This window comes from Staurois parvus, unplaced genomic scaffold (genome assembly GCF_062004578.1).
Source record: "Staurois parvus isolate SC_StPar_1 unplaced genomic scaffold, SC_StPar_1.0 ptg000525l, whole genome shotgun sequence".
Classification (NCBI taxonomy): Eukaryota; Metazoa; Chordata; class Amphibia; order Anura; family Ranidae; genus Staurois; species Staurois parvus.
In genome coordinates, this window is record NW_028318321.1 from 6,823,699 (window position 1) to 7,067,491 (window position 243,793).

At 41.4% G+C, this 243,793-nt stretch overlaps 2 protein-coding genes and 1 pseudogene across 3 annotated transcripts; 2 read left to right on the forward strand and 1 right to left on the reverse strand.

Moving 5' to 3' along the window:
- Positions 1–33,856: 33,856 nt before the first annotated feature.
- LOC149451711 (uncharacterized) lies at positions 33,857–95,365 on the forward strand. The gene is made up of 10 exons (XM_089690289.1): positions 33,857–34,142; positions 56,659–56,734; positions 62,221–62,352; positions 67,799–67,922; positions 72,020–72,080; positions 73,162–73,208; positions 76,388–76,463; positions 80,898–80,972; positions 82,217–83,737; positions 89,325–95,365. The coding sequence occupies exons 1-10, from the start codon at positions 34,114–34,116 to the stop codon at positions 89,515–89,517; spliced, it is 2,334 nt and encodes a 777-aa protein (XP_089546415.1). The 5' UTR covers positions 33,857–34,113; the 3' UTR covers positions 89,518–95,365.
- Positions 95,366–120,322: 24,957 nt separating this feature from the next.
- Positions 120,323–234,072, forward strand: BTAF1 (B-TFIID TATA-box binding protein associated factor 1). 2 transcript variants are annotated; one of them, XM_089690290.1, is made up of 38 exons: positions 120,323–120,687; positions 151,619–151,742; positions 151,821–151,935; positions 154,495–154,641; positions 156,775–156,932; positions 160,958–161,094; positions 164,660–164,789; positions 168,568–168,636; positions 169,406–169,495; positions 169,650–169,745; positions 171,255–171,431; positions 171,565–171,705; positions 172,067–172,191; positions 172,361–172,481; positions 174,210–174,314; positions 174,392–174,541; positions 175,749–175,891; positions 176,000–176,174; positions 182,041–182,244; positions 183,596–184,022; positions 185,886–186,076; positions 190,019–190,172; positions 192,985–193,094; positions 194,932–195,133; positions 195,389–195,537; positions 198,608–198,760; positions 204,554–204,675; positions 204,755–204,922; positions 206,204–206,281; positions 207,941–208,070; positions 208,523–208,664; positions 209,529–209,659; positions 210,766–210,891; positions 211,025–211,177; positions 214,909–215,120; positions 220,287–220,446; positions 222,004–222,174; positions 230,826–234,072. In XM_089690290.1, exons 1-38 carry the CDS (start codon positions 120,674–120,676, stop codon positions 230,970–230,972), a joined length of 5,547 nt encoding a protein of 1,848 aa, XP_089546416.1. In that variant the 5' UTR covers positions 120,323–120,673; the 3' UTR covers positions 230,973–234,072. The 2 variants fall into 2 exon arrangements, with proteins under 2 accessions (XP_089546416.1, XP_089546417.1); XM_089690291.1 differs by having other exon boundaries at positions 164,663–164,789.
- A 3,775-nt stretch (positions 234,073–237,847) lies between these two features.
- Positions 237,848–239,388, reverse strand: LOC149451713 (uncharacterized; annotated as a pseudogene).
- Between the last annotated feature and the right edge of the window lie 4,405 nt (positions 239,389–243,793).

The window sequence follows — 243,793 nt, forward strand, 5'->3', positions numbered from 1 at the left end:
CAACCAACAGTGGCGCTTTGCTCCTTTGCTCATGTTTTCCAGCTTCCTTACCATCTCCTGAAAAAAAATATTCTCAACAGAGATCAGTGGCTTAGTGGTTAGCACTCCTGCCTTGCAGCACTAGGGTCCTTGGTTTAAATGGAAACCCAGACACTACTTGCATGGAGTGTGCATGTTCTCCCTATGCTTGTGTAGGTTTCCTCCTACACTCCAAAGACATGATGGTAGGTTAAAAGTCTGCTGTCTAAATTGGCCCTGGTATGTGTATGTATGAATGTGGGACCTTGAGGGCAGGGACTGATGTAAATGTACAATATGTTAGGCCTCATATATACAGGACATTTTTTTCTCCCCTGAACACCCTTGCCTCTGGCAGGCAAAAAGGAACTGAAAAAATGCACTGAAAGACGTATTTTGCTTATAAGTTTAGGCTCATTTAGGTGCATCAAGTGTCTGGACATTCATTGATTCCATTGACCAGAATGTTAATTTACTCTGGCCATTGGAATGAATGAATGCTCATGCACTAAACGCACCTAGCATATAGGCGTGCTCAGTGTTTTTGCCGAACTCGTTGAATGCAGTGGTGGTGCGTCTTTTTGTCAGCCTCTAAATGCTCCTTTTTTTATTACGCCTATAAACGCTTATATGTGCATGGCCACATAGCATTACATTGAGGCGTGTTTACAGGCTAAAAAAAAACTCCTGAAAAAGAAGTATTTCTTAATTCCTGTGTGCAGGAGGCCTATAGTGCTAGGTAAACTGTTGGCGCTATATAAATACCTGTAATAAATAGCTCGTTGACATTTACACCCACGGGTGAATGGCTCCTTGCAGTGACTCATGTGACTCATCCCTTACTGGACCACTTCTTTCAATGTTTAAATTAGATCCAGTCTGCCTGAAAGGAGATGAATATTGTCTGGTCTCTCCAAATAACCCTTTGTGCTCTGGAATATTATACACTTTAAGAAAATCAATTAAGAAAATTTCACCACAAAATATTATATGTTTTCTTTACAATTTTTCCAGTTCAAGTATTGGGTAGTTCAACAGCTTGTATGGGGCACAAGAGAATAACAAAGCTATCAAACTCTCAGCAAAGTTTTGTTTAATAGTTTAAAATATTTATATAGCACTGACAATTTGAACAGAGTTTTATATATATTGTACATTCACATCAGTCCCTACCCTTGAGGAGCTTACAGTCCAAGGTCCCTAACTCACATTCATACATACCCATACTACGGCAAAATATAGAGAGAAGACAACTACCTACCAGCAAGTCTTTACAGTGTGGGAGGAAACTGAACTACCCAGGGAAAACCTGCACAGAGAAAACATATAAACTTATTCAGGTAGTGTCAAAGTTGGGATTCAAAACATTTACCCTGGCATTACAAGGTAGAAATGCTAACCACTAAGCCCGGTCAACATCATAGAAAGTAGATACATACAGTTCCGGCATAATTATAGACATAAGAACTAAATGTGAGGGTGCTTCAAAAGGTTTCCACACTTTCTTTTAATATATATATATATATATATATATATATGTGTGTGTGTGTGTGTGTGGAAACTTTTTGAAGACCCTCGTATTATGTGTGTGTTCTTTACATTAGCTGCAAGTATAATAAAGAAAAAAAATCATATGTATACCATATTACTTCCATCACTGCTAATCAGCTATTGACTAGCAAGTTCCTATAAATGTAAAGACTGTTTAAAGCATAGCTGGCATAAACATAGGTCCCTAAAGAATGTAATAAGAGAGATTGCTTTTGGTGAAATCTCCATGTTAGAGAGATCAGTAAATCCAGAGATACATGCGGTTGATTTACACTATATACAAATCATAGCCCTGTCTTTTTCCATTGCAAGGCCTCTTTGTTGGTCCTTTGATGTAATGGGTGGCCTAAGAAACCAATAGGAAGACTTGGAAGACAGTAGAAGACAGCACCAAGCTTGATTTTTAAAGGAAACTTCAAGATTTATGAATATCTTTAGTTGCCTAATCAATCCATTTCTTCAAAGGTTGGGGGAGTTGGGTTTAGGGGGGTAGCAAATGGCGACAGTATTTGTTAACAATAATAGAGTATTTAGCTTTTGAAATTACAATATAAAGGGGAACAACAGGCACATATTTGTTTTTTTAAGCTATATAAATTTCTGTATGAAGCTGGTGGACATCCAAACACCTTGCCTATCATTTCTGCTGTTAACTCTGTTGTGTTATAGCATACAGTATGTATTCTTTTTTACTATTTGAATGATCTGGAATAGCATATATGGATATGCTTTTTCATTTATGTTAAAAATAAAGTGATATCACTTATAAACACCTGGTTTGAATTATTCTACCCTCTAAAGTCCCACTTTCTGTTATGAGTTTGCTATTGTATAATATCTGGTATTATGAAAGGCAGCCCTTGCCCTGATAGAATATTTTTCATTGTGAGATGTTGAAAGCATTTCTCAATTGTTTAACAGTAGGGAATTAAGGATAGGGATACAGTAGAGATTTTAGGATATCATGCTCTTCACGATTCCATGTATAAATTGTAATTATCTGTATGTACAGTACATGGGGCAATTTTGTGATTTAACAGTGATAACCTCTTTGAAATAATGATTGGATTGGTAGCCAGAAATCATGTGATCTAAACTGCCAAGGCTGGGAACTGAAAACGAGAAGTTTATGGATGTGGGGAAAGTGCATCATTTGATGTTGCTGACATGTACCTATTGATGTAAGGTGTGAATATGAACAGTAGGTCAATTTTCACCCAATATCGATCTAATTTTGGGTATTTCAAATGTATAAGGCTCCCTTGATCTCCTTTCCATTACCTACTTTTTGGGAAACCTATACAATTTCAAACATACTGTATGTTCTGTTAAACATGCTGTGGATGCTATGAAGGATATTTATTAAAGTGGTTCTAAAGGCTGAAGGTTTTTAACCTTCATGCATTATATGCAGCTCCCCTCCCATCCCCAATACTTACCTGAGCCCTATCTGGATCCAGCAATGTGCACAGAGCAGAGGCTCTCTATGCTCTCTCGGTTCCCTGACTCCTTATTAGCTTAGAGACAGCAGCAGGAGCCATTGCATAGAAAAGGTAAGTATAACATGTTGCTTGTTTTAATTAAAAAAAATACAATTAAAAAGAGAATATTTACAATCGTTTTAATGTGTGCTAAAATACCTGCTAGGTTTAGTGAAACATTAGGAGGATTCCTGTTTATGGGATCTACATTCAAAATTCAGCCAGATCTGGTTGGCATAGACTAGTTAGTTATAGATGTAACTGGCACAAATAGGCTTCTGATATACTGTAGTTCTCTTGGCTTCATAAACATTTACAATCGTATCAAGCAGCAAAATTTTCTCTTTTGCCAAATAGCCATTTTCCACTGATCTTTTTGGGCTTTTCTTGCCTTGCTGCAAAGCTGATTATTTCTTTGCATTGCCTTAAAGTATTTCGTTAGGAGGGTGGTATTATATTTTAAAGGGTCAGTTCCTGGGTTTCGCTTTCCCCATCCGCTATAGATCTTTCAGTGTTTCCACTCCTTCTGCAGCACTCTACACAATATAGAGTAAATAAAAAAATGCAGTAGGGAAAATGGGACTTCTCCATAATGGCCACAGCAGCTGTGAAGGCCTACCCAGGAACTGTGCCAGTGGAGATTTTGTGAGCTATAAAAACAATAGTTTAACTCTCCAGCATCAAGCCACAAACTGAAATATCCATTTCGAGTAGACCAGGAGACCATTCACACCACATTCATTGAGCTGCAATACTCAACACAGTCCCAATGACAAGCTGAAATCTATTGTTTCCAATAGACCTGTTCACACCAACTCTTTTTAGTTGTGTTACTAAAGGCATATAGGCTGTACACTTTGCAAAGAAAGTTGCCCTTTGCATGGGAATTTGCCTTAGAGAATGTGGTGAAGTTTCACTTTACAAAGAATACAGTGCTCAGAACGGACCGAGAACTGAGCAATCAGTGGTCATGTGATCACTTAGTTCTAAGTCTTATGCAGGCCATAGACAGGCCGTTTAAACGAAAAATCGGTCGGCCACGATGCCAATGCTGCCACCAACGTCCATGAAAAAAAGCAGTTTTTCGTGGATTTTCCAGCATGCCTGATAAAAATAAATGAGAAGATCCGCAAAAAATGGCCAATGGGCTGGCCCCACTAATGGCGTGAATATCGGCCGATTTTCCGTGCGGACAAAAATTTGGCCGATAAACCACCCATCTATGGCCTGCATTAGAACCAACATGGGACATCTCTGGCATCACAGCAATACTGTAGCATGCGTATTTGTTTTTTTCCATACCCCAAACCTCTGCTTTAGGGAAAGAAAGTATTTTTGCTCCAACTGTAAAGCAAACAAAGCAAAGGCACATCAACACATTAAAAAACCATGAAAATGCACATCACCTCAAGCGTGTTTTGCATATGTAAATGTAACACAATTGGTGTGAATCCAGCAAAGCCTTTCGTTTACATTGTATTATAAAACACTATTACAGAGGTTTGTAAGTGTGCAATTTAAACATTAAAACTGTTCATGTACTAATAATGTGCTCTACTATATAAACTTTGATCTCTATGTCGCAGGGGCATAAAAACTCTTTATCTTGTCTGTTTACTGATTCTGAGTTAGATCTCTAACCTTGACAAAACAGCATCCAATGAACACATTCTTAGCTCGCATTTGAAAATTCTCCAATCTTTAGGTTAAATTATCTAGATCAGTCTACTTAATTATTCATTCTTTAGTGAACAGAGCCAGCCCCATGTCAGAGAGGGCACTGGTATCCAGAAGGTGTCTGCTGAACCCTAAGCTAGAGGTTTGCAGACAGCCAAGTCAAAGCAGACCATCTGTTGCCAACTAGTACATTTAGCTAGAACTGATCTGAAGAGTCTTTTTGTATGCATATTCTGGGATGTTGGTACTATATGAACAGCCCAGGAATTTTGCAAAATCAAGTCCTACAGTGTTTTGTAATAATTCTGCTTTAACATTTCTTGAAGTATTTGTTCACCTTGACTAAAGCTAAACGCATTGTGGTTAATTTAGTAAAACGGGAGAGTGAAAAATCTGTTGCAGCTCTACATAGTAACCAATCAGCTTCCAGGTTTTCTTTCAAAGCTTAATTGAACAAGCTGACATTAGAAGCTGATTGGCAACCATGCACAGCTGCACCAGATTTTGCACTCTCCACTTTTAATAAATCAACCCCATTATATTTTTACTTACAGACCCATTTTTTATGTCATGACACACAGCATCATAGAACAGGTGACTTTTTTTTGCTATTTATTTATAAGGAGTAAAACAAATTTAAAATGGATACATGTTTTCCATAACATAAAAATACAAAGTATTTGACAAAAGATGCAAAGAATATTAATAATTTATAGTGTGTGCACCAGCAAGTTGAGCTTTGCTGTGTAGACTTTCCATATGTAAAGGTAAAAAAAAATATCCAGAATAAATTCCTACTTCCTTGCAGATCCTTAGATAAAGCACTGTTTTTGAGAACTTGTACTCTTCAAGAAGTGAGAACACTGTATGGTATCTATGTTCTTTGGCCCACTAAATTTTATGTGAGATTGGATTTTGGTCTTGTATGTGTGAGTGTATGTTGAAAGCTGAAATTTTTGGATACCACTTACTTTATGCCTTTCATTTATCAGTTTTGTTGACTGAGCTATGTTAAACAGATTTTTTTATATGATTTATCTGTATATTTGGGTATATAAAATATATTCCATATTATAGCTAACTTGAACTCGAAGGGTTGTTTAATAAAATTTTAAATAAAGTGCCAATAAATAAAAGAACACAACTGGGTAGATTTACTAAAACTGGAGCACTCAGAATGTGGTGCAGCTATGCATGGTAGTGGATCAACTTCTAACTTCATCTTGTTCAATTAAGCTCTGGCAATAAAACCTGGAAGCTGATTGATTTCTATGCACAGCTGCACCAGATTTAGCACTCTCTAGTTTTAGTAAATAATCCTCACTGCAAAAACTCTGGCCGTATTTACTGTAAATATAGATTTTTTTTTCTCAATTCAACAAACATTTATTGAAGACATAGTTATCTAGATGGTCGTAGAGTGCAACTGATGTACTACATATAAAATTGTTTTGAACTTTACTTCTCTTACTTGTTCATAGACCTGAACAATTTTTACATTTCAGTTATAGGCCTAAGGATTTTGCAGGCCTAATGGTTTCTATTCAGAGCTACACCAGATTTTGCACTCTACAATTTTAGTAAATAACCTCCAATTTTTTTGTTAAAAATCATCTAAAGATTTATTGGTCAATATGTAAACATTTCAGGAGATTTTCAAAACTGATCCTTTTTATTGCAATAGATTGTACTGCAAATTTACATAAATGTAAATTTCAATTTCAAGTTGTTCTCAATTTTAAGTAGAGGCAAATGTTTAAATTGTGTTTCCAGATTTTTCACATAAAGAACATTTTTGTTTTCATTTTTCTTTCTTTTAAAAATGACTGTAAAGTATTGCGAGTGAACACTGTTGACAAAAAATTCATATTTAATATGCCCACTTTTTTAGGATATTTAGAATGGATTAAGTATGTTTTTTACTTTCGTTGCTCTAAAAGGCACACAAGTTTAAATACCAAGCAAGTCTACTATTGTATGCATTCACAATAAGCCTGTGGGTGAAATGACTGGTTTAGCTAAACTGTTATCTGCTAGAGACAGCAGTAGGTGCGTTTGTAATAAATGAATAAACTAGCTTGTTATCTGCTAGAAAAGATTTCTGCATGGTGGCCGCCAAGTGTTTTTCTTGTCTGGATGAAGGGACTTCTAGTCTTGCGATTATTGGTGACTGTGCTGGTAAATACATTATGTTAAGATCTTGGACGTTTTATCTTTTCTTTTCACTTTTAGCTCTCTCCTTGTCCTTGAGTAGCACACAAACCAGATTGATTTGCAGCTTTTTCTCAGATTCTGTTCCCTGTTCAGCACACATTTTCATACTTGGAGACAGTGAACAAGCCATGCAGCTCTTTTTTGTGATTGTTAGTTTTGGGGTAGAATTTGGATGTGGTAGAGGTGAGCCTAGGGATACTCCAACAAAGAACTATAACTTGACAATGATCCTAGCCAAATGCAAAACTAGTGACAAACAGAAAAGATGAGTAGGGAAAAAAATGTCAGTGGCCTCCACCTGTAAAACCATTCCTGTTTGGGGGGTCATCTCCTTGTTGCCCATCTAGTGCACCTGTTGTTAATTTCATTAACACCAAAGCAGCTGAAACTAATTAACAACCACCTCTGCTACTTAACTGACCAGATAAATATCCCATGAGTTTCAATTATTATTATTATACAGTGTTTATATAAAAAAAAGTTTCCTCAGCGCTGTACAATATAATGGGGGACAGTACATGAGACAATACAGTACAAAACAATATACGAGAGGTTCGAGGGCCCTGCTCTTTCGAGCTTACAATCTAGGAGGGAGGGGATAGTGGTACAGGAGGAAGTGGCTGTGGGGGATGGAGTGGTAGGAGGAGTGGAGGAGATCGGTTGTTAGGTGAGGGTGGGGTAGGCTTCCCTGAAGAGATGGGTTTTCAGGGTGCGCCTAAAGGTGAGGAGGGTAGGTGACAGTCTGATGGTACGGGGTAGTGAGTTCAAGAGGATGGGGGAAGTCCTGCAGTTGGGTGTGGGAGGAGGAGACCAGGGAGCTAGAAAGTAGGAGGTCTTGTGAGGAGCGAAGAGTACGGGTTGGGTGGTATTTGGGTATCAGGTCGGTGAGGTAGTTTGTGGCAATGTTATGAATGGCTTTGTACGTCAATGTTAGTAGTTTGAACTTAATGCGTTAGGCAATCGGAAGCCAATGGAGGGAATGACAGAGGGGGCTGGCAGATTCGGAGCGGTTGGTAAGGTGGATGAGTCTGGCCGCTGAGTTCAGGATAGACTGAAGCGGGGATAGACTGTGATAAGGAAGGCCGGTGAGGAGGGAGTTGCAGTAGTCGAGTCGTGAGATAGTAAGGGAGTGAATGAGTTAATACAAAATAAATAGCACTTCCTTCCTCTACCAAAATCCCAATAGATTGCTTAACATTCCTTCCCCTGAAGTACAAACATAGTAATAATAATAAGCAAACTTATAATAAGTGACTACCCAAAAAAATATCCAAAAGAATAAATCCAAAAAAAAATATATCCAAAATATATATGAAGTCCCATACACCTAAAGTCCAAAATAAAGTTCACGTATCCAAAATCTTTACAAGTGATCTCTCAAATTGTCTTTATCCCCGGATCAGATTGGTGATATATAACCAATATATATATATAGTGAATGAGTTGTTTAGTAGTGTCTGGGGTTAGGAACGTACGTATTTTAGAGAGGTGGAGCCTGCATGAGTTTGCCAGCGACTGGACATGGGGTTGGAAGGACAGATTTGAGTCTAGAGTGACACCTAGGACTTTGGCTTGCGGGGTGGGACTGATGGTGGCGTTGTTGACCGTGATGGAGGGGGGGGGGGGTTGCGGGCTGGGGGGAAAATTAGGAGCTCGGTTTTGAAAGGTTTCATTTGAGGAAGTGGAGTGACATCCAGTCTGATATGTCGTTCAGTAGGCAGGTGATTTGGGCGGAAACTGAAGGGGTGAGGCGAGTGGTAGAGAGGTAAATTTGCGTGTCATCGGTGTAGAGGTGGTAGTTGACGCCGTGGGAGTGTATCAGTTGGCCAAGGGAGGAGGTGTAGATGGAGAAGAGAAGGGGCCCAAGGACAGAGCCTTGGGGGACCCCAACAGAGAGGGGAAGAGAGGGGGAGGTGGCAGCGTTATAGGTAACGCTGAAGGAGCGTTGGGATAGATAGGAGGAGAGCCAGGAGAGAGCGGAGTCTCTGATGCCAAGGGAGTGTAGTTTATTAAGGAGGAGGGGGTGGTCAACTGTGTCGAACGCTGCGGAGAGGTCGAGGAGTAGGAGCACTGAGTAGTGGCCATTAGCTTTGGCGGTTAGCAGGTCATTAGTGATTTTTGAGTAGGGCGGTTTCGGTGGAGTGTAGGGGATGGAAGCCAGACTGTAGGGGGTCGAGGAGATTGTTGTCATTGAGGTGGGAGCTTAGGCGATTGTAGACTAAGCGCTCAAGGAGTTTGGATGAAAATGGCAGCAGGGAGATGGGTCTAAGGATGCTCAGGTCGGTGGGGTCCAGGGAGGGTTTTTTGAGTATGGGAATGATGTGCGTGTGCTTTAGGGGGGAGGGGAATGCGCCAGTAGAGAGGGAGAGATTGAAGATGTGGGTGAGGGAGCGTAGGATGGAGGAGGAGGGAGACCAGAGTTGTGTGGGGACAGGGTCAAGGGGGCAAGTGGTGAGGCGGGCTTCTGAGAAGACCTTAGTGACCTCTTCAGTGGTGGCAAGGCTGAAGGAGTGGAGTGTTGGGGAGGTTTTAGTGTGCGGGATGTTAGGTGTGGTGGGGGTCAGGGCGGTTGCGAGGTCAGAGGAGGGGAGAGTTGAGGGGGTTATCATGGGAGGGAGGCTAGGTGGGGAGGTAGATTGAGCATTGGCGATGTCTTTACGGATTGCATCGATCTTGTTTTGGAAGTGGTTGGCAATCTCATGGGCGGTGAGTGAGGTACTAGGTGGAGATGGGGGGGGGGGAGAGAGTAGGGAGTTGAAAGTGGAGAAGAGCCGGCGAGGACAGGTGGAGAGGGTATTGATGACATTCAATGACTTGATGCTGTACTCTGATTAGAAAGCATTCCTTTAATTTTTTGAGCAGTGTAGTAGGAAAGCACCAAGCTCAAAACCACCAAGAGGGTAACGCTACTTTCCTCATTAGATTTTAAGTGTGCAAAAGATCTAAATTAGTGTACAGATATGGATTATAATAAGTCATAGCACTAGACTATGTAATGATTGAATATGGATAAGAGTCCAAAAACCTGTGGGCTCCAACGCTCCAGCCTGGTACTTCATGACCAGGTTGCATTTCATTCTTTGTTATGTAAATGAATGCTGTTTTTAGTTTAATAAAATGGAATTGTTAGGCTGACATTGCCCTGTGCTCTGCTGTTTGTTCTCTCCAGTGTATAGATCTAAATGCAAAAAAAATCAATAATAATCGGTCCTTAGAGGGTTGCATTAGTTTTCTTTTATTCTGCTTTGTATTCTCTTGTTTTAAACTGGTAATCCCAAAAATCAAACTGCATTTCTGACATGGTTTTGTTTTTTTGTTTTTTTTTTGCTGAAAACGGTCTTAGCTTGAGAAATTAAACTAATGCAGCAACCAAATGTAAGGACTGGTAAGCTGCAATGTATTAAATGTTTACTAATGAGTTCTTTTAAAGCAGTACTCTAGTCAAAATATTTTTTTTTTTACCATGCAGTGGGGCATTTTTTCTATGAGTGAGGACCAAGCTTATACTCACCAGACCCACTGATCCTACGAAAAACTGCACTCCACCACAGTTCAGCAGTGGACTGTTCATGTCTATGGTGCATACACTGAGCATGCTGACATCAGGAACAGTCCATTTACAAGACTGCTGGAGCGTGGGGGGCAGGAGCCAAAAGAACTGGTCTTGTGTGGAAAGGATCGGCGGGTCAGGTGAGTATATCTTCGGTGTCCTCTACCCTAGAACAAAACAAGCATTTAACCCATGCAGTACAGGCACAGCCCCACTGTGTGGGCAAAAAAACTGTTTCCCTGAATGCTGCTTTAGGGAATACAGTGTTGTCACTTATTGGATTGGCTAATTGGATAATAAAATTGCTACAGCACAATGATAGATATATAAACCATTATAAATACCTTTTTTCCTTCTTTATTTTTTATAAGTGTAGTACCTTCCTAGTTAGCTAGGGGGGAGCTAGTTGATTATTTTTTTAGTAGGAGGCTGAGTAGCAGCCAGCAAAGATAGTCAGAGGGGTCAGATCTGAGTCAAGGCTGAGAGGCTCTGGACATCAATTCCCTGATACTTCCCCCTTATCTAGAGACTTGAAGAAGTGTCTGGAATTCAGTGGGGGCTGAGTAAGAACTGGTCTGCACTCTTAAGGGATCCTGGACAATCTCCAAGCAAGAGGCTTGGCATGGCATCAGGATAGCCCTTAAGAGTGACTGAGCCTGCTCAGCAGCAGGAGAGTTCAGGTGGAAGATGTGAGAGCAGAAGCTGGAATGTGGAGCCTGGGAGGAGGCCCAGGGAAGGGGCCTGCCTCTGGGATGGAGCTGACAGAGGAAAAGCTGAATCTCAACAGTCCCCTGAGAGAGGACCATCTGTGGAATTAAGGAAGCCCAGCAGAAGGCCTGAAGGAGGCTACCACCCTGCAGCTTGCAGAAGAGGGAAAGTGAGTACTTTTACACCCCCTGGAATGGAGTAGGGGAGGGGAAATTTGGGTGGGGAACAAGACTAGCCCCCAGCTAGACTGTGCTTAAAAGTTGCAGACTATCTGGGGTTTGGGGTGGTGTGCCAGGAGAGGCTGGATAGTTCTCCAAGAAGAGAAACCCTTCTGACCACTTGTACATAGTTCCAAGAAGTTGTCCTCAGTTTAACAATTCCTTGGGCATCCCATGTATCCCTAATTCCCATCTAGGTTCAAATTCCCTAATTAAAAAAAAATCAAGTTCAAGGACTGGTTACTGTCTCTGGAGTGCCAGTCTGGAGGGGAATGCGTGTTGCCTGGTTGTGCAGGGCTATAGGATGACCCAAAACTTCAGCAATTCCTAAGGGGGTAGTGCTACATAAGCAATCACATTCCCTCTTTTCTCAGCTACATAAGAGCTAGGGAAGGAGAAACAGCATTACAGTCATCTTCCCAGTGAATAACTGTGCAGAGGGGGTGTGCCAGTTCTAATCATCGGAGGAGAGCAGGCTCATTTCCCTGCACTGTTAGAGAACTGACCACAGTGTGCTCTCATGCGAGGTGTGGTCGGTTTTAATAGGAAAGCAGAAGGACTGGCAGGAACATGAGGGATTTCACACAAAGGAAGCTATACAAAGAGAACAGGATCATTTTTCATACAAGTACATGATACAGCAGGAACATATCAGAAATATGACATGCTGAGGTTACATACTCATTAAGTACATTTGTATGTATATCTCTAACATTATTATTATTTTATATAGTGCCAGCAATTTGTACAACTCTTTACATTAAAAAAATGTAAAAAAAAAATGAGACAGTACAGTTACAATCCAATCCAATACAGGAGGGTTCAGAGGGCCCTGCTCATGAGAGCTTACAGTAGTAGAGTATTATAAGGTGTTATCCATCAATTAATGCAGAAGGTTTGGAGTCTTAATTGATTAAGTTAAAGCAGAGTTCCACCCCACCCCACAAAATTAAAAGTCATCATCTACAAATACTGTAGCTGTTGACTTTTAATATTAGGGCACTTACCTGTCCATGGATCCAGTGGTGTCCTCACCCTAAGGGAAACCGGCAGTGAAGCATTGTGGCTTTACAGCCACTTCCATACTGCCCATGCACGAAGTGCGCAGTGCTTTGTGAATGGGCCGTAGTCTTCTGGGACCTGTGAAGTGTCCCAAAGGGCTGCGGGGGGAAAGAGGGGGGCTGAACTTCCAGTGGAAGTGGGAGTGGGTACCTGTCAAAACGATGTACCGCCCCCCCCCCCCAAAATGTGCCAAATGTGAAAGAACTTTCACTTTTGGGTGGAACTCTGCTTTAATATATAACAGATGCAATCTTTTTAGTCTCATTAGGTCCCTTGTTTGAGCTTAATAAAATTCCAGAAATGGTTCTGAATCATTATGTGGTCAATAAAGGGTAACATGTAAACTCCAAATGTTCTACATACATCTCTAAAAATAATAACATTTCTAAGCATCATTTTTATCTTAGTGTAAATAAACTTCAGAGAAAAACTTGATTCTTGAATATTGCATTACATGTTATAGAGATTTCCTTATCATTTGCAAGGATGACTTAAACTTTACTTCCTATTATTCACACATAACATCCGTCAGATCTTTCCTGTGTTAACTTTGTTGGCCACATAGTCTTCCTTTGGCAAAATATTGACATTGTTTTACATATAACAACTGATCACAGATGATTTGTTTCCAGATGTACATTTCAAACTCATTTATTGAGATATTTGTGATACAGATCATTTGGATTACCTGTACACCTAGGTCAGGGTCTTCCAAACCCCTTAAAATCATAAAGGCTGAATTTATAGTTTCTGTCTTCTTAGAGCAGTGGTCTCCAAACTGTGGCCCTTTGCTTGCCTTTATCTGGCTCTTGGGGCACAATTCCTCCCAGTGAAACTGTTGATGGGACACAGTTTCTCTCACTGACACCATTGATAGGGCACAATTCCTCCCACTGAAACCAATGAAGGCCACTATTTCTCCTACTGACACCATTATTGGGGCACTATTCCTTCTCCTGACACTATTGATGGGGCACTATTCCTCGCACTGATGCCTATGATGGGGCACTATTCCTTCTCCTGACACCATTGATGCGGTACTATTCCTCCCACTGTTGCCAAAGATGGGGCACTTTTCATCCCACTGATACCAATGATGGGACACTGTTCTTCCTACTGACAATGTTGATTAGGGACAATTCCTCCCACTGAAACCAATAGTGGTGCACAATTCCTCCCAATTACACCCTTATTGGGGCACTATTCCTTCTACTGACTCCATTGATGGGGCACTATTCCTTTCCCTGACACCATCGATAGGGCACTATTCCTTTCCCTGACACCATTGATGGGCACTATTCCCTCCACTGATACCAATGATGGGGCACTATTCCTCCCACTGATACCAACGATGGAGCACTATTCCTCCCAATGACACCAAAAACACGGCACTATTCCTCCTACTATTGACCACAAGCTCTATATAATTTTTTTAACTCCCACTAACCACGAAGCCTAAGACATTGTTTACTCCTAGCAATGCCAGGATATTTTCTTTTTCCACTGGCCACAATTTGACACCTCTGTCTGAAAGACAGTAAACATGCCCTTTGTTTAAAAAGTTTCTCCTGTCACAAATAACTGGCAAACTGGTTGTACTGAAGTCCATTCATTGACAGACTTTGTTACAACCAGCCTGTTTAATTTTTTGCATGTGATTACGGCAGGAAGCTATAGCCGCTAGCAGTAATCATTGTGTTCTGCTGACAAGGAAGGCTCCCTGCTGGCAGAACATAATAGTGCTGCGGGCAGGATTCTACCATCAACAGTGACTGTGTTGATGGGGGAATCAATCGATTTTCCACAGATTTCAGGAAATCGAATTGCATCATGTATGGCCTGCCTTGGGAATATGAAACAGGATGAGTGAGCTGGAGACACTTCTGGCACTGACTTATCAGAGGGAAAACAATAAAAGACCTTTTTTTAACCTGTACAATTATTTTTAACCCAGATAAACATCAGTCAGTGAAACTCTCTTCAGCTATGTCCATGCCTGCATACTCAATCCACATTGACTTGAATAAAGCAGTATATGGATGCTCTCCAACTTTGATATATGGCCTACCATAAGTCTATGAGAAGTGTGTAAACAGAGCTAGAACCGAAGAGTATTTTGCCAGCTGAAATAAGCCATTTGGCAGCTCTGGGGTGCTAGTTCTAAAAGAACATTTTGGAACTGGTACAGATTTATTCATATTTATCGCAGTAATAACAAATATTCCAAGGTTTTATATACCTTAAGCCTACACCACAGTTAAAAGTAGGGATAATCTTATTATTGCCTCACTAGCCTTCCCATACATCAGTTATACCCCAAGCTACATAACCAATATTGTCTCCAAATATCACCCAAACTGTCCTCTCCGCTACTCTCAAGACCTCCTGCTCTCAAGCCCTCTTGTCTCCTCCTCTACAGGACTTCTCCAGAGTTGTATTTTGTTGTATTGTAACTGTTAGGGTTGCATCGAAACTGATACCGGTTTCAGTATCGGTGCTGATACTAAGCATTTGCACGAGTATCAGTACTCATGCAAATGCTCTAATACCTAAAGCCAATACCTTCATGCTCGGTTCCTTCAGATGTCAGCGAGGTTCCCCCACTAATAGCTGAAATGTAAGCAAAAAAAGCTGGTAATTACCGGTTGTTAAAGAACTGGGCCTTAACTACTGATGACTCATTCAGTTGTCAGCAGGGTTCCCCTGCTGACAGCTGAAGTGGAAACAAAAGAAACTTCCAGGCAATTGGAGCTGTCAAAACAAAAAAAAAGACTGACAATGTTTATCATCAACATTGTTCAGCTAAAACAGAAAGATAAAGAAACATTGTTTCAATTTGTATCTTTCTGTTTATTCATATACAGATCAAAGGAATTAACTTTGATCTGCAGATGAAGTCAGTTAAAAGCAATCTAACAAGTAAAAAAAAGTTGTTTTTTAATTTAAATGTTCTTCTGTTTAACCCATTATTAACCCTTAATTTACTCTAATCAGCCCTAATTAACTCCTTTTTCTCCTTCTCCATTTAATTTTAATTTTCCCGCTGATTATTTTGTTAATTTCTATTTTATAAACTATTATTATTTAAAAACTTTTTTTTGTTTTTGTTTGATTTGTTCATTAATATTTTTACACCTTTAACATATTTACATGCTTCACATTAAAAAAGGCACAAAATTGAAAAAAATACATTTATTTCATTTGTAAATAACTTTTCAGTGCTTTGTACCAGAATCATAATTGTGTCATTTTAAACAGGACAAAGTACAGAATAAAAGGTGCACTTTTTATGTGCAGTAACACTATTTATTTTTTAACTAAGACAGCTAAAAAAAAATGTGTTTTTTAAATGGCAATTATCATGAAAAGAAAGCCTTGTTTGTCCTTAAAAAAATATATGTATTATGTTGTTGTCTTATGTACCGACAAAGTAATCAACAAATGAACAGGTCCATAGCAGAAATTAAAAAATTGGGTCAACAAGTGTGAGAGCCGAAGTGGTTAAAGAGCAGGGCTGAACCGCTTCCCATCCAAACTATAGCAGAAATACTGCTACAGGGCGGCACGGGTGCACAAAATCACATAAATATGTGATTTTGCATTTCTGGGTAGGGGGCACATGAGCCACGCGCACGCCCTACCCACACCGCCATTCATGGCTGCGGATGTCAATCACGGCCGGAAATTACTCACCGGTGCCCGTTGATTTCCGAAGATCTCCAACGGGGAGGAGAACTGTTTTGTTTATTAACAGTCCTCCCTGTCAGCTTGGGCACACTGTTCTGGATGGCTGTGCACAGCACTGACAGGGCCCCCTATTAAAACACTCCCTGCACAAAGTTAACCCTTTGATCGCCCTTCCTGTTAACCCCTTCCTGCCCAGTGCCATTAGTACAGTGTCAGTGCTTTTTTTTTAGCACTGATCATTGTAATGGTGTCACTGGGGATGTCAGTGACACCAAGTCAGTTCCCCCCAATGTCAAAATGCCTGCCGCAATCCCTCTATAAATCGCTGATCGCCGCCATTACTAATAAAAGTTAAAAAAAAAATTCAGTATATATACCGCCATTTGTAAATGCTATAACTTTCATGTAAACCAATTAATGTACACATATTGGGATTTTTTATCAAAGACATGTAGCAGAATACATTTTGGTGTAAATTTATGACGAAATTAGATTTTTTTACTGGACATGTTTAATAGCAAAAAGTCAAAAAGATAATTTTTTTTCTAAAAATTGTCAGTCTTTTTTTTTTTTACAGAGAGCATCCAAGGAACCTTGACCCCCCCCATGAAACCCCAATCATTGGTGTTCAATAGAAGAAGATCCTTTCACATGTATTACAGGTGTCATGGGGCGAAGATGCCCCCATTTATTGATGTTAGTGGGAAACATGGCTCCATTATTGGTGGTCAGTGGTTACTTGCCTGAAACGAGCACCTCTGGGTATGCCACCCACAAAGCTGAAAGACTGCCATTCAGTGAAAGCACAGTGAGCCATCATCTGGGTACTGATGTTCTGGGGCCCACCACAGGCAGGGGAAACCCTAACTGCTATAGGCCTCAAGATCACAGAGGTCACTGTGCACCTGAACATGCTGCATGCTTTTTTTTTTTTTTACTATGTTTTATTAGACATATGCATCAGCATATACAACATACTGTAAACATGAGGTATTCATTTCAACAGAAACAATTATTTCGTTTACAGGAAGAGTATATCTACAGGGTAGTGTGACCCTTTAACAACAAGTATGAAACAAAGCTGTTAATGATAATGCAAATTTGTCTTGCAATTAGAAAGTTTTGTAAATGAAGAAAAAAGGGGAAACAAATAAAAAAGCAACCCCAACAAAACCAGATGCTGCATGCTTTGAACATGTTCTCCTTTGCTGCCCTCAGTAAGCTCAAAAGTACAATTATTTAAAGTGATACAAAAATTCAGCTTTTTTTTTTAAATAAAAAACATGTTATACTTACCTCTCTATGCAATGGTTTTACACAGAGCAGCCCCGATCCTCCTCTTCTTGAGTCCCTCACTAGTGCTCTTGGCTCCTCCCCCCTGCTGAGTGCCCCCAGAGCAAGCTGCTTGCTCTGGGGGCACTTGTGCATGCTGGCTCCTGAGTTGCATCTGTGTGTCTTATGGACACACAGAGCGCGGCTTGGCCTCACCCCAGCTCTGCTGTGATTGACAGCAGAGGGAGCCAATGAGAGCAAGACCTAGGAGAGCCACTACTCTCGTACACATCGCTGGATCGAGATCAAGCTCAGGTGAGTTTTATGGGGGCTGAGAAGTGAGATGCAGAAATAGAATGCATGAAAAACCTTCAGCCTTTACAACCACTTTAACCTAAAGCTATGTAGAACTACCTTTTTTTTCTGTTTTTTTCAACTACTGTATACCAGTAAAATTCTCCAAACATTAGTTCTTGCCGAGTAGTTTATAAATTCACATAATCTCACCACAGCTACTGGTAGATATTTCAAGTACTTATATACAGTTGCAAGAAAAAGTATGTGAACCCCTTGGGATTACGTGGAGTTTTGCATGAATTGGGCATAAAATGTGCTCTGAACATCATCTAAGTCACAACAATAGAAGAATACAGTCTATTGAACATAATACTACACAAACATTAGATGTTGCCATGGTTTAATTGCACATAACATGTAAACATTCACAGTGCAGGGAGGAAAAAGTATGTGAGGCCCTAGCTTAATGACTTCTCCCAAAGCTAATTGGAGCCAGGAGTGAGCCAACCTTGACTCCAATTAATGATGATTGATGTGATGATATTGGATGTGTTGCTGACAACTGTCCTGCCCTTAAAATACACACACCTGTTTTGGGTTTACTGGTTTCAAGAAGCACTGTCTGATGTGAACCATGCCTCGCAGAAAAGAGCTCTCAGAAGACCTATGATCAAGAATTGTTGACTTGCATGAAGCTGGAAAGGGTTACCAAAGTATCTCCAAAAGCCTTGATGTTCATGTGTCCACGGTAAGACAGACTGTCTACAAATGGAGAAAGTTTAGCACTGTTGCTACTCTCCCTAGGCGTGGTCGTCCTGTAAAAATGACTGCACGAGCACAGCGCAGAATGCTGCATGAGGTAAAGAAGAATCCCGGAGTGTCAGCTAAAGACCTACAGAAATCTCTGGCACATGCTAACATTTTTGTTGACACATCTACAATAAGGAAAACATTAAACAAGAATGGAGTACATGGGAGGACACCACGGAGGAAGCCATTGCTGTCCAAAAAGAATATTGCAGCACGTTTGAAGTTTGCAAAAGAGCACCTGGATGTTCCACAGCACTACTGGCAAAATATACTGTGGACAGATGAAACCAAGATTGAGTTGTTTGGGAAGAACACACAACACTATGTGTGGAGAAAAAAAGGCACAGCACACCAACATCAAAACCTCATCCCCACTGTAAAACATGGCGGAGGGAGCATTATGGTTTGGGGCTGCTTTGCTGCCTCAGGGCCTGGACGGATTGTTGTCATTGATGGGAAAATGAATTCCAGAGTTTATCAAGACATTTTGCAGGAAAATGTACGACCATCTGTCTGCAAACTGAAGCTCCGCAGAGGATGGGTGATGCAACAGGACAATGACCCAAAGCATACAAGTAATTCAACAAAACAATGGCTGCAACAGCACAGAATACTCCTTCTGGAGTGGCCCAGTCAGAGTCCTGACCTCAACCCAATTGAAATGCTGTGGCATGACCTTAAGAGAGCAATTCACACCAGACATCCCAAGAATGTTGCTACACTGAAACAGTTTTGTGAAGAGGAGTGGTCCAAAATTACTCCAGATCATTGTGCAGGTCTGATCTGCAACTACAGGAAACGTTTGGTTGAGGTTATTGCTGCCAAAGGAGGGTCAACCAGTTATTAAGTCCAAAGGTTCACATACTTTTTCCTCCTTGCACTGTGAATATTTACATGTTATGTGCAAATAAACCATGGCAACATCTAATGTTTGTGTAGTATTATGTTCAGCAGACTGTGTTCTTCTATTGTTGTGACTTAGATGACGTTCAGAGCACATTTTATGCCCAATTCATGCAAAACTCCACGTAATCCCAAGGGGTTCACATACTTTTTCTTGCAACTGTAGAGCTGTCAATTTACGCAGCACTTTACATATACTGTACAACCAGCCTGTTTAATTTTTTGCATGTGATTACGGCAGGAAGCTATAGCCGCTAGCAGTAATCATTGTGTTCTGCTGACAAGGAAGGCTCCCTGCTGGCAGAACATAATAGTGCTGCGGGCAGGATTCTACCATCAACAGTGACTGTGTTGATGGGGGAATCAATCGATTTTCCACAGATTTCAGGAAATCGAATTGCATCATGTATGGCCTGCCTTGGGAATATGAAACAGGATGAGTGAGCTGGAGACACTTCTGGCACTGACTTATCAGAGGGAAAACAATAAAAGACCTTTTTTTAACCTGTACAATTATTTTTAACCCAGATAAACATCAGTCAGTGAAACTCTCTTCAGCTATGTCCATGCCTGCATACTCAATCCACATTGACTTGAATAAAGCAGTATATGGATGCTCTCCAACTTTGATATATGGCCTACCATAAGTCTATGAGAAGTGTGTAAACAGAGCTAGAACCGAAGAGTATTTTGCCAGCTGAAATAAGCCATTTGGCAGCTCTGGGGTGCTAGTTCTAAAAGAACATTTTGGAACTGGTACAGATTTATTCATATTTATCGCAGTAATAACAAATATTCCAAGGTTTTATATACCTTAAGCCTACACCACAGTTAAAAGTAGGGATAATCTTATTATTGCCTCACTAGCCTTCCCATACATCAGTTATACCCCAAGCTACATAACCAATATTGTCTCCAAATATCACCCAAACTGTCCTCTCCGCTACTCTCAAGACCTCCTGCTCTCAAGCCCTCTTGTCTCCTCCTCTACAGGACTTCTCCAGAGTTGTATTTTGTTGTATTGTAACTGTTAGGGTTGCATCGAAACTGATACCGGTTTCAGTATCGGTGCTGATACTAAGCATTTGCACGAGTATCAGTACTCATGCAAATGCTCTAATACCTAAAGCCAATACCTTCATGCTCGGTTCCTTCAGATGTCAGCGAGGTTCCCCCACTAATAGCTGAAATGTAAGCAAAAAAAGCTGGTAATTACCGGTTGTTAAAGAACTGGGCCTTAACTACTGATGACTCATTCAGTTGTCAGCAGGGTTCCCCTGCTGACAGCTGAAGTGGAAACAAAAGAAACTTCCAGGCAATTGGAGCTGTCAAAACAAAAAAAAAGACTGACAATGTTTATCATCAACATTGTTCAGCTAAAACAGAAAGATAAAGAAACATTGTTTCAATTTGTATCTTTCTGTTTATTCATATACAGATCAAAGGAATTAACTTTGATCTGCAGATGAAGTCAGTTAAAAGCAATCTAACAAGTAAAAAAAAGTTGTTTTTTAATTTAAATGTTCTTCTGTTTAACCCATTATTAACCCTTAATTTACTCTAATCAGCCCTAATTAACTCCTTTTTCTCCTTCTCCATTTAATTTTAATTTTCCCGCTGATTATTTTGTTAATTTCTATTTTATAAACTATTATTATTTAAAAACTTTTTTTTGTTTTTGTTTGATTTGTTCATTAATATTTTTACACCTTTAACATATTTACATGCTTCACATTAAAAAAGGCACAAAATTGAAAAAAATACATTTATTTCATTTGTAAATAACTTTTCAGTGCTTTGTACCAGAATCATAATTGTGTCATTTTAAACAGGACAAAGTACAGAATAAAAGGTGCACTTTTTATGTGCAGTAACACTATTTATTTTTTAACTAAGACAGCTAAAAAAAAATGTGTTTTTTAAATGGCAATTATCATGAAAAGAAAGCCTTGTTTGTCCTTAAAAAAATATATGTATTATGTTGTTGTCTTATGTACCGACAAAGTAATCAACAAATGAACAGGTCCATAGCAGAAATTAAAAAATTGGGTCAACAAGTGTGAGAGCCGAAGTGGTTAAAGAGCAGGGCTGAACCGCTTCCCATCCAAACTATAGCAGAAATACTGCTACAGGGCGGCACGGGTGCACAAAATCACATAAATATGTGATTTTGCATTTCTGGGTAGGGGGCACATGAGCCACGCGCACGCCCTACCCACACCGCCATTCATGGCTGCGGATGTCAATCACGGCCGGAAATTACTCACCGGTGCCCGTTGATTTCCGAAGATCTCCAACGGGGAGGAGAACTGTTTTGTTTATTAACAGTCCTCCCTGTCAGCTTGGGCACACTGTTCTGGATGGCTGTGCACAGCACTGACAGGGCCCCCTATTAAAACACTCCCTGCACAAAGTTAACCCTTTGATCGCCCTTCCTGTTAACCCCTTCCTGCCCAGTGCCATTAGTACAGTGTCAGTGCTTTTTTTTTAGCACTGATCATTGTAATGGTGTCACTGGGGATGTCAGTGACACCAAGTCAGTTCCCCCCAATGTCAAAATGCCTGCCGCAATCCCTCTATAAATCGCTGATCGCCGCCATTACTAATAAAAGTTAAAAAAAAAATTCAGTATATATACCGCCATTTGTAAATGCTATAACTTTCATGTAAACCAATTAATGTACACATATTGGGATTTTTTATCAAAGACATGTAGCAGAATACATTTTGGTGTAAATTTATGACGAAATTAGATTTTTTTACTGGACATGTTTAATAGCAAAAAGTCAAAAAGATAATTTTTTTTCTAAAAATTGTCAGTCTTTTTTTTTTTTACAGAGAGCATCCAAGGAACCTTGACCCCCCCCATGAAACCCCAATCATTGGTGTTCAATAGAAGAAGATCCTTTCACATGTATTACAGGTGTCATGGGGCGAAGATGCCCCCATTTATTGATGTTAGTGGGAAACATGGCTCCATTATTGGTGGTCAGTGGTTACTTGCCTGAAACGAGCACCTCTGGGTATGCCACCCACAAAGCTGAAAGACTGCCATTCAGTGAAAGCACAGTGAGCCATCATCTGGGTACTGATGTTCTGGGGCCCACCACAGGCAGGGGAAACCCTAACTGCTATAGGCCTCAAGATCACAGAGGTCACTGTGCACCTGAACATGCTGCATGCTTTTTTTTTTTTTTACTATGTTTTATTAGACATATGCATCAGCATATACAACATACTGTAAACATGAGGTATTCATTTCAACAGAAACAATTATTTCGTTTACAGGAAGAGTATATCTACAGGGTAGTGTGACCCTTTAACAACAAGTATGAAACAAAGCTGTTAATGATAATGCAAATTTGTCTTGCAATTAGAAAGTTTTGTAAATGAAGAAAAAAGGGGAAACAAATAAAAAAGCAACCCCAACAAAACCAGATGCTGCATGCTTTGAACATGTTCTCCTTTGCTGCCCTCAGTAAGCTCAAAAGTACAATTATTTAAAGTGATACAAAAATTCAGCTTTTTTTTTTAAATAAAAAACATGTTATACTTACCTCTCTATGCAATGGTTTTACACAGAGCAGCCCCGATCCTCCTCTTCTTGAGTCCCTCACTAGTGCTCTTGGCTCCTCCCCCCTGCTGAGTGCCCCCAGAGCAAGCTGCTTGCTCTGGGGGCACTTGTGCATACTGGCTCCTGAGTTGCATCTGTGTGTCTTATGGACACACAGAGCGCGGCTTGGCCTCACCCCAGCTCTGCTGTGATTGACAGCAGAGGGAGCCAATGAGAGCAAGACCTAGGAGAGCCACTACTCTCGTACACATCGCTGGATCGAGATCAAGCTCAGGTGAGTTTTATGGGGGCTGAGAAGTGAGATGCAGAAATAGAATGCATGAAAAACCTTCAGCCTTTACAACCACTTTAACCTAAAGCTATGTAGAACTACCTTTTTTTTCTGTTTTTTTCAACTACTGTATACCAGTAAAATTCTCCAAACATTAGTTCTTGCCGAGTAGTTTATAAATTCACATAATCTCACCACAGCTACTGGTAGATATTTCAAGTACTTATATACAGTTGCAAGAAAAAGTATGTGAACCCCTTGGGATTACGTGGAGTTTTGCATGAATTGGGCATAAAATGTGCTCTGAACATCATCTAAGTCACAACAATAGAAGAATACAGTCTACTGAACATAATACTACACAAACATTAGATGTTGCCATGGTTTAATTGCACATAACATGTAAACATTCACAGTGCAGGGAGGAAAAAGTATGTGAGGCCCTAGCTTAATGACTTCTCCCAAAGCTAATTGGAGCCAGGAGTGAGCCAACCTTGACTCCAATTAATGATGATTGATGTGATGATATTGGATGTGTTGCTGACAACTGTCCTGCCCTTAAAAAACACACACCTGTTTTGGGTTTACTGGTTTCAAGAAGCACTGTCTGATGTGAACCATGCCTCGCAGAAAAGAGCTCTCAGAAGACCTATGATCAAGAATTGTTGACTTGCATGAAGCTGGAAAGGGTTACCAAAGTATCTCCAAAAGCCTTGATGTTCATGTGTCCACGGTAAGACAGACTGTCTACAAATGGAGAAAGTTTAGCACTGTTGCTACTCTCCCTAGGCGTGGTCGTCCTGTAAAAATGACTGCACGAGCACAGCGCAGAATGCTGCATGAGGTAAAGAAGAATCCCGGAGTGTCAGCTAAAGACCTACAGAAATCTCTGGCACATGCTAACATTTTTGTTGACACATCTACAATAAGGAAAACATTAAACAAGAATGGAGTACATGGGAGGACACCACGGAGGAAGCCATTGCTGTCCAAAAAGAATATTGCAGCACGTTTGAAGTTTGCAAAAGAGCACCTGGATGTTCCACAGCACTACTGGCAAAATATACTGTGGACAGATGAAACCAAGATTGAGTTGTTTGGGAAGAACACACAACACTATGTGTGGAGAAAAAAAGGCACAGCACACCAACATCAAAACCTCATCCCCACTGTAAAACATGGCGGAGGGAGCATTATGGTTTGGGGCTGCTTTGCTGCCTCAGGGCCTGGACGGATTGTTGTCATTGATGGGAAAATGAATTCCAGAGTTTATCAAGACATTTTGCAGGAAAATGTACGACCATCTGTCTGCAAACTGAAGCTCCGCAGAGGATGGGTGATGCAACAGGACAATGACCCAAAGCATACAAGTAATTCAACAAAACAATGGCTGCAACAGCACAGAATACTCCTTCTGGAGTGGCCCAGTCAGAGTCCTGACCTCAACCCAATTGAAATGCTGTGGCATGACCTTAAGAGAGCAATTCACACCAGACATCCCAAGAATGTTGCTACACTGAAACAGTTTTGTGAAGAGGAGTGGTCCAAAATTACTCCAGATCATTGTGCAGGTCTGATCTGCAACTACAGGAAACGTTTGGTTGAGGTTATTGCTGCCAAAGGAGGGTCAACCAGTTATTAAGTCCAAAGGTTCACATACTTTTTCCTCCTTGCACTGTGAATATTTACATGTTACGTGCAAATAAACCATGGCAACATCTAATGTTTGTGTAGTATTATGTTCAGCAGACTGTGTTCTTCTATTGTTGTGACTTAGATGACGTTCAGAGCACATTTTATGCCCAATTCATGCAAAACTCCACGTAATCCCAAGGGGTTCACATACTTTTTCTTGCAACTGTAGAGCTGTCAATTTACGCAGCACTTTACATATACTGTATATTGTACATTCACATCAGTCCCTAACCCTCAAGGGGCGTACAATCTAAGGGCCCTAACTTACATTCATACATACACATACTAGGACCAATTTAGACAGGATTCAATTAACCTACCAGCATGTCTTTGGAGTGTGGGAGGAAACCAGAGTACACAGAGGAAACCCACACAGGCACAGGGAGAACATGCAAGCTCCAGGCAGGAGGTGGCTGGGATTTGAACCAACAACCCTAGTGCTGCCAGGCAGAAGTGCTAACCATTTAGCCATTGTGCTGCCCCATACATGGCCAGTTGCATACTTCCCAATATTGTGAGAAAGTCAAACATATTTTACCACAATGTAAGCAAAGGTCCCAGCTGGCCTTCAGTTGGAGGGACTGTTCCTTTGAGACCAAATCCATCTGCCCCTCACTCTCCTCTTTTTTGTTCTGATGTGTACATCTCTGTACAAAATGTACTATTTTTACTACCAAAAGTGGTAGGTTGCGCTAAACTTTTTTTTCCAGGATCTATATTAATACATTTGTTGTAGCTGGGTCCATGGCAGGGATGCACCTACATACCTCTTTATCACTTCTGAAGGTTGGGAGGAATTCATACACAGAAATGATTGCTGATTGCTGATTCCTCATACATCCCATACGGTAAGCAGATATTCTGGCAGGTCTGCAGGAGATCTGCATGGCATCAGCGATCTACTGATCGCTCGTGCAATGCTTTCCTGGCTCCTGCAGACAAAAATATTAATTGCACATTTTTTTACCTGCAAATAAAAAGGTTCATTTATTATTTTTGTCAAAAAAGTGCACTTATCCTTTAAAGTGGTTGCTGGAAAGTTTGAGCACCTTATAGTAATCCACTAGGTAATCCATGTATGTAGGTAAAGGACACGCTCTTCCCACACTCCCAGTTATGCAGGCCTTGAAGAATTCATACACAGAAATGATTGCTTAACCCACAAGTGTTTTTTCCCCACAATTATTTTTAAATAGTAGCATTTAAAAATAATATATGCAATAAATAAGAGTTTTAGCTTGATATAACAATTGTTGAAATTAAAGTGTTACTAAACCCACAACAGTAAAATCAGTCTGTATATGCAGTAAAGCATGCTTGTTCTACTCACTGTGGAGCCTAAGGGGTTAATCCTCTGTATTGTGTAAAACGGCTGTTTGATCTTTTCTTCTATGCCCCTGCTCTTGTTGAAATGACCACCTGATACAGACTGAACCCATGGTCACATGCACATGCTCAGTTTGGTGTGTATTGCTAGAGATATTTTTTTTTTTCTTGGAAGAGTGAAAGTGATCAGCACAAGGCCAATCAGCACTGTCCAGACATAGGGTCAGACATTTCACTTCCTCCTAGAGCAGAAAGAAAACTCCTCCTACAAGCTTTAACAAGTGCTCTGCTGAAGTCACAAGACTGCTCTAGCTGCTGATGAGAAAAGGTATTTAGCAGTTTATATTTATTAAACTAATTGCATTTCCATGTTCTGTGTACTGTGGGAGACCAGATATAGGGAATGCAGGCTCCTGGGCTTAGTAACACCTTAAGTATCAGATTTTTATACAATGGTCTATACATCACACCAAACAAGAGGGACAACCGAAGAGGTAAAAGGGACAGAGGAATTTGGTCCCAAAAAGGGTCAATCTCTCCAAATCAGCGTCAGTTGGTAACCTTGTGCTGGAAGAAGAGCAGACTTGTGAAGATTATGTAAACAAAGGGGTTGATTTACTAAAACTAGAGAGTGCAAAATATCTGCTTCCTCATACATCCCATACGGCAAGCAGATATTCTGGCAGGTCTGCAGGAGATCTGCATGGCATCAGCACTGATCGCTCGTGCAATGCTTTCCTGGCTCCTGCAGACAAAAATATTAATTGCACATTTTTTTACCTGCAAATAAAAAGGTTCATTTATTATTTTTGTCAAAAAAGTGCACTTATCCTTTAAAGTGGTTGCTGGAAAGTTTGAGCACCCTATAGTAATCCACTAGTTGAGCAAAGTATCATACTGGTACAGCAGAGCCTTTTCTGGTATCTATGTTGCAATGCATAGGTTCCCCACTAGGTGGGGAGCTTACACAAAAAACATTAATACCTAGTAAAAGCATCAGGTCTGTGGTTATTACTGTACAGCTTATGGTGAGAAGGGACTAAAGCAACCCAAAAACCCTTCAATCAAATCAGTGCATGTCACAGAAAGCATTCTTAGAACAGAAGGTAATCACAGGTTTCATTCCAAGTGCCATGCAAACAATTGCTTTATGCCCTATCAACCAAACACACATACACACAGGCAGGGGGGGACTGACCATTTGGAAATTCGGGCACTGCCTGAGGGCCCGGGGTCAGTAGGGGCCCCATGAGATGCCCCTGGTACCTTTTTCATAGGCTTTTTTGAGTTTGGGCAAGGACACAGGGGCCCCATGATCCCCTATTGCCCGGGGGCCCCATGAGTTGTCAGTCCGCCCCTGCACACAGGAACCCCTAAAACCAACACAGGCACCTTGTTATACCAACAGGGATGTCAGATCTTGATCTCCGATGTCACTTTAAGATATGCTGTCCCTATTGCATCAATAACATTTAAAGCAGTATTAGATCCAAAACCAAACATTTATTATATGGCAGCATACCAGTTCTTAGATGTGATGGCTGCATTTGTTGTTTTTAAGCTTTTATTTGTTTATTTTCTCCCGGTGATCTGGCCAGCAAATTGACAGACCAAGCTGTCTTGCAGATGAGAAGTTGGAGGGATGAGAAAAACCACTGTAAGGGGTGCTTACAATGACCAGCTTTTATTTATGTAAAACCTTTATCCAAAAAGTAAAAAACATGTTTGTTGTAACTGATTATAAAGTGTTAGCTGGAGTTTGGTATAGCTAAATCTGCTAGAACAGGGTTGTCAAACTCCATTTCATCACAGGCCGTATCAGCATTATGGTTGCGCTCAAAGGGCCAACCGGTTGTATCTGTAAGACTAGATGTCCAGAGCACCCCCCCTCCCCCATTACATCAGATGTCAAGAATCCCATACCGTGCCAAACATCACCGTGCACCCATTTGGGGGCAGAGCTGGAAAGCAGAACGTACAGGGTCTGGAGGAGGACCAGAGGAGGAGTGGAGTCAGTTACCAGAGTCTGCTGAATGCTGAGACTAGGGGAGGCAGAGATGAGGGGGTGCTGCAGCTGCATTGAGAGGTGCAGGATTTGGCAGGAGTTCTATTCTCCTCTCTGCTGCCAACTGCTGAGACAAAGTGGGAGCAGAGACAAGGGGGTACCTGCAGGAGAGGTGCAAGGGCCTCATGAAATGGCCTGGAGGGCCAGATTCGGCCTGCGGGCCTTGTGTTTGACACCTGTGTGCTTGAACATCTAACACTCCCGACCCCCCAGACTGACAATGCTGCTGTCTAAAGGTGTCTCTGTTGTTCCTACATCCAGAGTGGGGGGGCACTCTAATACAGGAGGTGTGTTACTGGCTGGATCACCAGGTAAATACATAGAGAAAAAATACTTGATAAAGAACTCTGGAATAGGCAAAAAATCACCCATTAGTACACCCCTCTACACAAAACACTAAACAATTAATAAAATATTGAAAATCCTTACTTTTTAGGACAAAGGTCTAACTGAATTTCTCATGACCTCATCTCTGTAATTCAAACGATACCAGTATCTGCTCTGCCAAGAAGAAGCTGTAACAGCAGGGATTACATCATATTCTCTCCTCTTTCTGAAGTAAAAGGAAACTGCAGTTCCCAGCAACCACAGGGAATTGTAGTGAATGTGGGTGGGGACACTAGGCCTGTACATGTTGAATGTGTCTGAGAGTCTTGGTCCACCCACCACTGCAAGTGAATTACATCACTGCTTCCTGGAGAAAGAACTACAGAAGGGATGGGCCAAGACCAGTGGCTGGGGGAATAGGAAGCATAGCAGCCACCAGACAGCAGCATTGTCACTCAAGGGAGGACAGCCTGTTCTACTGAAAAACAACAGACATACTAGCTAGATCACCAGCTGAAAATTATGGAACGAAAGCCTAAAAAAGAAAATGAATGCAGCCATCTCATCCAAGAATTGGTAAGCTGCAATATAACAAATGTTTGCTTCTGGTTTAACACTGCTTTAAGGTTGTTGTTTTTTGTGTTCTGAAGTGATGGTGGAAACCCCTGTAAGGGTAACTGTTTGTTTCCATCTGAACTTTTACTTTCTCCTGAAATAAAAATGGGTCATCAAGCCCTACAACGTATTTCTTGGCTGGACTGAACTCATTGGTAAGCACTACACTTGAATGACCCGCCTAGAATATCACAACACATAGACACTTCAGGCTCTGTTCACACCTGGGCGTTTTGTATTTCGGAATAGAATTTGTGATTCTGCCTGCGATCCCAAAATGCTGTGCAAAATGAGAAATCGCAGCACGCGTGTTCAGCTGCCACTCATTTTCAATGGCACTTAAATCACGGGCAGATTACTCCACCCACACAAACTAAGTGGATAGAGAAATCCCCTCCCTTCCCCCTGGCACATTGTACATTGACAGAGGGACTCGCCACTGTCAGAATACAATGGCTGCTTTGATCGACAAACGTTTTCCAGCATGTCCATTTGACAGAAGTTAATCAAATGACTGACTTCTGTCGAGCAGGGACAGCCACACTCTGATTCAATTCTGAATCCCTGCTGAACTTTCTAAATTTCCATCAGTCTGTGGCTAGCTTAAGCACCTATGTGTGCAACATGTTAGAAGTGATCTCTCTCATCTCCTGTACAAATGACTATAAGGATCAGTAAAGAAGCCACTTAGGAATGTGTTGGTGTGCCACTTTCCATTTTTCCTGGCCATACACAGTGCGATCGATGTTTGATATGATTGTTTTGTTGAACCAGACATTGATCGTTCAGTGCCACCATACTGTGTATAGCCATCATTACAGGAAAAATGAATTGATCAGGACAAAAATGGCAAGGGTGAGTGATGAGCGACAGATAGTGATGGCTTTCATTGACCCAACTCGACCAACTGTGATGGAAAAAAAATTGATTGTGCAGGGTTGGTCTGTGGTGTCTCTTCATTCTCTGTGGGACATTCATTTACAGTCAGGTCCATAAATATTGGGACATCGACACCATTCTAACATTTTTGGCTCTATACACCACCACAATGGATTTGAAATGAAACGAACAAGATGTGCTTTAACTGCAGACTGTCAGCTTTAATTTGAGGGTTTTTACATCCAAATCAGGTAAACGGTGTAGGAATTACAACAGTTTGCATATGTGCCTCCCACTTGTTAAGGGACCAAAAGTAATGGGACAGAATAATAATCATAAATCAATATTTCACTTTTAATACTTGGTTGCAAATCCTTTGCAGTCAATTACAGCCTGAAGTCTGGAACGTATAGACATCACTAGACGCTGGGTTTCATCCCTGGTGATGCTCTGCCAGGCCTCTACTGCAACTGTCTTCAGTTCCTGCTTGTTCTTGGGGCATTTTCCCTTCAGTTTTGTCTTCAGCAAGTGAAATGCATGCTCAATCGGATTCAGGTCAGGTGATTGACTTGGCCATTGCATGACATTCCACTTCTTTCCCTTAAAAAACTCTTTGGTTGCTTTTGCAGTATGCTTTGGGTCATTGTCCATCTGCACTGTGAAGCGGCATCCAATGAGTTCTGAAGCATTTGGCTGAATATGAGCAGATAATATTCCCCAAAACACTTCAGAATTCATCCTGCTGCTTTTGTCAGCAGTCACATCATCAATAAATACAAGAGAACCAGTTCCATTGGCAGCCATACATGCCCACGCCATGACACTACCACCACCATGCTTCACTGATGAGGTGGTATGCTTAGGTTCATGAGCAGTTCCTTTCCTTCTCCATACTCTTCTCTTTCCATCACTCTGGTACAAGTTGATCTTGGTCTCATCTGTCCATAGGATGTTGTTCCAGAACTGTGAAGGCTTTTCTGCATGTCGTTTGGCAAACTCTAATCTGGCCTTCCTGTTTTTGAGGCTCACCAATGGTTTACATCTTGTGGTGAACCCTCTGTATTCACTCTGGTGAATTCTTCTCTTGATTGTTGACTTTGACACACATACACCTACCTCCTGGAGAGTGTTCTTGATCTGGCCAACTGTTGTGAAGGGTGTTTTCTTCACCAGGGAAAGAATTCTTCGGTCATCCACCACAGTTGTTTTCCGTGGTCTTCTGGTCTTTTGGTGTTGCTGAGCTCACCAATGCGTTCCTTCTTTTTAAGAATGTTCCAAACAGTTGTTTTGGCCACGCCTAATGTTTTTGCTATCTCTCTGATGGGTTTGTTTTGTTTTTTCAGCCTAATGATGGCTTTTTTCACCGATAGTGACAGCTCTTTGGATCTCATCTTGAGAGTTGACAGCAACAGATTCCAAATGCAAATAGCACACTTGAAATGAACTCTGGACCTTTTATCTGCTCATTGTAATTGGGATAATGAGGGAATAACACACACCTGGCCATGGAACAGCTGAGAAGCCAATTGTCCCATTACTTTTGGTCCCTTAACAAGTGGGAGGCACATATGCAAACTGTTGTAATTCCTACACCGTTCACCTGATTTGGATGTAAATACCCTCAAATTAAAGCTGACAGTCTGCAATTAAAGCACATTTTGTTTGTTTCATTTCAAATCCATTGTGGTGGTGTATAGAGCCAAAAATGTTAGAATTGTGTTGATGTCTTAATATTTATGGACCTGACTGTACATGTAGATAGATCATGAGTTACAAGGGTGGGGAAAAATGCCATTATTGGACTTGGTACAATCATTTTTCCATGATTAAAACCCTCACTGTCACACATAGCTTGTCTGTGACTAATTCGGTCATTTTGTCATATCACTTTGTTTGTCCAGTTTTATCACACTGAGTATGGACATCATAAAACCTAGTTTACACAACAATGTGGGGGGGGGGGGGGGGGGGTTAGTAAAAGCAAGCAACTGAACCACGGTTTTATCAGTGGTGATGTGCATGATGGAAAACTTAATTTCGTATTCATTTATTAAGTTAATAATGTTGTTTCGTCATATTCATTATGTTACAATGATTCATTTTTGGAATTTGTTTCCTACATTTGCATTCATTTCGTATATTTGTTTTTTTCAAATCGACTCGAAAGACAGCTATATTTGCTCTATTGTATTCTGTGCTTTTTTGTTCTATTCTATTCTTGGAATTAGTTTCGTATATTTGGATTCATTTTGCATATTTGTTTTTAAATCGATCTGAAATTTGATGGCTATATTTGTTCTATTTTATTCCATTCTTTTTATTTTCTATTCTATTCAATAAAGCAGCCCAAGTAAAAATAATCATCATATTTCATTTGTCTACCTTACTGTATTCACTGCAATATGTTTCCATTTTGAATTCCAATTCATTTTCAAATTTGTTTTCAAATAATTTGTTTTAATTTATTTCAGATTTGTTAAAATTCATTACTATTGGATCTCATGCACTCTGGACCTTATAAAAATGCCTGTAGCGTTAGCTGTAGAATGCTGCATTGAGATTTTTTGCATTTTTTAGCTTTAGTGCACTAGCTTTTTTCAGCAGTTTCTTAAAGAGTTTTCCAGGGGTTGCGTTTTTTAGCAAAGTTATACTCCCACAAAATCTTCAGGCTCAAAAACGCTTGGAAACGCCAGATGGCCATGTTTTTTAGCATTAGTCAGCTTTTATCAGCGTTAGAGCATTTTTACAGCTAAAAAACTCCTGTTGAAACCCACTAGTAGGTACTAGGTAACGTTAGCTGTGTAAAGTCACGTTAAAAACATGAGTTTTTTCAGCTTTTTTGCATCCAGCAGCTGTAAAAACGTCAATTGTGCATGAGGACTTAATCTGAATCTCTGAATAATGAAATTTCATCGGAATTTCGATGTGTAACTAAACAAAGTACACGTCTACCCATCACCAAGCTGGCCGCCCACCTAATCGCAGCCACCTATGCTTCACTCAAGTGATCGGGACCAGGCTACAGGTGCGCACAACGCACACGATTGTGTTAAGGTGAGCCGCCATTGTTTTATTACCTCCTCCTGCCTGTAAGACGCAGGTTGGCAGGCATTGACAGACACCCGTTTATTGAGAGAAATGAATGGTCAGAAATGTACACAGCTTTTTATTTTGTATAATACATATTCCAGTATCACAGTTCTAGCCCTGTATTGTGGTTTGTAGCCGCCATGTCACCGACATTGGGAAAGCCGCACACAATACTCAATACAGCTCTTCCAATGGCGCCAACATGCTGACCACGCTACGCTGATTACGTCATGCGCATGACACACAGCCTATATTTTATAGAAGAAACTGCGTACGCTACGCTAGTTACGTAACAAGCAGGACACACCTCCTCAGTTGAGGAGAAACTGCGTACGCTACGCTAGTTACGTAACAAGCAGGACACACCTCAGTTGAGGAGAAACTGCGTACGCTACGCTAGTTACGTAACAAGCAGGACACACCTCCTCAGTTGAGGAGAAACTGCGTACGCTACGCTAGTTACGTAACAAGCAGGACACACCTCCTCAGTTGAGGATGGAGAAACTGTACGCTACGCCAATTGCGGGAATTTCGGCGTAGTGGGCGGCTCGTATATGCGCAAGACGCTACCGCGACGTCACCGGAAGGCCTAGAAGTCCTTTCGCAGTGTACAGTTACGGAGAGGTGGCAGTCCGGTGTGTGCTGTCGGTCACTTGCAGACACAGTCAGGGTGTTGTTAGGTAGTGTACGGAGGAGAGGGTGAACTCCGCGGGGTGTAGTTGAGCTCTCCGGCAGGCCCTGGTGATAGGGGTGCCGTGTTGCGTGGTACGTTCGTCGCCCTACGGTCTAAGCGCGCTCCCATTGGTCGCCTCGTGCCGGCAGTATGGTGAAGAAGAACAGCATCCCGGAGAGGTGAGTATGGCCGGTCCGCCGTGCTCTGACATGTATATCTGCAGGATGAGGACACACAGTCCGCCATGGGAGGGGAGGGTGCTCTCAGACAGTGCGATCACACGGCTTATCCAATCACAGGGCTGTTCAGGTGAGATGGAGCCAGCCTATGTCTCCCTATAAACATGTCTGGCCGAGGCTTAAAGAACTAGCTCAGCTTTACCGCGAAATATCGTGTGCAGAAGAGGGCTGTGTAGGTAAAACAGTGCGGCTCTGACTGCAGTTCAATGAGCTCCTTGGCATTGGTGTAGGCCATTTACGTACCTCCTGGAGCCTGACTGAAAAACTCCTGCACGGTTACTGGTCACCTCCACCATCACACTAGTGAGCTCGTTCTGGTTCAAACCCCCTCACATTCTTTCTTTCCTCTGATGCAGTAGCTCAGCATGTGATGGTGGAAGTGAACAGCAATAGCTGGGTGTGTCTTAGCAAGATCCTAGCAACAAGGCAGGGTGGGATGATGCCATCTCTGGGAGTTTTTCAATCAGGCTTCATGGGGTGCATAAATGGCCTACACCTACAGCAAGGGTATTATTCAGCTTTAGTCAAAGCTGCACCGTTTGTTTTCATCTACAGACCCCTTAACTGCATTTTTTTTTTTTTTTTTTTAAATGAACAGTGCCTTTTAAATTTGGTTAGCATGGCCGGCTTTCTCCTGGAAAATGATCCCTGTCTGTGATGTAGTGGATGGACTGTCTGAGATCCACTCCTCAATTGAGGGTGCCCTAACCCCCCCCCAATATTGGATATCACTTCTATAAACATGTCCGCTTGCTAGTGGTTACCACCGTGCTCTCATTGGTGTCTTCATTGAGAAAATCTGGCACATATCTGTTCAAGGATTGTTTGAGAACTACAATTCCCAGCATGCCTCGCTGGTGCTAGTGTTCCATCAGTGGAGGCTATTTCTAGATCTAGTGTTCCATCAGTGGAGGCTATTTCTAGATCTAGTGTTCCATCAGTGGAGGCTATTTCTAGATCTAGTGTTCCATCAGTGGAGGCTATTTCTAGATCTAGTGTTCCATCAGTGGAGGCTATTTCTAGATCTAGTGTTCCATCAGTGGAGGCTATTTCTAGATCTAGTGTTCCATCAGTGGAGGCTATTTCTAGATTTAGTGTTCCATCAGTGGAGGCTATTTCTAGATCTAGTGTTGCATCAGTGGAGGCTATTCCTAGATCTAGTGTTCCATCAGTGGAGGCTATTTCTAGATCTAGTGCTCCGTCAGTAGAGCTTCGAGATCTCCACCCTAAACCAAAAATGTGGCTTTTGTGTGAGCTCTCAGAATAGAACCCAGAACGTGCTGAGTGATCCACAACTTCAAGTAGAATGTCAGCTAAAGCCTAATTAGTCTTAATTGCCCCCTCCCCCCCACATGTATACTAACAAACCTAGGTGTATATAATGGCCTATTGTCAGCCTGCTGTGGTCTCTTGATCCCCTGTGGAGGCTGGAGGGGAATGGAGAGAGCTCTGAAAACAGCAGCAGTGACGTCATGTCACCTGTAGAGTCCTATGTTGCAGCCGTTGTTGGGTTCTTTCTCCACTTACCTGCAGCTGCCTCTGGCTGACATGGGAGCCAGATCATGTGACCAGAGTAGGTTTATAATAGGTAGGTATATGCATCTTTCTTTTTTTTTTTTTTTTTTTTTTTTTTTTTAGACTAGTTAGGCTGTAGCTGGTATTCTACTGTCATCTTTACCATCATCTGAGTACTGCAGCATTGTACATAGTGTGTAGGGTTAGCTGTGTCATCGGTGTGCTCCTTGTGTTAGGAGGTGATTTGTCTATATAGAGTGGTCACATGCTTCTAGCCTATGTAAGGGAACTATGCAACATTTAAAAAAAAATGCCAATTCCACCTTTTTGCAAATTAAATGAATGCAGCTGCAAAAAAGTGCATTTATTTATGCTGCATTGGAGTCTTCAAAGCATTGCAACAATGATCCGTGTTCTTCATCACATCAGGGGTGTAATGCCGAGTCCCCTGCATGCTATATTTCTGCAGGTCTGGACAGAGGTATAGATCTAAGTTACAGTGCTGGAGGAAGTATCCATGGACTGTAGTTGAAGTGACATCACTGTACTTGTGTTCCAATTATATCTAGGAGTCCCTCTGCCAAGGTGTCAGATGGGACTTGTGGTCTTTTCATTCACTGATTCCTGTAAATGAATGATGTGGCTGTGTGGACATATTACACAGGATGAGGAACTCCTGGATGCAACAAGTGGAAGTTTCAGGGGGCATGGACAGTGACCATAGTCATGATAGTCCCTCTGGCTTCACAAAATAGCAGTGTGCAAAATTTTCACATGTGAAAAAAATGCAGTGCCTTACATTGTTATTGGCACCCCAAATGTGGCAAGTGGAATGAGGAGCATGAGATCATTTACTGCATGTAGGGCATCTTATTGAAATGAATTTGCTGCTCCATGTATGTAGCTCAACATTCCCGGAACACAGTGTTCAGAAAGCTTTGTATTCTACAAATGAATACATAGCTTCCTCTGACTAGGGTGGAGTTGTCATGATTTCTGGCTCAGCCAGTCAGAGGAAGCTTTGTATTTGCTCATAGAATACAAAGCTTCCTGTGAATGGCTGAGCAGCCCTCAGCCCGACTTTATTTTGATCCATGAGTGGGATGGGAAGCCTCTGTCCCACTGCAGGAACACGAGGGTATTTACTAAAATTGCAGAGAAACCAGTCAGCTTCCAGGTTTTATTGTCAAAGCTTAAGTGACCAAGCTGAAGATAGAAGCTGATTGGCTAGCATGCACTGCTGCACCAGATTTAGTAAATATTCCCCCCCCCCAGTGCTGTATAATAACTGGTAACAGGCTGCATACAGTTTACGCAGCAATCCCAACAAACACACCTGTTAGTGCAGCAAATAGTTTTTGAGTCAGCTTGGCCCCTACCTGATAATATAAAATCACATGATTTTGCGCATACCTGCCACCTTGTAGAAGTACTTCTGCTGTAGGGTGGTCGGGAAGCTGTTAAGGATAAGTTCATCTTTGGGAAAATGTTACATGCTCCATTCGTTTTGAGGGTGGACCATGTTCCCACTGCCGCTGCCTGATTCCCTGCCTCCCTGTGATAGCAGTACGAGGAGAAGGTCCCTGTACCAGCTGTCACTTTTTAAAAACAGCCTAGCCGTTCGTGGCTCCACCCACATGGCTTTGTCATTCATTCATTCTGTGAATGAATGAAAGAACTGCATGTACCAACATCCTTTGTGGATGTAGGCTTGTAATTCTCATTGAACTACCACGGCAATGTTGAGCGCTGTGGTGGTTCACCAAGTCTTCCCGTCAGTGTAAAACTGTCTGCCCAAATGAGTGAGCAGACAGCTTACACTCAGTCTGCTGGAGTCTTGCTTGGCACAGCGATCTGCTGATTTCTGGTGCAATGCTTTACAGGCTACGTGGAGTTAAGCTATAATGCATTAAGTCAATGCACTGCAGGGCACCACAACGCCCGGTAGCACTACAGTGCATGGTTGTCTGGAAAAATACTACACAGTATGTTTCCTTGTGTATTGACAGCCTATTGAAAATGAATGGGCTAACGCAAGGCACAAGAACATCCTTGTGTGAGGGCCAAGCCACACTGACTGGATGATGCCAAAACTCTCCCCTTTTTTTTTTTTTTTGCAGGAGGGCTGCTGTCTGTTTTGCCTGTCAGTGCAACGCATTGTCAGCCCATCGCACTCTGTACACATTTTTATTTACTTTGAGAGAGGGTAAATTTAAACTTCAGATCTCTTCACTGCGGCACATAGCACTTTTCCACCTCAACTAGTGTTGTGAATGTCTGGTGTGTGTAGCCAGGGCTGGCTGCAGCAGACAAATTTGTGGACTACTTTTACCCTGGGTAAAAACAATGATTAAGATGGTATATGTGGCCCCTGGGATTAGTCTAGGACAAGATTACCAGTTTTAATTGGACACCAGCAGGATGCGTACAATGCATGGTTTACCCAGATCATGGGCACTCTAGACCACAGGATGCAGCAACAGTGCTGTTGGGATACTATTCTGAGAGCTCAGACCAATTTTTATCAGATCAATTTGTAAGGCTGTGTCAGGGTAGGTATTGTTCTCCCAAGGTAAGTATGGTCCTTTGTGCACAGTGAGCACGCTAGTGAATATTTTTATGTAACGTCTGGCATGCACTTGCATCCTAGATACAGGGTAATGATCATTAATCATTATCCTGCCAGGTGTGACATCCTGCAGATATACGTGTAACCATGTGGACCGTGTCCAATTTAAGGATTTTAAACTGATCTCTTGTCAGGTGAGCTATCTGTAAGTGCACGTTGATTGCTGACACTTGCAGTTTAGTGATGCCTTTCAGAAAACGTTTTATGCATAGATGGTTGCTTAGATGTTGACTGATGTTTATAAAGGTATGTAAATAATTTATGGAAATGGCCTACAAGGTAAGTTTTGGAGATGGTCTTCAAGGTAAGTTGTGGAAATGGCCTACAAGGTGAGTTTCGGTTCGTAAACACCGTCTTGGATGTGCCTGCGCAGCCCTTCGTTTTGCATAAACTCTTTACTAGAAACGTTTAAAATGAAAACATGCTGGTTTTCAGATTATGCTATTTTCAGCATAGGGTTTTATTTTTTTTTTTTTGGCATGGTAGGTTTTTTCCTCCCAAGTTCCATCTGTTTTTGTGTTTATTTATCTGAGATCAGTGGTCTATTTTTATCCACTGAGCTTGATCTATTTTTGTTGGCTTGGGTCTTAAATGACATAGGTATTATAAACATTGGTTGATCTGTCACTGTTCAAGTTGCATCCTTTTATTTGGGTGAGCGTTGTAATGGTTTGCTTTGTAGTGTTGTATGCTCATGCATGTTTCCACTATTGCAGACTAGTTTAGGTCAAATCTGCTGTTCTTTTGATGGTGTATTGCGTACTGCTGAATTTAGAAACTGACAGGAATCCGCTTGGATCAATGGATGTTTACAATGGATGATGCACTCACAAAAAAACGTATCTGTGTATGTTTACCGCAAAATGCTTCTATTTCTTACACCTTATCTGTGGCAAGACATTGTTGTAAACTTACAGTTTGGTGTTGGCAACACCATGGATACCTGCATCTCTTAAGTGATGAAATGGCAAATCTGTATGTGTTTTGGCCAGCCCGTTTAAAAAAAAAAAAAAAAAAAAAAAAAAAAAAAATACCAGTTGATAAGTTTTAAGGCCTCTTGCACACACTGCTTAAAAACTCAGCATTTGTAGGCAAACAGGTCTTTTTTTTTTTTACTCCTCTAAATGCAGCCCGTTGTTTTCAATGTGCCTGTACACAAAGGCATGTTTACATGCACTGCATATAGATGAGTAAAAAAAAATAAAAATACTGAAATCGGTTTTGCTTTTCGCTACCATGCGCAAATTCCCTAGTGGCAGTTTTTGTTTGTTGGCTTCCTCTGTTGTTTTTTTTGGCTGTAAATTTAGGATAAAAATCTGAGTCTAATTGCTAGTATTCTTGTTGGAATTGTTATAGTGTTGAAACACACTTTCTGCAAAGTAAAATCAATATCCCCCTTATGTGCTAGCATAGGGTCTGGAAATCCGATGATAGGACGTTTCCATGTTATTAAAAACATCCCTGAATTTTTTTTCAATACTACTGCAAATTATTATTTTAGATGTGTGCTGTTCTATTGTATTCCATAATCCTTTGCAGGATATCATGCGCCGTAATACCTTCTATATTCGTCGCATCTTTAAAGCTCCGTTGCAGATTTTAATGGCTTGCATAAGGACACTAGCAGATCCAGATTGACAACGATCAGCTGCATCTTTGTCATGAATACAACTGATAGTTCTGCATGACCAAGTTTTAAAACTGAGCTTCTGAATTCTGCAGGTCAAAATAAAAACAAGGTGACCCTTGTGAAGGTGTAACTGCCAACCATTTGTGTGGTATCCAATATTTCCACCCATGCTGTGTGGTATCGTATGTAATCAAGTCAAATTTGGCATGGCATTGGTCATGTGAAGTCTACCAACAAGGATGTGTGCAGTCTTCCAAGCGTCATATTTGGTATCTTCCAAGGCAACAGCTGCAGACATCGTCCCTGCTGCAATTATCTGCACTGAAACATTAGGAAGGGTCACAGAGTGACTTTTCAAAGTTACACATCATCTCTCCAGACCACTCTTACATGGAGGTTACAGATTTAATTCCAGTGGTCCAATCGCCAGACAGAATAGAATGCAAAGTGGTGTATCCCATCTTAAGGAAATAGTCCTCCTAGAAAGAAAATGATCTGTGACGGCACCACTACTTCAGGAAGATGAACACAAGTGTAGATGCTACGAGGGACATGTTGGAGGTCACTATGTGGAAAAGTCCTGTTTGTTTTTAAACCTAACTTTTTACAATGTGCTTGGCCAAATGTTCTACCTAAAAATGAACTGTCTTTGAAAAGCACTTATCTAACCACACTACCTAAAGCTAAACTCTGCGCACACCCAAAAAATAACTCTTACTGGATTTTAACCACTTGCCTACCGGGCACTTATACCCTCTTCCTGGCCAGGCCAATTTTCAGCTTTCAATGCTGTCGCACTTTGACAATTGCGCAGCCATGCAACACTGTACCCATATGAAATTTGTATCATTTTTTTCACACAAATAGAGCTTTCTTTTGGTGTTATTTAATTAACACTAGCTTTTATTTTTTGCGCTGTAAACAAAAGAGCAAAAAAATTTGCAAAATTTTCTAATAGAAACAAAAAATTTTTTCAAACAGGTCATTTTTCTCCTTCACTGATGTGCATTGATGAGGCAGCACTGACGGGGGCACTGCTCATTAGTGCCAATCTGTTTACTGACAGTTGCCAGTTATTGCCAGTACTTTCCTCATGCTGTGACAGCGTGAGGAAAGTGCAGCCGGCAACTGCATTTACCCAGTGATCTGTCATTGAACACAGCTGATCACCTGGTAAAAGGCCGCTGTGATTGGCCTTTTCCCATATCATGTAGATCACTGGGTGCGCATCGTTGGGGGCATGCGGGAGGGCACGTTCTGGGAGAACGTCATATGATGCCCTCCCAGAACTGGACAACCGCGATGTAGCAGTCATTCATCTATGGCCCATTTGTCAAGTGGTTAATAACCCCCATCATGCAGACTACCTTCTACATTATGCAAATCGTGGTTTGTATGCATGTGGGGGAAGTACAGTTCCCGATTTATTTCCAGCCTGCTTGAAAGATAGCACTGCGTGTCTCAGACCCAGTACTCTGGTTGTCTCCAACTTCCTCTCACAAAATACAGCTCCAGGCTTCATTTTGTGAATAGGGGAAGAGGAAGACAGAATTGACCAGAACACTGGGGTCTGGCAGAGCTTATATCTGAGCAGGCAAGTATCGAGGGGTTTGTACTTCTGATTTGGACTTTGAGTGCATGTACTTCAATTTTTCTATACTTAACTGGCCAAAATCAGGCCTCATCTTTAACCTGTGGCCAATCCTTCAAAGGGGGCACTGTAATTACCGAGATCAGAGAGTGGAATTATGAACAGTGGGGAACTGGAGTTTGATAGTGCTTCAGACACAAATGCTGCCTCATACCACACAGACTTGCATTGACCACATTTAAGGCTTGGCCATACATTATACAATTTTCTTGTACAATTTTCCTTTAGATTTACCAAAACCATGAAATACAAGGTCAAACTGTATAATGTATGGTCAGCTTAAGGGTAGATTCACACCAAGTGCAGTAGGGCTGCGTTGAGTGGCTATTCCAGCTCAGTTCCACTGCAAGACGAGGCAAAATGCCTTGTCTCCTACCTGGCTGATTGCACACACTACTTTTTCAGGGCAGTGCGAGGCAGTCCACTGCCTCACACTGTGTTGCAGCCAAGAGAACATTATAAAAATGTCAGACGGTGACATTTCATTAAGTGTGAGGGAAAAAAATGAACATTGGTATGTGTTACAATTGGAGCATCGGCACTGCTGTCATCCCACAGCAAACCAGTTTCTGTGTTCTAACGTGAATGTACCCTGAAGGTGTTTTCTGTCTAGGTTTCTTGCATAGCTCATGTACAAACTGGCTCAATTCTGTGCATGTACAGAAGAGAAATGTAAGACCCACTCAGTGCTGGGATAAAATGGGCTGCTCAGTACAAATTCCTAATTCTGGAAACAATTCATCTGTGCTTGGTGATGCATTTTTGTGGCAAATCATGTTGGAATATTGGCAGATGTCCCTGTTGAAGCCGCAGCCCTTGTGGGGTTTTTTTTTTTTTTTTTTAAATTTGTCCAAATGGGCCTACCAGCATCCACAGTCACTGTAGAATGCTGAAGCCAATGGTCCCAGTATGGGAGGAAACAGGTCTACCATGAACCTTCAGCTCATGAACATAAGCCCTAAACTGCAAAGAGTTAGATGATTGATTTAAAAATCATAGCCGTTCTTCTTGAAAATGAACATGATTGTTTGTTTGTAGCAGCCCTAATGAAAGTGTTGTCAAATAATCTACTTTGTTTCTATTTGTAGACATTTCTATGACTTCAAATATAAACTTAGTTTGGACAGGAATAATTTATCAAAAAGTTTATTAGGGACTCAGCAGACTCATTGGCTTTTGGCTTCTTCTCAGAGCTATGTTGTAAACTGAAGGCTTAAGATAGTGTGGGAGGGCTCCTTTATTTCCTATAATACCCCAAGTATAAGCCAAGTCTCTCTAAAAGACACACTAGGGATTTCATGGTGAGTATAAATAGAGAAACTCCCTTCCTTCTTTACCCTCTCCTGCCTGGTGCAGTGAGATATTAGTTTTTTGAATATTTTATTTGGGAGGGTGTCCTAATGAAATAGGACCCAATGTGGGAGTTTTGAAAAACCTTTCAATGCCCAGCTCTAAATCTATTTTATCAGAAATATGTAGTAGCTCTAAAAGGTGTACCAAAAATGTTGATTCAGACAAAAACCCTTATGAACTGTTTGGAGGCTGAAGTATATTTGTGTGTAAAGGTCCCTGGCTGAGTGACCCATCTTGATTCTTGTAAATCGAGAACCTTAGGTCTTGTAAACTTGGACTCCATCCAGTGGATGTATTTGAGAAAATTTTCTAAAGCAGAATAGCTTAAAACTCACAAATATACTTGGCAAATGTGTAGCCTGCAGTGTTTGAGCAACATTTCTTCATGTAATCCTTACTTTCATGGTGCCCCCTCCCAGCAGAGCAGATGTTCCAAGGTGGATGAAATTGGTTACATTTTGTTCTGTATACTAAAAATTGAACAATTGTAAAAGGGTTTTTGTCTTTGCAATGGTTTACAGTCAGGAATTGGCAATAATTCTTAGATGGATACAATGGCAATACAGATACATTTTCCTATGACTATGGTCTATGTGTCCCAAGAGCTGTGAAGTTGATTTCTCCTTTCCAAGCATTCGCCTATTCAGCTTTAGCTTAGTGCCTGCTTTGACTGGTTATATAGCCTTTTCCGGGTCTGAGAGAGGCGGTCAACACTGGTTTAGATATTGGAATCCTGAAACCTTTTACCCTGGTAAGGATTTTGGAGGGTTCCTTACTTTGAGAAGAATTTACACATTTGTGTATGCTATTATACGTTTGAAAAATGTATTATCTTTTATGAAACAATGTTTGACATTTTGCATGTATAATTTAATAAAAAATATTTTGAATTGATGTCTTGAGCTTTTATTTTGTATACTTTTTTTTTTTCTTATTCTGAATAGTGTGTGTGTGTGTGTGTGTGTGTGTGTGTGTGTGTGTGTGTGTTTTCTGTTGACTGCTCTAAACATCAAATCCCCCTTAGACAATTCTTATTTTCATTTAAAATTCTAGCCTATAGGATTACCTTTCTTTACAGGTTTGTTTACCACTTCAGTACCAGACATGTTCACACCCTTCCTGCCCAAGCCATTTTTCATCACTGTCACACTTTCACAATTACTTATGCAACACTGTTCCCAAATTAAATCTAACATTTTTTTTTGAGACTGAGCTTTCATTTGGTATTTAATCACTGCTAGGTTCTTTATTGCTTTTTATTTTTTTGCTACATAAATGAAAAAATACAGAAAATTTAGAAACCCACTTTTTTGCAAAGCTTTTGTTCATACATTTAGTCCAAATTTTATTTTGCTACATGTCTTTGGTAAAAATAAACCCAAAAGTGTAGATTTTAGTCAGTTTGGAAACTGTGGGATATACCGTATATCTGAAAATTGATCATTCTTGATATACTGACAGCCTATCTAATTTCTTGAGACCCTAAAATGCCAGGACAGTACAAATACTCCCCAAATGACCCTTTTTTTGGAAAGTAGAAACCCTGAGGTATTTATTAAGAGGCATGATCTCTTTAAATAAAAAAAAAAAAATTTGTTGGCAACATTTCTAGCAAAATTACGAAAATAAAATTTGTTTTCTGGTGTAGTTATTAGGATTTGTTTTACACTGATTGTTTATAACTGGAATGATCACTGTTATAAGCAATCATTTTTAGGAATGGCAGCCATTCGTGTACCATTCTGTAAAATTGTGATAGCTGCGATTGGCCACAGCTATCACATGGTACAAGTGTGCTGTGATTGTGCACAATGAATGGCTATGGGTGAAAGCCATTCATTTTGTATGTTTTGACGTGTTCGCTGTGACTGCTCCCTCGTTTGACTATAGGCTGGGAGGAAGGTAGTTAAAAGTTCCCATTTCCAATGTGTATAAAATCCAATAGAAGCCAAACAATATAATTTTTTTTTTTTCTGCTGCCTGTACCCCTCAACACAGCTTTGTTGACTCTTTCCTCAAAGTATGCACAGAACAAAAGAAACAGTGCCGACTGGTTCTTCCTGGCTACCTCTGACGCTACTGTGTCAGGGACTTGAAAGTTGGCACAGGGAACCACTGAGCACTACAGGGGACCAGTGGATTGGCACTCCAAGAAGTGTCAGGTTCTCACCAGACTTTCCAATAGACCCAGTTTATACAAACAAGCACACAGTACAGGTTGGTACAATGCAGCTCCCTAGAACACACATTAATGAACAACAAATACAAGTGTTTTAATGCCAGTAAATCAAATTAAATATCCTGTATCAATGCAATGCATTAGAGAAGTATGTCACCTCAAACACATTTTAGCATGCAACAAGGCTTGCTAATTGTGCTGCACATAATGTGAATTCGGATTGAAGGAACTTGAGCAAAAATTGAACCCTGACACATGTAGCTCATAGCCTGTGTACTCAGTACTTTAGGATTTTCATCATGATATTACTGTAATTTACTTTTTTTTTTTTTTTTTTTTTTAGTCCAGTCCTTTGATCCTGAGACATGTCTGAATCTGGAACCACTTTCTTGTTGCTTTTACATACAGAATGTATGACATACAAATCTTAAGTTGTTTCTTGTGACCACCAATTCAGATCTATTTTAGAAGTTTGAATATGATGGGTGATATAATAAAATAGACTTTGAGAAGTATATTTTGTCTTTCCCTCTGCAGTGCTGTGGATGTAGGGGATGACAGAAAACAAAGAATGGTAAATCGAGTTACTTGGTTTTTAGCGGTAGTTACTTTAGTCTTAGTTGTAGTAGGTTTTAATGTATTAGTATCTCCCGGATTTTACTTTTGAAGCCTTGAATATGCTGAGTGATACCTGTAGATTTGTCACATAATTTCCCATTTTGCCAGCCAGGGAAGGTGTGCTTAATAGGCCAGCACTTACCTTGTTAGTGCGCGCTTGCAGTTTTGCGAGTCCTAGATTTTTTTTTTTTTCTTCTTTCCTGGGTGCCCTGCTATCCTCCACTATATGGAGCAAGGTTCCAGACTCGGATTCATCATCCTGGACACAATCTGCTTGTTGTGGTTTCTGTCACATCTGGGATTGCGATGCCTGGCACCATTTTAGTTCTTGTAAAATAATTTGCCTAACTTGGGTAGGTAGCAGGGCTAACACAGTGCAAAAATAAATGATCAATATCAGGCAGGATCCTTTAGTACAGTGCAGGCAGATAGTGTTGCATGCACACCTATGCATGACCCCTCTAGCACCATGGGTGCCCTAAATTGTTGGCCACCCTGATTGCCAGTATGTTATTTCCTGTTGTTGACTTCTCACCTTTCCTAAGAGAGGTTCTAGCCTCCCCCTACACAATTAAAGAAAAGCATTTTTATTTGTTTTGAAGTTTCCTTCAGTTACTGTCTGGTAAGATGTCAGTGGGACTGAAAATGAGCTAAATCTCTCTAGTGGACCCTGGATAGCAGTTAAAGTGGTTGTAAAGTCTCCATAATAAACTCCCATGACAGGTTCTCTTATCGGGCAATAGTAATGGCAGTGTTTGTGGGGTTTTTTTTTTTTTTTACAATATATTCTCTAAATGCCTGTTGCTAGCAGTGCTTCTATGCAGGAATATGAGCCCCTCCCAGTGGGAGGGGCTCATATTCCTCTGCTTTTTTTTTTTTTTTCGCTTTTTTTTTCTCCTTTTTAGTGTCCTTTTTAAGAAGTATAGCCAAAGTTTTTTTTTGGCAATACTTCTATGGGTCACAGGAGTGCAGTTAGTTCTTCACTCCTGTGATCCGTTTCGGCTGTTGTCACAGAGCCACTCCAGGCTCTGAAAAGATCCTGACCATATGGTTGGGATCCACCCAGATGCCTGGACCAGTAGCTGGCTCAGCCTCTTGGCTGTGCTGCTGAGAGACAGCCAGCTGCTCCCTCCCCTTCCCGGCCTTCTGCTCAACAAGTGCTGGCAGGGCATAGCAGAGAGCTGGTGACTGACTGGCACAGAGGAGCAGCTGCAGCAGAATAAGCCATTCAAGGTGGGAGGGGCAGGAGTAGGATCTGCTTCACACACACACCGTGGAATTTCAGGGAGAGAGAGCGATACAGACGCTGCAGACAGCAGGATGACAGAATGTAAACTGACCATGCTGTCGTGGGATAGGCAGCCATGATGAGCGTGGTCAGTTTACTGACAGGAACAAGAAGAGTCAACCAGGTATTCTACTACTTGGAAAGGGATAAATAACATTGCAAAAGAATTATGCAGTATATTGAGCCTTTAACCATTTCCATACCGGGCAATTTTACACCTTCCTGCCCTGGCCATTTTTCAGGTTTCAGCGCTCTCACACTTTGAATACAATTGCACGGTCATACAACATTGTACCCAAACTAAAATTTTATCATTTTCTTCACACAACTAGAGCTTTCTTTTGGTGGTATTTAATCACCGCTGGGGTTTTTATTTTTTGCTAAATTAACAAAAAAAGACCAAAAATTTTGAAAAAAAAACACATTTTTCTTTGTTTCTGTTATAAAAGTTTACAAATAAATAATTGTTCTTCATAAATTTAGGCCGAGATGTATTCTGCTACATGTCTTTGGTGAAAATAACCCAAATTAGGATGTATTATTTAGTTTGTAGGAAAGTTATAGAGTTCACAAACTATGGTATAGATCTGAAAATTGATCAATCCTGAAGTACTGACAGCCAATCTAATTTCTTGAGGTCCAAGAATGTCAGAACAGTACAGATATCCCCCAAATGACCCCTTTTTGCAAAGTAGACAGTCCGACGTACTTCATAAGAGGCATGGAGAGTTTTTTGAAGTTGTGTTTTTTTTGTCATTTTTCGGAAAAAGTGAAAATAATCTTTTAAATTTTGTTTTTTTTTTACATACTGTCACCAGTGCAGTACAGCGTCATCATATAACTGGCATGGCGGTGAACAGGGACACTGAATATTTTTTTTAATTTTTTATTACATTTGTTTTAAGATTTTTTTTCATATTTTACTATGACCAAAGTAGTACAATGTTACCATAGTAACATTGTACTACTTTGGGGAAGTGATAAGTATTTTTTTTTTTTTTTTTTTTTTTTACAGAATTTGCTTATAGCAAAGAATTACTTTGCTATAAGCAAGCATTTACCTGAATGAAATCGATTCATTCAGCTTTTCTTTTTTTTTTTTTTTTTTTGTGCTTAGCTGTGATTTGGTCACAGCTAATCACATGACATGTGCATGTGATTAGCTGTGACCATTCACAGCTAGGCACTAGTATACAATGGATGGCATGAATGAAGCCATCCATTGTATACATCTGTCATGTGACCTGCTGTGATTGGTCACAGCAGGTCACATGGTACCAGCAACGGGAGCCGGTACTCAGATCTGTCATCGGCCGTGTCCGAGGTACGCGGCCGGTGACAGATCGCGCTGCTGCGCCGCTCTGCATTAGCGCAAACTGCGCATGTGCGGGAGCACGCCAAATGGCATGCACCCGGAATGCAGCAACACTTTTGAAGCCGCCAAACGGCCATTGGCCGGGCGGCTAATGGTTAGAGACAGCACCATGTGGTGTGTTTTTGTTTTTTTTTTTTTTTTTGTTGTTTTTTTTTTGTTTTTGTTTTTTGGTAAGGTTTACAACCGCTTTAAAGTGGTTACATTGCTTTGTAAAGCAAGTGATCACATATCCTCTGTTGCCAGCAGCATAAGGAGCTCAGGAAGGGGGGAAAAGAAGCAACATGTTGATCTTCCCAGTGAGTGACTGTGTGCAAGAGCGAGGGGGTCGGGTGTGTAGGCAGACATCTGATTGTTGGATGAGAGCAGGCTGAGTTCCCAGCACAGCCGGACAATTTTACCACCTGTGCTGTCATACCTAGTGTGGTCAGTTTTTAATAGGAAATTGGAGGGACTAGCAGGAACAACATGGCTTTCACACAAATGAAGCAATACAAAGAGAATGTGAGACTTTTTCAAACAAGTGCATAGTACAGCAGGAAAATATCATTAATATGATACAAAATCTAACTACTGCAATATGAATTCTGCGGGGTGGTGTTTAGGGAGCTGAAATATTCTGTGACTAAAAATAAACTATTTAGGACTACATTTTACAATGGAGCTCAGGTTGGTACTTATGAATGTATGTTATTCACAACTCTAGTCTTGCCTTACCATGATCTAATAATCATATTTTTGTGAAGAGATCATACAGTATATTGAGGAGCTGGGGGGAGTCAGGATGTCATCACACTACTGAAACAATTTAGTTTACTTGGCAAGATATATGCTGTTACTCGGTGTACATTCTAATTACATTGAGACTTTAAATGCAAGTTGTGCTTCAAGGCAAAGTTCCCAACCCCTTTCCATACTGCTGGACAGTTTTATAGTGCTTTTTCTTTGCTGTAATAAATGTACTAGGGCCATAGAAATTTAATACTGTCTGTCATTATATTCCCAAAATGAACTCTGGACTACAAGGACTACTATTGACTACTATTGAGGGTGACCACAGCCCTGAAATTGATTACTGCAGTTCAGTGTCTCCTAACATCAACATCATGCAACAAACATACAATGAGAGAGTCAAAGCTCCAAATCCTATATAGTGTCAGGATGCTAACTATACCAATTTGGACAATCTAGCTACACTGAAAGTAATACCCAATGATAGTAGGCTAACCTGAGAAGTGTAGACTGACAGGCCATCTCTGCAAAGTAGGAACCATGCTGCAGCACACCAGACGAAGGGGTTTGGCTCCTATGTGGGAGCAGGTGATGCAGAATCCCCTAGGCCACTGAGTCTAAGAGCCAAGCAGTATTCACCTGGGTGCCTCTCAGAGGTTTGCACCTTTGTGTATAGACCCTGGATTGTTACCCCTTCACCCTGCTTTAAATATGAGTTTGAAGTCCCTGGGACAAGTCCAGAGGTCAGGATTGACAGTAGACACTAACTGGGACAAGCCGGAAATATGGTACACAGGAATCGGCAAAGCATTGAGGCTGAGATAGCAAAAAAAGCATACCAGAGATCGGCACCTAGCTTGCAAAAGCATTGCTCAGGCAACCAGCTGAAAGATTTGCAGAGCTTAACCTAGAAAGGGGAAGGGTGCAGCTCTGATTGGGTGTTGCAGGGGGGAGCTGCTGCTTTCATTGGACCCAACGGTGTGCATGGTTGTGCATTTTTTATAGAAGCAGTTATGGACTGAGGAAGGTGTGTAAGACTAACGTACTCATTTAGAGTCAGTTGATGTCATGGCACCAGAAAGGGGGCTAGTAATTTCAGGCGGGGGTCAGCAATGGCAGCCTCAGTAGTTTTTCCACGATAGGATTCCTTTTAATTTTTGACACATTTTATGCATTGCAAGATAAATTCTGATTTCCAGGCAACTTGCCATAAACAAGCCCAATGAATGTTCCAGCCGCTGATAGAGACTTGGCAGCCAGTGTGACAGCAATACATAAATTTGTGAAAGCATCAAGATTATATGGAACTTAGTCGCAGCTGTCCATCATTTATTATTATCGTCATGTTCTGGGTTACCAAGACAACCATAAATGGAGCTGTCAATCATTTAGTAGGGCAAATAGTCCAATACAAAATTAAATGTCATCTTTGAAAGTTGGCGTTACAATAAAGCAATGGATTGCTTTGTATTTCATGAACCAGATGATAGTTTTCCTGATGTCCATTTACATGGCCTAATGTGCATGTAATTGATAGATTAAAGCTAAATGTAAGGCAAAAAGCTAAATGCCCCAAAAGAGTTGAATTTCTATCCATCCAGTTCTGAGATTTACACAGCTCTGTCTGACACTGTACCTGGAGAATAAAAGTAGAATCAGCACTCTGATGAAGCCATCTCTTTCCTCAAGTCAATGTGGTGTTTGCACACCACAGATGAAAGATTGCTAGCCAAGGGTTATTAGGTGAAAGTTATAGAATCTACAAACTATGGAGTATATGTATGTATGTGTGTGTATGTATGTGTTTGTATGTATATATAATATATAAAAAAAAATGTATACTATTTTAATTGTGTTGATCAACTACCTTTTTAGTGGGACTGTGATAGGTCGGGCATTTGACACTAACTGATGCTGGCTGGGAAGTACACTGACATTACCAGTGACACTAAGGCTGCATGCACATTAGCGGTTTTGTTTTTTTACTCAAACGCTGGTAATAGAAGCATTAGTGTTTTATAAGCGTTATGTGCTTGGCTGTAACTTTAATTTTTTTACAATTTAAAAAAAAATTTGTTTTGTGTGACATGGACAAAAAGTCCCCTATGTGCTTTTTGGTGACAACTATAAAAGACCCTGGATGTCTCTTGTGCTGTGCAGATCACATTGCATTACATTCTTTCCTGACCACAATGGCCAGAAATCTTACAACGGGGACCCGGAAGTGACATCTTAACGTCACTTCTGGATCAGGACAAGGGCGCAAGCTGATCTGGTGCCGGGCCTGCAGATGGGCAAGTGGAGCCCGGGAGACTTGGTACTTGACCTAACTATTTAGCATATAAGCTATTGGCCAAACAAGGGAGTATATTTTTTTTGAGTCGCCCAACTCTTTCATTGAGAGAAGCTGCAAGGCATAAATATTGCATAGCACTGAAAGCAGAAATTGGACCCTGTATATTTAGGGGTGCATGATCTGAGGGAAGAGGATTTTTTTGTAGAGAGGTGTGGTGTCCCCCCCCCTCCCCTCCCCTCCCCTTTTTAGCTAGTTTCAAACTTTGGGCATGCTTCACATGGTCATCCTTTTGTACACAGGGCATGTGTAGCACATCTAGTAATTCTGCCCTGCTCCCCCCTCCCAGTACAAAGCAATTCAGCTCTGCTTAATCAAATCCGGATTAATGTCTACACAGAGAAGGTCTGCAGCTTTCAGCTGTTTAAAAAAAAAATTTAAAAAGCCCCACAACCAGTCTGGCAGTGTTTATAAATAAGACTGCATTCACCCGTGGCCAGTTTGATTTGTGACAAATTGCAGAGCCATGTGTTCAGATGCCATTCGCGGGCCTGCCACAATTGTTGCGTGATAAATCATGGCAAACAGCATCGTGTGAAGCTTGTTGCCCAAGAGTTCCTGAACAGCGATTCTGCTCGTGATTCAAAATGCCCATGTGTGAATGCAGCCTAAGCGCCGATTACCACTTGGGTGGTGCAGATTGAAGCTCAGGATTCACAGCTAATTGACACAGTAGTTGTTCATGTGAGGTTTATAGAGGTTTCTGGTCAGGATTTTATCCTGTTCACACACGTGATTTAGAAACTGTTCCCATAGACGTCAAGAGCCTGTAATCCGCACCTGAACCGGACCGCACTGTTCATAAATCATACATGATTCTTTTTCAAACCGCACTAAATCCACACCGTCAGTACACCGGACATACAGTGCTCAGCATAAGTGAGTACGTCCCAATAGAATTATCAGAAAACCTTTTACTTTCCTTTTAGAATCAACATTTTCTATGGGACATTATACTACAAAATTCTCCCACAAATCCAGGTCATTGATTGCAAAAAAGATTTGTTAATTTTGCACACACAAAGTATTTTTCCTAACTAATTCAAGACAATGTTGCAAAAATGAATACACCCCAATGAAAGTCTTAGGAGCAAAGCTAAATTTTAGACAATAAAATCCTAATTATCAAGAGTTCAAATAAAGGTGAGTCTAATTATTCATTAAATAGGTGTCCAGCAGTCAGTTGATTATAAAAGGGTGTTTCTTAACGAAAACAGTCTCATTTCATGCTGTCGACAATGGCACTACATGGAAGAGAAATGTCACAAGGCCTGAGGCAGAAAATAACTTCTTTACACAAGAAAGATGAATGCTACAAGAAGATTACTAAAGCTTTAGTTATCAGTCAGAATACTGTAGCAGAATTGATACAAAGATGGACTTGCAACCATCTCACAGGGTCGTCCAGGCCATCCACGAAAGTTAACACCTTGATAGAAGCATCTTCTGTTGAAGAAAATCGCCATGACAGTTCACTGCAGTTAGCTAAAGTACCCAAACTGGGGTGATTGTTTCCTGTGACCCAATATGGCGTACACTGCAGAGGAATGGCATGCATGGGTGTGGTCCATGAAGGAAGTCTCTGCTAATTCCCATGTACAAAAAAGCCCACATAGAATTTGCCAGGGCTCATGCTGAAAAAGGCTGCTGGGACTCTGTACTCTGGAGTGATGAGGCAAAGATAAGTATTTTTTTTTGGAACCGATGACTTGAAAACTGTATGGCGTGGCAAAGGTGGGGAGTACATAGAAAAATGCATGGTGCCTACAGTGAAACATGGTGGTGGCAGTGTCCTGTGGGGCTGCGTGAATGTTGCTGGTATCGGGGAGCTGCATTTCATTGATAGTATCATGAATTCACAGATGTACTGCTCTATACTGAAAGAGAAGATGCTGCCATCATTCCATGCCCTTGGTTGTTGTGCACTTTTCCAACATGACAATGATCCAAAACACACATCTATGGCCATTGCTGCAGAACAGGGTGAAAGTGATTCAGTGGCCAAGTATGTCTCCTGATCTGAACCCAATCGGACACCTATGTGGAATTCTGAAGAGACAAGTTGAGCACCGCACTCCATCCAGGCGCTAAAAGAGGTCATACTTGAATGAAAAAAGATAATGTTGCAATATGTTGCCAACTTATCCATTCCATGCCTAGAAGACTTGGTGCTGTCCTTACAAATCATGGAGGTCATACAAAATACTAAATGGAGTAGTTTGTTGTGGGATGGATTCATTTTTGCATCAACTAACTTGAGTAAAACTGAAGATTTTGTAATCTAAGTTATATTATTAATCTTTCATGTAACGAGCTAAACTAATGTTCTATAAAACTGTTTTGTCAAAATTTTGGAAATTGTTCTTGTGTTCATTGATATATTGAGTAAAATCTTTTCAAATGGGGTGTACTCATTTATGCTGAGCACTGTATGTGGACAGGCACCATAAGAAGCAATGTTATTTCACATGTCGTGCGGATTGGATGCGGTTCATATTCTGTATGTGAACTGGTACTAACTTGCTCAGAGACTACAGAAAGATACCATGTAACCTATTAGTTTTATATCATTCTGTGCATTCATCTGTAGATCAAAGGGATAAACATCCATGTGTAGATGTCTGGTAAAAGCAACCAATTTTTTTTATATATATTTTTTTTAAATAAAATGATTAACCCCTTATTAACTCCCCCTTGTTTTCTCTCTCTGAATGGAGGAGAGAGATGCATTTTATCTCTCGCTGTCCTTTCAGAGAGACAAAAGTGTTTTGTAAAAAAAAATAAAAAAATAATGTCTTATGTGGCCAGGCTGTTTGGTTAATTTCAAGCAGCGGGGATACATATTCCCCATCTGTTTACACTGTGGGATAATTTTGCGGCCATTCCCCCTACTGCCAGTCAATATTGTCATGCTTCATGAGGGCAACTGCTGGCAAAAGCCAGTGTCAGTAAAGGTGTGACCGGTGCAGGGTGATCTGTCAGTGCACCATATTTCACTGAGTCAGAATTGAATGTGTCAGTATTGTGTCAGGCCCTCTACCATCAGTCAAGACAGCAAGGCTGGGTGGGGACAGGCCTTACAAGCTGTGCATTCGCATGGAGTCCTATAACTTCTAGCAGCTATCTCCATAATGCACACTGACCTTGCCGACTTGGATTTGCCTCTGTGCTAGGGGTAACAAGTTTGGAACCATGGGGAACTGGCAGGTTCCTTTTAGATATTTAGCAGCATACATCATTTTAATAAGCAGTATATGAATAACCAAATTAATATATTGATTCCTAAATTTTGGGGTAACATACACTTTAGGGCCTCTTGCACACTGCTGCCTAAAACAGATAATGTTTAGGCATACAGGTGTTGTTTATTTTTATTTTTACTGATGTAAATGTAGATTGTCTTCAATGTGCATAAACATGGTCTGCGTACAGTTGAGTAAAACAAAAAAATACAGGAATCTGTTGACAGGCAGTATTTTTCCATACATGCGTACGCCACAGCCCATTGATAAACATAGTGTGCGTAGCTATAAGGTGTAGCATGCACATGCATTAATGGCATGTGAAGGTTGATTGTGCAAGAATGGTTTGAGACCCTTGTGGGTTATTCACAGCTGTTTTGACCACTTCCAAAACTGCAATAAGCTGCCTTTTGACTTGTATAGGGGGAAAAAAACAGATGCAAACAAATTCTCATGTAGACAAGCACAACAGTACTAGTATCACCCTCCCAGTTCTATCAGTTGATGGTGCACATGAACAAAGTTGAAAAGCGGCAGCTCTGACAAGAAACATGCCTCATACAGATGTTTTAGGGTGCATTAACTACTAGCCTACAGGGCACTTATACTCCCTTCCTGCCCAGGCCAATTTCCAGCTTTCAGCGCTGTTGCACTTTGACAATTGCGCGGTCATGCAACACTGTACCCATATGAAATTTTTATAATTTTTTTGTGACAGCTTTATTTTGGTGGTATTTAATCACCTCCTGGGTTTTTTATTTTTTCTTAAACCAAAAACCACTGAAATTTTTTTTAAAAAGTTTTTTTTTTCTTAGTTTTTGTTATAAAATTTTGTAAATAAGTGATTTCTCTCCTTCACTGATGTGCGCTAATGAGGCTGCAGTGATGGGCACTGATGAGGAGGCACTGGTAGGTGGCACTGATGGGCATTGGCAGGCATCACTGATGAGCACTGAAAGGCAGCACTCTTATATGGCACTGTTAGGTGGCACTGACTGGCACTGATAGGCGGCACTGACTGGCGTTGATAGGTGTCACTGACTGGCACTGATGGGTGACACGGAAAGGCAGCTCAGATGGGCACTGATATGTGGCACTGATGGGCACTGAAATGTGGCACTGGCATGTGGCATGGATGAGCACTGAGAGCTGGCACTGATGGACACTGACAGGTGGCGCTGCCAGGGCTACACAGATCACCAGGGCACACTGATCATCAGTGCTCTGATCTGTGTAGATGTCCCCTCCGAGGAATGGCGATTACCGGCTCTCCTCTCTCACTGACAGCTCGTGGGGAGAGAAATGCCGATAACTGACATTTCCCTGTTTACATGTGATCAGCTGTGATTGGACACAGCTGATCACATGACCGAGTTGACATCTTCAGCTCTTTCCGTGGATCGGTGATCCGCTGTGTCCCTCGGATCGCCGTGGTCCAGGAGCCGCGCATGCGCGGTTGGAATCGGAGGATGTCATATGACGACCTCCCAGAACAAGAGAACCACCTTGCGTCCGTCATATTACTATATGGCAGGCGGGAGGCGGTTAAAACTGACACAAATTGTAAATGGGCCTTTAAATTACTCAACTTGTTGGTTAAACTTTGTAGCAATTGGTACTATATGATGTTTAAGTTCTCATCTGTTTGTTAGACTTGTGTACATTGCTTCTATGTGGAACTACCCATTCACCATAGTATGTTTGTTTGAATTAATACATATGCATAATTTATTTATGCTTGAATTATTTGAGTGGCTCCCATCCAGATCAATGTACGTTGTGATGGAAAGTGTTAATATAGTGAAGGGTTTCAGACTTTAGCCTAACCCACAATAGCTGCCTTAGTTCTTGCTTTTATTCGAAGTCACTATAACAGATAATTATTTTTCTGCAGGTGGCGCTCTCTGACTGCCATTGGAACGCGAGTTCCAGGATCCCGATTTATTGCCTTCAAAGTTCCTTTGAAAGGGGTAAGTAATTGTTGAAAGATTTGACTTTACTCATAGGTGGTTTAAAGTGTTTAGTGTTTTCAGTATGAGCTGTAATCTTGCCCTCAATTTCCAACTGCATCTGTGTGGCCCAGTAAGTGAAGGTTACAGCTTCCAAGAAAGGAAGACTGACAGGAATACGGGGGCTGTCATCGATGATATGCCTCTAAAAAAGCTGCAGCCTGGCTGTTTTTTAGCTTCAGTACTTTTAGCAACTAGTCTAGATCAAGCATACAGGTTAGAAAAGGTGAATTCAGAACTCCCAATCAGCAGATATACCATGTCAGAGGCTTTAAAGGTGCAAATACTAAAATGACAGCCAGGTAACAAGTGTTGTCAGCAGTTGTGACTTACAGTTGTGTCCAAAATTATTCAACCCCCACTGAAATTGAGTGTTTTGGCCAGTTTGACATTGCTTTTGATCATTCAGTCATCTTGCTTACATTTACATTAAAGAGGCACTTGTAGGTCAGACAAATATAACATAACAGTTATAATGAAATAACCACAAATGTCTTTTCTGTGCTCACAGCATTATCAGTTTTATTCAACCCCCAAGTGACATTCAATCTTAGTACTTAGTACAGCATCCTTTTACAGTTATAACAGCTTTTAAACGTGAAGCATAGCTTGACACAAGTGTCTTGCAGCGATCTACGGGTATCTTCGCCCATTCTTCATGGGCAAAGGCCTCCAGTTCAGTCACATTCTTAGGCTTGCGCACTGCAACTGCTTTCTTTAAGTCCCACCAGAGGTTCTCAATCGGATTTAAGTCTGGTGACTGCGATGGCCACTCCAAAATGTTCCAGCCTTTCCTCTGCAACCATGCTCTAGTGGACTTGGAGGTATGCTTGGGATCATTGTCCTGTTGAAAGGTCCAACGTCTCCCAAGCCTCAGGTGTGTGACGGACTGCATCACGTTTCCATCCAATATCTCCTGGTACTGAAGAGAATTCATGGTACCTTGCACACGCTGAAGCTTCCCTGTACCTGCAGAAGCAAAACAGCCCCAAAGCATGATTGACCCTCCACCATGCTTCACAGTAGGCAAGGTGTTCTTTTCATCATAGGCCTTGTTCTTCCTCCTCCAAACATAGCGTTGATCCATGGGCCCAAACAGTTCTAATTTTGTTTCATCAGTCCACAGAACACTATCCCACAACTTTTGTGGTTTGTCCACATGGCTTTTGGCATACTGCAGTCGACTCTTCTTATTCTTTGGAGACAGCAAGGGGGTACGCCTGGGAGTTCTGGCACGGAGGCCTTCATTACGCAGTGTGCGTCTTATTGTCTGGGCTGAAACTTCTGTACCCACATCTGACAAATCTTTTCTCAGTTCCTCAGCAGTCACACGGGGACTTCTCTCCACTCTACGCTTCAGGTAGCGCACAGCAGTCGAAGTCAGCATCTTCTTTCTGCCACGACCAGGTAGCGTTTCAACAGTGCCCTTTGCCTTGAATTTGCGAATGATGCTTCCTAAGGTGTCTCTTGGTATGTTTAACATCTTTGCAATCTTCTTATAGCCATTGCCCTTCCTGTGAAGAGAAATCACCTCTTCTCTTGTCTTCCTGGACCATTCTCTTGCCTTCACCATGTTTGTAACCACACCAGTAAATGTCTAGAAGGAGCTGAGTATCACAGTCATTTTAAAGCTGCCTAATTGGTGCTTATTATGCTTGATTGCTGCTCGGTGACATCCACAGGTGTTTTCAATACCTGATGGAAAGCACCTGTATGAACCTCTGTTCTTCAGAGTGGTAGTCTTTAAGGGGTTGAATAATTGTGGCAATGAAGAAACCACATAAGAACCATTTACTACTGTATTACATAAACAATTGATGTCATTTTAGTTGCATTTGGGTAGTTACAACGTCCTTGTAGGATTTGATTCTGAATACAATTCCAAATGTACACTATAGTCCCTAAACCCCTTTACAGCATTGGGGGTTGAATAATTTTGGACACAACTGTACATACTTCCTCACTACAGGTTTTGTTTATGCAGTACATTGTAGTTTATATGAGACAGATGTGTATGGTAGGAGCCAGCGGAGAGTCCAGGCTTTCAGGTAATACTAACAGATTCTTGGTTTCTAATTTCTTAGGCTAGGTTCTAATAGTTACGATGCAACAATGTGCATGCATTAATAAAACACTGTCTAATAAAGTCAGCACTATCAATTACTTTTTCATTTTTAATGTGCATGCATTGCCTTTTTCTTTGTGTCAAATGAATGGGCTGCCCAGTGCACAGGAAACGCACCAAAGAGTCCATGCATGCACTTTTTTTTTTTTTTTTTTTATGCAACATGTGTGTTAGTGTGGCTTTTTAATAATAACAGCAAAGTTTGCCTATAATAAAGGCAAAGAAAAGCGTGAACAGGGCCTCACTGCCATTATAGTATCTTATTCTAGCTGCATTTAACAAAAATTCATGAAGTCATACATTTTTTTTTTCTTTTAATCCGTTTCCATTTTCATAAAAACTTTTACATGTTCCAGCACACTCCAAAAAAACAAAAACAAAACATTGAAAACACAGAATATCCACCTCCTAATACAGTGTGATCTTATAGAAGTCTGTGACGAAGGGTGGCAACAGTAGAACACAGGTATAGCGGGTTATACAAGTACACTTGGCATCTTTACAATATTGTTCAGACAAATTGTGGACATCTAAGCAAGAACGATAAAAGGAAAAAAAAAATGCTGAAAAATCTAAAGCACTAAAGCAAACCATGTGTGGTGTTCTCTGCATGCGACATCCTCAAGTATCACCCAGTAATACCTATTACATAGAAAAGAGAATAAAGAGTAATATTAAATCACAAATGGTACATGTGGCCCCCTGTTAGGTTAATGGGAAAAGTGAGATCACACAATGCCTGAAGGCACACCACCACTCTATTCTATCTTCAACCAAGTGGAAGGGTGCCTAGCCAGGCCTCCCACAGTTTAAAAAATTTACCTGGACTTAGTCACAGATTTAGATACCACAGAGACCAATGAGGCCCTCAGTCTGGTAAATTTTGCAGGTGGTGTGTTGCGTCTGATATAGTGTATATAGCAATCTCAAAGATGTCCTCCTTCTCCATGTCATACAGAGTGCCCTCTATGCTTCTTGTTTTGGTGGATACTTCCTGCTCTGATTGACAGGTAGAGGGAAAGTTATCAGCAGTGGCTATGCTGATAACCATTCTCCTCAGTGTATGCCAGAACACCACTGCACAGGCTGACAACACTGCAGTGAATTCGTTGCAGGTAAAATAACTGTTGTCATCCTGCTGGGGAGTTGCTGCCAGATTTCTCAGGTATGAGTACTAATCTGCATGAAATTGTCATCGGTTTCATGTGAAATGAATTGGTAATTGTGTCCCCTCCCTCTTTTATAATTTCGGTATAGCTCATCATTTGTTTTCTGACCCTTTGCTGATTATCGTAATCATTTATTTTTATGTGCGATACCTGTATAAGTAACCAAAAAAAAAAAGTTTCTTACCAAAATTTGGGTATAGTTGTAGTTTGAAGCCCATCTCCAGACAAAACATTTGAATATTGTACACAGTTTGGAAGGATTAAAAGTTTTATTGCTGTCTGACACCCACACCCTTTTAACCACTTGCCCTTTTGAGGATTTACCCCCCCTTAATGACCAGGCCTCTTTTTACTACTCGGCGCTGCACTAATTCAACTGATAATTGCGCGGTCATGCAATGCTGCACCCAAACGAAATTTATGTCTTTTTTTCACACAAATAGAGCTTTCTTTCGCTGGTATTTGATCACCTGTGCGCTTTTTATTTTTCACGCTATAAACAAAAAAAAACAAAAATTTTGAAGAAAAACGATATTTTTTACTTTCAAATATAAAAAATATATAGTAAACTCAAAATTAGTTATAAATTTAGGCCAAAATGTATTCTGCTACATGTTTTTGGTAAAAAAAAAATCCCAATAAGTGTATATTGATTGCTTTGTGTGAAAGTTATATCGTCTACAAACTATGGTATAGATACTGCAATTTACGCCATTTTTTTGCTATACAGCGCAGCGCTAGTTTAACGGACAATTGCGCAGTCATGCAATACGGTACATAAATGAAATTTATGTCCTTTTTTTCACACAAATAGAGCTTTCTTTCGGTGGTATTTGATCGCCTGTGCGTTTTTTTGGGGGGTTTTTTTGCGCTCTAAAAAAAAAAAGGCTGACAATTTTGAGATTTTGAGAAAAAAAACAATATTTTGGACTTTTTGCTATAAAACATGTCTAGTAAAAATCAAATGTCGTCATAAATTTCAGCCAAAATGCATTTTGCGACATGTCTTTGCTAGAAAAAACCCCAATACGTGTAAATTAATTGGTTTACGTGAAAGTTATAGCGTTTACAAATGGCGGGAAAGATACTGGGATTTTTAATTTTTCTTTTATACTATTAATGGCGGCGATCAGTGACTTATGGCGGCGATCAGCGACTTATGGCGGGACTGTGGCGGACATTCTGACACTGGGGGGGAACTGACTTGGGGTCACTAACATCCCCAGTGACACCAATACAGTGATCAGTGCAAAAAAAAAAAAAACCGCTGACACTGTACTAATGGCACTGGGGAGGAAGGGGTTAACTTTGTTATTTACTGAAAGGGTTAACTGTGTGAGGGGAGTGTTTTACTAGGGGGCGGGGGGGTGTACTGCAGGGGGGGGGGAGACACACTGATCGGGAGAGAGAAACTCTTCTCTCCAGCTCAGCATGTCAGGAGCTGACAGAGAACTGACAGAGAGCATGGCTGCAGAGCTCTTTCTGTTAGTGATTGCCGCTAATCGGCGGGACACAGCCGGTAACGACCGGCTGTGACCCGGCGACTGACATCCGCGGCCGTGATCGGCGGGACAGCTAGGGCGGTGGCGCGCCTTGCGTGCGCCCCCTACCTGTTTTGCAAACACACATTTTAAAATGTGGTTTTGCCCAGCCGTGCCGCCCTGCCGCCGTATTTCTACAGTGGCTGGGCGGCATGTGGTTAATTCTTGTCCTGGTGTCACAGGGACAAGCAGTGAGGAAAAAAATCTCTCCAAGGAGAGGACAGACCGCAATAAAAACCCACTCTGTCAAATACTTGGGGGGGGCATTTTGGCTAGAGTTGGGTTCTAAGAAATATTATCTCCCTTTTTTCTGCAATTCTATTTGTTACTGCTCAACTAACTACTTATCTTCTCCCAAAATAGTGACAGCTACAGGGGGACAATAGTGCTTCTGTTTTTTTGGGGGGGTTTTTTGTGACAAGTTCCTCAATATCCTTTGAGATAAAGTGAGGTTGTCCATGTTCTCTGCGTGAAGGATTGTGTCTATAAAATCTCAGAATAGAGGGCTCGTGTGTGGGCATGATGTCTCCCTCCCAAAAGAAATGCAATAATACAACACCCAGAAAAATGCCTAAGGGACTATGTGTTTATTAATCACTGTTTTCATTGTAGGCCACTAATCAACGTGTGACACAGACCCAGAAATTTACCCCTAAGGATTTAGTGACTGCAATTCGCAACCAAAATGAAGAACTTGGATTGATCCTAGATTTGACAAACACCGAACGCTATTATACCACTAAGGTAAAGACCAATGTGTGACATAGACCACAGAGGTCCTCTTTAATAACCCACAGTATGATGGGCCTCCATATCCTCACTGTTTTATTAAATTGTATGTAAACTCTAACAATGAACGTCTCCTGTTTGCTTTTGGTACTGTTAAAGCAGAACTAAATCCAACTATCATTTACAGCCATGGAAGCTGCCATCTTAGCCTCTGTTATGACATCAATTATTAGATGGCTTGATAGTTCATTTGAGAGCACAAGAAACTGACAGTTAAACTGACCATAGATGGAATGAAAATTTTGTCCAGCTCAGTGGGGACTGGTTTAGGTCTGATCAGTGTACGGCCATCCCTTTCAACAGAAGTCGTTTGTCCATCTAAAAGTAACCTGTTGATAGGGTGAAAACACTAGTTTTGTCATAATGTATAAGGTAATGGAAAATCAAGGAATCTACTTGCTTGGTAATAAGGTATTAAGTGCCGGTTCACATACACTATATTGCCAAAAGTATTGGGACATCTCTCCAAATTATTGGATTCAGGTGTTCCAATCACCTCCATGGCCACAGGAGTATAAAATCAAGCACCTAGGCATGCAGACTGCTTCTACAAACATTTGTGAAAGAATGGGTCACTCTCAGGATCTCAATGAATTCAAGCGTGGTACCATGATAGGTTGCCACCTGTGCAATAAGTCCATCCGTGAAATTTCCTTGCTACTAAATATTCCACGGCCAACTTTTAGTGGTATTATAACAAAGTGGAAGCAACTGAGAACAGCAACTCAGCCATGAAATGGTAGGCCATGTAAAATGACAGAGCGGGGTCAGCGCATAGTGCGTAGAAGATGCCAACTGTCTGCAGAGTCAATAGCTAAAGACCTCCAAACTTGTTGTTGTGCTAATCTGAAGGCAACACGATGTGTAGAGCACTTCATGGAATGGGTTTCCATGGCCGAGCAGTTGCATCCAAGCCTTACATCACCAAGTGCAGTGCAAAGCGTCAGGTGCAGTGGTGTAAAGCGCACTGCCACTGGACTCTAGAGCAGTGACGATGTGTTCTCTGGAGTGACGAATCACGCTTCTCTGTGTGGCAAACCATTGTACATGTCTAGATGCTTTGTGCTATCAGAGAGAATAGTAGGAGTTCTATAAATGGTGGAGAATGGCGAGTGGTACTCTTTCAGCAGCTGATGTTAATCCCTGCGTTGTCATAAAATCGATGCTGTAGAGATTTCTACAGTTATGCAGCAGCTAGTTGATCACGGGACAGACTTCATTGCAATTAAAGTGTTGCTAAACCCACAACTGTAAAATCAGTCTGTATATGCAGTAAAGCATGCTTGTTATATTCACTGTGGAACCTAAGGGATTAATCCTCTGCAGTGTGTAAAAACGCTGTTTGATCCTTACTTCTCGAATCCTCCCCTTCTTCCATTGTCCCTCTCTTATTGTCTGATAAAACATACAGTGTGGAGACACTCTGCACATGTTAATCTTAGTGTGCATTGCTAGAGAGTTGTGTTTTGTTTTTTTTTTTGTTTTTTTTTTTGTTTTTCTTTCTTGGGAGAATGCACGTGATAAGCACAGAGCCAATCGGCACTGTCCAGACAGAGGTAAGGGGTTTTGCATCCTCCTAGAGCAGAAAGAAAACTCCTCCTACAAGCTTTAACCAGTGCTCTGTTAGACAATGATGGAAGTCACAAGACTGCTATATACTGATGAGAAGAGGTATATAGCAGTTTAACTACAATAATTGCACTTCCATGTTCTGTGTACTGTGAGACCAGATATAGTGAATGCAGGGTCCTGGGTTTAGTAACACTTTTTAAGTTATGTCTCTGATGCTGTATGGCAAAAAGAAAAAATGTATCTTAACTTTCTTTTAACCACTTGCCTACCGAGAACGTTTCCTGCCCAGGCCAATTTTCAGCTTTCAGCCCTGTCGCACTTTGACAATTGCGTGGTCATGCAACAATGTACCCAAATAAAAGTTTTATCATTTTTTTTGAGATAGAGCTTTCTTTTGGTGGTATTTTGATCACCGCTGAGTTTATTTTTTACTAAACAAACTAAAAACGACAAAATTATAAAAAAAATTCTTAGTTTCTGCTATACAAATTTTCCAAATAAGTAATTTTTCTCCTTCACTGATGTGCGCTAATGAGGCTGCAGTGATGGGCACTGATAGGCTGCACTGGTAGGTGGCATTGACAGGCATCACTGCTGGGCACTGAAAGGCAGCACGCCTGTATGGCACTGTTAATCAGCATTGATGTGCACTTGTAGGCACTGATATGTGGCATTGATTGGCACTGATGGGGCTACACGGATCAACAGTGCCTATGTCCCCTCTGAGGAATGCCGCTTATCGGTTCTCCTCTCTTTGTGCTGTCAGCGTGGAGAGAGGACTGCCGATAACTGGCATTTCTTTGTTTTATATGCGATCAGCTGTGATTGGACACAGCTGATCGCATGGCAGAGCCGACGTCATCGGCTCTTTACTCTGGTGATCCGCTGTGTCCGAGGGACACAGCACACCACCGATCGCCGTGCGCCCCTGGGGGCGGGAATGTGAAGTTAAGAGTGGGAGGAAGGTCATATGATGTCCTCCCAGAACGAGAGAACTGCCGCCCATACGGCATTTCCTTATATGGTGGGCGGGAGGCAGCTAAAGTAAATATATAGTCGTTTTGTACACCGCTCAAAAAAATTATAGGAACATTTTTTTTAATCCGTATAGCATCCAGTCAGTTAAACTGGGATATTGATCTGGTCATGTAAGTAGCAGAGGGGTTTTTTAATCAGTTTCTGCTGCTTTGGTTTAATGAAATTAACAGGTGCACTAAATGGGCAACAATGAGACGACTCCCAAAACAGGAATAGTTTTACAGGTGGAGGCCACTGACACTTTTTTTCCCTACTCAACTTTGACTATTTTTCACTAGTTTTGCTTTTGGCTAGAGTCAGTGTCACTACTGGTAGCATGAGGCGATACCTGGACCCTACAGAAGTTGCACAGGCAGTCCACCTCCTCCAGGATGGCAAATCTCTAGGATGGCACATCAATATGTGCCATTGCCGGAAAGGTTTGCTGTGTCTCCCAGGAGAGTCTCAAGAGCATGGAGGAGATTCCAGGACACGGGCAGTTACTGTAGGGGAGCTGGACAGGGCCGTAGAAGGTCCTTAACCCATCAGCAGGACCGGTATCTTCTACTTTGTGCAAGGAGGAACAGGATGAGCACTGCCAGAGCCCAAAAAATGATCTCCAGTAGGCCATTGGTGTGAAATGTCTCTGACCAAACAACCAGAAACAGACTTCATGAGGGTGACCTGAGGGCCCAATGTCCTCTAGAGCTCGATTGGCATTTGCCATTGAACACCAGAATTGGCAGGTCTGCCACTGGCGCCCTGTGCTTTTCACTGATGAGAGCAGATTCCCCCCTGAGCACATGTGACAGAGGTGAAAGAATGTTATGCTGCCTATAACATCGTTCAGCATCATCGTTTTGGTGGTGGGTCGGTGATAGTCTGGGGAGGCATATCCTTGGAGAGATGCACTTCTACAGGCTAGACAATGACACCCTGACTGCCATTAGGAATCGGGATGAAATCCTTGGACCCATTTGTCAGACCCTACGCTGGCGCAGTGAATCCTGGGTTCCTTCTGGTGTGCACGACAATGCCTGGCCTCATGTGGTGACAGTATGCAGGCAGTTCCTGGAGGATGAAGGAATTGATACCACTGAATGGTCCCCACACTCGCCTGACCTAAATCCAATGGAACACCTCTGGGATATCTTGTTTCGGTTCATCCAACGCCGACGTTGGACCTCAGACTGTCCAGGAGCTCGGTGATGCCCTGGTCCAGATCTGGCAGGAAATACCCCAGGACACCATCCGTTGTCTCATTAGGAACATGCCCCAACGTGTCAGGCATGCATACAAGCACGTGGGGGCCATACAAACTAGTACCAATTTTTTTGAGTTGCAGCAGTAAAATTTCATCAAAATGGACTAGCCTGCTGCATCATTTTTTTCACTTTGATTTTTGGGGTGTCTTTGAATTCAGTCCTTTTTGTAGGTTGATCATTTTCATTTCCATCACACAATGGGGCATCCCTATGTTCCTAACACATTACCCAGTCCATATCCGTATAGATATCCAGCATGATATTTTTCCCCATTGAGATCTGATGTGTTTTCATAGTGTTCCTTTAATTTTGTTTGAGCAGTGTACTTTGATGATTTGAGATGAAAACTCAAGAGTCAATTTGGGCAATAGTTTTGTGTATGTGGGTGTCTTGCAGTAACTTCCAGGTGTCAGAGGAACTGTAGAACTCCGTAGAAAAAACAATTGTTAGGCCAAAACAAATCTTTCTGGCAGTAAGCAAACCTCAGTGCATTTATAGAACAGCTTGGGGCGCATGTTCATTTCTAGTGCATTTGCAAGGACAACAGCAAGGAAATATAGGCATAGAAATATTTAAAAAAGAAAAACAAAAGAAAGATGTGGTCTGGGACAAGTCTTGTTAAAGTAGTAGTATACTGCCATAAAGATAACAAAAAATCAGGCCCCCCTGCAGGTTTATGTCATAATGTACTAGTAAGCACCGCATATTAGCACATTGTGACAGACCTATGTGCACACTGATCCCTCCAGCGCAGCTGTGTTACTGCTCCCATATGCTTCCGTCTTCACCTGGTCTTCCTTCCAGGTTCGTTTGCAGCTGTACAAATGGCTGGGGCCACAGTGAGGACAATGGTGATGAACCCCGGTACAAAGATCTGGAGGTACGGCATGAGTATGCCGCCACTTCAGAGTGCATGCGCCAGTGAGGTCTCTGGCTGCATCCTGTGTGAATATTTCCTAAACCGTGCAAGTTTGAGATATTCACTGTACCTACAGGGAAGCCTTTTTATAGACTTACCTGTAGGTAGAAGTTAAAAAGTGGACTTTACTTCCATTTTAATAGCTCATTCACAGCAGCTGGGGCATGTTATGCTCTGTATATGTTCCCCTGTTGGTGTACATTGTGTAAAAGGGCAGCATGATGAATTATTTTTAACTTTGTGAAATGTTACCATTGACATTTAATTCAATGTGACATTTAATTCAACTCTGCTAGTTGTGGCATGATGTGGTGCAGCAGGTTTCTGCATTTTTACGCAAAGCACACCCACCACATCTGTATGGTGTGAACAGGACACAGAAAACAAATGTTTTCTTTGTACCCTGGTGTTGAAACTGTGTTTGATCCATGCAGATCAGCACAGCTCAAACGGACATTGTGGTAATGAACCCTTGAAGTGTATTTGATCAGTTAGTGTCTCCTGATTACTATGTAACTGATATTCCATGACTGTCCACTTTCATATGGTCATCATTGCACTATGACAGTATCTATCTCTGGTATGTAAGACTTCCGTTTTTAACCATTTTTTTTCCCCATTTGTAAAGGATTTGCCTAGGAGTGTGCAGTATGTGAAGCTACACACAGCAGGTCTCAAAATACCAGATGATGCAACAGTCCACCAGTTCAAGAGACTTGTCAGACAGTTTCTTTTTGCCAATGAAGATAATGGTAAGTTGGCCTTCAGCCTCTTCTTTCTTTGTGTTCACAGAAATGTATGTGTCTGGATCCACTTCATTGACTAAAATGGTATACTTTGTACTGTGACTTGGTCATTGTACTGTAGCTTTTTATCAGCTCTGAAAACTTAAACAGGAGTTATATTTTTACTTTTTATAAACCATTAAATATAATCTGAACATACTTGATAAGTACTTCTGGAAAGTACAGTTGGCTCTGTCTGGTCAGTTTGTTGAAGGACATTGTTCTCTGCTGAGCCTGTTCTAGTGTGAAATGACTGATGTGTATAGCAATGAATGGGCTTCAAGCATAGTTAGTAGAATTCATGTGTAGGTATGGGTACCTTGTGTTATCAGTTGTACTTTTTGCTTACAAAACTTCCTATTATAGTCTGACTAATCTTAATATTGAGCCAAAGATGCATACATAAAAATAATTGTGGAAAATTACTTAAAGTGAATCCTTAGGATTGAAATATGGTACTTTTTTCATTGTTTTTTAATTTTATTTTAGGGAGATCCTGTTGCCAGGGTCTTTTTTTTTATGCATGTGATTTACCTGTAAAATCCTCCTACTGTTCATGGGCACCTACCCTTTTAGGGCCAATACACACCTGCATCTGTGCTGACAAACAGCCTCTGGTGTGCACTAGAAGGATACTGTGATGAAGAGCCGTTCTCTATGCACTAATTACTTTAATAAAACTTTACTGAAATCTCACAAGTGATGTTTCATTAAATTCTATTCATACTGCAGTATTGCAATGCTGTAGTTTCCCTGCTGGTCAATGACAGACAGATGTTAGACACTCTGCAAAGAGAAGAGGGTTATGATGTAGAAGAAGGTAGTGGCAAATGTGGCTGTGCTAGGGGGAAAAAAAAAACATTTACTGGAGTGGTAAAAGTCCCTAGCAAATTCAAAGACAAGTGAATTAAAAAAAAAAAAAAAAAATGCTGATGTGTCTATCAGTCCTAAGATTTGCTTAAGTTACTATAGTCAACATAGTGACCTGGTTTTCTTTGCTGCTGTTCAAAAACACGCACACGTGTACACACACACACACACACACACACACATACATGTACGCACACGTCGACTCGCTGCCCCTGGCTTGTTGCTGAACAGTGAAGGTGAAGCACTGTGATGAGCTCATCCCTCTGCTCTTTTCTTCAGTGAGCATATACCTTGTTCCTATATGTGCTTTCCACTAATTGGCTCTTAGTGCTGCCACTCTGGCAAATTCAAGTACATCTAACTGGATTTGAAAATTAATTTTAAGTTTTGTCAATACGGTGCATTAATGCAAGTATTGTGTTTCAGTATCCCATTGGAGTTTAGTTTAGTGTATCTCCAGTTTTGCAGTCAAATTTTGAGAAACCCTGAACAGGTTTTGTGTTTCCTTTCACACAGCATACGTAAAATAGTTCTATGTATAGTCCTGCTACAATAAAACTACAAATTAAATTTTTTCAGGACTCGATAGGCAGAATGTATTGTTTATAATAGTTTGCAATGCGCAGTTTAGCGGACAGGCTGAGGGACCGTTCTAAAAATCATTAACATACATAGTACCTCCAAAAGCCTTTTTCTTTTTTTTTTTTTCTTCTCTCAGGTGAAAATAATGTGTATTTATTAAAGCAGTGAAGCATTGCACCAGCGGTCAGCAGACTCCTGCGGACCTGTTGGTATATCTGCTTGCCCGTACAAGCAAGCCGTTTCACTCTGGAAGAATCCATGAACTACCACAGTGCTCACATCGCCTTGGTAGTTCATTGAGAACTACAAGTCGACAGCCACTAAGGCTGTAGTCTTCTCATTCACAGAATACTGTGAATGAGTGACGCAGCCGGGTAGGCGGAGCCCCGCCCGGCCGCATATTTAAAGAATTTTGACAGCTAGTGGGAGGAGAAAAGCTGTTGGAGCAGGTGGTGGTCCTTTTCAAAACATGTTACACCCTGAATATGGGTGTAACATGTTATGAAAAGTTAACTTCTCCTTTAAGACCGACTGTGTTCAAGTCTAATTTACAGCGGATAATGAAACTGTATAGAAAGTATTTATTATGGTAAACCTCACAAGCCCCCTCCCTTACATAGAAGAAGAAACCTAGACAGGGTTTTTAATAGAGATATACTGCATAGTCACTCAATACAATTTTATTATACACTGTTCAAAAAAAATATTGAAAACACATCAGCTCCCAATGGGGAAAAAATATCATGCTAGATATCTATACTGATATGGACTGGGTAATGTGTTAGAAACATAAGGATGCCCCATCGTTTGATGGAAATGATCAACCTACAGAGGACTGAATTCAAAGAAACCCCAAAAATCAAAGTGAAAAAATGATGCAGCATGCTAGTCCATTTTGCTGAAATTTCATTGCAGCAACGCAAAATGGTACTCAGTAGTTTGTATGGCCCCCCCCTGTGCTTGTTTGAATGCCTCACAATGGCTGGGCATGATCCTAATGAAACGATGGATGCTGTCCTGTAGTATTTCCTCCCAGATCTGGACCAGGGCATCACTGAGTTCCTGGACAGTCTGAGGTGCAACCTGGCGGTGTCGAATGGACCGAAACATGATATCCCAGAGATGTTCTTTTGGATCACCACATGAGACCGGTCATTGTGATACATCAGGAGGAACCCAGGACCCACTGCACCAGTGTAGGGTCTGACAATGGGTCCAAGGATTACATCCAGGTACCTAATATCAGTCAGGTTGCCATTGTCCAGCCTGTAGAGGTCTGTGCATCTCTCCATGGATATCTCTCCCCAGGCCATCACTGACCCACCACCAAAAAGGTCATGCTGAATGATACAAGCAGCAAAACGTTCTCCATGGCTTCTCCAGACCTTTTCACATCTGTCACATGTGTTCAGGGTGAACCTGCTCTCGTCTTTGAAAAGCACAGGGCACCAGAGGTAAATCTGTATTCTGGTGTTCAGTAGCAAATGCCAATCAAGCTCTGTGGTGTCGGGCAGTGAGTACAGGGCCCACTAGAGGACGTTGGGCCCTCAGGCCACCCTCATGAAGTCTGTTTGATTGTTTGGTCAGAGACATTCACTCCAGTGGCCTGCTGGAGATCATTTTGTAGGCTGTGGCAGTGCTCATCCTGTTCCTCCTTGCACAAAGGAGCAGATACCGGTCCTGCTGATGGGTTAAGGACCTTCTATGGCCCTGTCCAGCTCTCCTAGGGTAGCTGCCTATCTCCTGGAATATCCTCCATGCTCTTGAAACTGTGCTGGGAGACACAGCAAACCTTCTGCCAATGGCACATATTATGTGCCATCCTGGAGCAGCTGAACTGCCTGTGCAACCTCTGTAGGGTCCAGGTATCGCCTCATGCTACCAGTAGTGACACTGACTCTAGCCAAATGCAAAACTAGTGAAAAACAGTCAGAAAAGATGAGTAGAGAAAAAATTGTCAGTGGCCTCCACCTGTAAAACCATTCCTGTTTTGGGGATTGTCTCATTGTTGCCCATCTAGTGCATCTGTTGTTAATTTCAATAACACCAAAGCAGCTGAAGCTGATTAACAACCCCCTCTGCTTCTTAACTGACTAGATCAATATCCCAGGACTTTAATTGACTTGATGCTATGCTGATTAAAAAGTGTTCCTTTAATTTGTTTTTGAGCAGTGTATAACATTAGTATTGTAATTTCAATACAAAAATATTTATACTTGAAAATCCACTATAAACTTGAAAAATATCTGTTAATGTTGTGCGTGCTGTCTGTCTGCTGGTCATCTTTCCACAACTTGCTGGATTCCCTACATGCTTTGCAGCTTCTCCTCCACTCTTTTTTTTTTTTTTTTTTCTTTTTTTTTTCTTTCAAATTCCAATGACTACATGGTCCATGGTACCTTGCTGCTTGTAGACATTTATGATGTGTCATTCCTATGACTATGCCTCTGAAACATCCTCCCCTCTGCCCTTCTGTAGTTTAGTAGGTAGACGCTGCGAAATGTGACACAGCAGCATCGTATCTACAGTACTTCAAGCAGGTAGAACAGTGTTGCCATGCAAATAGTCCATGTATCAAACTTACATGAATGTTTTTTTTTTTATTACGGCAGATAAACTAATTGGTGTTCACTGCACAACTGGGATTAACAGGACGGGATATCTGATCTGCAGGTAAATAATGCATAGTTCCTCAAAGGCATCATTTTTTATTTATTTTTCCTCACATGAGATGGGGCTGCCCACACACACTGCAAGGGCTGAATGCTTGTTTAGGTCTAGGGAAATGGATTTTCAATGCAGAGTCCATAGTCCTGCACAAGGATTCCATGGAACAGTCCACTGCTGAGGCCTAAGGGAGAAGAGGAAAGAGCTGGCAGCAGCATCATCCCCTGGGCTTAAACGAGCATTTAGCCCTTGCATTATGGTGGCAGCCCTATGCAAATGAGGATTTTAAATTTCCCTGGACTTTAAAGTATGTTTGGACTTTAAAGTATGTTTTCATATATTTAAATTACCAGTCCTTAGATGTGGTGGCCGCATAAGGTTTTTCTTTCATCTCTTCTTTTTTTTTTTTTCCCTGCACGTTTTCAAATGTTGATCTTGCCAGTTAGAGTTCCTGCCCATAGGGTGACATTGTTCACTCATTGTAATGTATCTACAGTGGAGCAGCATTTTCGCAGTGGGATGGAAAATGATAATGTGCATGACTGATTTATTTTTTTTAGCTGTCACCAGAACAAGAGATGAGTTTGAATCTTCCCTGGGGGACACCTGCTTCAGTGACAATTGTCCAAGAGGCTGGATTTCCTGCATTTTGTAGAAACTTCCACTCAGTTCCTGTTGGGTCTTCAGGGCATGAAGTAAAGGCAAATGTCTCCAATAGGTCACAGACCACAAAAAAAATTTGCTGACTGAGCTCTTTTCTTTTGTATTCTATCCAAAACACAAAAATGTGTTAGCTATAAATATATAATAAGTCTACAGAACATTTCTCCATAACATAGGACAGAAGTGTTCTTTAGTGCAGAGGTGAACTGGGCAAGGTTTGATAAGATCGTTTGAGAGTACTACAGATCTCACAGGGCAGCACTGAATTTTCTGGCAGGATCAACAGGTTCTTATTTTGAACTTATTGAACAGAAAATAAGATAAACCAAAATTTTAGCTGAATAGAACAAAAGGGAGCAGATAAAGTTCATTCTTGAGCTTTAGATATAATTTTCTTTTAAAGTGTTCTTGTTGCCATTTTCAGGTACTTGATAGATGTAGATGGGTGGCGACCCCTGCATTCAATTACCGGTAAGTATGATTGAGCACTATGCTTTTTCACCTCCAGCGCAGGTCTCTTTCATGCCTTTAAAAACAAATGTAGCGGTCTATCTTTTAGCTGCAAGTTCCTCGTGAGAATCTTATCAATTTTAAATGAAAATTCTATATTAGTGCAGTGATTTCACTAGGTTAACCCCCATCTATATCAGTGCTTTCAAAAACCTTCTAAAATGACTTTAATATATTAAATGTCATGTGCACAGTCCCCTAATTTTTATTGGATTATCACATACGGAACAACTGTAGTTTTGGGTGATATTTTACATAGGTTAAAAAAAAGACACAAGTCCATGTAGTTCAACCAATAGAAAATAAACAAATACATAAATTGAAAACCCTCTGTATACAGTATCCTATAACCACAGTTGATCAAGAAAGAGGAAAAAAAAATATTTCCCAGCACGCTTACCAGGTAGCCTGCAATAAAACAAAAAGTGGAGCTATACCCAAAAGGGGAATTTCCACTTTAAAGACTGGTCCCCTGCTCCCTATTAAGGATTGGCACCTTTTGGGCAGTGGGGGGGGGGGCAGTAGGTACCTGCTCCCACTTCCGCTGCAATCGCCTAGGCGATTAGAAACAGAAGCTGTCCTCCCCCCTCCATCCCAGTATTACAATACTATTCAGAAAGCACAGCGCTACTCGTGCATGCACCCGGCTGTGAAGCCGCAAGCTGTCACAGTCGGGTGCCCACACTGAAGATGGCAGCACTGGGAACACTGGATGGCTGGTGAAACGGGCTGCGGGGAGAACACAGCAGGATCGAGGGATAGGTGCTTGCCATGCCTCTTTCCAGTTTGGTTGGCCTTTGCACTTTCTCCAGTTTTCTGATATCCGTTTTGTGATCTGGTTCCCAAAACTGAACTGCATATTCCAGATAAGGCATTACTAATGGTTTGTACAGGGGCAAAATGAGCTAGTGTTTTGCTAGCTTTAGAAACTGCAGCTTGGCATTACTTGCTATACGTCTTTGATTTACCAGGACACCCAGAATTTTCTCCACCATTGATTCTCCCAGTTGTACTCCTCCTAGGATGTATGATGCTTGCGCATTTATTAGCCCCCAAGTGCATAACTTAATTTGCCACATATGCCTCATGAAAGTCTGCTTGTAAGTCTGAGTCATCCCAGATGTTATTTCACTACATAGCTTGATAACCTCTGCATGGTACTTTAAATCCCAAAAGCTATATCATTTATCAATAGGTTGAAAAGTACACCACTAATAACATTGGACGACTCAGAATGAGTCATTAATCGCTACTCTCTGAATACAGTCTTTTCGCCAGTTTTCTATCAATTTACAAACTGAATTTTCGAAGCCTATATATTTTAAAATGTATTTCCAGTCTAACCGTAAGCTTAAAGTGGTTCTAAAGGCTCAAGGGTTCATTCTTTGCATTAAGGTAAAAAACCTTCTGTACAACAAACCCCCTTCCCATACTTACCTGAGCCGATCTTGATCCAGTGATATGCATGAGAGCAGTGTCTCTCTCCTCTTTCTCCTTCCCCACATTACAGATTGATGGCAGCAGGAGCCATCGGCTCCTACTGCTGTCAATTAAATTCTATGACGAGGAAGCTGGGCCGAGGCTTGCTGTCTGTGTCTATGGACACAGACAGCGGGACTCGGGAGTAGGCCTGCACAAGTTCCCCTATAGGAAGTGGCTTCCCGCTGTAGAGGAGGAACCAGGAGTGCCAATGGGGAACCCAAGAAGAGGAGTAACGGGGTTTCTCTGTGCAAAATCATTACCTTTTTTTTATTTTTAATTTGTACCTTTTTTTTAGAATCACTTTAAGATTGTTCCTTCCTCCTACCGCTACCTGGGTAAACAAATGTGTATGGTTATTTTAGTATGGTCTGGTCTATCAGACATAATCACGCAGGATACAGGAGGGAATAGCAACAGGGACCTGGGAGCCTATGAGTGACATCATGGCTCCTCAATTCCCAGCTGATGTTGAGGGCTTCCTCTTCTGTCCTGCAGCCACTGCTCACTGTCATGGGATCTCATGAGCGGAGCAAATTAAAATACTGTAGGTAAATATTCACTTTTTTACACAGGGTAGTTAGCAAGAAGGGGGAGGGAACATTTTCAAGCATGGTTTGTTAGGCTGGAATTGCACTCTACCTTACACATTAGCCGTGTGTGCAGTGGTGTATTTACTCATTGTGCTGCCCTAGGCAACACTAAAATTGAGCACCCCCCACCCCATGGGTATCAGCACAACTCTCAGCCAGGGCCATCTTTTAATATTGATTGGAGCATGGGCAAACATTTTCTTGTCCCTTCATGCAATATTGTTTCCCACCCCAACATCACCAAAAACAAACACACTCACGCACACATAGACGTATCTCAAAAAACTTTAGTAATGTAAACATAAAGAACAAGTCCACACTCACTGGTTGCTAGAGGTTACTACACATCCGTACTGCTCAATGATTGGTTGCTAGAAGTAACTGCCTACCATGGCCGGTTGCTAGAGGTTATTACACATTATTGCTGCTCACTGCTATAGGTTACTGCTTATTACCGCTCAATAATTGGTTGCTAGTGGTTACAGCACATCATTACAATGGACCTCTTCCGGGGTTGGTGCCGCCCCCTGATTGCCACCCTAGGCAAACTCCTTGTTTGACTCACGGTAAATACGTCACTGCTTGTGGGGAACTGTCAAATACTTTGTTTTTACATACTTCATCATAAAAAGTAATCAAATTTGTATGACAACTTCAGTCTTTCATGAATCCATGCTGTCGCTTGTTAAAAATATTGTTTTCTAGCAAAACTTTTTTGTGGTCTTTTATCAGACCCTCCAATATCTTCCAGACTGCATAAGTTAATCTAACCAGTTTGTAGTAACTTAGTGAAGACTTTGATCCCTTTTTTAAATGTAGGCACTGCATTGGCTTTGTTTTATATTTTTGCGGGTGTAAAATTTGTGGGTTCTGTACTTGCTACTTTGTTTAGTATGGATTAGGAATAGTACACATCATTTTTGTTGTGTTCTAATAATTTTAGAAAGTTTTTGGGAGCACTGATGTAATTGGTAGGAAGTGATGCACTAATATGATTGGTAGATATGTTCCTTTTTCAATGATGTAGTAAATGGTTCACACAATATTTAATACTGAAATTTGTTTTAGCATTTGCAAATTCCCGTGGCCATCCAATTGAAGGAGCAGTTTACATTGAAGATCTAATTAAAGGACCTATGCGAAGGTATGAACACTATTCTCTGTATTTTCATTGTGTGCCAGAGAGGAAAAAGTAAATATACACAACCTCTTCCTATAGACACTTGGAGGCATATGTATAAAGCAATGAATGTGACTTTCAGCAAACATTCACTGGTGGTAATTCAGTCACTGACATTTATAAAGACACGCACTTGGAAGATTCCCTTGTAGTAGATGTTTGGTAAATGTCAGATTAATTGCTTTTTAAACAGACCGGACTGCACCCATGTGAAACGGGCCTTTAGATATGCTTTATTATTAATCTCATCCATGTATGCTATCGTATTAAAGACTTTTTTCTTTTTTTCATTTGTATTATCTGTTATTGTATATGAGACCATTTCCTAGGCTTTGTGCCACTTAAGTGGGCCTCAAAATATGATTTTCCAATAGAATACGTGTCCTGCTGACTGAAATGTGAAATTTCATGATAGATCCGCATTATTATATATACTTCTCTCTGTTGGTGGGATAAGTATAAATATGTAAAAATATCATAAATATGTAAAATTACAGATGCTATTAATTTTGTATTTGTTTTGTATAAGTAAAGGCAAAACTTCTTCCTTTTTTTTTTTTTTTTTGTGGATAGAATGTAGTGGGATTAGAACACCTGTCAGGTTTTTATTGCTGTCTGGGCCTCCATTGGGTAGATTCACCCTCTTTAATTGTCCTGTCTACCAAGAAAATCTCAAATTTTGGCTTGTCCCCGGATAAGTATTAGAGGGGAAATCTTCCAATAAGAACACCTGTTGGCTATAGGACAGGATGTGAAGGTAAATCCTCCCAATGGGAACACAGATCGTGAAAAAAAAAAATCGGACAGGTGTTATAACCTCCCCCTTACTCTATTCAAAAAGTGTGTTGGGAGGGGGTAGTTTGCCCACAGTTCTACTTTAATTTTTTTTATGTTTACTAAATGGTTTATTTTAAAGAGGCACAATGGGGTTGATTACTAAATAAGAGGAGTGCAAGATCTTGTGCAGCTGTGCATGGTAGCTAATCAAATTATAACTTCAGCTTGTTCTATTAAGCTTTGATTAAAAAAAAAAGAAAATAGCAGCTGATTGGTTTCTATGCAGAGCTGCACCAGATTTTGGTTGGCCTGCCTTTCTACTTAGATGAACTTTAATGGCATTCCAGTCTTAGTCCGTAGGGTTCATTATTGAGTTGGCCCACCTTTTGCAGCTATAACAGCTTCAACTCTTCTGGGATGGCTGCCCTCAAGGTTTAGGGGAGTGGCTATTGGAATATTTGACCATTCTTCCAGAAGCGCATTAGTGAGGTCAGGCACTGATGTCTGACGAGAAGGCCTGGCTGCAGTCCCTGCTCTTATTCATTCCAAAGGTGTTGTATCTGGTTGATGTCACAACTGTGCAGGCCAGTCAAGTTCCTTCACCCCAACTCACTCATCAATGTCTTTATGGACCTTGCTTTGTGCACTGGTTTGCAGTCCTGTTGGAATAGGAAGGGGCCATCCCCAAACTGTTCCCACAATGTTGGGAGCATGAAATTGTCCAAAATGTCTTGGTATACTGACGCCTTAGGAGTTCCCTTCACTGGAAATAAAGGGCCAAGCCCAACCCCTCAAAAACAACCCCACACCATAATCACCATCCACACTTGGCACAATGCAGTCAGGCAAGTACCGTTCTCCTGGCAACCGCCAAACCCAGACACATTCATCTGGATTGCCAGACAGAAGCGTGATTCGCCACTTCAGAGAACATGTCTCCATTGCTCTAGAGTCCAGTGGTGGCGTGCTTTACACCACTGCATCAGAGGCATTGCATTGCATTTGGTGATGTAAGGCTTGGATGCAGCTGCTCGGCCATGAAAACCCATCTTAGATTGTAAGCTCTAGCAAGCAGGGCCCCCTGAATCCTCTTGTATTCCTTTGTATTGTAATTGTACTGTCTGCCCTTATTTTGTAAAGCACTGCGATAAACTATTGGCTCTATATAAATCTTGTATAACAATAATTCTGTGAAGATCTCTACACACTGTTGTGCTAATCTGAAAGCCACACGAAATTTGGAGGTCTTTAGCAATTGACTCTGCAGACAGTTGGCGACTTCTGCACACTGTGCGCTTCAGCATGGTCTGACCCCTGTCATTTTACGTGGCCTATCACTTGGTGGCTGAGTTGCTGTTGTTCCCAGGAAATTTCACGGATGGACTTATTGCACAGGTGGCAACCTATCGTGATAGCACGCTTGAATTCACTGAGCTCCTGAGAGCGACCTATTCTTTCAAAAATGTTTGTAAAAGCAGTCTGCATGCCTAGATGCTTTATTGAAGCCGCCATTATCAAATTTTCCTTTTGAACGTGTCCTGGCTGTCATTCTGGTGCTTTGACTTCAAAGTTGTCTGGATTGCTGACTGAGAACAAGCATAGGGTTAAGTAGTTCTGACTCTTGTTTACAGCATGCTTGTTCTGGAACAATAACTGACTCATATAATGCCTAAAATGGCAGCTTCCTACTTCTCTCATGACAGTCGCTTTTAAAGCGGTATTAAACCCAAACAAAAAATGTAATATATTACAGCTTCCTAATCCTTCGATATGGTAGCTGCATTAGTTTTGTTTTCTTAGGCTTTTTCACCTGATGATCTTGCTAGTAACACACTTGTATTACATTCTCTTCACTATGGATAAAGGAGCAAGAGAGACAACTTTGGATGGCATCATTGTTATTCTGGGGGGAATGGAGTGATAGATGGACAAGCATATCCAGCTAATACTTTATAATCTGCTACAGCACACAGTTTTTTGTTTTTTTTTCCTTTTTGGAATAAAGGTTTACATAAAAGCTGATCACTGTAAGCACCCCCTGTCAGTGGTAAATGGTTTGTCTCAAGCCCCCTAACTGCTACATCTGCAGGACAGCTTGTTCTGTTGAAAAACAGACTTCTTGACCAGATCACATTTAAATATAAAGGTAAGAGGGCCTAAAAAAGAAAACCAGTGCAGCCATCACATCTAAGAATTAGCAAGCTGCAATTGTTTGCTTTTGGATTTAATGATGCTTTAAGTTCTAAGTTTAAATAGCTTTTTGAAGGTGGAAGGGTGGCATATTATAGGTAGTATTTTAAAAATGAAGTTAAACTTTCATTTTGAGTTTTATGCAAACCGAGTGCATCTAGATTTAGATGGATCTCAGAGTTTTTATGGGGATGAAACCGCTTCTGGAGGCTTTGCTGTGCAACCACTTCATGCCCTAAAGTGTTTGTGGGCTGGATCACCGTTCTCCGAGAGAGAATATTGCTTCAGCCAGACAGCATACGACATGCATTTGGACAGGCTTAAAAAAGGAATACCAACAGCAATTGGTATTTAGTATTTAGTGAGGCAGCAAGATACAGAAAATAAATACAAGGATACAAATAGAGCTGTTCAGAAGGTAGGCTTTGTCTACTTGTCCTCATGCACATGGGTGTATTAAAATACTCCTATGCTGAATCTTTTCTGTCAGCATTTAACAGAAAAATACAGCATAAACCTGTTTTTAGAACACGTGTGATTGTACATGTTTATGGCATTTAGAAGGCATATATACGCGTAAACTCATTCAGTTGGCTAGAACATGCTTGGAATAGACTTCCAGTAGAGGTAGAGTTAGTCAACAGTAAGTGGCTTCGGACATGCTTTGGACAAACATAGATCTATAATCTGTTGAAAGATGCTGCGCTGCTAATATCCGAATTGTGTTGCACATAACTAAAACATACAATAAACAAATATAAATCTAATGCATTTCATCATATGTATAAATACCTCAGCTCATACAGTCCACATATAAGTGCGAGATTATCCAACACCAAAATATACGTGCTGCTTGCTGACTGCACAATACAGTGCCACCTCCGTGCTCACAAAACTCTCCTCCAAATTTGTATCATCATGCATGTATGTAACCTGCCATCCAGATTCCACCAACTCCTTCTGCCTCCTCCTCCAGACCACTAGGGGCTTTTCACTCCTTTCTCACATAGAACCAAAATGGAAGAGAGGTATGGTGCCTTTAAACCTCTTATGCTCTTATACTCTTAACCTCTTATACTATCGCCTTCACCTGGAGCAAGGTGCCTCAGTGTCTTCAATGCCTTAGTCCAGAGATCATGAATCCACACCGTATGCCAGACACATTAGTGCTGGTGTTGTCCTGGCACTGCACTGTGCTTTAGGCATTAGTCAGTTTATATGTAAAGCAATCATGTGTAAATTCTATTAAACTGAATTGTCTGGAGTTCTGTTTTGAATATATATTAGACCAGAGATTCCTTTTTAAAATGCACATTTAGACTTTGTTTCTAGTTTGTTTTTTTTGTTTAACTACTATATATATTTATATTTATTTATATATATTAACACAAATTTTTCTTTTTTTTCTTAATTCTTCTGTTTGTTCACTAGCAATGTTGGCATAGATCTGCCTCCGACAGAGGAAGAGAAAAGAGCTCTGAATAGTGGTTCTGAAGATCTATCAAGGTAGGCATCTACTGCAGATAGCCGGTAAATAATTTCCTTTTCCAGCAGCCGATAGAGCAATGGTCTCCAAACTATGGCCTGGGGCCCAGATGTGGCCCTTGCCCTTATCCGGCCCTTGGGGCACTTTTTCTCCCACCGATACAGGACACTGTTCCTCTCACTGACACCAATAGGGGGGCATAATTCCAGCTATTGACATCAGCAGGCACTATTCCTCCCATTGACCCCTACGATTGGGCACTAGTCCTCATATTTACACCAACAATTGGGCACTATTCCTCTCACTGAAACAAACCATGAGGCACTATTCCCCCCACTGGCACTAACAACGGGGCACTATACTTCCCACTGACACCAGTGATGGGGCACTATATCTCCAACTTACACCAAGAATAGGGCACTATTCATTCCCCTAATGCCAATGTTTACTCCCAATGACGCAGGACAATATCTTCTCCTAATGACCACAGTCTGGCCCCCCTAAAGTCTGAAAGCCACTAAACTGGCCCTTTGTTTAGAAAGTTTGGAGACCCCTGCGATAGAGCATGGAAGTCCAGGAAGTTGATGCACAGATCAGGGATGCAAAGATCTGAGGAAGAAACAGATGATGGGAAGAGAGAGAGACATATGTAAGATGGTAGGTGAAGAGTGTGACGTATGACATAGCAGATGCAAGGGAAGTACACCTGTATTAAAGCACACATGATCAGAAATCGGGGATGAGCAATGAGGAGAATGAAAACAAGAGAGTCACATATGGGACCATTGTGCATTGCTGGATATGGGAAGCATTCAACAGGTGTCTTCCTTTTTGCTTTTACTACCTGCTTGATTTGACATAACTTTAAGATATGTCTTAGTACTCCACAGGAATGCATACCTCAAAATATACTTGTTATAATGGTAGGGCCTACTTAACAGGGTGGATTGGTGTGGCCACCGCATTCCTGCGGCCAATATCTGCAGATTCTTGCTGATGAAATGACCGGGTTATACGATCAGCAGCAGCTGCTTAGCCGTTTAAACTAATGGTGGGCTGACTGCAGCCGCTGCTTTTTGCATGTAGCTGCACACAGTGCGGTTAGCTGAGGATAGAGACAGATATCCAAGCCTGGATGCAGCTGACCACAGGAATCTGGTGGCTGCACCAATCCAGCCATGTTAAAGGGGCCTAAAAGAGCATGATTTATTTTCTAAAGTGTTTCAATCTATAAAGATAAACTAAAGCATAATGTGTCTTTCAGAGATGATCAAGGAAATGACTTTGGAGATTTTGATGCACGTGATAGGCGGTCTTTACCACAAATGAGATCGGACGACTGCCTGGATGATTTTGATGCAAGGGAATCAAGGGTTGCTCCTAGAAATATACTAGGTGATCATGATCTTCGCTTACCTTCGCATGAGCCTCAGGACACACATTACATGGGGGATAGACAAGAGCCTCTGTATCCTGAGAGGTTACGAAGACCTGGAAATTTCAATGTAGATATGGAAAGCTTCCATGACCCTACACCAAGGCCCCTCATGAGCATTCCACCTCTTGTGCCCAGAGAGATGCAGCGACGTTTTCAGGATCCTGGGATGGTACGTGAAGGCATGGATTATGATGTGAGATCAAGGGGTCGCCCAATGCATGCATTGCAATCACAAGACTTTTCTTCAGATATGCAGTATGATGATCCTTCCCCTCATCCTTTACCATTGTTTCCACGCAACCAAATGAATAATCCTGACTTTGAGGAAGAAGCTGAACAATCTTATGAAGAGGATTTTATTGGTAATGAAGACCCCATATTTGACCCTAGAGGTAGAGAAGCAATGACTGGTTCTTTCCGAGGTCCTGTAAATGAAAGGATGCAGCCAAGAAATGCAAGACCATTGGGAGGACCCATGGGTGAAAGAATGAACCCTAGAGATTCAAGGCTTATGGAAGGACCTGTAAATGACAACATGCATCAATTCATGGATGAACCTATGAATGAAAGAATGTATCCAAGAGAAGGTTCTATGAATGAACGAATTCCACAAAGAAATACAAGGCCTATGGATGCACAAATAGGTGAAAGGGGACATGGAAGAGAAGCACCCTATATGGAAGATACTTCATTCATGGAGGATTCTATGAATGACCAAATGAACCTAAGAGATGCCAGAGCAGGTAAAGGCTTCATGAATGAAAAGTTGCATCCACAAGAATTACGGAACTTTGAAGGGCCAATGAATGAAAGGATGCCTCATAGAGGTTTACGGGCCATGGAAGGTCCGATGAAAGGCCCATTATCTGAAAGAATGCATCCAAACCCTGCACGGCATATGGACTATTCCATGAACGAAAGGATGGACCCAATGGAAGGACAAAATATGGAAGATCCTGCATATGAAGAGATGCATCTAAAAGGCCCAAGAGCAATGGGTGGTCCCATGAATCCTCGGATGCCCCCAAGGGGTGCACGTCCTGCGCCAAACTCCATGGTTGACCGAGGGTATCCAGGAGGTGCAAAAGCTATGGATGGCTCTAATAATGATCACATGTACCCAAGAGATGGTGGAGATGGAATGTACCCTAGACCTGCACGCCCCACAGAAAGCCCTATGAATCGGTTGTACCCAAGTGATGCTCGGGCCACAGATGGTTCCATGAATGAATGGATGCAACAGGGTAATGCAAGAGCCATGGAAAGGCCTCTAAATGAGCGGATGCATCCAGGGCCAACGAGAGGGCCAAGACCAATGGATGGATCAATGCATGAGGATTTTGCAAGGTATGATTATGGTGCATTTTTTTTTTAGAGGGAATAATTTAGGCAAGACTTTATTTAAATCTGAGCTCCAGGCAAATAGACACAGATTAATCCAGCACTGTAAAGATTAATAGAACCTTTTTTATTTTTTAAATGCAGACACTGTTTGACTTGAGATCAGCCAGCTTTCCCTGCATACAGTGTAGCATCAAAAGGCGAATAAAGCACTCCTTAAAGTAAAACACATATTCACGTTGAGCTTTACTATTCTGCTATGTTCAATAAGTTACATTAAAGTGATATCATTTTTAGTAAACTTTGTTGACTATATTTATGAGGGCGCAAAAATATCATGATCGTTATGTTGAGGAAAGAATACAGAAAAAAAGCGGATTCATTTTTTTTTTTTTTTTTTTTTTTTTTTTTTTTTTACGAATAATCCAAAGGAATATAATATATGTATCCAAATTTGCTGTCAGATTAAATCTGTCTGGAGAAAAAACATGTATAATACATTTGGTTAGAGTAAAAAAAACATAATGCATGAAACTAAACCAGTCTTGCCACTTCTGAGTCATTGTAAATGGCAATACGGTACCAAAATACTGACCCGGTATTTTTTTGTATCCCTCTGCCATGCTTCATTATGTCCTCTGCCATGTTCCCATTAAGCGACTAAGGCATATACTTATCCTTGTGCACAGGAGAGTTTGAACATATTGTTGGATGCAGTTTATACCATGCCATCACTGCGTTTGCTTAACCTGTCACTGTAATTACATTTTTTTTTCTAAATTGTGCTGTTAATCGCATGAAAAATTTGGGTAAAATGTTATACCTCTTGCTAAAAACCTTGGTCTACATTTCTAAATCTAATCATTTTGGGGTAGCTGTTTTGTAGGGCAGCCTTTCTCAACCAGGGTGCTCAGGCACCCTGGGGTACCTTGAGGTTTCTTCAGGGGTGCCTTGGCAATATGTCTACAAATTGCCCAAAACTTGAATACAAGTCAGCGGGTGGAACAAGTCTGCCTTTTAGTTACACAAAGCCACAGGTTTTCATTGTGAACCATTAGGACCTTCTAGCCTCTGGAGTCCTGACAACCAATGACATTATCAGTTGATAAGGAGGATGTCCGTTGCCTGCACAGCATCCTAGTTTGACCCTCCCTGCCCTTCTCCATCAGTGCTGGGGTCACATTAGTCCAGTGATGGAGAAAAACTGAGGGAGAAGAGAAACATTGGAATACTAGTCAGTACCGGTGTGCACAAGTGTATTTGCTTTGGAAGAATAAATCACTTCTAATGTTGGGTGTCCTACATGTGTGGATGTTGCTGCGTTATATGAAACCATTAGAATAGCCTTTCACATTTTAGAAGGGGGTGCCTCAAGACTGTCCATAATTTTAAAGAGTGCCTCAAGAATGTCTTTAATTTTAAAGGGTGCCTTGACTGAAAAAAGGTTATAGGGTTTTTCTTTGCCTGTAAACTCCCCTGCAACTAAACTCCTGAAAACTCCTACTGTGCATGGACCCCAAAAACTCAAAGTAAATATAAAGTCTATCAAAAGAAAGTATTGTCTATCCTCCAAAAATATCAAGACTGACTAGGATGATTGCAAAACAAAGCAGAAATTGTAAGACAATCTATCACATGTCCAAAACTTGAGGGGGAAAAAAAAAGCCCTGGGACTCAATAGGGTTTATATAGGTTAAAGGTGCGGAAACTCCAGTGGTTAAAGTTTAAAATAGTTGTAAATCCTGAGCCACGAGAGTGTCTGCTGTCCCGGCTCTCTGCCTCATTAACTCAGAGACAGCAGTGAGTGCCATTGACTCCTACTTCTGTCAGTTACAGCCACTGAGAAGGGAATGGGGACGGGGCCAAGCCTGTTCTGTGTCTTATGGACACACAGAGCGTGGCTCGAAAGCAAAAATGCAGAAGTGCCCCCATAGCAAGTGACTTGCTATGGGGGCGGTCAGCAGGGAAAGGGAGCCCAGAGCATCAGCGGGGGACCTGAGAAGAGGATCAGGCTGCTCTGTGCAAAGCCCTTGCACATTGTGGGTAAGTATAGCATGTTTGTTATTTAACCACTTGGCCTCCACAAGATTTACCCCCCTTCAAAACCAGGCCATATTTTGTGATCCGGCATCTCATTACTTTAACTGACAATTGTGCGGTCATACAACGCTGTGCCAAAATAAAATTTATTTTTCCCATAAATAGAGCTTTCTTTTGGTGGCATTTGATCACCACTGCATTTTATTTTTTTGTGCTATAAACAAAATAAAATAGGACAATTTAAAAAAATATATATTTTTTTAATTTCTGTTCTAAAACAATATCCAATAAAATAATTTTAAAATCAGATTTCTTTATAAATTTAGGCCAATATGTGTTCTGTTACATGTTTGTGGTTACAAAAATCCCAATAAGCGTATATTAATTGGTTTGCACAAAAGTTATAGCGTCTACAAGCTATGCAATATATAATGGATTTTTAATTTTTTTTAATAAAAGTAATGGCAGCAATCAGCATCTAATGGCGGGTCTGCGATATTGCGGAAGACAATCTGACACTTTTTGGTAACCAGTGACACGAATACATTGATCAGTGCTAAAAATATACATGGTCACTGTATTAGTGACTCTGACTGGTAATGGGTTAAACATCTAGGGTCAAATGGTTAGCTGTCGGCCTAGCTGTGTATTTTGTGTACACAGTAATGTGATTTTACTAGGAAATCTGCTATATTTTATTCTCTGCTTTGCTGGGAAAGAAAATCTAGCAGATCGCGGCTCACAGGACACAGCTTTGCTTTTTTTTACAGAGCTGTGTCCTGTCACTCTCCTCGCCAATCAGCTAGTCATCAGCTTCTGCTGTGACTAAGCACACCCCCTACACCAGGAAGTGCAAAATCAAGTTTATATACGTGATTTTGCACAGACTGGCCGTCCTGTAGCAGTTAAAGAACGCCCTATAGCAGATTTACTAACTGGTTTAAAAAAAAAGGCTTTAGATATCTCATTAAGTGTTCACTGATGGGCATAATTGCCTGCTGCCAGGCTGCTTGTACATTCAGACTGCTGTGCCAGCAGTGGGTAGTGTTGCTAGACTGAGCAATTGTAGAAGTGTGAAAAATTCCAGACTTGAATGTTAGCTGCACTCTGCACACCAGTGTAATTGCATGCTGAAGTCTCCTCAGAAACCAACTTTTCTTGGTTTGATGGGTTCTTACCCCCCCCCTTTCCCCACTGCAGTTAGTGGGTCCTTCCTTTGACACCCATGTCATTATGGTGGACTGTTGTGATGTAGGTGGTGGGAGGTAGAATTGTGATGTAGGAGTTGGAAGGTGGAATTACTGAACAGTCAGCAGGACAAACCAGTATTGTGTTTTTTTTTTTTTTTTTTGTTTTTTTTTTTTTATAAGGAACACTTTTATTGGGCTGTTGGATGAAAAAGTTCTGCCTAAAGCTAGCCTTACATGTACAGATTGCTCTTGTACAGTTCATAGGATAGAACAAGAGAAATCTAATAAATTCCCCCATTAACTACTTCCCGACCACCCTATAACAGAAATACTGCACGGGTGCGCAAAATCAGGTGTATATATACATGATTTTGCATTTCCGGATAGGGAGCGCACGCTGTCAGTTACCGGGTCCCATGCGGTGATTACTGAGGATCTCCGATGGGGTAGGATAACTGTTTTGTTCACTAACCATTCTCCCTGTCAGCTTGGGCACACTGCTTTGGACGCACAGCCATCCAAAGCAGTGTGCTTACAGTGAAGCACACAGACACCGCCCCCTAGTAAAGCACACCCAGTACACAGTTAACTCTTTGATCGCCCCTCATGTTAACCCCCTTCCTGCCCAGTGCCATTAGTACTGTCAGTGCTTTTTTTTTTTTTTTTTTCTCTCTCTCTCTCTAGCACTGATCACTGTATTGGTTTCAATGGTGATGTCAGTTCCCCCCCCCAGTGTCAGAAAGTCCACCGCAGTCCCGCTATAAGTCGCTGATCACCACCATTACTAGTGGAAAAAAAAATCCCAGTATATATACCGCCATTTGTAAACGCTGTAACTTTCACGTAAACCAATTAATTTTTAAAATTGGGATTTTCTGTAGTAAGGACATGTAGCAGAATATATTTTGGCCTAAATTTATGCCAATTTTTTTTTTTTTTTTATTTATACTGGACCATTTCAATAGGAAAAAGGCAAAAATATTGTTTTTTCTTAATTGTCAGTTTATAGCGCAAAAAATAAAAAAAAGCACAGGCAATCAACTACCGCCAAAAGAAAGATCAATTTGTGGGAAAAAAGACGTAATGGTCATTTGAGTGCAGTGTTGCATGACCGCGCAATTGTGAGTTAAAGTAACGCAGCTCCGTAACGCAAAAAATGGCCTAGTCAGGAAGGAGGGTAAATCTTCAGGAGGGCAAGTGGTTAAAACTAAACAATTGGGATAAGGAAATATTCTTTGCTATCTCTTGCATTCTGACAACCAGCATCTGAGGCTGAACAGTGACTGCAAATGATTGGATGCAGCTACTATTCAACTGATAATTTTCCACCCGGCTTGTTCGAAAAAAATTGGCCCAGGTGAGGACTGCACTGGATCCCTGGACTGGTGAGTGTTTTTATTAAGTCAGCAGCTACAGTATTTGTAGCGGCTGACTTTTTTTATTTTTATTTTTTTTCCCCAGACCAGAGATCATCTTCAGGAGTAGACCCCTCAAGATGCTTGCTATTACCATTAAACAGATCTAAACCATCACTGGATGACATTGGGTTTGCTAACTTGATATTTGTCAAATATTGCTCTTTTTTTGTTTTTGTTTTTTTCTTAGAAAATAATTTTTTTTAATCCTTTGTTACATCACAGTACTTTGTGTTTACATGCATGTACTCCAGCAGCTGCATGTCCTTGCTCAGAGTGTGTTTTGTGATTGACAATGGTAAAACAAGCCTACATAATGAGAAGCTGTACAGCCTGTTATAGTAGCACATGTGATTACAGTTGGCAGACCAGTACAGAGCATTGTCATTCTAAAACAGGAACCTTCTGCACAAGGACGTTCATGACAGGATTATCAGATATTTTGACATGAAATTCAAAATTACTTTTGTAATACAAGGAAACAATATTAGATTTTAGTGATTGTTTTGACATATACAGTAAGCTTCCTCTCTGCCCGAGATAGATATACATTGATGGCTCTGGACTTCATGGCTAAGCCTTGGCAACTGATATCACGCAGTCCAATAAAAATTGCCCTTTGTCACTCATTGGACTCATTGCCCTGCTCAGAGCTGCACATATATTTTGCAGAAAAAAAAGTCCTGGTCGCATCCTTAATCCATTGGGTATGTGTGCAGCTTGCCCTATTCATTCCAATAGCTTGAGTCCCTGTTTTTCTGAATGGCTTGGGCTACGATGTGGGAGGTAGTACTGTACAGGCATTTAGTCATTACCTGTTCTAGCTATTCATCACATTAAAATATCAAGTCAACACGAGAAAAATATTTCTCTCCATACAGGCTTCTTTAAATGTGTACATCCTAATTTTGGGCAGTACAATAAGCAACTAGTGTTTATTTATTTCAGACCATTTGAAGGTAGGAAGATGAATCCTTCAGAAGAACCGCACAGGCCACCCAACAGGTTTGCACCATATCCCCCCAAGAAGCCATCAGAAGCCCAGGAGTTAAGAGGACCACATAATATGGCACCTTCTGCTCGTCCCCTTGGTATGCCTGAGATGGGTGCCCACTTTCCACAAAGAAGCAGATTTCAGTAAAAATGTTTGTTTTTAATAAGTACTGAGACACCTATGTTAAAGCAAAAAAAAAAAAAAGCTATAAAATTGTAATTGTAGATTTTGTTGTACACACTGTCAGTGCATTGTCATAGGCAGTGTATTGTTGCAATTACTTTCTTTTACCAAACAGAACTTTTGTTTATTATTAAAGGTGTTCAAGTACAAGTAGATTCAATATAGAAGCAGCCTGCTTTTTGTACTGACAGCCATTGTATGTGGTCGATATCATTTTAGTTCTTCAGTTTGTTGAAATCTGCTAATAAAAGCTATTCGGTATATATGTGGGTCTTCCACAGTCTGTGGTTCTCCCACTGTTGTGGACTTAAAAACTTTTTATGCTTTGTCACACCCTTGGACCCCGTTCACACTTGAGTGTTTTTGCAGCTGGATGCTCAGAAATGCTCAACAAGTTAAATCCCATTATTTCCAATAACCCTATTCATATTTGAGTGTTCTATCGCCTGTAGCAAAACACCTGTCGCTCAAACAAGTACTTGTGCTACTTTTCAGGCAGACCTGAGCATTTTGTCCCCATAGACTTGAATGAAAAACGCCTGCACACCTGTGGGAATGAGTGTTTGTTTTTTGTTTTTTTTGTTTGTTTTTTTTTTCCCCAGCTATTTCTGTTGGCCACAGCAAAAATGCCAAAATGAAAAACCCTTGGAAAAAAACGCCTATATTTGCAAATTTGCTTAAAAAAAACCCACTTGAATAAATGCTTAGCTCTGTGTGAATGTAGCCTTACACATGTATGCTGGGACTTGGTTTCTTAGCGGCTAGAAAGCCAAATGTTTGGAAAGCTGGTATAAGGCAGTATAGAACATGTATTAAAAAATGACCAATATGTTTTAGAATGCAGTTCCCAATGATTGACATTGTTGCCTGAAGAGGGACAATTCATTCTTGGTATTTACTCATTAATCGAAAGCCTATATTAACTTACAGCAAATGGTCTTGGTACAGCCGAACAGTTGAACCCTGGTAATGAGGAAACATTCAGGACTTGTCCTTCTCCAGCATGGGAACTAAATCCAATCCATTTATCAGTATTAAAACAAGTGAAGAACGGAAATACATATTTTTAGCTGGTTTTCTGGCTGTCATGTTGACCCAGAGGCTTTAACGTAACCTGAGGTGCTGATCTGCAACAAGCATGCAGATGAGGCATTCTGGTTTTGTGACTCAGAAATTGTTGAAGCCAGGCAACTGTTATTTCCTTTGCTCCCAGCAAAAGAATGAAGTGGCAGGGAAGAAAATACTCATTAATTTCAGGCATACATGAACATAATAATCACTATTTCTGCTATCAGGTAGAGGCAGATGCTTCAGATTCTCAGCTGTAGGAGAGGAGAGAAAGCCGCAGGGATTTCAAATCCTCACGGCTTTCTTTCCTCTCGGTGCAGGGATGACAGTATGGGCTAGACGACTTCTGATTGGTTAGCACTATATTGGTGCTGAGCCATCTAGCCCATGTTGTCATGCCTGCGAGGAGAGAGAGCTACGGAGATTTCAAATCCCCTTTCTCTCCTCACCTACAGCTGAGAGTTCAGAGCATCTGCCTCCATCCTCCCATCTGATAGCCGACATCAATGTATACATCCCCACATGCCCTTCTTTTCCACTCTCTGCTCAGCATGGGATCAGTGCAAGGAGGTTTCCCACACTGCTTCTGTGTGAACTCTGTGTTCTGTGGATAATATAGAAAAAACTTAACTTGTAATAATTCAGTGAGATGATCTTTTACTGAGTATAAAATAACAAGACAGGTTATCAAGTGCGTCGCCAGGCCACATATCTTCTATCGCCATTACTATGTTGGTACTGGAAGCAGGTTCAAGCCTGCAGTAAATGGAGGTTCCCATTCTCTAGAGGCAGTTGACTGAATATGCCTTCTTACAGACTTGGAAATTAATTACTTTATTTCAGTAGAGCAAAAAAATGAGGACCAAAAATCTGGCACTTCATTATTATGTAAGTAAAAATGTAATGTAAATAATATTGGTAGCAAAGAGCAATAAACTCCATCCCAAGGTTAGTTTCATTACTTCTCTGCTTGTGTGATCCTCAAATATGGTTGGTCTGTTTTTCTATATTGTAACTAGTGGTGCACCAAAATGAAAACTCATGATGCACTTGGCCGAAAACTGAAATGTCTGTGTATAAGAGGAGGCTCAATTTTTTTTTTTTTTGTATTTTTGACTTTTAATGTGTGTTTTTATTTACTTTTTTGTTTTTAACTTTTGATTTTATTGTTATCACATAGGGGACCCATAGTCCCCTATGTGATAGCATATAAGTGACAGGTCCTCTTTGTGGGGGGGTGGGGAAGTGTGTGGAAGGACGGGGCAGGGGAGGAGCAGTGTATACAAACAGGCCCCCTCACTTGCTGTTGCTAAATGCCAGTGCCTGCTTTTTTTTTCTTTTTCTTTTTTTTATATAAAAGAGGTGGCAGGTGAGGGAGCCTGTCTGTATACATTACTCCCTCACTGTATACATTGCTTACCTCCTCACCTGCCTCTCTCATCCCCCCTCCATCTGCAGTACTGATAGGGCTATTTTCCGCCATTGGAACTTTGGTGCATCCCTAATTGTAACATTGAAGGCTTGTGTAGTTCCACCACATAGAGAGGGAAAAAAAAAAAAGTCAAAAGGTTTTAAAATATATCTTGCATCAATGTAGCTCTTGTCCCAAAATCCTTACTAGACACTTATTTTATTTTAGATTAGAAAATGTGTTGGGAAATAAATACAGATAAGCAGGTAAAATGTAAGTGTTCCAACACTCATGGATGGCAGTCATGGAAAATGCCAATTGGGTGGTATGGAGCAATATGATTAACCAAACCCTTGGTGAATTTTCCTTGGTTCTTTAGACCCTGCCACTATCCTAAACATCCCTAACAATGGTTGTCATCACCTTCCCTGCTGAAACTGTTGATTCCACAAATCCAAATCATTGTTTTTTGGTTTTTTTTTAATTTGCTTCATACAAAATTGTCGAATGACCTGTTCAGGGTTAGGATCTGCAGTGCTTGATGTGCAGCTACCTTTTGTATGCAGAGGGAACCTATGGCAGTGACAAGCTGTTGTTGACATACCTAATGTCTCACTAATCTTCATGGACATTAAATATCCACACTATTTAGTCAAACATATTTGAACGCTACTCCACTTTATTGAGTTAAGTTACAGAAAGCCAGGTTAACAAAAAAAAAAAAAAATAACATGGCTTGACTAGTTTGATGTGGAGCAATTTGAGTGGCCTGTATAGAGGCCTAACCTCAGCTTGATTGAACACCTTTTGGATTGAATGCTGTCCAACATTAGTACCTGACATTACAAATGCTATTTTGGCTGAATTGGGCACAAATGTCCAGACCCAATCCAAAATCTTGTGGAAAGGAGGGTGGAGGCTGTTATAACCACAGGGGGATAACTCCTATAATCCGATGGTTTTAGAATGAGATGGTTATCAAGCTCATATAAGTGTGATGGAGAGGTTTCAACAAACCTTTTATTATTTATTATTATACAGGATTTATATAGCACCAACAGTTTGCGCAGCGCTTTACAATATAACGGGAGACAATACAGCAACAATACAGCTCAATACAAGAGGAATAGGAGGGCCCTGCTCCTTGGAGCTTACCTTTGCCATTATAGTGTAATTTCTGATAATCTACCTGGGCCATCTACCCTAATGGCTAATGTCAACAGGCATGCTTCCATTTCTGGGTTTACAGCCCTACGCTTTCCAGTACTGTATGAAGGCATATCCTCCCCCCAATATTGTCACTGTCTACAGGAATGGTGTTTAGTTCCAACCCTATTTTAGGCTATGTTCACACCTATGCAGTTTGTGTTTGATCTGTTTCTGCAGTGTGTTTTTGCACATGCGTTTTTAATGTGGTCTGCGGTTTTGTTTTTTCTTGTTGCTAGGCAGACTTAAAACTCATACTTTTCTGCATAGTTTACATTGTAGTCTATAGAACCAAAAACACATTAAAAAAAAAGTCCCTGACCCTTTCCAAAAAAATGCATCGGGTGAAAACGCAGATGTGAACCTCTCCCATAGGAAATCATGTTAAATGGACTGTAGTGTGTTTCTGCAAAATGCCTAGGTTTGAACCTAGAGTTATGCAGATTTTATCATCACTCCTCCAAGCCCTTGCTTCTCAGCTTCATTGGCTAACCCAGTAACATTCTAATAAAAAAAAAAAAAAATGAACATAGCTAAATCTCACAACTGGGCATACAGGTATGCAATATATGTATTAATAAATCCTAAAACACAGCCTACTACTAAATGTTAAGGTGGAGAACTTCTGTGACAACCCTCATAGTCTGTTCTGGAGAGCACAGTCCCCTATATCTGAATAATTGCTTTTTCCCTGGGTTTTACTGTCTGTAGTTGCCTGTAACATTGCAGTGTTTTAGTACATTAATGAATACCAAACCGGTCAGTTTATTTCCAACAGTGCCTGGTGTCCTCTGCAGAAATGCTGACATTATTAGCAACGCTGTCTGGTATGCCAACGTTTTGAAACCGAGTACCCTTTTGAGTTCCTGCATGCACCTTTACCCATCACCAAAATATTTCTTGTTTGCCCACAAAGTTTCTGGATTCCAGATTCATGCTGAACTTTGACGTCAACTCTGACTATGAGCTTTTCCAGGAGCCCACAGTCCAGGGAGTGTCATTATTGACCAGTGAGGTGAGCTCATTGCTTTGTGGAATAAAGTATCTTGAACTGAGTGGCAAGTCACAACTGAATTGAGGCCTCATTTAATTTGTGCTTGAAACTGGGGTCTCTCCAGAAGTACAACAGAAGAGATGGTGTTCAGTAAAAGAATGCATGTCTAGTGATGATTTCAGCTAGGTGATGGCATTCTCAGAATGTTAGGATACCTGACAGGAATGTGTACGGTTGGCAGTTTGGACTATTTTTGCAATGTTTGTGTTGCTCTTGTTGCATGTTCCTAGTAAGCGGATCTCGATCTGAATAATCTTGGTTATGACCATACTGTGGCTAACATGCTCCAAAGGCTGCATGTTCTGTTTAGGTACATTTAACACAGGGTAAGCTATTATATTTTTACTATACTGTCTCTAAAGAACTAGAAGAGCATGTGGGAAATGCAACACAAAACTAAGCCATGGACATCCGGAAACATTCTTCTTTTCGTTCTGCACTTTGATCATTTGTTCACATGGGCCTATACAAGAGCAGTGTGAGCACCAATCTTTTGTGAAGTGTTTGGCAAGTTTTGAGCAGCTTTTTGAAGCCTTTAAACCACTGTTCAGCTCCATTTTGTTTGGATGTTAAACTCAGATCTTAATGGGAGTGATGACTGTCCCTTTAAACAAGCTAACAGGCTTTCAAAAAGCTTTGCATTATGCTGGATTCTGTAAGTATCTTGTTTAAAATGACCGTTGGCACTTCAATTTGGGAATGTTAAACATAGATCCTAATGGAAGCTGAAGGGTGCGCTAAAAGCTCCAACAAAGTTTGAAAAAAGCTCTGCAAATACTCTGTTAAAGCTTGCTGTTCTTACTGCTCTTATACAAGTCTGTGTAAAACAGGTGTCAGACACAGGTGAGTGCTTTATATACAAAGGTTTTCTTTTTCTGAAGCTTTTCTCTTTGTAGGATTACAATTGCAGACCACTGTCACAACAATGGGCTTAGTTTGCACTTTGGTGTTATACAGTTTAAAATTTGAATATCTGTGTTGTTTTTCTTTTATGACAGTTTATGTATGAACCGTGTTTTAATATCCTGATATTCTTTTACAGCAGTATCATTAAAAGATGTTTCATCCTCAAATGTGGTTGTTTGACTATTCTGTTCTTCCTGTGTACAATGGAGGAAATTCCGAACTGCAATGTAGTTTTCCAGAAGTTTCTCGATGTTTTTAGTGAATTTTGTGGAGCCTTTTAATTTTTTTTTTTTTTTAAATTTGATTTTGGCATCACCATTTTGTTTTTGTTTTTTGTTGATCTGATCAATAGATTGATATATTGATAGAGATAATAAATCAATTTTTATATAGATTATATTTTAAAGATTGATTTTATTTTTTTTTTTCCCCCCCATATGTTCATGTTAGGTTGGAACATGGCGCAAGTTTGAGTCAGGAGCAGCAACCTCAATTGACCTTTTGTCCTTGTACCACCTATTACCAGAGAAAACTAAATGCATTAACCCTGCAAATTTATAGAATTGTATACATTTTTTTTTCTTTAGTTAAGCAAATTTTAAATGTTGCATATAAATGATTAAAGTGGAACACTAGCTTCCACTCTTATGACATGGGTGGGGAATTATACATTTGAAGGTATTCCTAGAAAACATTTAGATATGTCTGCTCATTGTTCTCCCCTTCAGGAAACAACAGAGGTCTGTGAACATAGAGGATATTTTCTTTGATACAAATCATCTTATGTTTAAAGATGATTGTGGTTGGTTTTATTAGCAATGGACCTGGATATTTGAACTGGAAAAACCTTTTAACATTTAAGTACAGGAGGAAGATGGAAAATGCTACAACAAAGGCAAAGGATTATAATTGCACGCTTGCCTTATTTACAGAGATCGGTAAAGGATTTAAGCAATGTTAAAGCTGATCTTGCATGAAAATGTAAAGGTCTGCTTATTACTTAGCTATGTGCTGTAAGATCTGCTTTATAGGTAGCTCACCCAACCCCAGGAGAAAAAAAAAAAAAAAGTATGTAAGGATGACATCACTAGCCTTCCTAGGGTCCTGGGAGTGCTTAGGGTATGCGCCCACTTGCAGATGTAGATATATAGTATATGAAACTTTTTTTTTTTTAGGTGTTTTGTCCTTTTTAATAAACATACATATCTCAAGTGAACAAGAAAAAAAAGTATTTGCTATATATTTGTATGTATGTAGGTGTATATGTGTGTGTATGTATGTAATGTGTGTGTGTATGTATGTGTGTGAATGAATGTGTGTGTGTGAATGTGTGTGTGTGTATATGTGTATGTATGTATGTGTATGTATGTGTGTGTGTGTATATATATATATATATATATATATATATTCTTATACACAAGATGCAAATCAATAAATATAGTGCATAGCTGTGAAAATCCATGCCACTCGATCCAAAAATTGGGAAATAAATCTAATTCAAGTACAGAGAAAGAAAAAGTCAAAAATAAGTGATCCACTCCTTATACAATGTGATAGTAGTGCCATGAGGAAGAAGGGGGTGCCACCAGACCACCCCACTCAATAGTAAAGCGGGCTTCTTACCAAACTTAAGGATCCTACAGAGAGATCATGAAGCACCTTGCTGCCCCGTAGCATCACTCACTCTGGCCTTATACAGTGCCTTGAAAAAGTATTCATACCCCTTGAAGTTTTCCACATTTTGTCATGTTACAACCAAAAATGTACAGTGAAGGAAATAAGTATTTGATCCCCTGACGATTTTTAATGTTTGCCCACTCACAAAGAAATGATCAGTCTAAAAATCGAATGGTAGGTGTATTGTAACACTGAGAGACAGAAGAGCAACAAAAAATTCAAAAGAAATGCATGTCTGACAAAGTGTGCACTGATTTGCATGGTCATGAGGAAAATAAGTATGTGATCTATCATTCAGCAGGATTTCTGGCTACCAGGTGTCTTTCATACAGGTAACAAGCTGAGATTAGAAGCAGTCTCTTAAAGGAAGTGCTGCTAATCTCATTTTGTTACCTGTATAAAAGACACCTGTGCACAGGAGCAATCAGTCAGATTCCAAACGCTCCACCATGGCAAAGAGCTGTCTAAGGATGTCAGGGACAAGATTGGAGATCTACACAAGGCAGAAAATGTATATTATATAGGGCGCGCTTGTTGGAGCCCAACCTCTGTAGCTGTAAGATAAAGGTGCCGGATGGATGGATAGGAGCAGTAACACTAAGGCAGCTCTTCTTAGAGTGGAAGCAAGGCTCTAATGCAGTAACAAGAAAAAGAGAGGAAGGCGCCTCTAAGTGCAGTATTGACAATTTATTTAGTAAACAATGGATAAATTGCACTTACAAGATAAACGGTTAAAAAGACTCATCGTGTGGTAATTAGATCCAGGTGGGACATCCAGCCGTCCAGCAGCAAACTATGTCTATAGGATCAGGAAGTAGAGTCCAGGATGTGTCTGTGCATCAAAAATGAAGCTTGGAGAGCAGAGTCAGATGTAGCAGGTGAAGGGGGCGGTAATGCATTTCGGAGCATTCTCAATAGGCTCCTTCAGACCTGAGCCCCAGTAGAACCCCAACATTTTTATAGTGTGAAGGGAATGGGAGGGAGGCAAGTAATTCCTGTGTCTTAAGGACCTACATGTTTTCCTGCATCGTACAGGAATTAATACAAGTATAAAAATAGAAATAACGCACGAGAGAATAGCTCTAATGCTTTTGGGTTAAAAAGTATACAAGTGTGTACGTATACATATAATAACATATATATCTTAAAAACATTGGCCTATTCGATAGACGGGAAATAGAAAATGACAATTAAATCTAAAAATAAATAGAATGGAACAATGGAGGTGAAAATAAAAATTAATAATCATGAATAAATCAATGATGTAATGAAAAAGGTAGATTATTGTACCGTAAATAAAAAATTAATATAAATAAATATAAAAGCAAAATAAAAACAAAGTTTGAAAAATGCATTTTAATAAATGGGCTTGCTATAATAGTATGTGAATTTTATGTATCTCCTTATTATCCCTTTGTGATGTACTAAAAGGGATCATAGTTAAGTAAGAAAGGGATATACCTAAATTAGTTGGAAAAAGTACAAACAGCTGTATAAGGATATTGTCTATATATATATATATATATATATATATATATATATATATTATATACAGTCAGGTCCATAAATATTGGGACATCGACACAATTCTAACATTTTTGGCTCTATACACCACTACAATGGATTTGAAATGAAAAGAACAAGATGTGCTTTAACTGCAGACTGTCAGCTTTAATTTGAGGGTATTTACATCAAAATCAGGTGAACGGTGTAGGAATTACAACAGTTTGCATATGTGCCTCCCACTTGTTAAGCGACCAATAGTAATGGGACAATTGTCTTCTCAGCTGTTCCATGGCCAGGTGTGTGTTATTCCCTCATTATCCCAATTACAATGAGCAGATAAAAGGTCCAGAGTTCATTTCAAGTGTGCTATTTGCATTTGGAATCTGTTGCTGTCAACTCTCAAGATGAGATCCAAAGAGCTGTCACTATCAGTGAAGCAAGCCATCATTAGGCTGAAAAAACAAACCCATCAGAGAGATATCAAAAACATTAGGCGTGGCCAAAACAACTGTTTAGAACATTCTTAAAAAGAAGGAACGCACCGGTGAGCTCAGCAACACCAAAAGACCCGGAAGACCACGGAAAACAACTGTGGTGGATGAGCGAAGAATTCTTTCCCTGGTGAAGAAAACACCCTTCACAACAGTTGGCCAGATCAAGAACGCTCTCCAGGAGGTAGGTGTATGTGTGTCAAAGTCAACAATTAAGAGAAGACTTCACCAGAGTGAATACAGAGGGTTCACCACAAGATGGAAACCATTGGTGAGCCTCAAAAACAGGAAGGCCAGATTAGAGTTTGCCAAACGACATCTAAAAAAGCCTTCACAGTTCTGGAACAACATCCTATGGACAGATGAGACCAAGATCAACTTGTACCAGAGTGATGGGAAGAGAAGAGTATGGAGAAGGAAAGGAACTGCTCATGATCCTAAGCATACCACCTCATCAGTGAAGCATGGTGGTGGTAGTGTCATGGCGTGGGCATGTATGGCTGCCAATGGAACTGGTTCTCTTGTATTTATTGATGATGTGACTGCTGACAAGCCGCAGGATGAATTCTGAAGTGTTTCGGGCAATATTATCTGCTCATATTCAGCCAAATGCTTCACAACTCATTGGACGCCACTTCACAGTGCAGATGGACAATGACCCAAAGCATACTGCAAAAGCAACCAAAGAGTTTTTTAAGGGAAAGAAGTGGAATGTTCTGCAATGGCCAAGTCAATCACCTGACCTGAATCCGATTGAGCATGCATTTCACTTGCTGAAGACAAAACTGAAGGGAAACTGCCCCAAGAACAAGCAGGAACTGAAGACAGTTGCAGTAGAGGCCTGGCAGAGCATCTCCAGGGATGAAACCCAGCGTCTGGTGATGTCTATGCGTTCCAGACTTCAGGCTGTAATTGACTGCAAAGGATTTGCAACCAAGTATTAAAAAGTGAAAGTTTGATTTATGATTATTATTCTGTCCCATTACTTTTGGTCCCTTAACAGGTGGGAGGCACATATGCAAACTATTGTAATTCCTACACCGTTCACCTGATTTGGATGTAAATACTCTCAAATTAAAGCTGACAGTCTGCAGTTAAAGCACATCTTGTTCGTTTCATTTCAAATCCACTGTGGTGGTGTATAGAGCCACAAATGTTAGAATTGTGTCCATGTCCCAATATTTATGGACCTGACTGTATATACAGTTGCAAGAAAAAGTATGTGAACCCCTTGGGATTCCGTGGAGTTTTGCATGAATTGGGCATAAAATGTGCTCTGAACGTCATCTAAGTCACAACAATAGAAGAACACAGTCTGCTGAACATAATACTACACACACATTAGATGTTGCCATGGTTTAATTGCACATAACATGTAAACATTCACAGTGCAGGGAGGAAAAAGTATGTGAACCTTTGGATTTAATAACTGGTTGACCCTCCTTTGGCAGCAATAACCTCAACCAAACGTTTCCTGTAGTTGCAGATCAGACCTGCACAACGATCTGGAGTAATTTTGGACCACTCCTCTTCACAAAACTGTTTCAGTGTAGCAATATTCTTGGGATGTCTGGTGTGAATCGCTCTCTTAAGGTCATGCCACAGCATTTCAATGGGGTTGAGGTCAGGACTCTGACTGGGCCACTCCAGAAGGTGTATTCTGTGCTGTTGCAGCCATTGTTTTGTTGAATGACTTGTATGCTTTGGGTCATTGTCCTGTTGCATCACCCATCCTCTGCGGAGCTTCAGTTGGCGGACAGATGGTCATACGTTTTCCTGCAAAATGTCTTGATAAACTCTGGAATTTATTTTCCCATCAATGACAACAATCCGTCCAGGCCCTGAGGCAGCAAAGCAGCCCCAAACCATGATGCTCCCTCCGCCATGTTTCACAGTGGGGATGAGGTTTTGATGTTGGTGTGCTGGGCCTTTTTTTCTCCACACATAGTGTTGTGTGTTCTTCCCAAACAACTCAATCTTGGTTTTATCTGTCCACAGTATATTTTGCCAGTAGTGCTGTGGAACATCCAGGTGCTCTTTTGCAAACTTCAAACGTGCTGCAATATTCTTTTTGGACAGCAATGGCTTCCTCCGTGGTGTCCTCCCATGTACTCCATTCTTGTTTCATGTTTTCCTTATTGTAGATGTGTCAACAAAAATGTTAGCATGTGCCAGAGATTTCTGTAGGTCTTTAGCTGACACTCTGGGATTCTTCTTTACCTCATGCAGCATTCTGCGCTGTGCTCTTGCAGTCATTTTTACAGGACGACCACGCCTAGGGAGAGTAGCAACAGTGCTAAACTTTCTCCATTTGTAGACAGTCTGTCTTACCGTGGACACATGAACATCAAGGCTTTTGGAGATACTTTTGTAACCCTTTCCAGCTTCATGCAAGGCAACAATTCTTGATGGTAGGTCTTCTGAGAGCTCTTTTCTGCGAGGCATGGTTCACATCAGACAGTGCTTCTTGAAACCAGTAAACCCAAAACAGGTGTGTGTTTTTTAAGGGCAGGACAGCTGTCGGCAACACATCCAATATCATCACACTGATTGGAGTCAAGGTTAGCTCACTCCTGGCTCCAATTAGCTCTGGGAGAAGTCATTAAGCTAGGGCCTCACATACTTTTTCCTCCCTGCACTGTGAATGTTTACATGTTATGTGCAATTAAACCATGGCAACATCTAATGTTTGTGTAGTATTATGTTCAGCAGACTGTGTTCTTCTATTGTTGTGACTTAGATGACGTTCAGAGCACATTTTATGCCCAATTCATGCAAAACTCCACGTAATCCCAAGGGGTTCACATACTTTTTCTTGCAACTGTATAACCACCATTTGGAAGGAAGCGAATGTCTCTATAGAATGGAGCTTATTTCAAGCTCTTCATTTAGGCCACCATGGGATAACACATCCAAGGTGTGATGGCCTCCCATCCCCTATCACAATCCTGCTTTTCTTAAAGGGAATGTGGAGTTGCCATTGTTAACCACTGCCGGATAACAAGCATTTTCAAAACTGGTCAGCAATGACGATTTCTGTATTCGATCAATACAGGCTTCCTTTCAGCTGTGACTATTACATAACAATTACTTTTCTCGCTATCTAGAGACAGTAGCTGAACTATGTATGCATTCATTTCATGCTGCAGTAAATGATTAACTATGTGTTGTCTCCGCTAATGCTTCCATGCACATTCTCCAGGTAACTTCTCATGCATGATGAGAAAACAAATGTGACTGTATATTCACCAGCTGCCATGGCTAAAGGGTTGCTAGGGGCTGCAGTGTTATTGCAGGGAAATAATCCAGCTGGTTTCTATTTAGTCATCTGTATCATCAAACAAAAAATATGATCAAGAAGAGTTTTATTAGAACGAATAAAGATTGTGTTGATACCTATTCTTGTAACCAATGAGTATGCACAGAATAGAAATGGCAAACAATATTACAGTTAAGGGGTATGTTGTTTTTGGCCACTGAAAATTAGATTATCTATTTTTATTAAAAAATAGTCACATTGACCTATAATCTGTACCTAATATTACTAAAAGTGGATCTTTTTTTGCAGGTCAGGTAAAAAAATGTGTATTTATTGTTTTTTGTTGCATGAGCCTGTAAAGCATTGCATAAGCGATCAGCATATTGCTGGTGCCATTCAGGACTCCTGAAGACCAAATATACTGACCGGAAGAATTTATGAACTGCCACAGCGCTCCACAGCTGCGCTGTTTTTAAAAAACTGACAGTATGGGAAACTGCTCCCTTTACTGCTGTCACAGGGAGGGGAGAAGGGATCGTCGGGCCGTGGCTGCAGCATTGGGAACATGTTACATGTTTCACCCTAAAACTGATGGCACTTTTAACATGTTCCCAAAGGTGAACTTATCCTTTAAAATATAACTAAAGGCAAAACTTTTTCTTTTTTTTTTTCGTTTTGGAGAGAGATGGATTAGAATACCTGTCAGGTTTTTATTGCTGGTTGTGCCATGGCTAAGGAGATTCGCCCTCTCTATTTGTCCTGTTTACCATTATCATTGAAAATGAAAGCAAAAGAAAATCCCATGTTTTGGGTTGTCCCCAGAAAAGTAATAGAAAGGAAATCTTCCAATGGGAACACTAGTTCTGGTGACCTGGGCGTTCCCAAGGAATTCCCTTAATTTGTGGGGATTACCTCTTACTTTCTGTTTGGCTATGGGATAGGAAGTGAAGGGAAATCTCCACAATGGGACACAGATGGCAAATAAAAAATGTGACAGGGGTTATAACCCCCTTACTCTATCCAAAATGTAAAGAAAGTTTTGCCTTCTAGTTTTATTTTAAGGCTGCATTAACACGAGCAGAGCGATTTTCAGGAGTTTTTATATCAGTTTATTTTTGAGCATTTTTGCAACTGTATACAGGTATTTTACATGTGTATTCAAGCTTCAGGTTTTTTGTTTTAGCCAATGGATGCCACTAGGGGCAGCAGATCAGTTCAATTGGTTCTAAAGGTTAAAATTTTTTTTTTTTTACAAAATTAACAAACATTGCATACTTAGCTGCTGTGTGCAGTGCTTTTGCAGAGAGCAGCCCGGATTCTCCTCTTCTCTGGTCCCCCGCTGGCGCTCCTGGCCCCTCCCTCCTGTTAGATAACTCCACAGCAAGCAACTTTCTATGGGGGCACCTGAGCATGTGCACTCCCCAGCTGCTGCGTGTCCATTCACACAGAGCCGTGGCTCATTCCCACTCCCCTTTCTGCTCATTGACCCACTAGCTGTGATTGACAGTTGCTGGAGCCAATGGCTCCCACTGCTGTCTCAGCCAATGAGGAGAGGGAGTCCAGGGATAGCCAAGACTCCAGTGCACATTGCTGAATTAGGAGGGGGCTTTTTGGGGGGGGTATTGGAGGGGGCTGGGGGGATGCTGCACAGAGAACCTTTACAACTTTAATATAGGCTAAAAAAAAATTGAAAATAACACTCAAATCAAGCATTTTCAGGTGTTCCAATTGAAGTCTATGGGGCCCAAAATGCTCAATTCTGTCTTCAAAGTAGCTCATACTTTTTGGAGCAACAGGCATTCAGCTGCAAGCGACAGGACGCTAAGATGTGTACAATGGCTCTTGAATACAATGGGGTTTTGCTTGTTGAGTGTTTCTGAGCTACGTGGGCCTAAGTAATATTATAAGTCAGCATAAATTAATTCCTAACATCCCACAATGTGCAGCAACAGTATAATTTTTCAAGGCTAGGGGAAGCATTTCCCTGGCCTTCTCTCCCTCAGTGATCAGACAGTAACATTGCCACTTTGTAGCAAGTCATAAGATAAAAGGGCTGAAACAGGGAGTTGACCTTTGTCAAACATTTAGGAACATTATTATTATTATACAGGATTTATATAGCGCCAACAGTTTGCTCAGCGCTTTACAATATAAAGGGAGACAATACAGCAACAATACAGTTCAATACAAGAGGGTTAGGAGGGCCCTGCTCCTTGGAGCTTACAATCTAAGAGGAACATAGTCAAGAACAGGCAGCAGGGTTTACATCACGGTATCCTCTCTGAGTCAGCATGTCCGTCTAGGAAGTAGATGCAGGAGTAATTTTGTGGTCTCCGAGGGTTAGTATATGTAAATGCATTTTTATTTCTAGTTTTGAATACAGGTATGCTGGGTCTCAGACCCCTTGTCCAGTTTTTATTGCTGTTTATGCCCCCACTGGGAAGATTTACCTCTATCCTGCTGACCATGATCACCAAGACAGAAAGTAAGGGGAAATACAAAACTTTAGCCCTAGAGATTAGGGAAATCATACAATGGGGCAAATGTTCTGGTGATTACTCCCATCACTTTGTGGAAATTTTGCTTTCAACTACTGTTGGGCTATGGGACAGAAAGTGAAGGAAAATCTCCCAAGCAGAACACACATTCAGAAGAATATAACCTGATGGGAGTTGTACCCTTTGCCTACACTATCCAAAACTTTAAAAAGTGGTTGAGCTTTTCATACACTTTAACCTAAGACCTGAAAGTAATGTAATAAAATACCTCCAACCTGTTGACTAAATGTAAATGACCCTTGGGGTCATACCTACTTTATTAATTTCAGAAATGGTTGGCAATAAAATACAACACTTCTCTGCTAAGATCTCACAATGCCACAACTTTGAGAATGAAAATCGGAGCATTTCCCCCCCGTGAGGGAAACCAGCCATCTAACTGCTAGTGTTATCCTACAATTTACCATATAACAGAACCTCATGCCCCTCATATGTATATTATATATTTTTTTTTATAGGTAAATTTTTCATTTGCATCATAGGTCAAAAGCCTTCTTCCTTTAAAATAGTTGTCACCTTCCCACTCTAGCTTGATTGGACAATAAAGGATCTATTGCGGATTTTGAGGGACCCCCCTCTTTTTTTTTGTAGGCACAGTATTATATACTGTATATACCTTAAATCATGAATGCTGCACAGAATGCACCATGTAATGGCAGGATTCTCATTTAAACCATGGGCAGCTTTATATTCTTGATGCCTTGGGCTCACAGTAAATAATTTGGATAATGCTAGGTGTCGATCAACCCAGAAAAGTGTACAGTGAGAAAGTGGGTCAGTGCCAGAGCTAGGTTGTGTTTATAGTATTATTATTAATATTAAGACCTGCATCTCAAGGAATTACAACAAAAATGGATTTGGACTTTAAAGTGGACATGCACACTAGAATCACTCAATGAACATTAATCAGCCATATATAATACATGTACCTTAATACCTGTATAGCACTATGTTTGAGTTTTGTTAACGCTACACATCAGAATCAGAAACAACTACGGCCAGTGACACCATGCAACTCATGGTGTTGCTCTGCCCCCCTCAAGCTATCTACGTCCTGTGATTGCAAAAGCCTAACTGGAAATTGCTTGAATGTGCTTCCACTGTGCCCTGATGCTGTCAAAGACATAGATAGCACAAATGGGCTGACTGAATTATGCCTTTATGATTATGTTGGTAATAGCTGATATTTTCAAGTGCTGAATGTTGGACAACTGCAGCGCAGACAGAAGTCAAAACATTTATCAAGGTACGTTATGGCAATACATAATGTCTGAATTGAATAATTCTAGGGTAAAATTCCACTTTAAAGCTGAACTTCAGGCACCAGTCCTTATCTATCAGAAAGTGAAGAAAAACCCTAAATGGAGACCCTGAAAAAATACTGGGGAAAGGTTAGAACCTCTATTTTTGTTTTTTTTTTTGTTTTTTTGTGGCCTGAAAAAAGTTACAGTCCCCATCAGAGTCCCTCAATACATCAGGGTCACCATCAGAGCTCCCCTTATATTAGGGTCCTCGGCAGAGTCCCCCATAAGGTTGCAGTGGCTGGATGTGGCCTATGGGTCATAGTTTGGAGAATACTTTTAGTAATCTTATATATGGTTCTGTGGAAATAGTGGGCACAGTTCATGAAAGCAATGTAGAAGAATGATTTTGTCTTTTTTTTTGTTTAATATACTGTAGGCTAAATCTGGCAATACACACTTATAGTTTATCGTTTTTTAAGTGTTTAATTATTTAATGCAAGGGTTTCCAAACTTTCTAAACAAAGGGCAAGTTTATTGTCCTTCAGACTGTAGGGGCGCTGGACTGTGGCCAATGGGAGTGGAAGTTGTCTTGGCATCAATGGGAGAAACATTGCCACATTTGGTATTATAGTGAGGAATAGTGTCCCATCGTTGGTATCATTGGGAGGAATAGTGCCTCATTGTTGGTGTCAGTGGGAGAAATGGTATCCCATTGTTGACGTCAGTTGACATAATAGTGCTCCAAGGGCCACATAAAGACAAGCAAAGGACAGCAGTTTGGAGACCACTGATGTAACGGTTAATAGGGACAAATTGACACTCATTTTTGGCCATAGTGAAAAGAAAAATTGAAAGCGAAGGATGGAAATGTTTCCTTGTGTCTTATCTGAATGAACAAAATTCAAATTGTTAATGTGGTTCCTCATTTGCACAGAGAATACATGGATGGTACAATCATCTGACCTTTAGATAGTATCAAGAACATGAGGACAATGACAGTAATGTTGTATAGTGCAACAGGTTTAGTAGGTATAGAAAAGGTAGAACATGAGGGGGTAAAATGGTTTTGACAGGTACTTTACACCCCCCTCCTAACCCTCGCAGCCCTCTGGGGCACTTCACAGGTCCCAGAAGACTGTGGGGCACTTCACAGGTCCCAGAAGAAGTGTAGCATGCTTCATGCATGCACAGTAGAAAACCAGATGTAAAGCCACAAGGCTTCAATTCCGGATTCCTTTACTAAAGATGCGGGCAGAAGCACCTGAAGCCAATTGAAGAATCAACTTGGGGAAGAGATCGCTGGACCCCCGGGATAGGTAAGTGCTCTTATATTAATAAGTCAGCTACAGTATTTGTAGCTGCTGACTTTGCATGTGTTGAAAGTAGAAAAAAATGAGCATCACAGTTTGTTGTGTATGGTGACCATGTCCACAGCCAAAAGTGCCTAAAACAGGCATGCAAGCATCAGAACTGGACTACAGAGCAAATCAAGAAGGTGTCCTGGTCTGATTAATCCCATTTTTTTACATTATGTGGATGGCTGGGTGTGCTGGTGTGTGTACGTAACTTACCTGAGGATGAGATGGCACCAGGATGCTTTGGGCAATGTTCTGCTGGGAAACCTTGGGCCTGCCATTCATGTGAATGTCACTTTGACACATACCACCTGCAGTACCCAAACACTGTTGCTGACCTAATACACCTCTACACGGAAGCAGTATTCCCTGATGACAGTGGCCTCTATCAGTAGAATAATACACCCTGCCACACTGCAAAAATGGTTCAAGAATGATTTGAAGCAACATTGAATGCTCTAACAATTTTTCTGTTTTTTGGATGAATGTTTAAAAAAAAAGATCTGTAAACTTATGAATTTTGGGCCACTCCGGTCTGGTCATGTTATGGCCACTCCGGTCTGGTCATGTTATATCCCCCAGGTCTGGTCACGTTATCCCGTGTGTCAGTGAGTGGCTGCAGGAGAGAAGAGGGGATGACTAACAATGACTATGACATCTCTCATAGGCTGCCATGTCTCAGCCATTGTCCGCACTGGATTAGGCGACCGGACTGGATCTTTTTAGACAGGTTAGGCAAGAGAAGTAGCAGGATATGGGAATGAACATTTGTATGCACAATTAGTGTTATGTAAGGTTCACACCTTGTGCGTGTCTGGAATGCACTCAAAATCGTGTGCTTTCCCAACACATACATTAGTAGACGCTTGACGATGCTATTAACTGTTAATCATTCCCACGAGTGCCAAAGCACATGGTGCTGCAGCAAGATCTCTGTAGCCCGATTTTGAAAATGGAGCAAGAACTTCTTTTGCGTGTTTCCTGCGCATATCAATGGGCTTCCCTACACCCAATGAGTTAGCGCACTTGTTCCATCGCACTTGTATGGTGTGAACCTAACCTTAGGCTGGAATTTCACTTTAAGCAATGTAACATCATCTTCAATAAAGAACTTATCAATCAATAGACACCTGCTTTTGCAAATCCTCCCCTGTGGATGTTTCACTGGCGTTCACCTAAATATTGAAAACATGAAAAGTAACTGTTTTTGTTTTCTTTATTTCTGTGTTGCATGTGGTGTATGGCTAAACCCCAGTTTGCACATATACAGTGTGGTAAACATCGTGATCCCTGTGCGTTTCCCTACCGCATTGCAATTGCACTGTGTTTTGTGATCTGTGTCAATTCAAAGTTAACGCAGTGCATTTGCCGGCACCAGATCGCATAGTACAAAATGACCATGTGATCCAGTTCCAGTGAGGCTCAAAAATAGGTGCTGACTCGATTTTTGTTTTCTGTGCTGTGTGATTTGAGCCCTTCAAAATGAATGGGTCAAATCTCACTGCACAGAATCGCATGTGAATTGTACAGGAATGCATATGTGAACTACAGTATGAACCCAGGCTTGCTGTATCTAGGTTCAAATTTTTACTTATAAAGTGATACAGCGCAAATAATACAAATAATAAAATGTGAAAAAACATTTTTTCACATTTTTATTATTTGTGTTATTTGCGGTGTATCATTTTATGAGTATATTTTGATGTTTAGTCAATTTCTGACCAGCAGAATTTAATTTATTGTCTATTCCTTTGGCACAAGTTTTCTATATATTTTGTCAAATTTTTACTTGTAGGTTCCTTTTTTGGAATTTTTAATGATTAGTAAACAAAAAAGACAAAGGTAAACGTATCAAAAAGCAGAGTTTTCTTTGTAGTTCCAAACTACTTTGTAATATAATAAAACATTAACAAGAACTTAAAAAAAGACAACCATGGGGACAGCAGAGTTTCTATAAATGGAAACATTAACAGGGAAACAAAAAACAAGGTTTGAATGCAGAAAAGAGTTTATTTGCTTGTGCCAATTTCCAAATGTTGTTCCTATTTTCAGTTCTCTTTTATTTCTCTGTTGTATCTGAGCACATTAGTCTAAAGAGCACAGCCAACGTGAAATCCAAAGTTTAGGTTAAAAAAAAAAAAGCACAAGGGACGAAACGTATGTTTTCCTTGTTCTGGTGCCGGCTCTTATGGTTGAAATCCTCTGTTCTTGGTGCTGTAGGGGTTAAAAGAGGCAGGGATGTGCCACAGATACTCATCAAGAGTGCCAACACCATTCATAGAAGCTGTACTATAACTTCCAACCATGAAAAGTGCTCTATAAATGGAGGACTGGTGAATGAATGAAAGGCCCTCCTCCTCCCTTTATAGAGCACTTTTTCTTGCTGAAAAGTGTGTTGAAAGGCTATGCAATGTAGATCACTTTTCAGGGGGATTGCCACTGGTGTGAAACAGGCTGTATAGTTTCTAATTGGAACTTGGATGCACAGAATTCTATTTTCTCCTAACACAGCTAATTTGAATTCACAGAGAAGGTAAACTTACATTGTGAATGGCACCTTTAACAAGTAATTATCTACACTGCTGCTATTGGGTCCCGAAAACCTTACATAAAATGTTCCCACAGGGCTCACAGCTTTGCTGGAGATGCCAACAGCATGAAGGGTTGTTACTATATGATTTTTGGGATCATCCTGTCATACGAGAGTTTTGGGACAAAATTCAAGATATTATCTTCCCATTGACCGATGTCTGGTTGGGGGGGGGGTGACCCCTGCTGCCTTTCTCCTCCCTTTGACACAAATTGTAAGAAATTGCTACTAATGCATCTCCTCAATGCAGCAAAAGCCTGCATTTCACTATGCTGGAAGCAGATTTTTGCCCCTCCAATTGGTTTTTGGATAAGTAAGTTCGATTAAATCAGAACAATGGAGGATCTGATAGTGAGTGTGAACCATACAGATGAACAGGTCCGTAAAACCTGGTTCTATTGTTCAGCCTTTCAAACTAATTGGGAGCACCGTGCCCTTTTGAGCATGATACAGTGGTCAGTGAGAAGCAATCACCTGATCATACCCCCCTCCCCAGCTTTTTCCCAGGAATTCTGCACCCCCACATCCATTTTTTTTATTTTACCCACCCCTAAGTCTTTTTTTTTTTTTTTTTTTGCATTTTTGCGCTTTCTTCTCTCTCCTGCTTACGTGTGACTTTTACAGATCGTTTATGTCAGGATAATTTCCCAGGAATCCTGTCCATTAAAGAGGACCAAGCTTTTTATATCTCTATGTGGATGAGGTTATTCCCATTTCCAGCAATCTCCTAGCTCTATGGTGTTCCTTCCTCTGTGCTAACTGCTTACTTAGACATTCCCCCCTCTGTCTGCCCTCTCTGATGAAAGGGGGCCATAGACTGGTGGCGATGTCGACCCTGTTATCCCGCTTTTTGATGTGTTGTTCTTATTTGATGTACAGTGTCTCCCCTGGGAATCTAAGCTTTGATGATCCCTTTGTTATTTGTGTAGTCTCAATATGTACCTGACAGCTTTGCTTATGTTTGTGTTTTAACTCTGGAAAAAGCCAAATAAAGAATTTAACATAAATAATAATCTACACTGTTATGCATTTTAGAAATGTCATATAAGGCTAGGTTCACACCTATGCGTTTTGCAGTGTGTTTGCAGATTTGCAGAAATGCACTACAGTCCATTGAACTTTAGTTTCTATGGGTCACATTCACATCTATGCCATTTCCACTGGTGCATTTTTTGGAAAGTTGCAGGGACTTTTATACACATAGCACTGTGCATTTTTGGCAAGAGAGAGCGCACATTCGCCCTAGTGTAACTTAATTTATTGTAACCAGTAAAAAGGCTTAAAGCAATGCACTCACGTGACGTAATAGGTACAATAGGCACATCAAAGAAATTTTCTCTGCTTCTCCTGGATCATAACATCCATACTGGACTGGTTCTCATTCTGCACTAGCAAATTGACAGCTCATGGGACAATACCAGATTAGCCATGGCTCTGCACAACATGCGCCTGCTACTGTGGATGTGCCCAGACCAGTCACCGCTGTGCTCTGTTCTAGTTGAACGCAACACAAGGAGAAAGAAGGAGAGCATGCATGGTGTGGTTGCTATGATGATATGTTTTGGAGGCATGGCCTCTTTTATCAAGCCGCACCCACTATCATGACCCCAAGCTTTAAACTCTCTACAGAATACTAACCTTACCAAGGCTCTTAAAGGGGCAACTACAGGAGTGGCTAGCCAGGGAAATAGGTGTGGTGGGACAGTAGCAACCAAATACATCTTATTATCAAATATATTAATATAAAAATCAATATTATATGGATCAATCAAACAGTGCAACCACATTATTAGAAATTAAAATGAAAAAAAATAAAATATATATATATATATCAGGGCTTGAAAAAGCCGCTCGCCCACTCGCCAAATGTGAGGAGAAATTCCTCTGCGGCAAGCGGCTGCGAGCGGTGAGCACAGATGAAGCTTGGAGCGACTCTACCTGTGCTCCAAGCCTCATTACAACTTCCGGTTTCCGGCTTCTGCGGCACCGCTGCTGAGGGGACAAGTGCAGGAGAGGTCCGCTCTCCTCCGCTGAGAGGAGACACCCTCTCCACAGCCGTGGGGGACTCGGGGGGACAGTAAGTACTGTATACAACAAGTCCTATCACTATAATGGAGTACAGGGGAGCTGGGATATACATTACTGATGATGATTACTGTATACATGTCATATCACTATAATGGAGTACAGGTGAGCTGGGATATACATACTGTATACATGTCCTATCACTATAATGGAGTACAGGGGAGCTGGGATATACATTACTGTGTACAGTTTTATATTTCGGACTATTTATTCTAAAGAAAAATGTAATTTCATAAGCTTTAAGGGGGCGTGGTTGGGGGCAGGCCAGGGGTGGGGTTGGGGGTGGACCTGGGCAAGGTTGGGTAGGGCAACTGGTGACGAGTAATTTTTGTGACCGGCTAGTAGGTCTGGACTTGAAATTTTAACCCCTGAATATATTACACACATAAAAAAGTTTTTATCATTATACATAAAATATGTATATATTAGTAAGACTTTACATTAATATCTTTATCTTGTATCTATAAAAATCCTTCATCATAACACTCTCCACTAAATATTCTACCACGTGACAAATGGTCATGGCTGATAGACCTTGTCACATTAATGGACTAAATGAAGGAATATTAAATCAAAGTATTAATTTCAAATTCCTAATTTAGTCCATCCAGGGGCATTGTATTAAATGTGAAAATCCAAAATGTCTCACGCCGACACAATCTAGAAAATCTTTATCCCTCTGGGACCGACATAGGCATTGCTTCAATAACAAAAAGCTCTCGCTCTTGCGTGCTATCACCAGGTGTACTACAAAAATGGTGGGGAACACTGTGCTTGTCATATTCCCGCTCTATAAAGCATAGCTGTCCTCCCCGCATAGTAGAGCCCACAAGGCACCTAAGACCATAAAACACAAACTGTGTATTGCAGCATATGAACTGCTTTATCTGGAAAACCCAACAATCTTTTCTCGTAAAGGTTTTTTTTTGTTTGTTTGTTTTTTCAGCAGATATTTCAGACTTTGTTTTCTAGAGCCAAATTGAATACCATCTCACAGCATAGCCAGGGGGTAGATGGGATCATGTGCTATCTAGGGTTCAAGAACCCATTGTGGGAATCCAGACTAACAAACCTATATAATGGGAAAAGGAGTTTTGGTCCTTACATAGAGAATTAGAGGATTCATATAATTTTAATGTCACCCAGTGGTGGGATGTCACTTTTCTCAAACAATATCTCAGTGAAGGCTTGGCCCCTAGAGGGCTACACAATAAAAAGAGGTGAAATTTCTTTGTACCCAGACTTACATAAAACTTGTGATAAGGTGTCTTCCCTCTGCACAGCTCAGTGGATGGAGATTATATGTATGCAGAGGGAGAGAATGTTCCAGGCTTTTCAGACTTCTGGAGAGTTTGGAGACATTCAAGGATGCCCCCAGTTATTATAGTTGTAGGGATCTTGATAAAAAAAAGGCTTTTGAGGATCATCCTATTATGGGGAAACACACTAAATTTGCTAGAGATTTATCTGACTATGAAAAAGGCTCCCGTTATTGTCCCATAATCTTGGAGGACCATCCAGAGAGAGGGGAGTAGCATCTAGACCCCCTAGGGTGGACCCCAACATTTTGCTCCAAAAAATCAGGGGCATCAATTCTCACACCACCTGCCATCTGATAATGGGAATAATCCTAATAAGAGAAGACCTACTAATAATAATTTTAAGAATTAGCAAAAAATGAAGGTCAAGTACAAACACAACAGCCACAACAGTAGTGTGGACAATGACCATAATAAGGACCTGACGCAGGTGTCTTTTGACTATAGGGATGGGCTAATGTCTACTGCCCTACCAGCTTCGGAAAGGACTTTAGGTCATATTTCCACACAAGACCCTTCCCCAGTTGGAGCACAGGAGAGAGACCATTTTGTTTACCCATCAGGTTCATCGATTAGAGTGGAGGCCGAGTCGGAATTTGTAGTACCAGTCTTCAATTCCTTAACCATCCTTGGTCAACAGGCTATACCACCACAGGCATCTTCAGATGAGGGTACCCAACACATGGGGTCCTGAGGTAGGAAACTCTGTAAGTCCCAATTTCGATGCATCAATAGTGAAGGCATGTAGTAATATGGATATTGGTAAAGAACATTTTTTTATCCCTTCCCCCTTCTCCCGTAGAAAAAAGATTCAAAGGTGCCAGAGGAGGAAATGGGAAGCAAAATAGTGGAAGGAGATATAAATACCATAGTCAAGATCTTTAATTTATCTTTAATTTATCATCATATATATTGAATGACAGTGAGACCCGTCTTCTGCAGAAGTGTTTGAACTTTGCCCCTGCTTGTTATGCCAATTTATTTGATCATTCCAAAGATTGGCATAAGCACATTTGTGATATTACAGTCAAACTGTTTTACAGTTTGAAACCTAAGGTAATGATACATCTGAGGTTGAAAGTGATGGGAGAGACACACTGGTGTAAATTTCCGATATTTTATGTATATTGGAGGAGTTGTTAGTAGAGGGAGACATGGACTGTGAGTCTTTCATGTCTACTCCCTTCAATATTATTATTATTATATTATTATACAGTATTTATAAAGCGCCAATAGTTCACTCAGCGCTGTACATTACAAAGGGGGACAGAACATGTGACAGAACAATACCAATACAATGCAAAACATGAGGGGATCGAGGGCCCTGCTCTTTCGAGCTTACAATCTAGAAGGGATGGGATAGTGGTACAGGAGGAGATAGCTGTGGGGGATGGAGTGGTAGGAAGAGTGGAGGAGGTCAGCAAGTTAGCAGGGGGTGAGGTAGGCTTCCCTGAAGAGATGGGTTTTCAGGGTGCGCCTAAAGGAGAGGAGAGTAGGTGATAATCTGATGGGTTGGGGCAGGGAGTTCCAGAGGATGGGTGACACCCTGGAGAAGACCTGGAGGTGGGCATGGGAGGAGGAGACCAGGGAACTAGAGAGAAGGAGGTCTTGTGGGGAGCGGAGTGTGCGTGTTGGGCGGTACTTGGATATTAGGTCAGTGATGTAGTTCGGGGCAGTATGGTGGACAGCTTTGTACGTCAGTGTTAGGATTTTAAATTTGATCCGTTGCGCAATCGGAAGCCAGTGGAGGGATTGGCAGAGGGGGGGTGGCGGAAACAGAGTGGTTAGAAAGGTGAATGAGTCTGGCAGCCGTATTCAGGATCGACTGAAGCGGGGATAGCCAGCGGCGAGGCAGGCCAGTGAGGAGGGAGTTGCAGTAGGCGAGTCGTGATATGATGAAAATTATTCATGCAGGCTTTCGCCCCAAGTCTGTCTTCATCAAAATATATTATGCCATGGTATATGCAGATTATGTGTGCCCACCCACGAGAGAAATTCAGTAAGAGTAATCTTACTAAATTTGAGAAACTGGCTACCCTAAAAATCATTATGTAGTCATCCAGATGGCCGATAAAGAGGGAGGAATTGTGGTTCAGTACAAAGATGACTACTTGAGGAAAGAGATCAGACTTCTCTCGGATAGGGCTATTTAGGAGCTGTTAAATAAAGATCCCCTCCCAGATATAAACAGGAACTTTTAGATATTGTGAACGCAGACTTTGGCAAAGGGGTTATTAATCCACAAGAAAAAGAGTTTATCATTAATCGTTGTTTAAAAATACCTTATTTTTACCATAAGGACTCAGTATGTCCACCTAGAAGGCCCACAGCATTACTCGCAGGTTGTCTCAATATGTAGACATATTTCTCCAACCCATTGTAACATCTTTACCTGCATATATCAGGGACTCCGTTCATGTATTAGAGAATTTACAGCAATACAGGTAAGAGTCCAGTTACCTCTGGCTGTCCTTAGATCAGCCTTTTTCAACCAGGGTGCCAAGGCACCCTGGGGTGTCTTAAGTCTTCTTAAGGGGTGCCTAGGCAAAATGTGTACGAATTGCCCAAAACTTGTATACAAGCCAGCGGGTGGAACAAGCCTGCCTGACATCATCAGTTGATAAGGAGGATGTTCAGTGCCTGCACAGCATCCTTGTTTGACTTTCCCCAGCCCTTCTCCATCAGTCCTGGGGTCCCATTAGCTCAATGATGGAGAAAAACTGAGGGAACAGAAACATTGTAATACTAGTCAGTACCAGTGTGCAAAGTATGTTTGCTATGGAAGAATAAATCACCTCTAATGTTGGGTGTCCTATGTGTATGGATGTTGCTGCATTATATAAAACTATTATAATAGTTTTTTACATTTTAGAATGGGGTGCCTCAAGACTGTTCAAAATTATAAAGAGTGCCCTGGGACTGTCCATAATTTTAGAGGGTGCCTTGACATTGTACACAATTTTAAAGGGTGCCTTGACTAAAAAAAAGGTTGAGGAACACTGCCATAGATGTCAGTTCATTATACACCTCAATCCCCCATGAGGGTGGATTACGAGCTTTGGAACATTTTCTATCAGAAGCTGAATACATAGATCCCCATCAGTCAAATTTTATCTGTCAGTGTATATTATCAATCACTTTACATTGATCAGCAGCGCTGGGACTTTTTTAATTAATTTCATCTGTTTTGATTGATCAGATTAAGAGATTGCATGGTGGAAACTGACAAGTGAATGATAATTTATGCTGTCAGTTACAATCAAATCTTAACTATCGACCAAAATCCACTTCCCCATGTGTGACATAGCAATGAAATGGATTGTTGACTATAGATCGATGATTCCTATCAGAAGAGATTGATTGGAAAAGAAATCAGTCATTTATTGAAGTGTGTATATAAACAAACAGAAACAAATCCAGCTCAAAAAGTCAGAGTGTAGCAAGTAAAAAGCAATGTGTTTTTTATTGCTTAAAAGGCGCTTCCCACACCATGTTCAAAAACGCAATTGCAGCAGGTTTCTTTTTTAGCCTAACATCGCCCCAAATGCAGGTCACAAACGCAGTGCGTTTGCCTGCATTGGATCGCTTCTACTGTAGTAGCATGCAATCCGGTTCCTGTGCATTTTATAAAGTAGTGAATGACCCTGATGAAGTCACATGACAGTGATGTAACGCATAGGTCAGAGAGCGGAATGTGGTGACGTCATTTCCGACACGAATGGCCGCAGCCATATTGGTACACCCAGTACACCCATATCAGCACATTTGATTGATGCCTTGTTTGACCTGTAACCATGTAAGTGCGCATTTGTCTTTACAATAAATTTGATTCATTTACAATATTACACTATGGAAGCACTTTTTCTTGTCTATCTGGGAGTGCTGTGAGCTGGCTGTTTTTTCTGGTCCAACGGACCCCTGGCAGGAGTTCTGTGCTTTGGCTGATTTCTGTGTCCAAAGGTGAAAGATATATTACCACCGCTGAACAGTATGGACCACCAGTGAGGGGGATATCATCCCTACATCGCCATTTGGGATTCCACTTAAAGGGCCCCTGCAGTGAGTGTCCTGAAAGCCTATTGGCCCCTTGGGGTCTGGACACGAAGGTGAGGAGGCATTTTAGCCGGTGTGGGATTTACTAATCATTTACTTATCCACTTTGTTTTTTTTTTTGGGATGTGTTTTTATTGGATGCTTTTGCACATGGACTTTATGTCACATTTATGCAATTATTTTTGTCATATTTTATTTATTTCTTCATTGTGTTATTGTATTTTACATTGCACAGTATTACATTAATTTGGTTTCACTGTGCATTTATATCACCATTTTCTGTTATATACTAGTTGCACTCTATATATGTTTGCCACATTTATTAATGGCATTTATATGGTCATTTATTAGTCATTTTATGTCACATGGCCTTTTGATGCACATTGTGTTATGACCCTTTAGTCGCATGGTCACACATTTTGGCCTCACTGTGCATTGTTATTGTCATTCTTCTGTGATAAGTGGTTTGTCCACTTTTAATATTTAAGCACTTCATTTTGTATTTTTCACATTCTGCTCCACTTGCTCAATAGTTGTATTCACGTTATTTCATTTATGTTATGACTGACTCATGTGTCCCACAGTTACTGTGATTTAGTTAATATTTTATTTTTCCCTGATAATTTCTGTGTGTTTTACCCACGGTCACGGTTTATCGTCTGTTACACTTTTTGGTCCTCATTTTGGACCTTTATTATTTCACCTTTTCCTTTACTCCCATATTCCTTCCATTTACTGTTTATGTTATGGTGTATTATATATTGTCTTCTCATCTCATTATTTGTCTTGGCATGTCTGTGGAATTATTGTGATTGGCACAACATCAGTTTTCTGTTTGTTGTTTTTTGCCAGTGGTATAGCCAGGTGTGTGCTGCTGTCCCAATAGTCCCATCTTTTCTAGTAGCGGCACAAAAGGTTTTTTAGATATATTTTATGCAATCCGGTTCCTGTGCATTTTATAAAGTAGTGAATACACTACTTTTGGTGCAGTCAAGCGCAATTTCAGCCCATTCACTGCACCCAGATCGCATGTGAATTGCGCAGGAACACACAACATGCTCCTATGTGATTCATGGTGTGAACTGGCCCTTAATACAGACACAATGAAAGAGAAGACGTGTAATCAATACAGCCAATGCCAACATTGCCGCTCAGTTTGCATAGATGCACAGGTATCCCGGGAAAAGCCTGGCCAGACTGGAGTTCACTCTGCTCTGTGCGGAGGAGTGACAGATGTAAACACGCCCACCAGGGTGATGTCATACGTCGGAGGTGCTGAATAGGAGGGACATGTTTCTGGGGGGATTCCCCATTCATCAGCTTCATCCTCTTTTAGACCCATTTCATGGACACCTAGGTTGTGCGCTTGGTGCAGTTTTTTCTCTTTTTGGTATAGAAGCATGTATGGCCAGAGGGTTGTCCCTAGACCATGTGACCCCATTAGATTTCCCTTCAGGGCCGGTTCACGCTATAGAAATGCAGTCCAGATGTGTTCCAGATACGTTTTTGCATGCGCGGTTTAGATGCATTTTTGGCACGTTCCAGTGCATTTTGGATGCGTTCCAAAGCATTTTTTCCCTCTTTTCTTAAATTTAAATAGGGACATGTGCATTCCAGTGTGTTTGTGGTGCGTTCCAGTGTGATTTTTATGCGTTTTACCACGTTCCAGTACAGTTCTGTTCAGAACAAATGCAGCCTGTTCTACTTTTTTTCTGCAACTGGAATGCACTGGAACTGCAAGCACTGATGTGAATATGACATTGACAACCAGATAACCTTCTTTCTGTGTGTTTTGGATGCAGGAAAGAAGCAACTGAAAGGCATGTAGTGTGAACTGGCCTTATTCTGGGGACAACTGTAACATTGTGGATTTCCCTCACTTTCTGTCTAGATGACCGTGGTCACTAATACAGAGAGGTGAATCTCCTCTGATGGGGCTCCTACACACAGGTGCAGAGGCCTGTACAGCATGCAAGAGCTGTTTGTCGATGCATGTGGAGCTGCGTGCAGGCAGCCTGTGTTAGACCTCATTCTCAGGAGCATAGTGAAGCTCACACCCATGTAAAGGGCTGTTTTTGCCCCCATGGGATACACAGGCGTTCCATGCATCCGCATGCAAGCAGTCCCATTCATGTCAATTGGGACCTTAGCAGTCTAGTCTGAAGGGCACCGTTCTGGCTGCAGTAATCCGGCAGTAGAGGGCAGTGTTTTATCTCATTCCAAGGCTTTGTTTTCTTTTGTAGGAACTTTATTTGAATTGCACAAAGAGTCACTTCATTCATTCATCATTCATTCATCTTGGGGCATCGTGCTGCTGTACAGCGACATGCCGTGCCTTCCTGAGCTCTGCAATAAAATGCAGCATGTCTGAATGTTATCTGCAATGCCGTGTGAACAGGACACAGAGAAAGCGTTTGTTTTCTGTGTGTCCTAGCAGTGACCTGATTCTTCCAGTGCAGACATTGTCGGTCTCCTCAATGTATGTGAACAGCCACTTGTATAGCGGCCTGACAAGAAAATATTCTTCTGAAGGAGGGACCGCTGGCAGGTATGGGTGGGCACAAACATGGCGACCCGTGAGCATTACCTACGCATAAAGTTTTATTTGTACACATTTAACTTTACACAGTTGCATTTTTCTGGACCTATGGCTGAGAAACTATTGCATGGTCTTACTGCAAGGTGCTGGGAAAGTATTGAATGAGTGTATGTACATGTATGTATGGTATCCTTCATTCCTGTGTATATGCAGAATGTGAAGAGAGATTGGAGTGTCCTCCTCCTGTATTGTTCCTCACACTGCCCTCATCCTCTCCTCACTCCACATACAGTATGTCATCATCACTCTGTCTCCTTCCTCCCTCCTCCCCCTCCCCTCCGCCTGGACACGCCCCCTCCCTCTGCCAGCCCGATCGTGGAATCCCTGTCAATCCGGAGCCAGGGCCTCTGTGTGAGGGCGCCGCTGATTGGACGCCGGCCGCCCATGTAACCAATCAGACGGCGGCTAGCATGGTGGAAGGAATAAATACAAGATGGCTCCTCATATAAAGCCAGGCATCTGGCTCCTCCGCGGCCACGGTGAATTATCGCCTATAATCCGCTCTTGCTTCCGCTGTGGCCCTGAGGAGTGATCGGCGGCGCCCGAGAGGAGAGCTGAGGAGCAAGGGCGGCCGGGGAATATGAGCGCGCCTTAGGCGGGGGCCCGAGCGCTGGAGGTGCGGGCTGAGGTGAAGACAGAGGCGGATCTCAGCCTGCAATTTAGGCCCCGGCTTCTTCCTGGCCCTCCTCACCCACTATCCAGCCCGGTGTGTGTGGCCCCCGAGGGGAAGAGGCCCGTCATGGCCGTGTCCAGGTTGGTATGCGGGGGGCCCTGTGGCTGTGTATACGAAGATCGGCCGGGGTCAGCTGGCCCACATGGAGGGTGGGGGCTTTCCTGATGGCGAACTACAAGTGCCAGTGAGCCTAGCCGGGGCTGACTGATACTTGGAGCTCCACATTCCCTGCAGGGGGGGATCTGACTCACACTGAGGCCCCATTATGGAAACAAGTGCTGATGTTACCCCTGGCAACCCAGCACTGCTGAGTGGTTGCCCCTGGCAACAGTGTCACCTGTGCTCCAGCCTGAGTGGATCAGACCCTTCAGGGCCACAAATTACAGGTGGCTGCAGCAGCAGGACAGACATCATCATTATCGGTTTTCTGGATCTGTTCAGGGATTCTGATTGGTTGCTGTGGGTCGTCAGACTTTTACTTCAGTTTTCAAAAATGATTCATTCAGGAGGATTTTAGTGATGACAGGTTATTTATTATAAGTAGGCCTCATTCACACTGAACTTTTTGCTATCTCCTAGACTCCTTTCCTCCTAGCAGTGATGTTCTGGCAGGAAAACACTTGAGGCGTGTATACGCATGTGAAGCATTTAGGTGCGTCAAGCGCTTGTGCGTTATTTCATTTTATTGGCCAGAATAATTCTTGCTATTGAAATGAATTAATGCTCAAACACTAAATGTATCTAGTGTTGCAGCATGTTTAGACACTTTACAGGGGTCAAGCATTTATTTGTTTTCTGCCAAAATGTCGCTGCTGGGAGGAAGTTTCTAGAAGCGATGGCAAACTGTCCAGTGTGCATAAAATACAATTTATAAATATTATCCGTGTTCCGGATCTGTGCAGGGATTCTGATTGGTTACCATGGGTGACCATTAGGCTCCTACTTCAGTCTGATTCATGCTGGAGCGGTTTAATGGTAAGGTTGGGATTGAAGTTTTTGTGATCCAAACCCACTCAGAATCTACCTGTAAAACCAGCAAGTAGACCTCATTTGCTCTTCTGCACCTTACATGTCATTTTCATAAGGAGATCCAGTCCCACTGAGCCTAGGTTCACGTGTATTATGTGGCTGCGCACGTTGCTGGTACAGCTGTTCATTAATTTGAATGGGCTGTTGTACCTGCAGGGAGAGAAGTCCTGGAACCTTTAATTGTGCCACACAGAACTGCACAGAGCAGTAACCCACAGGGATCCAATGTCACTTTACTAAAGAAAATACAAAGTGATTTTGAGTATTTGCTATGGTTACTGCTTTTGTGTATAGGGAAGAATGTACCTCCTGCTCAAGTTCCTCTATTTTTAACCACTTGCCTAGCAGGCACTTTTACCCCCTTGTGCCCAGGCTAATTTTTCATCTTTCAGTGCTGTTGCACTTTGACAGTAGCGCAGTCATGCAACATTGTACCCATATGACTTTTTTTCACGCAGAGCTTTCTTTTGGTGGTATTTAATCGCGACTGGGTGTTTTTATTTTTTACACTATAAACAAACGAGCAAAAAATTTGGGCAAAAAATGTTTTGTCTTTGCTTCTATATAAAATTTTGCAAACAGGTAATTTTTTTCCTTCACTGATGTGCGTTGATGAGGTGGCAAGGATAGGCTGCACTGAGGTGGCACTGGTGGGCATTGATGATGCTGCACTGATGATGATGCACTGATATGCTGCCATGATGGGCACTGATCATCAGGGCACTGATGATCGGTGCAGATGTCCTCTGTCATTTGCCAGTTATTGATAGTACTTTCCTCACGCTGTGACAGCATGAGTAAAGTGCTGCCGATAACCGGCAACTGTATTAAAATTGTGATCTGCTGTGTCATTGGACACCGTTGATCACGTGGTAAAAGGCCTCTGTGATTGGCCTTTTACCTCATCCTGTGACCATAGGACACAGATCACAGAGAGTGCCGTGGGCGCGTGGAAGGGTATGTTCTGGGAGGACGTCATATTTCACCCTCCCAGAACTGGACAACCATGCTGTAGCCATCATTCGGCTATAGCGCGGTTGGCAAGTGGGAAAGGAAACTTGAATAATTGCCTTCAGATGAGTTAAGGCTCCGCATTTATATTTATTGTTGCATATATGTTTATGGGAAGATAGTGTCCTCCCTCACTGTATTCCATTTCCATAATTGTTTCTTTTTCTTCCTTATCAAATCGCAACAGACCACATTAAAGGACCTAGACAGACACTCCACCTAAAATGTTACACAAGCCTCCTGGCACAGTTACAATCTAGATATTTCATTTGCAGTAAACTTTAAGCATCTCTGATGAGACAAAATGGAATATAAATCGCCATCTTATAATACTCAATATATGTGACTCTGTAAGGATCATGGTTGTCCCTATACATTTGCACTCTTCATGGTTTTGGTGGAAACCGCTTTTTGTCTTTGCTTATCCATAGAATAGGATACTTTTCCTAAATTTACTGTGGCTAAAGTCCACAGGAAAGGGTTTCTACCTCTGATTGGCTTGGATGATCTGCAGAGTAGTTGCTGGTTTTGCAGCACTGAAAAAGACTCGCCTTTTGGGGATCAGCCTGTAGTACCTGGATCAGTTGCTAGAATCTGCTGGGGAGGTGCTTGTTTGTAAAGGGTTTTTTTTTTTTTTTTTTTTTTTTTTTTTAAATAGTCTGCCCTTCTTGCCTGAGTGCTGTGATGTACATTAAAGCAGACCTGCCCTTCTAATCCCCACCCCCTTCCCAATCCCCATGAAGTGTAGCTTGAAAAAAAGGTATGTACAAACAGATCATCGTTTAAAAAAAGAAAAAAAAACGTATACACATGTGCCAGCCTCCAAAACTACTTGAAGTGCAGTGCACTGTACCTGCTGTTTTCATGCAGGTTACTTGAGTTTTCCCATAGACTATCTATACATTTTTGGTGTGTTTTCTGATGGCACTCCAAAGATGTAGCATGCAGGACTTTTGGTGCGCTTTCGAAAAACACGCCACAAACAAGGGACCTAATGGAATCAATGGGAAACTGCAAGTAACCCACCTGGATACCACGGGTACAATTTACTGCACCCATGCTGTAGCCAAATCGCAGTGTGCCGGTGTGAAAGCTGCTTTACTGTGCTTTTATGCCAAGATGGGAGTTTGAAATTCTGCAAGTTTGCACTCCAGCCACATTAGAGTGCATTCTCATGTCATATCTAGTGCCCAGCTTTGTCAGGCAACAGTGGTGAGGCAGGCCAAGGTACATTTTTCTTTTCCGGGATGATCGATTTTAAGAAGCCATGGAATTCCCCCTTTTTAGGCTTTACTCAGATTGATGTTGGCACTCCTATGTACAAGCTGCCTTTGTTTTTGTTTGTATCTGCCCTGAGCTGCATGCATGCAGGCAGCACAATGAAATGGATGCAGGATCAGCGGCTGCATAGAAACAACGCCACATGTTAAAATTTGACAACGATGCAGCTACCTCTGCACTGCTGTCAAACTGACATGCAGCTGTTGTCTACATACATTTCTATAGGCTGTCTGCATGCAGTTTGAGGTGGATGCAGACACCAAAACAAAGCAGCCTGTATGGGTGCCCGGCCTAGCCCATTCCTTTCTTCAGAGCCTTACTATTGGCCAGTGAGGCTGTCTATTGCAGTAATTCAGCAGTGAGATTAAAAGGAAATGGGGAGGGGGGGCAAATAAGTTGATTTTATTAGAACTGGAACAAAGTAAATTGTAGGTTGGTTGCTCTTGATAGCCATCATTGACTCCATGGAATTTGGTTGTCACTGACGACCACTTCACTTTTGTCCCAGATTCCATTGACCGACTTTTTGGTTTTTAGGCTCTGTGGTTCAAGAGATTCCTTGCTTCAGTTACAGGAGGATTTCTCATCAGATCTCCTGCACCCATTGTTTTGTTTTTGTTTTTTTTCTCGTTTTGGGGAGTTTTTTGGTGCATGTTGGGGTTTATTTTATGATCTCTGCTATGGTTGCAAGGCATATTCTAGTAGAGCAGTAAACCTGATGACTTTGGTATGGACCCGAGGGCCACATACATCCTGGGCATTTAGCTTCTGTGCATCCAATCCCATCTTAGTGCGCCCAGGAGGAACAAGTGCAACATTTCTTTCTGATTGGCTAAAATATGCTGCATTTGGACACTGTGCCAAGTGTTACTTTTCTTTTATGGACACATGCCTGGTGTTCTGTGTTTCTGGCATATGCCCCCTGGACACTAGCAGCACTTGGTACAGCATCCAGATGTGAAATTTCAGCCTGTTGAACTGACAGGTTGCAGGCAATGGAGCTGGACACTGCACCTGTGCCTTCTGGGTGCACAAAAGCCCTGGGTTTGGAATTACAGGGTTGAACGCCAAGTTGCATGTGGCCTAAAGCACACAGATCCTGACAAGATAAAGAAAGGCACTCAAATTGCAGCATTTCCAGTTGGTCAACTTTTAATTGCAAGTGTGAGAATTTGGTCACATTGGTCTCATTGACCAGCCCTTGGTTTAGCACTCTTACACTTGGTGACTGCTGGGCAAATTACATAAATACAGCATGCTCATCATAAACATGGTTGATTTGGGTGTCAGGCCTTAGCTGACACTTGTTTCATCTGTAAAGCAGACATCAAAGTTGATACATTGCCAACATTGGGAAAACAACTGTCTCTAGAGATTTGTAAGCTCTGCACCCAGGAGCAGAGTTAAGCACAGGGCGTTGTTATGGGGAGTTGGCAACAGAAGATTGTGTGAACTGTAGAAAACCGTTTTCAGCTATTCTAGTTATATGCAAGCAGATCTTCTTTCTCTTAAAATGCTTAATCTGTATGTTCCTTGTAGTACCTTACTTGGCACTGTAAACTCCTGGATGAGTTGTGGCAAGGATGCTGGCTTATTGATGGTCCTTTCTGTTTGTTACAGAGCTTGTCAGTAGTGTATTTTTCATGCTTCTTCATATAATGGGGTTAATCAGTAGGGAGTATGCATGCTGTCCTCAGATATGTTCAGCTGCCAAATGAGCATTTGCTGCAGACTGCAGATGACTCTGTAGGAGCTGCACCTATTGCTGTTTTTCCTTCCAGCATTCATATGTTTAGATTACTGTGCATAGCAGTGGGGGCATTAGTTGGCTAGGAATATATGTATCTTCCACTTGCTTGTATCATGTCTTGTACGGTAACCTTGTTGTGGGAACTGTATTTGTTAACCTTTTTGTTTTCTGAAAAATTGTTTGTTGTAATGAATACTGGGTCACACATAAGCACTTTGTCCTTGGCCTGCCTTGCTTATTAAACTCCCTGAAGGTAGCTGAAGTGACACCTCACATAAGTTTAGGAGATGAACCACTCGGAGGAATACAGTAGTATAGTGGTGTTTTTAGTCTGGGCAGTGCTCCGTATCCTGGCATAGAGAGCTTGGAGGCCTCGAAGGTTCCCCTTCAAAGTACAGGCTGATTCTGAACCTCAGACCTCTGAACCAGTCCATAAAATACAAGAGGTTTTGTATGGATTCCATAATTTCGATTGGGTCTCTTCTTCCCCTGAATTGCTTTCTGGCCTCAATAGATTTAAGAGATGCCTACTTACACATCCCAATCGTGGAACCTTTTCAGACATTCCTCCACTTGGTAGTGTGGGGCCCAAGGGGAATAGTCCACCTTCCGTTCCAAGCCTTGCTTTTTGGACTTTTGTCCTCACCCAGAATATTCACAAGTCATGGCTGAAGCCCTGGTGTCTCTGGGGAGGGTCTTTTTGGTGTCATACCTGGACGATCTCCTTTCAGATTCAGAGAAACCGCTGAAACAGGACGTAGACCTAGTGATGAGGCACCTGGAGTTTAGGTTGTCTTCTAAACTTGGTCAAGTCAAATTTGGTCCCAGCTTAAAGGATCGTGTACCCAGGTTACAAACTGGATTCTACTCTTTAGAATTTTCGCCTGGGGTAGGAAGGTTTTCTGAAGTTTAACAGGAGAATCTGGCAGTTCCTAGAGAGTCAGGCCATGTCCCTCAGAAACCATGTCGGCGTTGGGTCTTTTGACCTCGGCCATCCATGCGGTGCAGTGGGCAGGGCTACCTCCAGCTGTTCATTCTGGACCTCTAGGATCGCCATCAGTAGTCTCTAGACTTCTTGGTACAGGTTCCCTCCTGGGTGGAGATGACACTTTTTGGAGATCAGCCAGCTTGGCTCAGGGGCTGTTGTGGGCCGTTCCCATCTCCAGGGAAGTCACAACAGACGCAAGTGCCCAAGGTTGGGGAGCTCACCTGGAGGGGTTCGTGGCGCAGGGCTCTTGGCTACCAGAAGAGTTGGGCAGATCCTCAAACTGGAAGGAACTGAAAACAGTGATGTGGGCCTTCTCTACTTTCCAGGTGCCGCTGCAGGGACAACATGTACGGGTGCTTTCAGACAACTCCTCTGTCGTGGCGAATGTCAACAGACAGGGAGGAACACAGAGTAGAGCCCTGTGGGTACCTTGCCTTGGAGCTGGGCTGAGGCCAGTGTAGCCTCTAGCCACCATCCACCTGAAGGGGGATCTGAACCAGGTGCAGACTTTCTCAGCAGGAGGCAGCTGAGGGAATCTGAGTGGGTGCTCAGCCAGGAGGTTTACCAGGTCACCAAAGAGAAATGGGGGACTCTGTCCATAGACCTATTCGTGTCAGGTCAGAATGCCAAGGTCCCGGTATTCTTTTCCATAATCCTTTGGGGTAGGGCAGTGGTGGTGGATGCACTAATGCAACGGTGGAGCCTTCCCCTGTGTTGCACTTTCCCTCTAGTCTTGCTGCTGCTGGCAGTTCTGAGAGTTCAGGTCTGCTAGGGTAGTATCTCTTAAATAGTAGGAAAGAGGAGACCCCTTCAATCTACCTTAAGGTTTGGAAACGTTTTACCAGGTGGTGTCCAAACTTTCTCAGAAGTGCAAAGTTTAGTGTCAGCCCTGGAATTCCTGCAGGCTGCTCTAGACAAAGGGCTAGCAGTGAGTACACTAAAGTGTGAGGTCTGAGCGCTTAGCGAATTTTTGGAGTCACCCTTGGCCAAGGACAAGCTTGTGATGAGGTGTGTGGGTTTTTTTTTTTTTTTTTTTTTTAAGTCCGTGACCAGACAGAAGCTGGTGAGGGAGCGGACATTTCCTAAATGGGATCTGACGACTGTATTCAGTGTTGACAGGTTCCCTGTTTGAACCTTTTGGATTCAGGTTCTCTGAGAAATTTGACCCTTAAGACAGTATATTTCTGGTAGCTATTACCACAGCAACGAGGGTGAGTGAGTTGGAAGCCCTTTCTGTCAGGGCCCCTTTCCTCCATATTTTTTCAGAAAGGGTGATGTTCAGGACGGGCCAGGCCTTTTTACCTAAGATGGCCTCGAGTTTTCATTGGGGCCAAGAAATTGCCAACGTTTTGTTCTAATCCTTCGCGTGACCAGGAAAGAAAACTTCACACGTTGGATGTCGAGGTGTATTCTTTAATTAGATAGGACTAAATATATTAGCGAGTCCAATTCCCCTTTTGTATTTTCAAGGGCAAGAAAAGGTTGTAAGGCCTCTAGACTCACCTTGGCTAGGTGGCTAAGGCAGGCAATTAAACAGGCATATCTGGCAGAGGGTCTAGAAGGCATTGTGGCCATGTAAGCAGAACTGGCTGGTGCAGCACCTGGACAGATATGCAAAGAAGAAACCTGGTCAGTGCAGGCACAGCCCTGTTACCTGGTACAAAACGCTTTTTGCCTGGAATTCTGTTTTAATTGTGATATTCCGTGAACCTCTTGAACAATGTAGGCAGCTCGGCTCTGCTTGTCTGAAGTGGCAGACAAGTACAGGGAAACCACCAGTGCCCTCGGGTGCTGAGGTTTGACAATTGCTATATTGTCAGGGTGGTAACTAGATGGTTACAGCACTAGAACATACTTTCTGTAGTGGATTTACTATAGCAATCTGCACTATGTGTGCAACTATTAGGCAAGTTGTGTGTGGGTTTTTTTTTAGTTTCATTATTGAACTACAGTGTTCTGTCAATCAAATGTTAAACCTCAAACCTGAATATTTAAGAAGGTAACAGTGATGTTTTGGCTTTCTTGGGAGAATATGTGAGCACAATTATCAGGCAACTATTTGTGTGCAGAATTATTATGCAACTAAATAAACAAACGTTTCCCACCTCACTTTCTTTCACAGATTAATACAAAACTTACAAAAACATATCTGACATTCCATTAAAAAAAATCTGACCAAAATAGCCACCCTTATTTTCAATATGTCCTAAGCCTTCCATTCATGGAGTCTGTTTCTTGATCTAATGAACAACTTTTTGTGCAGCAGCAACCGCAGCCTCCCAGACACTGTTCAGAAAGGTTTACTGTTTTCATTCTCTGTAAATCTCCCGTTGAAGGGCCCACAAGTTCTCAGTAGGGTTTAGGTCAGATGAGGAAGGGGGCCATGTCATATCTTTAAGGCCTTCACTGGCTAGCCACACAGTGGAGTACTTTGATGTATTCAGTGGAGCATTGTCCTTCATAAATATCATGCTCTTCTTCAAAGATGCGGACTTTCCTGTACCACGGCTTGAAGAAAGTGTCTTCTAAAAACTGGCAGTAGGTTTGGGAGTGGATTTTGAGTCCATCTTCAACCTGAAAGGTCCAATTAGCTCATCTTTAATATCATCCCATGCCAGTACCCCCACCTCCACCTGGCTGGCATCTGAGTCAAGTGGAGCTCTGTTCCTGTTACTGATCCAGCCATGGGCTCATCCATCTGGTCTGTCAAGTCACTCTCATCAGTCCATAAAACTGTTGAAAAATCTATCTGTTATATATTTTTTTTTTTTGGTCCTGTCTTGACATTTTAACTTGTCTTGTTCAGTGGTGGTCTGGTTTTCAGCCTTCTATACCTTGGCCATGTCTCTGAGCACTGATCACTTTGTACTTCTGGGCACTCCAGGTAGGTTGCAGCTCTGGAAAATGACAGCACCGGTAGATAATGGGTTCCTGGTAGCTTGGTTCTGTGATCACGCCCCAGTATCTTGGCAATTTCAATAGTGCTGCATTCCTGAGGTGTGTGGGGTTTTTGTTTTTTTTTTTACAACTTTTGACTTTTCAGAGTAAGTTAAATCTCTTTTGGCTCATTTTGCCTGAGGAAAAGCTGCCCAATTATGTACACCTTGATATAGGTATTCATCTCCTTAGGCCACACCTTCTCTCATTACACAAGTGTACACATCACCTGATTATGCGTAAATCCATTAAGTATTCAGGTTTATACAGCTTGGAGTTGGATAATATACATAAAAATGATTTGGTCAAAATATTCACTTGCCTAATATTTGTGCACACAGTGTATGCGGTGCACCACAACTGCAGCTTGATATATCGTGCCCAAACCGCTGTTTTAGGTGACAATAAAATTAATGGCACCTGAACACGTGGTGTTTTAGCAAAGAACTTTGAAATTGGGCAGTATTGTGGCAATTCTGGGGCCTTAAAGCAATTTTTCTAAATGTTCATGTTTTGTTTTTTTAAAAAAAAAAGTCTATACTTACTGTATGCAGTAGTTTTGCCCAGAGCAGCCTGGATCCTTCTCTTCTCTGGTCCCTCACAGGCTCTCCTGGCTCCTCCTCCTGTCAGGGACATTTAAAAATGTGAAAGTGACATTCACTAAATACACTAAAATCACATAGTAAAACATTACTGTATCAAACCATTTCACATTTTGTCCTGTGCCCTGCCTGCATTTTTACTGTTCTTTTTGCCTGGAAACTGAGAAGTCCATGGTGTCCAAAAAGCGCCCCTTTTAGGTCAAAAGCGGTTTTAGACCAGGTAGAGAACAGCGATAGTAAATTAGAACCACTTGCAGAATTGAGTGATAATTCGTCATCAGACACTGAAAACGATTGTGCGAACTTGGTGCTATATTTCAAATTTCAGGATTTTTGGTTTGATTATATTGAATTAAATTTTTATTTATTTGATTATTTATTAAATTAGAATTTATGATTTCGTATTTCAAATTTTAACATACCCGGGATGTTTACTAGACTTTTTTGTTCGGACAGATTTCAGTGAGTTATTCCAAAAAATTACAGGCCTACAATAAAAAAATGCATATTTCCATGCAAAAAAGTACTGCTTTTGAGCACAAATACTGACATAATCAGACCGCTAGGGGGGTAATCACTTTATTAAGAATTGGAAAATTTGGGTATGTCTTGATGCCAAGGTCAAGTAGACCAATAGACTGCAACCACAACTGCCAAAAGAATTGTTTTGGGATACAAAGTGAAACCCACAGGTAACCTCAGGAGAAGTACAGGCTGCTCTAGAATAAGACGGTGTGGCTGTTTCAAAGGGCAAAATATGACAATATGTGAACAAAAATGAGCTGTATGGTCAAATTGCTAGAAGCCTTTTACCCATTTACAATATGCCCACAAATGCCTTGACATGCCTCAACTTCTGGCACACTGTAATCTGGAGTGATGAGATCAAAACTTTATGACCAAAACCATAAGTGCTATGTTTGGGGAAGGGTCAAGGAGGCCTATAGCGACAAGAATCCCATCCCTGCTGTGAAGTATGAAGGTGACTCGCTGATATTTTGGGTGTGTGGGTGTGCTGCATTCATCTTGGCAAGATGAATGCAGCATGTTATCAGAAAATGCTGGCAGCCAATTTTTGCATTCTTCTGCACAAAAGCTGCGCATGAGACTATCTTGGACTTTCCAGTACAACAATGACCAAGGCCAAGTTGATCCTCCCCATGGTTACAGCAGAAAAAGGTAAAGGTTCTGGAGTGGCCATCTGGCTCCTGACCTTAATATCAGCGTGACACTCTGGAGAGATCTCAAATGTGCAGTTCATGGAAGATGACCAAAGACTTTGTATGACCTTGAGGCATTTTGACAAGGTGAATGGGCAACTATACCACCTGCAAGAATTCGGGGTCTCATAGACCACTTACAAAAAAGACTGCACACGGTCATTGATGCTAAAGGGGCCGATACACTGTATTCAGCACTAGTAGTACGCAGACTTTTGAACAGGGTCATTTCCTTTGTTTGTTGTTTTATGATTGCCATTCTGTTATGACCCACAGTTTAATATGAAATGTTTTGCCTGCTCATTCACACATGCTGTATATTACCAATTCTCCAAGGGAATGCAAACTTTTGAGCACAACTGAACTTGTTCCCTAACACAGGGCTTGACATTTCCGCTCACCAATGGCGAGTGGAAATTATGGTGGGGGCAAGTGTGTTCTTGCCTAGTTTGGCTTTCTACTTATCTAACTGCAGTGAACTTGCATAATGATTTTCTTCAACTCTTTATCAGAAGATGCTCCTGTCGGTGTTAACTTCTGTGGATGGCATTGACGTTTCTGTGAGATGGTTGCAATTCCATCTTTGTTAAATAGTTGTATTTCTTTTGCTTCAGTAGCAAATCATGCATTACAATCATATGCATGATTATGAACATGGATGATTTATGTAAAACATTGCGCCAGTTTCAATTCTTTCAGTGGATGATTATAAAGTTCAACGTGTATTGGGGGTAAAGCAGTGTCATGTGGGTGGTGGTGCGGTTTTTTTCTCCCCAACCCCCCCCTTAATGGACATTTGAGAATGGAAAGAGAATCAGATTTAAGTTAAACCGATAGATTGAAATTGGCTTTTGTTATTTTGATAGTTTTCACCCCCCCCCCCCAGATGTTCCAGAAATTTAAAAATGGAGGTTATTAAGAACATCTTGTACAACAGGAACTTGAGAAGTTGAATCCCCAGCATGAACACAGAACCGTAATAGAGATAAGAGACTGCAAAATAAATGCCTACCTTTCTCTATGCACTACCATATTCATAGTGTGGATGGGTTTAAAATTCTAGAAAAAGATTGGCACTTATTACAATGGTCCTATCCTGACAATGATTTTTAAAAACTACCTGTGCTAAATTTTTCCACAGGAATAAAACAGTATGTATTTGGTATATTCTGGTTTTAGATAAAGTGAGGTAACGTTAAAACCTTTTTGGGCAGTAAGAGAAATGGGTGTTACCCTTCTGTCTCAACTGCATATAGTGTAATTTGATGAGATGGAGAGATATAGATAGATATTTTTCATCCTGGTAATCCTCCATTCATGGTACACGGCCCAGCTTGCCAGTTTCCAAACATTTTATGGAATATGATCATAAGGACGCAGATTTCCAATTTATGATTTTGGAAGAGGTAAAAAGAAAGCGGTGGAGACAGATATTTTTTTTTTTTTTTTTTTTTTTCCCTTTAAAACAAAGGGAGGTATGGTGGATCAAGCGGCTCCATTCTCTGCACCCTTTTTTTGGTTTGAATGGGGATTATGCCTTGTATTTGTTCTTGTAGTATAATTATATTGACAGTTTGTCCATGATTTTCTTTCAGATTCATTAGAAATTGAATGGGGTGAAATCATAGATTTTCTGTATCTATTTGGATTTATGGTGATTGTTAATTCTTCAGGTTTTGTATAGTTGGAATTACAGTAGGTTGGTTTTAATATGCTGTAACACAAGAAATTTTGTTATATAAGCCTAGGTTCACACTACAGCGGTGCTTTAAATCCCATGTGATTCGCACAGGAATCGCACCACATTCCTGTACAAATCACATGTGATTTGTATGACGCTATTCGCACTGCACCCAAAAGTGCAAGACTTTTTTTTTTTTTTTTTTGGTTTGCAATTGGATCGCATAGGTATTCACACCTATCTGATTTGGTACCGCGTTTTGTGGACTAATGTCAGGGTGTTTAACTTAATATACACCTGTGTCGGTTCCAATGAACAGGGTGCGATTTGTGATGTGTGGAAATCACACTGAAAACGCTGCGAATTCCACACCGCATCAGTGTGAACCAGGGCTCAAGGTATTTTCTAATGAGTAATGCTACAGTGGTGTAGATGAGATGCACCTGTACAACCACACCCTGTTTAGGTATATAGTGATCTTATGATGTCTAGCATTACAATTGTAGCTTGATGAAGAGCAGTGTTCTGCTTGAAACTGCAGTTGCGCTGATTTATTATTTTTAATGAAGATGCACTTGAAGTAAAGAGAATTTTTGCAACTTGGAGATCTCATTTGTTTTTGGATGTTTTATATGGATGGAATTATGAGAGCCCACTGTTTAATGAGATTCCCAGCAGATAAGATTTGCAACATAACAGGAGAAACCTGCTCCAATTTTTTTCCTTTCCAGACTGCAGCCTCACCAAATAGTTGTCTGGAGGGGGGGGGGATCAAAATTTTTCTGGTTGCTGGAGAACTGACTAAATTTTGATACATGTATGGCTGACTTAAAGACAAGCTTTTGGCAAGGAGCTAGATCTACTGTTGGAGGGGAAAAAGTGTATATTATGAGAATTTACCTGCCAAAAGGATTTAATGTTCGGCCAATTTCGTGATTCCAATTGTAGCACTCTAGTGGGCTACTAGAATAGTCAAAATCATTGTGTGACTCGTAGTTGTGTGGATCATGTGACTTAAGTTGGGTTCTTGCAGGTCAGCCGGATGACTCTAAAGGCTGTGGCCCTGTCGCCTCCTCTGGAGGACCATAGAGCTTCCAGAGGTCGATATGGAGGGGTAGAGACCTAATCTGCATATTCATGGTGTGTCCGACCAATTCCAGGTTTGGAGGCCCTGGTAGAGTGGTGGACTGGCCTATAAATATGGTCAGGCTGACAGGAGTCGGGTGGAAGATGCAGTGCTGAGGAGACTGTCGGTGTTTTGGAGGGCTCCCCAAGGTCTGAGGGAGGGGGGACCGACTGTTGCCTCTAGGCTGGGCTCGGGCTGGCTCAGGCGGATACATGTAGTTACAAGATGTGAAGTGATTTTTGAGGGGGCTGCTAGTTCCTCACCCATAAGGGGCAGCTGCTATTGATCCACAATGACTGCCAGCTTTCAGGAAAACAAAGGATCTGATTTGTACATAGGAGTGAAGTGTCCCCCTTTTGGCTTAGGTGGAAAAAAAATAAAAAATTAGGTATCCCATAATCCCTTTTTTACCCTATCAAAGTTGAAATCCCCTAATAAAACAACAAAACCAAGTTCATGGACTTGTCACTGTCTTTTGTATGCAAGTCTGGGAAATACCTGTTGCCTGGCTATATGGAGGGAAGCTCTAGGGATGTCCTCAGGATGGTAACGCTACACAATCTCTTCAAGACAGCACAGCAAAGACCTCCACTGATTATGTGAAACCTGCTGATTGGAGCATCTCCTTTCTTCTAGTGCTGGCCCGTTATTTCCTAGTCTGGGTGCTTTTTGTACCAGGTGTTACAGTAGACTGCTATCAAGACAAATATTACAACAAAGAGCTTCTCTTATTTGCTGTTTGTCTGTTAAATAACCCACTGAATGTGTTCAAAGTGTGGGGGGAATGGTTCTTGATCCTACTAGAAATCCAGTATGGCCCTGTGAAGAACATCTCCCCTATGTTATGGAGAGGGAAGTGTTTTGTAATCCTGATACTTCCTGTACTACTAGGGTGTTGCAACCCTAGGACTGGAGGAGGTGTTGGCAGGATTATGCACAAAATGGGGGGGGGGGGGCTGGCTGAAAGAAAATGAGTGACAGTAAACACTTGTATAATTTTTTTTTTTTTTTATTTCCTGTCCAAGGCTACTGTTAAGGGACCCCATCAAAACTACAGGTGTGGTGTGCCCCCCCCCCATGTGTTTAGTGTTTTGGTACAGATATTGCACTGGAAGGACAGTAAGCCTTTAATAGGTTTATTTTTTTAGATTTATATACACTGGATCGATTAAAATATATTTTATTTTTGGTGTTCGACACTGTACTGTAATTTATTTGCTTTACTTTGTAAGTAGCTTCAGGAATGTGCTCTACCAAGTTGTGTAGTTTCTACTATAACCACAATGAATTTGTTCCTAACAAATGGTTTACCATTTAAGCAGCCACAAAGTTGCATAAACAAAGTGAGAGTCGCTCTAACCATGTTTATTTTTGGTTTTTTACTTTTTTGTTTGAGTTTTTTTTTTTTTTTTTCCCTTTCCTTCCTTCAGTCTAAGGGGAGGGGTTGATTGGTCACAGGTGCTCCAGGTATTACTTTCTGTAGAACTCACTCTGAGCTTGCCTGTTCTTTGCTTGCTGGACCTTTTTTGGTTAAGTGGAGTTAAAAACCACAGTTGAAAACAGATTATAACAGGAGTCTTCTAACCTGTAAGTGACATCTGATTTTTCCTGGTACTAATATTTGTAACTGGGATAATGAGTGCTTGCAAAGTGGAAGGTCATGTGCCACCTGTATACAACAATGGAGCAACGGCTTCAGGATGGATACCGCTGCGACAGATGTCATTAGAGATCTGGAGGTGCAAATTGCACACTGGGCAGAACTGTCAATCTTAAAAGGGGTCTTCTGCTCTCTGAGCAGGTGGGTAATGGGATTGATATGGTGAAGTAAATCGGGAACATCCAGTAGGAAGATGAGTTACTGTGTAGAGTAGTAAGGGCTCTCAAAAGGAAGGCCAGCCCTGGGTTTGAGCACCCAAACAGATTTGCCAAGTTGAGTGAAGATGTGGGGTGCAAGACCTAGATGTCACTGCTATCCCTAACATCAGGGAGAGCAGACCATTTAGGAGGCATGGTGAGGGTAGTGCAGGAATGCCTAGACAGTCAGTGGTAATATGGGATTCTATAATCAGGAGAACTGAGATTAATTTGTCACCAGGTTCGCCCCAACCAAATGGCTTGCTGTCTCCCTGGTGCCAGAGTTCGGCATGTGCTGAACCTGGCTGATAAATTGCTGGGAGGGGGTGGGCATGACGCAACTGTCTTGGTCCATGTTGGAACCAATGGCAGAATACATGGAAGGTGGAGGCTCCTTAATCTATTTAAAGAACTAGGCTCCAAGGTGATATTCTCTGGAATATTGCATGTGCCATGTGGAACACAGGAAAGACAGGGGAGATTATAAAACTGAATGCATGGCTAAATACCTGGTATAAAAGGATTTGGCTTTCTACAAGAGCACTGGGCCTACTTCATTGGGGTACAACCTATATGCTAAAGATGGATTGCACCTTAATGGAAGGGGTCTGCTGTGCTTGGGGATAGGTTTATGGGAAGTCTGGAGGAGTATTTAAACTAGGATCGAGGGAAACTTTTAGGTTCTAATGGGGCAGACAGATCAGACGGGTCAGTCCATATTGGTGGGTGGGATGGGGGGAGGGCTATGGCAAGTTATATGGGTTCCCAAGTTACAAACCATTGGAGTTTGTACAAAAAAAAAAGCAAAACGTGACCTTGTATTAAAGCGTTTTGTTCACCAATGCCAGAAGCCTGCCAAGAAAAATAAGTAAGTTAGAAGCTTGGGTGCATGCAGAGAATTATGATTTAATTGGTATTGCTGAATCTTGGCTTACTTCACATGACTGGGCCATTAATATTCCTGGCTATAGCCTTCCAGAGAGATGGTGAAAAAGTGGTGGTGTCTGCCTGTATGGGAGAAGTGATCTCAAAATGAGTGTGAAGGAGGAACTGGTTGATGGAGAGTGTGATGAGGCTTAAACATTAGCATATGGGTGTGCATACTACAAAGGCAATCATTGGAGTTTCTTATAGGCCACCCAGTGTTAATGAGGAGGTGGAGACTTTGTTCGTTGCACAGATGGAAAGGGCTGCAAGGGCTGGGACAGTGATAATGGGGCTTTTAACTACCTGGAAATTGACTGACTGGAGTAATGGCACAGCAGTAATAGTTAAAGGGCAAACCTTTTTATAGACCTATTGCAAGATAAATTCATGGTACAGTTCATAGAAGCCCCAACTAAGAATGAGGCTCTGCTGGACCTGGTAATCTCAAACCACGCAGAGCTAATTACTGTTCATCTAAAAACATCTGGATAGCAGTGACCATAACATGATTTCATTTAACCACTTGCCCACCTGAGGATTTACCCCCTCCTTCCTGTCCAGGTATTTTTTCACAATATGGCGCTGCGTTTCTTTACCTGACAATTGCACGGTCATGCAGTGCTGCACCCAAAAAATTTTGTGGGGGGGTTTCGCTTTAAACAGACTGACAATTTTGAGAATATTTGACTTGTCCAGTAAAAAAATTTAAAATCAGATTTTGTCATAAATTTAGGCCAAAATGTATTCTGCTAGATGTCTTTGCTAAAAAGAGAATCTAAGTACATGTAAATTTTAATTGGTTTACAGGAAAGTTTTTGTAGTGTATATGTAAAATGATTGATTTTTTTTTCTAGTAAAGGCAGCAAACTGTGATATGGGGGAACTGCCACTGACATCCCCAGTGGCACGAATACAGTGATCAGTGCTAAGAAGCACTGGCCAGGAAGGGGTTAACATTGGGTGATCAAAGGATTAACTGTGTGCTGTTTTACAGTGTGCAGAGCAATACAAATCGATGTGCAGGAGCTGACAGGAGAGAGATGTGTTTTATATACAGGTCTCTTCCCCCATCAGTGATACTTGGTGATCGCCAGGTGGTGGCAGGGAATCGCCGGCCAGGACCTGGTGATCGACAGCTGAGGCCGCCAATGGCTGTGCGGGCAGGGCACGTGTACGCCCCCTCCCCGGAAATGCAAAATCATGTATGTATATACAGTTGGGTCCATATATATTTGGACACAGGCACAATTTTAGTTTATTTTCAGGTATTAAAACATGTTCAAGCTATAGTTCTATAATAGATATGGGCTGGAAGTGCACTCTCAGGTTTAATTTGAGGGAATGTACATCCAAATTGGAGGAAGGGTTTAGGAATTACAGCTCTTAACAGTAGCCATCCCCCTTTCTTTTCTTTTTTTTTTTTTTTTTTTTTTTAAGTTTTGCCTTCAGCATGTGAAATGCAAAGTCAATAGGGTGGGGATCAGGACTGACTCAGCCATTGCAGTATATTCCACTTATTTTCCTTCAAAAGCTCCTGGGTTGCTTTTGCAGTGTTTTGGATCATTGTCCATCTGTACTGTGAAGTGCCATCCAATCAACTTTGCTGCATTTTTGGCTGAATCTGGGCTGACAGTATATCTCTAAACACTGCAGAATTCATCCGGCTACTTCTGTCACATCAATAAACACATGTGACCCAGTGCCACTGGAAGCCATGCCATCACACGGCCTTCACCATGTTTTACAGATAAAGTTGTATGATTTGGATCACAAGCTGTTCCAAGCCTACTCCCCACTTTTTTTTTTTTTTTTTTTTCCCTTTTCCAAATCATTCTGGTACAGATTAATCTTGTTTCATCCATCCAAAGAATGCTTTTCTGGAACTGTTCTATTAGATGTGTTTTGGCAAAGTCTAATCTGGCTTTTCTATTTTTGAGGCTTATAAATGGTTTGCACCTTGTGGTGAACCCTCTGTATTTGCTCTCGTGAAGTCTTCTCTTGATTGTAGAATTTGACAATGATACACCCACCTCCTGGAGATTGTCCTTCACTTGTCTGGATGTTGTGAATGGGTTTTTCTTTACCATAGAGCTGATCCTATGATCATCCACCACTGTTTTCTTCCATGGACATCAATGCCTTTTTTATGTTGCTGAGCTCACCAGTGTGCTTCTTTCCTCAGAATGTACCAAACTGTTGATTTGGCCACTCCTAATGTTGCTGCTCTCTGATGGATTTGTTTCATTTTTGAAGCCTTACAATGGCCTGTTTCACTTGCATGCACCGCTCCTTTGAACACAAGATGTAGGTTCACATCAATAGATTCCAAATGCAAATACACTTAGAATCAACTCCAGACCTTGTTACCTGCTTAATTAAGAAATAATGAGTAGCCCACACCTGCCCATGAAACTGCTTTTGATTCAATTGTCCAATTACTTTTGGTCCCTTGAAAATGGGGGGGGGGGGGGTGTCTACTCTTAAGAGCTGTAATTTCTAAACCCTTTCTCCAATTGGGATGTTCATACCCTCAAATTAAACCTGAGTATGCACTTTCAGCCCATATCCATTGTAACTACAGCTTGAACATTTTGGTAAATATCTGAGAAAAAAACTAAAATTGAGCCTGTGTCCAAATATATATGGATGTAAACGTGTATATAGTAATACCTCTGGTTAACTTAGTTTTTGGTTTATTAACAATGCCTCTGTTTAAATTTTTTTTTTTTTTTTTGCAATATGAAGTCAGTGGTAACATTTTTAAATGTAATTGCCGGCTTTTTTTTTTTTTTTTTTTCTCTCCACTGTAGCTCATAGAATTAGGTTTCACTTTCCCTGGAGTTAATGGAAACTTTTTTTTTTTTTTCTTAAAAAAAAAAACTACAAAGAAACATAAGTGCAAAGTGCAGCGCGACAGTATCAACATAAATTATAAAGTGCTAGATATACCAATGTTCTGTAAAATGGGTATAGGATGTGATGAATAAATATATTAAAGTGAACAAGTGTGTGATTTCAATCGTACAGGTTAATCCAATTCTTAACCAATAAAAAATATGTATGTTATTGTCCCAAATAAAAAGTGTCCTTTTGCATGATTCTATTCTGAGGTGTGGACTAATCTATTCTGGTATTCCAGTGATGTGCAGGTTGTGGTAAAAATGCACACTCACCAGATGCGCATTTTAAATGCGCAGTATAATATGTTGGAATAAGCCAGAGGTCCCCTTTAAAGAGGGATGAAAATGCAGCCTGGTATGGATATCTCTCCTGGATTCTGGGATGGTTAAGGCCAGATGTCGCCCAGGTTCCTGGAATATTAGCTCGGTTCAGAGCCAGAAAGTAGGGTGCCTATAGTGTAGTAATTTGATCTTAAATTTATTAAGAAGAAACGCATAGTATCCATTGACCTAAAAGCAGTTTAGAACATTGCTGACATGTGGAAAACTACTCACCAGCTGGAGAATTAAGATGGCCACCGGACTTCCGTGATCTGGCAGTGTGGTGGCTCCTCAATGCGTTTCGTACTAATGTACGTTGTCAAAAGGGGAGTGCCTTTCCCGCCGACGTCGAAGCTCTTCCTTTTATGGCCCCCGGATTGCGCGCGCAATTATCCGGGCACCATCTTGCCGAAGACTTCTAGGGAAGTGCGCAGTCGCCATTTTCCCTGAGGTCTAGAATACTGTAACACTGGAGAAATGGCTGGTATTTGTACAGCTCTGGGGAATATCTTCCTGGATCAAATTACTGCTCAAAACCAATTCATACATTCTTCGGGAAAGAATGGGGTTTAATGGCTATATTAACAGGCCTTCAAATACTTTACTAATTTCAAGTATGGCTGTCTGTTCTGAATATAGCATACAATGTATATTGTTTTTTTGCACTTGCACAGAACAATGTTGCCAAATATTAAAATCTAATACACAAATATGTAATCACAATAGAATCAATTTAAAAGGTATGATATGAGATATAGCAAAAATTATGAAATTAAAATGACTAAATTTACCTAACTATAAAAGTAGGCAAAAGTATATTTAATTTGAGTGGCATTGAATTATCACAATCTTTTAGTTAAGGGCCTAAAATTTGCCCCCAAAGCCAAACTGAACAAGTTCCAAGCATACATCTATGTACACAAATTTGTGAGACAAATCTTTTAAAAATTTTTTATGAACAACCCTATTGCACCTAGCCACACAATTTTAATATGATCCAATCTCAGAAATGCCTTTCTTTATAACCCTCCCCCCCAATCCTACTCCTATGTCAACATTTTTAAAGAAATTGTTTTAAAAGACATGGAATTAATCAGGATTAAACGTCCATATAACCAAAATAACATTGAAACCGGATTAAAATCCTTGTTGGACAAAAAATATCTGGTTAAAAGACTAGCAGACAGAGGAGGTGTAGTGGTTTTAAATAAAATCGACTATATGGCTGAAGTTCAGAAAATACTGGACGATAAGAATACGTACTCCATTTTGCAAAAAAAAATGTTAACCGTGTATAACGCTTTTTGAAAACCCTAATCACTAAAGGATTTGATAAATGAATTTAGTATGCCCCAAAGCCCCTAGACTTCCAGTCTTGTACTGTTTACCCAAGATTCACAAGAACCCCGCACACCCACCAGGAAGACCTATAGTAAGCAGAATAGGATCTTTATGTTCCATAATTGGGGAATACATTGATCATTATCTGCAACCCCTTGTGAGTACAGCACCATTGTATCTGAAGGATACGAAGCAAGTATTAAATGAAACCAGGGTTTTGAATTTAGACCCGAGCACACCACTTTCTTTGTAACCACAGATGTTGCATCACTATATAGTAATATCAACCATGAAGACTGTATGGCTGCAATTGACTATCTAAATAAAGCAGATAATATTCCCACGATACAAAAACGTTTATTTTGGAATTTACTAGATTTTGCTATGCAAAACTATTTTTGGTTTCACAAAAGGTTTTATTTACAGACTAGGGGTGTTGCAGTGGGAGCAAAATTTGCTCCCAGCCTGGCCAATTTATTCATGGCCAGGTGGGAGGAGGATGTGGTCTACTCTAGGAAATGGCCTGTAATCACTTTATAAATGCTACATAGACGACATCCTCCTCCTATGGCAAGGGGGAAAAAAACGCTCTACTAAACCTTCTTGGAACACTTAATAATAATCTTAATATTCAACTTACCTTCACATATTGCACTAAAATACATTTTCTTGATTTTTAACTCTGATAAACCAAGGTGGATATATCATTACTGAATCATATTTTAAAAATACTAATAGGAACAGCTATATCCCAACAGACAGCTGCCACCATCCCTCTTGGTTGGCAAACATCCCAAAAGGTCAGTTCATGAGGGTAAGGAAAAACTATGCAGACATTAATACATACCATACAAAAGCAACCGTATTAAAACAGAGGTTTTTGGAAAGGCTATGAAAAAACAAAATTGTGAAACCATTATCTGAATGCACTAACCAAAGACTAGGTAAATTTTGTCCTTTTTGTAACAACCTCCTCAATCCAACGTAAAATTATAAGAATTGGGGAATCCTAAAAGCTGACCCTGTCCTATCCAGAGTTTTACCTGATAAACCAGAAATCACATTCCAGAAGGCAACTACTCTTAGGAATAGGATTACTCCAAATGTTGTAGACCCTCCATCTAAATCTATTCTTTTTGCAAATATGAGAGGATTCTACCCATGCAATAAATGCATCATTTGCCAAAATAAGGAAAAAGGTGGAAACCATTATATCCTCTTCCACAGGTAAATCCTCTTATCTCTACATTCATGACTTGCAATAGTCCTTCTGCAGTTTCTTCTGGAGTGCCCACGTTGTAGACCATATATAGGTCACATTACCAGAAGGCTTAGAGCGATTCCAAGAACACATGTATAACATTAAAAGTGGCTTCAAAGAGCATTCGCTCTCAAAACATTATAGATACCATCACAACAGAGACCCTTCAACAGTTAAGTTCACAAGCATAGACATGGTTCAAAATCACTGGAGAGGATCCAACAGACTTGTCTCCCAACTAGAAACAAAGTGGATTACAAAATGAGAACTTTAACTCCCATGGGACAAAATGTTGACATAGATATTGTTTTATTGACAACAGCTAATTTTTAGCCATTTTTAGTCATATTCCTATTCAGTTTTTCAGTCCCCAATCTTTACATATGGGCTATATCTGGCCTTGAAATTTCCAATCGCCTGCTCGCATTTGGCGAGGGCAAAGAACGTGGGGGCGAGTGTGTGCTGACACTGCACGAGACAGGCCGAGTCTAGAACATTTCACCCTGAGGAGAGCTTGGAGCGTGCCTTCAGGTGCACAGCTCCCCTTCTCCCGCTATCACCCACTTCCCCTGCCCGCAGCCTGGCAAGAGTCACGTGCTGGGTAGGCAGGGCCTCCTCTCCGAGCTTCATTCATAAATCCTGAGGCCGGTGACTGAGCCGCAACTTGGGAGCGGGAGGTGATGAATCAAGCGCAGAAAGGCCACGCCAGGCAGGAGGGCATCGGTGGCCGTCGCAAGGTGTGCACGGGATCCGGTAGGTCAGAGGTGGCCATCCTCTGTCCATCTTCATTTCCTCTGTGCCAGTGGGGCTTTTTTTGGGCATGGCAGCTGCGAGGCTGGGATTCGGGCTCATAAACATAAGGGGGTTTACTGGCTGATCACCCAGGGGAGAGCAGGGACCAAGGCCAGCCTGGGGGAACTGATTGTCAGCCAAGGGTGGACGGTGAGCCGAGCAGGTAGTTGGGCATGTCCCTGCCCAGGGATACTGCCCTATAGCATACATTGCATGGCATGGGCAAACTCCATCTGTCATTGATCTCCCCTCTGATGATGGATGTAGTGCTCTATACTGGTTTGTAGCTGCCAATATGCTCCTCCCTTCCCAATTAACAGCTGTCATGTATCCAGTGCCTGATCTCTTAAATACATATTTACAAAAGTAACCTGTGAGCACTTCACTGATCTGATATCCTCTCTAATGATTATGTATTGCTGTATACTGATATGTAGCCAGCAGTATGCTCCTCACTTCTCAGTTGACAGCTGTCATTAGCTAGTGTCAGATCTCTTCAATACATTGTTACAAAGGTCTGAGAGCACTTGATCTTGCCTCTTATTGATGGATTGCTGTATCTGGCAGTATACTACTCGCTTTCCAATTGACAGCTGTCATGTAGCCAGTGTCAGATCTCTTAAATACATAGTTACCAAAAGACCTGTGAGCACTCTATTGATTTGATTTTTTCCCTCTTTTTATTATGGATATATTGCTGCATCTGGCAGTATGCTCCTCACTTCCCAATTGATAGCTGTTACATATCCAATGTGTGATCTCTTTAAATACAGTTACAAAAAAAGTAACCTGTAAACACTGTATTGGTTGGTCTCCCCTCTAATGGATGTATTGCTGTTTCTGGCAATATACTGCTCACTTTTCAATATGTATCTATCATGTATCCAGTAAGTGTGATCCCTTAATTACATATTTACTAAAGTAACCTGTGACCACTTCAATGATCTGATCTCCCCTCTAATTATGGATTTATTGCTGTATACTCTTATGGATTTGGCAATCTGCTCCTCAGTTTCTAATATGCATCTGTCATGTATCCAGTGTCTGATCTCTTAAATACATAGTTACAAAAAAGTAACCCGTGAACACTTTATTGATCTGCGGATATGCATCTGGAATATTGTCCTCACTTTCCAATTGACATCTGTCATGTATCCAGCATATCTAGTATATGGTCTTTTAAAATTAAAGCTGTCTTATAATTGCAGTTTTTTTTTAATATTTTGGACTTTTTTTTTATTGTAAAGAAAAATGTAACTTTCATAAGCTTTTAAGGGGGCGTGGTTGGGGCATGGGTTGGGGGATGGGCCGGGGGTGGGGTTGGAGGCTGACCTGGGCAAGTTTGGGTGGGGTAACTGGTGGAAAGTAAGGGTTGTGCCTGGCTAGTAGGTCTAGACTCGGCATTTTAAGCCCTGGGTTATATATTTGTTTTTTTTTGTTTGTTTTTTTCACAATTTTATGGTATACTATTCTATTTCTATATTTGATATTTTGATATTTGTTTATCACAATATAAGTCATAGAGACAATATACTATTTATGGTTTTATAATTTTAGGTTATGTGATATACTATTACATTTTTGAGCTATACTAGTCAATATAACTTTTTATTACTACTATAATTTGCTAATGAGGCCTTGGGAGATATTTTCTATTAATTGTTCATCATTCTACTGAGATTTTTTTACACTTTTTTTTTTTTTTTCTTTTATACTTGGGTAATTTTTTATTTTAAACTTTCATAATTTTTGCTATATATCATATCTTTTTATTAGATTCTATTGTGATTTACATATTTGGATCCGATTATTTTACAATTTGGCAACATTGTTTTGAACCGTATAGCATATAATTGTATATTGTTTGCACTTGCACAGAACAGACGGCCATACTTGAAATTGGTAAAGTATTTGAGGCCCGTCTTTAATATAGCCATTAACCTTTTATGAACCCCCAATTCTTTCCTGAAGAATGTACGAATTTGGTTTTGAGCTCTAATTTGATCCAGGAAGATATTCCCCAGAGCAGTACAAAAACTGGCCATTTCTCCTGTGTTACAATATTCTAGACGTCGGGAAAATGGCGCATACGCACTTCCGCAGAAGTCTTCGGCAAGATGGCACTCGGTTAATTGCGTGCGCAATCCCGGGGCCATAAAAGGAAGAGCTTTGACATCCGGCAGCAATGGCACTCCCCTTTTTGACATTGTACATTAGTACGAAACGCGTTGAGCTGCACACTGACTACACGCTGCCGGACCTCCGTGACACCGTACATTAGTACGAAACACATTGAGGAGCCACCACACTGCCGGATCAGAGGTCCGGTGGCCATCTTAATTCTCCAGCTGGTGAGTAGTTTTCCACATGTCAGCAATGTGCTACACTGCTTATATTTCAATGGATACTATGTGTTCTTAATAAATTTACAATCAAATTACTACACTATGGGCACCCTCCTTTCTGGCTCTGCACCGAGCTATTAATATTCCAGGAACCCGGGTGACATCTGGCCTTAACCATCCCATAACCTGGAGGAGGGATATTCATACCAGGCTGCATTTTCATCCCACCTTTTTAAAGGGGACCTCTGGCTGATTCCAACAACTTATTAAAATGCGCATCTGGTGAATGTGCATTTTCTACCATATCCTGCACGTCCACTAGAATATCTGTATATGTATCACTGGAATATCGGGATAGATTACTCCACAACTCCAGAATTGGATTAAGTGTGTGTATGTGTGCATCTTATACCCATTTTACAGAACATCGTTATATATAGCACTGCACTTTACAATTTTAGATGTGGTTTCTGAAGGTCTTTGGTTCTGTTTTTTTTTTTTTTTTTTTGTCAAGCGCTCGCTGAGTCCCCTTTTTATAAAGGGAAACATTGTTTCTCTTCACTCCGGGAAATAAACTAAAAAAACTCTTACCTGGGGGAAAGTGACAGCTGAATTTCTGAGCTATAATGAAGAAAAAGTGGTAATTACATTTAAAAAAGGCACCATAATAAATACAAAAAACTGCATGGGGTCCCCTCTCCCATCCATACCAAGCCTTTCGGGTCTGGTATGGATTTTGAGGGGTTATTCTACGCCAAAAAAAGTGGTGTGGGCCTCCCCCCAAATCCATACCAGACCCTTGGCAGAGGGTCCTAATGTGATGTTACTAGATGTCCTAAACACGGTTTATTCCTTAAATAAGCCGCTTTTTTTTTTTTTTTTTTTTTTTTTTTTTTTTTGTATCTTGCTCTCAGCAAACTATCTTGTGACTCTGTTCCTTTTGACCTAAAGAAATTACACATTAGTCACCTCTCAGGCCCCTGGCATTTGGGCAACAATGCTTTATTATAAAAATTACCTAAGAAACAAAAGGTCCAAGGCCAACACATTTAATAGGCATTACAGGCAGCAGGGATGTGCAAAATCGTGTTTGGGGGGGGTTTGTGATCTTGTATTTCCAGGTAGGGGGCGCTGGCACTTCCGGCCCACACCACTTTTGGCTCCTTGGCATGTTAATCACCGGGTCTCGGCCGTTGGGACTTGGTGATCATCGGCGGAGTTGACGGGAGAGGTCTGTATGTAAACAACGCAGATCTCTACCCTGTCAGCACAAACAGGCTACTTTGTATTGCTCTGCACAGCAAAACGCACACTATGTAAAATGCGCACCGTTAACCCTTTGATAGCCCCTGATGTTAACCCCTTTCTGTTCAGTGTCATTAGTACAGTGTCGGTGCTTTTTATTAGCACTGATCACTGTATTCGTGTCACTGCGAATGTTAGTAGCAGAATGCCCTCTGCAGTCCTGCAATAAGTCACTGATCACTGCCATTTTTTTTATTTTTTTTTTTATTTTTATTTTTTTTTTAGCAAAGACTTAGTGTTTTATTATTGGACATGTTTAATAGCAAAAAGTTTAAAAAAAACAAAAATTTCAAAATGGGGGTGTGTAAATAAAATGTAAATGCACAGGTGATCAAATACCACCAAACGAATGTTTTTGTGTGTGTGGGGGACATTTTTATTTCATGTACAAGTTGAATGACTGTGCAAATTGTCAAAGCGCCGTATCGCAAAAATGGACTGGTCAGGAAGGGGGGGGGGGGTAAATCCTCAGGAGGGCAAGTGGTTAAGCTATAAAATAATAAAAGGGCTTTTAAAAAATATTAAAATGATGGAACACTATCCATTGTCCTTCTTCTTTTTTTTTTTTTTTTTTTTAAGATTATAACAGAATATTTTTAAAAAGGAAATCCAAGGTCGGAAAGAAGTGAAAACGAATGACAGATTGCAAAAGATAGCAGGACAAAGCTCCGAAAATCAACTATATTAAATGGTAAAAAGGTCAGCTCTGAGCATGTAGGACCTTTACAAAATAATCTACAGTGGGTGACTGACTTGGGGACAAATGATCTACAATGGTTCACAATTGATATAGTCCAGAAATATTCAAATAAAGGGATAAAACACCTGGACCAGATGGCATATACTGACAGTTCCTAAGAGAATTGAGCTCTCATTTCAAAGTCATTGTTTCTAATTTTTAAGGACTCTTTAATGACTGGCATAGTACCACTGGATTGGCATAAGGCCAATGTGGTGCCTATATTTGAAAAGGGATCAAAGTATTTACCAAGTAATTATAGACCTGTTAGTTTATCTTCTATAGTTGGGAAGACACTGGAGAGTTTAATAAAACTGTAAATCCCCTATGTGATAGGGGAAAAAAAACAGTTACACCCACGCACTTACCATTTCCTCACCCCCCCCCCCCAAAATAAATATTGAGGCCCCCCCCCACACATACGCACGTACAAACCTAAAAGCACACGTTGGGGTGCCTACGCATGAAACTGTCGATTGCAATACACATGTCAAATATCACCATGCATGCTAGGATGAGAGCAATAATTCTAGCACCAGAACTCCTCCGTAAAGCTAAGCTGGTGACCTACAAGGAGCTTTAAAAGTGTCGACCTGTAGAAAATATAGGGTACTAAATTTTGTCGCCATTTCACGAGCGTGCACAAATTTTAAGGTTTGACAAGTTGGATATCTATTTACTCACTGCAACCTCATCTTTTATTTTTTACAAAATAAAAGGTAATTTATTGTTTGTGCCCTAAAATTAACTTGCTTGTATTTCTTACTAAAATTTTGCGGTAAAATTATGTGACACAAAAAATTGGAACTACCACTGTTTTATTCTCTAGGGTCTCTGCTTTCAGAAAATAGATCATGTTTGGGAGGTTTTTTTTTTTTTGTGTAATCTTCAGGCCTAACATTTTTACTAATTATTTCGTAGCGAAAGGGATAAAGTATAAGCCCTGTAAAACCCTTTCCTGATGAGCAGCCAATCCTTGTTAATCACACTGCAATGTCTTGGCTGCAGGTCTGCTGTATATGTAGACATGACCGGTTCCAGGGTTTTTATGCTATATTCAAATGGCTGCAACACTGCTGTGAACTTGTTGCTGATTTGGCAAGGAACAAGGTTCCTGCATAAATGATTAGTTAATCAGTTTTTCTAATGTGTAACAATTGTCATGTTCGGTGTGTTTTGTGTGTGTGTGTGTGTGTGTGTTTTTTTTTTTTTTTTTTTTTCTCTACATCCGTGTGACTGAGGCCCCAAGGGTTCATTCACATGGGTGTTTAACACTTGTACAGCTTGCATTTTGTTAGTGCCCCTGTATCCACCCTAACTTACATGCAGGCAGCCTATAGATGTGGACACAGAAGCATCAGCTGCACTGACACATCTGCATGTCAAAAATTTGTCATGTCCTGGGGCACTGATCCAAATGCAGACTGTCCGTGCAGGAGCTGCACCTCCATCTACCTTTTTCAGTGGGGAAAGGGTTTGTACCCAAGTTAAGTGTTTTGCTGATGCAGGAATTTGAAAGGAAATCCCAAATTCTAGAGCCAAAGTTGGTGACAATCTTACAATGGGGATATTTTGTTTTGGTAAAAACTGTTTAAAAGGAGACTTTTTTGCTTCCTATGCAGTCTCTTGGACAGGAAGTAAAAATAATTTGATTTGCCAAAATAATACATTGAGACTTATCCAGTTCCTGCCCTTTTCAAAACAAAAGTTTTGGTTTTGTATAATTTACTAGAAGTTGTTTTGTAGATATACGTTTAACCTTTTTTTGTTTTTATCATCTATCCTGTGTCTATACTTACCTGTGTGCAGTGGTTGTGCACAGCGCAGCCTGGATCCTCCTCTCCTCGGTTCCTCTGCAGGCTCTCCCTGGCCCCTTTTTGGTCTGTCGGGTGCCCCCACAGCAAGCAGCTTGCTATGGGTGTACCTGCAGCGCCATGTCCATTCACACACATGGAGCTGTGGCTTGACCCCGCCCCATCCCTCTCTCTCCTCATTGGCTCACTGGCTGTGATTGCTAATGAGGAGGCAGAGACCCGGGACAGCCGAGGCTGTCATTCACATCGCTGGATCGTGATAAGGCTCAGGAAATTATTAACCATTTTGGTAACTACGCTGTAGCCGAATTACAGCTCGGTTACCCAGTTCTGGGAGGTTGTCATGACATAAGCTCTGAACTCTGTATCCTACAGACACAGCTGATCACGTGATGAAGTAAAAGGCCAATCACAGCAGCCTTTTACCATGTGGTCAGCTATGTCCAATGACACAGCAGATCACGGAGTAAACACAGTTGCCGGTTACCGGCAGCTCTTTCCTCATGCTATCACTGCGTCGGAGATCGGCACTGATGAGCAGTGCTGCCTATCAGTGACCATCAATGCACATCAGTGAAGGAGAAAAATTACTTATTTGCAAAATTTTATAATAGAAACCAAAAACTTTTTTTTTTTTTTGTTTATAGTGCTAAAATAAAACACCCAGTGGTGATTTAAATACCACCAAAAGAAAACGCTATTATTGTGAAAAGGGAACAAAAAAGTTAAAATTTCACATGGGTACAGTGTTGCATGACTTTGCAATTTTGTCATTCAAAGTGTAACCGCTCTGAAAGCTGAAAATTTGGCCTGGGCACAAAGGGGGTATAAGTGCCCTGTAGGCAAGTAGTTAAGGGAGCTGCTGCATGCAGGAGTGTGCGTGTGCCTTCATGCATAGAATGCATGAAGGTAAAAAAACCATTCAGCCTTTATACCCCCCCCCCCCCCCCCCACACCTATGCCATTTTATCTTTGTAAGAAAAGTTTGGATATATACATTCACATCTATTTTCAGGCAGCTCCAGCGTGGTCACATAATCTCCCCTGTGTCAGCCAACAGTGGCTGAAGGAGGGGAGAGCACTCTGAAAATGGCCAGCAGAGCCTTGAGCAGTGATGCCACCCATAACAATTATTGGCCTATCCATTGTCGGCACTTCCACCTCTCCCCTGGAATTGTGTTGGCCAACATGGGGCTGTATCGTGTGACCAGGCTGAAGCGGCCTGATAATAGTTAAGTATACACATCCATCTTACACAGGTTAGTTTTTCATAGGTGTTAGGGGAGAGGGGACTGTTTCAAAGCTAGTTAGGTGCATAGCTGGAATTCCCCTTTAACCCTTTTCATCAACCAAGGTGTTTGTGTCTGTATCTGTCGTTGCAGCAGTTGGTTTGACTGTCGGGTAATATTTACTTTAGGACACATCAGCTAAATCGGTAGTGTTAGCAACACTGGGAATAGTGATCAATAGTTACATCCTGCAAAATAAACCCATGAAAATGTTTAGAGAGCTATATAGTACAGCATGTGTGTGGTTCCCCCCTTCCCAATTGTTTTGATGTGTTTGCTGTGCTTTATTATATCCTTAATTTATGGAAGGTGCTCTTGCTGTAGCAGGACAAAACTAGGGTGTTTTTCTGTTTGTGTTTTTTTGTTTTGCTGTTTAAATTACATAGATGCGTACTACACTTTTATAGGCTGACCTATAGGGAGACCTACAACTGCAGAAATACTAATGAGTAATGTTTTGTCCTTTGTGCATTATTTCTTTTGCCTGTTTTTTAGGTTGGACCGCCTCTTTATTTTACTGGACACAGGAACAACTCCAGTCACACGAAAAGCAGCCGCACAGCAGCTTGGGGAAGTGGTGAAGCTTCATCCACATGAACTGAACAACCTGTTGTCTAAGGTGAGACCATCAACCAATGATGGCTTTGTTCAATTGCTCAGAAAACACACTATAGAATTTTTTATTTCTTTGCCTTAGGTCTTGATCTACTTGCGAAGTCCAAACTGGGATACACGTGTTGCAGCTGGTCTGGCAGTAGAGGCCATTGTGAAAAATGTTCCTGAGTGGAATCCATCAACCAGGCTGAAGAGAGGTATTAATGTTACTTGTGTAGTCCTATAGCCAAATGGCTTTTGCATGCATAAAGAGAAACTGAACCTGAATGCCTTTTCTACCTAAATTTTTTGTAAATAAAAGCTTTCAGTGTTTTTCAAAGCCACATTGCCTAGTGTTTTACTTTTTTTTTTTTTTTTTTTTTTTTTTGTCTTTATTTTAAAATCTAAGTTCTTAGATTGAGTGCTGTAGATTGTTGGATACACTTTGTGAGATTACTCTTGAGTGTGTTAGAATTGGTAATTTATCAACAGGTTTTTAAAAATCTGACATTTCTTTCATGTGTTCAGGCAATGACCATCTCCTATAGGCCGGTCTAAGCTATACACTTCTAATTTGCAGACATTCTATAATACTTATTCCAAATGCCTATAAAAATTCAAATGTGGATTATCTTTGTACAATAGTGCTTAAAAATATACAAAAAACAGGACTAATGAAAAGGTAAAATGAATGACCCCACCCACCACTAATCTCCAATATCTATTTTTCTGGTGCAAACAAGGATTGTGAAGCATATGGGAACAATGGAGTTATTGGGGGATCTAAAGAGTGAAGTTGGAGATTTGCTAGTGTATAATGGGCTGCTCTATTGGAGGAACTATCTAGAGGGGGGAGGTGGGATTCCTTCATCTAATTAATTTTGTGTGGTGACATCTGCTGAATGTTCTCCTTGTGACCCTGTATACATCTTATAACAAATCACATTTGTAAGTACAGTTCAGTTTTCCAATGCAGTCACTTGATCGAAACATTCATGTGCAATGTGGAAGACTGACAACAGGATTGAATTCCACAGAGCAGTGATGTCACCTGCTGGTTTTAATTGCTCTAAGCCAGGGTGCCTTCAGGCTTCTTCAGGGGTGTCTTGGCAAAATGCCTAAATATTGTATACAAGTCAGCAGGTGGCTCAATCCTGCCTTTTCGTTACAGAAATCCACAGGTTTTCATTGTGCACTGTTATGACCTTCTATATGCCTTATCAATTGATGAGGAGGTCTGCTGCATTCTAATAATCCTTGTTTGCTATTACCTTCCCCCCAACATCGTCAGTACTGGGGTCAGATTAGCAGAGTAAGGGAGAGAAATTGATACACACTGGCATACCAGTGTGCAAAGGTATATTTGCGTGTGGAAGTGTGTAGCATTGTTTTGTACATTTTAGAATTGGGTGCTTTTTGAGATTTGTGCAGAATTTTAAAGGGTGCCCTGACTGAAAAAAGGTTGAAACACGGTTCTAAGCCATTGTTGGTGGGGTTTTCCCTCCTGCTAGCTGCACCAGAAAGAGTTTGAGCTGTGGGATCAAGTAAGTGACTGACTCAATTGACAAACTATTGGGAGATGGGGGGGGGGGGGGGGGGGGGTGCAGATGTATTTTTGTTAAATTTATTGCAGGACCCTTGGTAGAATATCCTTTTAAACATCTTAAGTGCCTGTACAGATACGTGGATTGGATTTGAACCGCATCCAATCTGCATGACATGTGAAATACCATTGCTTCCTTTGGTGCCTGCTCACATATGTCCGGTGCAGGGGTGGACTGACCATTTGGAGACTCAGGCACTGCCCGGGGTCAGTAGGGGCCCCATGAGATGCCCCTGGTACACTTTTTTTTTTTTTTTTTGCCCGAGGGCCCCATGAGTTGTCAGTCCACCCCTGGTCCGGTGCAGATTCAGTGCAGTTTTAAAGAGTGACGTCTGATTTCTGAGCAGTGGCTTCAGTTTAGGTGCGAATTAAAGGCTATTGACTTCTATGGGAACTGTTCCTAAACCGCATATGTGAACAGGAGGAGATCCTGACCTGAACCGCTACTGTATCAATTAGCTTTGAAACCTGAGCTTCTGTTCGCACTGCGTATGTGTGAATTGGCTCCAAATGTTGGTTTATTACTAGACCTTTTCTTCTACCTAAAGCAGAACTATATTGAATCCAGCGATGCGCACTCTTCAGTACTCTCCACCAGCTATGTCAGACACGTGATCCGTTATTATACCAGTCATTTGATGATTTGATAGTTTGGTTGAGAGCACAAGCAAATGTAACTGTAATTCCTGGCATGCGAGGAATTCCAACTGTTTTCTGAACCCGTTAAATTGATGAGTTTAATTCCACTTGGAGAAATGATCAGTAGAAATGTAAAAATTGCTCTGGTCCTTTTTAGCGGTAAATGGGCGTGAGCTGATGTGGGTAAAGACTTTGAAAAATCAAAAATCTGGCTTTCAATTTAAATGACACCCTGTCCTCTTGTATGGCAGAATTTGCCCACAGTAGGTTCTGTTCATTCCTATGAAGGGCTACTTCCCAGGGGATTTGCAAATGATTGCATTATACAAAAGCCACAGAGTGAGCAGAACACCCTCATCTTGGGGGGGGGGGGGGGGGGTGTTTTTTGAAGTGTAAAAAGTTGTCAATAAAATTAGTATTGACAACCACAACTGAAATACCAGCTTTTTTCATGGGATTGACCTTTTTAAAATTGTTAGTATTATAATTGACTCTACTTTTTTTTTTTTTTTTTTTTTTTTTCATTCTAATTTAGAGGCTGGTTCAGAATGCTCAAGTGATGAGTCTCCTCTCTCAGACAGGCTGAGCTTTGACAGGTTTGACATATCAAGGTTATTAAAACATGGTGCTTCGTTGCTGGGCTCAGCTGGTGTTGAATTTGAAGTTCAAGATGACAAATCAGGTATTCATTTTATGTCACTTGTTTATGATATAAATATAGATATATAGATCGATATAATTTTCTATTGTCTAGACTGTAGTATGTTCAACTGGGGTTAAGCAAGATTCTACATATTATTCCTAAGTAGTATGATTCTCCTGTTTTTCTTGTGAAGAAAACTTTTATATGGAGCTACAGTATGACAAATGTGTTGATGACTCTGCTTCCTGATTCTTGTAAAACACAAGCCAGTAATTTTAAAGGCATGTACACAACTACTGGGGTCTGTTACCTGACACCATCAAGCAACTCTCAATTGTTGGCAGCATTTGTCAGGTCATGCAGTTGATGCACCAACTGTCGAGACTTTTTAGGTGACTACTGACTCCCTGTTTTGGAATTTTATTTACTTTGAGCCTGACAATTCAGACATTAAAAATAATCCTCCAATGCATTCAATTGGTAAAATTTAAATAAACTTGCCAGCCTTTTTTTTTATAAATTACAATTTTGTTTGCAACAAATGCATGTCTTTTGGCTTCCAGGGTTACAGGAAGCCAATGTGAAAAGCACACTGCTGTCAGTCCAGCACTGAGAGTATACTGATAAAAGCCTATAAAATGTGTATATAGACTGCGCTGCAAAAAAATGAGTCAGAATTGCTAAACCGTTTGTCACATGTAAAGTGCAAAAAATAACACCAGAAAACACAACTAATGTCCAATGTATAAATAAGTCAGATTCAAATAATCGTTGCTTAAAGTAATTTAAGTGTACAGGTGCTGGTGCCATTAGTAACAAAAAACACGTGACCACTTCCAGGTGACCCCACATGGATTTACACTTGCCACAATAGATTGACCTTCTATAACTGCGCTTTTGTTTGGGTGTGAATAATAGCCTTTTCAGACTGATCAGTTTTTCAGTAAAAAAAGTGGAAGAAAAAGGCATCCATTTAAAGTGTTACTAAACCCAGGACCTTGCATTTACTCTATCTGGTTTCCCACAGCACACGGAAATGCAATTGTTTTAGTAAATATAACCTGCTAAATACCTTTTTCTCATCAGCAGTTAGAGCAGTCTTGTGACTTAAACCGAGCACTGGTTAAAGCTTGTAGGAGGAGTTTTCTTTCTGTTCTAGGAGGATGCAGAACCCCTGACCCTCTATCTGGACAGTGCTGATTGACTGTTAATCACATGCACTCTCCCAAGAAGGAAAAAAACCTGTCTAGCAATGCACACTAAACTGCATGTGGCTACAGGTTCAGTCTGTCTTTATCAGGTCAACATCTGAACAAGAGGAGAGGCAGAGAAGACCAAATCAAACTCATTTTACAAAATGCAGAGGATTAACCCCTTAGGTTCCACAGGGAGTATAACAAGCATGCTTTACTGCATATACAGACTGATTTTACTGTTGTGGGGTTAGTAACACTTTAGAGCAATGTGTAGTGTTTAGTAACACTTTACATTCTATGGAAATCTTTACACTGGTCAGTTGCATTTTTAAAAGTCCTGTTGCATTCTTGGTGCGTGTTTAAATAGCTCTTCCATACTGTTCAGTTTTTTTTTTTGTTTTTTTTTTTAAACTGATTGCATGGATACTTGATATTTTTGCATGCACCCAGTCATCATTAGTTCTCTTTAATGGAGGTGAATGGCAACACCGTTTCATTGAATGTGCTCAAAGATTTTTGACCACAATTTACTTGCCTTCAGCCTATCCTCATTGTTTGTTTTTTCAGGCAAACCACACTGGGCACATAGTAATAGGATTCCCAAACTGCACTAAAAACATATTAGGAACCATGTACAGCATCTACATCCCTCACCCTGCAATGCATCACATTCACTACTAAATTATAGTTTTCGATTGATGCAGGGATTTCAAAACCTTTTCTCACAATGAAGCACGCAAAACTGATGTGCTGGGAAGCTATCTATGGATCATCCAGTGTCTTTGGGTCATGAGGACAAATATGGGAAACTGTGTATTTAGGATGTTGTGTGTTTATAGGTTGGATTTGTCATCCATTTGCTCAGTATTTTTGTTTCCATGCTTTATCTTGTTTTTATATGAAAATATTTAATTCAGATTGAAAACAAATTTAAGTTGCTATTCTTACAGTAAGACAAATCCACTTTATTTTTTAGTGGACGTGGACCCCAAGGAAAGGATAGCACGGCAAAGAAAGCTGCTGCAGAAGAAGCTAGGCCTTGACATGGGCGCTGCCATTGGGATGAATACCGAAGAGTTGTTTAATGATGAAGACCTGGACTACATGCCAAGCAACACTCTTGTAAATAAACCTGTAGGTAAACCTTTGTTGCATCATTATGATGAGGGGAGTTTTTTTACAGCAGGTATAGAAAAGAATCCCGTAGTGTTTTTTTTTTTTTTTTTTTTTTTTTTTTGTTTTTTTTGTTTTTCCCCTTCACATTTTCTTGCTGTATTTACTCAATGCAACTTAGTGCCTTGAAAGTCTTCATACCCCTTGACATTTACCACATTTTTGTCATGTTACAAGCAAAAACGTAAATGTATTTTATGTGACAGACCAACACCAAGTGGCACATAATTGTGAAGTGGAAGGAAAATTTATAAATGTCCTTAATTTTGCGTGCGTGTCACCAAAAAAGCTCCATACCCACAGTGAAGCAATGTGTTGGAAGCATTATGATTTGGGGCTTTGTTCTTCAGCTGGATCTGGAATTTTAGTCGAGTTGGAGGGACTTGTGAACAGTTCATATTTTTAGCAGAGGCTTGAAGGTTTTGTGCCAAAATGAACAGATTTTGAAGAGGAATTTCACCTTTTTGAGCACAGCAACAACTCCAAAGCAACAAAAAATGGCTTCACCAAAAGAAGATCAGTGTTGGAATGGCCAAGCTGCTGCCTGGACAAGAAGCCTATTGAAAATATGTGGGGTGACCTGAAGGGGGCACCCCACAGAATTGACAGATTTAGTCTAGTTTCACACTTGTGTAGTGCGGGACAGCACATGTAATTCGCATAGTAAATGCACCAATTTCCTGTGCAAATCACATGCGATGTGTGTGCAGTGCGATTTGAGCCATACATTTTTGTATGGCTCATATTCCATTGTATCCACACCAAAGAGGTGCGGGGACCCCACCCCCGCACAGGATTCACATTTGTATGGCTGTTCACACCCATGTGATGCAAATTCTTGCAATCTGTTTCGGAGTGTTTAACACTGACAACCGCACCAAATCGCATGGGAATCTGTGCAGGAAACAGCAAATATAGCATCCAGGCAAGATGCAAAGACTCCCATTCTAAAAGACTTGATGGACATACTCAACTACGATATTCTATCCCCCCTTTTTAACCACTTGCCAACTTCACTATAGCCAAATGACTGCTACAGCATGGTTGTCCAGTTCTGGGAGGGTGTCATATGATGTCTTCCCAGAATGTGCCTCCGTTTTCGCTGTGTCCTACGGACACAGCTGATCACATGATGTGGTAAAAGGCCAATCACAGCTGCCTTTTACCACATGATCAGCTGTGTCCAATGACACAGCAGATCACCGGTAAATGCAGTTGCCGGTTATTGACTGCACTTTCCTGCTAATAACCGGCAATTGTCAGAGGATGGATCGGCACTGATTAGTGCCACCCACCTGTGCTCAGCAGGTGCCGCCAGTCAGTACCACCTGTCAGTGCCCATCATTGTTGCCTATCTGTGCCCATCGTTGCATATTAGTGTAGCATAATCGGTGCCGCCTATCAGTGCAGCCTTGTCAACATACATCAGTGAAGGAGAAAAATTACCTGTTTTGCAAAATTTGTTAATCGTATAATTATTTTTTGTGGCGAGTAAATACCAATAGAAAGCTCTATTTTTGTGTGGAAAAAATAAAAATTTCAAATGGGTACAGTGTTGCATGACCATGCAATTGTCATTTGAAAGTGTGAGAGCATCCTGGGCAGGAAGAGGGGATACAAGTGCCCGGTAGGCAAGTGGTTAAAGGTGTGTGTGTGTGTGTGTGTGTGTGTGTGTGTGTGTGTGTGTGTGTGTGTGTTCAACCCCCCAAACCTAGCATTCTACAGGAGTATATACTTTTCACATAGTGTGTGTTGCATACACTGATCAGCCATAACTTTATGACTACTGGAAGGTTGAGGGGCTAATATTGGTTATCTTGCTACAATGGCATCTTTAAGATGTTGGGCCACAAGTAAGCATATGGTCTCTGCAGCCCCAAACACCACAACCTGCGATGCTCTTTGGTTTTCAACATATCAACTTGAGACTGAGGGGTGTCCATGCTGACCAATGTCCACAGCCAAAACCACATACAATAGGTAGCTGAGCATCAGAAGTGGATGATGAAGTGCAGTTCTTTTACGTTGTGTGCATTGCTTACCTGGGGAAGAGAAGGCACAAAGAATGCAGTATGGGAAGAGGGCAAGCCAGCAGAGGTCGTGTGATGCTTTAGGCAATGTTCTGCTGTGAAATCTTTTCGGTCCTGCCATTCTTGTGAATGTTAAATTGACATCTGACCCATACCTAAACTTCGTTGCTGACCAAGTACACCCCTTCATGGAAACCTTATTCCCTGATGGTAGTGGCCTTCCCCAACCCCTACTCCCCCCCTTCTTCTTTTTTTTTTTTTTTTTTTTTTTTTTTTTTTTTTTTTTTTTTTTGCACCTTGCTACACTGCAAAAATGGTTTGAATGTTTTGAGGAACACAACAGAGTTTAAGGCATTGCCTCCAAATTCTCCTGATTCAGTCCAATTGAGAATTTGTGGGATGTGCTTAAGAAACAAGTCTGATCCATAAAAGCCCCATCTCACAAGTTATAGGACTCAGGATTTGCTACTGACTGCTTGATGCCAGATACTATAGCATGCCCTCATCGGTTGTTGCTTCTATGCCTTGACGGGTCAAGGCTGTGTTGGCCGCAAAAGGGAAACCTACTCAATATATGGTGGGTGGTTCTAAAGTGTTTTTTTTTTTTTTATGGCTGATTTATGTGCTGTACTTAAACAGGAATCTACTAAGACTTGTAAATATGGTTACAAAAAGCTGAAATCTATGACTACTTTTCACACCATTGATTTTTGTGGTGTTTAATATCTTTTGTTTTATCCTTCAAGTATATCTAAATCGAAGAACAAAAAATGTAAGATTTCAGATTTGTCAACTCTTTCAAACAATGTTATTGGCTTTCAAGATGTTTGTAGTCCAAATCAGGATCCCAGCCTAGGGTGACCCTGCTTCTTTATAGATTCATTAAAGTGTTGTCACCCTAGGAAAAATGCTATTGTGCAAAAACTGTGTAAAGACCTGCGTAATGTTGAGTACAGACGCGTAAGGGTGCGTAAGCGTAAAGATAAGTAAAATTCTTAATTGCCTGTGTTTGTAATGTTTTCCCTTTTATACTTATGACGCCTGTGTGCAAGGGGACAAAACCAGTAAACACACAAGTAAATTACTGCACTCAAATGAAAAATGTTGTTTTTTTTTTTTTTTTTTTTTTTTTACTAATCTGTACTCAACTCTGTATTGGTGATCTTTACTCAGCTGTGTGCAATGTCCCATAGACCATCTCATTTCAGATCCGTAAAAAAAACAAACTAATTTTTTCACTCCTGTGTGCAACAGGCCTAAAGAATGAACTCCGTCACCACATCTAAGGACTGGCAAGCTATGCCGTTTGGATTTCTTGCTTGTACCTGTCAATCTTGCAATGCCTCATGCGATTTGTAGTTTGGCTACAGCTGGAGGGCCGCCAGCTTGACACCCGTAGCTTTAGATACATTCTTAACCGCCTTTTTAATATTGGTGTGTCTTTGCATTGAGGTGGTTATACTAGGATCGTGGTTGCAACTACAACAGTGATCACTGATAATTTTATTTGTGTATTATAACTTCTTTTCCTGGCGACTCTTTAGTAAAAGTGATTTAAGTAGCCATAGAGATGCTCGATTACTTTTACAGGCCACCTCCTTTTTGGAGCTCTCCCGTCCCATCGGGGAGCCTGGTACGATCGCATACACTGAGAAGAATGGGAAGTTTATATTTTACCAGTAATTTCAGTTGTGTTGTGTAAAATTCATTTAAGTGTATACTTGGGGGGGGGAGGGGAATTGTGTTTCAATAACCACTGCACAAATATGTGATATAAAAAAAAATGCAACACCCACCATCTTATGCTTTGGGGCTTCTACGTAACTTTCTGACAGAAAAATCCCAGATTTTTTTTTTTTTGTACACGTATGACAGAAATTTTAGAATTGGCCAATTGGTTGTTGTACCTGTATTTTTCCCTTCTCATTTAGGTATGTATTTTTTTGTTAATTTCAGGCCATCCAAGCAGCAGAATTTATTGATTCAGAATTTCTTCCGGGTATGAGTAACAGGCAAAAAAACAAAGCGAAACGAATGGCGAAGCTAATAGCAAAACAGAGATCTCGGGATGTAATGGAGGCCAACGAAAAGAGGTATGTGTAACCATTCACCCCCCTTCTTTCCCAGCCTGACTGTCCTGGCATGCCCTTGTTAAGCATCCCATGAAAGTAGGTGTGATCTATGATATGCAAATACAACTGGTTTGAGACTGCTCATTCCTCTAGACTGACATCACACTTAATTTGCATAACTCATCCAAAGAACTTTCTGTGGACTCTTGTGAGGAATTGTATTGATTTCAGGAAGCTACATACACCACTCTGCTGGCCCCTCCCACCAACAATGATATGCCTTTTTTTTTTTTTGCGTTCGATCCAGCTCTGTCTGTGCCTCCACTTTAATGTTGAATGCAGTGTCATTTATCCAGTTTGAGCATAGGCAGTCTATCATGTACAAACCCCCATATTCATGTCACCCTGGGCTCACTACACTACTGCACTAAATGTGATCATGTGAGTATTCAGTGCAGAGGAAAGGACCACCCACCACCAGACAAGAGTAAGGACCCATGACATCGCCAGTTGCAACTGGGCCACTTGCTCTTCAGGGAGCAAGCCCCACCCGGTCTTCCAGAAGAGGAAAAAAATCCTGTAGTTGATCCTGCTCTCCTTTTTTTAAAAAAACAAAACAAAAAAACTCCCTGCCTGTTTGAAAATGTTCCTCCTTTCAAAGATTCTGCAGATAGCCTTTAAGAGTATCACAAACTTTCTATCATTTAATGTTGCAGGCCAGCATTGCAACCAACTCTTGCTGCAATTTCAGTATTTTAAGCTGCATCAAACTGAACCAGGACAATGAACAACCAACATAACATTGTACTTCAGGATCATGATGTTAGTTGCCTTTTTGCTATTTCTGTGTATAAGCCCTGGAACATGTCATGAGATGCATTTCTAGAATGGTTTTACTTCCACAGCAAAAGGGTTCAAGATCACCTTCTGCAGGAACCCATAGCTCTTCAAAAACCTAGGTTTTGAAGTTTTTATGCCTGGTTCGAATGAACTGCTGCTCAGTTCAGTCCTTCCTTTTGGTGCAAGACTTGACCCACCAAGGCTACCTAGCCTTTCCCAAGCCCTGTTTACAATAAAAGGGACACCCTCATGCCTAAGCTTGTGGGGGGGTTGACATCAGTTTGTTTCTCTGGGTCACAGACACCTCCCAGACCTTGTGGGTTCAATCAGTGGTTTCAAAAAGGTAAAAAGTTGAGATCAAAACTCTTGCCATCTCACTGCTTTCTTCTTTCAAATCAACCAACATCTACCCAAGGACAGATTTGGAAATGCCTTGAACCACCTCCTTGTCTCGGTTGTTGTGCCAGTACCACAAGACCAGTTCAGCAGTTTTTGTATTCAGATGTGTTCAGGGTGTCAAAGCCCAACTGGGGGCATTTAAAATACCTCATCAAATTTTTCTTCAAATTACAAAATTTTGCATAGTAGGATTTGAGTCCATCCTAGATGTCTGTCCCATTGTTTTGTTTAAAAAAAAAAAAAAAAAGTTAATGCCCATAAAAGCTGTAAAAGCAATTTTTTTTTTTCCTCCTTCTCTGGCTGCATTCTTGCAGCCATTGAGAAATACTGTGTGAGCAGTGATTGGTCACAGCTTGCCACATGGTACAAGGCTGTTGTGAATAGCCTTGTACCATGTGACCTCTGTGATTCAGATTTCACATGTAGTAAGCAATGATGTCAGAAGTGACATCTTGCTTACTACTCATGTGATCACTGATTGGCCAATCAGTGGTCACATGATCAGGACCTTGCACAGAAGTCCGTACAACGATCAGTGTTCCACTGTGTTCCGGAGGACACTGCGGGCACCGGATCACAGTACTGCACGCTCCCAGGGAGCACGCACAAGCAGGGAGGCCGTTTATAAATGACCACCCGCCCATGGAGTGCCACAGTCTGGCCGTTTTTATATAAATACTATAAAATACTAAAAGAATATTGATAAACAGATGTGAACCAGATTACAGTGACCCCTAAATAGGGGATAAAGTGGATAAATAATTAAATATGTGACACCAGTATAAAACTGTATATCGTAAAAAATAAGCCAACTCTGTTGCTAGAAAAAAATGATCAGACAGGACATACAAATAAAAGAGGAATATGGATAAATAAATAGAAGTGAACCATATAACGGTGACCCCTAGATAGGGGATAAATAAATTACACACAAAAAAAATGGACCAAACGAAGTCCCCAAAAAAACCTATATATATAAAAGACCCAACCTATAATGAATCGCATAAACTCCATGCGGTCCAAAACGCCTAAATCGGTGAAGGTGTTCTATAGTCCTTAAGTTGTGCTGCTATTTTAAAGGTGTATACATAAGAGATCTGCCCCCTCGCCTCCCATGGAGTGACCCTACAGGGTCAAAAACGCCTTTCTCAAACAATATCGCACCAACCTGGGACCAGGACCCAGTTCAGCGATGGATCAATCCCCCTCACTGGTGGATACTGGCAGCAGGAAACCTCTCCAGAGAAATAAATCTAGGTTCAGCCAATCCTATTTTGCTGCTACACCGCGATGTCTTTAGAGCGCAGGTGATCTGGAAACAGGAAGTAAATGACAGGATTATGGTGTGGGGTTGTTTTTCAGTGGATGGGATTGGCTCCTTCATTCCAGTGAAGGGAACTCTTAAGGCGTCCAACATACCAAGACATTTTGGACAATTTCATGCTCCCAACTTTGTGGGAACAGTTTGGGGATGACCCCTTCCTGTTCCAACACCAGTGCACAAAGCAAGGTCATAAAGACATGGATGAGTGAGCTTGTTCAGGTCAGTCAAGTTCCTCCACCCCAGACTCCTGACCTCAACCCGATAGAACAACTTTGGATGAATTAGAGCGGAGAATTTTTTTTTTTTTTTGGGGGGGGGGGGGGTTAAAGTTAACCGTTTTACCTGGCCTAGACAAAGTACTTGACATGTGAAATATCTCCAATGGGGGGATTGATGAAAACCTATATTTATTTTATTTTCTTTTAGCTTTGCAGTGTCACGGTGGTGATAAAGTTGCCAAAGCAAGAGAAAATTAAACGGAAGGGTGTTTAGGCCTGAACTGTTTGGTGATTGCAGCAGTTATGCTTGAGTTGGTTCTATTCACAATTTCAAGCTAGTTTAAAAATGTGCTGGGACTTTCAGGTGCTAAATGGATGCATTCCACAAATGTGTAATTTGCTTTTTAAAAATGTTTCATTTTATTAAAATATACAAGTTTAAAAAAAAAAAAAAACACCCTAGGAGGCCTATTGGTGCCTTGGTTCTGTTAACCACAGTACTTTTTTTGCTTGGTGGTTTTTGTGTTTGTGTGTCTCAAGGAACCTGCTTTGTCAGGAACTGTGAAAACTGCATTGTATTGAGCGAAAGTATTGTGGTAACCCCCCCTAAAAATCTAAAATATATTATACTACAAAATGGAAGGATGGAAAATTTTTAATTGACACTGAGCACAAGTGACGCATCTCATTAACTCATTGAAAGTACTGTCCCTGGGGTTGATGACAAAAAAAAAAATACTGTCCTTTTTTAAAATATATATGTGCTTAAGAATTATTTTGTCACTGCTGAAACCTTTTTCTATAGCAGTGATAGCACAGATGGGGAGCCTGAAGAGAAGAGGAGGAAAGTAACCAACGTTGTCATCAGTCAGCCAGCAACTGAGTCCAAAGTATTAATCGATAATGTTCCAGACAACTCTTCCCTGTTTGATGAGGTAATACTTCTCTTCACCCAAGACCAATTTCAACCCTGCAAAAAATGTTCTTTGAGTGCTACACAGCTTTTCTTTGCATAGCAGTGTGTAGCAAGCCACTTTGCCTTTATAGCAAAGACTTTATAAACCATATGTGACCAGGTCTGAATCCTTTGTCTCCAGCAATTTAGGTCACCATGACATTGTTTTGTCTCTACTGGGAAAGCTGAGAAACTCCATTACCAGAGTGTATAGGGAGTAAATGTGAGCACCACACTACAGATTTAGGAATGTTCTTAGAAGTCCAAAAACCCCCATTCCAAAATGTTGGGACACCGTGTGTAACATCTACATAAAAACAGAATGCAATGACTTGCAAATCTCAAACTCGTTTTATTCCCAAAAAGAATATCCAACATCTCAAATGTTTAAACACACCAGCTCTAAGACGGAGTACTGAGTGATCAAAGACCATTGATCGCTCAGTTCTCAGTGTTCTGTGTCTGCTCCCTTTTTTTTTTTTTTTTTTTTTTTTTTTTTTTTTGGAATTGAGTCCATGCAGTGATGTTTAGTGCAGAATAATGTTTTTTAATGTAGTGACTTCTGAGGGCCTGAAAATCATGGCAATCCAATATTGCTTTTCTGCCTGATCACTTGTGCACAGGGATTTCTCCAGTTTATCAGAATCTTTTGATATTGTGTACTGTAAATGATATATTTGAAGGATAAGTACACCTTAGTGTAACAAGTTACACCTATATTCAGGGTGTAACATAGCGGTGAAACCCAAAATTAAATATCGTGCAAAAGTTCATTTTATTTCAGTAATGCAACTTTAAAAGGTGAAACTAATATGAGACTCATTACATGCAAAGCAAGATAGTTCAAGCCGTGATTTATCATTGTGATTGATTATGGCCTACAGCTCATGAAAACCCCAAATCCACAATCTCAGAAAATTAGAATATTACATGCAATCAATAAAACCAGGATTGTACATATCAGACCTCTGAAGAGTATAAGCATGCATATGTACTCAGTACTTGGTTTGGGCCCCTTTTGCTGCAATTACTGCATCAGTGTGGTGTGGCATGGAAGCTATCAGCCTGTGGCACTACTGAGGTGTTATGGAAGACCAGGATGCTTCAATAGCTGCTTTCAGCTCTTCTGCATTGTTCGGTCTCATCTTTTTCTCTTGGCAATGCCATGGGGTTCAGGTCAGGCGAGTTTGCTGTCCAATCGAGCACAGTAATCCCACAGTCATTGAACCAGGTTTTGGTGCTTTTGTCAGTGTGGGCAGGTGCAAAGTCCTGCTGGAAAATGAAGTCAGCATCTCCATAAAGCTAGTCTGCGGAAGGAAGCATGAAGTGCTCCAAAATCTCCTGGTAGACGGCTGCGTTGATGCTGGACTTAATGAAGCACAGTGGACCAACACCAGCAGATGACATGGCTCCCCAAATCAACACAGGTTGTGGAAACTTCACACTGGACTTCAAGCATCTTGCAGTGTGTGCCTCTCCATTCTTCCTCCATATTCTGGGTCCTTGGTTTCCACATGAGATGCAAAAGTTGCACTCATCAGAAAAGAGGACTGTGGAACACTGAGCAGCAGACCAGGTCTGTTTTTTTTTTCTTTAGCCCAGGTAAGACGCTTCTGACGTTTTGTTGTTCAGGAGCAGCTTGATAAGAGGAATACGACATTTGAAGCCCATGTCCAGGATCCGTCTGTGTAGTGGCTCTTGATGCACTGACTCCAGCCTCAGTCCACTCCTTGTGAAAGTCCCCAACACTTTTGAATGGCCTTTTCCTGATAATCTTCTCCAGGCTGTGGTCATCCCTGCTGCTTGTGCACCTTTTTTTTTTTCTTCCACACTTTTTTTTTTTCCCCTTTTGAGGCTTTCCCTCCTTATGGAGGGTGTCCATGACTGTTTTCTGCACAACTGTCAGGTCAGCAGTCTTTCCCATGGTTGTGATTCCTACTGAACCAGACTGAGAGACCATTTAAAGGCTCAGGAACCCTTTGCAGGTGTTATGGCTTAATTAGCTGATTAGAGTGGGACACTTTGAGCCTAGAATATTGCACCTTTTCACAATATTCTAATTTTCTGAGATTGTGGATTTGGGGTTTTCATGAGCTGTAAGCCATAATCATCACAATTATGACAAATAACGGCTTGAACTATCTTGCTTTGCATGTAATGAGTCTATCTCATATATTAGTTTCACCTTTTTAAGTTGCATTACTAAAATAAATGAACTTTTACACGATATTCTAATTTTTTGAGTTTCACCTGTATTTGTATGACGATTTAAAACAGTTTATTGATATTAATGATTTATTTTTACTCAGAATCCCAAAGGCTTTTTTTTTAATTTTGACTTTTGCACGATATTCTATTTTTTTCGAGTTTTACCTGTTTTACAAATGTACCAGCTTTGGGTTTGAGATGTGCAAACCATTGCTTTCTGTTTATGTAGATTTCAGTGTCCCAATTTTTTTTGCAATTGGGGCTGTATTTCAAGGGCTACAGTGCTCTCCCTTTATCACGACTTAAAGTGCTGCTTTAAAAAGAATAGGTTTGCATGAGTTAAAAATGAAGGTGATCAATTCAGGTATTTGCTGTTTAGGAAGAGCTGAAGCCACAGGAAAAAAACTTTGCTAAATCGCACCTACAAGATCACAGAAAGCAAGAAAAACTTGACAAACTGTTGTTCTTCAGAAGATTATCTAAAACAAAATCGTTTGGGTTGGATAGTAGACTTTAAATCCCCTATCTGTTACATTAAATACCAGATGCATATCTAACTCTTCTAAATGGATTTCTCGAATGACGTTTCCTGTGAAGAATAGGACAAAGCTGCACGGTGCATGTTGGCCCTATCGCATACTAAGCTTGGGAAGATATTTTACAATCTGTCCAAATTGCATGGATCATAATATGACCCGTGTATTCCCTACAGTTTATCGTACCACTCTATTTTTACAAAGTTTGGTGCTAGAGCTGACTTTTGTTATGATGGATGTAGGCATCTGAATGGTTCTTTTATCCATCTTTTGTGCTGCTCTAAACTGGAGAAATACTGTGCAGAGGTTGTGGGCATTTTAAATGGTCTTTGGTACCAATTTGTCAGTAGAACCTCCTACATGCCTCTTCGGTTATGTTTTGACATCTTATGATTTTCTATGAGTATGATGTCTTCTATAGATGTGTATTTAAGTTACTCTAGTTTCTAGAGTTCTATTTGTTGCCCATAGAATGATTGGTTTGAAGTGGACCTCACTTTGCCCACCATCATTCAGAAATGATTACTGACCTTAATAAATATATTCCTTTTGGAAAAGCTTACCTACTATTTTTGCAATGCATGTCTAAATATGAAGCAATTTGGTCTCACTGGACGGATTGTATAATGTCAGACATTGCCTGAGACAGGCGTTACTGGCATTGATTTTATGTTTATTAAGCCAACAATGATGATTATGGTTTGTATTAGTATGCATTACAACCTGAATTTTTAAACCATTAGAAAGCTGTTAAAGACTGCACTGTTAAAGGGTGAGTGGCTTTTGTGTTGTGTTTTTTTTGTTTTTTCTTCTATATTTTGTTCCACCAATGTTGCTGGTTCTTGTAAAAAGCCTTTTTTCTAAATAAAATCTGATTTTATTAAAATTTTTTAAATCTGAAATTTTACATTTTGCAATAGTGGTACACTTAAACGCAAACTTCTAGCACATTTCAGAAGTCTGTGCAAAAGCGATGTAATATACTGATCAAGGTTTCTTTCACCTTCTCTTCAGACCAACGAGTGGCCCCTGGAGAGCTTTTGTGAAGAGCTCTGTAATGATCTATTTAACCCATCTTGGGAGGTAGGTTGACATTGTTGATTTACCTTTTCTGCATGAATGGCATCAATCTAAATGTAGTTTTCATATTTGACAGCTAGCAAAGGCCCTTTTAAGAATTGTGGGGGGGGTTTTTAATGTTTAAAGCATCTTCAGTCTTACAAAAATGGATTGTAAACCGGCTGTGGGGTGTTTTTTAAAACTGAGTTAAATTACTTGTAAAACCAGACACCTAACATTTAATTGTTCAAGAAAATAAATGGCTAAAATAAGTCATGTTGTGAACCATGCTTACAAAATATGCATAGGGAATATTAGTAAGAATTCTCATTGTGTCAAAACTGTATACAAAAATCAAAGTTATCCAAAAACTATCAATGTTTCTGCCACCATTTTTTGCCCTAAAATATAGAGCCAATGAATTAACCACAAGGATCGCTTTTCTTTGTTTCATTTTAAAATTAACTCCTCCACATATAAAGACAAGCCACAATATATCTGATGTCAACACTATATCAAAGAGACCAATGGGCACAACTCTATATTTTATAGTTTCTAAAATTGGCTATGTCAGCTGCACACATTTTTACTCAGTTGACAGTCCAAATTGAGTCTCAAAAGTATTTTTAATATTCTGATTTGAACAATCTGATTCAATCTCCTTAGTGTAGAGTCCAAATGAACAAATGCAAAACTGAGCAGGGCTTGGGGTTTTAAATTTTTTTTTTTTTTTTTTTTTTTTTTTTTTTTTTTCCCCCACCCCTTATGATTTTTTTTTTTTTTTTTTTAATAGGTACGACATGGAGCAGGTACTGGTCTCAGAGAGATCCTTAAGACCCATGGGAAAAGTGGAGGCAAGATAGCAGACAGCACACGTGAAGAGGTATGCGATTGCCAAGCACTGCAACCGAAAGTGATTTCATAATAGCAGAAAGCCAGCTGTACTATGGAGAACTTTTGCATGGGTTCAGTTCATTGATGCAATACATTAAATTTTGTTATTCTTCCAAGGATAATTTAATTCCCCATTCCCATAGATGGAGCAGCAACATCAGGAGTGGTTGGAGGATCTGGCTATTCGTCTCCTTTGTGTGTTTGCATTAGATCGATTTGGAGATTTTGTCTCAGATGAAGTAAGGTTATTTAATTTTTTTGGTTTATAAGCTACCAACCAAATGCCACTCACGCTGCATGATCATTATGGTTAGATATAGACTGTGTGGTTTTGTGTTTTTTTTTTTTTTTTGTTTTTTTGTTTTTTAAACCAGTGGTTTAATCAATCAATTCAATCAATTTTTGTGTTTTTTCAAGTTTGGACCAATTATGATTTGAGTGCATTCATGTTGACACAGCACTGTTGAAAAATGTCTGCTCCAGGGACTTAAAGGGTTAGCTGTCTACCAGAAAACTTGACAGGGAAAGAAGGCGCCTCTAAGTGTAGTATTGGCGGTTTATTAACATAAAGATAAAATTCCACTTACAGGAAGTCAAAACATGACAGGTTCATCATAGTAAATTCTACCGATGTTCCTGGTGGTATGGGTAAAGGGCCGTCCAGTGGCAGCGATGTTGGAACTAAGATGGCTGTAGAACCTCGGGAGGAGTATTGGAACACCTACATCGGAAGTGACGTAAGGTGGGGGCAGTAATGCGTTTCGGAGCATGCGCAAAGGGCTCCTTCATCAGACCTGTTTGGCTTCCCTATCCTTGATATCCATTCTGGTACACCGCTAGTGGCTACAGAGGTCTGCTCCAGCAGAAGTGCCCTATGGACTATACACTTTACCAAAAAACTGTCTATGCAGATGAGGGGCACCTGCAGATAACAAACTATGCAGCATTGGCTAAAGTTGATTACTATAGTTGTAGGCCATTTGCGTACCTCCTGAAGCCTGGCAGGCTGTTGTCAAAGCCACTAAACGTTTGGAGAAACAGGACCTAAATCTAAAGAGTATTCCCCACCTCTTACACTCATGGATACCTCTTAAGCAGCGAGATTGTTGCGAAGTGATTATAAGACAGTGGTTCTTAGACTCATGTTTTAAAATGATACTGAAGTAAACTTTTTTTTTTTTTTTTTTTTTTTTTTTTTGTCGTCTTGAAATAGATGTTATACATGCCTGCTTTTGTGCAACGATTTTACAGAGCAGTTCCTTACCCATTCTTTGGCATTCCCCAGCTCCTTCTTCCTCTGGGTGCTGTGCTGGTACTCATGCATGTGCTCTACTGATCCAAGCTGTGTGTGTCATAGCCACACACAGCACCAGTAAGCCATGTCTCCACTCCTTCCTCACAGGATTTGACTGACTGTGAAACCAGGAAGAGGAGAATGGTACTGGATCAGTGTTTGGGTGAGTTTTGTAAAGGTTGTCTTGCTGTACTTTACTAGCTGGTGTCACAGTAGGCAATGGAGGGGGTGAGGAGGGATTAAATCATCTGTCAGGTTTTTTTTGTTCCTTTCCCCATTAGGGACATTTTACCCTCTCCAGCAAAAAAGAAAAGAATCTAATGGGGACCCAGGTTCTAGTGACATTGGTAACAGCTGGGAATATCCTCCCTTCGGAGGGATTTTCTCTCCCTTCTTTAAGTACTGGCAAACAATGGTGACCATACATATAAATTCAATGATTTTCTTCCCCAAGGTGGTCGCCCCTGTTCGGGAAACTTGTGCCCAGACGCTGGGAGTGGTCCTTAAACACATGAATGAAAGTGGAGTGCTGAAGACAGTGAAAATCCTCCTACGTTTATTAACGCAGGAGCAGTGGGAAGTGCGACATGGAGGACTGCTAGGCATAAAGTATGCTCTCGCTGTTCGCCAGGTATTCAGTTGGTGACCTTTTTTCCTTACACTTTTTTTTTTTTTTTTTTTTTTTTTTTCCTGCCTGTTGGCTAACAAATGTTCAAACTACATTCATTTTAGATGACCATTTTTTTCTTATGGCTGTTTTACAGGATCTGATTAAGACTTTATTACCTAAAGCACTACCGGCAATAATTGAAGGTCTTCAGGACCTTGATGATGATGTGCGTGCAGTAGCAGCTGCGTCTTTAGTGCCTGTTGTAGACAGTTTAGTTAAGCTACAATTTAAGCAGGTAAGTTGTTTGTGTTTTTTTTTTTTTTTCCACACTGCATAAAATTTAGCTGAAATTTTGTGTTTTGACATGAAATCCCTTTCATTTTGGAGATATAGACTGTCCTAATTAAAAGCATTAATTTTAAATCTTTATCAAAGCCACAAAGGATATAGATCCACTGTTGAAAGCATGACTACTTTTTACTAGACGTTATTTAGCTTTGCATCGCTGTGCTGCACATAGTCGGAGCAGAGCTAGAAGCGGGGCATATACAAGACTAGTTACTCTGGTGCATTGGTTGACAGTTGGCAGAGCCCATTCAGTAAAGAGAACTGAACATGGAACAATAAATATTTACATATAATCATCTTTTTATTAGGTTCCTTTTATTCTCAGCACTTTATGGGATGCACTTCTGGAGTTAGATGACCTCACAGCTTCTACCAACAGTATCATGACCCTCCTCTCTTCCCTGCTTGCTTATCCTCAGGTTCAACAGTGCAAGTAAGTTGACAAAGCTTTCTTTCTGTAACAAGAAACTCTGGTTAATTGGACAAATGTTATCGTCCCCCCCTCCTTTCACCGGTGTTTTATAACATGTTATTCAAGAGGTCTAAAGGGATACTTAATTGTTCTAACAGTTGATTTATGTGTGTTTCCTGTTTCTTTGCAGTGTTCAGCAATCTCTTACAATATTGGTGCCACGAGTGTGGCCTTTCTTGCGTCATACGATCTCCTCTGTTCGGAAGGCAGCTCTAGAAACATTATGCACTTTGTTATCTACACAGGACCAGGTTAGTGAGTAAGAATATAGTGGAGTTTTGAGCTTTGCACTGAAACTAATGAGAAATGACTACTGGTTCCTAACTATTTCTACTAATTTCTGTGGAGTGCTCTAAAAGTATATACAGGCATACCTCAGTTTGCCAATTTAATTCTGCGGGATTTTTCGTACAGCGAAAAATTCGTAAACCGAAACGCCGTTTGTTATAGGAATGCATTGAAAACCAATCCATTCCGGAGGTCAGGAAAAAGTAAACACTACTCAAATACCGCATGAGTTATTTTATCAAGTCATGCGGTATTTTAGTAGACAACCATGTGTTAATGTTTCATCTGTCAGCGGGGTTCCCCACTGACAGCTGAATGTAAAAGAATGGCTGGCAATTAAAAATAAAATGGCTGGGGTCCCCTTCCACCCATGCCAAGCCCTTTTGGGTCTGGTATGGATTTTGAGGGGAACTCCCACACCAAAATGTAAAAAATGGGGGGGGGGGGGGAGAAGCGGGGGGACCAGACCCTTATCTGAGCATGCAAGTCAGGAAAGAGGTGGGGGAGACTAGCAAGCGCCCCCTCTCCTGAACCATACCAGGTCACATGCCCTCAAATTAGGGGTGGTTGTGGGGGTCTGCGGGCAGGGTGCTTATCACGATATCTGCTGGGTGTCCCCGCCCATTACATATTTAAGAACTGTCAAACCACTGGAGCAGGCAGATGGCTATCATCGGGAGCAGAGCCTTTTTCTCATTCTTTCTTCGGGGCAGCGGCCATCGTCATTCAAGTTGGATTTTTTTTCCCCTGCCTAGAGTCCTACTCCTTTAGGTGGGGCTATATAACCCGTTTCCTCATGGAAAAAGAGGAGAGTGTGTCCGTCAACGAAATCCTGTTTTCTATTTTGACCCTTAGGAATTAAATCTTGGGCAAGATCCAACACCAGTTGGTTGTTCATTGGCACGTTAACCCTTTAACCACTTGCCTACCGGGCACTTATACCCCCTTCTTCACCAGGCCAATTTTCAGCTTTCAGCGCTGTTGCATTTTGACTATTGCGCGGTCTTGCAAGATTGTACCAATATAACATTTTTATAATTTTTTTTTTTTCTCACAAATAGAGCTTTTGGTGGTATTTAATCGCAGCTGGGCGCTTTACTTTTTTGCGCTATAAACAAAAAAAGTGCAAACAATTTGAAAAATTTTATAATGGAAACAAAAATTTTTTTATCTTCAAACAGATAATTTTTTTCTCCTTCACTGATGGGCGGCACTGCTGGGCATCGATCATCAGGGCACTGATCATCCGTGCCCTGATGATCGGTGCCGATCTCTGCTCTGACAACTGCCGGTTCTCGGCAGTACTTTCCTCACGCTCTGACAGCGCAAGGAAAGTGCAGCTGAGAATCGGCAATTGCATTTCCCGGTGATCAGCATGTCATTGGACATGGCTGATCATGTGGTAAAAGGCCACTGTGATTGGCCTTTTACCACATCACGTGATCAGCTGTGTCCGTAGGACACAACGATCACGGAGATCGCGGGGGGCGCGCAGGAGAGCGCGTTCTGGGAGGACGTCATATGACGCCCTCCCAGAACTGGCTCCTTTTTTTTTTTTTTTTTTTTTTTTTATATGCATTTTTAGCCTCCTTTTGGGAGCTCAAACTAATGCTTACGAATGAAATGTAAATGAAAGTCATGTTACATATGCACACTGCTTGATTCCAGTCTTCCTCCTCCTTGTGTTCCAGAACTGTTCAGGTTGGCTAACCCCCATCTTGCAAGACATGCTGCGGCATATATTTCAGCTTTGTATTCTGGAGAGTAACCAAGAAATTCTTAACCTTATCCATAAGGTAACATGTCTTGCTGTGGGACTGCTGCAATAGATGTTCACCTGGCTTGTTGTAAATATATGCTTTTATTTTCACAGTTGTGGCAGGAACTGATTACCAAAGCATCTGTGCAGTACGTAGTGGCCGCTGCCTGCCCGTGGATGGGAGCATGGCTGTGTTTAATGATGCAGCCAGCTCATCTGCCTATTGAATTAAATATGCTGCTAGAGATCAAACCCAAGTCAAAGGTGAGGTAAAGCGGTAGTTATGTTGGATGTTAACCGCCTCCGAAAAATGTAAACCCACGGGTCATCTGGTATAAGTACTGATGTTTATGCATGTATGTACAAACCCATTAAAGGCAAAGGTTGGCATTCATATCTGACTCGCACTCACTCTCTCTGCCTGAACGCCTGTCTGTCTTGGCACCAGTGTGCAAGAGCCCTAAAAGTGCAGGCAGGGGCGGACTGACCATTTGGAAACTTGGGCACTGCCCAAGGTCAGTAGTGGGCCCCATGAGATGCCTCTGGTACCTTTTTCATAGGCTTTTTTGAGTTTGGGCAAGGACACTGGCCCCATGATCCCCTATTGCCCGGGGGCCCCATGAGTTGTCAGTCTGCCCCTGAGTGCAGGGTGTATTGATCCCAGCCTTAGACCCTCTTCATAGCCAGGAAATGAAATAACAGTATTGTGCTGCTGAGAGTCAGAATTAAGTTTTGGGCAGAGTGGAAAGGGATTACTACACATGTCAAATTTTATCCTGGTCTGTTTTGTCCTGTTTACATTGTCATTGAAAGAGTAGGGAAAAAAAATTAACATTTTTTAGTTAAGACGTAATAGAGGGGAAATCTTCCAATGGGGACACTAGTTCTGGTGACCTGGTGGGTCCCCAAGAGATTTCCTTAATTTGCAGGGTTTTCCTCACACTTCCTGTTTTGAGACCGGAAGTGAAGGGAAGTTTCCCCAAAGAAAACACAGATGGCAAAAAATAAACTGATTAAAGGTTATAACCCTTTTTTTTTATGCAAATTCAGAAAAAAAAGTTTGCCTATAGTTCTACTTTAAGCATAGAATTTAATCTGTGCACTTGCTTTAGCAAAAGAACGCAATTGTAAAACATAATAAGAATGGAGCTTAATGTCTGGTTAGCATGTCTATTAAAGACAAGCTTGTACACAAAGGTAAAGAAAATCTAAGCTTTATATTGTTACCCCAGTAAACCACTTTATACCTAAACTGTCTGCCCCTAATAAAAACTGAGAACATGGACTTGTAGGTAAACCCAATCACTAATCTGTAGCACTAAGCTGCAACCAATAATGTAATATGTTTAATTTAGAAAAGGCATTGCATTGGGGTTGGGTCGTGTCTACATAATGACTCTATAGGCTGTATATGCCCTTTTTGTTGACAAATAGGTGAAATCTATATATATGTTTTTTATCTCCTTCATAGGAAAAGGCAGGTGGTAAATTGCGTCAAGGTCAGGGCCAGGCAAAAGAAGTCACCCAGGAGTATATTGCTGGCTCAGACAGTGTCACTGAGGACTCTGCCACCAGGGACTTTGTGGTTACACGAGCTCGTATAGCTGCTGCAAGGTCAGCAAACCCCTGTTATAAGCAGATCTATTATAGACCTGTTAGAACACATGCTTTTTGAAAAAAAAAAGCTGTATTTTCACTGATATCTGGCTGTTCCAATTTTAGACTGCTTGGATCGTTGTGCTGCTGTATCTGTGATCCTGCTGTAAATGCACCTTCTCAGGAGATCAAACCTGCTGAATCCCTAGCCCAGCTGCTTCTCTTCCATCTTAACTCCAAGTCTGCCTTACAGCGGATCAGTGTGGCCCTTGTGGTTTGTGAATGGGCAGCCTTGCAAAAGGTAATATAATAAGGCCAGGGTGTTTTCTTTGTTTTTTTTGTTTTTTTTACTGGTCCAACTTTTTTGGAATTGAGGTTGTAGATTAACATCCCTGAAGTGATTAGGACCCAAGAGGTACTCTGGAACAGAGTTCAAAAATCCACCACATCTCACGATCCTACATCTCACAACCCAACAGTCTCTGTAAATCACTCTCTATTTGTTGAGAATGGTGGTGCCGACTTTCCTTTCTAGAGACTTTACATTGGATGGCTTACAGAAGCTAAGGTTGTGCAGCAGCATCTCTTGTTGATTTGGTTTGAATGAGAAGGTTTGAGTACTGTATTTCTTTGTGATTAATAAACATACATGGCATCAGCAGGTCTGTCATATATTATTTTATAATAGTGAAAGATCAGTTATAACTGCTCTGATCCGCTGCATGATCTTTTGCTATTATGAATGAACAGCAATGTTGGGGCTGGTGCTGTGTGTGAGACAGCTGTATAGTATTGTTGCTCCCAATTACTCAGTGCTGCAGGGCTATGTGCGCTATCTGCTCTGCAGCACTAAATCTGTTGTGATTGGCAGTGTTGGTCTCCAGAGTGGTCCCTCTTGCCAGAGACCAGCAGCTCTGCCCCAGCAACTTCCCTTTCCAATGAATGTACCCAAACTAGCTACTGAGGCCGTTTTTTAATACTACTTAGGTTTTTAGTTGTATTGGTCAGGCTTGCTTTAAGGACTGTCCATGGCTAGATGATTGCATGTTTGTTGGTACTTGGATCTGTCTGTGGTCACCTGCTATACTTTATCTTGTGTCTTACAGTTAATAAGTCCCACTGGGCACAAGTCTATTGTAATATAACAAAGGGTTATCACATTAGCTGATTAAACATCTGTTGCAAAGAAACATGTGACGCTCTGTATAAAGTTGTTAGTTTTGGGATGACAAATGTGAACCTATTCAGAGGCCTGGCTGCCTCTTTTAGAGATTTTAACACCGTGTTGCTTCATGGCAAACATGGAGGCGAAAAAAGGGAAACCCAAGCAAATGGCTACATACAGTGAAGGAAATAAGTATTTGATCCTTCTGATTTTGAATGTTTGCCCACTCCCAAGGAAATGGTCAGTCAAAAAATCGAATGGTAGGTGTAATGTAGCACTGAGACAGAATAGCAACAACAAATTCAAAAGAAATGCATGTCTAACAAAGTGTGCACTGTTTTGCATGTTCATGAGGGAAATAGGTATTTGATCCCCTTCACAAAACATGACTTAGTACTTGGTGGCACATCCCTTGTTGGCCAATTACAGGAAACATCTGACCTCTAATTGCCACCAGGTTTGCACACCTCTCAGGAAGGATTTTGGCCCATTCCTCTTGGCAGATCCTCTGCAAGTCATTAAGGTTTGGTGGCTGACATTTGGTAACTCAAACTTTCAGCTCCCTCCACAGATTTGAAATCTGATTAAGGTCTGGAGACTGGCTAGGCCACTCCAGGACCTTAATGTGCTTCTTCTTGAGCCATTCCTTTGTTGCCTTGGCCTTGTGTTTTGGGTCATTGTCATGCTGGAACATCCATCCACGACCCATCTACAATGCCCTGGATGAGGGAAGAGGGTTCTCACCCACAATTTGATGGTACATTGCCTCGTCCATTTGATGCGGTGCAGTTGTCATGTCCCCTTAGCAGAAACACCCCTAAAGCAGAATGTTTCTACCACCATGTTTGACAGTTGGGATGGTGTTCTTGGGGTCATAGGCAGCATTCCTCCTCCTCCAAACATGGCGAGTTGATGCCAAGGAGCTCGATTTTTGTTCTCATCTGACCACAACACTTTCAACCAGTCCTCCTTTGCATCATTCAGATGTTCAGTGGCAAACTTCAGATGGGCCTGGACATGTGCTTTCTTGAGCAGAGGGACCTTGCGGGCACTGCAGGATTTCAATCTTTGTCTGTGTAGATACCAGTTGTTTTCTTGGTGACTGTGGTCCCAGCTGCCTGGAGATTATTGACAAGATCCCCAGGTGTAGTTCTGGGATGATTCCTCACTGTTCTCATGATCATTGACACTCCACGAGGTGAGATCTTGCTTGGTGCACCAGACCTAGGGAGACTGACAGTTGTTTGTGTTTCTTCCATTTGCGAACGATTGCACCAACTGTTGTCACCTTCTCACCAAGCTGTTTGGCGATAGTTTTGTAGACCAGTCCAGCCTTGTGTAGGTCTACAATCTTGTTCCTGACATCCTTAGATAGCTCTTTGGTCTTTGCCATGGTGGAGAGTTTGGAATCTGATTATTTGTTTAATTGCTCCTGTGGACAGGTGTCTGTTATACAGGTAACAAAATTAGATTAGCAGCACTCCCTTTAAGAGACTGCTTCTAATCTTAGCTTTTTACCTGTATGAAAAACACCTGGTAGCCAGAAATCCTCCTGAATGATAGGGGATCAAATACTTATTTCCTTCACTGTATATAATAAATAATAAAAACCTTGCGCTGAATGCGTTCTCAAGTATAACCTATACATGTATCTCTTTAATGATAATTAACAATGATAAATGAATATCAAACACTGCTGCCACCTTAAATAGCTGAAAATAAAAACAAAAACTCAATGTATAGTAGCTGTGAACTAATAAACAAAACACCTTCTACAGTGACATTGTGAATAGTGAAACAAAACTAGAACTTAAAATCCTATAATGTAAATCCGTCCAATACTGTGAAATAATAAAGTCCATTATATCATGTGGATGTCATGTCCAGTGTTTTAATCTTCCTGTTTACTATCAAAAACCAAAATCCCCACGTGCTCGTGTGATAACCTTCCCTTTTTAGGTATGCACTCACCAGACCCACATGCCTCCCACTCATGGTTGGCATGTATTGCTTGTTAAATCTCCAGTTGTGGTATTGCCATGTAAACTTCATAGGCTTCATAAACCTCCTTACTCCTCTCCACCAGGTATCATGAAAAAGTTAAATATGTGCTCCAGTGGTACAGTAAACAATACTCTCCGTTTTATGAAATAAGTTTAAAAAAACCACTCACAAAATGTAAACTAACAAAAAAATGCTCATCTTCCAATGAAATGGCATCACAAATGCAAGTGAAAAAACGCTTTATCATATTCCAATGAAATGGCATCAGATGTAGGTATCGTGCTCTCACCACTGCCGGATCTCTCAGAAATGGCTCTCCCGAGTCATTTCTGGTTCATAACGTCACTTCCGGTCGCCGCACATGGTTTCGTCCCTTCCACCTTAGTCATAGTGGATTGATTTACATTATATGATTTTATAGTTTTGTTTCACTATTCACTGTAGAAGGTGTTTTGTGTATTCACAGCGCCACTAGACAATTTGTATTTTTTATTTTCAGCTACATATACAGATGAAATACTGTTTCACCTGCCAAGTTACATAGTCTGGCTAAAAAATACAAGTCCATCCAGTTCAATCAAAAAAAAAGTTATAATCCTACACCCACAGTTGATCCAGAGGAAGGCAAAAAAACCCAGCAAAGCATGATCCAATTTGCTCCTGCAGGGGAAAAAAATTCCTTCCTGATCTCCCGATGGGCAATTGGATATTCCCTGGATCAAGTTTACCTATAAATGTTAGTATCCAGTTATATTCTGTGTATCCAAGAGAGAATCCAGGCCCTTCTTCTTCTTCTTTTTTTTTTTTTTTTTTTTTTTTTTTTTTTTTTATAAAAACAATCCACTGAACTGGCCAGAACCAACTCTTGAGGGAGTCTATTCCAAATTTTCACAGCTCTTACTGTGAAGAAACCTTTCTGTGTTTGGAGATTACATTTCTTTTCCTGCAGATGTAGAGTGCCCCCTTGTCATCTGTGATGACCTCAGGGTGAATAGTTCTACACTGAGTTCACTATATGAAGCACTGATGTATTTATACATGTTGATCATATCCCCCCTTAATCTCCTCTTCTCAAGAGAGAATAAATTCAGTTCCTCTAATCTTTCCTCATAGCTGAGCTCCTCCATGCCTCTTATCAGTTTGGTTGCCATTCTCTATACTTTCTCCAGTTCCTCAATGTTTTTTGTGAATTGGTGCCCAAAACTGAACTGCATATTCCAGATGAGATCTTACTAATGATTTGTACCGGGGTAATATGATATCTCTCTCTCTGGAGTCTTTACCTCTTTTAATACAAGAGAGGATTTTGCTCGTTTTAGAAACCGCAGCTTGGCATTGCATGCCATTATTAAGCTTGTGATCTCCCAGATCCTTCTCCACCATTGATTCCCCCAGTTGTACTAAACCCCCCCCCAGTATGTATGATGCATGCATATTCTTAGCCCCCAGGTGCATAACCTTACATTTATCAACATTAAACCTCATTTGCCACATAGTTGCCCAATTAACCATTAGCCGCCCAGCCTATAGCCGTTTGGCGGCCGCAAAAATGCTTTAGCTTTCCGGGTGCACGCCATTTGGTGTGACCAATCACAGCAGGTCACATGAGTTGTATACAATGGATGGCTTTGTTCATGCCATCCATTGTATACTAGCTTGGGTACAATGTTGTAGGACCACGCAATTGTCATTCAAAGTGTGAGAGCGCTGAAACGTGAAAAATGGCCTGGGCAGGAAGGTGTAAAATTGCCCGGTATTGAAATGGTTAAACAGTGCATTGAGGTCGTCTTGTAAGTTGGAGACATCCTGTAAGGACGTTATTCCACTGCACAGCTTGGTGTCATCTGCAAAGACTAAAATGGGATTTATAATCCCAGACCCTATATCGTTTATAAATATATTAAAGTAAGGGTCCCAACACTGAACCTTGGGGTACACCACCGATGACCCCAGACCATTCAGAGTATGAATCATTACCTACTACTCTCTGAATACAATCTATTAGCCAGTTTTCATACATATGGATTTTTCCAAGCCCGTAGACTTTACCTTACACATTACCTATGTGTGGGGAAATGTGTCAGACGCTTTTGCACAATCCAAGTATATCACATCCACGCCACCCCACTCTCCAAGGTTTTGCTCACCCTCTCATAAAAATAAAACTGATTTGTTTGACAACGTCTGTTTTTCATGAATCCATGCTGTCTTTTACTTAAAATATATTTTGTAGTATATTACAGTATGTAGATCTGTACAGTCAGTCCTTGAATTTTCCACACTGCACCACCAGGCAAGTGACTTGTGTAGATCCTAGTTAAGCAGCGCAGTTTCTTGTCACCTCTCTGCCTCTCTACTCGAATATTAGACAATGAATTGGTATCATCGCCTTTGTCCTGAGAGCAGGGAGCAGTTAAACCAGAAAGTGGCTTTTATTTTACAGACTAGCAGATGGGTCTTTTAAAATCCCCAATAATTTTGGCAGGTAAAACATTTATTTTATTTCCGGTACTTGTATAGCGCTGTCAATTTACGCAGCGCTTTACACATATATATTGTACATTCACATCAGTCCCTAACCCTCAAGGGGCGTACAATCTAAGGTCCATAACTCACATTCATACATACACATACTAGGGACAATTTAGACTGGACCCAATTAACCTATCAGCATGTCTTTGGAGTGTGGGAGGAAACCGGAGTACCTGGAGGAAACCCGCACAGGGAGAACATGCAAACTCCAGGCAGGTCGTGCCGTGGCTGGGATTCGAACCAATGACCCTAGTACTGCCAGGCGGAAGTGCTAACCATTTAGCCACTGTGCTGCCCAATGTAAAACATTGCGTAATGTGTAAAACATTAAGCATCTATGAACAGAGGTGTCCCGTGGTTTGTTTGTTTGTCTTGTTTCGGTTTCTGGGGTACCATATTAAGTTTGTCAGATTATTTTGAGTTTTTCTCTTCTATGGTTATACAGCTTTTGTTTCTGTCTGTATAGGAATGCCGAACGGTATCCCTTGCAATCCAGCCACGTCTGCTTGCTGTTCTTTCAGAGCATCTGTATTATGATGAAATAGCAATCCCTTTTACCAGGATGCAGAATGAGTGTAAGCAGTTAATCTCCTCCCTGGCTGATGCTCAAATTGACATCCGGAACAGAGTAAACTGCAGCGTATTCACCATCGACCAAGCTAATGATCTGGTGAGTGTGTCCTGTGGACTTCAGGGAAGAATGTCAAACTGCTGAGCCAAAAATAGCTGAAAGTACTGTATTTGGGGATTGTACTTGGCTGCTGGTTCGTGACTTTTACCACATCACCATACTGAAGTAACATTGCAGAGAACAGAATATTAAAGGAGATGTCACATTTAGGAATATGTCCAGTCATGTTTCTTTGACAATACAAGGAAAGGTATCCTTCGAAGGTTACAGCTTAACCTTTTTAGTAGACGGTGTCTTTTGATTTTGGTATTTTGCTACATTTTAATCCGAATAGATGGAGATTATATGTTCCAAACAATGCCATGAAAATGACTTTTCTTCTATTTGCTTTAAAATGTTTTACTAGACAGTCTACCATTTTCTGGGTCATGTTAATTTAATGGAACTGCCAACACCAGAGAACTCTTCATAGTTCTTCTGTCGAGCTTTGCCCATGAATGATGTATCCATTATTTAATGGTGGCAGGTGAGGGAAATTGGTGTGGGACTGCAAATAGAGGGAAGGGGGTACCTAATCAAAAGGGATGATATGGTTTGTAGTTTTTTACCTTCCCATCCATGGCAGCCATATCCTCTGAAATTTCTTCGTACAATATCTACTCTTTAGAAGTTAATTCATACATAGAGCAATCTTGAGATTAACCATTTTTTTGTGATGAACCTCTATTTCCTCATGCATGCCCAGGAGGGCTAAAGCTGGGTTTTATGGTAGGGGTGAGTGTTAGTGGTTGCAAACCTTTACATATACCCAGTGAAGTGACTGGCCTCAGGTGATATACAGAGATGAAACCAAATCCCCCTACGTAAATTGTACCGGTTTATCTGCAGTCTTTAACTCCATTCAGTGTCCAGAGTTTATAAAGCTTGTTTGAGCTTTCATAAAATGGGTGTGGAAAGCTGAAATTGCACACTGCATGAGGAGAGCTCTGAGAGTTGGAGGGAAGAGAGACATCCTCCCCCTGCATACTGGAACAGAGTTTGCTGGAGGTCCCTCCCCGTCCACTTTTTTTTTTTTTTCTTTCTTGGTGTCAGGAACACTTGTCAGAAGTGATTCATGCTGATAGCAGAGGAACAAAGCAGGAGAAAAAAATAGCACTTGGTGCTCTTAATTGAGACAGGTACACATTATAGAGGGTTATGCTTTGCTCATATTTCATGTCCGAGGTTTACAACCACTTGAGAATATCGCAGACCTCTAGCTAAACCACCCCTCTGGGCAGGTAAGTGCATAGTAAATCTGGCTAGCCCTGGCTATCTCACAGGTGTACTGCTGACTTTTACATGGACTGTTTCCTCTTTAACCTATTTGTAACTCTTTACTTGTCCTTAGGTCACTACCGTGTTCAATGAAGCAACAGCTGTTCTGCGAGGGGATATTAAAGCTTTCCAGATCTTGGATGCAAAAAGACAGCAAGTTCAAATGACTGTAGTGGAAACCAACCAGGAATGGCAGGTGCTGCAGCTGAGAGTACACATGTTTGCAGCTTGTGCAATCATCAGCCTCATGCAGCTGCCTGAAAAGCTCAATCCTATAATTAAACCATTAATGGAGGCTGTGAGAAAGGAAGAAAACACTGTGGTGCAAAACTATGCAGCCTTGTGTATTGCTAAACTCTTACAACAATGCATCTCAAGGACTCCTTCTCCAAACCACAAAATATTGAAAAATCTTTGCAGCTCTGTGTGTGTGGATTCTAATATCACCCCTTCTGTTAGCTGTCCGGCCCCAGTCATAAACAACACCGACAACTCAAAAGGTACACCTATAGAAGCGAACATTAAAGCCTTGTGTTACCAGAATACCTTTAAAAAATTTTTTTTTGCTTGGTTCCAGCATCTAAGTAACTTGTTTGCATGCTTTTAGGCTTTTCCTACTCAAGATAATGGTCTGTATTTCTGTATCACAAGCGGTCTTTAAAATGCTTGTTGTTATAACTCTTCATGGATGTAGCACCAACACTGTTACTGCATATTGCTGAGCAATATATTCACAGCGATGCAAAATGTATAATGGATTCCTGTCAGCAAGAGCTTCCAGTCCTCTAGCAGACCTATAACCAGCTTTAGGCTAATCTCCAGGTATATTTGTAAAAAGACAATGTAATGCTGCTTTGGCTAGGGAAGAGAAGCTCATGTCATAACAGGGAGCATGCTGATAGGTGGAGAAAGTTCAATGTGACAGGTGAGCTCCCCTTTCCTGTTAACATTTGGGTAAAAATAAGGAATGTTATTTTCTTAAACCCTGATGTGGGTTACCCTAATGGAAGAAGAGGTACTAAATGCCAGCAGGGGTTCATTCCTTTTTTTACATTTGTTTTTCTTATGTTAGGACTTTAAAATGTCTGAACTGTTTGTAACCAGACAGCACAATATGCCTGCTTTTACATTATTGGCCAGATAAACTTCTATCTCCTACTCTGATTTAGTTTTACTTTATTAATGGAAACTGACTTAATTCGGCTCCACCAACTTGGATGTCTGTTTTGAGGGTGTCCTTATTAGCTGCTGAGGCAGTGTTTCATTAGACAGCGATGTGGTAGTTTTAATAGGGTTGCACCAATATCTGTATCCGTGCTGAGACAGCGTGCATGCACGGTTACTACTGCAAATGTTCCTGATACCCAAAACTGGCCTCTTGTGCTCACGGGGCTGAAGGAAAGGTAGGGGCAGTGCGCCTCCAAGCTGATATCCCCTCCGTCCTATACCCACAGGGGTCCCAGTACTTCCTACCTCCCCTCCGTCCTATACCCATAGGGGTCCCAGTACTTCCTACCTCCCCTCCATCCTATAACCACAGGGGTCCCAGTACTTCCTACCTGCCCTCCGTCCTATACCCATAGGGGTCCCAGTGCTTCCTACCTCCCCACTGTCCTGTACCCACAGGGGTCCCAGTACTTCCTACCTTCCTGCCGTTATATACTCGGAGGTCTCCGAACTTCCTACCACTCCTCCATCCCTGTTAGCACCACAAGCAGCCAATTTTGGATTTGACATGCAAGATATTAAGCACTTTTAATGTGAGTTGTGATGACATTTTAACCTGTGTTTGCCCATTGCTGCACTTCATGTTGCTTTGCTGTCTAAATTTAGTAAATTTAATGTGGGTGCAGCGTTTGCATGACCGCTCAATTGTCAGTCAAAGCAACACTACGCCGTAATGCAAAAAAATTGCCTGGTCAGGAAGGGGGGGGGGGGTAAATGCTCTGGAGGGCAAGTGGTTAAAAAGGGGTTTATCCTTTTCTATAACCACTGTATTGGTATGCTATATATTGTATGTATGTGTATATTTTTTATGTATGTATGTTAGAGCGATTTTCAGAGTTGCCAGGTACTGGTATATTTTAAAGCTTATAGATTTCTTTCACAAGATGCAGTTTGCTACATCTTATGCTAGATTTTCAATTTACAGGCTTTCTTGTATTTTAAGACGTTTAACAATTGTAAATATACTGAAATGACATCCCCTTACAGTACAAAAGCCCATATTTTGTGTTAAATGTATGCAATGCTTGTGATAATGGAATACATTGATGGTATTGTATAGTTTTACATAACCATACCCTTTGTATAATACAGTGTTTTTTATATTCTGCAATGCCCTTTTTTATTTCTACACAAAGGATCGAATTCAGAAAAAGATGGGACTTGCCATACAGTGACGAAGTACAGGGGCATAATTACCCTGTACAGACACCAGCAAGCTGCTTTTGCAATCACAAGTAGACGAGGTCCAGCTCCCAAAGCAATGAGATCCCAGGTGGCAGAATTGCCTGCAGGAAGCAGTAGCCATGGGGCTCCAGATTCTGATGAGGTACATCATTTGCTGTGGCCAGGTGTACTGGCTTCACAAGTTACCATACTTGTTTTGAATATATTCAAAACCTGAACCAACATATCTTATGTAAGCGTATAGGAGCATTGAAGTCACAGGTGTCTTTTGAGTAAATGCTTGAGCATATATTGTCAAATTTTGCTAAATTTTAGGCTGCCCTGCCCTGTAATGAATTGAATTATTCTGAAGGTCCTATTATAAACCTAGATATTTGTTGTAGGTTATCACAGTTTTTTGTATATACAAACTGAAAGCTTTTCATGATGTACCGTATATGGCATTAATTTATGAAGTAGTGTCTGTATTATAATTTGACTAGTTTCAGGGTACAATGTAAAAGGTAGACTTGGACTATTCTTTGTTTAGATGTGTCCTACGCATTGTCCTGTCTGTGTTGTGTGGTTTGTTTGTTGTGTGTGGTTTAGCATGTCTGAAACCTGTGTGACATCATCCAAACCCCCTACCCTACATGTGTCCAAAAACTGGATGTCTGATTTGCAGTTTTTGTAATGTGCAAGGCCTGTTCATAGGAGTTAAGGGACCCCTAATTTTTTCAGTATAAGAAGGTACATTTTATCTAAGTTGTGTACTTTCTAATTTTTTCAAAAATGTCATGATCTGTGCCCCCATAGATATCTGATCTTTTCTAGCTGCTAGCTTTCCCCATGGGCACAATAGCTGCAATTCTGTATATTTGTAGATATGCATTGTTTGAAGGAACAGTGAAGTACCAACCTGGTGTTTGAAGAATGCAATATTGAGAGTATATGATGAGCAAATCTAGCTGCCCCTATGCAGTCTCCACCATACACTGCACTTCTTCCTTTGACAAAGTTGGTACACTCTTCCTAGCACCCAATATGCTCCAGAGAATGCCAAATAGCCTCCACTCATCCAGGTCCTCAAAGGTACTCTGCCCCTTAAAGGATCACCATCCATGGCCCAGAGGACGAGGGCAGGGGGAAAAGAGAGGGAAGGTGGGGAGGCAGAGCAGAAGAGACCAGTGCAGATCAAAAGGTAGTGGGGCTACACCGGACAAAGTGATGTCATCCCATTGTCACTGGAGAGGTATACCTGTGTGTGGAGCTAGGCTTACAGTGCAGACGAGCAGAAGCCGCAAAGCTGATGCTATGAGACTAAGCATTCTTTATCTGGTGCAAGGTAGTGCACATTTTAGTGTGAGTATTCATGTGTTTAAGAGCGTTTTAATAAATTTGAGGGTTTTACACCATGCAAAATTTTCTTGGTGACATCTGCGCCTGAGACAGGAGTACATTTTGAGGAGAGTGAGCTACTGGTCCAGGACCCCCCCCCTCCCTTAGGGAAAGGTGCTGTATGACCAATATTGTGATAGTCATGGCTATCTGGTGAGTGGTTTGTGTTTTACAGGTGGTGACACATGGGTGATTCTTCACAGAAGAATACAATTGAAGTACAAGTAGAAGCACAGAGCACTGATTTGATGGATACTAAATGATTATTAAGTGTATAAGATATTGGAAACCTATGATTTATATTTATTACTTTGTTTTGGGTTTCATCTGATTAGCATACAATTATTGGGGTTTCATCTGATTAGCATAAGATTATTGGGGTAATTAATTCTATTTTTCTCCTAGCGTAGCTATATTTGGAATATGTTTTCCTCCACAAAGTTCCATTGTTCTGCCTTCATTCTTTTCCCACCTATCTAAATCCAACTCTTGGGCATGAGAGCTTGTTTCTTGCGTTACTTTGACTTTCTAAAGCCTTTAAGTCTAACGCCCTTTTTCGTTTTACGCTATGGAAGCAGGGCAGGTTCCCAAGCCTCACAATATACAATCGTCCACTGGATTAAGCTGGTGATCATGGAATCTTACAAAGTTTTTGAATAAGATTTGTCTACTTTCTCCCGTGACTTTCTACTCTGGCTTTGTCAGCCTTTTGGGCAGAGTTGGGTGAGAGGAATTCCAGAACAACGTCAAGCAGCAATGTGGTCTAGCTACTCCAACTTTCATCAAGCCCTAGAGATTGGACCTTTAAGAGTTTCACCAGGAATGCAAGACTTTCCTCAGCTGTAAACCATTAACTCGGGACACATGGGCTTATGTGGAGGTGTTTGGGAGCCCTGTCAATGGAGGGGCTCTCCAGTTGTAGACTTCTGGTGTCCCAAGTTCAGTGAGGAACTGGACAACTTTTTTTAGGACCAGGGTTCTACTGCAATTTGTTGTTTTGGTGATATTGTGTGATATCTCTGCTTTTATTCCTTCTCTGTGCTACAATCTTTCCTTTGCTTTGTGGGATTACCTTAGAGAAAATTCTTGTCTTTCTGGTCATTTTTAGTTTTGCCCAGGAGAATATGGTGTTCCAACTTGCCTTTGTGGACAGTCCATGGATAATGTGGATAGTAAATTCCTGCCACTACAAGGTCCAATTTTTCCAACCTTCTTATGACAGCATGCATAGGGGATTGGCTATTTCAGCCAAAAGATTGAGACTGGGTGTTTTTGCTTCTTTGTTCCTTTTTTTTTTTTTTTTTTTTTTTTTTTTAAACCAGACTGCTGCGTGGGAGTCTTCCTATTTGTTATTTTGGGGACCTGTTGACTTGTTACCATGTTGCTCTCCTAGTGCTTTTGGACTTCTGTTTGAGAGGGTGTAACCACATCCCAGCCACCCTATAGCAGACATACTGCTACAGGGCAGCAGGAGTGCCCACAATTGTGTTATTTATATATGTATATATCATTTAGCATTTCTGGGTAGAGGCACACACCCTACCGGTGATGCCATCTGCAGCTGTCAATCACCAGGTCCTGGCCGATGATTACCAAGGATCTCCTGACAGAAGGAGGGCTGCTTTGTTTACTAACAGTCCTGCTCCCTGTTGGCTCAGGCACACTGCTCTGGATGGCTGTGCACAGCCATCCAGAACAGTGTCCTTACAGTGAAGCACCAACACACCACCTCCCAGTAAAACACTCCCAGCACACAGTTAACCCTTTGTTTGTCCCTCATGTTAACCTCTTTCTGCCCAGTGCCATTAGTTCAGTGTTTTTTTTGTTTGTTTGGGCGTGTTACACACTGATGTGCTAACCTGTAGGTTTATACAGTATCTACTTATCTTACAGTTCCTGTACAGTTCAGAAAATGTCCTGAGTTCACTACACAGAAACTGATGTACTTAAACAGATATTCTTAGAATGGAAGAATATTACGAAACAATCCAGCTCAATTTGACAAACTACTAGGTTTGCAATGACCTTGATAGTTAAGAACCCTCAGACATGTATTATAATCTAGTCTAGTTTACAAAAAAAAAAAAGTAAGTGTGTGTGTGTGTGTGTGTGTGTGTGTGTGTGTGTGTGTGTGTGTGTGTGTGTGTGTGTGTGTGTGTGTTTCCCCCCCAACCTGTGTACATTAAAAAAAAAAAAAAAGCATTTTATAAAAAGAATTGAGTTGATTGACCATTCTATACCATTGTCGTACCATCTCCTGATGAGAGCAAATAGTGATTTCAGAATTGTTCCTCCCCAGTTTGTGTTTTTTTTTTTTTTTTTTTTAACGTCTTGATGTCCAAGTGGTTTGCAGTTTGTGGAATGGGCCATCTAAACTTTGCCAAATATTAAACGTCAGCCTTGCTGGGGAACACTGGATGTCTTTTTATGAATTTTTGGTAAAGTGTGTGTGTATATATAATTGGGATTCTGCAAGTGCGAAGTATGTTTTCTTTTTCAGTTAGTTAGATTCTAACTAAAAAAGCGAAAAGGTACTTGGTATCTAGTGCTTGCAGAATTCCTATTATATATACTTTACGGAAAATTAATAAACCTTTGATCCAACATCAAAGTGTGTGTAGAATTTTAACATAATACTAATAGAGGTTGGAGTGCCATTTTCAGCCTATCATGGTCGGATAACCCGTATTCCACGTTTCATTCCTAGACTCAGAAACAACACTTATTTCAGAGAAGAGGTGCAGAATACACACTGGCTAAGATTGCCAAACACTTTGCTACTGATCTGCCTACAGGATTACCTAATCTCTGGGAAGCAATGGTTGGACCTCTGAGGAACTACATAAATGTTGATAATTTTGGTGAGTTACAATATTTATTCTTTTAAAGTAATGCAGGTAAAAATTAGGTATACAGAGTACTGATACTTTGCAGTGTGATTTTGCATCAATAAAAAATGTATGGATGCAAATTTCACCTCAAAGAATAGCGTGATTTGAACTGGAATAATTCCTGTCTAAGTCGCATGCAGTTTCCCTTTACTCTCAGGCTCTGACAAGTCTGGGTTCACACAAGAGCAAACGCAGGACCAGTGCAGGGAGGTTTCCTGCAGCGGAGAGTAAGAGAAAAGGGTGTGTGTGGGGATATGTATACCTTTGTGGCAGATGGAGGCTAGTGTGCCAGATTCTCAGCTGTTGAGAGAAAGCTGTGGGGATTTCAAATCCCCAGACCTTTTTGAAGCTGCTTTGTCTCCTCTTATTACAGGGATGACGGTGCTGACCAACCAAAAGCCCTGAACTGTCACAGGGATGGTGCTGACCAATCAAAAGCAGTCTAGCCCTGCACTGTCATCCCTGCAAGGACAGGAAAGAAAGCTGCTTCACAGGTCTGGGGATTTGAAATCCCCATGGCTTTCTCTCCTCTTTGCAGGGATGACCGTAAGGGCTAGACTGCTTCTGATTGTTCAGCAGTGTCTGTGATGGTGCTGACCAATCAAAGGCCCTCTAGTCCGAACTGTCATTTCTGCAAGGAGATGAGAGCCACAGGGATTTTAAATCCCTCTGGCTTTCTCTCCTGTCCTACACCTGAGAATCTGGAGCATCTGCCTCCATGGTATACATGCCCACTCTCTGCTCAGCATGGGATTGGTGCAGGGAGGTTTCCCACACTGCACCTGTGTAAACTCTATCTATGACAGCCTGGGTTCACACAGGAGCAGTGGGGAAACTGCATGCAATTTGGCAAGCGTCGCATGCTATTCTTTGCATTTTGTATTGACACAAATCACACTGCAAATATCGGTTTCCGGTATTGGGAGCATTCTCATGAGTACTTTAATAAAGTGATGCAGACACTGTCTCAGACCAGTTGAATTAGGGGATCTTCATCTTTTCCCAGCTGGACAGATGTGAATTTGTACTTTGAGCTAAGTAGAAACTACTAATTTTGATGTTTCAATCTGTGAAAAGTTGGTCTCTGTTTTAAAGCTGGGTTGGCGATCGGTTTTCAAATCTCCTCCTCTCCTAGGCATTGAGAGTAATTTTTGTGCATTGAAATGAAAGTCGGGATAGAAATAGAGGTGATACCATTATGACCGTGTTTTTTGGGTTTTTTTTTTTCTTTTTTCTTTTCTTTTTTCTTAAGGTAAATGCTTTGGGGAAGTCATACTTGTCTGGCTTTACTGCCCAGTAAGTTGCTGACCGAGGGCATGCATAAAGCGAATTCTGCCTTATTTTAGTGACTCATTGGGCACTAAGGCATATTGACTGCCCTAGAAGGGGGTTTTTAAACAGTCATCTGTGGCATCTGCTTTCCTCTTTAATCCTCTTTAAAATTGATAATTTGTGTAGACGGTTTCTTTGGCTAGAGTTTATCTCCTATGACCTTCTGGAAAGGAGTGGTGATCAAAACCATTTGTTATGTATGATTGAGTCATATGGATCTGAAAACCATCTGTTTTGGTTTCATCCCCTTGAAAGGTTAGGTGGTTATACTCTTGTTGCTTAAATTTAAAAAAAAAAAAAAAAAAAAAAAAAAAATATCTATGGGCTTATTGGATTTTTCTCCTCTTAACTATATAGTGGTGAAACTTAGAAAAGCGGGTGTGTATTTGTAGTTGAGTCCATATATATTTGGACACAGGCACATTCTTAGTTTTTTTTGTTTTTTTTTCCCAGGTATTTACCAGAACCTATTTGAGTTATATGATCCACTCTATTGTGTCACATATAGCGCTACAAGGCGCTGGCACTAATCTCACTTTATTGCTCATTGTTTTTTAGCGTAGCATTTCTGTTTTACATATTTAAGTTATAGTCAGTCATATATGGATTGAAAGTGCAATACTCTCAGGTTTAATGTGAGGGTATGTACATCCAAATTGGAGGAAGAGTTTAGGAATTACAGCTCTTAAGAGTAGTCATCCCCCCTTTTTTTCAAGGGACCAAAGCTAAGTGGACAATTGAATCAAAAGCTGTTTCATAGCCAGGTGTGGGCTACTCCTTTTTGTTCTTTCTTCATCAATTAAGCAAGTAAAAGGTCTGAAGTTTATTCTAAGTGTGGTATTTGCATTTGGAATCTATTGCTGTGAACCTACATCATGTGTTCAAAGGCGCTGTCCATGCAAGTGAAACAGGCCATTGTAAGGCTTCTAAAATGAAATTAATCCATCAGAGCAGCAACATTAGGGGTGGCCAAATCAACAGTTTGGTACATTCTGAAGAAAGAACGCACTGGTGAGCTCAGCAACATAAGGCTTGGACGTGCACGGAAGGCAACAGTGGTGGATAATCACAGGATCCTCTCTATGGTAAAGAAAAACCCATTCACAACATCCAGACAAGTGAAGGACACTCTCTAGGAGGTGAGCATCACATGGGGCGGGGTCACTTGGGTGATGTCCCTGGGTGGCCCCGCCCCTTACATATTTAAGAACTGCCAGAGCAGACAGAAGGCTGGCAATTGCATTTAAAAATCAGCACCGACATACACTTCATATTGCGAAAAAAAAAAATTGTAAACTGGCATTATTTTTCAATGGATTTTCATTCGTAAACCAAAAATTACGTTAACCAAGGAGTTTGTAAACCGAGGTATTACTGGGGGGGGGGGGGGTGTTATGTATGTACATAATGTAGTAAAAAAATTTTTTTTTTTTTTTTTTTTTTTTTTTAGATGGGAAGCTTTTATTAGAAAAAGGAGATGATCATGCACAGGAGCTGGTTAACAGCCTTCAAGTATTTGAAATTACTGCTGCTTCCATGGTTTCCAAGCTTCACCCTCTGGTAAGGCTCATATGAATCAGTGTACAATCAATATTTCTTTGATTTAGACAAATGGAGGGAATAGCAATGTTGGTGAATGGGTGCTTTAAAAGTAATATCACATCGAAGAACCACAGATGAGTTTTGGGAATAGTAGAAAGTTCAGTGGAGGTGGTTAATTTCATCATTAACCACTTCCTGCCCGGCCTATAGTAATATGATGGCCAGTCGAGCCTCTCGTCCCTCCTGTAGGGCGTCACATTTTGTCCTTCCCGGATCGTGGAGTGCGCGTGCCTGCAGGTCCACGCTGTGGCGAGATCTGTCACCGGCTGTGTACCTCGGACACGGCCGATGACAGATCTGTCTAACGGCCCGTTGCCAGTACTATGTGACCAATCACAGCAGGCCACATGACATTTTTATACAATGGATGGCTTCCTTTCATGCCATCCATTGTATACAAGTGTCTAGCTGTGACTGGTCACAGTGATTGCATGCAAAGGCCGGGCCAATCACAGCCCATCTGTGTCATGTGATTAACTGCGGCCAAGCGCAGCTAATCGCAACAAAAAACCTGAATTAATCGATTTCATTCAGTTAAATGCTTGCTTATAGCAAATAAATTCTTGCTATAAGCAATCAAATTGTGTTTAAAAAAAACAAATCGCTTCCCCAAAAGTAGTACAATTTTACTATGGTAACATACTACTTTGGGCATAGTGTAATATGAAAAAAAAATCTTTAAAAAAAATTTTATAAATTTTTTTCAAAACCTTTTCATACTGTCACCAGCCAGTGTCCTGATCACTGCCACACCAGTTATATGATGACTGCACTGGTGACGGTATGTATAAAAAAAATTAACTTTTTTATTTTTTTTTCTTTTATTCATTTTTCCAAAAAAATATTACAACTTCAAAAAACTCACCATGCCTCTTATGAAATACGTCGGACTGTCTACTTTGCAAAAAGGCGTCATTTGGGGGATATCTGTAATGTTCTGCCATTTTTGGACCTCAAATTAGATTGGCTGTAAGTACTTCAGGACCGATCAATTTTCAGATATATCCCATAGTTTGTAAACTCTACAACTTTCCTACAGACTAAGAAATGTAGCAGAATACAACTCTGCCTAAATTTATGAAGAACAATTATTTATTTGCAAACTTTTATAACCGAAACAAAGAAATCTGGGTCTTTTTTTGTTTAGCAAAAAATAAAAACCCCAGTGGTTATTAAATACCACCAAAAGAAACCAAAAGAAGTTGTGACTAAAATTTTAAAAATTTTGTTTGGGTACAGTGTTGTATGACCGTGCAATTGTCATTCAAAGTGTGACACCTGAAAATTGGCCTGGGCAGGAAGGGGGTAAAAGTGCCTGGTATTGAAGTGGTTAATAGTACTGTTGTGTGGTTGTTTTTTTTTTTTTTTTTTTGGTTTTTTTTTGGGGGGGGGGGGGGGGGTTCCACAGTGAGTATAAGAAGCATGCTTTACTGCATATACAGACTGATTTTTACTGTTGGTTTATTAACACTTTAAACTCCAAGACATGGAGCTACCCTGAAAGAATTTTAAATTCTGTGAATGAAAATGAATGCCCCTAAAATGGTTAGATCTAGTTCTCTTTAAAACTGATAAGTATTTAACAAAATGCAACTTAAACTGTTCCACTTTCAGACATGTTCTTGATGAGTTATGGACAATTAATGAACTCTGAATGTACTTGGCATTCTCTGTTGGTTTTGATGAATGAGGCCTATATTTACCAGGTAGCTCCGCACCACAAGGGCTGTAATATAGGCAATCATGGATCAAGATTAGTGTGCAGTTGTTCCTAAATTTAATGCTTCCTTACCAGCTGCTCCAGCATCTTCCTCATCTGTTCACATGTCTGCAACATCCATACACTGCAGTGAGGCACATGGCATCTCGATGTGTAGGAGTAATGAGCCGTATTGCTACCATGGAAACAATGAATGTCTTTTTGGAGAAAGTTTTGCCTTGGCTCGGTGCAATTGACGATAGCACAAAGCAGGAGGGGGCCATTGAAGCTCTGGCCTGTATCCTTTTTACTTGTTTGTATTTGTTCTTAAAGCTTCCCCCTCACCTACTTATGTTTTGATTTTTGAGCTCTGATGGATGCACTGTAACATTTTATAAATCACACAAGTATAATCATTTCCTGGGGGTGGTTATGGTGAACTTGAAATGTCTTTTTGGTTTTAACAAATCTGTTTTTAGCTACTAGTCTACAAAAGTTTTCTATTAGTACCTCTGCTTTTTTTATGATTGAGCCTTAATTATACAATACAAAGGTGTAATGGAGCAGCTGGATGTCGGCATTGTTCCATACATTGTCCTACTTGTTGTGCCGGTGTTGGGTAGAATGAGTGACCAAACGGATAGTGTTCGCTTTATGGCAACGCAATGTTTTGCTACTCTCATCCGGCTGATGCCGCTAGAGGTAAGTCCAGATATTCTGCGCAGTGTAACATGGTTTATATTCTTTCTGATTATCTACAGTATTGCAGGTACTTTAAAGGATAAGGTCTGCTGCAGATCTGTCAGTATATCTGCTTGCCCGTACGGGATGTACGAGCAAGCAGATATACTGCCAGGAAGATTCAATGAACTGCCACAGCACCGCAGTATTTCATTGAGAACTACATGCCGAAAGCCACTAATGTTGTTGGGACTTGTAGTTTCTCATTCACAGAGGTGTCCCTCACAACTGCGTGTTGGCTTTTCTGTTTTTTTTTTTTTTTTTTTTTTTTTAAAAAGATTTGACAGCGAGCGCGGGGAGGGAAGATCCCCCACTAGCTGTCACAGCTGGGGAGCAGGGGCCAGTGCATTCATAACCTGTTACACATATGGGTGTAACATGTTATAAAAGGTGAACTTATCCTTTTTAAACAAACAAGTTTCTTAAACTAATTCAATATGTTAAAGGATAAGTTCACCTTTCATGTTACATGGTGCACCCATATTCAGGGTGTTATAAATAGACAGGCCCCCCACTCCCCTGCTTTGACAGCTAGCAGGTATCTTCTTTTCCCACGAGCTGTCAAAATTTTTTAAAAACTCAGCTGTGTGGGACCCCACCTGTCCGCCCCGCCCAGTCCTCTGTCCTTAGCAGCTGTCAGCTGGTAGATCTTAGCGCTTGTAGATCTTAGCGCTGTAGCGCTTTGGATCGCCATGGTAGTTCATTGATTTCTTCCTGTCATATCTGCTTACCTGTACGGGCACGCAGGTGTACTGACATGTCTGCAGGAGACCTTCAGTGAATAATTCTTTGAGTACTCCCTCTGATCTGAAGTGGTGTTAGTTGTTGGGGTTGTCATGGTCTGTGTTACCATTAGAGAGTTCCCTTTTACTTTTGGGGAGATTCAATAAAGGGGAAATCTCACTAGGGACACAAATTATCTTAAGATCAGAAGTTATAACCCTTCCCCCACTATTTGTAAAATTTTGGTTGATGCATACACATGGCTGCAATACACATGACCATTAGAGGATAAAGCTTGTATAGAGCATGATTATGAAACTGACACGAAGCAAAAGCTCATGTAAAATTTACAATAACTAAGTATAGTTCCTGTACAGAGGTTTTTGTCTGTTATGTCATAACAGTACAGTCTTAAGGCAATACTGAACTTCACCGTATTTTACAGTGTTTAGGTCTTTAAAGTGGAACTAAACTGTATCTGAGCACCACAAACTGAAAATGCTATTTAGATCATATTTTAATCAAACTCCCCCATCCATCCATGTCTTCATGCAAACTACCGTATTTTTCGCTCCATAAGACGCACCTAGGTTTTAGAGGTAGAAAACAGGAAAAAAAAATTCTGAACTGATGGACTGCAGACATAGTACAGGAGATGACCAGAGACTGCGGACACAGTACAGGAGATGACCAGAGACTGCGGACACAGTGCAGGAGATGACCAGAGACTGCGGACACAGTGCAGGAGATGACCAGAGACTGCGGACACAGTGCAGGAGATGACCAGAGACTGCGGACACAGTGCAGGAGATGACCAGAGACTGCGGACACAGTGCAGGAGATGACCAGAGACTGTGGACACAGTGCAGGAGATGACCAGAGACTGTGGACACAGTGCAGGAGATGACCAGAGACTGTGGACACAGTGCAGGAGATGACCAGAGACTGTGGACACAGTGCAGGAGATGACCAGAGACTGTGGACACAGTGCAGGAGATGACCAGAGACTGTGGACACAGTGCAGGAGATGACCAGAGACTGTGGACACAGTGCAGGAGATGACCAGAGACTGCGGACACAGTGCAGGGGATGACCAGAGACTGCGGACACAGTGCAGGGGATGACCAGAGACTGCGGACACAGTGCAGGGGATGACCAGAGACTGCGGACACAGTGCAGGGGATGACCAGAGACTGCGGACACAGTGCAGGGGATGACCAGAGACTGCGGACACAGTGCAGGGGATGACCAGAGACTGCGGACACAGTGCAGGGGATGACCAGAGACTGCGGACACAGTGCAGGGGATGACCAGAGACTGCGGACACAGTGCAGGGGATGACCAGAGACTGCGGACACAGTGCAGGGGATGACTGCTGACCTTTGGGGAGGGGGGGAGCGGGTACCTGAATTTGACAGGTACCCGCTCCCACTTCCGTGGAGTTGTTCTTTCATCTTACCTGTTCCTCTATCCAGCCGCGCTGTCTCCGGGAAGACAGCGCGCCGCTGGATAGAGGAACGGGTAAGATGAAAACAACTCCACGGAAGTGGGAGCGGGTATCTGTCAAATTCAGGTACCCGCTCCCCCCCCCCCCCCCTCCCCAAAGGTCAGCAGTCATCTCTATAAGGTCCCGCTGTAGAGCTGAGCGGCCGGCCCGGTATTCTGACACAGCGGCGGTGGAAATATCGGACCGGCCGCTCCATAAGACGCACTGACATTTTCCCCCCTTTTTTTGGGGGAAAAAAGTGCGTCTTATGGTGCGAAAAATACTTCTAATTTCTAACTGCAACCATCTGATTCATGTAGCATATACTTCTGGAATCCATTTACCTTTAACTCGGCATAGCTCAGGCATGCAGACAAAGAGGGTGTACTTGGCTCAGAGCTCCTCCTTCAGAAAAAAAAAGCCCATGAAGACTCACGTGTAGCCTCATTTTGGCCTAAGCCAAAAACCAGGAAGCTTCTGAAGACTTTGGGGAGAGAGAACCCAGAACATGCCTTCATATCTATTTACAAAAACTAACAGCATAAAGATTAAGTATAAATGTTCATTTTGAGATCGTTTAGTTCCTCTTTAAATATACAGGTCAAGTCTGTTCATGTTTTGCACAGTATCTGATGAATCTGGTCATTGCTTGGCTATATCTTGGCCACTTTTATTTTTTAAATATATTGCCTTTTGGATTTTACTACCGTCTTGGAAATAATGCATTCTCACCACTGTGGGTAGTGCTCCAAGTTCTAATGCATTTTGACAGAATTGAATTTAGCTTTGAGCTTCTAAATCACTTTTGGTGTTTGGTTTTAGGCTGGAATCCCAGATCCACCCAATATGTCAAATGAGCTAATTAAACTAAAAGCCAGAGAGCGCAACTTCTTGGAGCAGCTGCTGGACGGAAAGAAATTGGAAAATTATACAATCCCTGTTCCAATAAAAGCTGAGCTCAGGAAATATCAGCAGGTAATATGCCAGGAACCTTTACAATGACTTCAGGGATTTCACTACCAGCCACCCTGGCCTGTTCTGTGTCCTTCAAATGACAGCTCTAAAAATGACTGCCAATCTTTAATTCATAGAACCCTTAGGTTTTTTTACTGTAAAGGATTGTCTGTCTGTAGTTTGCATTTTGGCTATATATAGCATAAGCAGGATGTACAATGCTTGCAATTTGTGGGTTATAAATTGGGTTCAGCTATAGTTTGTGATTGCTGTGGAAATGTTTCTATGGCAGCTTGACTTCACTATTTTTTATAGCGATTTAATGCAGAAACAACAATATTAAAAACACACGATAATAAATTGTGGCAAGGATTAGGTTTTCTGACATACATGCTTGTATTTACACAACTTTCCACACCTTGCAATCACCTTTTTACAAGTAGCACTGTTATAATACCACAGTCACGGGGAGACGGAGAAAAGACACTGATCAAAGATCACAATTCTGTTCATATAGTCAGTGCTTATGTCAAACTGTTTAAAAAAAAAAAAAAAAATACAAAAAGCATTTTTTTTTTTTTTTTTTTTCTTCAGGGGTCCGACAGAATAAAGAACCTCAGACCAAACATAGTTTTTTAGATGCTTTTACTTTCCTTTTTTATGTTCAATTTTTTTATTACAGTGCTTTCATTGGGATGGGAGAGAATGTCAGCTGGAATCTCCCTAGTGGGGATGCAGACAGCAATAAAAATTTGGTGGCCTTAACACAGCATTTTCCTTTTTAAATACCTCAGTCAGGAAAATATAACATTGTCCCTGGGCGGCTTTGATAATAGGAAATGTATTTTGTTTAAAGTGAAGATTTGTGAAAGCTGTGCAAATGACACTTTCCACCTACATTTTTTATTTTTTTAACTTTTATAATGTAGTGTATGTTTGAAAGAAACTGGTGTAATCTCACCTAGGATCTGCTTTTTGCAGTCCACTTCTCTGCAGAGCTCAGAAGAGAAGTGTTACAAGGGGCAAATATGCCAACAATAGCCATTCTGATGAGAAAGCAGTGTTAGATGAGCTAATCGGTCTGCTTCTGCTTTTTGCTGTCCGCACACAGGTTGTGGGTTGTGGACAAGACCTAGTTGTGTTAAATGTAGTAGAGAAATTTCAGGTTTCTAGGCTGGCTGTGCTGTGTGGCAGAGCTGTGTAAATTTCAGAAATAGACAAATACAACTCCATTGGCAGGTAATAACACATTATGTATTTGTCTGTAATTATATGATCATGCAGAAATAGAGATCACCAGACATTATCTTTAACCACTTTAATACCGCGCTGTAGCTGAAAGACGGCTACATACAGCATGATTCTCTTTTTGGGAGGGCGTGTATAATTGTCCTCCCAGAACGCACCTCGCGCTCGCCCCCTGGGGCATGCATCAGGTGTGCCCTCACTGCTGTGTCCTTTAGACACAGCTGAGCACAGATCGTGGTAAAGTGCCCATCACAGCGGCCCTTTACCACGTGATCAGCTGTGTCCAAACACAGCTGATCACATGTGAACAGGCTTGCTGGTTGTTGACGATAGTCTTTTTTCTTTTTTTTTTTTTTTTCCCCTCACACACTGAAAAAGAGTGGGTTACCTGGCAAGGCTGCCAGCGCTTTGCATGAAAAAGGTGCTATTGCGCTTATGGGTATAATCAATTACAAATAACCCTCAGCAACAGTCCTAATTGTGAACTAATACAACATCATAAGTGAATACCATATGGACCGCGCATAAATAGTGCAAAATAAATGAGAAGCACTGTAGCAATGAGTAAAAAACCATATTATTAATTCTGTCAGTAAGTGAAAATAAGGTGCAAGGTGCTGTAAGTCTTGACTGTGAACTCATTGTACGATGCAACAGGTGCCCCACATGGACCAATGCAGGCCATAGACTGGGAGGAAACCGGACAGTTTTTTAACAAAAAAAAAAGAAAAATTGGTCGTTCGATAGGCCGATGTTGCCACCAACAGTAAACATCTGCCGTGTTTTTTTTTTTTTTTTGGTTCCCCCCCCCCCCCCCCCCCCCCCCATCTACGGCTGGCATTTAATTACTTCTGTCCCTGCAGAGAGCCCCTCTATTATATTTTGACATTAAAGTATTGCGGTTGCAACAATGTATCTATTTGTATCCATTTCGGATACAAATAGATACATTGTTGCAACCGCAATACTTTTTAATGTCAAAATATAATAGCAGACTGGAATTCTTCTTTCTCCTTTGTCTTTGTCTTCTTCTCTCATACGCAGATTTTTTTTATCGGTAAAAAGATCGGCCGATTTGCCCATCATTGCCATGAAAATCTGCTTTCCCCCCCCCAACTTTACCGATCAAAGAAATCTGACCAAATCCAGAAAAACGGCCGACCAATTAACCCATTAACGGTGCGAAAATCGGCCGCTTTTTTTTTTTTTTTTTGACCCATCTATGGGCCTGCACAACACTCACCGTCATCCCGTGACCACCTATCTCTAGGATGGTCCTTTGCGCTTTTGGGACTATCCCAGTATGCAGTGTTGCTAATGGTAACCGTTTGCTCCTCCCAAAAGTGCTGTATCAATACCAACTCTCTCCTCTCCTCCAGAGGCAAATTAAGCAAGTAATCTGTATGTTAACCTTTGTGTCCATGCACACAATAGTGGTTGATTTTTTCCTAAAGGCAAAAGTCTGTGCAATTCAAATGCAGTTGTTTTATGTCTGAGGGGAGCTGTAAAGCCAGCGCTTTGTTTACACTGAAAATCAGAGCACTGACAGTGCTGTATCAGTACAGCCTCCTCAGCACATATCCGTGAAAAAAAAATGTGCAAAATTTTCTTTTTTTGCTTAAGATAAACAGTGGCGATTACCACAAAATGAAAGCCCTATCTGTCTTTAAAAAAAAAAGATACACATTTCACATGGGTACAGTGACTGCGCAATTGTCCTTCAAAGTGCAACAGTGCTGAAAGCTGAAAATTGGCCTGGGGGGGGGGGTACAAGTGCCCAATATTTGAAGTGGTTAATCAAGGATTCTCTTACAGCAATAAAAAATGTAGAGATTTTCCCATGGAAGCTGTTCACTTTTCTGTACAGTATTTACTTCTTTACTCTACTTGCCTTCTGTTGCTACAATAGAGGTAAGTTGGAATAAGATTGTGAAGCTTTACCCTAGCACTGAATGCCACGTTCAAAATGGTATGCTCCCTCACAGATTTAATATTTCATGCCCTAGAGTGGTAATAGAATTCTGCTAGCTCTTGGGCACTGTGTGTCACCCATTGGGTGATTCACTTTCTGTTCTTGTAACACCAAATGAGGGGGAATCTAAAATATTCTACTTGTGCCATAGTACAGTGGGGAAAATAATTTTTGATCCCCTGCAGTTTTAGGAAGTTTCCCTACTTACAAAGAAATGAGGGGTCTATAAATTTTATCATAGGTATATTTTGAATGGTAGAGACAAAAATTCAACTAAAAATCCAGAAAGCACATGATATGTGTTTATAAAATTGAGTTACAGTTCAGTGAGTAAAATTTTAAGTATTCCCCTACCAACCAACAATTCTGGCTCCTACAGACTGGCCAAGTGGTACGCAGATTAGTCCTGTTAGTTAAGGAAGGTGCACCTAATGACAGCTCGTTATGTGTGTAAAAGACACCTGTCCACAGAATCTTTCTTGGGCACCACTATAGACCGACCAAAGCGCTGTGAAAGGATGTCTGGCACAAGATTGTAGACCTGCACAAGGCTGGAATAGGCTACAAGACTATCGGCAAGAAGCTTGGTGAGAAGGAGACAATTGTTGGAGCGATTTTTCACAAATGGAAGAAATACAAAAGAACAATCAGTCGCCCTCGGTCTGGAGCTTCATGCAAGATTTCGCATCATGGGGTAAGGATAATTGAGATGAGTGATCAGTCCAGAACTACACAGGAGGAGCTTGTGGATGATTTCACGGCACTTGGGACCACAGTTTCCAAACAAACAATTGGATTGAAATCCTGCAGCTCCCACAAGGTCCCCATCAAGAAGGCACATGTACAGGCCTGTCTAAATCATTTAGATGTTCATTGGCAAACTTCAGAGAAGGAAGTGCTGTGGTCAGATGAAACCAAAATTTGAGATCTTTGGTATTTACGCAACTCGCTGTGTTTGGAGGAAGAAAATTGCTGACTATGACCCTAAGAACACCACTATCGCAACAGTCTAGCACGAAGGTGGAAACATTATGATTTGAGGCTTTCTCTGCTAAAGGTACAGGCCGCCTTTTCTGCATTGAATGGACGGGGCCATGTGTTGTAAAATCTTGGATGAGAACCTTCTTCCCTCAGCCACAACAGTGAAGATGGGTCTTCCAGCATGACAATGACTGAAAACCTACCACCAAGGCAACAGGAGTGGCTCAAGAAGCACAATAAGGTCATGTAGTGGCTTAGCCAGTCTCTAGACTGTTGTCCTATAGCAAATTTATGGAGGGAGCTGAAACTTCGAGTTGCCAATAACCCTTAAGGATTTAGAGACGAGTAAACCCAAAATCCCTCCTGAGATGTGTGCAAACCTGGTACCAAACTACAAGAATCTTCTTACCTCAGTACCTGGTGGAGAAACCAATACTGGCAAGCACAAAGTCTTGTTTTGCTTGTGGATCAAATACTTGTTGTTCTCTGAACTGCAACTCCATTTATAACATTTGTATCATGTGTTTTCTGGATTTTTGGTTGATATTTTGTCATTTGAAATACACCTATGATAAAAATTACAGACGCTTCATTTCTTTGTAAGTGGACAAACTTACAAAATCAGCAGGGGATCAAATTATTTTCCCCACTGTAGGTGAAGGGACTTTCCCTATGGGGATGTCTGCTTTAGTGATCGTTGTGAGTTGGGGCCTTTCCTGTTGTCTGCAGTACAGGAAATAGGGGGAAGAACCCCCTTGGTGGGGACACAGACAACAGTAAAACCTGACAAGAATTTAACAAACAGAAGATGCTATACAATAAATCCTCAAAAACTATGTGCAGTCCAAACCCTATAAGTCCAATCTTTAAATCAAATTCTTCTCGTGTTCAAAAAAAAAATTTTTTGAACATGAGAAGAATTTGATTTAAAGATTGGACTTACAGGGTTTGGACTGCACATAGTTTTTGAGGATTTATCGTATAGCATCTTCTGTTTGTTGATTTTGTACATCTTTTGGGGTGAAGGTGTTGATGGTGCTGTGGGGAATTGGATTTATTTATTAAGAAAGTGGTTTTTGATTTTATTTTTTTCTGACAGGAATTTAAGCCTTTTCTACTCGGGAAAACCTTTTACTGAAAAAAAAAAAAATTTAAAGGATAAGTTCCCCTTTTAACAAAGCAAATACACCTTCTTTTTTTTTTTTTGGCAGCCTGTAAAGCTTTGTGCCAGCAATCCGCAGATCGTTGGTGCCATGCAGGACTACTGCAGGTCTGTCAGTGATTCTTCCTTCGTACGAGCACACAGATAAACTAAGTGCTGTGGTAGTTCATTGAGAACTACAAGCCGACAGCCAGAAAGGCTATCAGAATTTTTTCTCATTCACAAAATACTGTGAATGAGTGATGCGGGTGGAGCTCTGCATGGCCACATGAAGATCCCCCACTAGTTGTCAAAATCGGGAAGGGGAGCAGGAGCCAGTCCATTCATAACATGTTACATGCATATTAATGGTGTAACATGTTACGAAAAGTGACCTGGTCCTTTTTTTAAAGATGCATTAAATTTGCAATAGAATCAAGTTTTGAAGGGAGTTCAATTATTTCCTTTTTAGGATGGAGTCAATTGGTTGGCCTTCTTGAACAAGTATAAATTACATGGCATCCTGTGTGATGATATGGGACTTGGGAAGACTCTACAGTCTATATGTATTCTAGCAGGGGACCATTGTCACAGGTACGACATTATTATTTGTATACCCATGTAGCTTGTTGATTAATGGGCTTGAAGTTAACCTGTGTTTTTGCTGTGGCAGATCTCAGGAGTATAACGGAAACAAATCTGCAGACTGCATGCCTCTTCCATCACTGGTGGTTTGCCCACCAACACTGACAGGCCACTGGGTAGATGAAGTTGGAAAGTTTTGTCCTAAGGAGTACCTCAACCCATTACATTATACTGGTCCACCCACAGAGCGTGCCAGGCAAGTACATCACATCACTCAGATCACCAAGTCTGTTTTTTCTTTTAAAGGTGCCGGCAAAACCTTTATTTACATTGAGTACGCAAATATGCAGCCTCTTGGCGCCAAGGCCCAGCCGCCTAGTGGCTGCATATTTGCATGTGCTTGGCGCCATCAGGTTAAGAATGGTACTCCTAAAATAAAACCTTGTATAAAGAGCCTCAGAATGGTATGCAGTTCTTGGTACACAATAGACATTGAACAGAGGAGAAACTTCCTTCTCACTCCTGCCTTTGTGGTCTAAGAACCAACATGATGGAAAAATCTGTTAAAGCAATGTGATCAATACAATTTAGGTTGTAGGAGACATGGAGAGTTGTTAACAGTTGAAACCCATTACCCATCCCATATATACAAACCCCCCCCACAAAAACTGAATCCTCTGAGTGGTAGTCCTGCCAGTGCCAGACCCTACTTTGGGAAGATGCATCCAAAAACTACTATTTCAACACAAAGAAGCACCACAAGGGTAATGCACCTCTAAGGCTACAAAAGCAGTTTTTATTTAAATAATTGGGCCAAAAAAAAAATATCAAACATAACAGTATATGCCAGCAACCCACCATGGGAAGTCTCCCCCCAAAAAACCCCAGCTAACCTCCATCCCACTCCAATCTAGATCCAGAACCCCCACCCTGCCCCCACCTTCTTGCTAAACACCCTGGTTCCCCCTATCCCTCTGATGAGAAAAGCCCCCAGTGTCCTGCTACTAGAGGAGATGCTGTTATAGTCTCTGTAAGGGCCACTTGGCGAAATGACAGGTGAGCCTAAAACCTGGCAGAAGATGTGCAACTCAAGTTCTGTACATTTCTAAGATTTGAGACCTAATGGTCTAACCATAGGGACTGTTCCAGAACATACTGTATCTATAATCTCCATCCCCTTGACAGTTATGACAGAGGGGTGTCCCTTTCCTCTATTTTTAACAGTCTCGCTGATGGAAAGTAGACCTAAGAAAATGGAGCATAATCCTCATCTCAGTCCTTTTCATCCATATCTGGAAAGTCTTTGTCCTATTGTGCCAGGGTTCTGAGGAAGTCTAGAGGGTATTTCCCTGCAATAAAGTACCATACATTCTGAAAATAACTTTGAGTTGAGTATAGAAGTACTTTTTGTCTGAAATTAAGGGCCTCTGCATTGGCCATGTATTTGTGGGACTGGTATTCAGACCTTTATACTTCTGTGGTCTGATCAATGTCTTTTGGTATTCTTGTGTAGTAAGAGTGATGTTATGTATTACAGGTTACAGCACCAGGTTAAAAGACATAACCTAATTGTGGCTTCTTATGACGTTGTGAGGAATGATATTGACTTCTTCAGGTATTGCATGAATTACCTATTTCCCAAGTGTCTCAGCGCTGTCCTAATTCTCCTTGTGAATGTTTCCACAGTACATAGTGTTTCCTTTACCTGTTCACTGATATTATAACATAACCTAGAGATCAAATCTGAGCATGCCTTGATCTTATGCTTCTAGTTTCAGTGCTATCTAATATGCACATGTTCCATTAAAGGGTATATCTTAATTGTATAGTCAGTACACAGGCTGAGTATTCCTAACCCCTGGGTTATAGGCTCATACTGCCAAGTGATTGGATACGTACAAAGCTTTGCAGAACATACCCTTGGGTTGCTTGTGTCATACGGTGTTGAACCTCTTCGGTGCCTAGTACTACAACAGAAGCCATGTGTGCAATCTTTGTAAAAGCTTGGAAGCCAGACCTAGGCAGAGACACCATGCTGTGGGGATGTTGACACGGGCACTAGATTTTACACAAGCGCTCCCCTCAGCACTTTGTGTAATGCATGTGGTCAGCTGCCGGATGCTATACAGGTCCAGGGCTGTTGCACAACCTTATGGAACCCAGACCCTAAAGACCCCTCGTGGGGAAGGGGGGGGTGTATGTCCACCTTGACAGGCACAGCCTTGACCCTTTAGAGGGACCAGGATCATGGATGGGTAAGATGGGGGTCACCATGTATCCCTGACAGGTATTGTGAAAAGAGGCTTTGATTGGAATGTGTTTGCTTTACATTGTAAACACTGGCAAGCTTTTGACCACATGCTCCCTGTGCGCCTCCCCATAACCCTACCCAACTCCCGAACCCTGCAGTCTTGTTGCAAGCAATACAGAGTGTCCCTGGAATAGAAGGGAGGATGGCCTGTGTCCTATACTGTACTCCGAGATGTGGCATTTATCCAAGTCAAAATTGCTCTTCCAGCTTGTACTACTTGGCTTGCAAAGAAACATTCTAAGACTTAAAAGGGACTGTAGGAGGCCAGAAACAAGGAAAGAATATGGAACTCAAGGGTTTATTGCCAATGGTTGCATGTTCTCTATTTTCCTTTTGGATAGAGTGGAGTGGTTGGACCCTGTGTCAATGTCTGATGCTTTCTTGTTTGGCCAGTTCCATTCCTGCCCTATTGACACAACAGGAAGTGAAAACTGATCTCCTCGGTGGTAACAAAGGCAATAAAATCTAAAGAGTCCTAACGTTTCCTTTATATCCAAAACTGCATTAATATGGACAATTTGTACTTTGTTGTTAACATTTCGTAGTTAATCAGTGATATGCACTGCTTTCTGAAAACACTGAGCACTAGTGGTTTCCTGCTTAAGTACATACGATGGTTGTTAAACAGGGCTTGACATCTAGGTATGTTGGAACCTAATGTGGAGAACATTTTGGCTTGGAATTAAAATTTTGTGTTGTATGGACTTCCTGACAATAAGCATATAATGTACAATATGCTCATTCCTGAATTGGCAAATAGTTAACACTTAATAGTGCTGTCCAGGATGTAAACAGGATACTTTATATTGCCTTTGACAAGTTCCTTACTACTATCACTTATTCACTTCACATATTGTAGACCTTGATAAATTACATTCACTGTTATCTTTTAATGTCACCTAGTGAAATTCTAGTATCTTTCCACACAGGTGCCTTGTATAATATAACATGACTCTCTTTCAGAAATATGAAATTTAATTACTGTATATTGGATGAAGGCCATGTTATTAAAAATGGCAAGACAAAATTGTCCAAAGCTGTAAAGCAGATAACCGCAAATTACAGAATTATCCTCTCTGGAACTCCAATACAGGTATGTATTAAGTGGCCTGTGATAGATTTTAAAGCTTAGTTAAATGTTGGGGCGTTTTTTCATTTCAATATTTTTTTTTTTTAGTTTTGGGGATAAACTAAATATAAAACTGCATGGCATGGTAATGCAATGAGGGCTTGCAGCCCAAAGTTGCTAAAAAGATGCAATCAGGCAAACATCACATAATGCAGTAGGATAACCAGGAAACCTGGATATGGGAATTTTGTAGAGCAGGGGTAGGCAACCTTAAAGAGATGGAGATCTACCTGAACAATTTGGGAGAAACCAAAGATCACCGGGCACAATGTTGCGCTCCCCCCCACTAACTGCATTTGTTTTGCAATCCCCAGTTTAAAAAATAAATAAATGTGCATGCCTTGCTACAATGTATAACAGAATGTAGAAACCTTGAGAACCTTGTTTGAGACTGTTTGACATTTTTGTTTTCCCAGAACAATGTTTTGGAGCTGTGGTCATTGTTTGACTTCCTCATGCCTGGTTTTCTAGGCACAGAACGGCAATTTGCTGCAAGATATGGGAAGCCTATTTTGGCTAGCAGAGATGCTCGGAGCTCCTCTCGCGAGCAGGAAGCTGGTGAGAATAATAGGATGATTTATTTCAACTCTTTGGTATGCAGCAACTCTTTATCAGTAATTCTTATCCAGTTGTAAATTGGGAAAGCATTTCTTGTGCTCTTTACCTACAGCACACCTGTACTTAAACCATGACTCTGTACAGTCAACACCATAAGGTACCAGTGTGTAAATATTTTCCCAGTATCCCAGCCCCTTCATTATTTTAAGTGAGACCCTCCATTACTACTATAATGTGGAGACAAGGGTACATGGTGGAAGGGGGTAATATGTTTCAGCATATACAGATTACCAACTTTTAATCTATATTTGGGGGCTATAGCAGCGCTCAAAAATGGTTCTAAGAATGCTGGAGGTACAGTTAGGTCCATATATATTTGGACACTGGCACAATTTTCATACTTTTGGCTCTGTATGCCACCAGAATAAATTTTAAAATGAAACAATCCAAATGAATTTGAAGCGCAGATTTTTCAGCTTTAATTCAGGGGATTGAACATAAATATCAAGAACAAATTGTTATACACAGTCCCTCCATTGGCTACTCTTAAGAGTTGTCATTTCTAAACCCTTCCTCCAATTTGGTAGTACTTACCCTCAAATTAAACCTGAGTGCACTTTCAGCCCATATCCATTATATAACTATAGCTTGAATATGTTTTGGTAAATATTTGGAAAAAAAACTAATTGTATGAGATTAAATATATATGGACCTAACTGTATGTTTTTGTTGCGATTTATGGGGGCAACTGTGTGCCATCATTGTTGGTTTATAGCTTGGTTCACATTCATGTGTGCTTATGAGGCCTATGTGGTGTTTACTGCTCAACGTACTATTATACTTGTATGTAAATTAAACTCACAGGTGTTCTTGCAATGGAGGCATTACATCGTCAGGTTCTACCATTTTTACTGCGTCGAATGAAAGAGGATGTATTGCAAGATCTTCCGCCTAAAATTATCCAAGATTATTACTGTTCTCTGAGTACATTACAGGTGTGTGGCATCTTATCTTGTTTCAGGTGTGTGTTGGCAGTGAATGAAAACTAAAGGGTGGCATGCACTCTGAACAAAAAAACTCAACCATGTATGTTTAGCTTTAGTTATGTAGCCTGAATGGAAAAAAAAAAAAAAATTGTGTGGTTTTGGGAATCCTCCCTGCTGTGTCATTGTAGTCTGACAGTAGGGAGACTCTCTGCCATTGGAATACACAGATCAGTGCTTCTCATTTTTCTTTGATGCCCTGAGCAACATTTTGTGTCATACAGGCTTCATTTGTGATCCAGGCCAATCACTTAGAAAATGTTCAAGCCTAAGTCCATGATGGGTAAAAAAGAAAACCCTTTGCAGTGGGGCCTCCCGTACTGCAGGGGTTAAATGCTTAAGTCTTGAGGGTGCTAAAGAGGATGTATTGTCTTATGCCACACTCTGGCATGCTCCCCTTTGCTCTGGGCTATGGGTGGTCTTGCAGCATCATGTACAATGCAGAGCTATTAACCATGCATTGCTTGTGTAGAAGGCAGGCGTCTGACTGCAGCCAGGAGCACCCTAGAAAGGGAAGCTTTGCGGAAACTGTTGCACAAATGGAGGTAGTCTAGTAGAGCAAAAAGTAAGGCAAGTCATACTCCTTATCCATGTACCGCTAGACTTAATGGGGGAGGGGGGTCCACTGCAGGGTGGTGAGTATGTGCACATATTTTTTTATATTGTGCCTAAAGTTGAAAGCCGTGGGGTCAGGATAAAAGGCAAATAGTGTCCTAAGGTGCTGATCAACAACTGTGTGCATTTCTCATTCTTTCATGATGTGTGGTGTTTTTTTTTTTTTTTTTTTTTTTTTTTTTTAATAGAGATTTTGTCATCCTAAACTAATCAGCGTTTGGTAGACACGAGTTAATAACACACCAGATTCTTATCTCTTGGGGATCAAGTTTGTTGCCCATCTGCTATACCCATTTCAGGGACTCTTTCTTCCCTTGCAAGGTCTTTCCTTGTATATTGTGGAGAATGGCTGAGGGTAAAAGTTAGGTACTGTGTTAGGGATCCATTAAGCCGGCGCGTAATGTGATTTAAGGGATTTGGCTAATGGTCTTCCACGTTTTCAGGTACAATTATATGAAGATTTTGCAAAATCCCGTGCCAAAACTGATGTTGATGAAACGGTCTCCATGTCTGCTCTTTCTGAAGACAGTGAGAGGCCAAAGCTAAAGGCTACTGGACATGTCTTCCAGGTAAATGATGATGTGATATTAAAGTGGAGTGTGTGTGACTTTAAAAAAAAAAAAAAATATTCCCAGCAATTTGCTATTCGTGATTTTACTCATTCATCTTTTTAAAACTTTTTTTTTTTTTCCATCCCCATAGGCATTGCAATACTTGCGTAAGCTATGCAACCACCCTGCTTTGGTTCTGACATCGCAACACCCAGAGTACAAGAAGATCACAGAGCTACTTTGCACCCAAAATTCCTCTTTGCGGGACATTCAGCATGCCCCCAAGCTATCTGCTTTAAAACAAGTATGTCCAACACTGGTTTCCCCTATTTGACATTGCTTGTCACCTTCTGGCAGTGGACTGCTGCTGATGTGATATAGAAAGCTTTGCATGATTAACTGATTTGGGTAGTCTTTTGAAATCCATAATTGTATACCGGATTAATGTAGGACCCAATGATGACCTTGAATATTTTGGTTCTACTGGATAGTTATAATCAATAGAAACAAAGTAAAGATGTGATACTAATTTAATTTCATCACTGACGTTCTAAGCACAAGGTTAAGGATACATTTGACTGTGTGGAGGACAATTCCATTACAATGGATTCGTATACAAAAGTAGGTTTTACTTGTAATAGTGTCCTTAGAGCAAAATGGACTGTTTTTCATACAATGAAACGGTCATCATTTGTAAGCAAACTTTTAACTTTGTAGCACATCTAACCCTTCAAAGTGGAGTGCTGGGAAGATAACTGCAGTCACAGGGGCATGCATTACATAAAGTTGAACTTCAGCTACTGCAAGCTTACAGTTTGTGTTCCAAGTACAGATTTATATTTAAAGTGCATCTCTAACCAAAATGTGTTTTTAATATTGGATAGAATGTTGGCAGCAATAAAAAATAAATAAATGGCTGCCTGGTTATCTAGCATTACCCACTTTTAAGCATGTTTACTCCTGCCTGTGTTGTTGACTGCTCTCATTCATCTCTTCTTTCACATCCTTATCAGACCAGAAGTAGAAGGAAGCAGAGGCAGTTCTGGAGATTTTGAAGAATGAGTTGCCTTCCAAGCACTCCAAGGCTTTTCCTTTTTTTTCTTACATCATGAAGTCATCCATGAGGATTGGACACACTACATGCAACCCATATGAGGAAGTGTTTTTCAAGTAGTGGTTTACCCCTTCAGTGGTGCTCTCCTGCCTGTGTCAACTTAGCTGATCAATTGGTTCAGGTCCGTCAATGAGGGTTTTGATTCTGGCCAGCTGGTCTTGCCCATCTGCATCAGCTGCTGTGATGAGGCACTTATTCTAACTTGGTTACTAGTTTATTCCAGTCTGTTCATGGGGCATCCTGGAGCTAAAGGCTTTGAATGTGAAGGTTGCACAAGTTGCAGATGGCATCAGTGGTGGTCTCTCTGGACCAGGGGGACTTCTTGACTTCAATATCAAGGATACCTATCTTTTTGTTGTCCTCTTCTGAAACTCAACAGTTTCTCTGTTTTGTAGTGGGAGAGCTTTATTACCAATTCCTGGCTCTTCCTTTCAGTCTGGTGTCTGCACCTCCAGCTGTTTACCAAGGTGCTGGCCCTGCTAAGACTGCACAGGTCTCTGCTTGCAGAAGCAAACTGTACAGATATCCCACAACAGAGTCTGTCACATCTGGAACATTTTCAATTGTGATTCAATCATTGAAGGAGTTTGGGTGGATCATTGAATCTTTGCAATTCAGCTTTGCTCCTGTCCCTCCAGTTGTGGAGCCTAATAGTGGACGATGGGGTCTTCACATTAATTGACTGTCTTCTCACTGGAATGTTTTCATTTGCTGTTGCATAGGGGTTCTGACCCTCATGGTAGCTTCCTTTTGAAGCGGTTCCGTTTTGTGCAGTATCATACTGTTATTCAGCGGGCGATTCTGGATAAATGGAATAAAGTTTTGGCGGCTCTGCACAGGATCAATTGTCTTGCCTAACACAGGTGTCCCTTTCCTGGTGGATGCTTCTTACTGCTGTCTGGAAAGTCCCTTCTCCCTCATTGTTTGGAGAAAACACGACGGATGGCAGTCCGTTTGGCTGGAGGGCAGTACTGGGCCAGTCGTCAGTTCGGAGCCAAAGAGGAAATTGGTCTTTCCATTAACTTCAAGCTTGGAGCGATTACAGTTGTCTACCTCCCAATGGATAGATCTTCTTGAGGCTTGCCTGATTTTAGGGTACAGTCAGGCAATGCCACACGGTTGTGGCTTGCATCCATCACCAAGGTTGTACGAAGAGCTCAGCAGCTATGCTGTAGATGCTGAGATCCTGGATTGGGAGGAACTTCATGTCTTCCTTGTCTGGGAGTGAACAGGCAAGTGGACTACCTGAGCTGTCAATTTCTGGATTAGATGGAGTGGTGTCTCCACCCTGATTTCTTTCATTAGATTTGTCATCACTGGAATACACCAGATGTGGATGTTCGTGTCCAGACTAAATTGACAAGTTCCATATTCGTGGCCAGGACAGGGACTCCTTGGTCGACACAATGGATGTGCTGATGGCACTGTGGGACAAGGACTCCTTGACCGTTATGCTTTTCCCCTCTTTGAAGCCACTGCTCTAGTTTTTGCAGAGGGTAATACTGGAGGGCATTCCAGTAATTCTGGTGGCCTTGCTTGCCTCACAGACCTTGTCCCATTGGTCGCTGATATGCTATGAAGTCTTCCATTACACTTGAACCTTCTCTCTTAGGTTCTTATCTTCCACCCTTCTTTACAATTGCTGGCTTCAACAAAGTTGGAAGGATTGTTCTCATGCTGCCCTCTCAACAATGCTACAGTCTCAAAAGTTCATCTTCTATTCCCCTTCCTTTTTCATGTCACACCTGACAGGCTTATTTCACTTGGTGTGGCTCCCTTGGTCTTCTCAGAGGTTCCCCCCCCCCCCCCCCTCAAATTTTACCTTTCCTCCAGTGAGGTCCAGCAAATGGCCCAGAGTACTGTGAAGTGTCAGGTTTTTGGCTTACCTGTACTTTTCAAAACATTTTGGCTCCTCCGTCCTTGGTTCTTTCTTTCATCCAGGGGGTTATAAGGGCTGCGCTAACTAGACCTTAGCTGACACTGTGGGATCTGACTTTGGTTCTGTCAGCTGAGGAAAAGCTTCCATTCAATTCAAGCTTTCATTCATTCAATTTCCCTACTGACTCCCTAACAAAAAGTGGACATCGGTGCACAGGGTGTCCAAGCAGTTGGTTCTTTCTTGTCAGCAATAATTTTTGATGCTACATAGTGAAAAAGGTGGTTCCTTCCTCCTTCCTTTTTTTTTTTTTTTTTTTTTTTTTTTTTTTTTGTAAACTACCAAAATTTAGTGTCTGCTTCTCCTTTTAAGCAAGGGTATTGTCTTGCCTTCTGTGTCCCACATTTTTTTTTAAAGCTATACTTGCCTTATCCAGATGTTGCTGTCCTAGTCCTGCTTCATTAGCCACCACTGCATTTCTGGATGAAATAATTCTTGGGGTCATTAAATCTTTCTGTGAGTGCACTTGTTGTCATGAACACACACCCCCATGTTGTCATGAACACACACCCCCTGGTCATTACTACAGGCAGGCAGAAGTTCTGTTTGTGTTCCCTGAAAACATATTTCCAGGCTGAATGAGTTGCCTAATGCAGTTTACTTCAGCATGCCATGTTAGGCTATGAATGAGTCCTTAACTAGTCAAATCATTGTGTGCTACCTTTTTTAGAAATGCATTTATTTTAACACTCTTTGTGTGGACAAAGTTCTGCACAGAAGAGTCCATTCCATTTACTGACGTGAGGAGGGGATTCTGAGAAATTGTTTACGAATGAAGTACCAGTACAATGTGTTTAAGAACAAAATTGTGTAGGGCAACAATAGAAGTGCCTTCTTTCAAGCTGAAATGGAAATGTTTTATATCTGAATATATTTAATCACAAAACCATTTGTGTAGCATTTATGTTAATGATGTTAATGACATTTTATGGGCCAAAGCAAATTTTGAATGAGGCAACAATGTATGTTTGCTTTTGTTTGGCAGCTGCTGTTAGATTGTGGTTTGGGTAATGCTGGCACCCCAGAGAGCGGCACAGAGGCAGTCGTGGCCCAGCACAGAATATTAATCTTCTGTCAGCTAAAGAGCATGCTGGATATAGTGGAACATGACCTCCTGAAGCCTCACCTACCATCTGTTACATACCTGCGGCTGGATGGAAGTATACCAGCTGGCCAGAGACATTCCATAGTGTCAAGGTGGGTAACAGGACCTTTTTGGTAAGGTGCATGATGCTGCCCACTAACAGGTTGTGTACTTTATGTCCCTGTAGTCTGATTAAAGTGATCCTAAAGGTTCAGATGTTTTGTTGTAAAAATAACAAAACCTGTCAAACAATGGTTTTGCACTGGGCAGTCCCGATCCTCCTCTTCTTGGGTCCTCTGGCTCCTCCCCCCTGCTGAGTGCCCACCATAGCAAATTGCTTGCTATGGGGGGGGGCAGTCATGCTTGCTGGCTCTCAAGCCACCTCTGTACTATAAAACACACAGGATGCTCCTCAGCTGGACCCCTGTATTAGTGATGCACGATTTCACAAGAGAATACTATCGGATCACGCCCCCTACTGGGTAACCCTCCGTTTAGCCCCACAAGCAATGCCCCCCTCATGGCGGTTACACCCATTTTGGCTATCTGTTTTAACAGATCATGAGGACATCCAATGGGAATAGCAATACTACTTTTAATGTTAACCGTAATACAGCCTCGGCAGGATCAGTATGGGACTCATTCAAACTGCATGACCACATATAAACAGCCTGAAAGCCTTTTCCAAATTTATCCTACAACAGTCCACTGACTGATTGTCTTCCCAAACGAACACTTTGCATGCTTGCATTTTCAAACTTGGCAAGAACTCATCCCTCCCAAAATGCTATTGCCCTATCTCCCTTTTACAGGTAGATATATTAAGATTCTGGCCTTACATTTCAATCATGTTGAGGTGTCTTACACACCCTGATCAAACGGGATTCATGCTGGGTAAAAATACCGCCATGAATAGTCAAGCTTCTCATGACGCAGTGGGTAAAAGAGCAGTGGTGCCAATGGATGCCATAAAGGCGTTTGACTCCGTGGAGCGGGGGTTACCTCTGGGAATGCCTAGGTGGGTTTGGTTTCCCAATTTCATTAAATGGGTACAATTCTGTATTATCCACCCAGTTACAGCTACCCCGGCAATAGGAGAGTATCAGACTCCTTTCCCGTGGGTCAAAGGACCGCACAAGGTTGGCCCCCCCCCCCCCCCCCCTCCCCCATTACTGTATGCACTCGCAGCAGAACTCTTGGCTATTTCACTCAGACTACATCCTGATATTAGGAGCCTCCGGGTGGGCTCTTAGTCCTTAGGACATGACAACAGGTGTAAATCGGAAGTTGTGGAGCAGCCATTTTGGAAAAGGTTTTTTACACTGTTTTGCCAGTCCTATACATGCTGAGACACCTTAGCTTTCCTGTAAGCACAATTTGATCATTAAAGGAGCTTTAACCCTATTGCCTACTACGCTATGTTGGTTGTACTTTGTCACATGTTTTGATGCCATTTGAGGACTGGATGATCTATACAGCGAGAGGAGCCCCCCCCCCCCCCCCCCCCCTTTTTTTTTTTTTTTTTTTTTTTTTTTTTTAAAAGCTTACGGATCTTGTCATCTGGGCACTAAGAGGAGGAAGAAGATTCTTTGGCACTTGTGGAAGAATATTCATTAAGAAAATATTAGTATCATTGGTTATTTTTACACAGATGCTGAATTAAAGTTGGACTGTTTTGGACTTTCGGGGGTGAAAGTGTTTTTTTTTTTTTGGCGTCATTTGTTACATTTGGTTTATTTTGTGTCATCACTTAGTATTCTACCGATACATTAATTTATTAGATGAATATATGCCCACTCTCCTGTTCCCCTTTTTGGCACAAACCCCAGCTGCCTGAACTAATTTCTATCCCTAACTGAGATATGGACCTCTGGGGGGGGGGGGGGGGTCATCTATCTATACTAGGTACTTTACGCCCTCTGGGCCCAAGCCACTCCCAACCCTAAAAGAGGAATTTGATCTTCGCAACCATATGCTATTCAGACACCTACAGTTATGGCATGCCCTCCCCCCCCCCTCTTCAGTCCCCCTCGGTTAGATGTTTTTAGGTACTGAACCTACCAAATGGATTTCGGCACCATACACTGCGTTGCACACCCCATAGTATCCTGCATAGTGGATAGGGCAAAATCCTGTTGGAAGACAGATGTTGGGCCATTGGAAGCAGAGGACTAGGACGAGTTATTGGAAGGCACCAACCTGGTCTCAGAGACTACCCAATAGACTTACCCAGCTTTATATAGTGCACCGAGCTTACCTCACCCCACTTGGAGTATCTGGATTTTGCCCTGAATGGAGCCCCTTGTGCCCCCGATGTCTAAGGGAAACGGGTACTTTTTTCATCTATTATGGTTCTGTCCAATTATTCAAGTGTACTGGGAACAAATTATTAAGTTCTTGCATGATTACATGGGCTATCCTCCACAATTAGATCCCAAATCATGTTTGCTTGGCTTCCTTCCTGACCTGCCTGAGGACAAGTTCCTAGTTACCCTGTTACATGAATCCCTCTTTAGTGCCTGGAAATTTGTTAAGCGCTCTATTGCATGCAGACGACACCTCCTAACCTTCAGGCATGGTTGATTGAAGCAAAATATGGGATAGATGGCTTGATACACCTACTGCTTGTGTGATTAATTGAGCATGGGCACGTGTGACCGGTTTGCTCCATCCCTCTTTACTCTATACCAGGATGAAGCCTAATGAAATTCTGTATCTGATGTTATTGTAATCTTGTTTGAACAATGCTGTGCCCATTGTCTGTTTTTCTTGCTCAAGTAGTTTATTGGACTTATTCCTTTTGTAGAGTATGTATTACTTACTGTGCAATCTGTTGTGCACCTTCTTTTACCGTTTTGTTAAAGTTCTTTTTAACGTTAAAAAAAAAAAAGTATCGCAGTACAGGACACAGGCTGAATATTCACAGACCTTGGGTTATAGGCTGCTACCTTAATGTGATTGGACACTGGCAAAGCTTTTGAACACTCCCAAATCCCTTTTTGTGCATCCTTCTTTTTTATTTTTTTTTTATAGTGTCTTGTGATTAACAGAACTTTCCTCTTTTATAGAGACATTTCTATACTTGAGTAGTTGCTTTAAAAAAAAAAAAAAATCAAAGTAAATAGGAACTAGTTAAGTGCTTTCTACTGCAACCTTAGAAGTGGTGTATTCAGATTAGTGCAACCTTTGGAACCAAACCTGGACCTCACCCTCTGTGGATGGCCTGTAATGTTGCCTCAGGCACTGGATGCAGCTTGGGTGCTCACCTCTGCACTTGGTACAGTGTGTGTAGTTGGTGACATAATGCTATGCTGGTCTAGAGCTGTGAGCCATTCCTATGGATGCTGAACCCCCTCCCCCCAAGGGGTATAGCCACTATGACAGACTAAGCATGGACCTATACAGGGACCAGTGACAAGAAAATGTAAGATGGATTTGTCCTGTTGTCGGGCTGTTACTGTAACCTATAACAAATGAGACTATCTCCACTACTTGCACTACACTGATTAGTGTTTCCTTAATGGTATTCATTTTTAAAATTTTCAGGAAACTGGAAATTGTTTGACATTTAATCCTTAAGTGTTTGAATAGTGGAATTTTTGCTGTCAAGTTTAGAGATTAGTGTCGGGTAAATGACAAGATGTTACCTCACATCACAAGTTGCACTATTAACACCAGCTTTGGATTGCTGTGTATCCTTCGGATACGCTTGCCCAATTTCCACACCATATTCCATGGGTACCCTGCATGGAATATCCTCATTGCTAGGAGTGGCAGAAAACAAAAAAGGGCATTTCGGCAAAAACTCAGGCAAACCTTCGCTCTTCTGATGCAAAGCATTGGAACTGCTCAGTGACTTTCCCTTGTTTTTCAGCAAGACCCTGTTTAACACTGGTCTCTGCATCCGATTTCTAGCTCCATCTCAAGCATGCAACAAGCGGCCTATCTGACAAAAGCAGATCTCTCGCAACTATCTAAATTTAAGTCTGTTTATTTGTCAAATTGTGCCATCACTGTGAAGAGCCTAAACGTGTCTGGCTTCTCCACATTTTAGAACTGAGTCGGAAGTGGAACTTGCCTTCCTTTTAGAAGAGGTAATATACCAGATACTATGGCTTCATGTAATATGTTTACCATTTGTAGATGTGCTCACCAATGTAGATATGCTCACTTCTGCTATGTGCAAAAGCCTCAGTGTAGTCGCACTTGATTCGTATTGGTCTCCCCTAGCCCCTATGGGTAAAGATCTGGGGATTCTAAGGACATTTCTCATTCATGAACAAATAGGATGTTATCCTGAACTGGCCCACAGTTGGCCAATGTCCAATCTTGTTGGCTTTTGTATAACCCCAAAGTTAGACTTCCTCTTTCGATTGCAAGAAAAACATTTACGGAAATGTAATATTGTTGCAGATCTGCGATCATTAATAGATCCTAGATTGTAAGCTCGAAAGAGCAGGGCCCTCGAACCCCTCATGTATCGCACTGTCTTGTCTCATGTCTTGTCCCACTGCCTTTGTACAGCGTCGAGCAAACCCTCTGTCGCTATATAAATACTGTATAATAATAATGAAATATTAAAAATTAAATGACAGTAAATGTAATTTTTAATGTAAGCCATGCAAGAACCTAAATTTGACTTGGGATCAGCCTTTCATTTCCTATATTTAATGTGCAGCACAAGGCGCCAATCAGGTGTGTTGCAGTGCAAGGTGCACACGGATGGAATGAGCGCTGAGTAATGGATTTATTAGTCTTTTACTCTCCTTTTCTCCGTTCAGTCACAGAGGAGGTGGACTGTAGCTCATATCTCCTGCCTTGGCAGACAGGGCTGTTCAGTGTGACAGCTGTATAAATCTCAGGAATGAGCAGAAATAAATATATATTTATATTATATAATTTATTTTTTTTTGCCATGTAAAATGTGTGTTTTAATTGTATTTAGCAGAGTGCCTGGATTTTAGCGTTTACAGTTCTGCCTATTGGAAGATGCCAGAAGGTATCTGTTACATTTTGTTACTCTGAACCTGCTCATTTCTGTGCAGCGTGTTTGCTAGCCACACCCACTGTGGTACAAGGCTTCTTTTTCCTTCTAGCAAATTGTTACTGATTTCCTAAGAATCTGGTTGAATGGCAGAAAAAAAATTTAATTTTGCAGGTGCACAGTTTTTAAAATAAAAAAATAAATACAAGTAACTTTATTCTAAAAAAAATAAATACAAGTAACTTTATTCTAATATAAAGAACAGGTTGACATAATGATTTTCCTTGAATTTCAGGTTTAACAATGATCCCTCAATAGATGTTCTGCTGCTGACAACACATGTAGGTGGCCTGGGTCTCAACTTGACTGGGGCTGATACGGTAGTGTTTGTAGAACACGATTGGAACCCAATGAGAGATCTCCAGGCTATGGACAGAGCACATCGTATTGGACAGGTATGTGTATAATGAGCACTGATTTAGTTAGAAAACATTAAGGTGCATGTTAATCCATTTTGGCTAGAAAAGGATGAGGAATTAGAACCTCTGTTGGGTTTTTACTGCTATCTGAGGCTCCATTTAAATAGATTTTTCCCTCAATTTCTGTCCTGCCAACTACTGTTAAACCAAATGGGAAGCAAGGGAACAATCCTTGGAAAGTATAGACAAATGCAATTCTGAGAGAGGTTCTACCTTATGCTACTCTAATAAAGAAACAGGTTTTATTTCTTGCTGTTGCTGAGCTTCCCTTCTGTCTGGTAAAACCTTGTTCTGGAGATGGAAAGTGCGGGTAAATTTCTATAAACGGAACCCCTGATAGCCGTGAAAACCTAACCATGTTCTAATCTTTTCCAAGTCTTGGCTGGACATATGCTTTAAAGGCCACATGCATGTTTGGGTGGTGGAAGATTTAGGTCACGTTCAGGTATTCCTTTTGCGGTTTGGATTGATAAGACCCTGCCATCCAGGAGGGGTCAGTTTCCATCAGCTTTTAGTCCATATTTGGAGAGGACTCCAAAGATGTATCCACTGTAGGTCATGCTAGGTATTTACACATCCTGCAGTGCTGCAGTCTGTGATGTCCAGTGATTTTTCAGGTCGGCATTTAATTTAAACATTACTATCTGGTAAAGAAGAATTTCTGCTTTATGATGGTGCAAGCTATAGTCCTGAGACAGAATTTTCATGAGCTCTGAATCTAGATTTCTTTCCCCCAGTCCTTGTATTGATGGTAAACCTTGACATATACCCAGGGAAGTTAATAGCCTCAGGTGATATAGAGATAATACATTCCCCCTACATAAGTTCTACCTACCGCTTCTCTCCACAGCCATTCAAAGTCCAGGATGTATACAACTTGTATGAGCTTTGAGAAATCAGGGGGTAGGGAGCTCAAGTTACTTTGCAGACCTTAGTGAGAGCTAATTGAATGGAAAGGATACACCCTCCCTTCACACAGCACAACAGGGCTAAGGCAGTCAGTCACAGGCTGTGTGCTAAACCTGTGTCAACGTTTTATCACTTGGTCTCAGGAAAGCTTGTCAGAAGCGACTCCTGCAGTTAGCAGAGGAGCAAGGCGGCAGAGGGAAATGGCAGAGGAGCAAGGCGGCAGAGGGAAATGGCAGAGGAGCAAGGCGGCAGAGGGAAATGGCAGAGGAGCAAGGCGGCAGAGGGAAATGGCAGAGGAGCAAGGCGGCAGAGGGAAATGGCAGAGGAGCAAGGCGGCAGAGGGAAATGGCAGAGGAGCAAGGCGGCAGAGGGAAATGGCAGAGGAGCAAGGCGGCAGAGGGAAATGGCAGAGGAGCAAGGCGGCAGAGGGAAATGGCAGAGGAGCAAGGCGGCAGAGGGAAATGGCAGAGGAGCAAGGCGGCAGAGGGAAATGGCAGAGGAGCAAGGCGGCAGAGGGAAATGACACTTTGTGCTCTGGGTTGAGACTAGTACACACTGACATGAAATATGAACAAATCCTATTCCTCTACAAAGGTTTACAACCACTTTAAATGTTCGTTTCAGAAACGAGTAGTTAATGTATATCGGCTGATTACAAGAGGAACTCTGGAGGAGAAGATTATGGGTCTGCAGAAGTTCAAGATGAGCATTGCCAACACTGTGATAAGTCAGGAAAACTCCAGCTTGCAGAGTATGGGCACTGACCAGCTGCTTGACCTATTCACTCTGGATAAGGTAAGGTCAATGTTGTCTAACTTTGGGTTAGTCCTGTCCTTAAGCAGAGTGGCTAAAATAAGCTGATGTAATTTCTTATAATATAACACAAAATGACTTCTAAGTTTTTTTATAGATTTGATTTATCTTTTCTGCATTTTTAAAACCTTGTAAAGTTTAGTTTTTAAAAAATATAATTAACTCTGATGGCAACAGGCACTGTAGACATGTACAAAATAGGTGCAATCTAATACATGTCGTCCTTCCTCAGCTCATTCCCCTCTGATATTTTGGCGTATGTGAAAGTTCTTGAACCAAACTTGTTACTGGCAGTACCAGTAAGCATGGCTTTACTGTTTATGTGCAAGCACATATCTATATTTTCTGCTGGGCAGATGCCTTGTTGCACCTGTGTCGTTTCTGTTATGTGGGTGTCTGGCTGTCTCCAAAGGAAAGTGCTTACCTCTGTCACAAATTATTTGTAGCTGCATCAGTGACGAGAATGAAAAAAACTTGTATGTGCCTGCAGTACTGCTGGGCACAGCTGCTTGCTTGTCTACCTGGCAACCCTGATGCCTCTTTCATAGATGGTATAACTAATGCAATGAATTACTGTAGATGGGTGGTACACAGCTGATTCTTTAAATAGTGCAGCTTGTAAAGGTTGTGATTTAAATGTGACTTAAGACTAGGGCTGAAACAACTAATCAGCTATTTTCATAATAAATTTTGTTAACGGGCAGACTGACAACTCATGGGGCCCCCAGTTTTAAAGATGGCCGCCATGCAGCATTCATCTTTATGAAGCAACGTTCATGCAGCAGGCCTGCATGGAGGGGCACCAAGCTTGGCGACATGCAGAGTGGCAGGAGACTTAAGTTTGGCAACCCAATAAAGGGACCAGGAGCCGCTCATGGGCAGTGCCATCTTAACAGCATCATGGACCCCTGGGAAAAGCAATGCTCTAGGGCCCCTACCAATGGAGATGGTGCCTGAGGTGCGCATAGAGCTCCGTGGCAAGCAATGGGCATGGTCAGTGGGAGAGTCTCAGAGGACTGAACAGAATCTTTTTGCTGTATACACTGAACCTATATACCACAGTCCTTTTTATCCACAAAATACTAATCACGCTATCACACCTGACAGTCTCACAGATGCAAATAAATCTCAAAGGATCATTTTTGTTTTTATAATCGTTTCCATAGTATGTTTGTGTTTTTGTGCATAAAAAAAAAAAAGGTCAGGAGTAAGTAACAGAACAACATATAGAGTGCAGCAGTCAGGATGAGTGCCATGCTCACATCAGAGTCCTCAGAATTCTCCCTATGCAGCACAGCTCCAGAGCCCATGCCACTTTGCAGCACAGCCCCCAGAGCCTGCCCCCCCTTGCATCACAGCCCCCTTACACATGCCTTTTCACCTTGGTCCTTGGTGTAGCAGGTGGTTGGTGGTAACAGGCTTTGCTGGCTCTGAACTGTGTGTGGGCGGCTGTGGAGCCAGCTGAATGGTGAACTGCCATGCTCAGCCTCGGATAAGGCAGTGGGATATGTGAATAAAAGCGATGTTTGATGGGTGCCATGCTGTTATTGCACAGGTGAACACACAGACCTGTCCTGCTGCCAGATCTGTGGCCAAGATCAGCAGTTCACCATACAGCTGGCTCAGAATAGCACCAAGTGTTTTATGGGCATATTTCTCCTGTCTATGGACATGACTGGACAGTTGGCAACTAATCGAGTGACTTTTGTTGGTCGTTAGAAAAAAGCCAATCGGTAGATCGACTTCTGTTGATTACATACTGTATGATCCATGTGTGCCCACTGCCAAACACAATACAGTATGTGTAATAAAAAAAGTGCGCGCACACTGCATATACAGTATATATACACACAAACACACACCAGCACATTTCATCTAAAAATCAGCTTGATATAATACATGCTGCTGCCCTCAGCTCCTGGCATGCTGGGACTTGTTGCCCCAGCGGCTCAAAGACACAGGTGGTGGTATTGCATGAGAGGAGGAGGCTGTGCCTGTGTATTGGTGAGCAGGTATTGTAGAAGAGATTGGGGAAGTTCAGAACAGGTCCTTCCCCCAGAAGCAGATCGATTTTCTGTGTGGGAAGAACTGCACTAACAGCCTCAGAAACAGGAGCCTTGCTGCAGTCTCTTCCCCCACTTCCTGCCCACCAAAGTAAGCCATCGGGGTATTTTCGTTCTTTTCTGTGTAGTTTCATATTCTTGTATTAAGAGTTCTCTTGTAAGAACACTGTCAGAGCACTATTCTTTTTAGAAACAATGTATTTAATATTACAATGGAAATGTGTATGTAATAAAGTTGATAAGTCTCTTTAATGCAGGAATAGAATCATACATATATTGAAAGACATTTTAAAGTCCCACTGGGGGTTTGGCTGTGCTGAGCAAAGTGGGTATATGTATAGGTAAGCCATCGACACTACAACTTACATTCTAGCAGGCTGAAGCCCGTCGTTCACTGCAGGCTGTGTTTACTCCTCCCTCTCCCGTCATCTCCTGTAATAAAGTCAAATAAGGTGCGCTGGGGAAGGAGGCAGGTACAGTTTTCCCATTGGCTGAGGGGGCAGTGGAGGAGTAAAACAACTGTAGCCTCAGATTTTTACAGACACTGGATGTCCCTGGAACATTCAGGAACCGATGGTAAAAAATTGTGATTTCTGTGAAATTTGTGATTTTTACAACTGTCCCTGAACTTAATGAAGATGGCAACTCTGATGGGTCACTCCGCCCCTTGCGCCCCTTGTCAACATATATTATTAGTCTGAACTGGATGGACTTCTGTCTCTTTTTTTCAGCCAACCATTACAAAAAAAAAAGTTATAATCCTACACCCGTAGTTGATCCAGAGGAAGGCAAAAAACCCAGCAAAGCATGATCCAACTTGCTCCTGCAGGGAAAAAAATTCCTTCCTGATCCCCCGAGAGGCAATTGGATATTCCTTGGATCAACTTTACCTATAAATGTTATAGCCAGTTATCTTCTGTGTATCTAAGAGAATCCAGGCCTTTTTTAAAACAATCCATTGAGCTGGCCAGAACCAACTCTTGAGGGAGTCTATTCCACATTTTCACAGCTCTTACTGTGAAGAAACCTTTCCGTGTTTGGAGATTAAATTTATTTTCCTCCAGACGTAAAGAGTGCCCCCTTGTCCTCCTGTGTAGAAGTAATCACAGAGTTCACTATATGAACCACAGATGTATTTATATATGTTGATCATATCCCCCCTTAATCTCCTTCTTGAGACAAATTCAGTTCCTCTAATCTTTCCTCATAGCTGATCTCTTCCATGCCTCGTATCAATTTGGTTGCCCTTCTCTGTACTTTCTCTAGTTCCCCAATGTTTTTTTGTCATTGCTTAATAATGGTTGATAGCTTAATAATGGCATGCAAAGTCAACTATTTCCATCGATTATTTGGTCAGCCAATTAATTGACCTGCATACAGAATGCATTATTTGTTTACATATCATAAAATACAGTGCAGCGCAGTACACCATCCATATGTCAGTAAGTGCCTGAACTTGATTGTGAGAAGAGCAGTGTCTTCTGGGACCTGTATTGCTGGGCAGGAGAAGGAAGTGGTTTAAAGTGATTCTAAAAGGCAGTGTGGCTTTTTTTGGTTTTTTTTTTTATTTGTTTTTTTTTTTTACCTTGCTTTTGGGGCACTCTATACTACAGTGAAGGAAATAAGTGTTTGATCCGCTGCTGATTTTCAATGTTTTTGTGTTACAATACACCTACCATTTGATTTTTAGACTGGTCATTTCTTTGTGAGTGGGCAGAGACAGAATGGCAACAAAAAATTAAAAAGAAATGCATGTCTAACAAATTATGCACTGATTTTCATGTTCATGAGGGAAATAAGTATTTGATCCCCTATCATTCAGCAGGATTTCTGGCTACCAGGTGTCTTTCATACAGGTAACAAGCTGAGATTAGTAGCAGTCTCTTAAAGGGAGTGCTGCTAATCTCATTTTGTTACCTGTATAAAAGACACCTGTCCACAGGAGCAATCAAACAATCAGATTCCAAACTCTCCACCATGGCAAAGACTAAAGAGCTGTCCAAGGATGTCGGGGACAAGATTGGTAGCCCAGTCCGGCCTTGTGCAGGTCTACAAACTATCGCCAAGCAGCTTGGTGAGAAGGTGACAACAGTTGGTGCAATCATTCACAAATGGAAGAAACACAAAACTGTCAGTCTCCCTAGGTCTGGTGCACCATGCAAGATCTCATGATCATTGACACTCCACGAGGTGAGAACAGTGAGGAATTATCCCACAACTACACGTGAGGATCTTGTCAATGGTCCCAGCTGCCTGGAGATCACAATCCCCAAGAAAACAATTGGTAACACGCTACGCTGACAAGGACTGAAATCCTGCAGCGCCCGCAAGGTCCCTCTGCTCAAGAAAGATGTTCAGTGGCAAACTTCAGACGGGCCTGGACATGTGCTGAATGATGCAGAGGAGGACTAGTTGAAAGTGTTGTGGTCAGATGAGACCAAAATCGAGCTCTTTAGCATCAACTTAACTCACTGTGTTTGGAGGAGCAGGAATGCTGCCTATGACCCCAAGAACACCATCCCAATTGTCAAACATGGTGATGGAAACATTCTACTTTGGGGGTGTTTTTCTGCTAAGGGGACAGGACAACTGCACCGCATCAAAGGGACGATGGACGGGGCAATGTACTGTCAAATCTTGGGTGAGAGCCTTCTTCCCTCAGCCAGGGCATTGAAAATAAGTCGTGGATGGGTGTTCCAGCATGACAATGACCCAAAACACATGGCCAAGACAACAAAGGAGTGGCTGAAGAAGAGGCACATTAAGGTCCTAGAGTGGCCTAGCCAGTCTCCAGACCTTAATCCAATTGAAAATCTGTGGAGGGAGCTAAAAGTTCGAGCTGCCAAATGTCCACCACCAAACCTTAATAACTTGGAGAGGATCTACCAAGAGGAGTGGACCAAAATCCCTCCTGAGATGTGTGCAAACCTGGCGGCCAACTACAGGAAATGTCTGACCTCAGTACTTTGTGGCAAATCCCTTGTTGGCAATCACAAAGTCATGTTTTGTGAAGGGGATCAAATACTTATTTCCCTCATAAACATGCATTTCTAACAAATTATGCACTGATTTTCATTTCTTTTGAATTTTTTGTTGCTATTCTGTCTGTTACAATACACCTACCATTTGATTTTTAGACTGATCAGTTCTTTGTGAGTGGGCAAACATTCAAAATCAGCAGGGGATCAAATGCTTATTTCCTTCGCTGTATACCGTGGGGCTTGCTATAGGGGCACTCTAAAGGCAGGAGCAGCCAGAAGCACTAGTGGGGGACCCCAGAATAAAAATCGGCTGCTCTGTACAAAACAATTTTTATACAGTTTTTTGTATAGAGCAGGTAAGTATAACAAGTTTGTAGTTTTTAAAACAAAATCCAACGTTCACAATCACTTTAAGGGCTCAGTGCAGGGAAGATCAGCATCTGAGCCTAGAGAAGCTGGAGGCTGATTAACTTTATATGTAATTGTAATGCATATTTCCTCTAGTTTGTTTTTCTAATATTGTGCATTAGATTTAAATTTATTATATTTATGAAAGATTTATATCCCCCCTCCACCTTCATATAGCCTCATGTCTGACTCCCACTTAAAATACCCTGTATATCCTACCTGAGGGTATGTTATGTATAGATATAGAAGTTATATATTACTTTCACTGTTTCATAGCAGATAATCACTACTATAAGGGGTTAATTTATACTGTTTTTGTATTCTAAAGGGTTAATTTTTGGGGTTTTTTGATCCATGACAGGTGATAAAGCATGCTGCTGCTATTAAATGTCTTATGCTGGCAATACACGTATTGATTTTTGGCCGAGAATATTCATTAAAAAAATTTTGTACATTCAATGAATGTCTGTCAAAAATGTCACTTGCTTTTAACATTCAACTTTAAAATGAATTTAATCTCTGAACGAAAACCTACAAATACTATTCGAGAAACGTTTTCTATTCTGCTCCTTTTGAATCTTTCCGTCACTAGTGGGGTCAAATCGACATTCGTTTTCTACCACAAAGATTAGAAAAGCAAAAACCTTCTTGAAGTGAACAATTTTCTAACTTTAAAATTTGTGTTTGGCCAGCATATATATGTTCTGTTTTATGAATGAATAGAAGTCTATACAGACTCTTATCCATTCATCTACGGTGAGATGTTAGAGGTTTGTTTAGACCCCTAATGTCTCTCCAAAACAAAGGGAAAGAAAAAATATATTAATTTTATTTGGTTGACAAAAATAAATTAAATTGTAATTAAAATAAAAAAAAATGTAAGGCCCGCGTTTTGAGTGGGCACGGCAGCCTATTCAAGTGAATGGGCCGCCGTATCTGCGTTTCAAACAAAAGGTGCATGCACATTTTTCAAAACTCATCTGTAGGGAAACCACATGGTCTTTTGACCATGCGGTTTGTGCATGCGTGATACCACTGTGGGCTGAGATTCGTGGGGGTTTCATTCAGAATGTATGGCAGCCCTGCGTGTCTCGCAAGAGCAGCGCTATTTGGTTGCAGGTGGGTGCAGGAACAGCTCTAGCTCACACTAGCCTGCAGGCTGGTTGCAGGTGTAGGAATTGCACCTAAGGGTAGATTTAGGCATGCATCTAAATCTCCCTTACCTCCTCACCACCTGTTTTTAACTCATTTTTTTGCAGACAAATGCGCTACAACCTCATGCATTGCACACAGTGAAGATGTACCACAGACACCCCGCAGCTGACATGTAGCATTGCTACAAGTCAGGTGAACTTTCCATGCTGAGGCTGCGGTGCTTTGTGCCTGTAGCAAACACCCCTGTCTACTGTCTGTTGCAGCTTAAGAGGAGGTGGTTGGTGGGTGGCAGCAACACAGGTCAGCTGTGCATTTTTGCCTCCCCTCCTCCCAACCACAGTTCTTAAAGCCTAAGGCCTTGTTCAGGAGGGGCATACTACTGTGGGTCTGTTTTTAGCTACTCAGGGATGCATGGGTGTTCCCTGAACCCCCTTGCAGGCAATTCCCATCCATATCAATTGGGGCACAGCAACTGGATGGACACAGCTAGACATCCATGTGCCTGTACTCACTGTCTGTGTTTGGGGCTCATGCACCTATACCCACATGATGTCAGATTTGCCCTTGCAGCCCCTGTGTCCCAACTGACCTAAATAGGATTGCCTGAACAGGGATGCATGGGACACCTGTGCATCCCTGTGCAGGTAAACACTGCCCTGTGGGCGTATGCTTTAGCACACCCATTGAATGAGACCTTAGTAGGAATTTTACGTTTTTGGGGGTTTTGTGTTTTTGTGGGGGGGGGAAAAAAAAAAAACAAAGAACAAAAACCAACAAACCTGCAAATGTTTATCAAATTGCTATATTCACAAGATTTTAGGAACTATTGTGGGCCTAAAAAAAGATCAGTAGCACCTTTTTTTTTTTTTTTTTTTTTTTTATTCTACTGGTTATGTGCTTTCAGAAAATATATGGTTTTGGGGAGTCTTTTACAAACTCTGAAAAGCTAAAAGTTGTTACGAATACTGCGACACCTATCCAATGCAAACAAACAGATATCCAAGTCAGAACAGAATAAATGCAGACTCCAAATTTGCAGCTGCCCCTTTAGTCTATCACTAGTCTTTCAAATAAAGATAGGCGCTTGCTAAATTCCTAATACAGAATTACAAATTTGTGCAGAGTAGAAAACAAAAGAAAGAGAAATAAGTAGAAGTCTGCCAGAGTCTATAACCCAAAACCAAACAACGATGTAAGGTCTTCAGTGGATGTGGGATCAAACCAATCTCCCCAACTCTTCACCACTTGTCCAAAAAAAAAAATGCACTCACCAGAGGGTTTTGATCCCTTTTACAGGTAGGTCACCAAAGGGTGCTTTAGGCCAAGGAGTGGATTCCATGTGCTGCTTCAAATGATCAGCTTAATATGGTATACTCAGATGCTTTTAATGGAAGTTCCCTGCTTCATTATGCAGTATAGTGTTTATTGAAGGTATTGCACATAAAGTAGAAAAATGCACTCACATTACAGGGTGCCTGTATTACAGGCCACCAGTGTATACAGCCTTCCTGAAGATGTCACTCTGGTGAAACTTATGTAGAAGCGTCATGACTTTCGCTTTCGGGTCCCGTATGACGTCACGTCTGACTCGCGGAACGGAGGCTTGTAATGCCGGTCAGCCACTGGAGGCGGTGCAGTGACTAACATCCAATATAGGATGTATACACTGGTGCCGGTAGTATAGGTGCATAATGAGTCAGAGATGGATAAAGATGACAAAGGTCTGTCTTTGTGAGTTACTAACTGTTGTCTTAAATTTGCTTGCCCTGGATCTGGTGTCTCGCTGGGTAATCAAGCAAGGATAACCATTACTGCTTTACCCGTAAACAATAAGGAGAATGTTAAAGCAGATAAGGTATGCATCTTTAAAAACAGGTGAACAGTGGCAACCCTCCTATAGCTCCAATGACAGGTTTGCTTTAAGTTGGAAATGGTCCAAAGTTGGAAAGGCTGGGAGTGCCACACAAAGCTGTCTGCTTGTGGAATATCCATTGTGATGTAACCAGATCTTTTAATGTTTTCCCAGGATGGAAAGAATGAGAAGATGGAGACATCTGAAGCCAGTGGAAAAACTTCGATGAAATCAATCCTTGACAACCTCGGAGAACTGTGGAACCAGGAACAGTACGACTCTGAATTTAGCCTGGACAATTTCATGCATTCTCTCAAATAACTGCTGCTGCAGCTGCTCAAGTTTCCTCCGTGTTTTCTTTTTTTTTTTTTTTTTTTTTTTTTTTTCTTTGCTGATATTCAGCAGTAGCTGAGACGGTACCATCTATAAGATTTTGCAAGACGGATTTACATCTAGGTGGAATCTTAGACAGCCAGGAACGGGAGAGATTGTGTCAAGGGAATTATGCAGTCTTAAAGATGCCATGGATTTTGAGAAGACTTGAATCCTCTGTTATATACTGGTGCATCGTTCTTCAGCTGGAAAACAAAATCAAACAGATTTTATGCACTGCCAGCTGCTATTTCTAACATTCAGAGTATTTTTCTTCTGAGGAACTGGTAAATTAAATGTTTTTATTTGACCTGTAAAACTATTACAGGGATCTTGAGCTTACCTGCTCATCCCAGGACTGTGTGCAGCCATGCTGTGTGAGGGCCATTGCTGGTTACATTAGCAATGTTGCTCCAACCAGTAATGTAACAGGTTATGTGCACTCGGATGTTCAAAAGCCACTGAAGAAAAGACTGCTAAATGCAGGATATTTCTCTGTGGCTTTATCCTCTTTTTCTTCCCCTCAGTCTTTAATCTGTTTTAATCCTACTTTTTATGCAATATTTGCAGTTTTATTAAGTCTTATTTTTGTTTTCAGACCATTTGCTAGCTGCTTTTTCAGCGCTTATTGCACTAAACGGGAAGAAACGAATTGACAATGGAATGAAAATGGAACCTGTTTTCTATCAGCCTCCTAATGACTACATGATACAGAGACAAAAATCAGAATCTGGAACTACCATCTTGTGTTGTTTTTTTTTTTTTTTGAAACACAAAAATACACCAGAAAAATGCAATGCTAACACTTGTGTGGATGAGACGGCAAGTAGGTCTGCAGTTGGATTAAACGCGGATGAGACTGAAGATGTCCCTGTGCACATACCCTTAACTAAAGTCACCTTGTAAACTTTCACCTTTTAGTTTTAGGCCCTTAGCCAGCCATAAGAATATGGCTCCATTTTTATTTTTTTTAATTACTGTTAAGCCATGTGTTATGGTTCTAGGTTAGGCATTTAACAATCAACGCCAGCCTTGGAAGATCAGGCTTGGACTGCTTGTAGCCTTTCTTTTTGCTGGCAAGCCATTTGGAGATTGCAGTTTCTGCAAGAGGAATAACTGAAGGGCAGCACGTTGGTCAAGCCAGGTATAAAGTAACATCAGGGTTTTAGGGGTTAAATGGAGCTTTCTATGCACACTAGAGGCCTCATGTATAGCTGTTGTCTGAAAGGGAGTTGCTTGCTTTGCCCACAGCAGACAACTGTTCTTTCTATAGTCGTCAGGACAGAGAACATGTCATTGGCATTAACAACCCTTTTTCTTTACAAGCATGGCTTTGGTTTTTGAAATTGAAAACCAAAGTCACCAATTATTCTTAGGAGGCAGACACACAGGCTGAAATACTTCAGTGTGTCTGATGCCTGGTCATCACTGCATGCTGTGGTTCTTTCCCCTTTTTCATCACTTAAAGGCATAGTAATGATATGGGGGTCAGCAGAACGAACCACAGTGAGCATAGACCAGGATGTGACACTTTTTGGAAGTGTTGAATGCAGAAGATTTTTCAAGCAACATTGGAGACATTGGGTATCTGCAATGAAAAGAGTTAATAGTTACCCCTCCCATCACACATGGCTTTGGTTTGAGATCTGGGTTACTTCATTTATCTTGCCCTATGGATCCTGAGACTCTCTTGTTAAAAATGTTTTAGTAGTCAAGTTGAGTTCCAAAATCCAGGAAACTTTAATCTTTTGAAATGGAGTGATTTAACAAATAGTGGCTGTCCTTTCCTCAGGCTAAAAATTACATCATCCCTTCCTGCCTTGTTGCTAAAACTTTGCTCAAGCTTGTGATGGTGGGGTGAGCAGTAATGGTTGCAATCAAACCCCTTCACATGTGTGGTCCACAATCTCTTTTGCAGTATTGCTAAACTGTGAGCTACTGTGACAGGGAAAAGCATGCAAAGAGTGTTTGAATCCGCTGGGGCGTGTCTTAGCAATGTCCTAGAAACAAAGTAAGATGAAATGATGCCATCTCTGGGTGTGTTGGCCAGGCTCCTGGAGGTATGTAAATGGTTAACACCTATAACAAGGACATTTAACTTTGGTCAAAGCTGCAGTTTGTTTTTAGTCACAATAGAGGAAGCCCTCCACAAAAACCATAAATCCCAAATGAAATGAGACTGGATTTAGCTCACACCTCTTCTCTGTCAATGAATAACTTAATTGTATTAATTAAATGATTCCATAAAAGGAATCGACCACCAAGTGAAAGCAATGGATGATTTCTGACAGATACTGTTACAAATTCCGTTTTTTACATTCTGTTTTTATCTGCAGACATTCATTACCTTTTTAGAAAAAGGTGAACTAATCCCTAATGCAAACATTGCTTTAATGGGCTAAGTAACCACGCAGCTCTGTTTAGCAGAGTAACCCCTTGAAGCTCTGACGAGAACAGCTTGACAGTCAAATTTTCTCTGTACTAAAGATTCTTGCAACAAATACTTGAAAATTAATTTTGGTTGAATTCTGAAGTATGGGATAAAAGCAGTCTGCTTTTTGGGAGCTGCAGTTGTTTGGGCAACTTGTCTATTACCAGGAGAATTTGGTCATTATCTGCAAGATTTTTCCTTTCTGAATTTATATACATGAGGCCTTTTCATAAGTCATCCTTTTTCATATGAGACAAGGCATATGTTTCCCAGGTTTTAACCGACTGGCTCTTGCACACATATATTGCTATATATTTAGCAGACTGGGTTCCTTACCTGTGTATCTGTAGCTTTTGTTGTATACATTGGATAACCCTCGGCCTTTATATTTGTCAATACTTTTGGTGGGAGAGTGTTTGGCGAAAGAGTGGATTGTTGCACACGTAAGTATAAAATAATTAAATCTTGAATAACACATGACCTTCTCTATGTAAGATACAGGAAACAAGGAAAAAGTGTAACCTTTATGGAAAAGCTTTTGTCACAACTTTTACCAGTGGCATGCTGTAAGAATTACCATTCCATTTAAAAGTTTGAGAATAAAAACAAAAAATCCAAGTACTTTCTTCTTGTGTTCTGTGGAAACTGTAAAGGTGGATGAGACTTGTATTGTGGTGTATGAAAATACAACATCTTGTACTTTAGGTACAGTAGATACCGCTGCAGTCAGCTGTAGGGAATATATAGCACATTGATACACAAACCACTGACTATCACTTTGACAATCCAGCATTAGTGATGTTTTGTACAACATGGATTCCTTGCACTGTATCATTTATCTTCTAAGGGCTGTTATGGTGGAGCTGCTGTACTTGGCATATCAGAGTGAGTTGGCCAGTGCTTTGCAGCATCTAGTTGGCCAGTGCTTTGCAGCATTTAGTTGGTAAAAGAATGAGACAACTAGATGCTGCAAAGCACTGGCCAAGTGCTACGAAAATGTTCTGTTGACAGAGCAAACATTGACATTCCAGCTTTTTAAGCAAGAAATACAGTGCTTATAGCATGTTAATCCATGCACTGTCCTTTCCTTAGCCAGTTAGCATGGGATATTTTAGGTTTGATCTGTGACTTATGACGTTTGTGAAGCTGTCCATAAACCTATAAACATTCAATATATAGAAAGTAATTATCATAATTTTGCACAGAATTAACTCAATTATGAGGGGGTATGGCTGGACAGTGATTGAGTAAGCAGCGCCCTTTTGTAGCTAAGGCACTTCCATCCTGAGCTGAATCATTGCCAATCAGCACCTGAAAGCCCTACCATACATCTGCCCACTGCCATTGACCTGTTTGAAACATCTACATCTCCCCCATTCACTTTCAGTGTACAGGATTTGGTGTGCAATCTGCAGGCCTCAAAAAGGACCTGGTATGGCATCATTTTGTTTTAAGTGTCTGTGGTGTCTTGGTCAATGGACGGAGGTGCTCAGCGACAGTTTGACCTTAGGCGAAGGATGTTTCTTATCTAAAAGTCAGTAAGAGATGTGGCCCATCTATATCCAGCTAAAGCACAGGGAACCAGCAGCTTGAAAGATGGCAATGCTGCAGTGGCCCAGGGACTCTAGATCTCTTACTTCCTACAGCATAGGATTAATGGGTACCTGCAAACTGGAGGGTATCTTCTCTTCTGCCCAACCCCCCCCCCCCCCCCCCCCCCATCACAAGCTGTGGTTGCCTCTCGTACTGTTTGCATAACCTCAGATACTTTAGTTCAGCCATCCATCTTGGAAATGCTTAAAATCTTAAAAACATGACAATCATCAACTTTACAGGAGATGAATAACAATGACATGGGCCCCATTCACACCTGAGTTTTTTTTGTAATTCACAAATGCTAAACAAGGGCTATTGAATACAATGAGCTTTTGCTTAACACTGGAGCAGTCTGTTCATTTTATAGCTGACCGCCTGCCGTGTCCAATAAAGTACATGAGCTACTTTTCAGGCAGATTTGAGCATTTTGGGCCCCATAGATTTCAATGGGAATGGCTAAAAATGCTTGACTTGAGCATGTTTTAGCCTATATGAATTGATTTTCTTCCCCCTAGTGCTTTCCATTGGTTGAAACAAAGCCTGAAGCTTGAATACGCCTGTAATACTCTTCTAAAAATGTCTAAAGCTGCATTCACACTTGCAACTGTAGATTACAATCGGGAAAGATAGGCTAAGCATGAGAGAATGCAGCACAGAAGTGGAAAAAGAGGGTTAGCAACTTGGTCATCAAGTTCCTAAATGGATTTGCAGATATGGAGCTCAAGATTGTACTATTATCCTCAACTCTGGACCTAACCACACCAATGATAGAATTATAGTACCTCTGTGCTTTTGTCTTTAAAAATGGTTTAATCTCACCATTTGATCATAGCTCTTTCTTTGCTAGCTTTGGGGTCAATTGAGCACACAGGTTTCCTACCAGGCCTCTACCACTAGATTCTGCTGCCAGGACTAGGGTCCTTAAATCTCTCAACTACAGAGACACATAGGCACCATCCTCAAAAGGCCAGAGCACACTGCTACAATTCCAGGGGCCAAACCCTATCTACCTGGACTTTGCTGCAGAAATCATTAAACTTGGCTCTGACTTTCTTTAAGTCAGAAAAGCCCTCTATCAGCAGCAACCCGTGTTATTTTCAGCTGGTCTGTGAGTCCATTGTGCGGGTGAGAAAAGGGTCTTCCACTGGCTAGAAACCCTGTCTCAGAGGTGCTTTCAGGAGAAACTGTATAGAGGCAGTGAGGTTTATACATTACCATTGTGTGAGTGGAATCTCATCAGCCTGAGGTTTTCAAATGCCACCTATTTCTGTAACGTCATTCAAGTTCTTTAGTGATAAGTGTAGTTCTAACTCATTTTGACCCCGTCCCTTGCTCTTTATGACCATTCTACAAAGACCACATGGTCTGTGCTATGGGTTTGGTCGGGATTAGGCCTGTTCAAGTTGTTCTCAGAGTTTGGAAGGGGGTTGTTAAAAAAAAAAAAAAAATCAAGTTACTTATGGTAACGTCTTTTCCGGGAGTCTTTCAGGCCAGCACCTTGAGAGACCTCGGCTCCTCCCCATCTGAGGAAACACCTCCACCCTAAAATAAAAAGACCTCCAGTCCCCTCCGACCTCAGTTCACCAAACATCCTCCGGTCACCTGGGGGAGACACAACGTGAGACAACGTAATCACCACAAATCATGCTCACATAAATCATATCAATACTGGGTGGGAAACCGGTGCTGGCCTGAAAGACTCCCGGAAAAGACGTTACCGTAAGTAACTTGATTTTTCCCCTTACGTCTTTCAGGCCAGCACCTTGAGAGGATAAGCGAGTACTCACCCCTCGGGCGGGCTAACTGCTTGCAAGACCTTACGACCAAAGGCCTGCTCCTGCACCGAGACCAGGTCCAACCTGTAGTGATTGGCAAATGTGTCATAACTGGACCATGTTGCCGCCCTGCAGATCTGCCCCGGAGATGCCCCTGCAAACTCAGCCTGAGTAGCCGCCACTGCCCGTGTGGAGTGCGCCCTAATACCGTCCGGAACCTCCAGGCCTTCCGCCTGCTATGCTCCAGAAATTGCCAACTTCAACCAACCTGCCAGCGTCCCTCTGGAGGCCTTTTTCCCTTTCCTAGTTCCCTTGAAAAAAACAAAAAAGGATTTGGTGCTTCTAAACTCCCTAGTCCTTTCTAGATACTGGAGTACGCACCTTCTGACATCCAGTAAATGAAACTTTTTCTGATCATCCCCAACCGGGTCAGGAAAAAATGAGGGAAGGACTATGTCCTGTTCCCTCTGGAATCTTTGTGCCACCTTTGGGATGAAGGATGGGTCCGTTCGAAAAACTACCCTGTCTGGAAAAACACGGAGATAGGGCGACCTGATGGACAACGCTTCCAACTCACACACCCTCCTTGCCGTGGTGACCGCTACCAAGAAGGCAGTCTTGATGGTGAGTTCGTCAATCGAGCAGGACTCCAGGGGCTCGAATGGCGTCCTCGTCAACGCACCAAGAACCCTGGCCAAATCCCACATCGGGAACGGAATGGCCCTTGGAGGCCTCCGTCTCACTAGAGCCTTAAAAAAATCTAGCCACCAGCGCCTCCCTGGCCAGAGGTGTCTCCAGGAACACGCTGAGAGCAGAGATCTGTCCCTTGAGCATGCTAACCGATAACCCCATGTCAGCCCCCGCCTGTAGAAATTCCAACACAGACACTAAGCTGTGGGTTGTCAGCGACATCTGCCCACACCAAGCAGTAAAGCGACCCCAGACCCTACCGTAAATGGCCTGGGTCTCCTCTTTTCTACTGGCCAGTAACGTGGCCACCAACCTGGGTGAAAAACCTTTCCCTAAGAGGAGCTGCCGCTCAGAAACCAAACGGTTAACCTCAACTTCCTCACGTTGGGGCAAAGGACCGGTCCCTGTGATAACAAATCCTCCCTTGGTGGCAGTTCCCAGGGCGGATGGGAGGTTAAACTCTGCAGTGTGGCGAACCAAGCCTCCGTGGCCAGAAGGGCGCTATCAGAATCGATGAGGTCCTCTCTGTTCTGAATTTCCTCAAAACTAGGGGAAGCAAAGGAACCGGGGGGAAGGCATAACACGGCCGGTAGTCCCACTTTTGACTCGGCGCGTCCACCGCCCTTGATCCGTCTCCGCGAGACAGGGAAAAGAAAGCCGGGACCTTGTTGTTCCCTCCCGAGGCAAAAAGGTCCACGTCCGGGGACCCCCACCTCAACACAATATTCTGAAACACCTCGGGGTTCAGGGCCCATTCCGATTCCCTGAGTCGTGTTCTGCTCAGAAAATCCGCCTTCCTGTTTAGCTCTCCCCTTAAATGCACTGCAGACAGGGATGCCAAGGTCACCTCTGCCCAGGACAAGAGCGTTGCTGCCAAGGCTCCAAGGGCCCTGCTCCTCGTTCCCCCTTGCCTGTTTACGTACGCCACTGTCGTGGCATTGTCCGATAGGACTCGCACATGGTGGCCCCTGATTCTCACCTGGAAGGCTTGAAGAGCCTCTGCCACTGCCCTCAGCTCCCTCCAGTTTGAGGACCTGTTCCTCTGTTCCCAGGACCATTCCCCTTGAGCCACCAATCCTCCCAGGTGGGCGCCCCAACCCCTGGAGCTGGCATCTGTCGTTACCTCCCTGGACACTGGGAAGCACCATAATAACCCCTGGGTTATACTGGACGCCCTTCTCCACCACCACAGCGACCTTTTTACACTGGGGGGAACCAGTACTCGGTCCTCTAAGGAGTGAGAACTCCCGTCCCAAACTCCCAGGATCCAACACTGGAGGGGACGCATATGCAGACCCGCCCATTGCACTGCCGGGATGGAAGCAGTCAGACCCAGTACTGACATGACCTGACTTATCGTTATTGGCCCATTTCCCTGAACCAGTCTGATCCCAGCTTCTAGCTTGGACACCTTCTCTGGGGTCAGGCTGACCCTCTGCCTCACTGAGTCCAGAGAGTAACCCAGGTAAACCATCTTCTGAGAAGGCACCAGACAAGACTTCTCCAGATTCACCATCCACCCCAGGTGTTCCGGATGGCCCCGCACTATACCTAGATTCCTCAGAAGGTGAGCCTCTGAATCTGTGAAGAGCAGCAAGTCGTCCAGATAGGCTATCACTGAAATTCCCATCAAACGAATAGGAACCAGCACCTCCGTCAGAACCTTGGTAAAAATTTGCGGAGAGGAGGACAGGCCGAATGGAAGAGCCCTGAACTGCCAGTGTCTCACTCCTCCCTCTCCCTGCACTGCCAACCTGAGAAATCGCTGAGAAGTTTCCGCAATGGGCACGTGCAGGTATGCATCCTGCAGGTCTATGGACGCCATGAAGGACCCCGGCGGGATCAGGGACCTGACTGTAAATATAGACTCCATGCGGAACCTCCGGTAACGTACAGATCTGTTGATGGGTTTTAGGTTCAAAATCAGCCGGAAAGCTCCCGACGGCTTTTGAACCAGAAATACATGGGAGTACACCCCCTTCCTTTGTTCCCCTTCTGGGACCCTGACCACAACCCTTCGGTCCTCTAGATCCTCTAAAGCAGTGATCAGGGCAGCGGCCATTGTCGGGTTTCTCGGACGCGACGTCACCAAATATCTTTCGGACGGTGTTTTCACGAACTCCACGCGATAACCCCTTCTGACAATATCCAGAATGAAGGGGCTGGTGACCACCGCTTCCCACTGCGGGAGGAAGGCCGCCAATCTTCCTCCCACAGGAGGCACCGAGTCAGTGTGTCTTCCGGGGCTGCTCAGGAGGGCGAAAAATCGCTCCTCCCCTGCCCCGACCTCTCTGTCCTGTAGGCCTACCCTGTCCCACCGATCTAAGGCTCAGTCTCCTTAATGGACGGGCCCTACTCGTCCCTCCCTCCGGTAACTTCCTTTTGAGGGGAAAAGATTTTTTTCTTGTCTACCGTTCGGTCCAGCGATTCCTCCAACCCTGGGCCGAAGAGACAATCTCCTGTGAGAGGGATACCGCACAGTCTGACTTTGGAAGTGATGTCCCCTTGCCATGTCTTTAACCATAGTGCCCTCCTAGCTGAATTGGTGAGAGCCGCAGACCTAGCTCCCAACCTCACCGACTCAGCAGATGCATCCGCAATATAACCTATCCCCTGCAGAAGGGTCTCAAAAGAGGCCAGGATCTTCTCTTTGGGGGAGTCCGCCACTATATGAGCCTTCAACTGAGTAAGCCAGTACTCCCAAGTTTCTGGCTACCACTGTCGAGGCCATGGCTGGTTTCAGATTATACAAGGTAGAGTCCCAGGCTTTTCTAAGAAGGGATTCCGCTCTCCTATCCAGCAAATCCGGTAGGACCCCCATGTCCTCAAACGCCAGGTCAGTCCTCCTAGTCGTTTGGGAGAAAGCTGCGTCTAGTTTGGGGTTCTTGTTCCACACTGCAGCGGAATCCTCACTAAATGGAAACCGTCTTTTTAACGATTTAGAAAAGAACGGTTTTCTCTCTGGGTCCTGCCATTCCTTCTTAATAGTCTCGATTAAGACGTCATGTACCGGGAAGATTCTGTAACTATGCTCCTCCAACCCTTGATACATCTGGTCATGGAGAGATGGGGTCTTAACCTCCTCCTTTATGTCCAGGGTCTCATAAATTGCCCCCAAGAGCTCATCCACCTCCTCCAAGGACAATTTATACCGGGAGGGACCCCTACTTCCCTCCGAGGGATGGCTTTTACTCCAAATGTTCATCGTACTCTAATGGTGTCCATTTTGCTTAACATAAAATTGCCTTTTTGGATGTTTAGCTGTCTTTTCTGATTATTCTGTAAGTTGTTTTGTTTTTTGTTTTTTTATGCTGCACTGTGACATGTATAAGAAACCTATGATTTGCATAGTAATTTACAATCCCTCACACTTAGATAGGTACCTTTTTTTTAAATAACAGAATAGAGCGGATCGTGCATCACTGCACTTTCTTTTATTTAACTACATGCCGCCCAGCCACTGTAGATATACGGCGGCAGGGCAGCACTCGCAGGCAAAACCATGCTTTAAAACGTGTGTCTTGTAAACAAATAGGGGGCGCGTGCGAGGCGCGCCGCTGCCCTATCTGTCCTGCCGATCACCGCCGCAGATGTGAGTCGTCGGGTCACAGCCGGTCCTTAGCGGCTATGTCCCGGCGATCGGCGGCAAACAGTGACAGACAGCACAGCTGCAGTAGCCGTGCTGTCTGTCACTTCCCTGTCAGCTCGAGGATGAGCTGATCCCATCTAGTACACACCCCCGCCCCCTAGTAAAACACTACCCTCACTCCTATCCAAAATATTGGTTTTTTTTTTCCTCAAAATTGTCGCCTTTTTTTTTTATAGCGCAAAAAATAAAAACCGCACAGGCGCTCAAGTACCACCGAAATAAATTGGGGGGGAAAAAAGGATGTAAATTTAATTTATGTACCATATTGCATGACCGCGCAATTGTCCATTAAACTAGCGCAGCGCTGTATAGCAGAAAAATGGCGTAAATTGCAGTATCTATACCATACTTTGTAGACGCTATAACTTCCACACAAAGCAATCAATATACACTCATTGGGATTTTGTTTACCAAAAACATGTAGCAGAATACATTTTGGCCTAAATTTATGACCAACTTTAAGTTTACTATATATTTTTTATAGCTGACGGTAAACAATATTGTTGTTCTTCAAAATTTTTGGCCTTTTTTTGTTTATAGCGTGAAAAATAAAAAGCGCACAGGTGATCAAATTACACCGAAAGAAAGCTCTATTTGTGTGAAAAGGATGTAAATTGTGTTTGGGTGCAGCATTGCATGACCGCGCAATTATCAGTTGAATTAGTGCAGCGCCGAGTAGCAAAAAGAGGCCTGGTCATTAAGGGGGGTAAATCCTCAGGAGGGCAAGTGGTTAAAGTTTGTGTTGGTTACCTTGAGTGCATAGCAGCTCTTTGGATAGCGCTCGCTTTTACCATTGATTTTACTAGATAGGTACCTATTTTTAAAAAAAAAAAAAAAAGTAGCATCAGTATCTTTAAAGACTCCACCTTTTTCTGAATAGTCTGTTGGATAGATTGTACCCCCATCCCTGTGAACTGTGGTTTCTATGGGATTGAGGTAGTGCCCTGTCCCTTGGACATACAGTGCTGAAAATACCACAATTAAGAGTCTTCTCTTCCCAATGGATAAACATATAGGACTTTGTTTTTTTTTTATGCAGAGGTGAACCTGATTTTGCACTCTCCAGCTTTAGTAAATAATCAGCTTGTTCCATTAGGTTTTATTGCCAAAGCTTATCATGCACAGGTCCATCAGATTCTGAGTGAACCAGCTTTAGTAAATCCCCCTCATAGTGCCTTGTGCTTTGGATTATGTATGTGTAGCCAGGGCCTTGACTAGCCATATTGACATTGAAGGTATATATGACAACTCCTCAATGTCTTTCCATGCATGACTGATCATCTGTAGCAACTAAGACCATTTTGGTTGGATGGGGGAGGTCCAAATAGCTGTAGCTTTGAACCAACAACAGTATTACAAGTTAAATAGAACCCTTAAAAACATCCCATTCAACAGTTACAATGGAAACTCTATGTGGGAGTCATTTATTAAATCCATTTGTACATGCTATAAGCTGCAACATCAAATTCTTATGGCTTTACAGTCCTCTTACAGGTCTTCATGGCTTTAGTAAGACTCTCACTAAAACAAGCAACCCAACACTGATATTGAGATGTGGAGAAATAAGCTTTCAATTGATCTAATGTAAAAGAAGCTGTTTTACTAAACTGCTTCTATTTTTAATCATAGCTTTTATCAGGCAAATGTTTTGCCATTTTCCCACTGAAGGCTCCTTATTTCTTATTCCTAACCTTAGGATAAACCACAATGTAATAATCTACCAACATGAACAGCTTTATAGACAATTTGATTGAAGAACTGGAAACTTTTTCAATAAAAAAATTATTGAACAGGGTTATTACACTCAGTGGGACATGACCCAGTGCACTGGAGAGTTTTGTCATTGATACAATGCATAGCAAAGACAATAGTTCACCAAAAAGGGGTACTTAACCACTATTTACCTTTTTGATGCTGGACCATTAAAGTAGCCCACTTGGGCAACAGCAAAAAAAAAAAAAAGATGAATGTTCAAGTGGGGGAATACATAGCTGGGGTGGAACAAACCTCTCAGTCCTGAAATTTCATTGGAAAAGTTGGAAGTATTAGAGATGCAACATTTGTGGAGAACAAGGGTTTTTTATTTTATTTTATTTAAAGCAGTGTCTTTACATTATACTACAGGCCCTTTTTTTAATGCAAGCACCTAGCAGAACCTGTAAACAGTCTGCGGGAAGGTTCTTGTCACAGGATTGGAGCATCAATTTAGCTACCTAATGGGCAATTAAGCATTTGCAATGGTAGCATATGTCATAGAGGTGATCCAATTCACCACTGCCTTTCCCTCATTTATGCCTCCCTAATTAGTCTGGTGTCTGACTATGCTCCACCTTTCCTTCTGTCCTGGGAATACTATTTACACTGAAGCAATGGGAACATATTTTTCACTTTGCCCCAAAAATCATCCATTGCTACTAGCACACAGTTGCCGAGTTACACGATCCTAATGAGATGGTATAGGGTCCTTAGTGCCCTCCACCATGCCTACCCCCCAAGTCCTGAGTGAATGCTGGACCTGTGGAAAGAGTGTACCAGGCTCCATATATTCTGACCCTGTCCAAAAATTAAGCCTTGCTGGGTGGTGATGGGTATAATCAAACAACTTGCCTCACTTGACTTGCATGAGCAC

What these genes read in the sequence shown, in the direction of transcription:
- LOC149451711 (XM_089690289.1), top strand. Translation starts at nt 34,114, where the DNA reads ATGGTGAAGAAGAACAGCATCCCGGAGAG. An exon ending in TCAAAGTTCCTTTGAAAGGG is followed by an intron (nt 56,735 to 62,220) that starts GTAAGTAATTGT and finishes TTTTCATTGTAG; the next exon opens with GCCACTAATCAACGTGTGAC. An exon ending in GGTTCTGAAGATCTATCAAG is followed by an intron (nt 80,973 to 82,216) that starts GTAGGCATCTAC and finishes TGTGTCTTTCAG; the next exon opens with AGATGATCAAGGAAATGACT.
- BTAF1 (XM_089690290.1), top strand. An exon ending in GAGATTTTGTCTCAGATGAA is followed by an intron (nt 169,746 to 171,254) that starts GTAAGGTTATTT and finishes TTCTTCCCCAAG; the next exon opens with GTGGTCGCCCCTGTTCGGGA. An exon ending in GCAGGGGACCATTGTCACAG is followed by an intron (nt 204,676 to 204,754) that starts GTACGACATTAT and finishes TTGCTGTGGCAG; the next exon opens with ATCTCAGGAGTATAACGGAA.